This window comes from Cuculus canorus, chromosome 15 (assembly GCF_017976375.1).
Source record: "Cuculus canorus isolate bCucCan1 chromosome 15, bCucCan1.pri, whole genome shotgun sequence".
NCBI lineage: Eukaryota > Metazoa > Chordata > Aves > Cuculiformes > Cuculidae > Cuculus > Cuculus canorus.
In genome coordinates, this window is record NC_071415.1 from 13,332,298 (window position 1) to 13,618,746 (window position 286,449).

Genomic DNA, 286,449 nt, shown 5'->3' on the forward strand with positions numbered 1-286,449 from the left:
TGTTCCCATATTGTTCCTCTATGCTGTAAACAGGCTTGATGATCAAAAAAATAAAAATAGCATGTGGATGCAACCCAACCTAACAGCCAGGGTAAACTTCATGGGAAAAATTGGATTTAGAAATGCAGCCGAGTCACGACAAAGAAAGTCCGTGTTAAAGGCTTTTTTAAGAGACAGTTAGAAAGGAGTCTCCTTTTAAAGACACTTCCCTGCACTCATTACAGGGCCACAATACTGCAAATTAGGGTTAAATTCTGCCAATTAGGTTTAAATTCATGCCATTCTTGTGAATGTCTTTGTATGAGTAGGGTATAAGGTGTAGCTGGCTTATATCAGAAATGGTGTGGCCAGCAGGGGTAGGGAAGTTACTTGGGAAGATAAACACCATCACTCCTAATATCACCCTCGTTTCTCCTTTTCCCCCCAGCTTTCTGTGCTGAGCATGATGCCCTGTGGTGTGGAACATCCCTCAGGTCAGTTGGGGTTAGCTGTCCCAGCTGTGTCCCCTCCCAGCCCCTTGTGCACCCCCAGCACTCTCAGGTGGAGCAGTGGAGGAGCAGAAGCGGCCTCGATGCTGTGCAAGCATCGCTCAACAGTAACTCGGTTCTGGAACCAAGTGGTGATACCTGCCAGTTCTTCACCTGCCTGGAGAGTGGGGAAATGGTGGTGAGGTAGGATTGACACCCCGTTGTTCTCAGGTGTGGAATAACAACCTGGCTAACCCGTACACATGTGCTCAGCTTCGGCTGGGAAGTTTGTCAAAAGCTAAGGTAAAGACCTAGAAATTTCTTCTTGCGATAGTTTTTGGGATTGCAGTGGGCTCTTCTTTATAAAAAGGATGCTGATAAACACTTCACAGCAATTTAGTTGATTATACTTACCAGCGAGATTTATGTTATCGTGACTAGGAAGTTGCAACGCATAAAGTGCGCTGACTATTTCTGACTTCACTTCCCATCATCGCCTATTTCCCCGAGGCTTTGGAGCTCTGAGACAGTTTCAATGGCTGGGAAAACGCTGTTCAGAAAATATCTTTTGTGTCGTCTTCATGCTCATAGTTGATATAATAGCAAGGATAAAGCAATTTCGTGAGCAAAACTGTTGCCTTTTCCCTTTTTGCTGGCTTAGGAGAGCAAAAGTTTCACTGATGAAGACTGAAGGTACTGCGATTTCCATTGCTCAGCTAGCGGCTTCTGAAATACATCCAGGTTTTGTGAGGTTAATAATGTTGTAGCCACCAATGATGATTTTGTTACTGGTTCAAGACTATATGTCTCTGACTTCACTAGACTTTTACTGGCTAATGGGTTATGGAGCAAACCTGTAGGGATTTATTGCCTGGTTGTGGAAGAATCGCTACCGAGAGGGAAATGAAGCTGGCTAGTGCTCTAATGCTCCTTCAAAGTGGACGAGCGCCTCAGTCACTTACTGCAGGTTGATAACTGTCCATGCTGTTAACCTGTTCAGATAACGCTGCTACAATTTAACTTTAAATTACTGATTGGATTACATATTAATCTGTAACCTCAAAAGGAGTGTGATGCCCCTTTGGCTGGAGATGCAGGGCGGTAATATGGTAGCATTTCCAAACCTCATAATTTGCAAATCCCTAAAATGCTTCCAGGAGAGTCCGGGTTCGTTTAAAACAGCTCTTGACCAAGCGGAGATGAGCTTGTTTCTCAGTACTGCCAGTGCTGAGATTACAGGTTGGAAACCACAGGCGGGATTTCACAACTGCAAGTCGTGTTTCAAGTCTTCCATGGGTGATAAAATATCTGAATTGTGATAGATTGAATGATTTTACTGTCTGCTGGGGGCACATTTACTGTATTGCCCTTTTTGGTTCCCCCGTTAGCAATGACTGTGATTCTGCTCTTATTTCTATCACTGCCTCATGTGGCCTTTGAACTAGTTCTCTTGCTTTTCCATTTGGATTTTCCTTCTATAAACCAGGGATAATGGCAATTCTTTTGCTGGAGTGCACTTCACATTCAAGTGAAGAGTAAAGTGCTGCCGCTGAAGAACAGCTAACGTCCCTGAAATGAGTGACGGACCCCAGGAACCGAGAGTGCAGCAGAAATGTGATGGGGCTTTTTAAGAGCCAGTCTACACAGGTCTGAGAAGCTTGTATTCTACTTAACACCATTTGAGCACTTTAACCTTCCTCTGACAAATGCCTGGCTTGCAGCTCTGAACAGAAAACCCCAAATCTCTCCAAACCTGGTAAGAGGTGGTGCCCCTGAACTCTGTTATGAGACACAAGTTCATGATAGGCAGCTCCAAACTGGAAGACAAAGCTCACGCATGGATTAATGACTTAAAGGCGCTTGCTGGTTTCGGAGTCAACAGCATTTTGGCTGTGCAAGGCGAGGAGGGGGTTTGGGTGATGGGTTTTGGGCCAGAGCTTGCTTGGGGCTGCCCTGGCTTCGCTGCGCCAGGCTGTCACGGCTGTCGGCACGTGTTAATTAGCTGAAGAGAAAGGTCCGAGGCAGCTCGTGCTGCTTCAAAGGGCTGTTCAGGGCAACATTTAAAACACAGCTTGCAAGAAAAATAAATGGAGAAGGGCTTAGTTTTTCCTATGGCAGCCTATAAGCTGTGGCTGCAGAGCACAGAGAGTGCTGCTGAGGCCACCCATGCTGGAGGGCTGCTGGCTCCTTTCTGGCTGGTCTGCCCTCCTGCTGGTCCCACAGCTCAACTGGCGCTCCTGTGCTTGCTTGAGTGGTCTGCGTGGGGACGGGGAGGAAAAGCCCACTTGTGGAGAGAGGGAATAGCATTTTCAACGCTGCAACCTTGAAAAACCCAGCCTGGAGACCTGACCTTTTGATCTTGGCAAGGGTGGCTTTTGTTTGGTGTGTAGTGATGTGGGACTGTGGAGTTGGGAGGCTTTGCCTACACGTGATTTCATGTTTGCTTTGGAAGAACTGCCGGCCCTCAGGCTCTGTTGATGCCAGGAAGGCAGCAGTTGCGTAAAGATGCATCCCAAGCTGGTACAGGGCGATGTGGGCAGCGGAGGTGGTTGTTTCCACAGCACCGGGGACAGCAATGTGACTTTGCCACCCAGGCACACGCTCAGATATGCAGAGCTTTCTGAGCAGGTAAATGCCGTGCAGGCAGAGCAGGGCTGCCCATGGGTACCAGCGGGGAGCAGAGCAGGGTGGGAAGCAAAGGGTTTTTTCAGAGACAAAAGAGAGTTGAGTCCATCCATGAATGGGGAGTATCACAGTCTGAATTTTAACCTGGCCCATTGCTTGGTCCAGGGGCAGATGCAGGGCAGGAGACTTTGATTTCTGCTCTCTAGTCCTCTTCGTCCAGAAGTGGCTGATTTGGAAGGGATCAACCTCCAATAATTATACATAGCCCAAGGAATTAATTTCTTCCCTAACTACAAATCCATGGGTGGTTCGGTCCCAGGGCACTCTGTATAAGGGCTTTTCTGTGTTTTCGTTTCTGTAATTTCTCCTGTGACTTGTGACACGACCCTGCCGCGACTGGGGACGTTTAGAGTTTTTTTCAGAGATCATTTACTCCTAGATAAAGATTGGGTTTTGTTTTAATTTTTAACTTGCATCTCTTAGGTGAAAATGTTCTTGTGGGCCATTTACGATGCTGTTATCTTTGCCCGGCTTTGCCTCTTTCACGGGTTGCTTCACCCTGCAGGTAATGAGTAACCTTTCCTCCCCTGGGCGGGCTGAGGGCAGAGAGCTGGATGCGCATAGAGAGGCCGATTGCTCCCTTGCTCCCTTCTCTTTGGGAATCAGAAAGACATATTTAGTGTCAGAGTGACATCTTTCTGCCTCTTGCTTTTGAAATGAGACGATACTGTTCCTACGCTGTGTCCCTCAGACGATGCTGTTCCTACACTGTGTCCCTCAGACGATGCTGTTCCTACACCGTGTCCCTCTTACCTCCTTTCTGCAAGGAGCTCAAAGGACATCCCAGAAATGACTACGGTGAAAGGGTAGGAGCTGAGCCAGCCCTAGGGGAGCAGGGCTCCAGGCACAATGCTTGCATTCATAGCCCAGCCCTGACACATACTCTGGGGCCATCCCGGGGCACAGCCCTGCGCTGCACTCCTCAGAGCCACATAGACAAGTCATTGTCCAAGCAAGGACACAAACGAACATATCCAGACTCCCAGTCTCCTGCTTTTACCACAGATGCTGTTCTCTGTAACACGAGTGGGTTTGGGATGGATGGACGGTTCCTGGGTGGTGCGCAGTTTGAGAGAGGACTGGGTGTGGGCTGAGGTCACATCCTCTCCAGTCCGTCTGTGGCCTGAGATGGATGGGAGAGTCCAAGTCTGCATGTGCGTTGTGTCCAGTGAACCTTGCTGCACCTCGGAATCGGTAGCAAGGAATCCTCAAGGCTGATACCATCTCATATCACAGCATGGGGCTGTACAAAATCCTTGTGATCTAAAAGGACTAAAAAAAAAATGATGTCGAATGCTCTTTTCCTACCTATAGGGTCACTGCAAGTGATGTGTGTTTCCATTAATCTCTTTGAAAGGTCTCACTCTTGCTAGATGCTGCCAGAAACCAGTGAGAACTGCAGATCTTTTACAAAGCCTTCCAGATTCACATTGATTCAATAATCCAGCTCTCCAAGATACAATTTTTATATCACTTCAGTTGCGTATAGAGTGAAAGTTGTACCAGTTAACACTGTACCGGGAGTAGGAAGAAATGTCCCTCACTAAGACATCTACTCGTGAAAGACGGAGACGTGAGACTGCGTTATGACTTTGGAGTCCCAGTCGTTCCCTTCAATGGGAGAAAACGCTTCACTGCAGGGACAGAAGAAGGTGAGAGAAGACGGAAGAAGCTGTGGAAATCTAAAGAGAAGTTTTGTGATCGATGCCTAAATAACAAAGAAGGTATGGGACTCCCAGGTCCTGGGAAATTATTGTGTCTGAGTGAGGCTTTGGAAATGCCCTCTGCACTTGGCAAGCCTGATTGGACTTTGCTGTTTGCAGACATTAATTCCAATTTCTGTAGAGAACTGGGGATGGAGGGGAAGATTATGCAAAGTGTAGTAAAAACTCTGACGCCATTTACTCTGAATAAATATAAAGCAACAATCTGAGCATTCTAAAAATGATGTCGCAGTGGCTTTCCAGAAAGGCAAGCTCTGGCGGAATATGGCTGGCTTCACAACGCTCTTCATCTGTGGGGTGTGCGCGTTGCTTTTATCAGCTGCACTCTATGTTTTAAAAGTTTTTAAACAATCAGCTTTAAATTTGCCTCCCGGTCCTTTTCCTCTTCCGATAATTGGCAACTTGCATTTGCTGGACCTCAGAAGACAAGACAAATCACTAATGAAGGTAAGAATAAGCGTTCTTTGTTTCTGTGGTGTTGGATGTCAGCATGTATCTATTCAAAATTCTCCTCTGGTGACAGTTCTGGGATTATTTTCAGCACCAAATGTATTTTTAAAAAACTGTGATGTTTTAAAGGTTTCAGGATGACCAAGGAAACTGTTAAATCCCAACTCCACAGGGCGCGATGTTAAATATGAGCAGTGCTTACAGGAAAAATACTCACACATTGAAAACTATGAGTATCTGCATCAGATCAGACTGGTGGCCCTAAATTTTGGCATCTTCCTTGTGTTGTGAAATTAAAAAAAAATATTTGGATGTCCGCGTACTCACACTGAAAGGCGGATTCTTAGTTGTGGTTGCCAAAATAGCCCGAATTTCTTATTTGGGTTGCCGTTTTTCGGGGAATGGGAATTAATATAGCATAGCCTGAAGAAGAGATTCAGGAGAAATTGTCTGAAGCAGTGAATGACTTTGACTTATGCAAGACGAGATTCTTCGTAGGAGTCACAGTTGCCTCACATCTCTCTTCCAGGAAAAAAAAGGGAGCGATGTCAATGTATTTAGTCTCCCAGGGCCAAAATGGGGCTCAGCAGGCATTCCCCATGTCAGGACGTGGGGTGCGAATATCCTGCACCTTACACAAAGCATTTAAACACCAGGTTGTTGGCAGCCTTCTCACTGGCTTAGCGTTATGTAGGGAAGAGGAGCTGGCTTTCCCTGTCTCGTTCCTGTCACCATGCCATGCGAGCAGCCTCCGAGATGCCTGTGGAGTGCTTCATCCTCCTGCATCAGGCAGTGCACAGAGGGCTCAACACCCTGAGCTTGAGAGGTGGGAAACTATTTGGATTGCGATTCCTGTTTCTGGCAAGACCAAGTGTCTCAGGGCTTTATCTCTGACATATCTCTACCCCTTCTCGCCACAGAAGGAGGAGGAAAGGCACCTCTTGAGCCACCCCAGCACGACAGACTGCTTCCACTGATGACCTCCATGCTCTGATTTCTCTCTCTTTCTAGATTTCAGAGAAATACGGCCCCCTGTTCACCATCCATTTGGGTTTTCAGAAGGCAGTGGTGCTGACTGGCTACGAGGCAGTAAAGGATGCCCTTCTGAACTCGGATGTGTTTTCAGACAGACCAGCTATACCCATATTCTATCACATCCAACACGGAAACGGTACTGACAGGTTGAAAAGATAAAGACGTGCTTGTTACGCTGTTTCCCAAATGTGTTGTTCCATTTGCAATGGTAGTTAAGAGTTTTGAGCTGCATCCTTATTGCCGAGGGCTACATTTTGTGGGGCTTGGGTACATTTGTTTGTTTTCTGAAGAAAAATACTTCTGGGGATCTTCTTATTTGCCTTATCAACTTTTTTTTTTGCTTTTAGTGGCACTTGGGTCACATTTCAAGGGATTTTTTTTTTTTTTGCAGCGCAGAGGGAAGGAAATTATTTTTCACAACATGAAGGCTGAGGTCCTTATGCAATCTCTTTTCTAGAGTTACTGGGAGCTCAGACAAAGCATGGATCACGCATGACTCATGACAAAGACTGCAAGATCTGGCAAGAGTGTAATAGCATGGGCTGTTTGTACCTCGAACCATTATTTCTGTAAACAGATTTTTGGCGTGTTTCTGAATTGCATGTTAAAAAGTAATGCATTGCCCAAGACTCAACATTGAGAAACAATGAAGAGAATAATCCAGGGCTAAAAGGAAAAGATCTGATGACCTAATATGTGTATATAATGCATATGGAGTGTGTGTGTGTGCAGTTCATCTTGATTTTAAGAATGAGGCCCAGTGTGAGGAAGGGTACACTACGCTACTTTTTTTTTCATACCACCGTATGACGATGTAGACTATGCTCAGCCCCGGAAGTCCTCCTGGAAAGGGGAGGCTTCTGAATTGTACCCAAGCTCCTCTGTGCCTTCTTGGCTGAGCACTTTTTTCGGCCGATGGGTTATCCAACTGCGAGGTGTTCCCCAGCTGTAAGCAAAGGTGCCTCCCTGCCACCCCTCCTTGTTCCCCGGCACAGTATACAGTTCATCCTCAAAAATGCCAGTTGTTCAGTGAAATCATTCGTCCTGTTCGTGACAGAGATGGAGCAGTGTTATCTGCTCCAGGCTTTACTCACTAAAGCAGCTGGGTAATTTTTCTAAGGAAAAACAAGTCAGCTTGAGACAAATACCATGTGTGGAGCTTTTTACTGAGTATGCTGCAAAGAGACAATGCTACAAACAAGCCAAACCCAGAGCTTTGGTGTGAATAGCACCCGGCTGTTTAAAATATTACCTCCTGCCTTTCTTAACCTACCTGGAGTGATGCTTTCCCAAGCCATAGCTCCCCAGTCCTCTCCCACCCAGGCTTCTCCAGGCTGCGAAGTACCTGCACATCCCCGGCTGTGCGTTTGGTGTTTCTGAGAAAATCTCGTATTGCCTCAGCAAACAGAGCATACAATCCCTCCGTAGGTGTGTTCTTTTCTTCTCAAGAGCTCTGGAAGAGGACACGGCAGTTCACCCTAGCCACCATGCGGGATCTCGGCATGGGGAAGCATCTTGGAGAAGAAAGGATGCTTGAGGAGCTTCGCTTTCTCATTGAGTTGATCAAATCTTTCAAAGGTGAGCTAAAGATGGCATTGGGTGTTTCATGCTGCTTTATAAAGCCACTGTGAAGACCTCTGGGTTGATGTAGAAATGACCAGTACAGTTCTTATTTTGTTCATTTCTAGGTGAACCTTTCCAATTACGATTTTTGAATATGGCTCCCACCAACATCACCTTCGCTATCCTCTTTGGGAGCAGGTTTGATTATGAAGACCCAACGTTTCTCACTCTGTTAAGACTCATAGATGAAGTTATGCATCTTCTTGGCTCTCCCTTCTTGCATGTAAGTTCCTCTCTGTGCTGATGTTCTCTCATATCTCATCAGAGTGAGTAGGTGAACCCTATTTACTACTGCTGGATGGTTTTGGAGAGTTGGTTACTAAAACACAATATAAAGACCATTAAAGACCAGGTAATCCACCCCCTCTACCACAGGCACAGATAAGATTTTTTTTATTTGGGTTTTTCCTCCTTCATGAAATCTTCCTGTGAAGGAGGTCCAACATCCCATGGTGGCACTGGGCTGAGGTGCTGATGCGACTGTGGTGGCAGAAGGGATGTGTTTGATTCTTCTGCAACCAGAAAGTGCAATAACTGAGGCTTCCAGCAGTGTGGGACTTGGGATGAGTAGTGTCCAGGAACATCAGTGGACATCCACAGCAGTGTTACAGATGCTGCCATTTGTGTTATAATTTTTAGTCACTTTATTTAGCAAACTTTACAATTTATGGCAAGTTGTAGTGTCCCACGAGGAAAGAGAGCCTAATATAGAACTGGGATCTGGGCGGCCTTCTGTCTTTGGTGTTTCACAGTAACTGCAGGAAAATATTCTTGGAGTGTTTCTCAAAAGTGTTCGTAGCACTTTTGGCAAAGAGTTCAGAAAGATTCCACTTACCTGGCTTTTGATTATTTTGTATTTTTCCAGTAGTACCCAGAATAAAACACAAAATGCCAGCATGTTCTGCTCCCTGCTATTCTCAGTCCAAACAAGTCTCAGGTGGAAGAGACGAGGGAATCAGGTCCCTCTTGAAAGGCATGGCTGGAGTTTCCTTCTTCAAAAACACACCAGTGATAAAACTATTGAAATACTGACTTTATTTGTGGGTGTACAAGGAAGTACATTCCATTTATTTTCTGCTGGATGCTGTGTGAACATCCCATAAGTAACCTCTTGTCTTAGGGACAATCGCAGGTGTATTTGGGGATTACGAGGTTTGGATCTCTTGCTGCAGATGAAGAAACTAGTGAAGTTCCAGGGTAGTAATGCAAAGTACAGACCTGCAAACTTTATATATGGACCTCTCATACCTCCTATCGTGGCATTAAACCAATACCTGCTCATCTGAGCTGCACAAAAAGAGGTTTCCAACTAAGGGCCTCTCATCTGAGCCAAGAGCTCTTAGGAAACTTAATCCTCCATCACAAGGAATAGGGTATTAATTACTTAAGGTAATATTAAAGCAGTCAACCAAAACCTGTTAAAAAAAAAAGATGCCGATGAATTTACTCCCCAAAGCAGAACTATTTACAGGAGTTAAAATTTAAAATGGTACATCGCTTTTCTTTTAATCTCTACATCAGTTTAGTTTTTGCAGAAAACAGCAAAAGTTAAAACCATGTAGCAGGAGCAAGATTTTTGAATATTATTCTGCAGGCGGTTTATTTATAACATTGAGAAACAGTATAAGTAACTCCCCCCCCATGAAATGCAATGCTGAGAACTGAGTGTAATTGATTTATACTCAGTGAAAGTTAAAAATGTGAAAGTTTCTTGTGAAAGTTAAAAATGATGATTCAAAACATAAGTGTTTTGACTTGCTAAACATTTGGGGTTTTGTTTGTGTAATGCGTAATACATTTTGCTTTATTACCTCTTTACAAATGTAATTTCATTGTTTCATGAGTTTACTGTCACGTTCCCTTAATTGTATTTGTTTAATTCATGTTTATGGGCTCTGTCTAGACAAGTCTGATAGGCTCCATTCATTTCTGTAGAGAATTTTTCATAGGAAGAGGCATTTTTATACACTAAATTTTTGTAGTTACCAAAAAAGAGAGGCTTCAATCACGTATCATTTGGTTCCTCATTGAAATGATTTGTCCGTTATGATACTGAAGTTCTAATGGGTAACGGGGGAGTTTTATTTTTTTTTCTATGTATTTTTTTCCTTTTTTTGTTTTTAGATTTTTAATTTCTACCCATTCCTTGGGTTTCTCCTCAAACCTCACAAGATGATACTGAAAAAAGTGGAAGAGGTGTGTGTGATCTTAAAGAAGCGCATCAAGGAAAGCAAAGAGAGTATTAAGGGAAACAACCTGAAGAGCTACATTGATGCACTGGTATTCAAACAAGAGGTATTTTAACAGAATGACAATTCCTAGTGCAGTATCTTCTATATCTTCTGTGTTGCTTGTCTAATGAACATGAGCTATTATGGTCTGTATGAAAATATCTAAATTTTGCATAAACGTCCTCCTCTTTTAATGTTAAATACTGCATATGGAAGGAAAAGCAAGAAATAATTAAATAGACGGTATCCCATGTATGTATAAAACTTGCCCTCAGGTGTCAGCTACAATCCCTTCCTCGCTGGAGAGAAAGAGGGAGAGAGAAAGTCATTTTTCCAGCACACAAATCCCAGGTCCCCGGCTTGAGAAGGCATGGTCCTGCACCTCTCATCAATTTTCCTTAGGATCCACAGTTGGGGAATGAAAGTCCAGATAATGACTACCTAAGGCAGATAAACGTCATGTGATGCTGTAAAATCAATTAATTTGTCCAATTAGTTCATTTTGAGGGGTGAAATCTCAAGTGTAAAAATATTTTTGCTGAAAACTGAAACGTTTCTGTACAAAAATGTCAATGCAGTGCACCTCGGCACTTGTAATTCACACTGGAATGTCTCTGAAGGCTACGTTAGCTGTCCTAGTTCTGTCTTTCCATGCGAACAGCAGTGGTTTCTTTCTTTTTACTTCCCTGAAGGAGCAAAACAAAAGCAATACACTTTTTCATGACGCAAATGTATTGGCCTCTGCACTTGACCTGCTCATGGCTGGCACTGAGACAACGTCTACAACATTGCAATGGGCCATCCTTTTGCTGATGAAGTACCCTGACATTCAAAGTAAGATGCCTTTACAGTTTTGCTTTTCTTATGTAGAGTAGTGAAGTACTCTGCAGTGACTTCAGAAGTGCTGCTCACCTGTAAAAGCTTCATTGTAGCCTCACGTGCATCCAAAATCTGAGCACCTGGAGCCGATCTACCTCCATCCAAGCGTTATACACTGCTATTTAGGACCAAAGGATCTGAAAGTTGTTCTCTATCTGCTCCCAGGGGCTGTGAACCTTTTGCCCTGGGGTAGTCCAACCAATTGCCATTACAAGCTGGGATTTGGAAGTGCTTTACCATTAATGGAATCTCACTTCATGCCTTTCTTTTCCTCTGCAGGAAAGGTACATGCAGAGATTGAGCAAGTTCTTGGCCCTGACTGCTTGCCTACATTCGAGGACCGGAAAAAAATGCCATTTACCAATGCGGTGATCCATGAGGTGCAGAGGTTTGTCACCCTCCTGCCACATGTTCCACGGTGCACCTCCGTTGACACCCACTATAAAGGCTACTTCATCCCCAAGGTACGTGCTGCTCTCCTGGGGAAGAGGGGGGTGCAGTGAGCCGGTGACACACAAGGCACAATGACACAAGGAGTGAAGGAGCTTAAATCACGGGGTTCTTGGTAGGGAAGAACCAGTTCCCAAATCCCCCATCTCCTCAGAGTCCAGACGGATGTCAGTGTGACTTCAGGACTATGCACTCAACCTCCCATTTCCCATAATTCAGTCTTCGTGATCTGCAGACTGTTCCTTGTTGTTTTCACGCTGTTGCCATTCACGCCGTGTGGAGCGGCTCTGCCTCTGGAGTAGCACGGCATTGTCTTGTTGCCTGCTTGAGGCAAGCAGAGAGCAGCTGGGCAGGAAGGATGCACGGCCCATGTCTTTCTTCTGCTTCATAACTCAGGAAGAGCCAACAATCATTGCTGTTTAATCACATATTAGTCATAATTCCAGTAAACTGGGTACCCACATTAAGGGTCACGTGGTCATGTACAAGCCCAGAAATTACTTCTTCAGAGGCAGAACTTTGCTTCTAGAACAGCCCAAAGGGAGAAACAGTTTCGTGGCTGAATGGGCAAAGGCAGAAACTTGCTACCTCCACACATGCTAAAGCAAAGCATGGTTGTGCTGCAGGGAACAACAGTGATTCCTCTGCTCTCCTCTGTGCTGCTGGATAAAACACAATGGGAGACACCAGAGGAGTTCAACCCCAACCATTTCCTTGATGCAGATGGGAACTTTGTCAAGAAGAAAGCATTCCTGCCCTTCTCCACAGGTAACGAAAGCACTTGATCCTACACAGGGCGCTGAGTTCCCAGTGCTTCTCAGAAGATATTAGCCAAGTAGTAGGATCTGAACCTCTGCCGCGAATAGCACAGACATCTGTGGTGGGGATGGTTTAGAAATACCCACCCTGAATTTTGATGACTTGCAAACAGCCCCTCAGACAACACTGGGAGGTACACCGGGCCCTGTCATTTAAAAGCACCACCAGGACCTAAAAAAGACTTAACACCTTCAAGCAACAAGTTAACCTCCCCTCTGCCTCGAGAAGGTTGGCTTATAGCATGTCCCAGACCTTTGTAGGCTCAGGGTGAAACAGCCCTGTTCAAATGCCTGCAGGGGCTTTGAGCAGCCTGATCCAGCGGGAGGTGCTCCTGCCCATGGCAGAGGGGCTGGAATTGGATGATATTTAAGGTGCCTTCCAACCAAAGCCATTCTGTGAGAACCAACAGTGACTATCTGCTGACTATCACACCACACTAATTAGCATTTCTGAGGCCTATGCTGTCACTCATGGGTAGCTGTTGCTACCAAGCAGGAAGGAGGAGGTGTTGCGTTGAGCTGCCATTAATCCATCACTCTACCAACAGCCATAGTTTTGGCATTGCAGGGCGAAGAAACTGCATTGGAGAAAGTCTTGCCACGATGGAGCTCTTCATCTTCTTCGCAGGCTTGATCCAGAAATTTACTTTTAAGCCTCCGTCTGGGGTCAAAGAATCTGAGCTGGACGTGACCGCGGAGGCTGGATTCACCATGAGACCCCATCCGCAGTGTGCCTGTGCTGTGCTACGCCAATAAGCCCAAGGCTCTAAACTGAGAAAAATCCACAGAAATGTTTTATGCAGAGCCTAGCAGACACACGAAGGAGAAAAGAGAACCCTGTGCAATAGATAGAAGTAGTGTCTTCTTACTCAAAGTCTTGCAAGTACTGGCTACGTGATAAAAATAACTGTTGAACAAATATTTTTCTAAGAAGCAAAGGAGGGCTGGTGGGTAAGGTTACCTGGAAAATTCCAGCCAGATGCATCGCTGAAAATGACAGGACAGCCACTATGTTGCACATCAACTACACAACATAAGGAAGTTATTCTAGTTCTGAGCTTCTGGGAGAGGATGCTTCTCAAGAAGCAATATCGGAGAGCAAAATTAAATACAAATGTTGATCATTGCCTAATCCCTGCTCTTTTCTCATTCCCTGCTGCACATGGGGTAAATTATTCCCAGATACCTGCTTTTTCTGTGTCTGATGGATGCTCTTCTGAAACTTTTGAGACTTCTGGTTTTGAATCCCAGATGACAGACCTTGGACTTCTTAGTTTCTCCTTGCTCTGAGGGATGTTAGCACAGTTCCTTGGGAGTCTTTGTGTCTTTCTGGGTACAGGCTCTCCCCAGACAAGGGAATACACTCCCCCTCCTACATTTTGACAAAGGTAGCTCAGATCCGTGAGTACAACTCCTTTTCAGAGCACTGGGTTCAGACAAGCACGTATGCAAACATTGCAAAGACGCTTCTAAAATGCTTTCCTTAAGCAGCATAGAAGGTGGGCAGGTCCAGGTAAAGTGACAGAAAACCTGTCCATCTCCCCTTTCCTTACTTCTTCCAGCTTTCTGTGAGATTTGTCAGGACTCTCCATTTTCCTCACATTCCCATCTCTTCTCCTCTTCCTCTGAAATGCCTACAGATGGAGAGCCATCATTGTCCCCTCATCAGGGAAGGTGACAGGATTCTTTTACAGCAGATGGCTTCTTGGTCAATGAGAAGCTCGACATGAGCCGGCAATGTGCACTCACAGCCCAGGAGGCCAATACTATCCTGGGCTGCATCAAAAGAAGCGTGGCCAGCAGGGTGATTCTGTCCCTCTATTCCTCTCTTGTGAGACCTCAGCTGGAACACTGTGTGCAGTTCTGGAAGCCTCAATGTCAGAATGAGATGGAGCTGTTGGAACGGGTCCAGAGGAGGCTACAAGGATGATCAGAGGGCTGGAGCACCTTCCTATGAGGACAGGCTGAGAGAGTTGGGGTTGTTCAGACTGGAGAAGAGAAGGCTCAGAGGAGATCTTATAGGGACCTTCCAGTACCTGAAGGGGCTACAGGAAAGCTGAGGAGGGGCTATTCATAAAGGCTTGTGGTGATAGAACGAGGGAGAACGGGTATAAACTGAAGAGGGGCAGATTTAGACTGGACATTAGGAAGAATTTCTTCACCATGAGAGTGGTGAGGCCCTGGCACAGGTTGCCCAGGAAAGTCGTGGCTGCCCCATCCCTGGAGGTGTTCAAGGCCAGGTTGGATGGGCCTTGGGCAGCCTGGTCCAGTGGGATGTCCCTGCCCATGGCAGAGGGAATGGAACTAGATAATCTTCAAGGTCCCTTCCCACCCTAACTATTCTATGATTCTATGATTCTTCCTTGGTCTGAAATGCTGAGTGGAGGAGCTGATAGGACTGCAATGGGGGGTGGGTTAAGCCATTGTCCCACAAAGTGTTTGAGCCAGTTTACTCCTTGTCTGCTGTAAACTGGGAAGGAGAAAACTTCTCCTGTTCCTTGCATACTTGATTCTTCCAGGTTGATGGTAAAGATAGCACATATGACCTCGCTGCTAGCCTTGCTTGCAGGTGAATGCAGGTGGGCTGGGGTGCAGAAAGCCCCAAGGTCTCCTTACACAGCCCTGACCTGTGGCTGGCTGGGCGCTTTACCCCAGTAAGGACTGCAGGGTTGGGGTGTCTGTGACTAGGAGGGGTCGTGGTGCCATCTCGTGGCAAAAGGAAAATAGAAATTAAATTCTGCACAACACTTCTTGCTCTGGCCAGTGCGCAGAGAGACTGCTGAAACAAGGCAGGTCTTGTTTTACAAATCTTTACAGTTGCTGCAGTCCTTGAACCTCATCATCATTGCCCTCTGAATGCAGAATCCTCTGGTCCAGCATCATCCAGTGCCAGGGATGCCAGGCTGGGTTACGGGACATGCTGCCCAGCCAGCTGCATGTGGCACGAGCTACACACAGTGTGAGTTGGATTTGTTCAGATCTTAATTCAAAAAACAAGCCACCTGTCCTGCCCCAAGATGTTTGCTTTCAATTCAGGTCAGTGTGTTGCAAGGCACAAACATGTTTTGCAGCTACAGGGAAGACCCTAAGGGCCACTGAGGAATGTGCAAATGGCATTTCCACCCCTGAGAGCCACTGTTTTCTGCTAGATAAATATGTAGCTGAGCCGTAATCAATGTTCTGCCATTGTTTGGCTGAACAAATATATGGGAGGCAGGCACTTTCTTTTGTGGAGATCTATTCAGCTGTCTAATTTAATGTGCTTCCGCCCATCTGCTAACACAGGCACAAGTAGAATGCACTTCTCAAAGGAATCAAAGAAACCTGTTTCCCCTGGATGTTCGCACCTGGTAGCTCGTGGCTCTTGTTGAGACACAGGTATTACACAGTCTGCTGGATTTCTGTACACTGCTGCCAGCTCTGCTCTGCCTGCTGGGGAGTGCCGGTGCAGAAGGTGATGTCCAAATAGAGCAGGTTCTAAAGGCTGCTGTGCAATGTAGGAAGGGATCCACGTCTCTCAGTCAAGACCCTGAGAGCCCATGGAAAGGGGTCAGGGATGAGGTTCCATCAGTGAATTCATGCAGATTTGAACCCAGCCCGGTTTTGCCCCGTGGAACACGAGGGTGTTGCCTTATCAGTCTTTTTAGCTCATGTTACTTTTGGAGGAAACTCAAGCAGGAACAGCCCTGGCCTCTCTGAAGCCAAAGGCAAAAGTCTTCTTTTATTTCAGAGAGGCCAAGACTTCCTTCATTGAGTTGATATGTGGCTCCTCTGTTGCTTTACGTATCTTTCCCCACCTTCCCTGAAGAAGACCCCATCCTGCTGCCACCACTCCTCAAGAGTGACATTGCCAGCAAGTGATGCTTTGGGAGGGCAGGAGGTGAGAGGCTCAGGGCCTAAGGCACTGAACAGAAGGACAGCACCAGCATCAGTGAAGCTCTGGTGGCAACCTTTCATTCAGCCTCTCTGCAACCAAAAGTTGAAGACATAAAAGTGAAAAAAACCAAGGCTGTCCTCAGGACTGACTGGTAGCTCATAGCTGAGCACAAAGAGAAACTCTTTGCCCTGGAGAAACCACTCTGCAGATACAGAGGGTCTCCTGTTGAACTGTTTTTCAGTAGGATAAGGGTATGCAGAACCACTCACCCATGAGACATAAGTAAAACTTAAAATATTCATTACCACTCTGAGCTCAGGATCAACCTTTCATGGCATTTGCGTTGCTGTGTAAAGCAAAGTTGGGTGGTGGGCGTATAAAATATAATGAAGACATGGGATTAAAACTTTATTGGGTTCCCATGAAAAGGGAAACAATTTGATAAAGCACATGATAACAAAATGCATATGGAGAAGTGACAATTCGCAGGCAGATAAATGAATGAAAAATTGCCAGCCCATCAACTGGAATAAGATTGCGGAATATGATGGCAGATAAGAGTGCTACAGACAGGGAAACCAGCCAGATAAAGCTACAGAAGAAAGGAAAACAACCAAGCCCAGGTCTCATCTAATCCATGATCCCAATTCTCTTTGGATGTGTGCATGTAATACAAGCACTATGATATAAGACACCACCTGCAAGGCTGGTTCCAATGGTCAGGCTCTCACAAATCCTAGAGTGGCTGCTGATGTTGGCTCTTAATGTTACCCCGGAGGTCCGAAGAGAGGAACAGTGTCTGTTCCTATTTAACAAGGTCAGGAAAGACAACGATGCATAAAACTAGAAATGAGTCTGGTTTATTTCTTTCATGATCAGTTGCTGGTACAGCTCTTATGTGGCTTTATGATTTAGACTGCAAACTTCGAAATGTTGATCTTGTTTCATTCAGGCTGTGAAGCAGTGTTGGACTTGGTGGTAACGGGTTTGCAGACTCTGGGGCATTTTTCAGAACACTGTTCTAAGGCAGAAATAACTTTATCCTCCAATGATCTGAATTGATCTGGTTTTTCACTCGCTGTGTTTGACTTGGCTGCCTAGCCTGGTAGAATTTGCTAGAAGCTACGGATAATAAGGGAGCCTGGAAAAGTTCGGTTCAGATGTGCAACCCATGGTGCAATTCTGGGGCGAAAGAGGGTGATGTGGAAGGATGGGAGGTGGCAAGTCCTAGCATAATTAAGGTGGGTCCAAGAAGCTTCCCTAGGTGTTGGGTTGCTCTTCAGCAAGACTGTTGTTATTCACGCAGGATAGCACAGGTTGCTTGAGGCTGAGGCCTTAGTGTGAAAGTTGTTTGGGGGACGGTAAGGTCCAAGTCAGACTCTGAAACTCCTGGCTGGGGCTGAAAAGTAAATGTCTGCAGCAACCCTACAAAGAAGACAAACAGCTCCATCTTGGCGAGGCTTTCTCCAATGCAGTTCCTTCGCCCTGCAGATAAAAACGTTGCGTTTACTTGATGGAAAGATCAAACTAGAATATTTGCTATGGGACACATTAGCATCTGAGGTGTTGCAATGGAAATGGTAATGAAACCTCGAAATGCACCAGAGTTAAAGGTAACTGTCCCAGTCACACTGGCATGGTGTGCCTGCCTGCTCTCTTTCGTCACACAGCTACCTGCAGCAGCAACTCATAGCCATGTTTCAGGGTTATTATGCATTTATGATGCACCTTCCCCTCTCCTTAGCTCTTCCAACCCTCTCGGCATCTTTAAAGCTTAAAAAGCCACCTGATAAAAAAAAAATGCCACCTCGTCTCAAGGTGGAATGGTTTGAAACTCACTTTTTTTTCTGTGGAATTTCTCCTAACATCCCACTTTTAGAAGAGACTATGTTTCTTCTTTCCTGTTCCCTCTTTGTGCTAGATTCCCAGCCCTTGCATCATAGTCCCTGTGTGGTTGAAGCACTTGGTGGACAGCACAGACAGGCTTCTTAATGCCAAAAGTCACTGCTGAGGGTCTATTGCTGGAATCCCTTCAAGTCACTCTTTCAGAGGAACAGCTGGAATATGTACAGTTGCATGGGAGGATTTGTAGGATCCTGGAGGAAATCTGCCTTTATAGTACTTAATAGGCTCCTGCAGTGGTGGGATTTGTTAAACTCCCACCAAGACTGCTCCATCCAGCTGTGCCTTTTCATAATGCGCGCTCCTGCAGCCATGGAAGGCACGGGATGGGGGCAGGCATTTCTGGAAATGAGCAGCCTTTGGAAGCATTTATGGCTGTCAGGAACGCAATGTGTAATTTCTTCTTTTTGAAAGATATTTCTTATTTTTGAATGCCTCAGGGGACAGTTTCCGATATCTAACAGCTATTCCTACCATTAATTCAGTTTGAATCCTGAGGGGTTTGGGTTTATAAACCTCTAGGGAAAAAATGTTAAACATATTCTGCAGGTGAAACTGAGATTAAAAAAGCAGAAAAAAAAGTTTGTGACTCGACCAAAAAGGCAGATGAAGGTAGTGTCATGATGGCAAACGCTCTGTCACCTCCCCTAACCATGGGGCTGTGCCACTCCCTCGAAAAGAACAGGTCTTGCTAGGAATCCTTAGGAGCTCTTAGTAGTGCCACTGGAAGAATCACCATCCAAGGTGATTCTTAGGAATTATCCAGGGTTTGGATTTAAGGTTTCACAGTGAGAGCAGTATGGTTTGATGCACTCTGTCCCACGTTGGGTCTCTGCCGGCTGTAACTCCCAGCCAAGGTGCAAGCCTTGTTGGGACTCTCTTCCTTGCCTCTGGTGGGCAATGGATGAGGCCTTGTTGAGATCCATTGTCACATGAGATTTGCCTTAAGACAGGACTTGAGGGTTCCTGGATTGTACCCTTACTTCCAGGAGAGCTCACAAAGCCCTGTGCTTAGCTTTGCCGGCAGCCCCACTGTTCCTCTCTGGTTATCTATCTACTCCTGACAGCTTTGAGGCATTTTTCCACCTTCTTTTGAATGCAATATATCCCTTCATCTTCTCTCTTGTTAAATCCTTAGGAACCAACCCAGAAGATGGGAGAAGTGTGCTCAGAGAGCAGCCTTTTGCCTGGATGTGGCATAATAGACTCCATCCGGTTACCTGGTTATTTATTGACTGAGTTGAAGGCAGTACTTAATCAGAGACCCAATTAGTGTATATTGCAATAAAATGGTCCTGCCTCAATAAACTGGTAGCTTCAGCTCTGTGCAGATCAGCCCTTTAGTTACCTATGGAGAAGGGCAGGAAAGCATCTCTCTTTACGAAATTCCCTTCAGCATCAAGGAAGTGGTTGGGGTTAAACTGATGTGGCGTTTCCCATTGCGTCTTGTCCAGCAGCACTGAGGTGAGCGACGGGATTACAATTATACCCTGGAAGAAAAGTATACGAAGGCACAAAAGATAGCAAAAATGCTCTGATTTGGTCCATTTTTGTGGCATACACTTCAGTGCCCCAGGAGATTTGCTCCATCTGGGGTTGGTGGAGACCCTGAGGGTTTTATCCCATCAGCCAGTAGAGAGAGAAGTCAGTGAGATTTTCGCAGCAGTGCCAAGGATTGCAGGCAATCCCCACATGGTGCTGTGAAAGCCTCAAGCAGAGGGTCAGATCCTATAAATTCCCTGGCAGATGCTGCATGGTGCAGATGGCATAAAGGAGGTAAACCAGGGTCACTTCTGCAGTGAGGAAATCCTGAGCATGAGAGGTACTGAACTGAGTCCTACTGAACCAGTCTCTATGGACTCAGCAGTCACTGGAGAGGAAGAAACTCTTTGGGAGTGATTTTGGATGCTTTACTTTAGGCTTCAGTCCTGTAATTCCCTCTAAAGAAACCAGCCTTTTATGGCACTGGCGAAAATGAGATGGTGTGTTCCTGGGCTGGAGCAGTTACCTACCTTGGGAAGGAAGTAGCCCCTGAAGTGGGTATCAACAGCAGTGCAGCGGGGAACGTGAGGCAGGAGGGTGATAAACCTCTGCACTTCATGGAGCACTGCGTTTGTAAATGGCATGTTCTTCCGATCCTCGTACGTGGCGCAGCTCCCAGCTTTGACAGTTCTCCCAATCTCCTCCTGCACCTTTTCTGCAAGGAACAACACAGTTGGATTCCAACAAGGAAGCCGGTTCCTTCCTCAGATTTGGTTTTGGGGAAAGTATATTTTCCCAGGGTCTGAAGGAAGAGGATTCTTAAAATGCCAACCCATGTTTTCCTGCTCGATTTCTAGTTCCAGCACACAGATAGGTTGTTCCCCAATATCATACTTTGATCTCCACTCATCCTCTCTCCCAGTAAGACACAGGGACTATTTTAATGTGACTTTCATCAGTATCTAATTACCTCAGGAGTTCATAATAATAAACAGATGGGATTCAGCTCTTATGGCAAAAGAGTTTCAGTGGATCTGAGGCCAGGCCTCTTCCAGCTTAGATGAAAGGAGCTTACTTTGAATCTCTGGGTATTTCATCATCAACAGGATGGCCCACTGGAGTGTTGTGGCTATGGTTTCTGTTCCTGCCATGACCAGGTCGAGTATGGATGCTATTAAGTTATCATCATGGAAGAGGCTGTCTTTCTTGTTCTTCTCCTTGAAAAATACAAGTGGTGAGAAAGGTCTTAAAACTGTCAGTATTCAGCAAGCTCGGGAAATACTGCGTAACACCGCTGACTATGATCTTGTGTTTGTCAACTGGCTGATATCATAGACCTGATCTTGAATGCACAGCATTCACCAAAGGTGGAAGGTTTGGAGTGGTGTTTTGGCTCGGCACCCATCTCCACCCAAAAGCAGGCTGAAGCCCAGAGGCAAATATTGTTCATGTTCTATACTCATAGACTTGGAAAAAGCCTGGTCTCTTCCCTGTGCAGAAGGAGATTCAACTAATTCTAGTTCTGAGGAACTCCTACTTGCCCAAGGGCAGAATTGGATCCCCAACAATGCGCAAAGGGACCTTTCAGACCATTTCTGCTGGGCTTTAGGTCTGTACTGACCCTTCCTTCACATAGCTGGGTAGAATGCTTAGTGCCTAAAGCTGGCCCAGATCCAGTTGGAAAAAAAGAAAAAGAACTCCGAGTCCAAATATTTTATGTTGAATGAAATCAACTGGTGTGTGAAACTGCAGAGTCTCTACTAAAGTAAGATGCAGGCAGGGCTTGGACTTGTACAGACGATTTATCATTCGAGTACGTTAAGTGTATCATTCATCTTGGAGCAACAGTATCAATGATTAATTGATTTGTTGTTGTAAAAAGAAAGGCAGAGTCAGCTTTCATGTGAATTCATGCATTTTCTACTAGGAACAAACGGCTGATCTCACATTATTAGTGCTGCTATTTCAGGAGCAGACTGAGACAGTGGCTTTCATATCTTAATTTTGACACAAAAAGCCCTGCTGTAAATTACACCAACTGTAAGAGACTGGACTCTGATTTCCATACCACTAGAATAGCAGCCTTGATTTCAACAGGTTTACATTGCATTCCTGAAATCAAGACTCAGCAACTGTTTTAGCTAGAAAATCCAGAGGAGACACTGCAAACAGAGAGCAGAAATAAGCAGTCAAATACCTCTTGTTGCTTGAATATCAGTGCATCAATGTAGCTCCTCACGCTGTTCTCGTTGATATCCTCTCTGCTCGCCTTCATGTATTGCCTTAAAATGGCACGCACATCTTCTATTTTCCCAAGCATGATCTTGTGGGTTTTGAAAAGAAATCCAAGGAATGGGTAAAAATTGAAATACTAGTGAGGAAGTAAAAAAAAAAAGGAGAAGCATTAAGTCTGCAGAAGTATCAACATGATGGATACTTTCTTCTGAATGCATGACCTATCAGGTGAGTTTTGTATTCTAGTAGTAATACCTTAGCATCCCAGGGACTTCCAGGGCAGATTTTAATGAGGGAATGCTTTGCAACCTTTGAGCGTTTATTTAGCACTACCTAATTTTAAGCACTTAAAGTCTTCTATGGAAACAAATCCTCTACCAGTAACAGCCCGGTCAGCCTCTCAACAGAGCATAAGCAGTTTTCCTGGGACTCTCCAAGGAAGCAGTTTTAATGCAGTCTGTGAAATCTCACTCATTTTTAGCTCCACGCAGATATGCACTATCATTCAAAGGGAGATTAGCAAAGGGGAATGTGACTGCACATTTGTGGTGACCAAGACGGTGCCTGGAGAACTGACCATTTAAACACTGCTGAACTAAATCCTATGGTTTGTGCAGGTCACAAGTGTAATGTGCCAGTGAAAAAAAAATAAAATAAAAGTTAATCTGTAGGATGGATAACTTACATTCAAATATGGAGATCCCAAAAGAATCATAACTTCATCTATGAGTCTTAAGAGAGTGAGAAATGTTGGGTCCTTATAGTCAAACCTGTCCCCAAACAGCATGATGAAGGTGATGTTGATTGGAGCACAGTTGAAGGATGTCAGTTTAAAAGGTTCCCCTGCCATGGGAGGAGGATGGGAATGTTAATGAGATGTTGCAGCAGTAGGGAAGCGTATGAGGCTGTACAGCACCCTGATGGTCTCCAGCTCACCTTTGTAAGATTTGATCATCTCGATAAGGAAGTGAAGCTCCTCAAAAATTCTCCCTTCTATCATTTTTTTCCCCATGCCGAGGTTGCGCATGCTGGATACAGTGAATCTCCGAGTTGTTCTCCACAGCTCCCCAATAGAGAAGAACAAACCTGGGGAGGCCGTGAGAAATCGCCACTGGGCTCATGCACGCAGGAGCCCCATCACAGGAAACAAAATAGGGAACTCAAAGAGGAGGGATGTCCACAAGTGTTTCTGCTGCCCGGTTTCCCACAGATTTGGGGATGAGGGTTTCCCATTGCTGTGTGCCCCATCCCTGTATCCTCTCAGCTCCGTTTTCCCAGTCTCACCGAGCCTGTAGTTTGGGAAAACAAGCTCCCACCCAACCCAGTTTGCCTCAGCCCTCTCCTGAGTGCAAGATAAATAGGTATGGCCTTCAGACCAGTATGGGTTGACTGCAGAGCTGGGAGAGATATGGGTCTAAATCAATCACACAATCTTTCCAACCCAGTTTGGTTGCAAGTCTAAAGCCTCAAGCAAAAACTTTGTATCTTTGAAGGTTCTCCCTTTGTCCTATTCCAGTCATAAGGATATTTTATCTATGTGGGATGGGATACTTCAGTCTCCATAACCCTGGTGAGTATCAAATTGTTTGTTTTATTGAGATACCGTGATTTTGTAGAGGTTACTGAGCTCATGCCTTGATGATCGCTAACACCACCAAGCAGAGATGGGTATTTTATCCCATCAGAGCGTGTCAATAATCCAAAGACTATCTCAGATTGTCAATTGAAGAGCTGGATTCAGCACTGCACGTGTTCATCTTAGCTTTAAGGTTTTTAAATGTATTTGCTTTTTCTAGAGTAAACACTGCTTTAAAGCAGTGTAGTTTTAATTTGGAAAGCAAAACTTCTCGCTCTAAAAATGTCAAAGCAAATTTCTGAAGTACAGTTTGAATTTTTCTTTAATTTATGCAGTTTCATCTGGATAATTCCCTTTTTTTGCAAACAGCTTTGGAGTCAACAAATTGGTGTTTTCTGAAGAAAAAACGTTCCCTGGGAAAATTTGTGACCACTGTTACTTAACAGACCCTGTGAAATTACAGCTTTGGGTCACCTCTAAGTGGCTCAGACTTAGGCTGAGAAGGTAAGTGTTAAAAGACTTACAATGTAATACTGACAGTTTTCCGCACAGGTATTTTACATGTAAATTAGCTCAGAAAAATGGTTATCTCCTCATCTATTTCTTTTCCTTATGTAGCAATAAATTAATCTATTGATATTATGGTTGGGTAATTTAATTTTTAATTTTTAATCACAACTTCAGCCTCTGACCAGCATGTAAAGCTGACCTTTGGGATGCTCAATGCTAAAGCCTCAGCTGATGCAGAGGATGGAAAAATGAAGCAAAAAATCTTCTGAAATACTATGGGATGGAGAGTTGCCTTGGAAAACCTATGTGGTTGTTTGTGGGGGTGAATTTCCAACTTAAGATTATGCTTCTGCCTGAACTTGTTTCAAGTTGGTTCACCCAAAAGCCTCTTAGAGGGAGGCAAGGTGCAGGGGACCGATGATGTCCAGTATTGTGGCACCTGCCAGTGGGGGAAAGGGAAAAACCCTACAGCTCCAAATAGCCAAACCAGTTAGTCCAAAGTCCCTTTAAACCGTGGGGAAGGTTTGTAAAGTTGTTGGTGTTGGCCAGCCGTTCTTATTGACATCTTATGGAAATCAACCCCAGAATTACCATGGTGCCTTTAAAAATCCCACTCCTCACCCTCGAACATTTAGGATATGGATGGGCTGCAAGTGCGTTAGCAAAAATGATGAAAAGCCAGGAGGCAAGTGAGGAAAACCAAATATTTTCTGTCAGCTTGGCTTCAGAAGGGTCCAAGGGGGATGTTTAAAAGCTGGGTTCCCGGGATGCGCAGTTAGGCTGGCACTAAGCGATGGCATCGTCCCTCCCGCCCACCCCCGCTCATTGCTCTAGTACCGTTTCCGTTCTGAATTTGGTCAAATATTGGGATGGATGGTCTGTCTACAAACTCCTCTGTGTAGTTCACAAGCGCGTCCCGCACAACTTCGTACCCGGTCAGGACCACAACTTTCTGGAACCCAAAGTGGAGGGTGAAGATGGGGCCATATTTTTCTGCAAGCTGAAAGAGAGGTGAGCTGTGATAGAAAGGGAGGAAAGTGCCCGTTGCTTTCTGAAAGAAAACATTACATCCTGGTGCCCTGTTAGGAATGGCTGCAGAGCCGCTACCTGCAGAATGGTGCCTGTGAGCTGGAGCTCATCACAGTGAAACACAGGGCATTTTGTATGGATGCCTGGCTGGCATCCGTATGGGTTTTAGGCTTCTTGCCATGAAAGAGCCCCCTGACCCCTTAGTGCATAACTAATCTGGTTTTGCTGTTAAGGGGAAAATAAATGAAAAAAAAACCAAACCAAAACACCCAGGGTTAAAGACTGGATCTCGAGTGGCAACGTAAATCAGCACACCAGAGAAAGACAAAACCAGAGAAAACATTTTAGTGCAAATAATGATGGTATCACAGAGGAAAGCTTCGATATGATGCTCCTCTCATACCAATGACACCTCCATCCCTGCTACTAGATCAGAGGAGCTGTTTGCCCCGTGTCAGGCTGGACAGGGAGCCACAATCCAAATCTTCTGCCTAAGCAACCACAGGGTGTATGCGTGCCGCCTCTGCCCGTGCCAGGTCCACTGGCAGCTTTCAAAGAAGAGAGAGGAGATCCCCCAATACCCTGAACGCTCCCCCATCAGGGTGCCCAGCCAACAAGCAGTGATGCCTGATGCTCAATGCAATCACCATTTTTGCTCTCTGTGGGGCGAGATGGAGGGATAACCCCTCTGGAGTAATCCCAAAGTAAAAGAAAACAAAGGTAATACCAAATATAGCCTCACAGGTGATGAAAGCATGCGGAGGTAATTCCAAACCGCCGTTTAGAGGCTACAGCAGCATCTGCCCAACCCCACTGGGTAAACTGACCCCAGTCCTGACATTGCCCATAACAACCCCAGGTGCTGGGAGCCTCACCCCATGGCAGCACTAAGCCACCGCTTGGCTGCTCCCAGAGACGCACCAGTGTTTGCGGAGCACCACTGTTACAGGAGCTGCGTCGACTCCTGGTCATGAACTGCCACTGTCTGTTTGCTCACTCTCTCCCTGACCCTGGCGCAGGTCGATCCCCAAGGGTGCTGTCTGCTAAGGCGAGGAGGGAGCACTCAGCAGCCTGACCCAAACACCCAGGGCTGCGCCAGCCTCGTCCTGCACCGAAGAACACTTTACCACCTTAAGCGGGGTAAGTTGTCTTAATTACAGGTTAATGGAAGAGCTCGCAGGCTATTCATTCTGATTCCTTAGTGCAACTTTTCCATCCCTCTCTTGTACTACTTTCTAGATTTTAACATGTTTCCAATTTGTCAAGAGGGAAGTGGATTTTTGGCAGTGGAGCATCTTGATTTGGCCCTTTCTGAAGCAGCCTTGAGGTCAGTGCATCGTGGGATTCCCCTTGTCCGTTCTCTATAGCAGAAAGGATGGAAGCAATTTCATTCATTCATGTTAGTTATGTGCTAACATTTTAAAAGATTTCTAGGTATCCAAGCTGTCAAATTAATATTTAAAATCCCACAAGCATTATGTACTTCATGTACATCATCACAATTACATGAAGAAATCCCATATCACCCAGATGTCTTTTTTTAATGGTTGATCGCTCATAAATGACACTATATCAACACAGACATTGACTAGAAGAAGCCTAGAGAAAATATTATAAAGCAATTTGCACACCTTTACAATTTAGTTTGAATTAAAAAAGACAAAAAAGTTCTCACTGATACATCCCAGGCAGCTTTAAAATGCACCAGGGTCTGGGTTTGGGGGGTTTTTGTCCTACCTTCATTATTGATTTATCTTGCCTTCTAAGATCCACCAAGTGCAGGTTACCAATGATCGGAAGAGGAGTTGGACCAGGAGGAAATTTAAAAGCTGAATTTTTATAGCCAGTTGAAAAATAGAGCACGGCTAATAACACCGCTGCACACAGCAGACAAATTAATGCAGGATCAGAGATAAATGAAATTAAAAAAGACATTTTTTTTTAGTAATAATCTGGTTTTGGGGGAGTTAGGAGCAATAAAAATGCAGTGGCACTGTTCAGTTTCTGCCAGCTGGCTTTCTGTTTGCTCTCTGCGATTGCTACAAGCACTCGATTCTTATTAAGGTTTGTAGAGTACCTAAATAAATACTGCATACTCCACCCTCTTTAAACACCTCAGAGAATGTGGTCTAAGCAGTTTGCAAAGCCTGTCCAGAAGTAAAGAGAGTTTCAAATTACAAACCCATGCATGTGTGTGCAAGAACATATACATGGGAAAAGGTGCTTGGCATTCCTCTATAACCTCCTCCTCCCCCTGAGACCGCAAGGTCCTCTCTTAGTAGTACTATGACCCTCCAAACACTCTGCTGACATGGGGAAATAAAAAGGTTTCTGTGAATCCTATTAGAAACCTCCAGATTCAGATTTGGGTAGGGTTTGAGTTCTCCGTGTTACTAGAGAGAAGAATACTACTGTTACGGGAGATTTTAGCTTTCTTGATGTCAAGTGGAGATCAAAGGTTGTTAATAATGGTAAAGCCCATGTATCCCTGGGGGCTGCAGCCCATAAACCTCTTCATAAAGTCGGCTCTGAACTGCCCAGAAGGGATGTGATTTCAGACTTTGTGTCTGAAGTAGAGGACATGTAATAGCTAGCCATGGAAAATTAGCTTGGATCAAGTGCTCATGACTGGATTCATGAGTGGAATGGAAAGACAAAATTAGATTTGAAACTTCTGGGACAATTCTTCATTTTGCAAGAGCGGCTTCTAAGAGACAGAGGGAAGAAGTTAATGAAGTTAACGAAGCCAGCTGACGTGGCAGGCTGGGAAAGGAGAGAGGAGAACAGAGTTATTTTAAGTCAAAGATATGAAACACCTGGAGCTTGCATCTCTCATAAAGGTTTAAATCCTGTACAGAAGGACCTGAGATCTACCTGGTTGGATAGTGGCTCTCAGGAGCATTTTGGGAATAAACAAACAATGGAATAAGATTGTTCAGGCAAGAAAGATCTCTCTTACATGATCAGGAAACACGAGGCTAAAGGTACATTTATCCAAAGGTTAGACCATATAAAGGCTATTACTCAGCAAAGATGGGTCTTCAGCCTTGCAGATGCAGAGATGGTGGGGAAGGAAGCGGACCTAATGTGAAGAAGGGCATAGCTGTGGTTCACACAGTCGCAAAGGAAACAGCTGCTTAGTTGCGCACTGGAGCTGCCTGCACGGTGTGGAGACGTTACAGCACAACAGCCAACCAGAAGCAGAAGAAGCAAGTGTGTTGCAACATTTTGGGGATTATTTTTTTATTAGTTTCCAAGAAATGGGCTGGAGGCGACAGTTTCCCCCAGAGCAAGCCTAGGATGACTCAACCCTGCCTGCCCAAGTGAGCAAAGAGGCTGAGGTTGTAAAGACAGGCAAGAAGGAGGAGGGCTGGCACAGGGTGCAGAACGTGGGCATGGTGATGAGAACTTGCAATGGCACATGCTGTGCACCCCATACAAAATGCTTGTTCCTGCAGGGTTTTGTTTGACCGGCAGCACCCTGCAGTGCAAAAGTTACGTGTTCCTGCTGCTCTCCCGGTATTTCATCCTTGCCCTGGGAGCCGCTGAAATCATAAAAAGGCCTTTCAGAAAGAGACAAATTATTTCTGAAAAGCCAGGGCCGGGACGGGGGTCGGAGGGAGTGTATTGGGTTCTTTTAAACCAGGTTCTGAGTGCAATGCATTAAAATGACAAAGGTAAGTCAAGCTCTTGCGATGACGAGAAATTCCTGTCTCAATAATGTGTCTGGTACGTGTTTCGCTCCGGAGCTGCACGGCTACGTGCTACCCTGCCTGAGCACACAGAGCTGAGCACAAAACACCTGCCAGGCGCTGAGACCGCTCCGGGTGCATTCCTGGGGCAGCCGGGCCCCTTAGGGTGCTCGCAGACGGGTTGTCCTCGGCCTCTCCTGCCCACATGGCACTCCGCAATGTGCAAACCAGCACAAAACATCATCCACCGACCCCTAAGCGCAGCTGCTGTGCTGCCCATCAGACAGCCTGGGGAGAAGCAACCAGGAAAGCAAGAACCCTGCTTCCTTTAAATTAGCTTAAATCCCTCTAAATCTCTGTGCCTTCCCCGCCAGCCCCGTTCTCGACCAGCAGAGCATCAAGGCCTGCAGCCTCAGACAATTCCTGCTGGCTTTTACTGTGATGAGTTCCTTCGAAGCGAGGGCAGGAGCTACAGGAATTGCTGTAAGAGGCCACATCAGAGAGTTGTCTAGAGCCATGTCCCAGATAGCAGCCGGATCCAGGCACAACGGGAACTCCAAGGGCAATGTAAGTTAATGTATTACTCAGCCAAGAAAATGTTTTTTCCTGATCTTGTCTAGAGTCTGTTTTTTATGTTGAAGTACCTGGAACTGCATCTTTTCTCCAGTGTTGAAAGGCTGTAGCACGCATAAAAGTCTATTTCCTTTTATTAGCTTAAGTTTACTGCCATTTACTTTAATTTTCCATTATGCCTCTGTGATGAGAAAAGATTGGTGGAAGTAGATGACTCATCTTCTCTGGACATTGCATGGTCTTACTCTTCATACTTCTCTTCTCCATCTCCCCTTCACAGCAAACAAATACAGCAGGGTGCATGTGAAGTGTTTTTCCTTCTCCATCCTCATTTTTCTTTCCTCATGTCCCAACTTCTCCTGAAGTCAGTACATTCTTTTGAAATGGTGGTATCCAGAGCATAGCACTGTCTCAACTGCTTGTCTGTTTTCCTGGGACTAATGCAAGAAAAAGCCTTGCGTGATATCTTAAGCACTTCAGGAATCTGTGAGGACTCCCTAATTCATCAAATAATGAGTTCTGAAATTGTTGCTGTAAATCAGCGAGGATACAACCCCATGTGGAGACTTGCTAACAAAGCTCCAAGGTCCCTGGTTTCTTATATAATTAAGCTGCATCCACACATGAACTGTGCATATGATTTTGATAGGAGATCCTTTTGAATGGGACAGTTATTTAAGTATTAAAAAGGCCTTTTCAGTCTTGATTTTGTGGAGCTACAAATTCCATCATTTCCTTTAAGCTGCTCGTGTCTATGAGTATTGCTCACTCTTTTTATTGTTAAACATGTTCTGGCTGCACATTGCCGAGGGATCCCTGAGCTCACCTCTCTAGTGGGTGTATTAAAGGTGGTGCAGTCCAACTTTATCAGTTTGACCCCAAATCAACTTCATCTTGCAGCACGAGATAGATCAACAGCAACAGAGCAAAATATTTATTTATTAGGCTTCTAGTAATTAGACTGCAAATACAGAAACAGCAAAACAGACATAAGCAAATGTAGCAGCGAAAGCTTTCTTGTTACATAGCTTGTCAAGAAGACTCCTTGAGATGTACCCAGAAGCTGGAGCTGGCCCTGTGGTACAATGCATGTGCAAGGATGATACCAGTCCAAGTACAAGGTACAGTACAACTCTTAGCATGCTGCCTTTAGTTGCATGAACTAAAGCCAGTGGGGAGAGTCAGTATCTTGACCAAACTGCCCTACTTGTCTTGACTGCCCAACCTTGTCATCCCTTCACATTCTCTTCCTCCTTTCTTTCCTTCCATTTGTAGCACAGATCAGCTTTAGAAGACAGCAACTGCAGTTTTATGTTATAGGTTTACCATAACTGCCTCCTCAGTCTCTGTAATTTTCTGTTTCTCCTTTTTGCTTTCATCCTGCCTTTTCCGCCTCCAAACCAACACAAAAATATCTTCAGAGACTCACTGCTCCCTAACCTGTATCTTGTTTTGTACCTGTTTCACTACACATGAAGAAGCCTCTTCCCTTGTTCCTCTGCCATCGTTCAGATTTCACGCATGTATCGCGCCTCTCTCGATGGGTGTAGCCTTGCGGGTACAATTCATTGTTCCTACTCCTAATGGCTGCTACATTAAATAAGTCATTAATTGTAGTAATCAAACAGCTGTTCTAGCCGCAGTCTCTGGGGTGTTACCAGGTTTCTACAAAGACCCCTATATGACAGCTTAATGGTACTGGTGATTGACTTGGTTACGAGTTCTCACTTGTTTCTCCTTCCAGACTCTATTACCAGTTTTGCATCTGTTTTCACAGTGGCTATGTTCAAAATCCAATTAGACTTTATAGTGATGCAGGATCTCTCCTGGCAGAACATGAGCATTATCACCACTGAATTTGTAACTTCAGTTCCTACCTAAGTGGCCAAAGCATGTCTGCAAGCACCAAAATTTTGCTTGTATTTCTTATTGCCGTGGTCCTATGCTGAGCACATACACTTCAGTGCAGGCTGATGTGTTACTCTGCCTCGAGACCCTGCTGCCTATGCCTGACCTAAGGAATGTTTGGAGAAGAAGACAACTTCAAATGCCAGGGGCTGTGTATCTGGTGAAAAGCTGAAGATAGCAACTTTTTCTGAAGAGTTTAAAGCCCTTTTTCAGTCAAATGAAAATATTGTCCCTATTTATCCCAACACACCTGATACACAAGACTGAAGTTTGAATTAGGAGCCTGGGGATGATGATTCACCCTGCAGTCGATGCAGAGAGGGAGCAATTCAAACCTTATGGCAGTTGAACCATCCAAGGAGCCTGTCTCTCTCTGTGGAGGGTAGAGAAGATCTAGAGAGAACTATGGCTTCTAAGGTGTAAGTGGAGAAGAGGATTGAGCCTCTCTCAGCTCTCTGATGGGAGAACAGCAGTCCTGCTGTCTGGCCCCAGGCTGCATCGCTCTTACACTGCCCTGGGCTTGTGTTAGGTTTTAGCCATGATGATGAAACTATTAACTTTCAGGTCTGTGTCTGGTCATTTTCTGCCAGTTTAGGGATCTAAGCTGGCCCAGTAAGGGATCAGAATGCCAAAGCCAGCACAAACCCAGAAGAGGTGAGGGAATGGTAGAAATGTGTTTCTTAGCAGAAGCAGAAAGCCGCTAGAAAAATAGGCTCCTCGGCATAAAGTGCCTGTTGGGAGCTGGAGTGAACCTACTTCCCAAACCACTCAGATGTTTTCTGATAACTGTCCCCTGCCTGGCTCTTGGCATCAGCCCATGTTACACCCTTGTGTCTGGAGCTCTGTAATAAAGATAAGGCAGATTGTATCGCACAATGGAAGCTCAGTCTGAGGCTCAGCTGAACAACCGTCTTGGGGAGATTTCTAGATCCATTAAGTGTCTATTGTCTCCATCTGGGTCGCTGCTAATCAGCTCTACTATAGGGCTTGGACTTCGGGCTGAGAAATTCCCCGTGGAGGCTCTCCAGGGAGAGCCTCTGACGGGTTACATCTTTAGAGAAGGCTCAAAGACATTTCATTCTTTCAAACAGGCCTGAAAACTGCGTCTCTGATGTGCTGTGCCAGGAATTAATCACACTGTTTCTGAGCACAGTACTCAGGGGTGACTGAAGGGTTTGCGTGATACAGACGGTGCAAGAGCTGTTTTAAAGAATGGCATGGATGAGAGGAAAAGAGCAGTGCCCAGTGTATTCCTTCCCCTAAAGCTTAGGTGCAGACAGCTTTTTGCCCCTGACACTAGACTTGTTTTCAAGCTTGAAGAGTTTACTACACTAACTCTATTTTGTTTGATCATTTACAGGGCACAGCACAAACCAGGTGAGGCATGGGGCTCAAGGTAAAGCCAACATCAGCAGTGAGATCTAGGTCTGATTTATCCACTCCTGGAGGGGGATGGAAAACAAATTTGCGGAGCAAGCCTGCAAAGAAAAGGAACAGTTCCATTTTGGCCAGTCCTTCTCCAATGCATGCCCTTCGTCCTGAAAACAAGCAGAAGAGAAGTAAATGATGAGTACCATAACTGTTGGTGTTGATGTCTGAGACCATCTAAGCTGGATGTACAGTGTGTAGGAGCAAGCTGCTAAGGTAGGAAATTTTTCCTTCTCTCCTTCTCTCTGTAGATTAAAGGTGATACTGATTTGGGCTTAAACCACAGAAAGCCTGTAGGTATGCAAGACCATTCAGTGACTATGGGTAAACCACCGTCTCTCAGATCTTCCAAGGAAGAAGTGGTTATCTATAGCAATGGCAGACAGGACAATGACCAGAAACCCCTTATCCTATGTTGTGTGTCCCCCAACTTTCATGCTTTCCTCAATGAGTGGGAACTGTGCCACTAGCCTAGCCCCGGGTGGTGCACACATTATCCCCTCACCTATGGAGAATGGAATAAATGCCTCTCTCCTAATGAAGTTCCCATCAGCATCCAGGAAGTGAGAAGGGTTGAACTGATCTGGGGTTTTCCAGTGCAATTTGTCATTCAGAGCGGAGGTCAGCAGCGGAATAATCTCTGTACCCTGTAAGGGATCAAAGAATCTCACGGTAGATGTTTGGAGCAGATCACTTTCCTAGTTGAGCCAGGTTGCTCTCTTTTTTTCTAATGTAAAGAGGCAAAAAAGACCAAGGCATGACAAACAGAACTGGGGGAAGCTTCCCTGTCTCTCTTTTGCTGTGTCACCAGTAGCTGCGGCTCTCTTTTTGGGCCACAAAATATTCCCTTCTTCCAGATCTTTGAAGATAGGTGCTGAAGTAGCGGTTCTACATTTGGCATAACAGATTCAAACCAGTGTGATTTAATTAAACTCTCTGCTTATTCCGGATTCAAACAGCTGAAACAGACTACAGCCCAGTGCATGTTTGTAACAGCTATCCTGGATCCGAGACAAAGAAGCACATGGTAGATTGAACTATGCATCACAATGTATTTAGATTTTTATACATTTTTTCTTATCTGCTTTAACCAAAACTGTAAGGAATCTGCAGTGTAAGCTGCTAGACTCAAAACTAACCTTAGGAATCACATAGCCTCGGAAATTCACATCAGTAGGAGTTGATCGTGATACACCCATTGGGACAATATTGGCAAACCTTTGTATTTCATGTATTACTGCATCTGTATAAGGCATTTTTTTCCGGTCCTCCAACTTAGGCAGCTCTCCTGGTTCAATGACCTGGTTCATTTCTTCCTGAATCTTTCCTTGGAGAGAGGAAAGGATAAAGAAGCTCTTATCTGGTAGCTGAAATGGCCTCCAGTTTGGCCAAGAGAAAGAAAAGAGAAAACTTTGAGGGGCATTTGGGAAGTGAAGAAGTGGGCAAGTCAGGGCATGGTATGGTTCTTTCAGGTTTGTTGTTGAGCCAAGGAAGCTTGAATGGAGTCACTACAGTACACCTTATGCCTGATTCTGATCACACACCTTTATGACCCTATAGTCTTCAACAGAAACAAGATCAGAATCAGCCCCTGAGAAGACCTTTAGTCATGTAAGCCCACAGCCTGCAGGAGAACAAAAATCCGCTCTAACTGTAGACTGGCCCTTAGCCTCTCCCACTTGGCTGGGCTGGTTTATTGCAACCCAGCTGAATAAAATTCCATTGTAAAGTCAACGGTTGTTATCTCTCTGAGTACTCAGAAGAATTACCCTAGACAACACTGATTGAGCTCCACTCCTTTCCACAACCAAAGCTTTAAGCATGCAACAATATATTGTACAAGAGGTCTTCTCAGCCTTACTCTGGATTTCTGGGTATTTCATCATCAAAAGAAGACCCCAGCGCACAGTTGTAGAAGTAGTCTCAGCTCCAGCAGCAAAGAGGTCCAGCGTTGAAAACAACAGGTTTCCATTATCGAACACAGTGTGGGGTTTCTTGGACTCCTTCAAAACATACAGGTAATGGCCATAAGTTTTACAGCAAGTGATACCAATGTGCGACTGTGCTGCACCATTTTTATCTGCATTTTAGCTTTTTTGTGACTTTACATGCTTTGGGAAACTAAACGTTGAGTATTTTAGCATTAGGGCCTACGCTCTATGGAATTTGTCTGGTCCCAAGCATACACGCAATCCCCAGGTCCAGATATTAGGTTAGCTGCAATTTAGTTACTGCAATGAAGTTTATTAGTGTGCCATTCTTGCAGGAAGGTTTGGGATGATCTCCTCTCTGCGTGTGCTGTGTGTTAAGTTATTTCACCCACGTGGGACATCTTGACAACTACATCTCTTTAACCAGCAGTTTCAGTGGAGCTATGGAGCGAGTATAGCACAGCTTACTGTGAGTATGATCTTTGACGTATTCTGCTCACTGAAACTTCTGTTTCCACTCACTCCCAGTCCCTGACAAATGGTCAGTCAGAGCTAAGAGAACAGGAAGACGCTGAGACTTAGCTTTAAAGTACCTGTTGTTGCTTCATCAGATAGGCATCAACGAAGCCTGTTAAGTCATTTTCATTAAACTCTTCTTTGTGTTCCTGGAAGAGCTTCTGGAGAAAAGCATTCAGTTCACTGACATTTTGTAGCACAGTCTTGGAAGCTCCAGAGAGAAATCCAAGGGATGGGTAGAAATTATATAACTGTGTAGCAAGAGAAGTCTTACTGTTAATTGGCATTTGGAACACATACTGATATCTCAATTCACACTGCTGGTCCCTTATCCCATGCCCTGACATTTCAGGCTGTAATTCCCCCACATTTTCTTGTACAGTCCCAGCAGCTATGAATTGCTGCAGAAACAGAGTGTACTCTCTGTTACACCTCTGCATGAGTCCTTGCCATGACGTTTGAGAGACTGATCAGCTTAATCTCCTTTCAGGGCTTTCCAGCTGTGTAAGTGGTGGGACAGAGGGTCTCAGATGTAAAAGACAGGAATGCGAGCATTGTACTTATTCCAGGGAAAGCTCTCAGAGGTGTCACATCTTATGGCAGCAGGAGGGACTTGCACTGGCCACCTCCACAGACAGGCAACGTTGCTGTGTCAACATGGTGCTTTCCAAGCCAATTAGCTTGGGCACAGCACCGAGCTAACCCAGCTACGCTGCTCCGAGGAGCTGGATTGAACACGGCTTTGCAGTGTGTCATATGGACACACATGCTTTCAGGAGAAAGGAGGTTTCTCACCCCATCATCCCATGAGAGCTGTGAACACCTTCAAGGAGACCCCTAGCTGCCCTGCCAGAGAATTAAACAAACACCTGTCTCATCCTAGAAAAGTGCCTGGTACGCGGTGTGTAACTCCGATCTGTGCTTGGGTGGTGCTTTTGGGGCTTAGCTAAGTCTGCAGTTACACCTCAGAAAGATGACTCCACTGGCATTCAAAGCAGCAGCTTTATGTCAGGAAGGAATGGGCTTATGTCAGATGTTAGTTTGCTAAGATTGAGTTTCAGTGGCCAAAATAAAAGAAAAAGAAGTTTGTCAAACACAGTTCTAGGAGAGGCAGAACTAAGAGTTACTGAAGGTGTAATACAAGAAGGAAGATTTGAGATGGCATTTCAGGGCTGATCTCTGATATGAGAGACATATTGTGCTTCTGCTCTTCAAATAGGGTAAAATGGTTCCTTTTGTAAAGACTTAGGGTTTTTTTCTTTTACTAACAAAATCACTAAGCCCAGGGGTCTGGGAATCTGTGCATTGCGGACACAGAACCACACGTGTTTGGTACAGGCTGGCTGATAATGTTCTTGTTCGCACCTCGAGAAACAAGATGTAAGAGGCCAGGAAGACTAACATGGGCAACAGGATATCGCAAAAAGAACTAACAGCTAAAACATAAAATCAAGCTCTTACCAGCACCATAGGAGAGCCCAAAAGCTTGACATTTTCATTTAACAGCTTCAGCAAATTTAGAAATACAGGATCATCATATTCAAACCTCTCTCCAAACAATATAGAGCAGATGACGTTGGATACAGCATTGTTGAGTATCATCTTCGTATCAAATGGCTTCCCTGTATTTCAAGCAATGAAAACACATGGTAATGTGATTATGCCCGTTTCAGTCTAGTTTACTATGGAAATGTAGTCCTAGGCTCCCACAGTCAATAACTCATTCGCCACCCAGAATGCATAGCAAGGAACTGGGTGTCAATGTTCTAAGGTCTCAGTTCAATAACCTACTTCAGCACACGCTGAACTTTAACTGTGAGATACCACTTAGTGTTAAACTTTCATTAATCTTTATTGTTCTGCTAGACACATTTTCTGTCTCTGGATGACATTCTCGACACTCACCATGATAGGATTCAAAGTATTTAATGAGGGAATTCACTTCCTCCAGGATTCGGAACTCAATGGTTCTCTTCCCCATTCCAAAATCTCGCAGTGTAGACAAGGTGAATCTTCTCATAGTTTTCCATAGCTCTCCATGGCTGAACGCTATGCCTAAAATAAAGGTACAACATCCTTATGTTAGCCATGGATAGACGTCTGTAAGACCTTCTTAAACACTGATACGAAAGCTGCTCAGCGCAGTGTTATATAGAAAAACAGCAATCTGTAATAGGATGACACTCTGCTGTAGGAATATAAGGACCACAGACAAAGTTCAAAAATTAACCAACCAAAAGGTCACTTACCATTTCCTTGTGTCATTTTCCTAAATATGGGTATTTCTGCTCTTTCTCCAAATTCTTCGGCATGATTTAAAAGGGCATCCTTGATGGTCTCGTATCCAGACAGTACCACAGCTTTTTTGGGTCCAAAATACACAGTGAAGACATTGCCATATATCTTGGAGAGCTATCAAGGTGAATAAATACGTTCATTCAAAACCAGACCTGGACCTAGACACTAGAAGTAGCCATCCTAGGTGGTTTCTAGCTCAAAAGGACCCTCCCAGCCCTGCCTGAAATCTCCAGGTGCTGCTGTAATGCAACTAATGAGCAAGAGCTATCAATTGCCAGCATCTCTGCTTGCACCCTGTTTGCACAACAAGGTGTCTGCTATCACCGCTCCTATCAGAGGAGAAGTCAATAAAATGCCTTTGCATTCCTGTGGTGTTCTGCAGTAACAGGCCAGCGTAGCAATTCCATTTGAAGGTTAGATAGAAAACGCAGTAGCAGGCAGACCTGTTTATTTTAATGCTATTGACCTGAGGCAAGAGGGGGTGCACACATCTTTGAGGCTAAAGCCACAAACACTACCAAAACAAAGCTAAACAATAACTCTTTCGTTCAGGACAGCACTTGTCTCTAATTATGGCAACGTGGGTAGTGTTGCAGTCATCACAAAATTATTTGCTGGCCACCAGAAACTTGAATCCCACTAGGAAGCATGTTCTTGTAGATAAAGTCACGTGAGCTCTAGGGTTTTCCAGCAAATTAAATGTGAATCATCTGTTAAGCAGAAGGGTGGCTTTGACAATCCAATCATTCACTCAGTATTTTAGACTTTGTTTAAACATACTGCAAGCCATCCGCTCCAAATGTCATCTTGTTTCCAATGGGCCAGGGTTACCATTTGCTATGCATTAGACGCATACCGAAAATTCAATTTCAGATTAGAAGCAGCTCCTGTTTTACACCAGACAAATTAAATTTGTTTTCCTCAAACGCTGGTCTGACGGCTTGGGAGATAACATCAGCACCAGTTCTCTCCTCCAGCCAGGGGCAGGGAATCACAGCTGCCTCCCACCCTTCCTTTGGTCATTTCTTTGCAATAGTACTCCTTGGCATCAACCATATTTTTTCTCAGCAACACAAGTGTTGGATGTGGCAAACCTGAAAGCTAAAAGCAAGCTGATTGGCAGATTATAGGAAATTAATCTGGTGCCTTTATTGTACCATAAAATCCCCCAGTACCGCCAAAAATAGTTGCTCTTCCACGCTGGCACCCTCAGGCATACCTATGATCAGATGGGAGCTTAGGAGCAGGAGCCCATCAAAACTGTGCTCTGCACAGTCCTCTGCACCATCAATCAAGGCAGATGAACACTCTGCCATAGGAATTCTGTACTTTTGCAGCCCAAGATGTCCTCCTTCTACAGCTAACTGGAGAATTTTGATCTCTTCCCTCCCTTCTCAGGTGGGCCGAAGGGGTTCACTGCGGACTGGGTTCCCCCTGTCTTAGTGTCCAGTAAGCGCACACACACGGTATGTGACAGGGCACTCATGGCACCTCAACTGTCTCTACAGCAATCAGAAGAAATATGAATTACATTGAATTGTCTCCATCTCCCTGCAGGAGCACAGCAGACACTTTCTCACACAAACATTGCATCTGGCTTTAAAATATTTGTGGTTTTTTTTCTCTTTTAGAAATCAAAGTATCCATGGAGCTGCTTAAGAAAAAGCAATTTGTTTACCTAGACATATAAAAGCCACGCATAAAGTCTTAAATAACCCTGGCAAGTGTGTGTGCAGGGGAAGGGTTGGGGAGGCAGAGTCAAGCTTTGCATTGTAGGGATATAATTAGCTTTGGAAATAAACATGCATAAGACCTCATTTCCTCCACTGTGAGGATGATGCTCTTCCTTCCTCCCTTTCTTCTTTCCTTCTTACCGTCAGTGGGAGATCTCTGTCTGCAGTAAGACATGTCTTGATGGCAAATAGTCCTGACCTGCAGGCAGCCTGGCCCAACTGGAGTCTTCTACCTGCAGCTCTGAGGGACTCAGAATACTGACAGTATGGAGCTGATTGCAAGGGGTGGGTGGTGTCAATGCTTGTGCTTGTATAAAGGAAGGAATGTGTGTATTATAGTTATTTATATAATTTACCTCTGAAGGTAAAATCACTCTGCCAGCTTGCCTATAAATCACATATCTCATTTCTGCCCTCTATGCAATGCAAATACGATCACATCCCCATTTTCCTCATTGCATTTTTCACTTTAGGAACTGTAGGTTTCCCATCTGCCTGCTCGCTCAGCCCCTACCTCTGTCAGCGACTGGAAGGGCTTTCTCAGGTCCACCACATTCAAGTTTCCGATCACAGGAAGAGGTCGTGGCCCAGGAGGCAAATTGCAAACGGACTTCTTCAAGCTGGTACAAAAGTAAAGAAGTGTGACCAGCCCTGCTGCCAAATAAAGCAGTGAGCTAAAGCCCACATACTGCAGCAAACTCTGTATGGCCATGTCCAGATCAAAGTGTGGTATGAGCATCTTGGGGTCCCTTTTATAGCCCTTCTGTCATTGCTTGAACACACCTTCTGGGGAAGTGGCCTTACGTAGAGAAAAAGACTCTGAGGTCTTGTTTACTTGCATTTAGACCAGATTTTCCTGCTATATAAAGCATCCTATTTTATTCTGGAACCTGGATTAGCTTAAGCTTGAGCTCCTATTTCATCTACAATAGTGGGGTAAGGTGTTTGTTTTCCAAAGAAAATCTGTGTAATGGGTGGTCTGTGTGATTTCAGGGGCAGAATTAAGGGACAGGACCTGTGCTGGATTGCTGTCACGGCGCCAGGTCATGGGCCTCAGCTGGACCACTGGTGATGCAATGGAGGAAGCAGGACAAAGGGGGGAAAAGTCCACAACAGCACATGGCCCAAGGTGCACCTGGTGAGGAAGTCCTCAGGGAAGACAGGGCTGACCAAGGAGGAGATGGAATAGTGGTGGCATGAAGATGTGCTAACTCAGGACTGCAGACAGGCGCAGGTCCACTTGCAGGTGACAGTTCTGATTCTCTTTGCTTTCCTGCCACCCCAGTAAAACCATCTCCTTACCCAACACAGTGTTTTCATTGCTGATACTGTTATTCATTTTTGTCCCCAAAATCCTCTACCAGCAATCCCAAAATTCCTCTGAAACCACTTGACTCACTATTTTGCAGTTCACTGTCTAGAGGATTGTGTGCCTGGATGTCCATCTCTGTCTCTGAGTTTTGTGATGACTCCTTCCCATCTATCCTGCCTGTTTATGAGCAGATGCATGCAATCCACTAGGAGCAACCCTCCCCTCTGGGCAATGCTTCTGCCTAGATTGGAAAAAAGATCCTGGATCTTTGTAACCTGGGAGGAGCCAGGATCGGGCTCTGCAGCTGGACAGGCAGAGGATGGATGATGCCTGGGCGGCTATTGCAGAGAGGGTGCCTGCCAGGAGGAGCAGAGAGCAGCAGCTTTGGCACTCCAGGTGCAGTGAGTCATGAGCCATGCCAGGGCAGGGTCCTGCAAGAGCCCGCGTGCCTGGGTAACAGCTCCCCAAGAGCCACCTGCACCCTTTGCATCCTTGGGGCTGCGAACAAAGCAGGAGTGATCACGAACAGGAGGCCACAGTATTAAATGGTGGCTCTGGGGGAAGGAGACAGTTTGATGCTCTGTCACATATTCTCAGGTTGGATGTTTTGTTCCCCAGCTGCAGATTCTGTCAGTTTTCTGGGCTGTGCTGCTGTTCGACCCCTTAGAAACCTTTAGTTTTTATTATATTTTTGCTAGAATCCTCCAAGGCTCCCAAGTGTAGGCTCCACTGATGGAAAAAATGATGATTATTAATAAATATCAATAAAGTACATTAGCTGAAGGCAAGGAGAATCAATGAACTCTAACTAGATTGACATGAAAAAGGTGTCTGGACATCTGCCTGTGCTCCAAGGTTTGTCATCAGGAGTGGAGTTTTTCACGGGGTTGGGAATTACCCTGTGCAGAAGAGGACTGAGCAGGGTGGGCAAAAAAGGAGAGCAATGGATGATCATGTCCACCTCAAGATTTGCTGCACAACTATGAAGGTCTTTGTCTGCAGCCTCTTAGACATCTCCAAGAATATCCTGCTCTTCCACATTCTTCTTTGAGCAATATTGTGACCACTGGGTCTCTTGAGACTTTATAGGATATAGTGAGGAAAAATTCCTTCATGGGTGCAGTTGGGTACCAATGGAGGGAATTTTCCTGTTTCTGTTCACATACAGCCACCACTGCTGTGTTAAAGGGGAGAACTGGCTACTGTCCTAGACAGCAAGAGTGTCTTCTCAAGGGCTTTGACTGTTCAAAGCTTCAGGTTGTACCTGGTTATAACACACGGTGAAATCCTTCTTTGAGCACTGAGCCCATGGATTTGCAACGTGGTGGACTGGTGCGTGCACTGTAGGAAGTGACAGATGAGTTCTCCGGCAGTGGGGGGTGGGGGAATCATCTCAAACTTAAAATACAATTAAGGTGATGTCTTAATCTCCATTTCTTCCTTCTTTTGTAGTTCTGAAAACTGAGTTGCTGGCTTGCAGGTGAAGCATCCTACACAGGACCAGGGAGAAAACATTGCTCCTACTCATGTGTCTTTGTCTTTCTACCAGCTCAAGCCAGAACACGATACCATCTTCAGGTAAGCAGACTTGGTGGGCATAGCTCAGGGAAATAATCAGTTCCTCCTAGAAAATGAGCTTGTACATTAAACAGCCACAGAGTCATCTAACTCCTGTGTGCTCATCTGGAGAAGGACACATAATCTGCTAATGGGACATAGGTTAATAACGCCACAGTAACAGTAGGATAATGCAGAGAAAGAGCTGTTATAAGGCCATAAGTCAGTCCGTGAGTTCTGATAACATAATAAACCATGAGAGTGAACACTAAGCGCTTGTGTGCTTTGCAAGGCTCTGCAACTGATTTACAACCTCAAGAGATGCCTATCAGCCCGTTCATTGTTATCAGGGATATATACAGCATGAGCACACCCTATTAAACATTAACATTTTTAAAGACTCAGATGTGTTAAAACTCAGGCTGCTCCTTGCTAATGGGTTTTGCTCACCTTGACAAATGCTAGTGCAAAAAGAAATCTGAAGCCTTCCGACTTTAACCTCTTTCCAGTTTTCATAATTACTGCATTGTTTTATTGGATTACACCCGCTTCTTCCCATCCCACAAATCGTTACTTCTATAGGATCACTCCAGTGTAGTGAACAATATCTCGAGTGTTCGCTATGCTCATTTTGATACAAACAACTTGTGCTGAATTTCTTTCATTTATCTTTCAAGCCAGTGTGTGTTGCCTATCTACTCAGGGAAGAAAAAGTCCTGAAACTTTTAAAAAGCATTATTTTACTGTGTATTTTTAATTAAAGATTCTTGTGCTTTTTCCATACTCTGAGTTGAAGGATTATATACAATGGGTCTGGTCTCTGGAAGAAGAAATAAAAAAATCTGTGCATGGGATTAGTGCATTGTCATAGAGCAGAGGATAAGCGGACAGTATTTCCCACTCATGTTAAGAATTTTTCCCTTTCAGCAAGAAACCATTCCCAGGAAATCTGTTGCTTTTAAAAGCCTTGTTCTTGGGCCAAGACATCATTCCTTCATGAATCCCACTCAGTGACAAAATACATGGGAGATTCTGGGATTTGGTGCTGTTAACCTACTTCATGATATGTATCTCTATAAAAATATTAGCAGAAAAATCTATTGTGACTGTAGCCGGAAGTGTGATCTTCCGGACACTGCACTTAATACCCACAAGCCAAGGCAGCCTGACCTGGGAAGTTGGTATGGAGAAGGTCAGGTTATAACGAATTTATTTTCAAAATACAATTGAATAGATCAAATGCTACAACATAGCTCCACAAATCTTTTGTTTCTGGGTCTGTATCTTGTCTATCTCAAGCAAAAATTATATTAGTTGAAGGGGAATTTAAGGCACATGACAAAGGATGATTAGTTGGTAGGTATCTACAGAACGAGTGTCCCAACATCTTATTTTTGGGCCCTTCATCTTGATGCAGAGAGAGATGTGGATTTAGATACACCAGAATTGCAACTAGCAACATAAGGAAAAGTTTGCTTTGGCTTTCAGTGCAGCGTTGCTATTTCTACAACGTTCTCCTCTAACTTGATGAGGCTTTGGCTCAGTCATGACAGAAAATGAGCTATCATTCCGTACATCTGTGTAAAGCACATAACATATTAAGGCTCTGACCTTACTGGCATGAAACTATGATTTCCCAGTAAGTGCAAAAAAATAATATTTCATTAATCATCCACAACAGAAATCCCCATTCTCCAGACTATTCTGGCAATATTCTGCATTTTTCCTTGTCTAGGAACCTGAATTAAAAGGTAGAAAAATGGTTTACAACAGCCTGTGGCACTGATGTAGCAAGACACCTTATGTAAGAGCTGGCGGCGTGCTTGCTGTGCGAGGGTGAGGCGTAGGAATGAGTGATCCTGGAAGGATGTTTCTCTGAGGTGTGTTCTGTGCCTGGGCTGGGAACAGCAGTCTCAAGGGCACAAATTCCAGCATGTGAATGTGCTTGGTCTTGTTCAACTGATTAATTTCTTGCAGTTATCTCAAGTCAAGCTACAAAATCCCCTCATACTTTACTCAAAGCCTTTCACAGCTTGTCAATAAATTATTTCCAAATTCACTACCTGATAGTTCGGATCAGTAGGCTCTTAAAAGATGCAGCATGGTGAGAAAATAATGAAAGTCCCGAACTTTACCCTGCCCGTAAAAAAGGAATAAAGGTTCTGCTCTGGTGTATTATTCAGTATAGTGATTCCAAAAGCAATGGTAAGTGTGGAAAAAACCTCCTTCTGAAAGTACATTTGTATAACTGACGGGTAAGCACAAATAGTGGAATAATATTTCGGTGTGATCTGACAACACCGTAAACAAGTATTTTTAAGTTAAGGTATGTTAGTCCATAATTAATGACTCTTTAGTCCGTAATTAATGACTAACAGCTCTGATTCAAGCAAAGGTGGGTTTTTTTAATCTATCAAGCTGCATAACTTGAAGGGGGAAGATCCAAGATTTTCCCTCATTTGAGGAAGCTTTTCATTTTAGCCTAACTTTTGGAAAGGATTCCAGACCAGAGATACCGTAAAACACTGAATGCTTTACCAGTTACCTGATTTCTGTTGTACAACGGGCACCTTTTTACTATAACAGCTGCTTCAGATTTCCCTGGTGCCATGAGAATCTCTAACTTCTTTGAAAGATAATATACAAAAAACATTCAATTCTCTGTTCGTGGCACTGTTCTTTGTGGCACTGTTTTTATTGAATTCTTTTGGAACTGATTTGCTTAATCTGCAAATGAGATTTTTTTTCTTCACGCTGATTATCCAGTGGGGGTTTCATTTGATCTCCTTGGGAAAAACACATACTAAACCGCTAAAGCACGTGTATTAGAGTCTAAGACAAACTGTCCCTTTAAAGGAAACTCTAGAAACTACAATTGATATTTGCAATAAAAACATTAAGTAAGCATAGCCAAAAACTTGCTACTATACTTGACCTGAATTTGGGCAACTACAAAATTTAAGACTCCAAAGACAGACATTGAGTTAATTAATAGATAATCAGAACGTGTGGATATAGTATAATACAGCAAGTTGATAAGGCCTTTGTATAGGATTGTCGCTGTCTGGGAATAATTCCACTGTGGGATCCCTATATACCTTTTTCCTTTGATTTCTTCCTTCATCACATGGGGAATCAACAAGACAATCACTGTGCCAGAAACTAAGGAACGTAATTTGGGCCATTTGCTAAAATCAAGTGCCTTGATGCTTCAGTTAAACTTGTCCAGATAAACCAAAGCTGCTTCTCTGCTGCGTAGTCCCCTGAGATCTGGGAGCCAGTTTCCTGCATGTGTTTATGAAAAAGGAGTATCTCCCTTATATTATTAAGTGTTATAACGAAGTCAAGTGGAAAAGTGCTATTTGCCGTATAATAAAAAACATCTATTGTTCAGAGCCCTGAAAAGATTATAATAAATAAAACCTTACATTTCAGGCTGTGTAAACCAGTTGCTTATGTAATAGAACATGGTGTAATTTTCCATTTACAATTTCAATCCTGTAATAAGAAAGCAATCAAAGCATAAACAAAATGCACTTTAAATGGGGCTGCAGGTAATATTTCCATAATGGCTGTCCTTAAAAACTGCAGCTGTTTCTTTTTTTTGTTCCCAGCCTCAAATTCTTTTTACTTATCTCAGTCATTTAATTAAAAGAAAAACAACATTAAACAGATGAAAGGCCATCTTAAACCAATTGCTACAGGCAGAGAAGTAAAAAGGCTCCAACAGCATAGCCTACAGTTCACGCTTGGGTGGGTTAAATTAACACCATTTCTTATGCTGTTTTCAGGATGAGATCAGAGGCTCTGCAGTGAATATGCTGTAAACCTGTGGGCAAAAGGGGTGTTTGCCTTGATTATCTGTCTTGAGGATCCAGAAGTTCACCATTTCTCAAGCACCTGCCAACGACCGCTTGGTTTTACTGGCCTCATTGGCACAGTGGGAAGCCACCTGCTCATCCATTGCTTGTAGGAGGCATAAAGTAACTCGGTGCTGCCCATTAGGTTTGTGCACGGCGTTAAACCACCAGGACTAACGAGGGATGAGCCATCACGTTGCTGCCGCCATGGGTGGCTGATGGTGGAGGCCATGTCACTGCAGCTGCACAGGGATGGCTCTTCCAAAATCCAGCTGGTTTTATAGGAAGAAGAGGACGCTGAGGGGAGACCTCATTGCTCTCTACAGCTCCTTGAAAGGAAGTTATAGCAAAGTGGGGGTTGGTCTCTTCTCCCAAGTAGCAAATGATAGGATGAGAGGAAATGGCCTCAAGTTGTGCCAGGGGAGGTTTAGACTGGATAGTAGCAAAAATTACTTCACCGAAAGAGTTGTCAAGCACAGCATTCTCGTAACATAATGTTTTATTCCTTTCTTCCAAACCATAATGATTTATTCCTTATTCCTTCCAAACCATTCAGGGATTCTAGGATTTGGTGAGTTAGGAAAACAACGATTTCTTTACGAGGAGAAACCGGTTTCTTCCACAGGAGACGGGATGAAGCCCAGGAAACCGGAGGGAACGCCCCCACTTTCTACCGAGGGGCAGCCCCAACATGGCGGGCGGCGTCAGCGTCTCCATGGCGACGCGCTGAGGCCGAGGCCTGCGGCAGTGACGTCACCCGAACGCGTCTCCGCGCCGGCGGTCACGTGCCGAGCTCGATGCGCTCGGCGCTCGCTCCGCCGCTCGGCACTCGGCTCCCCCCGGCGGCCGCTGCGGAGTGCGCGGCCTATCCCGGAGCGTCCAGGCTCGTTCTGTCCCGGTCGCGACATGTCCACCGCCATGAACTTCGGCACCAAGAGCTTCAAGCCGCGGCCGCCGGACAAGGGCGCCTTCCCGCTGGATCACTTCGGTGCGGTACCGCGGGCCGCCCCGCCTGCCCTCATCGGGCCCGTTGCCGCCGCTCGAGCCAGGCGGTAGCGCGGCCCCGTTCTCTCTTGCAGGAGAGTGCAGCGCCTTCAAGGAGCGGTTCATGGAGTGCCTCCGCCACAGCGGCTACGAGAGCGGAGCCTGCCGGCCCAGCGCCATGGCCTACCTGGAGTGCCGCATGGAGAGGCGAGTGGGGCCGGGAGGGGACGCGGCCCCGCGGGAGGCCCGGGTCCCTGCGAGGAGCAGGTCATGGAAGCATAGAATCTCTGGGTTGGAGAAGACCACTTGGGTTATCGAGGCCAACCATTCCTGTCTGCCACTAAACCATGTCCCTGAGCACCTAGTCTACCTGTCTTTTAAATATCTCCAAAGATGGGGACTCCACCCCCTCCCTGGGCATTTCCAGTCAAAAAACAGTCAAAAACAGTTTGAACATCACTACAATGAAGTATAGTGGCAGCACGAGTGCTTCTCTAAACCGCATTTACTTAAAAATCTGGTAAATGGTAGAATTTTTCACAGCTCTTGGGCTGTCTGTTAATTAAAGATAACTGAGAGTCCAGGTTAGTTTCTGAGGAAGTGCTTATTCAATATCTAATATCAGAAGAAAACATATTTAATTGGAAAATGTCTGTTAAACCTAAATATTGCTTTCCCAAAACTGGAGTTTCTGAGGCTTTGCCAAATGGCAGTCATTCTGAATGGGTGGAGGTCTTGGATTTCTTTAGAGTAAATAATACTAAATGAAATAGAAAATCTTGCTGTTCTCTTAGTTATAGACTATATTCCACATAATGTTTTTTTGTTGTTTTGTTGTTTTTAACTTAGGCAACTTATGGCTAACGAACCACTGGAAAAGTTGGGATTTAAAGATCTGATAGATGAGAAATCAGAAGCAAAGCCTGAAAAGTTGTAATGAAGACAGACAACTTCATTCCTCGTGTATGGAAAGACTGAATGATGTAGTACATATTGTACGTTCTGTTCGTATTGCAATGGCAAGTGTTTCGTGAAGGAACCTTTATTCAAAGTTTAATTTTCCTAAAATAAGATTTTTTTAAATGAACAAAAATACTGCCTTTCCCTGCTTTTCTCAAGTATTTCTTAACTTTTTTCTTTTACTTTCTCTAGCTTGCTCTTGAAGATCCATAAGAATGTATTTTTGCCCAGGGAAAATTATTGCCTGAAGTGTTCTCCCTACTTCTGTAAGAGTAGTGAAGTCTTATTTTAAGAAGACAGAAAAATCTCGCTTCAATTTGTAGATCTTGTTCTATAGATTCATCTTATATGGTCATTACTACTTTGCTTACAGCAATGACTTACCAGGTGGAAATAAAGCTGCTGTTGTACTTGCAGATCACTTTTTATTAAATGCTGGTATTAATCCCCATCTTTGGGGTGGTATTTTTACCCTGCTATAGCAAACGCTTGAGTACTAAGGCAGGGTTTTCTTTCAGTCTTTAAATTTTCATTGTTGTTGGGAGAGTGTTTCTAGTTCCAGACACCAGTCAGGTAGTGATTCTGCTTTTATTTACCATGCCAACAGTGTTCACCTAACTTTATTTTGTCATTTAAGGGTATCTTTCATTATGAATATATTCATTTCTCCAAGCAGAGCTGCCATATGTTTTGGGTTTTTTTAACATCTTTATGGTGAAATCATTGTGGATGCAGGAATGGTAATTATTTGTGTTGTAATTAACTGTGAAATGTACATATAAATGCATTTGGACAGTTTTATTCTTTTAAAAACAAACGTGTTTTGTTGAAAAACAGGGCACAGTGAGATTGAGCTATCTAAGAAATAGAGTATTTCATTCCAAAACACTCAGCTGCAACCTGTGCGCTGAGAAGTTGGTGCAGCTGGGCATGTGGCCGATGCGCAGTCAGATCTGAGTGTGTCTTTAAGATCTCTGATTGGTGTTTGTAGAACTTATTATCAGAGCCAATGGTATATCTCACGAATACTAACATAAAGGAGTCTGTCTGAATTAATACTGAGCCAAAATAATTTGGCCTGTTAACCCCTTTAAGCAGACAATAAATTGGTAACTCTTCTGGGTGTATTTTTCTATTTTCCAGTTTATTTCCTGCCCCGTCCCCCTTGCTGCTGCTTTTTTTTTCCTTTTTTTTTTTTTTTTTTTTCTCCTGTTTTAAAAGCAATGAATCATTTGTCTGTGTCTCTGGCTCTCAAACAGAAAGCTTTAGGGTCAGGGCCTGCAGATAGTGATACACACAGTTTGCCAAGGCAGTATTACACATTCTCCTTTATTTTGTGTCCTGTTTTGATACGTCTCGCCTTGCCTGCCGTCTGCTGTTATTCCTTTGGCTTCTGCTTTTCTCTGCTGCGCATCTGTTCACAGAGAGATCCAGGAAAGGTTAAAAGAACGTTTTCTGCTCTTCATATTGATTGTTGGAACTGGATTTTCATTGTTGCTTGGCTCTAATCTGATTAAACAGGCTGCAGGGAGTTCAGAGCAAGTCTCTATTTGAAAAGTATGTTTGCTTGCTGCTGCATATTTTTATTCTTCCTCATTCTACTGTTTAAATTATATCCTTTGGTGAGATTAGTACATTTATAGAAGAGAAAGCAGAGATTTTATTGCTGAAACAGATATTAAAAGGCTTTATGTTAAACCATTGAACAAGAGCTTTCTTTGAGTGATACTGAGTAAGAATTATTAAAATAATCTCCAGCATCTTCAAAAGAAAGAAATCAAATTTCATGCTTCTGTGCTCCCTGAATATTGTGAGGTGAAGTGAATCCCTGGTAGGCATGAAAGAACCCACAAGTGGTGGTACAGCAATCCAGGCTGTTTTCAGTGGGCGTTCCATCTTTGGGATGTTACTCTGCACTGTCACTGGCCAAACAGCTACTTCATGAGTTAGTTGCATATTTCTTCCTGAGGCAATTGGCACCAACTCTGTCCTGCAGGTTACAGAGTAACAGATGTTAAGTTTTTGAGGTCAGAGTGGTTGAATTTTGACTGCTGAGCTGGAGAGATAGTTGCTGTTTAAATGAACTGTCTGTGATTACACACTGAGGGAGAGGCCAGTGTGGACTCTGGTTTTGTTTAGAGTGACTGAGGCCCCAAGTTTGGACTTGCTGCAGAAAGGATAGTGGGAGAAAAAGCCGTTTCAAAAAAATTTGTGGCATTCTGAAGCGAATGAACAGTGCTTTGTGCCGTGTGTAGGCCTGTGGTGTCACAGACACATGGCCAGCAGGACCCTGTGCTGCACAGACTGTGCTGCTGAGCCACCAAAGTGGGCAGAGCACTCTTCATCCTTTCCAAAATTGCTGCAGAAGTAATAATTGCCATCCTAGTATGTTTCTCATGCTGGGGGAAGAATTTCATGCCTATCACCAACCCGAGGAAGATGACCTCATCCTGTCCAGGTCTGTGGGTGCATTACATCCTGCTTCTCAGCATCACAGTGCTGCCCCTTCGTGCCATGGCAAGAAACAGGCAGTGAGGGGATAGTTGAAAACTCAGGGAACTGGCAGAAGCGCATATTTCCTGCCTGGAAGGCTGTAGCCAGAGAAGAGAGTGGAGCTGTAAGGTGAGCTCAGTGCTGGAGAGAACCCTCAGTTGATCTTGATTGAGATCTTCTAATACAAATGCAAACAAGTCATTAATCAATGCCGAGCCTGGGATCAAACAATTCCCGAGTGTGCTCTCTGGGACAAGTCCCTACAACACCAGAGTTCTCTTAAATTCTCTTAAGTCCCAGAATTCTCTTAAATTTATTCCCGCCAACATGAAGTTCATTAATTAAAGCCCCTCCATATAAACCTCTTTATATTAGCCTTGCATGTGGGATCCTGGTTAATGCTTCTTTAAAATGGCAGCAGTGTATAAGCCAAAGAAAAGCTCCAAGTTCATAGTTATCTTTCCTGTTCCCATACCAAGAGGGAACCTTTCCAGAAGCCTGACACCAGGTTGGAAAAGCTGTATTCTGGAAAGCCTGCACTGAAGCACATGTGCTTGAGGAAGAGTGGTTTGTCGAAGGTGCCGATTCCTTTATGGAGCTGTTGGGAGTTGATGAGCTGCTCTGCTGCCCCTGGCACCGGGAGCGAGGTAAGTCCCGCACAAGTGAAGTGAATTAATTTTTGCCTGAGTGACTGCACTAGTGCTGCCGTGAAGCACCACCTGCTGACAGACCTTGGGAGCTGAAGTGCAAACAGTTGTTTGAAACTGTTTGGCTGGGATTGATATACAAACTGCCTGCCTGGCTAATTGTACAGGTGTGGAAGGGGTAGCCCAAAGCAGGAGGAAGCATTGACTGTGTTGGAATGAAGATTTATGTAAGCTGTTAACACAATAATAGAAATCAATAAGCAAAGGGGTTGTAATCGGCTTTCCTGTAGCTTTTCTTCGCCAAAGCTTCGTTCATACCATAGCTGTAGGCTCCCTGCTGCTTGGGATCCTGTCCCAGGGAGTCCCTGGCAGCTCCAGGTCAGCAAAGCTTTGCGTGTTGGCACTTAGGAGAGCCTTGCCCACACATTCCCCCTTTCTTTGTTCAGATTAGAATCTGTTCAACCACAAAGAGCTTAACCTTGATCACTGCAGTTATTTACAGGGAGAATATTGCCGCAAGCCAACTGATGTTATGTCTTCCTGGGAGACCTTGAGCTCTAGGTGTATCTCTCCAAACAACCGCAATGACCTGCAGAACAAGGAAGAAAGGGTTTAATAAACATTTCCAAAGCTCTGGGCATTCTTTCATAGAAAATACAAAGAGAACCTCCTATGCTTGTGCTGGAAGTGGATCAGGGTACAAAGTACTTTGTAGGAGTACAATGAGCCCCTAACTCTATGTTAAGGAAAGCTGCTCACCTGAAAGCGGGATACCTGGCGTAGCAGAAGGGTTGCATCTGTCAGCACTTGTAAAATGGATGTTTGGGGTTGTGCACAGTTACAGGCAGGTGGGCAATGTGCGTTTCATGCTTGGTCCTCTTCTAAAGCATTCTCTGCAATTTGTCCTGCCTGCTTTAAGGCCATAGAAGTCCTTGCAGCGGGGCTGGTGAGTAATTATCAACTTGGTTTCCTTTGGACACCACAGAGTTGTTGGCCTTTGCTGATGATTAATTGCCCTTTGTGGCAGCAATCAAAATAGCTTTCTCTTACTGCCACTTTTGCAGGTTCTGCTTAACCAGCACTAACAGTGGGAGGGAGCTAGATCGGTCACAGCACCTCTTGATTTTCACTCTGTTGTTACCTTGCTCCAAGCAGGCCCGGAGAGCACTGGGGGGCAATGCTGTTTCCACTAAGCTGTTGGAACTAAACCTGGCGTATGAGAGAAGGAGCATCCCACTACCTATACAAAAAGCGTCTGTCACATTGCTTTTTGCTGCAGGCTCTGAGAAGTGTCTTGAGTGTTCTGGTTCCACTGGAGAGCAGTATGTTTCTACATTTCTTATCTGTGATTCCTGGAAAGGGAATGATGCTTATTCTAGTATGCAAAAGTGTGGTCATTTCTGCTAGCGTATCCAGTGACCCCAGAGGACTTCAGTGTTCTGCCTAGAGGAGATCCCTTCTGGAAGAGATCCTTGTGCTAAATTGGGATTGTTGCATATTGTACTAGGTTTCGCACAAAAATCAAAGCTCTAACTCAGGTTAATTATGAAAAGACTCTTTAGAAAGTCATATGCAGAGGTCCCCTTCCAGGGTATCTCAATGGAAATTGGATGTCTGATTAATCTTAGCCTGATTCTCTTTTTTCTCTTAATGATTCCGCTTCTGTGAATAGCAGGCAGTGCTGCATTTCCGTCAGGATGCAGCAGATTTTCTAGCTTACAGATTTCAAGACAAAATGCCTTCCTTCTGGAATGACGGTGCCATATGGCTTGAAATGCATAATTGATCGCTGCTCAAAATAGGAGCTTTGTAGAAAGTCACCTAGAAGTTCAATGTGTGTATGCAGAGGACTCGAGAGACCTTGATGCATTTTGTGTTTCCTGGGATTGATGTTGATACAGGGACAGGTTTTTATGGCTCTTCCTAGAGGTTCTGGTGATGGTGCTCACTGTCTAGCCTTGCACAGACTGTTTCCCCATTGGATTGTTTATTCCCTTTATTCCAGGAGATCTTGGGACTTTCATTAGCAGGTGCATCAATCTTATGCTTGCTGATTCCTGCTGGGCTTGGCTGGATGACGAATACACCAGACAAGACTGGTATTTACCATATAGCCCAACAAAGGACCTGGTTATCTCTGAAAGTGTAAAACAGCTCAGGTGAATCACACCTAGTGGTCTGAATCCAGCCCTACTGTGCCACATTTCCCCACCTCCAGTGGGCTGTGTAGCTTATCTGCACCAGCAGTCTTTTCCCAGCTCCCATCCAGAGTAAGGTGAGTTCCCACTGAAGTGGGAGGGCTGTTGTGGTCCATCTGGCTGTGTATCCTGCTGTGTATCCTGGTAATGAGCAATACCTTAAACCACCCAGAATTCTGGATGCTTTTCTGTTAGGTCCTTACAGAAAATCAAGGAGACTACCTAGAATGACACAGGCTTTTTACTTCATCTTCATGGTTTTAAAAAGCAGTCAGTGGGGACCGCTTCCGCAGCTCCTTTGGGCAACTGAGTCTTTTAGCTATTTTAGTAACCTTCTAGGAGTGAACTGACAGCTCCTGGAGCTGAAGGATTTCAGGTTTCCTCACTGCTAGCAAGCCCTGCTCAGCAAGAACTTGCTCACACACCTGCTTCTGATCATGCTTGTGAAGATGCTAATCATGGATTGCATGTGGGAAGGCCATTGTACGGAAGGAGGTGCACTGCAAGGGAGTCAGTTCCAGTTTTGTTTGCTCAATTTACATTTCTCTGTTACCAAACCATCTTCTGGGTTTCAGCAGGGTTTGGAGGCACTGAATGTCTTCTTGGTGGATAAGGCAGGAGAATAGTAGCACTACAGAATCTGGGACATCAGCATTGCCCTAAGGATTTGATGTGATGCTGTATGCTGCAGCCTGCTTAGAGGAGCAATCTGCTGCTTTTCCCTCTGGGTTGCTCTGACAGCCCCATGGTAGAATGACTCGCTGGATGGTTGAAAGGATTCCACCACACCGAGGAAGCTAATTTTTGGGCAGGCAGATCAAAATAGGAAAAAATATCCCACTGCCACTCAGGAATTGCATAGAACCTGTGGATTGAATCAGCGCTGAGAAAATTGCTGGTAACTCAGGATGCCGAGCCAAGCAGGAGAACTCCCCATCCAATGATAAATGAGCTTTCACATCCAACCAAATACCAATGAACAAGTAACAGCAGGAAATCCCAGGTGTATAATGAGGCCGATTGCTTTCACCACAGGACTTGCCTCCCTTAGCTTTTGCCCTTTAGTTGGAGTCACGTGTGCTGACTTCGGCTCATGGATTTAGCAGCCTGTCTTTAACCCCTCATCCTCATCACCCATTGCTGTGACCCAGCCCTTACAGAGCACACGTTCCAGGTTGTGCCTGTTGCTTGGCACATCTCCGGCGTGTGTATGCATGCTCAGAGCAGTTGCTAAGGCAGCATAGGTCTGTGCCCCTCTCTCTATGCATTCAAATTTTTGTTTCATCTAGAGATATATGTGTACTGGGTCCATGCAGTCCTGTGCCAGACAGATTTCTGTATGGGAGGGCACAGGTGATGCCATAGACTGGATGCTGACAGTCTGGGTGCACAGACACCAGTGTGAATGGGACAGAGCAGCAAAGTGGGTTTCAGTTATTTCCTCCTTCCCCAAACGGTGATGAAGGTTCTGGTGGAAAAGGAGGACTGCCTTCTGCTACCTAGTAGGATATAGAACTGAGGAGAACATCTCTGGCAGGAGATGGGTGCAACCTGTCCTCCTCACGCGGGGAGATGCTCAACATGTGTATGTGCTGCACAGAGATATAACCAGAACAAAGTAACTACAGGGGTTTGGGGATAGGAGATGCGAGAGTTTGAGTCAAAGGGACAGAAATGCTGAGTATACCGGCTGCTGAAAAAGAACCAGGTGGGTGAAAAATGAGTGTGTATGTAACATGTACCCGCATCCTTTCAGCGTGCACGGCAGGATACTTGCAGGTGTGGTGATGCCACCTAGAAAGAGCAGAGAGATGTCTGGATTGATGGCTTTATTTCAGCTTATTTTAGCAAGTAATGGGCAGGGGGAGGTGGTGTTTATCACTGAAACCCGAGCTGGCTAGTGCTTTACATCTCAGCTGTAATCGGTTGGACTGACTTAGACGGTAAATCACTTTAGCAGCTCTAATAACGCAGAGTGACGGCTATAGTAAACCCTCTATTGCAGCAATAACCTGTTCCTGCTGGTTCTTTGACTCAGGTTGGTGCTCCTGCACTGTTTTTTTTTATTAAAGCTCCTTCACAAAAGACACCTGGGTGGCTGCTTCAACTCGGCCACCGAAATGGCTGTTCCCTTGCCATTCCCCAACCTGCCTTGGGCTCTTTTTATAGCCTGCTATAAAATTGTCTATTTTTGCACCTGTTTATAAAGGCTTTTAGGCCACAGGGGTCTCGTGATTGTTGTTTTCATGGCTTTTGGAGCAGGGCTACTCTGTTGTTGCTAGAAATAATTGCTGTTAATTAATTCTTTGCTGATTTTTCTTTGGCAAAGCGTATTGAAATAAACGAGTGAGCAGCATGCTCTGTATCTTGACATTGTGGGAGCTTTTAGGAGGCATGCAGTGACATCCGAACAATCCCATCAGCAGCCAGAGGAAGGGTAGGACATGGTCCTCAACTTTCTGTGGACGAAGTTAATTGGGGGAGGTTCAATTACCATCCCCAGCTGTTCAGTATCTTCCTTCAGGCCATCATTTCTAATCCGTTTCTAGAGAAAAACCACAGCTTTGTTGCTATCTAATGCTTTATTCAAATCACAGCTGAGCAATGTTACAGAAAGGGATGTAGTCTCAGATGTCTGAACTGCACCAGCAGCTGAGGGCAGCGGTCCATGATACGAAACCAACTGCTGGGACCTATAATTCCACCTTTTTTTCTCTTCTTCTCTGTGCCCTTTTAAAATGGTTTGTCTTCTTTCTGAGGGACGTGGGCTTTGCCGCAGAGACTTCCAGACCAAAAGAGATGTGCTAGGCTTTAGCCCCTTTCTCTCTGTCCTGTGCTTGTGCCTATAGTGTCTCCGTGATCTTGTTTGTACTGGGTCCCTGACAGGAGAAGCCACCAGTTCCCAGGACCCCTAGAGCAGGCAGCAATTGGCAGGGCTGCTTCCATCTCCACCCTGCAATGAGACATCCTGTAGTCCAGTCTTCCACTCAAATGTCTTCAAGCTGTTCCTGGAAGGATAACTATTTGAGCCAAGATGAGATTAAATTATTGGAATTGAGCAAAAGCAATTTCCATGATAAGTGCTTGCCCTGCGGTTTGCGCATCGAACCTGTCCTGCTGCTGTCTCTGACTCAGACTGAATTGATGATGGCCTGCTCTGAATAATCTCTTTGACTTTTCTTGGAGAAGCTGGTACCCTGACGCATGCATGTCTTCACTTATACGTGGCTTTCTCCATACAGATCTTCCCCAGGCCCAGGTCTTTTAATTAGTATCAATCAGGAATAATGCTAAAAGCAGTGGTCTAACACTGGCGTACGTGAATTATTGACTTCATTGGTCTAATTTCATCTTCTCTAAGAGCAGAAAAGAGTCTGTCATTAAGCTGTAAGAAATCAGCATAGCTCCAATCAAGTGCCTGGTAGCTGCCATGGAGACGATAGTCCCAGCTCCCCTCTTCATGTCATATTTTACATCGTATGAAATGGGTTTGGTACAGCAGCAATGGGACTGTTGCAGCATGGGGTTTCTTAGTTAAGATTTCCCTGTGTACTGCAGGGCAGACATACAAATATCCAATATTTTCAAGCTATCAATTACTCCCTCATTCTCTAGGATGTCTCTTGGCTCCCAACCACCCTTTCAGAGTGACTAAGCAGCCTGTGTGACGGTATATCAATTCCCACACCAGCTGCACTGAGCCTGGCCAGAGCATAGGCGAAGAGACAGAAAGGATGTCCTGAGCACGTGGTGGGCAGCCTCAGAAAAGTGGTTTGAGCTACTTTCCTTTTTGTGGCAGTGTGGCTGCGACAGAGCAGTTCTCAGCTTCAGAGCGTTGCAGAAACCTGGAAAAAAAATGGTGTTTAAGACAATCAGCAGAGAGATTTTGCTCTGCACCACCTGCTTGTCCTCACTCACCCCGTTTCCTCTCTCTTGCAGAGGACCTGTGTGGTCCAGCGCACATGATGTTATCTGCACAGCTGTTAAATGATGGGAGTAAAGGAATCCCCTTTTTTCACACTGGTAGCACCGAGCTTTGCAACAGAGTTAACCACTATGCAAATCTAATGAAACCCCAGTTTGCAAATTACTCCACAGTGAGGTAATTTTAGAGCTGCACAACACCGTTTCTTCTTTGAGGGTCAGTGCAGGTGCAGAGCAGCTTTGCAGGCATAGGACTTCAGTCTCTTATTTGTGTACCTTTGCACAATTTTCTCTTGCATCGTCCTTTTCAACTTGATAAACGCATCCTAACCACGCAGATGCAGTGAGTGCGCCTTTTCCTGTTTTACAGGAGAAAAATCCCATAGGGTCCATAAAGCAATTTGAGAAAGTTGGCATTGGCGTTAGATTTTCAGTTCAAGAGTTTTTTCATTGCCCTGGTCTGGGCTCTCTGCTCTGTGGCATTCCTCCCTCCCTGCTGTAGCTACTCTTCATTTAACTGAATAACCCAGAAAATAAGATATATAATTTCTTAAGGAAAAACTTCTAGGTTTTCGGTTTCTTTCTTCTTTTTTTTTTTTTTCTTTTAAACAGGAAACGATACAGCAACGGAACCCAGCTGCTTTAGCATGGGTGTGAGTGGCCAGTGGTGTGGCTTGTTCACACAAACCTCCAGCAGCAAGAGCTCTCTATAGTGTTGAGAAAGCCTAAGGATATAGCTACTGGAAGCCTGGCATAGCTACTGCTCCAGAGAGTTTTGCTTGAATGCAGTTGCAGTGGCATGAATTATTGATATTTCTGTTAGGGTTTGCTGTTCACGCAGAAATTTGTAACGTTTCCCCGTGTAACACTGTGAATGTTCTCTCGGCTCACATAAAGGGTCGAGTTTAACACCCTTTCGTTTGTGTGATTGTGACATCGATTTGGCCATTTCAGGGCTGAGGCTGCTAAATTAACTAAAAAACGGTATAAACAGCTCTTTCATAACAAAACAAGGCAGTCTGGGGTGAAAGGAGCTAATATGGAGGGGCAAGGAGAAGGTGTAGTCGTGTCTGTGCATTTTCAATGTGTCACCACAAAGATGATTAAAAGGTTTCCAGGAATTTCTCAGCATCTTTCGCCCTGACCTCAGAGGCTGCCATTTCCAGAGGCTGCCCTTGCTGCCCCTGTGCTCAGCACCTCAGGAGATCGCATTAATAATGTCCGTTTCTAAGGCAACAACCTTGCGATTTAGAAAAGACTAAGTTACAAGTTTGTGTGTTTACAAACAAACACAGATTTCCACATAAATATATAAGTATTTATATGCATATGTGTATAAATTTATAGAGACTTAACAAGTGACTTAGCAGAGAAGAGACAGAAAGCATCTGGATGAGGGTGGTGTATTGACAGTGACAATCGGTCTCTGCAGACTTTGGCCAGAGACTTCGTGACAAGCAGGAGCAAATTCATTAAGCATTCCCTGGCAGGTCATACCCACAGCCAACACGTAGGGAAAATCTCAGATGAGGTGTCGGCTCCTGTGGGCACAGGGAGCCGTCTAACATGGACAAGCCTGAGCAGCAATGCCTGCCAGCCACCTGGGAGCCTCCACCAGCCCTGCTGGGTCAACCTTCACTCTTTATCCTATGTAGGATGGTAAACTCTGAACCTGTTTCAGCCGTGCACCAGGAATCACAGTTCTCGGGAGACAAGGTCCATCAGGAGAGCCTTGCTGCCTGTCCTGGATCAGCGGTGCTGAATGACACTGGAGAGAGCAATACCCCACTTCTTAACCTTGGATGAACCAGGAGTAAATCTATGGAGATACCCGAGTATACATGAGATTGAATCAAGCCTTTGATTTTTCACTGACCACAAGTTTATCTTCAAATCTGGCTGATTTAGTTCCAACTTCTCTCCCTCTCTCTCTATGTCCCCTCTACCCACGTGGGCTGTTTCTTTCCCTGTGTGAAGTCTGGAGTAGAAATTCTAATGGGATTTAAATGCTGAGGATCACTGTCGATCAGCCCTTGCTGGCCCTGTTCTCCTGCTCTGCCCGTCCTTTATGAAACGCTCCCTTCTCATCATTGACAAGAGTCTTTGTTATATTTGATTGTAATACAAGATATAAATTTCTGTCTGCAGCCCTGGCTTCCAGCATGCAGGAGAGAGAGAGGGATTGCCTAGCAACCAGGAGAACAAAAAATTAAGAAAATCGGTAAGTCTTAATGGAAAGCTAAACAGAGACTTTAAAACCAGTCCCCCTACCTCCTCCCAGCACCCACCCTGGCAAGTTCATGATGTCATGCAGCATCCCGGCTATTGCATGAAGAATTCAGTGAGTGCTTTGGCTGGAAAGGCCGGAGGACTGGGGCTGTGTTGTGATTGAAGTGCAAATGAAAACCTAACCGAACTTGAGCTTAGGTAAAGCTCTGATCCTGTAAGCGTTGACACTGATAAGCTTGAATATAGCTTGGGTTTGGAGGATTAGGACCAAGATACTGTGCTAGAGCTTGTTTTACTAAGTGGATTTTATTACAGAAGTCAGTGCTCTTCTCCAGGTTAGTAGTAGTGATGTGGAGGTTGAAGGCGGCCACCAGACCCCCTGGATGCAGCAGCTCAACTTCTCCACAAAAGGGCCATCTGTGGGATTGCGCCTTTGCTTAGTGTGGGAACGAGTTTCCAGAAATCATGAGCCCACACCTGTAAAACCACCAAACCATAGCGTGGTACGTTAATGCTGCCTGGAGTCAGCAAGGTACAGTCCAACATCAGTTTAGAACAGTCAAAAATCATTTTGGTTATAGTCACTTATCTGAAAACACAAATGCAAAGGTCATTTAGGAAAATGTATTCCAGGCAAGGGCAGCATATAAATGTACCAGGCCATAATTTTGTCCATATTTAAGGGTTTATGCTATTTTCTTCCGCCCAGAGTGTTCTCTGGAACCTACTCACATCCATGCATCCTTGCAGGACCAATATTGTGATTTGGTTGTGGAAGTTTTCCAGGAGCTACTTGCACCCTGCTCCTCCTGCAGAGGAGCACGAATAGCATGAGCTGAGCTTTTCAGGAGGGCGCTCTGCTTTGTTGGAGGAAGCAGAGACAGACGATTTGAATAAGAGATTTGCTTTGCAGAACAAAAAATGTTTCTATAAGTAGAGCCGTGTGAACCACAAATGGGCCATAGCAGCGTTGTGGGTCTGTGTTCTGTACCTGAGAGGAAGGTTTAGGGCAGCAGCCTACACGGCACGGGTCTGAACCCTTTCTTGGCCAAAAGCTTCTCACATCACCCCCCTGAGCCACCACCTAAACCTGGGAAAACGAGGACAGGAGCCTTGTCCTGTGAGTGACGTGAGATGCATGAGTGGCCGCAGCCCTCAGTCCCAACAACATATCCATGAGGTGACATGAGGAAGTCGTGACTCTGCCCCAGAGGTGTCTTCTGGCCCAATAGTCCCTTTGCCAGCGTGGAGAAGTGTGGCAAGTGGTTGGATGAGACGCAGATGTGGAAGGTGGTGGTGATAAATACTTGGAAGGACAGCAGTGATGGGCGTTTTGGAGTGTGGGCGAGTATCAGTTAAACGTTTATGGGTACCCCCAAAAGGTGCTAACATGAAAGAGGTACCTCAAAAGCACTGCTCATGAACCTGCAAAGGTGCTTGAGTGGCGAGGCCTCATCCAGCGAGGGCTGGGATGCTGTGAGCTGCAGCCACCCCAAAGCGAAGGCCTCTGGACCCCACACTACCCACTGCCATGGCATCTCCCACTCTGCGGGTAAGAGTAGCGCCTCACAGGCACCCCAAATTAAACCTGTGAAGGGGCCTGGGGACACCTGGGTGTTGGGGACATGTGGGAGTGGGGATGCCCTGGGGATGGGGACATGTGAGGATTGGGGACGTGAGGATGGGGACACACGAGGCATGGGGACATGTGAGGGGTAGGGACACCTGGATGTTGGGGACACGTGAGGGTTGGGGACACCCTGGGGATGGAGACATGCTAAGGATGGGGACATGTGGGCATTGGGAAATGCTAGGGATGGGGACGCATGGGGATAGGGACATGCTGAGGGCGTGGGGACACCTGGGGGTTGGGGACACCTGGGGATGGGGACATGTGGAGGATGGGGACACCCTGGAGATGGGGACATGTGGGGATGGGGACACTTGGGGATTGGGGACATGTAGGGATGGGGACACCTGGGATTTGGGGACATGTGGGGATGGGGACACCTGGGGGCTGGGGACACGTGGGGATGGGTACACCCGGGGATTGGGGACACCTGGGGATGGGGACACCTGGGGATGGGGACACCTGGGGGCTGGGGACATGTGGGGATGGGGACACCTGGGGATTGGGGACACGTGGGGTTGGGATGCCCCGGGTCTGGCCCCCCCCGGCCGCCGCTGGAGGTCGCGGGCGAGCGGCGCGGGGAGCCGCCAGCCCCCCGGGCCCGGCAGAAGGCGGAACCGGCTCGGCGCCCGGGCGGGCGGAGGAGCGAGGAGGCGCCCAGGGCAGAAACCGCCCCGGCGCGTCCCCTCCCGGCGGCGGCGCCGCGTTCACCTTGCGCGGGGCGCAGCGGGGCCGCATGGAGCCGCCCGGGCGCGCATCCCGCCTCGCCAGCGCCCCCCGCCCCGCGCCATGAGCCGCCCGTAGCCGCGGCCGAGCCGAGCCGAGCCGCGCCGCCCGCCGCCCCCATGGCCAAGGAGAGGAGCAGGAAAGCGCTGCTGGAGCTGCTCCAGCGCCCCGGCAACGCGGCGTGCGCAGACTGCGCCGCCCCGGGTAAGGGCAGGGCGAGGCGGGGGGCGCGGGCGGCGGCTGCACCTGCTCGGCGCGGCGCCGCGGGGATGGGCGGAGGGGGGGCTCTGTGGGAGCGGCACGGGGGGACGCGGAGGGGCTGCTGCGGGGCTGGGGTGCTGCGGGGCAGGGCGAGGGATGAGGATGCTGCGAGGCAGGGCGAGCTGCGGGGCAGATTGAAGGATAAAGATGCTCCGGGGCAGGTTGAAAGATGAGGATGCTGCGGGGCAGGGCGAGCTGCGGGGCAGGGTGGACGAATGAGGATGCTGCGAGGCAGGGGGAGCTGCGGGGCAGGGTGGAGGGATGAGGATGCTGCGAGGCAGATTGAAGGATGAAGATGCTCCGGGGCAGGGTGGAGGGATGAGGATGCTGCGGGGCAGGGCGAGGGATGAGATGCGCTGCCGCGGTACCCGGCCGGGGTGCCCCCTCCCGGCGCTGATGTCATCCCGGCGGGTCCCCGCGCTCCGCACTGCAGCCCGGCGGCGAGGGGGGCTCTGCCCGGGGGAAGCCCTGTGCTGCTGGAGGTGGCTTGTCCTCCTTGTCCCCTCGCCAACGGGACGGCTTTTATCGCTGCTTCTGGGCAAAGAGATGCGGGGAAGCAGAGGCATTGCCCTGGGCGGGCTGCCCACCGACCTTTGAGCATCGGTGGGTGCGTGCCTTGCGCAGGCAGCGCTGGGCAGAGGACGGGGCTGAAATGTCTATAGTCCTCTTCGTGCGCAGAAGGATGAAAATCAGAGCTAGCCGCATCTTCCTCACCGTTTGGGTGGTGAATTGTTGGGATGCGAGCATTTGCATCTTACTCTTGCGGAGCGGGGTCTGTATGGTTGTGGTGGGACCTGCCGTTGAGAAGGATCACAGAAAACTGTAGAGCGAGTAACTTTTTTGTCTAGTAAAAAAATCACCATGTAGAAACGCCAAAATTTATATTAGCTTGGGCAGGATGGCTCTGAAAAGGTGTAGAGAAAGGATGTCCTTTTCAGCCTCTCATTCTATAGGTTAAAGAAAATCCAGCACTTCAACTGAACCTTGTTTCTCTGGCTATTGGTTTATTCTGGACTGCAAGATCTATTGGCTCCCACCATCCAGTTTGTACCATTAGCAATGGCCTTATGTCCCTAATCTACATCTCGGGATGCTGCAGTTCACTTTCAGATGCGTTGTGTCCCCCGGTACCTGGCTGGAAAGGACAAAGAACTTTCTGCATAGTGTGAACTGCTTTGCAGCGCTGCGCTGCTCTGCCTGCTCCCACCCACCCATCTGCTGGCTGTCGTTGCCGTGGAACTATACCAACCCACCTTTTAGGTATCTTGCTGAGCACAGCTTTGGCTCACTGAATTATTCCTTTCCAGAGAAGACTTTACAAGCCTGGTCCATTCAGATCGGGGGGGTTATTCTCCCTTGCCCTATCTGCAAAAAGGGAAGTTTCTCAGCATCAGCAGTATGGAGATGAAGCTGTATGTCAGTAAAAGAGCTCGTATCAGGGAAAAGGGGTTGTTGTTAAGGCTCTAAATGGGCTTGTACAACAACAAACCCATATTTTGCTTCTGGTGACATTTACATGTAGAGATATCTCGGTGAATCTGAAACTCAGAGAGGAGAATTTGGGCCAGAGGCTTTTGTAGTACAAGATGTGCTGTATTAATACCATTCAGCCTCTCTTCTGAACTGTCATGGCATTACTTTCCTGGGACTGGATCTCTGTTCATCAGCCCAATTTCTTTGGTGATCACTTTGCTTCCGTTTCTTCCGCAAAACAGAGCTACTGATGGTGCTGTAATGTTCTCCTCTGCCTGAGAGTGACATTAAACTTGAGATGCCGTGGGCTGCTTAACATAAGTTAAGAGTATAACTTGTGTTTGTAGATATGCAAAATATTCCAGCTAAATTCTGTTATTCGTCCTGGGCAGGTGTGGCAGATCAGGTCTTTCTGGATAAGACATAACATGGGTTAGGTGTCCAGGATGCTTCCAGGCTGGGGTGCAAGTATGTGTTTTGCTGAGAAGTGAGATGCATAGAAAGCTAAAGGTGATGGCTGGAACTGGGTGGACAGCTAGACACGGGCAAAGTGCCAAAGCAGAGACAATAAAGTGCAAATAAAAGAAAAGGGTGGGGAAGGAACAGAAGAGGGGGAAAACTTGTGCTTTCCCATCATGTAGCTGATCTGGTACAGCTGGGGTAAGTAAAAGGTCAAGACCCCTGATTTATTATTACTGCTTCTCAGGTGGGTGTGTTCCTTTCCCATTTAATTCAGATTCCATGATAAGAGGTACCATTTAGCTCAGGGATACTGATAACAAAGAATAGTATGGGTCAGAAATGTAACAGGGGAAAATTCTCTGTTGATCGCTTTAATTTGTGTATTTGGAAGCCAGCTGGGTTTTCTTTTGCTCAGGGAAATATTTGTTCCAGAAATCAGCCAGTCAGTGAAAGTTTTGGGTTTTTTTTTCCTTCTCTGCTGTCAAAAAAAGGTTGTTTTCTTTTGTTACTGCTTTGGCATTTGGGTGAGGTGCAGTAGTCATAGCCCTGGCGTTTGAGTCCCAGGTATTATTTGCTCATGTAACAACAGCCTGGGTTCCTGACGCAAAAGAGCTCGCAGCTTGGCATCGTCATGGCTAAACTATGACCATGCAAAAAAAAATCAGCTCCCAGGCTGGACGGGGAATATCAGGGAGGCAGTGTTTTTCCTCCTAGGCTGTGTAACTAACCTCATCCCCTGCAGGGTCATCGCATCTCCTGCTGATGGCCTGGATCTGGGCCAGAATTTGCCACTTAATCATGACCGAGGATTATTTAAGTGGCCAAGTCCTATATTCAAGGTGTGTGTGGTCTTCTGGTTTTGTGCACTTGCAGCTGGGTGGAACTTGGCATTGAATGTGATGCTCAGGAAGGCCCGGTCTGTGTCTTCCCAGGACCTGTGTGTATGTCTGGCAGAAAAGTCTCTGGTGCAAAAGCAGAGCTTCCACAAAATCCTCCCCGATTTTGAGGGCATGTCTCAGGTAGGGAGAACAGGCTTGTGGTGGCCCAAGCCGTGACAGCTGGGAATGCAGAAAGGATGCTGAAGTAGAAACTGAAAATCAGAACAGGAAAAAAAACCCTGCAAGGTTACATTTTTCACTTGTAGGTTTTGCGGTTTTTATTTTAAGCTTTTAGGTACGATTAATAAAAACCTAACTTTACAAAACCTTAATTTCGATGAACGGTTGCTTTGAATAAAAAATGTTTCAATTGTGAAACTCATCAGTCTGTAATGAATAATGAGATGGCATTCGCTACATCTTTGAGACCGCTTGTGGGATAGGAGCCACCTCAATAAAGTCATTAGCTGAGGCATCAGGTCCCCTGTCATTATACAGTTCGAGCCTGGATCCTAGACGGTGGTTTGCAGTGTGTTTGTTTTGAGTTTAAAGATGTGTTTTCACAGCCAAGACAGCATGGTAAAGCAGTTTTAAGTGCAAACTGAGCAATCTCACTGAATTGCTGGTGTGTAATGGCTCTCAATGCATTAGAATAATCTTTTTTTCTTCAAGACTAATGTGGCAGTTCAGCTTTTTTTTTTTTTCCCCTAAATGATTCTTTGTCTCAGGCAATCTTTGCTCACATCATGAGACGGATGGTTATCTCAGGGCATAACAAGACCTTGAGTATTTCTCTCTTTAGTCCATTTTTCTATGACTTAGCCTTGTGTTTCCACAGAGCGAGAATAATTTTACATTGTAGGAGGACAGTGAGGCTCTGGAGATAGAAATGGAAATCCCATCAAAGTGATGCTGCCGTTTAAACCCTGCGGCAGCAATTTACGTGGCTCGTTTTTATTGATTTCCTCTTTCTTATTTGGGGTGGATTATTGGGACAAGGACCCTGGGTAACATCAGCCTCTGTGCCCAAGACTCGGAGGGGACGTGAGGGAGAGGAAGAGCAGAAATTCTGTGATGGAGGGGAGCCTGGTATCAGAGCTTTGTGCTGCAAAGCCAAACACATTTGGTATTTTGGTGTAACAGTACATATAAAAGCCTGAGGGTGAGAGGTGTGTGGCTGAGGTGGTTGTAAACATCTTTCCTGCGGGCCCAGCATCTTCTTATTTCTAAAGCAAGTGAAGCTTTTCCATTCCCTTGATTTCATGAAGAGAGGATGGTGATTAGAGGGAAACACATGAGTGCTGGAGATTGCTTGGTTTGCTCAGGATTAAGGAGGGCACTGAAAGGGTTTGATCTCAACTCTCTCCTTCCCTTATCCAACTGCTGGTCCTGAAAACACAGATTGGGAAGGCAGACTGAGTCATCGGGTCCTGCCTCGTGCTGTCATCCGCAGTGACATCTCCCCATCCCCTCCGTGGAGGCATGGGGCTGTGCCTTGCAGCTAGTTCTCTCTCTTGCCCCCACTACCTCCTACTGGAAAGCTGTTCCAGCGCTTCGCTGCTCTAATGGCGTGAAACGGGCTTTTCATTTTCACGCTAAAAGTAGAAACTTGTTCCCACACCTCCATTGTCCTCTCACTTAAATATTGTTGGGTTTTTTTTCCCCCCTCCCCTAGCAATTCGCCAGCCCTTCTCTCTGGGCATAATCAGGATGGAGGGGTAAGAAGTGGAAAAAAAACCCAATCCCGTAGCAGTTGTGTTTAGCTCGGTGACACTTTGTGCAGGGAAAAGGAATTTTTGAAATGAAGAGTGTTTAATGTGACTGTGTTTTCTGTTCGGTCCTGATGCCTGGTGGCAGGATAGCCGTGGGCTGCAGGCAGCGAGCAGAGGGGGCTGCTGAGACCTGCCAGCGGAATAACAAGACCTTGGCATGTTTAGTTGCCTTCGCTGAAAAATTTTCCTACTTAGAGAGGAGTGTTGGTGGGAGGCTGTTTGGCTTCAGTTTTAACGTCTTTTATTGTTATTTTTAAACACGCGTGACCAGGGGCTGTTTATTAATCTCCAAACCTTTCCCCAAAGTAAACAGCATCAGAACTTCAGTGCTGCACACGAGGTTCTCCCGGCTGAGGCATTTAGGAAATCAGCAGCAGCTGAGCAGCAAACAGAAAAGGCTTTTTCCTTGTGTTGATTGCACTGAAATCCCCGTGATTATATGCTGTATTCTAGGATATAAGTTACCTTTCTAGTACAGGGTAAAAAAAAAAGGTTTTGCCTACCTCAAGAGGTCCTCCTCTCCTCTCTAATTATTCTTTATCACCTCAAACAGGGGAGAGAGATCAGAAAAATCTGTTGGATCTCCATCCTGATAAAACACTGGCTCCCACCCAGCTGATTTAGGTTGGATGCAGCTAGGCAGCTAATTAAGGGTCAGGCCATCGTTTGTGTGCTGGAGAATGTGTTAATGGGGCATCGCTGTGCATTGGCCGTATTCTTGCAGATATTTGGCTTGGGCAGCTCCATACTGCGGGAACTGCGTTTTAAGGCAAAAGGTGGTGGAGGCATCTGAGTGACTTTTGGGACTCTGAGTTCTTTCTTTTGTCTCATGGCTACTTTGAGCCTGGTACTGCTTTACTTCATATGATTTTTCTTGGGTTGATGGCACTTAGTGCTTTTCAGACTAGAACCCTGTGTTTATATTCTGGATATGGAAAATATTGATTATTTATTTAAAAAAAAAAATTCCACTGCCATCCCACCTCCAATCTTCTCACCTTTTAGTTTGGATAAAAATTGTCCTATGTCTTCTGTTGGTCCTTCTTTATTATTTTTCTGGGTCCAGCCTTTGTTTTTTCCCCTCTGCGGGCTGTTCTTATGCTTAGTAGCGCTGGGTTCAAGCTGCAGAGTTCATTGTTCTCTGTGCTGGGTTTTCCTGGGACTTGTGGTGGCAAAAGGCGCTGGAGGGAAGCTAATTTCTGAATTTAGTTGCGCTGCCCAGGTGTTTTAGTTTTGCTTTGGATTCTTCTCTAATTTCTGGCTGTGCCTTCCCTTTCAGATTAATGAGATGGGAAAATACTGCCCCAATGGCCTTCTTCTGAGTTTAGTTTAGCTTTGTTTGTGTATTTATATTTTTTAAATTAAATTGTATCAGGTTTTTATTTTGAAATTTATTATAATTTCTTTATAAGTGACCAGAAATCTTTACCACATTGGGCAGTGAAAGCCTGGTAGAGCTGGTATGGATTGTTCTGGAGCAATGGTGCTGCAGGGTAAGTTTCTGCACTTACAACAGTGTATTTGATTTAATATTCCCCTTGCTCCTTGTTAGTCTTTATTCCTTTTGGCTTGACATAATGGAATAAAGTCATTTGTGTGGAACTTAGGCATGCTGGAGAGTTTTCATTAGGCTTCACTGCTGTTTGCTTGCAACTCTAGAAGCTTAGAAAAAAATCATCTTTTTTGGACATTGCCCCAAAAAAAGATTCAGATTATGATGTATTACCATTTTGGTGCACTTTTTTGGGCCCCACTTAGATAAAATGGCTTAAATAAAATTACTGAATGCCCCAATAATGTCCAGTACGGAGACAGTGTTCCAGCAGTTGAAGAGTCTAGCAGCAATGTGGACTTCAGCTGGCTATGGAGACCTCATCTCAGCGTGGGGAGGCGTTTGTGTCACCAGCTGTACAGCCTGGGGACACTGGTTCACTAAACTAATGGTGTTGCCCCGATACTCATTTTTCTCCTATGAAGATGCTTATGTGAATTTATTCACATGCTTGATAAGATGTCTTATCTTGAAGCCTGCGTTGATGCGGTCATTTGAAGGGCTGGAGGATGTGATTATGCCAAAGTCAGCAATCGCTGGCATTATCTACCATATTCCTGAGCTGAGAATTTTCCGCATTTTTCGTGCTGGAGAGCAGACACAAAGATAGAGAGAGACTGATGTGCTTGGGGAGTGCCATAGCCACCGACAGCCTGAGCCTTTGGAAAAGCATCCCTGCAGAAGCGAGTGCTCACCCCAGCGAGCACCCAGCAGCCTGGGGATGTGTCACCTGTTCCTGCAGAAGATGTGTGGGTTTAGAGACTGCGTAGCTGGGTTTCTTCAAAAGTGGGGTCACAAGTGTAGGAAGCAGGAGAGAAGGGGGAGCATCATTGACAGAGCCCTCCAGAAGATGGAGTCAGGGAATCCTCCACCCTTCTCCTTCCTGTCCACGGGCAGAGCGGTGGCACGGGAAGGGCCGCAGGAAGGCATCGGCCCAGGGGTTTGTGTGGGTCTGTAACCCTCTGGCTTGTTCAGACAATGCTTAGAAATTGGTTTTGGCTTTCAACAAAAGTCCAGGAAGGGCTTGTGCTGGCTTACTTTCAGTCAGATGTCTTCAACTAGGAGAGCAAGAGCTGTGAGAAATCTCTAATAAGCTATTGTAATATTGACATTTTGGAGATAATTCCCCTGATAGATGAGTTTTTTTCTGGGAGATTTAGCTACTTAGCAATGCTTTAGATGGGACTGACTCGGTGCCTGAGGCCTTTGAACTCTCCTCCTGCTTGGCGTTTCCTTTGGCACTAAAACCAATTGCCAAATTTGTGTAGATCTGGGCCACAGATGTCGCAGATTTTGCTTTCTTAATTAGACATGGCTTGACATTGTGTGGAGTGGAGGGAATGCATGTTTAAGAGTCTGGTCTAAAGAAAACACTGTTGGTGTCAGGAGAGTGGTTAAAGCTCAAGTTGTGATTGAAAACCATGGCTTGAGGTGCTGTTTACCCACATTGAGAAGAGAGGGCTTGCGTATGAGTTGATTCTCCTGGAATCTCCTCCATCTGAGCCTGAGTATTTTACTGCAGGATGTTCCTCCACCCAAATGTGTCTTCCTGCCTGCCTGGAGGAAGGTGTGACATCTCCCAGTCCTGTCGCACACAGCAGTGCAGGCAGTGGAGGGATTATTTCTTTGAGTTTCTTGGAAACCTAAGTCTAAGAACTTGCAGACAGTATGAAGAAATCCACTTGTGTGTCTAAGATAAATCTGTTAACATAAAGCAAGTGTTAGGGCTCCTGTTCCAACCTGTGGAGGTCGATGTCTGCTTTGATACCCATTTCTCGGAGTTGGGCACTGCTTTGATCAGGTCTCGTTTCTTTGGGAAGGCTTGAAGCACGATTATCATGGAGCAGCTGTGCTGAGTACAGGGAGCAAGTGGCCATGTTGACCCCTGTCTCCAAACTTTGCTGCTCTGTGGCCACCCTGTCCTCTGGACCCTCTCATCCTCCCTCGTGCCTGATCCTCTGTGTGTAAGTAGACATGGGTTTTTTTCAACAAGACCCTGATGCTTTCACCTTGCCCGGCTCACATTGTTTGTTCCCCTTGTCCTGGGCTACCACGGGGCAGCAGTGTTCCACCTTGGACCGTTTTTTTGTGGTAGGAAGTTTGGCAGGTCCCAGACTTTGCATAGAGCTACATGTTCAGAGATGGGAGAGGACAATATGAGGAGATAAAGCACAGAAACGAGCACGATCGTGGAAAACTCTCGATTCTTGTTACCAACATGTAACCCAATAACTGACAGCAATCTTTGCAGTCGGAATGAGTAGGGTTACCTGACCTCAGGTGCGGTGTAAAGCTGAGTCATCTGGTCGTTGGTCATCTGGTTGTTGTGGGAGGAGTGGGATGAGGGTGCAGGGATCAGGGCCAGTGGGGTAGAGCACCCTGTGTCCTCACCGGTGTGGCTGGATGTGGGCAACGCTTGGTGACCGCTATGATGCGCTTAGATCAACTTGCCTGGTTTTATATTATATGGTCTCACAGAAGGACAGGAGACCATGTGAAACAGTAAAAAACCCACCTTTATTTCTGGCTGCTGGTCCCAGCCCTGTGCCAAGGGAGTTGCAGCGGATGAGACTTGCAACAACTTGGGAATTTCTCCACTCTCCTAGGTTGGCATGTGGCTGCATCCAGTGAGGCTGCTCATTTCGCTCACGAGATTACATCTGAAAGCGACCAAATTCATCTTCTCTAGGCTGTGCTGGGAGAGCTTGGTGGCCGTCCCCGCGGGCAGGGACTGATAGCAGACCTCCACACCCTGCGCAGAGAAGCTGCGTTGCCCCACAGCAGCCTGCTCCCGCTGCACTGACATAGCCAGACCATTAAATATGGATAAGGAGGAGAAAGCACATTCCCTTGGTTTTTATAAATAATTGCTGTGCTGTGAGGAGTGAGCATTTACTGTAATTACTGTGGGGGAATAAACAAATTAGGACAGTTTGTGAAATGGGAAGACCTGCCCTTACCTCTCAACAGTCCGATGCGATGGGGTGACCAGGGGGTCCCACACATGTGGGTTTTGGGGGGGAAAATGGAGTGAGGGGACCTCTATTGGGAGGAGGTGGAGGATTTGGTTGCTGACTCGGTGACTTCCAAGGAAGGTTTTTGTGCTGGGGCGCAGCTGGAATAGCAGGCGCTGACATTTGCTAGTCAGAGTTCAAACAAAGATCCCTGTATTGGCTTTATTAGCGAGGCAGTGCCAGGGACTGTGACACTGTGTCCTGCCCCCGCTCCCTGCCCTCCTCCGGTTCCTCTCTGTTTCTCCACACTTCAGGCAATGCCTCTCTCAAGGAGGAATCTGGAGGCACAGGACTTGTTCTAAGTGCTTTGTGTGAGACGTCAGTTCAGGGCTGTAAACAGCATGTGGTTTTGCTCAGAGAAAGTACAGAGCTGCCACTGGCAGCATTTTTCCATTATGGCAAAGGCTGGAAACCTCCTGGCGCAGAGGGCTGTGCTGCTGGGCAGCCGGAATTGTGGGAGGAAAGTCTCTCTGGGAGCACTCCCGTTGTGGGAAAAAAAAAAGAAAAAGGCAAGGGAGCAGCATAATGCTTTCCCTGAGCTGCTTGTTTTAATTATGCAATTTCTGTTCTACCCGATGCTTGGGTAGGGTTTGCTGATGAAAGCTGGATGTTCACCTCTTCTCTTCGTGTGAGCACGGAGGGAGCTCTGGAGGTCTTGGGCATATGCAATTGTATGTGTATTGGGGTTTTGTGAATAACTGCTGCGCTTGAGATTGCGAATCTCTTAGTGAAATTGGTATAACTATCAATATAGAATCATAGAATAGTTTGGGTTGGAAGAGACCTTAAAGATCATCCAGTTCCAAGCCTCTTGTCGTGGGCAGGAAGCCTCCTAAATGACACATATCGGTATTTTGCTTGTGTATTTATTTGATGCCTTTCAAATCAGGGAACTCAGACATGGAGACTCCTGGATTCCCCTGCAATGCCCTGTCCTACGCCATCTCTCCTTCCTGCTGCGCTGTACCTGACAGACCAGTCAAGTGCAATTCTCTTTCTCGCTTGTTTTCAGATCCGGACTGGGCATCCCACAGCCTGGGGATCTTCATCTGCTTGAATTGTTCAGGAATCCATCGCAATATTCCCCAAGTCAGCAAAGTGAAGTCAGTCCGTCTGGATGACTGGGATGATGCTCAGGTGGAGGTACGTGCATCTGAGACTTGAGGTGCCTGTGAGTTTGGGTCACTGCATTTTACCAACAAAGCTAAATGCAAGCGTACCCTGTGCTTTGAGTCTTTGTGTCTTTAAAGGCATGAAAAGTGCTACCAGTTGTTGATCTTTATTTTATATGTTGTAGATTTGAGGTTGTTCTGAAAGCCGCAGTTCATGGAGTCATGTGTTTTATGAGGAAAATAAGCCTTTGTGTTGCTGGGCTTTCCCTTCTCTGTTGTTTTTTTGAGGGTAGATTGAATATGTAAACTCAACAAGCTCAAAAACATGAAAACAATGAAAAAATCTTTTTTTTAGGGGGTGGGAAGGAAAAGCAGAGTTGCTTGTTATGCTTATATGCTTGGCTTTTGATACAGGACAAAATATATTTTAGCTTGCCTGCCTGGAAAAGGATAGGGTTTTTACATTTATAATGTGATTTTCATTAAATGAAATTTATGAATAGGGAAATGCGTGGTTTTGTTTGCAGTGTTCTCAACTAACCATTCTCATAAAACTTCAGAAGGAAAGGAGGCTGTCAGGGCAGATAGAATTTATTTGTTTATTCATTTATGCAAGTTCCTTTCAGAGGTTGCTGCCATAGCTTTGCAAAACCAAAATTATCCTTTTGGAACAAATTATGTGATCTAAAACAAAGGGCATATTGTCGGAGACTGTTACCTTGCTGGAGCTGTGACACATGGAGACTTAAAGTTAATGTTTGGTTTTATCCTGTAATCACCAAATTTCTGTGCTGGGATCTTTGGGAGCCATCTCGTTCCCATTCCTTTGAGTTGGAAATGCCACCGTGTGCTGCTTTCTGCTCCCATGGGGACCAGTAGGGATTGTGTGTGCGTGGCTAGGACACAGACCTGTCCCCAGCATCGTATTAAGGTGGGGGAGCACTGGCAATAATACTCAATATTAATTTCTGAGCCCTGGCACAGCCTTTACAGCATCCCTTCTGTGCACAGTGCTGGGGGACCCTTAGTAAGTTAACAGAGGCCCCATCCCAATGACGTTATTACTCTCTAGAAACAAAAGAGGACAAGGGAAAATACTGTTAACATTTTAAAATCCTTTATTTTTTCTCTTGTTTTCACAGTTTATGGCCGCAAATGGAAACAATGTAGCAAAAGCAAAATATGAATCTAAGATGCCACCATTTTATTACAAGCCAACATTTCTTGACTGTCAGTAAGTAAATACCTTTGCTGGTAAACACCATTTATTTGTTTGTGCAGCTGTAGCCTCTGTAATATTTTAGTTTCAGTGTGATACATATTTTTTTTTTAGCCACGAAGGAGGTTTCATTTAAGAAAGGCTCTGAAAATCCTTGTTTTCTTCTGCATGCATGTGGTAGAATTTATACTACATGTGGGATCTTATTTAATAAGTACAGTTGAGATGATGCAGGGAAGTCAATAGTTTGTCTGTTCCCTTGACTCTTCCAAGTTTCTCAAGCTACAAAATGCCAATTTCTATCCATTGATTTCCTCAGCCTTTTCAGGTAGTCCTTCTACATCAAAACAGAACTAGCTTATCTGCTCTATGAGATGCTAGGTTGCTTGTAATACAAAAATCTTGGGTTTTAGTGCCAGAGTGGTGGATTTTCCTTTTCTCCCTTAGTGACAAATAATATCCTCTGTGAAGATGAGTGAAAAGATAGTGTCTCCCATACAGTGTAGAGTAAACCTTTCTAGTAAGCTGGGGTACACTATGTAGAGCAAGAGGGCTGAGAACATGCTGTACCATCCAGGGAGCAAGAAGATGAAATGAAAATGGTTTCTTGGGTCCAGCCCTGCAGAGTATCCAGGGTGGTTTGTATCTTTGTAGAACCGGTCTTCACAGAGGGTCTTTCTTGGAGGTCACAGCTTCCACAGCCAGTACTTTAGTACTAGCAAACTGGTGAGTACTGGTCACTGAGATCCTTCCTGATACTGCAGTGTTAAACGGGTGTCACTAGTTGAAGAGGGAAGTGTGGTTCTGCAGTGTCAGTGCTGTGACAACAGTATGCGAGGCTCTGAGTAGCTGGATGATGTATTCAAGCATCAGAAGAGGTGCCCAAAACAGAAGTCCTGGAGAGGTTTGTAGGGCTCCTTGTGTGAGACACTAGCCTTTAAGTAGGAAGGCTCTGCTGTGTTCACCAAATCTGAAATAATACTGAAGATGGGCCAAATGGTTCGTGATTACCTATGCTCATTCTTGAGGTGACTTTTTTTATATTTAATCTTATTGTAATAGCTGTTAGGAAGAGTAATTGTCTTCCTATATCATGCAAAAGCCTTTTAGAGAAAAGACAAAAGACCTGTGAGGTGTCTTGGTGTTGCATCCCTTACGCACTATTTGATGATAGCTAAATCTGGGAAGGCCCAGGTGTGAGCAGCAGTGCCTGAAAATAAACGCCCCATCCGTTTATGCAGTGTTCCCAGATCTTGGTTTTGATCTGAAATGATGTCTGGCAACAACTTCCACTGTTCCTACAAGTATAGAAATGATTTGAGGACTGGCAAAGCCACCATGTATTGTGGAGGGACACGCTGAGTGCCTTGTGATTATCTTGCTAGGATTATTTTTCTGAAGGAATAAAAGCCCAGACTCTTAACTTTCTTGCTGCTCTGCCTTTGTGGGAGGGAGCCCAAGGAGAAGCTGCTGGGAAGGTGTTCCCAGCCGGAGCGATCTCACAGTTTGAGGAGTGGACAAGGTCCTGAGATCTGTGTGCAAATCGTGCCCAGCTCTCCTTGCATGGGTCACCCTGAGAGACAGCCAAAACTCGCCCTGTGGCTCAGGCAGCTTAAAGACCACAAGCCTTTTCACACCTTCCGCTGTCAGACTGGCAGAAATGTCTGTGGCTTTTTCTGAGCTTGCTTGGTTTGGCTTCCTTTGATAATGCAGCTCAGTCATTGCCGCTACAGCGTTTTTCTTCCTCCATCCTGCGGTGCGGTTGCACTCCGGGGAGCTCTGCCGAGTGGTGGCTGAGCTCCAACCGCAGCCCCGGCAAAGCTGCCTGCGGAGCACAGAGGGACCGTGCTGGCGCTTGGCTGGCAGCTCCGGAGCAGCAGCTCTATCCACAGCTCAATGGAGAGGCACGTGGCTGGGCGTTAGAACCTATGATAAAGAGGACTGGGAGCATTAAGGGTATTTTTGTTGTTTCTTTTTAGTTATAGATTGATTGAGCGATTGGGAGGATGAAGCAAGGCTGGTCTTCCTGCAAGCAGCTAGAAGACCAATTTCTGGCCCTTTTATGCTCCTGTTTAACTTGTGCCTATTTTTCTCTGGGACAATTTTTAGCCTAGATGCCCTGATTTCTGAACTGAGCCTGGAGCTCTGCTCGTGTAAGTGTTCTCTGGGCCAGTGCTGCTGGGACTCTGCTGTGGCAGCAGGGTGCATCGTTAGAGATGCGACCTCTTGCAGTAACAGATCTCCTGACACTACTGCAGTATAAACAGCTGTGGGTACGTCGTGTGTTGGGAATGTCTTGAGGATGATATGCCAGGCTGTATTTTTCTTTCTCTAGTTGGAGTCTCTCTGTGCCTTTTGACAGATATATGCGAAACAAGAGCAGGGGAGTGCTGCTTTTTCAAGGTGTGCACATTTAGCTTTCTCCCCACCTCGCTGCAGTCCAGTCACTGCAGCAGCGTGTTCTCAGCTCACAGCCCTGGGCAGTATCGCCATGGATAGCATCTCCATCCATCCCTAGCACCGTGCTGTTGTGCGCCGTCCCACGTTCTGCAGCATCAAGAGGTTTTTATGCTTCTATTTATGACAACCCATGTTGGGCAGCTGCAGCAGCAGGGCAGGCTTTGTGGGAGCTGCCCGCAGACTCGGTGTGGCAGGATGCTAATGTATGAGCTGTAATAAGAACAGGCTGTTTGTTCTTTTGAAGCTTCTTAATTTTTTAATGCTTCTTCTGGAGTCCCTCTGCAAAGTTCAGAGCACAAAGGAAGAAGTGCTCCAGCACCAGCTTGTCCTTTTTTTTCTTTTCACCCTCTATGTTGTGTTTGCCTCCTTTGGAAATAAGGTGGTGTTTGCCTGCTTCATCTGGCTTCTGCATCCTCCAGAAGCCCCATCATGACTTCCTGCCTCTGTCAGAGACTTGGCAAAAGTTAGAGAAGTTGGAGGGGTGCTCTGGAATTGCCCAGGGAAAATTTAGCAGCTGTGCATAGTGAAAAAAAAACAACCAAACACCCAACAACAACAACAAAAATCCCCTTCTATCTTCTCATCTTATGTCTGCCAGCAGCTTGGCCCATGCATCAGGAACAGTGAGCAGAGCAGCCAACTTCCGTACCACTGGGGAGTCCCTGAGGCTGAAATGAATACCAGACTCTGGGATGTTCCTACTCCACCACAGCATTGGCACGAAGAACCTTGGGTGAGGAACTTAAACCACAAAACCCATCTTTGGATAGTCACAAGTGGTCACGGCCCAGCTTTGTACGCCGTGGCAGCAGACTGAGAGCTGTAAAATGAGCTTTTCCAGGGCAGATACACTGCAAGCACAGTGTATGGCTGAGTTTTGAGTCATGGTGAGCAACAGGGTAGCATCGCTTTTGAGTAAAAGCAAAGGAAGAAGGCTTTGTTCAGCCATATGCTGAGCCGAAAACTGATAGAAGATGGAGACAAACTCTTACTGGGCTTTTGCAGGACTGGAAGTGCATCCGTGTCCCTGCCTGATACTTGGCAGCGGTTTCTGCTGCCTTTTTGCTCGGCTCAGGAACGCAGAGCGCTGTCCTGCAGAGCTGTGTGAGCTGCAGTACGTTGCTCCACTCCTTTCTCCGTGCTTGGATAAGTGGGAGCTACATCTGCTCCTTATGCAGAACACTTAAATATACTGCCTGCCAGTACATTTGAGTACTTTTATAGGAAAAATGGGACAGAATAAAATGGCATGAGTTGTATTGATTGGCTGTCTTATCTGGAACAAGACATCATTCAGAGAGAAGGTGTATCCCAGTGAGGCTCACACCTCAAGGAGTCATCTATATAGTTATCTGAAGAACAACAGTTATTAAGAGAAGTGGCTCATTGTATTATGGTATGATTAAAGTGTGCAGAGAGAAAATTGCCTAGTAAATCCCTGGATTTTGGGGTTTTTTTTTTTTCTTACTTTATCGCATAAAGATTGGCTCAACTGGTAGAGAAGCTACGAAGCGTACCACCTCAGTCTGGTGTCTGGAGGTCAGTCTGGCCCCCGGCACCGGTTAGTGTTTCAATGGAGTGTATTACGATTTTGCATGCTCAGATTCAGCTTTCACTTCTTCAAACCCGCAATGGAATTTTTTTTTGTGCCTTAATAGTCAAACCCTCTGTCTTTTTGCTCTCCTCCAGAAGCTTGCTGTTGACCACTGGTCTTGGAGGTATGAATGGTGCATCGTTCCCAGGGCTCTGCAAGCTAAGGTGATGCGCAGAGTGCCTGGAATAAGCCCCTAAGCTGTCTCATGCCTCTACAAAGCCATTAAAAGCAAGTCCTCACAGCTAGGACTTACCAGAAAGGAAAATATGAGGAGGCAGGGTGTGAAACTAGATGGGCTTTTTGTCTGTGCTGCGGTGGCTCTCCTTGAAGTCTGAGCAAAATTTGGACTTGGACTTAAAATTTCATTAAAATAGTTGTTTGACAGAAACTTGGCGTAGCTGTGTCCACAGAGCTGCCTGTGGAGAGCAGATTGTGTTTTGCTGGAAAAACCTCTGACAAATTCCAGGCCAGGAGCTACAAATTTGGGTTCTGGAAATAATGTTCCTGGATGACATTAATTTCTTTTGTCTTTGTTGGACTTGATGGTGGCTCACAAGGATGCAGTGAGAAGGTCGTAGCAGTTGGTGTTTGAGATCTTTTAGGCCACTTTTACCTCTGACTGGAGGTGTACATCTACAAAAAAACCATAACAGCCACACAGTGTCAGTGGTGTGTGCACTGTAGTGTGTCCCAGGAAAGCTCGCCCAGCTGAGGGTAACGATACGTTGGAGATCAGAAATTTGGCTGGCCAGCACTCCTCCATAGAGCACAATGAAGCCACACAGCCACAGTTTGATATTAAACTGCTTGAACAGCTTTTCCTGTGGTGTTTATTGCTGTGAGCAAAACGCTTTGAGTATGTGGGACCAAGATAAAACTGCTCCGCTGGCTTCTCCTGAAACCTTTCTTGCTGGCCCTTTGACAAAGAGCACTTGTTTTCATGTGGGTGGGCAGGAAAGGAAGCAGGTACCTAAAAGGATATTTGGAGCTCTTAGTGTTGGTGGTGCTTTGTCAGCCTCTGGACCTGCCGCCTCCTCAGTGCAGCTCAGTCCTATTCCATTTGGGGAATTAATTTTCCTTTATTCTGTTGGAAATGTGTTTTTTCCTGAGTTTTTCTTTTTTTTTTTTTTCTTTGCTCCCAGGTTTTTTTCTTGATAATTACAAAGACCCTTCTGTTCTAATTGCCAAAAAAATGACACATTCCCTGTAAGCATCAGCCTGCCAGACTTTAGGTGGGCTGTTAAAGCTTTTGGAGTTGATCCCGAAAGCTGTGCATCTCCACAGTTTAGGAATGATGCGGTTGCACCGTTCCTATTTGTTAGAATGATATATTTGCTGTGTTATCCCATCACCAGAAATGCAATAAGATACCATAATGTTGTTGCCACAGTCCTTTCACAGAAGTCCCGTTGAGATCAAAGGGGAAGTTGGATGTATTCCGCGTGTGATGTCCACCCGGGGTTATTTACATACATATTCACCTCAGGAAAAATATGCTTCAAATAACACAGCAACAGAAGTATAAAAGGCCCACGAAGGCGTACTTAAAATTAAATGGAGATCAGGTCACCTCCAGTCCCAGGGATACAAGGGCAAATTCCTGCTCCCGTTTAAATTCATCCAAACTATGCCAGTGAAACTAAGGTTTAACGCTAGACTCAAAAGTAGCTTTTAATAGCAGGATTGCTTCCACTCTGTGATCGTGAGCATGGTCAAGTCCCTGCTCAATTTCTTTTGCACTGAAGGGAGATGCTGGACTCCTCACCATCCTTGTTGGGTTTTTGTTTCTCTTCCTGGAGTTGTTCTGCTTTCTGTAGGTAACCACTACATCAGAAGCTGCAGTTACTGGCCTTGCACTGAATTGTCCTAATCATGGGCTGCTCTTGGACTATCTTGTTTTTTTGGGAATTATTGCTGAAAGAAGCTGGGTTTATGAAGATGAGGAGGGTGCATGAATGTGTGAGCTGTTGGAAATTACTTGCTGTGAGCAGGGAAAGCTGTGCAGCTGGAGTCCCGTCTGCTTTAGAAGTTGCTATCGGAGGCACTCGTGGTTTGGCCCAAACACTGGGAGAGGTTACGAAGAGCATTTTGCAGCTTCTCAGCATATCCCTTTGGGCGAGGTGCCTCTCAGCTTCCCAGTTTGCACTCTCTCGCACAAAAGCTGTGGAGATACTGAACCACTTCTATTGACAGCATCGTGGGAAATAAGTCACTGCTGCGCAATGTTCCCTAAGGCGTGAGACCAGCCGAGTGTATCTGTCGTAGTATTCACATTATACAGCAAGAGTGTTTTCCCGTTGCTGCACATGAACCTTAATTTATACTGTATTTAAACATTCATACTGGAAGGCTGACTTTCAGAGCATCAGAACAGCTGCAGCTCCTGCTGAATCTACTGAAGTCAGCTGGAGCGGAGGGTGGTGTGAATTTGCTTCCTTCTAGTTAAATCCCTGATCATCTTGTTGAAAAAGTCCAAGTTTGGCTACGGTGCTAACAAGCTGTCTGCGGGAGCCAGGCTGGAAAATATTGCAAGAAGGATAATACATTTTAGTCTTTGTGTTGGTTTTATGGTTAAATTTTGGTAGCTTTGATGGGTGGTAGAAATAAAGGAACAGGCAATTAAGGGCTACCATTTGGGTCATCAGTTTTCAGTGGTTGCAGGCCACTGATATCCATGTTGTGGATATCAGATCCAGAAAGAGCATCCAGCTTAACCCAGAAGAGACCCCTTGCACTCTTCTACAAAATGCATCTGAACCTCCTGAGAGGAACTGAAGATGAGTTGTACCCAAACTAGAGCACAGTGCAGGGTGACAGCAGAAGGAAGATGGGTGTTCATCTTCAGAGTTCACAGTCAAACTTGCAGATGTGTTTGTAACAACTAAAGATCAGTCATGAAAACAGGAACAGAAGGGGAAAAGGCAGAGTTGGTGCATTATTTCTGTTAGAGCAGAAGCTCACAGTTGAGTTTTGGATGCAGGGAAGCTGTGGTGCTCACCGAGCGTTGTGGGAGAGGGCTGGTGCCCCAACCAAGAAGATGAAACAATGAGTGGGACAAAATATGTGTAATTATTTCTTCCTTTACTGCAAGGAAACTGATTACAGCTATGGTTCTTGTTGGTGAGCATCTTGCGGATTTGACAAGTGTGTTTGCTGTACCTGCAGATGAATTTTCATAAGCGATATTAGTACACTTATCTTCTTTGAACATTCCTGGAATGTGTCTGCTGAGAAGATATTGTTAAATTTGCATGGTCAGCAAAAAAAAAGAGAAAAGGTATTTAAGCATATCAACAGTTTTCATTGGTGGAGAAGTTGATGTGTTGAAGTGTGGTGGCTTTTAGAGAGCGTGCCCAATATTGGGGGTATTTTACTGTCTTCAGTGTAGGCCACTTCTAAATGTCTGCTGTGAAGCTGCAGTGGCACTTGTCTTTATTTCTGTGATTTCTGCCTGCTTAAGGCTATTTAAGGTTCTAGGGCAATTAAGAACTAAGTGCAGTTAAAAATGGTTTGAAGCAATTCCTAGCACATTCTAAATCTAACCTACTTAATTAGTTCCAGTTCTCATGCTAAAATAAAACATGGGTGTTTTTTCCTTTTTGGAGGTTAAGATCTTGGTGTATAAATCATTGCTATTATTTTCAACGTGAGAAGTAAAGGAGTTCATAATAGCAGTGTTTCCTGCTGTGCACCGTGGATTTCTTTCTTAGACTTACTAGTAGAGGCAATGAGTTTGGAAGAGCTCTGCCAGGTGAGTTCTCACGACCTGCTGCCGTTTGGGTCCTGCGTTCCACAAGGCTCAGCCATGTTCTCCAGGTCTTTTTGAGGCTTTTTCACTCTTCATACCCCAGTTCCTTCCAAGAGGTTGGCTGTGGCTTGGGATATGACCTGCCCTATGTCCCTTTCATTGTGAAGAGGTCACCTCTCACTTGACCTCCTGTTGTTCCTAGTTTAGGAGGTGTGTGACACCCTGCAGTGAGCTCCATGCTCACCAAGTCACAAGCATCACCCATCCTCTGGATAGGCTTCCTGAAGTTGTCACAACTGTAATTTTAACCTGATATATCACAATTTTTTTTTTTTAATAGCTGTCCATGCATGGCAAGGAGACAATATCTCTGCAGCTTTGGCTGCCAAAAGACCATCACATTCATGTGTTGCACAAGGCATTCCCAGTTTCGGCTTTCATATTGATAACTTTAGGGCAAGGATTTTTCCTTGGTATGCAGTTTGTTGTTTTTTTCAGTTAGTGATCCTGTTTACTGGAGAATGTAGTGTGAGAACATTAAGTTTAAAATCATTCATATATTCAATAGCTGTAAATTTTATTTTATTATTTTAATTTTATTTAATAAGTTTCCGGTAAAATTGGATGCACAAGGAAATGATTTATTGTTGTTCGACAGTAAACAGAAGAAACCCTTAATTCCAGACTGTAGCAAGCAATTTTTTGGAGACTTTTAAATCACACTAGTATTTTAATTGAGGAATTAATGATTCTGAGTTCTTCCTTAGCATGTCTTGGACCATGTCTCCTTTTCTGTGTATTTTTTTTTTCCAGACTGCTGCGGGAACAGTGGATCAGAGCCAAATACGAACGAAAAGAGTTCATTCACAGCGAGAAGCAGGAGCCTTATTCTGCAGGTAGCAAAAGACACTTTTGGCAGATAATTTTTTTTGATGTCCAGCACCTTCCATTTTTTTGGTCTCTGTTTATATGTTCTGTACATTGATTATTGCTCATACGTCATTAAGTAGGGGGAGAAAATGTGGTCTTTGGGAAAGGTCCATCCTGATGTTCCCTTTATTTGATTTGGAATATTGGGAATTTTAATACCTGGTGGAAATATGTCAGTTATCCAGAGTCTTCTATGGAATGTTCACCAACAGCAAGTCAGATAAAGCACCGGTGAGTTCATTTCTGGTAGCGCGAGGCATGAAGCTGGATTGAAATGGGGTCAAGAGTGTTTGTCTCATCAAGAGGACTTTTCCTTTGGAAAGATGAAGTAGGATTATTGACATGGTTTGGTTAATGAGATAAGTGTGTCAGGTCCCCCACTCTTCCCAAATCTCTCTTACTGTCTTTCCTCAGTACATCAAGTGTTGTCAGTGGGACCTGGTCTCCTTGTAGCAGAATAAATGCACAGTGTTTTGCAATTGCAAAGACCCAACACTTGCTCATTTCAGCGTTCCCAGCACGATGGGCAGAGTGACAGTGGCCCTGCAAAAGGGTGGTTTAGTCGAGCTTTGGATCAGATAATTTTCTTGCAGAAAGGCAGGATTTGAAGAGGAGATACAGGGCTCAACCATGTTTGTTGCGTGGCTGCGCCAGCATAAGGACTGGCATGAAAGTGCGTGAAATTAATTGGGAATTCCTTTGCTATATGTAACTGGCATTTAATTTATTCTGCATAATAAGTAGTTGACACCAGCTACGTGCTTGGATGACTCTAGGATAATTTTACTAGCAAAGACCATGTTACAGATGGAAGGTTAAAGTATTATTTTCATGCTGCTTTTCAAGACTAATAATAAGCAGGTAGCTCCAGCAGTTTGCTGTTATTAAAACCACAATTAAAATCTCATATATTCTCAGTTTGTTTAGAGTATTTCTGCTCTGCTATTTTGTATACATGAGGCATGCACATATTGTGCCAGGTTATCCATATTCATATGTAGTACATTGTGCACATTTTTATTTTAGATTTTCAAAGTGTCTGCTGGCATTGGACATGTTCTATTAACCATAAATAGTTTGATTTCTTAGATAATATTGGAATATATCTGCCAATGCATGTATAATGTTCACCCAGGAATAATGTTTTCAATTTATACCGTACAACTTCCAAATACAAAAGCCTGCGTTCAGCTAGGTACTTCAGGCAAATGCATAATTTTAAGCACATGATAAGTCCTTTTGACTCCAAGAAGAGTGTGTACCTGGTTAAAGTGAAGTAGGTGCTTCAGTGTTGTGTGGGAAGAAGGGCAGCATGTTCTGAGCTCCTCGAAAAAATATTATAGGAAGAGTTCAAATGGGAATTTATGATAGCAGTGTATTTTGTAGATGTTCTTCAGTAATGTGGCTGCATAATATTTAACTGCGTGGTGAAGCGATAGGGTTTTCTCCCCTCTTTGAAGTTCAAAAGCCGTTAAATGCAGAAGAGAAGAGAATAGAGTAAGCCATTTTAATGAACAGTGCTCTTGGAAGGAGTAGGAGGGGAAGGGAAGAGACGGCAGGCTGGTGGGCATCTTGTAGGTTGCACGTGAATGCTTGTAGGTTGTGTATGAGTGCTTTTAGGTTGTATATTGCCTTTGAGAATTGTACCATCATTAAAATCCAGCTCAGGAGCCATGCGAATGACCTGTGCAACTGGGCTGTCATTCACTGATTCTTCTAGTCAGTAAATTCAAAGGGGAACTTTGGCCAGGTGGTTCCTCCTTAGGGTGACCAAGTTGTTACGGCAATACAAAGCTGGGAGCACACCCCAAACTTCTAGTGCCAGCTTCTCCCTTTTGCTGAACCATAACAGTCCCCCGGTGTGGTTGCACACCTGTGCTTCACTCTGCGCCAAATGGTGCTGCTTCTTCTGGACTGCATGATGTACCTTGGTTGATGACATTGTTTTCAGCTCTTGGGCTGTTGTGCTGTGAGTTGGTTGTTTCCCAGCCTTGAGGAGGGAACCCAGGGAAACCCCTGTGTCTTGTAGGAAAGCAGCATACTGGATATCATAGAATCACAGAATTATTTAGGTTGGAAAAGACCCTTAAGATCATTGAGTCAAATCGTTAAACTAACATTACGAAGTCCACCACTAAACCATGTCCCTAACAGATATACCTGTGTACATTGAGACAATTCTCATCACGCTCGAGTGCGCTGGGGGTCTGTCATCATTGTGTCATATGTGGTGCCGGACCATCAGTTTTCTCAGCTAGTGTAAACCAGTGCCCTCCAAACTGGTCTGAACTGAACCGTCCATAAGCCCTCCAAGACAGCCTGGAGCTTGATGCTTGCAGAAGCAGCTCAGCTATGCCATGCGTCCCACCTCTACCCTCCTTGCTGCTTGCAGGGGTCAATACCACTTAGAAGCCACACCAGCGGTTTGAAGGATGCACCCTGTGTAGGGTGGACCTCTTGTGCCTGATTATGGCTCATTGGAGCTGGGAACCTCAGAGGGTTTGTGCCATTGCTTTCCGCAACTTCCTGAACTACGTGTGAACACAGAGATGGGACCAATACAAAGACGTCCTCCTGACCACCCCAAATCCAGTTTGTGTCTCAGTTGAATGTATGAGTACATATATCTCTCTTTTCTTTGTGTTTTCTGATGCTTAGACCAGTTTTTCTCACCATTTTGAATTCGCTGGAGGGGTGTTAGATTACCCGTTTCGAAGCGTGAAACATTTTATTGCTAATAGAGACATCGGTATCCATTTTCTTGTGTTTGTTGGAAAATTTAATTCCCTATTCCAATCCCAAAGGCAATTTTGCATTTTGATATTTGTTCAGTAATTGCATAAAAAATAAGAAAATGCTATCTTTGAATAGTTTTGACCAACATCCTTTTCCAGGCAGCCTGGTGATACCCTGGTCAGAAATTCAATGTCTTTCACGAAATCCTTTGGGGAGAGGCTGTCGGGAGCCTGTAGATGCCATGCAGAACCTATCACAGCTGAACTGACAGACTTAGGAGAAATGAGTCTTGGGACAGGAATGTCAGATGTGCAGTTTAGAGCCGACATAGTCATCCGGGGAAGCCTGGCAGAAGGATGCAGCAAACTCTTCAGCTGCTGGTAAAGTGTATAAATAAGAGGCATTGTGGGATGCTGCCCCAAAAGGTCTTGCATAGCCCTTAAACTGATGGGAAAAGTCTGCCTCGTGAGATACAGAGCGACGTGAGGTAGCAGAACCAGAAATGGGAAACAAAGACACTTTGCGTGTGCAGAAATCCCTGGTGTGGGCAGCACTGAGCGCTGAAGCCAGATTTTGAGCCGCACCCCAGAGAGGAATTGTGGCTGTCAATCCATAGGTCTTAGTCCAGTCCCTGCATCAGGGATGTGCTGTTATCCTTGCAGTCACAGCTGCTCACCCTTGGTAGAAGATTGCCGTGGAAGTTCCTATAAGGGAGTTTTAGAGTTTCTTACTCCTCCAGGAAGCCTTGGAGCATAAGCCTATGTGCTATTCACAGCTTTCAGCTCCTCTGCCTCCAGTTAGTTTTTCAAACTCTTGATGGTTTCACTCCTCTGAAAGAGCTGTCATTAATGAGTATATTAGGGCCATTGATTTTAGTGTGAGGAGTCCGTTTGAGTTCAGATAGTGTGGGGAGATTAGTAAAACAGTGATTAAATGCTTCGGTGATCCATTATTGATTCTTAGATACACCGTTTTATACATTGGAGCTCTTGGTTCAGCTGTAGTATGAGAGCTAAATAATTTGTTCGCCCTAGCCAGGCTTTATGAAGCAAAACATTATTTACACCCTAGCAATCCCGATTAGCGCCGTGGTCCACATCCCTTCCGCTAGCGATAAGTTTGTTGCACAACAGCACAGAATAATACCAGTTTTAAGACCTTCACAGTAACGTGTTTCGTGTTGGCTTTATCCATTCTGATAAATGAACTGGTTAAATTACTGACAGTCTCCAGCTAATTATCCCTCCAACAGAGTTTAATGGGGCATGGGTGCTGAATTCTCATAGAACGGGAGAATGGTGGTAATTGTCATCAAAGTCCGGATCTGAATTTCCAGGCAATTGGAAGGTTTGATAATTTGTGAATGTATTTTAATCAATTTTAAAAAAAGCTTGGATATTTTCCCCCCGCTGTTGATAGGCATCAGTAACTGCAATGCTTCCCTAACGTCCTACTGAAAGTTAATTCACTTGGGTACTTTTGATTCCTCTTAATCAAATAGTTTTATTTTAACCAAGGGAGACGTGGAGGAAGTGAAAGGGAACAGTGTTTGGAGGGCTGGAGCAGTATCATTTTATAAACTGGTGAAGGTGCAGCTGCTCCGATGCATCTCCGGCCACAGAGAAGAGAATGGGATGTGCACGTGGCCACGCAAGAGCAAAAGGGAGTCGTTTGCTCCTGTGAACTTGGCTTTGGTTCCTGGTGGACCCATCTCATTACCGCAGGGATGTAAGGAGGAATCGGTGCCCTGGGATGAGCTGAAGCCAGCGTGGGAGGAGTTGTGGGCAGGGATAACACATCTTCATGTCTTTGCTTTAGCATCAGCAAACAAAGTGAGAGAGCTCTTAACACCAGGTATTTAATCTCTTAATACTTGTCAGGAAAAATGGCTTAACTTCGCTGTTAGGACTGTGAAAGCACCTATCCATGGGATGGGCACGACTGGTGGAGCTGGAGAGGGCTGGTGCTCCAGCAACAGAGATGCTGGGCTGTGCAAAATCAGGTGCCACCCTTTCCTTGAAAGCATTGCCTGAGATAGTTCAGCAATGATTTATAGGCTCTTAGACTACGGTGTAGCTGCTTTCCAGTGCAATGTGCTTTCCAGCAAGGCACAAGGTAAACTGGGCGCAAACAACCGCATCATCGAGTGCAGCTTTCTGCAGCTTTGCTGCAAATGCTGCCTTCTTGTGTTTCCTATAAATAGACCAGTAAATCCTGTTGGTGTTGATTTATCAGATTGTGGAAGAGCAGTCAGGAACAGGAGAAGATTCCCTGCAGGGTACAGCTGATAAAAGGTGCTGCTGCCGGCTCTTCATGCTGGTCCAATTCCCTTGCAGTAGGACTGGGGAACGGTGGTTTTCCCTCGCTCATGGCAGATGCTGTTCCATATCTTTCCTATTGAGACATTTGGTTCTCAAAGGCATTCAGGATGGGAATGCATCATTTGCAAGGGTGAAGAATAATGAATGCCAACAAGCATCACTGCTTTCATTCTTTAGTCACGGGGGGCTGGAGCTCTATAGCTGGTGTAAATTGTCATAGGGCCCATAAAAATGGTGGAGGAATTCAGATTTGAACCAGCTGAAGATTTAAAACCTGTCCTTCGGGGTGGAAGTTGAAGGAGTCTTTGATTATTTGATTGGTAGTTGTATAGCTGGGTAGGATGGCCTGTTGGATTGCAGTGTAAGATAATATAGTGTTTCTGCAACCTTAGATGGCTTGAGAGCTTCCATTGGAGCAACTGAGAAGGCTAGAAGATCTAGGGAATACTATGGGCATATTAGTGAAGTGAAAGATGATCAGATTAGCCTCAGATGGTTTATATTCCTGAATTTGCACCACTAGGGACTAGATCTTATTGTCAGTATTGAGGTGAGCTCTAGGTTTACCCAGACAGTTACAAAGGGGAGCATTTGACTGAAGATGGCTATTTGCTTGTACTGTCTTCTGTCAACACCCTAGAGATTACTTGGCTTGTGTGTTATGTTGAATTTGGCTGCAAATAGGATGGCAAAATAAATTATGAGACATGAAAAAAATGCCCTAAAATAGTAAAATCTGTTAATATGCACTTTCCATTCCATGTGGCTCTTGCATAATTTCGGCAGCAGTCTGAATTAATTTTCCCTTGCGCTTGCACTGTTGGAAGGAGCTCTGACTGCAAAGCACTGGAGAAAATGCACAGGACAAATGCATTCTTTCTCAGTGTGAGAAAGAAACCCTTATTAGTTCAGACTGACCTGCAGTGATGTAATGCAGTTTATTTTGGGCCTGATCAGACAAAGCAGTGAGCAGCGTTGCAGTTAAAACCCAATTATTTTAACTGACACACCTCATCCTCTGCTGTCTCTTACCCCATTTCAGCGAGCTAGCGGGGAGCTGTGAATGTCAGAGCAGCGCTGGCTCCATTCTGTGGGGTTTTTTCACAACCTGAGAAGCAAAACTCCCCTCCCGCTGTGCGCGCCGCTGAATTACAGCGCTGAGCAGCACCCAGAGAACAAACCGGTGCTTAATGGCAGCCTAAAAGGGCACAGGTTTTATTGCACATCAGGCAGCCCATAGCACTGGGGAGAGTCTGTCAGGCAAAGAGAGCGAGAAAATAAAGCGTTGGATTGACGGCTCTTGGTGTCATTTGCTAAGATGTTAATGCAAATGGTTTGATGGCTATAAATCAGAGAGAGGCAGATTTAGACTTGACATAAGGAAGAATTTCTTCACCGTGAGAGCAATGAGGTGCTGGCACAGGTTGCCTAGAGAGGTTGTGATGCCCCATCCCTGGAGGGGTTGAAGACCAGGTTGGATGAGGCTCTGAGCTGCCTGATCCAGTGGGATGTCCCTGCGCGTGGCACGGAGTGGAACTGGATGATCTTTAAGGTCCCTTCCAACCCAAAGTATTCTATGTTTCTATATTTTTTAAGGACATGCTCATACAGAAGGGAGAGCAAAGCCATACATGAACAGGCAAAACCGTCGCCTTTGGTTTGCAAACACGGGCAGTAAAACCTGGCCTGGGTGAGACACAGGGGAGAGGAGGTTCGGTTGCGTGGTGGGGGTGGGATGATGGGTGTCTGGGGAGAGGCAGTGTCTTCTGAGCTGTGGTCACAGCCGCGCAAAGCTGCGGCAAAGGGAAGGTGATCAGGATTTTCCCTGCAAAATGCTTTTTGTCCTTTTCCTTCAGAAATTTTTTGCAGGACATGGCCAATTGCAGTGAATTCATAACTTCAAAATGCAGTTGGAGAATTAACAAACCTATTATTCACCCACTTTTCATTTGTAGTTGAGGAAAAAAAAAAAAGTGATAGAAAATCTCCGAAGGTCAAATTTTTTACACGAGAAGTGTCCAATCTAGTGTTTTTATTTTTGAATTGTGATATGTTGAGAGTTTCTGAAAGTTTGATTTATTTCTGTTATATTCTGTAATCTCTCAGAAAAACACCCCCTCTTCTGCAGCCAGCAGCACTGCCTCCTCCCAGTTACCAACAAAGCATAGCCTGGGGGTGTGAAAATGGGAGCTGGGGAGAGGAGAGAGCTGTGCAAGGGACAGAGGCTGTGTCCCGTGGAGAAGGACATGGACATGGTTCAGTTCATTTGTGCTACAGGCTGGTCTGATGGGAAGCCGTGCTTAGGCTGGGTTGTGCCTGTCAATCAGAATCAGAGGAGGTGAAAGCCCAGCCCTGCAGGGATGTGGTGGTGCTGTGATGTTGGCAGCAAAGACTTGAATTGCATCTCCCATCACTGTCCTTGGAGATGGTGGCTCTCTGCCTTAGGAAATCTAGGGCTTTCATCCAGTATATTTGCTATTACAGCTGTTTGGAGCAGGCTGAAAAGAGTGTGGAGTGCACTTCGCTTAAATGCAGTGCTTTGAGGCTAACGGAGCCTGCTGGTGTCTCGGGTGGGATTGTGTCTCCTGACCCTGCGAGAGGAGGGCAGGTCCTTGCTGTGCCCACAGGCTCTGGGGGACAGGACATCTGCTGTGCAGTTAGCAAGAGCTTTATGCTGCAGTCTGGTGGGGATAAAGTAGGGAAAGAGAACATGCTGCTCGAAGGAGAGGCATTTTCTCCAGCATCCTTTCACAGGCACATACTTGCCTGTGCCAATAAATCACTGTCCTACAATAGAGCCTTCTTGGGCTTGGCTGCAGCTCCCTTGTGGGAAAGGATGGTTGAAGTGAAACAAATTGATGCTAGTGAAAAGGCATAAAGAAAGAGACATCTGTAAAGTCTCAGTTCAAGGCCCTGTGGTGGTATCAGGGTCATGGCAGCAGCTTGTTCCTGGATTTGGGCTTCTATGAGAGGTGCAAGGAAGGCAAAGTTGGGTTTGGGTTTTTTTTCTGCCCTATTTCTGCGCTGACTGACGTAAATCTGCGTTGCTCCATTGACATTTGTGTTGGTTTATGCTGTGTGAAACCCTTGACACGGGAGACGGCTCCTTCCCGTTGGACCTGCTCTGTGGTCAGAGCATCACGCCGTGGGTCATATCGGGCATCCAAGCCATGGCAATGGCTGATGAAGCGGTACTGTGGGGACAACTCAATACTGAGGACACAAAGCTGTTGTGTGAAACCTTGCAAGCGACAAGAAGTGCCATTGGTATTCTTTAACTGCTGACGAGCCAAGCACGTTAAGAACAGTAGGTAAATTGAGACTCTGTTCTTGCAAAGGCATTATCAGCTAAATCAAGACCTGCTTTTAGCACTGGGGATGATTTGAGCCAGCGATGTGTGTGGTCAGGATGGCAGCCGGATGCCATCTCAGCTTCTCTTATGCAGACTAGCATGAAGATTATTTCATCGTTGTTGACTGGTATTTCTCTTTATTTCCACCAACTCCAGGGAAGATCTCCTGGATTTTCCCAGATAAAGATCTGCGGGTGGTCAAGGTGGTGCTGTGCTAAGCACTGTACAAATGCAGAGCAGATTGGCAGTACAGTTGAGTGTTGAGGTTCAAACAGGCAGATGCCAGCCCCTTGGAAAAGTCGATGCTCTGCTACAGGGATGTTTCTGTAGAAAGCAGGGATAAGGCTGACTTTTAAGCATCTAAATTATCCCATTGTTTTATAAGCAAGAGTGTGGAGCGCTGAGCTACATCTGGCTGAAATTGTGCAAGATGCTAAAAAGTCAGAGGGGGAGACGGGCGGACAATGCTCACATAAGCTTTGGTTCCTTATGAAAAGGAGTTCACAAGAGCAATAAGAGAAACTGCATGACAAAAGCAACCATTTCTAGGCTTATCAGCAATAATTCGCAGGGCTTTGACCAGGCACTGGTGTACACTGAAGGAGAGTGTGGTGGTGCAGAACAATGTCTTACCCCTTGGCAGCAGTGCCTTGCGAGGCACAGGGCGTGCTGGTGTGTGCACGAGCATCCTGCTGCCTTTTGGGGTGGGGTCGTTTGGCTGCATTGAGTGTGGTGGCTGTCTGAAATAATTGCCATCCTTTCCGTACTGTGCCTTAACACTGGTGTGGCTGCCAGGGCGAGGGCAGGTGTGCCTGGCCATGGTGCGGGGCAATGCACCGCCTCTCTCTTATATGATCTGACAAGGTGTATAAATACTTTAACATTTACTTTTTTTCCCCTTCCACCTTCTCTCCCTTCCCCCGGTCTCCTACTCTTACAACATCTCCTCGTGATAAAAATAGCCTTTGGTGTCAACGTTGGGCTGAGCGGAGCCGCCGCTGCTGTCCCTGCCTTTTGTTTGAGGGGTTGTGGCACAAAACCAGGGGAAGATTCCACAGATGTTCAGTCCCAGATCTGCTGGTTAACGTGACTGGTTTTGCAGTAGCAGCTCAGAGCAGTTTGTAATTGGGCCAGAGCCACTTTTATAAGAAAAAATCAGTTTATAATCTCCACTACCTGTTTGATCTTTTGAGCAGTGGAGTAATCTTTGCACTAGTTTGGATTAACATACCCAAAGTCTTCTCCAAATCTTAGTGGTGGCCATGGAGGCGTTTTTGGTGACAGCAGTGGGATTTGAAATGTCACTCTATAAACATTGTCTCATTAGACTCTGAATACCAGAGTAAAATTTTAGAGCCACATAATGCCGCAAAATTACAAGATGCCTTTAGATCCTAAACTGCATTATGTGCCTGTAAAGTGAATAGTACCGTACAAATACGGTTTATTTTCCCTTTCCTGTTTTTTTGATGGCAAATTTCCCATAACTTGCCTCTTGAGTTACACCATATATAGAAATTTAGAAAAAGCCTAATTGTAACTGGCTTTTCTGACATTTTTTGAGTCAAACTTTTGAAAACACTTGGTACCTCTGTAATCTCGATCCGAAGATCTGAGTTTTTCAGGAGTTTCTGAGAGTGTAAATCTCTGTTTAACCTCAATGCACATGTGGCTGATGGGCAAACAGAGCTGTCAAAAGCTTTAGCAGGCCTTGATCTTAGTCCTTAGAGAGGAATTTTCAATATTAAGGAATCAGTTAATTTATTTCTACTTACTCGTCTCAAAGAGGAGTGGCTGCTTTGCTCTGACTGCTTTTTAATGTCACTATTATCTGATGCTAGTTGTAAAATGGATTAAATCCTCTTCTGATGCTTGAAAGACTCGAGTATTAGAGCTGGGCTTTGAGAAAATCTCTAGCGTTTTCTGCTGCTGTCCCTCTTTGATGGGAAGGGCTCATTTTCGTGAGCTGCAGCATGCGTTGGGATGATGCAGCTGTCGCGAGATTTACAGAGCATCCTTCACTGTGAGGTGCTTTTTGGTACCACTGTTTTAGCCTCTGTCTCCCATCCCTGTATGCAGATCCCTCAGAGACCTAGTGATGGAAATAAAAAAATAATAGTAGTGCAGCTAACAAGCAGCAAAAATCAGGGTAGCCCAGTACTTTGTAAATTCATGTGGACTTTTGCAAAACAGAGATTTGGACATGAATGAGGAGGTGTTTTGTGGTAGGAAGTCATGACACCAGTTCCCCGCAGTGTGTGGTGGTGCTTGGTGTGCATGCTAGGATTGCATCACTGGTGCCTTCTGCTAAATCAGAGTTTCCAGTAAATTCCCAGCAGCCAGTTCCTGTATTTAGCTGAACCAAAGCACCAGGCTCTACTCTTACTGGATTTCGGCAAGGATTGTATCACAAGTCTCTGCACTCGATCCTGCCCTCGTCTGTTAAATCTTGGCTGCTCAATCCCAAAGTCTGGCTGCATTTTCACTCTGCCCAGCTGAAACCACGAGCGATGCCTCTGCTGCCTTGTAGTTTGTTCTTGCACCTGAGGGAGCTGGAGATACGAAGATGGAGGTGACCTCAGAAGGTGCCTGGATTTCTGTCTGAATGAGGAGCCCGAGGCGCAGGGATGCTGCGCCTCTTTGGACCTCTGCTCCGTCTCACTGCCTCAGAGTATAAAATGATTTGGCACCACAGGCTGTGACGCACAAGGACTGTACCAGAAAATGTGGCTTCTTGACTGAGTTTTCAGCCTGCTGCGAGCTTGGTGCTGCGCAGCTCCGCCAGCGGATCTCTTGTGGTCGTTGGAGCAGTGGGGAGCGTGGCAGGGAGGATGCAGAGGGCAGGTTCATTGGTAGCTAAGTGGCACGGGGTTCTAGCCCTCTCCGTAAAGGATGCAAACCTCCTCACTGTTTGCATTTTAAGGGAGCACAAGAGCATTTTTGGATTCCAAGGGTGCTTAAGAGCTATGTGCAGATTCCATCCAATGCTCTGGATGCTGTACAGATGCACCCAAAAAAAAAGCAGCAGCCCTGGTCTGGAGAGGTTATAATCAAGGAATGCAGAGCAGAGAGGTGGTTATGTGAGTGTCCGGATGGAAATTGCAAACCCTACGGTTCTCCCAACACAGTATCGAGGGTGCTGGAGGCTGATGTGCTTTTGTCAGGAGGGGGTTAAAGCACAAGCATCCTTCCAGCCAGCAACCTTGCCTGGCACAGAAACCTCCTTCTCATGCTCCTGGAGCCACAGAAAGGGTTTCTGTTCTCTGGTCACTGACATCAGCTGCTGGGACATGAGTCACCCTGGGAGCCAGGCTCAGCGGGCGCGGGTCCCTGGAAGCTGCCTCCCCACAGCCCTGGGCAAGCTGTCCTGTGGCTGAAGGAGCTGTTGGACATCTCACTTAGCACAGTGATGGTGCCTTTTTGGAGCACATGTGCTCCTGGGTTAAACGCTGCTCTGATCTGAGCCCCTACGGCTCAGTCCTCGCCAGCACTTGGCGTGCCTGGGTGCGGTGTTTGCAGCCCTGGAAGCCGGGCAGGGTGTGATGCCCCAGCGGGTGGGCGTGAGGTCTGACATCTGCCCCCATATGCCAGTACTTGTGCTGTGTGTTTGGCTACAGAAAAGGGGGGCGAAGGACTGCGATTCTTTCCCCCCCCCCCCCCAACATTTTTGTCAAATGGGGAGGAATAATTTAAGCTGAAAGGCTCTGGGAAAAAAAAAAATTGAAAAGGATGGAGGAAACTATGGAAAAGTATGTTCAGCTGAAGCAGACGGGACACCATTTGCTGATGCTTAGCCTCCTTTTCGTGTCTTTCCAATGTAATCCTGAATTTAACATTACACAACTCCCTGTCAGGACTTGCTCCAAGAAACCTTTCCGCATCCCCTTGGAGGTTTGAGGGGAATGTAGTCATTGCTTTAAAACAAATGACTACTTCTTCCTCTGTGTGCCCTGACACCGCTCCCATGGGAAGTGTGCCAGAGAGGGTGATGTTATGCGGGTCACCTCTCCTGCTCTCTACAACCTCACCCAGACCAGAGTAAAAACTCATGCAACAGGCTGAATAAATATTAAGCCAAATTGCCTTGGGAGGAAAGGGATCCATTTAAAAAAAATCCACTAAAGAACCCAACAGCAAATGTAATCCCCAGCTGGACTAACGGCATGCACTGCAACATCAGCAGTGAGTCCAGGCAAGGCAGTGACAAGAACCTGCACATGGCTTTGTTCTGTGCTGGGATGCTCTGACATTGCAGTGAGGCATCGTATGACCAGGACCTGGAGGAGCCTTTCAGTGCCTTCTGGTAACATTTGGAAGTGCTGATTCAGACTCAGTGCAGCCCCTCTGTAAGAGTAACGCTGCCTCATGAGCCTCTGTTAAAATCGAAGGAAGATGCTGTGTTGTTTCACAACCTTGCTAAGGAGACACCACACAAAGTTGCTACCAGAAGACAAAGGAAAAGGCTCGAAACATAAAAGCTTTTCTTTTAGAGATAACTTTGGTGCATTTTTATTTTTTCTACCTGTGTGGGTCATGGTGAGAGGCCAGCAACTGCTGTTACCCTCTCCAGGAAATTCATGAACGTTGCAGTGACCCAGTGACAGGGTGGAGAAATCAATATTCCTCTTACCGATAGCTGCTGTAGGAAGAAAAACGTTTAGCAAACAAAAATATACTGATGTCTTCAGCTCCCCTAAAGCAGAAAAGCATTTAGGCAGCCAAAAATCGTGAGTGAGGACCTACGCGTTCAGGCTGGAGCAGTGGAGGAGGAGGAGGACCAGTTGGCCAAGGCATTGGCAGCCAGCTCTGGGGAGAGGGTAGCACCACTGCGAGCTGAAGGTGGATGTTTGTAGCTAGTTTGGGATCCAGCTGTTGTTTTAGGATCTGGTTCTGTTGAGCTGCCTTAGGCATAGCTCTGATCCAGGCTTCTATAATTAGCCAAAGAGCTGCAGCTCTCTTGCAAAAATTAAAGCAGCAGCAATGCTTGTTGCAAGGAAGCAGAGCGGCATGGGAGTGAGCCTTACCAAAAGGGGAAAGGGCTGGCCCATGAAATTTTATATAGTTGGGGTTTGGTCTTTTATTTCCTCCGTCCAAGCACTTTGTGCAAAATGCTTGGTTAGGTTTTTTCCCCTCGAAAAAGCACACCTAAGAAATGTTGTTTCATTTTGCATCATCCTTAACAGATATATTTGCATTTTTCAACTCAAATTAAAAAAAACAAAACCAGTTTCATTTGTGGTCAGTTTGAGGTCAGTTGTTTTTGCAGAATTCGTACAGTTTCTCAGGGGTGAGATGGTCTGAGACTCCTGGATTCCTTCCCCAGGTGGCTGAAGGCATTGCCTGTGTTCTGGGATGTGCTCGGGATGCTCCCTGGAAATGCCCTGAGCTGTCAGTGCCCCTGGGAGAATCAGTCTAGACTGTGAGTATAGGCTATAGGATCAATAAGTGTATGAAACACCCTGATTGTAATTAACAGGAGTCGCTCCTATACTTGCGCTCTCCCTGTTTGAGGACAACCAACTTGAAATGCTATATTTTGATGTTGCTGGGCTGCCTGTTCCTGTAACCTGGGGTATTTGCAGTCAATAAATGGATCTGTACTGATTGGAGAGAGCTAAAGAAAAGCATCAGGCTGGTTCTCCATGTTTTCAATTAAAAAAAGAACGTTTAAGGAAAGAATAGGGCAGCTGTTCCTTTCTGTTTCTGGTGGTTTATCAAGACAGTTCTTGCTATCCTGGATCTTCCCAGGTGTTTCTTGTTGCTTTTATACTGTGCATGCGTGTGTTCCCTGAGTAGTGATACAGGGCTGAAAGGCTGGTGCATCTTTTTTTCTGCTAATGAGAAGGGAGTGAGTAGGAAGCAATATGATAACAAAGTACATGGAGACTTGTCCTAGCATAATTAAATTTCTGTTACAGGAAGATCCATTTTACATTGGAGACCTGCACAGGGCTGGGCAGTTTCTATCTCTCACCAGATAAAGAACATTTTTGCGATGTGAGGTCATGTCTTTTTCTGGAGTTTGCCAAAGATGTAGTTGAGCCTTTGATCAAACTTGACTGAGAAGCATGAGTGTTTGCTGATATTTCTTTCAGACTGGCACCAACCCATCCCCACCTGCATTTCCCCCCCTATAGTGAGCTCACCTGAGTTTTCACCCTGAAATCTCCAATGCAGTAGAGAAGTTTGCAGCAGTGGACTTGTCCACACCCCACCTCTTGGATGCTTACAGTGGAATCAGACTTGGAGGTGCCTCCCCCGCTGGCTAAATAGGACTGGCTTTAAAAATATTGCTGCAGTCGAGGTGCACGCACAGCAGTTACTTCGATGGGCAGGTTTGTTTTCAGAACCAGGGTAGCTCTTGAGGGAAGTGATGATGTGGCACATCAGTAATAGGCAATATATCCCCAAATACCTAAAAGATAGGGAGGCTGCTCGACAGGGAGTGAATTTCAAACTTTCACACCTTGCAGAGTTTGGAAGGACAAATTTTAGCATAGCAAAGTCAATGGGAGTTTTGATCAATGATTTATTCAGGACAGAATTTGGCCTTCTTTTATATAATTACAGGAGTTCGTTAAGTGGGATCGTGTTGCTCCAGAGGACAAGGGATGATAGTTTTAGGAAAAAAAAAAAAGTATGCAGACGTCCTCATGCAACCTGGAGGTTGTGACTGTGCTGCTGAATGCCCCTCCCTTGGTGCCACAGCTGCTAGAGCATCCTATACAAGCTGATTTCTGGCACAGCTGTAAAACAAGCAGCCGGGAGAAGAATGAGTCCTAAATGAAAAAAATCCTTCTTTCCCTGAGTGAAGCGATAGCTTTGACTATAAGTGTGTTGAACACTCAGTAATAGACGATCAGGAGCTGTTAGCACAGCAGCAGATGTACTCGAAGCCATTTAGATTTCTCTACAAAGCAAACAAAGAGGAATGTTATGTGTGTGTGCAAGGAGAGGTTTCCATGATTTATGCTTGTACGACGAGCCTACATGGAGGGAATGCTTTATTCCAGGATACCCTGGATAGAAGCTCCTAAACCTGTCTGCAGTCAGTGGTCAACTTCTCTGCTGACTTCTGTAAAGCTGTGTTGGGGGATTAAGTTCATGTCATCCTTGCTTGGATTGAGCTGTGTGAGCGGCTGCCCAGGCTGGATTGTACCTAGTGGTATGGATAAGAAACCCATTTAAAACTATTTGAGGCTTGGAGGATATTTTAGCCTGATTCCATAGCTGTGGTCTGAGGTTCTGCAAGGTGCCTGTATGAAATCCAGGCCTTCAGGTGGTTCCTGGCACTTTGCAGTTGTTTTGAGCTGAAACCTCAGCAGCCTGTAGGTTGGCATAGCCCATCTGCAGTGCATCCTGAGGGTGAAAAGGCTCCTCACCCTCAAGTCTTTTGGGGTCTCACGTCTTTGCTTTCAATATAAAAGTCATTGTGGTTGCATGTAAGGCTGTGGGTGGGTTCTCCCAGCTGCGTATGTGGACAGCGTTGGGCAGGGGCTGGTGGGTGTGGGATGGTGGCAGCAGATCCCTCCAGGTGTTGGGCAAGAAAGCCGCGGTGCATCTTCTCAGGCAGCTTTTGTGCAAATAACTCACAACGGCTGCAGTGAGGGTTTTTTGAATGTTTGTGTCTTGCCTGAGGAGGATCCTGGTCTCTGGTCTGGGAGTGGCTTGGATCTCAAAGTTCAGTTTCTGAAGTGTACTGCAGTACAGATATTATTACAACTTAGTACTGTATGCCTGTCCTTAAATGTTTTCTCGCCCAGCTTTCCAGCTAGATCAGGCTTTGACCGCATTCAGTGCTGGTAAATGGGACAAGCATCGCACTGGGAACCTCTCAGCTTTCATCTGCCTTTTTATGATAACAGGCTGGCTTCAAAAGCTCAAAACCTGAAGGTTATTTACCTGTAACTGGATTTTTTTTTTCCGAGCAGCCAGCAGCTCCCAGGTGGATGTGGTGGGATGCTACTCGAAGGGGAAGCATCTTATTTCCAAGTGAAATGAGATTCCACATTCAATTCTCAGTAACGCAAGCGCAAGGCTTCCAGTAAAGACATTTTCTGTAGCAGAGGCTTTTAACATCTCCCAGCAGATACAATCAAATTGCAATGCAGCAGGTAACTATTGTCTTATCTTTAATATGTAAACACTTGCTCAATAATGAAGTTACCGTGGAAGTTGTACTGTATCGATGGTCAATCATAAGATAAACTGATAGATGGGAGGATGTGGCAGGGTTCACTGCAGTGCACACCAGACCTGCTGTGCCTGCAGCGATCAGGTGAAGACTTGGGAATTGTATATTTTGGTATATTCTGATACTTCTTCACATGCAGCATTTTTAGGGGAGGCGAGTGCTCACTTGGGAGATCGAGAATTGCTCTGCTAAAAGGAGTTTTTCCTCTAATGAGTGTTCTTTGTACTGCCTTACCTTGCACTTGCTTGCCCAGAGGTTATCACCTCCTACTGCCTCAATTTCCCAGCTTTCAGCCCGCTGACAGCTTCCCTGTGCTCCACGGAGGCACCTTGTGTGTCTCATCTCTGCTGCACTCGGGCTGCACAGGGGGCAATGTGATCCCATCCAAGATGCCTTCTGGGAGTATGAATGACTGTATTAATGTCTTTGTCACCTGAGAGCTACTCTGTAGGGAATCGTAACATGTGATTAAAGAAACCAGTTTAAAACAGCTTAGGAAGCTGGATTAGGTACATGATCTCTTATTATGGTTCCTTTTAGCTGACAACCCAGTGAAAGAAGGGGGGTCTGGATTACACGGGGAAACATCAGACCTGACGGGAGTGTTTTCTGACTGTTAGGCTTAGTGGTGTCATGTACGTTTTTAATCAGATTTAAATAGTGGCAAACATCACAGGCTTAATGGATTTCAGCTTTATTATTGGGGCTTTGCTCAGAAGCAATTTGGATTTTCAGCTGTGAGCCAGCGATGCAAGTGTATTCACAATGACATTCAAAGGGACAAGAAACCCAGGGACCAACCTTGTGTTTAAATTGCACATGCCTATGGATGAGGATAGACATCTTGTTTCCATCAACCTCGGGATCTCAATGTGTAGTTAAGCACAGCCTCATGGGTTTTTTTTCCACGGAGACAATGTATTTGGCTCCATTTCATGCATAGATCCCAGCAGCTGGATAGCTGAAAAAACAACTTTTTCCATTTCAAAGGTTTTGTTGCTCAAGGTGAAGCAAGATGACAATAGATTTTTGCAGTGATCTTGAGAATTTGTTTTCCATGCTTGGCTTCAACCTTGAAGTTGTCCTACACATGATCTAAAATGATCTAAAGGGGCCATGGGTTTCTCTCCTTGACCTTCCCATGGTGAGGCTTTGTCTCTACTGTGCCAGTCTGGGATGATTTGTCTAGAGGGAAAATAGTCACTGAGGACACGGACACTGGTATTTCTGCAGAGCCATGGTACTGCCTCCAAATCTGGTCTTTTGGGCCAGCTTTTTTACACCGTGGGAGAAGATGCCTTGCAAGACATCAGTATTGAAGGTGGTTTTGTAAAACATGTTTGACTTTGCTCAGAGAACTGGTAATGGGAGACAACCTTGTATATCCAGCAGTCCAGAATTGACTGTCCTGAGCTCTCAGGAACAAAGGTTACCATTTCATGACAGTTGGTCTGTTGAGGTCTGTTCTACTGGCTGGTGCTCCTGGTCCTGCATGAGCAGGAAGACGGAGAAAAGGGGAACATCGATGCTTTTCAGGTTCCCCTTAGGAGTGGCGTGTGCCCTTGTTTCCTTTAACAGTAAAGGGAAATGTATGTGTTCCTGCTCTGTTGTGTTCTCTGTGCCACCTAAAACCACAAGTCTAAGGTTTTCAGCTACTTCCAGCTCTGAGCTGAGCAGTAATGATGATGTTTTCCCTTAGAAGGCCAAGGAGATGTTTGGAAGGTGCTATCTCAATCATCTATTAAATCCTGGCTTTCTGTCTGATGTAGCCATTCAAGCACTAATTGCCTTTGATTAAATCAATCATTTGCAGAGTGAGTGGGTTAATTGGGTATTGTGGAAGCAATCAATCTAATCAGCTGGTTGCATCCATAGCTAAGGCACTAAAATGAAGCAGAGCAATAATTGTTTTATGAGCTCCTGGAAGGCAGCAGAGGCAAACTGAATGGCAGCGGGAAAGCCTTCTCTGCAAGATGGCCTTCAGGAAAGGTAATTTGCATGCTAAGTGTTCTTTAAGAGAGGACTGATTGATTAAGAGCTGGGAAACTCTCCCTCTAAAAGGTGTGTGCAGGAGAAAATGGTTGGTGTGGCTGTTGGTGTCAGGGTGTGGGTGCATGGGAGGTCTTGGACTCCTTTTCGTGGCTGGGTGGGATGTGATGAGGATGTGTTGTCTTAGAAGAGGATAGAGAGTTTTCTTAAGGGGAATGAGGGGAGATCGCTCACTCCCATTTCATGCCTGCAAGCAAGTGGGACATGAGGCATGCCAGGCACCCATCCTTACATGAGATACACCCATCCTTACATGAGATACACCTTACACATGAGATGAGAGTTAACCTCCCAGTTGTCCTTCTAGAGGTAATGAGGCTGATTTACAGGATCACTAAATGCATTCTCATTAACTCCTTGCTGAGGTTTTCATTTCCAAAGCCCTGAACTGTGCTTGAGAGATAGCAGCTCTTGGTAGCCCCTCACCTGGCTTGTGCAGAACACCTGCGAGAAAGGACGTCCATCTCATCAGCAAGCCCCCAAGGTCCCTTCTGCTTTCCTCACAGATGGATGCTGACATTTCCGATACGTGTGTATCTGCACTGCTGAACATGTAGCGGGTGGGAAGTGTATTTGTCCAGAGATGACTGCAGAATTATTTTCTAGGAAGTTCTAAGCTTCTCAGCACAGCTGCAGATGGTGGGAGTGGCAGGAGGAAGCTGTGGTGCTGTGCACTGGAGCAGGGGAACGATTGCAGCCTTGACTGCAAGCTCTAAGTTGTCTGACCAACCTGGACACAGCTTGCAGGGGGGACTGCCGTATGTGTGGGGAGAATGAGTTTATCTCTGGACAGTGGTGGTTTCACTCCATGAGAAAATGTAGAGTTCCTCATTTTATAATTTTCCATTGCAGTGCAAATGCTTAAAAAATTCAAATTGAAGTCATTGGAATGTTTTGCTCTAGTAGTGATGAATATTACAGGAAGAGATATTACAGCTTAGAGCAATCAAACCAAACAATTTACACTGACACAGCCAAACGAGAGGTGTGTAGTTCTTTTTTGCAAAATTATTCCAAGTCTGGTCTATAGGGAAACCTTAGAATATGCCACCTTCTCCATCCACCCCTCTGGCTATGGACAGTGTGGTTTATTTCAGAAGAATTATCCTTCAGACCCTTTGTTGTAAACGGAGGTTGTGAGATTGGTGTCAGTGGTGATGCAGGATATTGGGGATTCGCTACTCAGCTGTTCCAAATAGTTCTGCAATTCCTTAACCTTGCAGAAAAAGGGGGCACATCATCTCCAATAAGTACCCATCTACCATTCTGGTTTAATTAACATCTTAAAATGTTAATATAGCAGACTACTCAGCTTCTGACATATGGAGAAGTGGCGATATATACCCTGCGATTTTAGCAGCAAAGTGATGTAGTTGTATTTGAATCTTCTCTAAAGCTCTGAGTTGGGGTCAAAGAACTTTAACTTCTTAGAGGAAAGAAAATCTACTTCTGTAGGTGGAGTTGCCCTACCCGAAATCTAAGAAAATGTGATTGCTCTTGGACTACACACATAAGTAAATTTTTTCTCCTATTGCAGCCTCCCATGCTTTGTCTTGCAGGGAGACAAGATGACAAGAAACAACACAGTGATGCATTTGGGCTCTGGTATGGTATTGGCTCTTTTGCTATGCTCTATTTCGGATATACTAACATGTTTCCTTCAAAAGCCTTGGGCCAGACCTGGTTTTACCACAGCCCTAGAAACATCATGGAAAGAAGTAGTTCTGATGCCTCTGTTTCCAGGTGAAATTGCAAAATAAAGCACCGAAGAAACTGAACAGTTGCTATGGTTTAATTCTGAGTCTATAATGCCTTACTTAGGATGAAGGAAGGCAAAGTGATAGATTCATTTGAGTTGGAAAAGAACTTTAAGATCTTCAACTCTGTCTGTAAACCTAACGCTGCCAAGTTAATCCCTAAACCATGTCCCTAAGCACCACATCTACACATCTTTTAAAGACCTCCAGGTATGGTTGAGTCTACCACTTCCCTGGGCAGCCTGACAACCCAGGCCACTGCAGAGTCTTTGGTTTGGTAAGTCCATGCATATAATTTTTTTTTCAAGCCAGTGGATCTGTTTGTCCTCCTCTGCAGGAGGGTTTTCTTTCTTCTCTGAGAAAAAAGCCTTAAACTGAAAGAGTAATTTTTGGTACTTCCTATAATCCACATTCTCAGAGACCAAAAAACCCATCATTAACTAAGCACCGTAACAGCCTTCTGAGGTGGGGAAGTAGCAATATCCCTCATCTTAAAAAATAGGGAACTTGAACAAATTGCTGGTGGAAGTTGGATGGAAAGATGGTGTCTGTATCAGATTGTCTTGATAGAAAATCCTCTCCTTTGCTTCCTCTGTGGTCTCTTGGAGGGTGAGAAAGCTGGGCTAGTCTAGACCACCCAATGGGTCGTGCTGTTTTTAGATGCCTGGCTTGGAGGAACTCCAGACACTGTTTCAACAGAGCTGACACAAGGCCATGCAGTGCCTTCTTTTTGGTCAACTAGTGTGGTGACCCTGCTTTCTTCCCCCACAGAGCTTTAGCTGTGGCAATGAATTGAGCGTGGAAGTGACAGTTCTTCATTTTACTTTAGAAACTACGTAATGGGTCAAAAATGCCCATTGTGGCTGTGTGATTTCAGGTTAATTATGTGGCATTTGTTGGTTAATTTTGTCATGACTGCTTGGTGGTTCTTTTTTTTTGGAAGTGTCCCAGGTTTGTGCCAGAACTGCCTACAAAAGCACGTGGTTGGTTTTAATTCTTGGCAGGCAGCTGAAATGATGCAGAAAACCAAGCAACAGTAGGGTTAGCAATATGAGATGGATGTTTCTAAAGGGTGCCTGTAGGTGCTCTGCAGCAGGTCTTCACCAGGTAGTCCTTCTTGGCAGTAACAGTTAGGTGCTGGTGATAAGTGTCTTGACAACAGGCATCCCTTGTTCTGCGCCTTGAGAGGGGAGGCAGGCATGTGACAGGTTGCTGTGTGATCCAAGGTCCAACACCAGCAGTCAGCAAGCGTTGTAGGTCTAGCAGTTGTTTTGCTTCAACATAAGCGGAGCAGTCTTCATGAAGATCTGAATTGGGCCAGGTGCATCTACAAAGCTGTTTCTAAGGTAGTACAGCCCACAGAGACGAAGAAGAACTATCTCCAACTGTGATGCCCTCCAGTGTGAGATCTGTTTCCCTGTTGAACCTCCTTCGGTTTTGTTTCTCAACACCTTCTCTAGCTGTTTTCACAATCCTTTAGATCAGGACATTGAGGACGCGTCTTGCTGACGTACCGTTTGCCCGGGGAACCTGGACAAATTCATGTTGGGTTCAAGTCCAGTTCATGGTGTTTTGCACTGATCAGTGTTGACAGGGGTGCAAGCAGCAGATTTGGGCAGAGCAGAGGAACAGTTCCAAAGGACACAGCCCAGGAGGGAGGGAGGAAGGAAGGAAAGGATTTATGAAAAAATCTGTACTAAAGTACAGCAAGATTAGCAACTGGCTTTGTCAGAGCAACCAGGAGCTCTTTTGCAGAGGCGATGGCTCTGGGAAGAGCCAGCACGTGAACTACAGAAAGGAATAGTACTTAGTGTTGATTTGGGGGCTTTTTATTCTACCTTGGAGTGGAGTTTGGATACTTTGTTTTGTCACAAAAAGTTGGACAGAGAAGATCAAAGTAATGAAATATCGCTGTGTAAGAGGGCAGGGAAAGCTGGGCTTGCAGTCTGACTTTGACATTGGCTCACAGTCTTGAGCAGCTCACCAAACCTCTCTGGGCTTCCCTCTCTTCGTATGTAACTGTTACAATGCCTATCTACCAGAAATGGACTTTAGAGATTTGCAATTATTTGAGATCCTCTTTGGGGAAATGCAGGGTAATTTTATTCTTTACCACTTAAGTGTTAAGAAAAATCACAAAAAAATGTGTTGTGGAGGGGAATGACTTTAATAAGAAATGCCTGCAGTGTCCTTCACCATTGAGACGTTTGTAATGAAACATTTGAGATAAATGAATGGGTGAGACCCACAGCCAAAACTCCAAGGTGGAGCTGCTGAGAGCTGAGCTCTGTGTGCCCAAGCAAACCCAAGGTGGGGATTTCTGAAGGAAAAGATCTTCTTTCCTTCTGCATCACTCCATATTTGCATTTGGAGATGCCCCTGTCCTCCACACGTTGTCTCTCCTGTCTCTTATCCGTCACCCATGTCCTTTCCTCGAAACTCTGTCCAACCTGCTACGAGGTGTTAGTGTTCCCCAAATGTCAGGCACAGAGAGGCAATGGAGAGGCTCTGAAGGCATCTCTGCCATTAGTGGGGTGAATCAAAATGGCTTTTGAAGTACACTCCTGTTGCTCCAACTGACTTGGCTTAAAAATCAGCACCGTTTGGGAAACGGGAACTGCCTGTCCTTGGTTTCTAAACTGCACACTTTGAGAGCAAGCTGCTTACTGCTTTGCTATTCAAGAGAGCAGTCAGCAATCGCCAGCCGTCAGAGCCCCAGTGGCATCTCTGCCTCGCGTTAAGCACATCTTGCGTTTCATAAATGTATCAGCTGAGCATCACCTACTGCCTGTCTGTCTCCTGTCAGAGAGACATTATTCCTATTCAGCTCTGGCGTGTTCAGCCCACTATAGGTTATGTAGCGTTTTTGCTGAGATGAGCCTGGCACGTAGCAGCGCCTGACTCTGAATCAGTCAGAGCTTCAGTTCCCCCCCCAATTCATTCCGACCGTGGCTGCGACATGAGTGCATCCGCCTGGGCCTTTCCTTCGCCGTTGTTGAACGTGGCTGCCCTACACCGAGTTGTGGTGGCTTTCTTGGCTGCTTCCCCTTGCTCAGACTTCTGATAATCCCGCTCCCTGTGGGTTCTTCTCTTTCTGACACTGCAAGTGCCCTCCAGTGGGATATCCGCGCCTTATTGCTAGGAAAAATCCATAGCAAGCCCACAGTTGGGATAGGATTGAATTGATGGACTGAAATAGCTAGTTCTGCTCATGGCTTTGGGGAACTCTCTTCCAAGCTGGAAGAGCTTGGGACCTGTAATTCCCTTGGTCCTTCTGGTATCGATTCCGTGGGTTACGGGGCTGGTGTACGTCGGTAACGATGCTCTGCACAAGGCAGAGCGCTGGTCCTGCACTGGAGGAATGGGGAGGGCTCGCAGGTGGATAGTGGTGTGGCATCACAGCCGTGGCGGTGGGATAACTGAGGGTTTGGGCTGTTGTGTCTGCGTCGCTGGGTGTGACATAGGCTGAGTTGCTGCTGGGCGCGGGGAAGGGTGGGTTTGTGGGAGCGCAGACAGCAGGGATGTCTGGATCTCTCGGTGGGGAGAGGTGCATGCTCTGTTTGCGCTGGCTCTCTCGTGCAAGTGAGCTGTAAATAATGCACGAGGAGGGGATCCCTGCAGGCTCTGGAATGAAAACACCTCTACTGGTTCCTGGGTGGCAGGTCATGCCCCTTCAGGGGAGCAGGGGGAGGCCCTGCATTTTTAAATACAGCCCTGCTGCAGGATATGCCTCACACAGTAAAAAGAAACAAAGGAGAGCCTGCTGACAGCTTTAAATATTTCCACCATTTCCATCTGCATCAAGTTATCAGCCCGTTGGCAGTCCTGCATGCCGGCCATCGGATGCGCCCGCTGGATTTGTGATGCTCTCCGCAGTAAGCGTTCAGCACCAGCAGCAGCCCGGGCTTCGCTGTTGCACTCATTTATGGCAGACGTCAATGGGTTTGCCTGGCGTTCCGTAGAATCCTCTTTGAACATCTGGAGAGAGTATTTGACTTAGAGGTTTGTAGGTCAAAACTGAAGAAAACAGTATTTTAACTATCAGCAAAGGTGTATTTGACTGGCTGGGCACTTTCCCTTTGGTGAGCATCTTTAGCAGTTGACAATATCGTTCTTCCTGCAATTTCTCGTCATTAAATGTGTGTCTGTGTGCGTTTTTTTTTCCTAGCTCTAGGTTTTTATATCATGGAATCATTTTATACCGCTTGTACCTATAGAGTGAATGTGAAGGAGCTGGTTGAGGGATTTCTTTTTTTAAGTAAAGCAGGTTGAATGAGGAATTTCTGCACGCTGCTGGTTTGTGGCAGGTGGGTAGAGGAGAGGCTGCCTGCTGATTCCAGAACCATTTCACATATTAAAAACCCGTTTAGTTACTTAGTTGAAAGTTGTTATAAAATATATAATTTTTAAATTTAAAATCCTAGCTCCTGGGAGCCAATAACGGAAATCTGACAAGCATGAGACTAAAAGAGAAAGGGAACGCCTTTTCAGTCGAAGTTTTGTATAATTATATCTTAAATAAATGGAAGACAACCATCAGATTGCTCTGTTAATATTCACAAAACTTCTATTGGACAGTTCTTGGGGTTTCTTTGTTTTGAAGCATTTAAAATAAGGACGTCAGTGAAGCTTATGAGATAAGTTGAGTGTTGTGGCTTCTGCGGGAGGTGCTGGCAGTAATCAGCTGTAATTGCTTTTCTGATTTGAGGAGTTAGGATTTTAAGATTCTTTTTTTTCTCTCTTTCTGGCTCTTTTGAGTTTTTAATAAAGCAGATGAACGTTGTATAATGTTCTTCCTGAGCAGCAAATCCACTTGTGGGGCTGATAGCCAGGGAGCGAGATGAGGCGTGTTATAGCTGTTTTGTACAGCTGAGCTGCGCGGCCACAGTGCTCGGGGCTGGAGGGACGTACTCTGACGGGAGACAAGACTGAGGCTGCCTCAGTGTCTTTCTGAACCAAAGTGTCCTGAAATCAGTGGGAAGAACTGCAAGCGTTTTCCCCTTTCAATGTGAAAAATATATTTGTGGCTTGCTGTGGTACAGCGATCCACCCTGAACCACTTTCCCTGCATGCACACCCTCTATTTTTGATTTTTTTTTTAGCTGCATCAGCAGAGGAGGACGGATCTTGCCTGCCTTTGCCTTGCTCCAAAAATGCTACTTATGTAAGTTGAGCAGCTTCCCTGGTGCCAGGAGCTGTGGCAGGGACACAGCCATGCTCCTCAAGTTTTCACCTGTGTTGCAGTGTGTAGACATCTGTGAAGGTTAAGCTGTTGGAAAAGAGCAGGAGTGGAGTGAGAAAGGCAAAGCTGAAGGAGAAGGCCTGTTTTGTTCGTGTCTTGAGCAATCCAGCCGCACATTTCTTCTGCTTGGTTTTGAAGTTAGAACTCTTCTCCTTTTCTTTACCCTATCCCTTTTCTTAAATACAGCATTTTATCCGATTGCTTTCTGCTGCAGGATACCGAGAAGGATTTCTGTGGAAGAGAGGACGTGACAATGGGCAATTCTTAAGCCGAAAATTCGTGCTATCAGAGAGGGAAGGTGCATTGAAGTACTTCAACAAAAATGACGTGAGTACCTGGGATTACTGTATGGGGGCAGAGCATCGCAGCTGTAAGAGCATCTTCAGACAAGTAATTCTTAGGCCACCATTTTATTTATATTTTTACAGTTCTCAGAGGCATTGAGGCCCTGATTGCTCCAGGACAAGTGTAGCTGATCGGTGTTCTTAGCAGAGTTTGCTCTTGGTCAGCTGCCACTGTCATTGTGAGATGCTTTAACTGGTCTTAAACTGCCAATGAAGGAGTTTTTCTCAGCTCTGGCTCTGCCTCATCCAGCTGACATGGGTGGTGTATTTGTGGCTCGCTTGTGATGAAGGTATCACCACCTCACAGTGGTCACTGGAGTCTGGAACCTCCTTTGCGTGGCACAGCGAGCAATCTAGAGGAAGAGCCCTGTGGTTTTCTGTTCCAGTGTCAAGCAGTAGAAGCATTTGTCTTTTTTTACCTAGAGCATATTTCATTTATTCTAAGTGAGAAATAGAGCTATTACCGTGAAAATGGCATTTGTGATGAATAGATAGACACTCTACGATTCTGCACCATTTAACAGAGGAAGCCAGCATGTTTTCGCTGACCGTTAAGATTCCCCGTAGCATTGCATCTGAGAGCAGCTCAGGCCAAGCCACCAGCCTGTTTGCTCCAGTAGCTGATGCAGTCACGGTGTCACGATGAGCCACACTGTGCAGAGGAGGGGAACATCCAGCCACGCTTCTCCGCTCCTGCCAGCCAGCTTTGATAGTGCAATCTTCTCCTTCAGCTTGGTGTGATGCAATTGCATCTTGTGGGCAGGAGAGAGCCCGTCATTACCAAGGGTTAAGTGAAAGTCTCCCCCATTCAGTTGCTATTGACTGCTCTGATAGTTTAAAGCTGCTTTGCTTTCTTGTTGACCATAGCTGTGGTGGGAACGGTGCTGTCTTCATGCATCCTCTTTGCTGGGATTTCCCCATTGTGGCCACTGACAGCAGCTGTGTGTCCGTGGCATGTCCCCAAGTTCCCAAAGCAGTGCTCCACCAGCTCAGGGACTTCCATGTGGTGCTGGGGACCATGGCATCACTGCATGACCTTCTGCTGGCTCCCGACTGTGCCCTGATGTGCTACTAAAGCATAACTTTTATTTTTTGGGATGTTTTAGTCACACTTGTTGCTCACTTTTCAGTGCAGTCCTGAAAGGGTGGTAAATTTCTGGATACGTTTTGTAGGAGGACAAACCATGCTACGAAGTTCAAGTGACCTGTCAGAGAGGGTGCAGGTGGGACGGGTGCCTGGGAGGGCCTGATCCAGGCTCACGGTTGGCCTAACCCACTCAAGAGGTGGGGCTTTAAGGTATATATTTGTCTCTCTGGAAAGAAAGTTCCGAGTTAGGAGGGCAAATGGAGGAGCAGAGTTGGAAGCCAGGGGCTAACGTGAGACAATGGGACTGGTGGGAATGTGGGCATGGTGCCCCCTGCCAGCCGAGCACGCAGATCTGATGTCACTAAGGGGGATAATCTTCCATCTTCTTGGGCAAGGATGAACTGGCTGTGAGTGCTTGAGATGCCTAAAGCATACCGGTCTGTTAGTTAGCAGTCTGGGGTTTTTTTCTGTCTGACCTAACGGTTTGCTGCTTTCTTTGATAGTAAATGCCTGGTTCCTTATCCTTAGGTGAAGAGGCTGATCTAGGAATCATGAGACAGTTGAACAGAGGCTGGGGCAGGAGGCGTGGTGAAGATGCTTGTCTCCATAATGCAACATCCTATCATGACATCTGGCCAGCCTGTCTTGCTTCTGGGCTGAAACCTTTCACCCCTTGAACTCTGCTGAATGTTGCAGAAGAGCAGAGCTTTCTCCCAGGCTGGCAGAAAGCACTCTTTGCCACCCAAGCAAAGTCTGTCATATCTCATCACCAGGAGTTTTGTGGGCTGGGAGTTGTTTGGTTTTTGTTTTCTTTTTTTACTTAATGGCTTCAATCAGGAGATTTTTCTGACCTAGCAAACTGCTTTCTGGTTTGAAAGCCAATTCTCAGGTGTTTGCTCACTCAACTGTGTTTTCCAGGCAAAAGAACCCAAAGCAATTATGAAGATTGAACATCTAAATGCAACTTTTCAGCCTGCAAAAATCGGGAACCCACACGGACTGCAGATCACTTACTTGAAGGACAATAGCACACGGAACATCTTTGTCTATCACGAAGATGGCAAGGTAAGAGCACGGAGGTAAAATGACGGTTTGTGTTGTAGTCCTGGGGATTGATGCTGTTCAGAGCCAGCCTGTGGCACACCACGTTCTACGTGAGTTGGGAATCGCTGGGGAGATGTGAGAGGGGTGGGGATATCGGATGCACAACCAGCTTTGAGTGTGTTTGTCATGTCCTTACAAGCAGGAAGGTTGCAAACCGTGTCTTCTAATTAGCAAGATGCAGATAGAAGGAATTGCTGCTCCTCTGCTTGCAACTGGATGTAGGAGCAGAGGCGTTTTTAAGGCAGTCTCCTTAGTGCCCAGAGAAGGAGACGAGATGAACAGAGCGATGAAAAGTGAGGGAACCAGATTTAAGGGCTTGTAAAAAGGGAGTGAACTGGATTGTGGAACTGAGGAACTAGTGGTTTCTCTGCCTGTCTTGTACTTTAAAAAATGCAAATCTGCATGTCTGTATTGAAATAAATCCCCTTGCTCCGGTACCCTCATGCCTCTGATGGGAGATGTGAAGGGGAGGAGGGTTCATGGGTCTGGGGCTGTCATTCACACAACAAGGACAGCAGGATGCTCAGAGGCCAGTGAGAGGAATCCGAGCCCTCCTGGAGGCTGTCGGAGAAATCCCAGCCTGGAGGGCCGCTGTGAACAGCACCAGTCGCCACACTGCCCCGTGGACTGTTGTCCATGCAGGGGATGATCCAGGCCAGTTTGCAGTGGATGCCATCTCACACCTATATTTTGATCTCTTTCCTCCTGTCCTCTCTTCCTCAAATATTTGGGCCTCCCCATCAAATATCCACAGCCCGTGAGAGGCCACGAAGTCAGGATCTAAAGTTGTCGTGTTCACATTGCGTGTACTTTCCTCTGGCTGTTACAAGTGTCTTCAGCCTTTGATGTTACGTCCTGTTCAGTGCCCTGTCTGTCAGAGAGGCTTTCTGGGGGCAATCCTTCGTGCACGAACACAGCAGGGATTTTCAGGATTGTCTCGGTACACAGCCCGCTCCCAGCTGTTCAGTCGGGCACAGTGAGCCAGGCGGCTCTGCCAGGGATAAGCTCCTAGCAGAGTTGCTTCTCTTCAGACTGTGTAGGCCAATAAAGCCACCAAAACCCAAGATACTCTTCATTTCCAGGTGAGCAAAGCTGATCTCCCCTCTGCTGCCGATCTGGCTCCAGGTGCCGTGGCGCCTGTTGTGCTCTCAGGGCTGTGCTGCAGAGGCTGGATGCTATTCCTGTGTAGTGCAGGCACTTCTGGCAAGGTGAAATTGGTGTTGTGTTGAGTTGGGTTAATTAGTGGACTTTGCCTGGTTTTGTATATGCACAGAAAAGTGCATATAATGCGAATGCATGCACAGGCATGTATGTGTTGAATAGACATACGCGTAAGAGGTGAACATGCGCCTGTGCTGCTGTATACAGCCGTATAAAGGAAGTCTCTCTCTGTCTCTCTCCTTTCCCCTGTGTACATGTTTGTCTATAAAAACAAAGCAATGACAACCACTTAAAACAAGGCAGGTCTTGCCGCCTGGTGGGAAACGGCACAGTGTTGTCCTGCCTGCGTGCCTTTTGCTTGCTGGAGACACAGTAATTTATTAGCTGGGCCACACCTCTCCAGCCCTATGCCCCCACTCAGCCTCCCCAGCTTTTCACACCCTGCAGTGCTGTGGGAGTCTTGCTCCATGCCTTTGAGGGTCGGAGGGAGCTGCTCCAGCAGTGCTGCTTCTGGAATTACCTTCCCTTCCATCCGCTCTGCCTGATGGGGTGTGCGAGTCCCGCGGCACAGATTAGGCACCACTTGTCACCAGGTGCTGCTTTAGCACAGCAAAGTGTCACCGAGTCGCTGTCATCTACCTCCCTAGTGACAATTTAAAGCAAAATAAGAGGAAGAAGCTCTTTCCTGTGAAAGCTTCATCGTACTGTTGTGCCTGTGGTTTGCTCGGCTTTATTGGTCTGCTCAGCCCGGCTGAGAGGAGCGGAGTCAGGAGTTTACTGGATATTTGGTTTGGGGGCTTAAAATGCTGATCTTTCTGCTGGAGGCTCGTGGAAGGAGCAGTCTGTTGGATCTGACGCGGTTGCTTTTGCCTTCCTGTCGATGGCTTGGCAGGCCATGCTCTGATGCCGTCTGATAACTCCCAGATTGAATTTCTTTTGACTTCCCTGAAATTTGTCTGCCCCTTCAGCGGAGTGAGGGCTGCAGGAAGATCACACACCCTGGAATAAGCTACCACCCTTTGGGAATGAAGGCAGCCCTGGGACTCACCTGCAGTCTCTTGCTGCCCTTTGCTCCCTCCCATACTCCCCCAGCAGCTCCAGGATGTCCCCTTGCGCCCCAGAGGTGCTGCCTTTCCCCTGTCTGAAGTGTTTGAGCCTGGTTTAGGCTCTTGTCTCATATTCCTGAGGTTTGATCCTCTCGCCGATCTGGCTGGCCTCCAACCAGGGCAGATTCAGGGGTGTTTTTCCATTGAGGAGCTCAGCAGTAGCCCAGAGCATCACATGCTGCTTTCCACTTGTCTCTTCTGCAACAATACCTCAGAAGAAAGTGGGCTCATGTCTCAGATGGAATAATCCCATGTGTGCTCCTAAAACTGCTGAGAGAGCCCTGGCGTCTTTTGCTGGAGTAGAGCATCCAAAGGGATAAAAGACAAATGGACTAAAAAGGTCACTGTTCTGCTGCCGCAGAGATTCATGGGACCGGACAGCATCGTGCCGGAGATGTAGTTCCATCACGACCTCACTCTGTCAGGTCCTCAGTGTATCCTGATGGTAAATGAGACTGAAACCAGCCTCAGCGCCCTGCTCGGAACGGGCATAGCTGGGTGCTCCCGTGGTGTGGGTGTCTGATAGGAGGGGCAGGATCTGCGTGGTTTGGGCTGTGACCATTTTACCATAGAATCACTTGGTTGGAAAGGACCCACTGGGTCATCGAGTCCAACCATTCCTAACAATCCCTAAGCCATGGCCCTCAGCACCTCATCATTTTAAAGGACTTTCCTCCGGTTCCTTGTTATCGCTCACCCCGGCCGTGCTGCGGCAGCTGGGCTGAGGCATCCCTTGGAGCTCCAGACTGATCCTTGGCGTGCGGCAATTCCAGCCCTCTTGCCAAGGCTGGAGACAGCCTTTACCCGCTCCCCAATCTCCATCTGGGCGTGGGAGGTCGGGAAGTGGATTTCTCCCCTCTCTGAGCTCCTCTCCGTGGCTGAAGCTCCATCTGCAGGACTCCTGGCAGCCTCAGCAGGAGCAGCGTGGGTAGCTGCCGTGTTCTGCTGCATCCTCGGTGTTACCATTGCCCTTAGCGCGCTCAGAGGTGGGATGAATCTCCACGAAAGGCCATTCTTTAGGGTGCAAACCAAGACCTTTGGGTCTTCTCTGGACAAATTAGCAAAACTCTCTTCCCCAGTGCTCTTCCTTTCCTGAGCCACACCAGGAGCTTTCAGGATGGAAAGAGGGTGGTATGAGGGGATCGATCAGACGCAAGAGGAGTTGTAGCAGAGGGGCTCGTTGCTTGACCCCCAGAGGTTCATAAGCAGGAGATACGGTGAGAAGTTGCATTTTTATCTAGGTTTGTCGGTCTGAGACTGCCGTGGCAGTGTGGATGGCTGTGGTGCAGGACAGAGACTGGAGGAACACGGGGTGGCTTGTGGAGGGTGAGTCTGCGGTGGCACTGTAAGCAGACCAGGAGGAAGTTGGGAGCCTGGAAAAGCAATTTGCAAAGGTGCAGGCATTAGTTAATTTTCTGTGCTTGCTCTGAGACATAAATCAGTGAAAAGAATCTCTGCAAACAAACTAATAAGGCTACGCCTTCCCATCTGAAAACACTGAGCAGTTTAATGTTGGTTTAATACATCAGATATGATCTCCTCGCTCTGTCTGTGGTGGTGTTTATAATGATACCCACAGAAATTTTTTTAGCAACTGAACCTTCTGGCTTTGCGTGTGCAGGTACAGGTTTGCAGATGGAAAGGTGGTGGTGCCCCTTCCTCCAGGAGTGGATGATCAATACTTTGAGAAGCAATCAACTGTTGGACATCAGTGAGGGTCTGAGCCTCTGTCTTTCTGCAGGGTTAAACCCTATCTCACATCACAAATGAGGAAGAGACGTGCAGATATTATATAGCCATCCAGCTGACTGCACAAAAGATCAATATTTTAACATTACAGCTTCTTTTTCATTACCTGGTTTGGTCATCATTAACTTCAGGAGCCAATTCTTCTTCCTGATCCTCTTTGTGCTGCTATCTGGGGTCTGCTTAGCTGCTTAGGGTAGGAAAGCAAGTGGTAAGTAAGTAGAACCTCAGACAAGTAGGTCAGAGTTTTCCAAGACAATGTTTGTTGATGTCCTGTTGTGTTTTGGGTTTTTTTCCCCTTCAACAGTGAAGTAAATTAACGAGTCAAAGCAAAGCATTTGGACATTTAGAGGGTAGCTATTATTCAACTCCTTAAAACTGAGATCTTCAAAATTACATGTAAGAGCCTTTCCCTTCCTCCCCCATCAGTCATTTTTAAAGCGTTAAAAACTTTAAATCTTTCTGAAGGCCAACTTCTACTTTGATATGGTCTTTCCTACACTATAACAACCTCACCTGAAAGCTTGACAGTGCTTATTTTAGGATCAAGTCTGGCTCATTGAACCTGTCCCTGATGTGTGAAGCTTCACATGTGTTAATGACAGTTGGATAGTTCGTCATCCGTCTCCTCGCAGCTCAGCATCCCTTCGGAAGTGCTTTTCCTCTGCTCATACCTTTAGACCACAAAGTAATGTTTGAGAGATCCTTGTGTGGATCACTTAAAATTAATGTGGCATTTCTCGGTGAAACCTCCAAAAAAAAATACCCAGTGCTGTATAAACTCTGTGGGTCTCACAAGAGACGAATGAATAGAAGAGTTTAAAAACAAAGAAGTTATAAACCAGCTATTTCAGAAAAAAAAAACCACCAGAAAAACAGAGAGAGTTTTCTGCCGAGGAAAAGAATAAGCGCCAGAGCATCTGAGAATTGAGCTGGGACTTCAGTATCGTTGTGCTTGTCCCTAGAGGACTCGTGGCTGTGACTGGTTGGCTGGAGTACAAATATAAAGAGGTATTTAGCCACTCTTTTAGCGAAACACTGGAATATGTTGATAAGGCCTCAAAATCTGTGTGGGATTCAGGCGTTCCTGGTGTGTTTGGGGCTGCTGGAGGGAGCAGGCAGGCAGGGGCTGGTGGTTGTTGAGCTGTATTTGCACCCCGCTAGCACGACCCGACACTGGGCTTGGTTTGGTATCACCAAGGCTGATTTGATGCAGGCTTTGCCATTCAGAGATGTGCTGAAATCCTTTTCTCTGCAGAAACCCTTTGGTGCTCCCCTGGGGGGACTGCAGAGCTCTGTGCATGTCTTGAAGCCTGAGACAGCAGCTGGGTGTGCCCCATCCTTCACCCATTTGCTGCTCTCTTTTATGTCTTTATTTTATGGGGTTTTTAGGACTGCTGATAAACTGCACTCTGTCACTTGGGACAAAGCGATGGGAGAAGTGGAACAGATGTTATTTTAGGTGCAGGCTATGTTACTCACTATGCTTTTCTTTCTCCTTCTTAGGAAATAGTGGATTGGTTCAACGCCATCCGGGCAGCACGTTTTCATTACTTACAAGTGGCATTCCCTGGAGCCAGCGATGCTGATGTGAGTTTTCCTGCAGGTTTTTTATTTTTTTTTAATCTCTTGCTCGTTTTTAGCATCATGTTAACAAGCTGGAAGGCTTGGAGAGTGCTCCATCCTTCAGAGCATTTTATGATTACTGGGCTGAAATTATTGTGATGGGCTGTAGGGCCCACGTGCAGCACCTGTTACCAACATCCTGCCTTGGAAACCATGTGCGTGCACACACGTTCACACCCAAAATGAGTCGTTCGTATGAATAACTCCAGTGCTGTCAAGCTTACAGAAGCCGTGTCTTTCTTGAGGATTGTTTCTATAATATCAAAAGCTGAAACAAAGGCTGGAAGGTAGAAAAGATGAAGACAAAAGAGTGTCAGTGCTGTCTCCCAGCCTCTGGGTTGGGTTCTGGTGTGCAGGTCAATGCAGACTGTCTTATGAATATCTGCCTTGTATTTTCTGGGAGCTAGGGCTGCTAATTGCATTATCTTTTTGCTAATATAATACCAGAGGATGTATTACTGCAAGCTGACCGTAAGTACTTTGTGTTGCAGTTGCTGTGTAGCGTCACTGGCTCCTGGACTTTTTGTTGCTGTTATTTAGTCCGTTAACTCCTTAACTGCTTAGGTTTTGAAATCTAATTGTGTTACCTGCTTTCTGTTAATTATCTGGGAGGGATCCAGTGATGGTCTGGGGCTGGGCTGGAGGGTGGCTCTGTCTCGCAGCTGCCTGAGCACCCCAAGGACCCACTGGAGCCAAAGCCTTTATGTTGGACCTATATACCAATATCGGCTGCTCCAGCTCATCCTAATCCCTGGGGAGAATGAGAGGACGAGAAAGAACGCTCCCATGGCTGGTGATCCCAGGCATTGGGACTTCAAATTGTTTTCTGATAAGAAGTTAAACTGGGCAAAACTAGAAAAACAGAATATAAGAACAGCCTCGTTAGCTGGCTATAGTACAATCCCTGTGCAGCCTGTATTTTCCCTGATTGTTTCTCTTCCTCTCCATATCCTCTTGAAGTTGGTTGGCACATCTAAATCGAAGTGCCTCAAAGAACCTCGCGGTCCTTAATAGAGTTTCTGGTAATTCAGCAGTTGGTGAGGTTTATATATTCATCCCATGCAGTTTCAGTGGGACATAACCATATTTTTGCTCATCATCCCCTTCTCATCAATTATTCTCTGGGGGAAACAGAGGAGTGCTATGTTTAGGGAAGTTGAATTTACAACCTTGAAATACTGAACAACCCCTCATAGTGCTGAGCTTGGGGACACCTCCGTGGAGACTAGGTCTGTGTCTGTGAGGTAGCTCCATCCTGGATGTTGCCATCATTGGCATCTAATTTACACTTCCTTTACCCTGTCAGAGGGATGAAAAGGCATTAAATTCAAACAGGAGCCAGGTTAAATGCAGTAGAGAGGTATAAATTGCTCACACCTCCCTAAAGATGCTTAGGCTGTCTCTGCAGGTCCTGAGGAGGGAGGGTCTCCAAAGGATGCTTTGGGGACGCAGCTCCAGGCTGCCTTGTGGTGGAACCTCTCTGACCCAAGGGCAGTGAGCAAATTGCTTAAGCAAAGCATCCTCAGCCCTGTCCCAGGAGTCAAACCCTGGGGCTGTGAATGCTGCAGAGTCCTGGGTTTGGTGATACTCATCATCTTTCGAGAGTATTTCAGAGGCATCTGCAAAGATCTCACAGCTACTGCCTTGTCTTCACTAAGCAGCATTAAAAATATCCCTGGCTCTGGGAGTGCTGTCAGCAGTATCTGCTAGGAGGGGGAGTGCACAGGCGGGGTGTGTTAAAGGGGGTTTACAGGCAAATTTAACGCTTGCGTGAGGAGCTCCCACTGTGTCTGGGGAGGAGATTCATTGCCAGAGCTGACCGATAAAGTGGGAACTGGCCCAGGAGCTTCTGCTGGAAGCTGTTGGCTTTGCTGGTGAAGCATTCAAAGATACTTTGTGATTCTCACCTCTCCTCAGGGCTTTGGAGAAGTGGGACTGAAGCTTTCAGCCAGGGCCATCAGGTGGGCTCGGGGCCAGGGCAAGGCTCAGTGTGGGCTTTCTTTCCAGTGATCCCTCAGTCCTGTCCTGGTGATGCCACAGCGCTCTCCATCTGACATTGTTCTCTCTCTTCTCTCTTCCTCGGTCGCCCCAGCTGGTGCCAAAGCTTTCTAGAAACTACCTGAAGGAAGGGTACATGGAGAAAACTGGGCCAAAGGTAGGACATGAAATGTTTCTGTAATCTCTGTAAACACGAGCCTCGTTCTGTGTGGGGTTGAGAAGGTCTGCTGGGGGCATAAACTCGCCCTTGCTGGAAAGTTGAAGCCGTGATTCTTTGAATTTACTACTCCCACTTGGAAGCAAATGTTAAAAAATGCAGAACTGCTTCACACCAATCATTCCATCTCCCTTCTCACTGTGAGCCCACCTAGTGCAGCTTGCCTGGACCGTTCTGTGCTGCCTGGTGGTGGCCCAGGAGCTCCCCAGCAACCCCAGCCCACTGCGCTCCTCTGAGTGCCTCGATCCTCCTGGGTGGTGCCTGGTAGGCAAAGAGCTGTGCTGCTTTGGTGTGTAATTGGGCATCTTTTGACTCTTCAGCAAACAGAGGGATTCAAGAAGCGATGGTTCACCATGGATGACAGACGGCTCATGTATTTCAAAGATCCCCTGGTAAGATGAAGGTGCTTGGGCTGCATCTTGGGAATTATCTGCAATAGTAGTACTAATAGTAATAATCAGCAGGGAAGCTCAGGCTGTTGGGAGAAGGAAGAGGTCACTGCTGGGTGGATTTGCCCGATGTCCACTATGCAGTAGCCCTATGCAGAGATACTCATCAGAAGTGCTCTGGAAACCCTGTGCACCAGCTGCAGATTTTTCTGCATCTGGATTTTGGATACCCAGTGTTGCGGCTGGTACTGCCTGGGATGCAGAGCTCCCCTTCGCAGTCCTGCCTGCCTGACTGCTCTGCTGTCTCCTAGGATGCCTTTGCTAGAGGGGAAGTTTTTATTGGGAGCAAAGAAAACAGCTACAAGGTCCTGGAAGGGCTCCCACCATCCACGCAGGGAAACCACTGGCAGCACGGAATAACTATCGTCACCCCAGATCGGAAATTCCTTTTTGCCTGCGAGACGGAGGACGACCAGCTGGAGTGGATTACGACTTTTCAGAAAGTTATAAGCCGGCCGATGCTGCCTCAGGAATACGCAGGTGTGTTTGCTGGTGAGGGCTGGAGGACAGCCTCAGCCTCTCTATTTTCCTGTGTGTTAAAAGACAGGGTGGATGGGAGAAGGGTCAGGGATGCAACGGCATCGCTCCCTCCTGTGTGGGGTGAGCCAGGGAACCCTTCCCCACCTGGGGGAGGATGCAAAGTTTGTACGAGCAGAGGGGCTCCCACTGGGAGGAGAAAGATGGTGTCCTCCCCTCTTCATCACCTCTAGTGTGATGTCCATGCTGTTAGGTGGACATCCCTTAGGAGGTTTGGTCACTCTGTTCTAAGGATAATGGACCCCAAGGAGCATCTCCAAGACAAGGACCATGTGCAGAGCGGGCTTGTGCCAAGCTGTCGCCACCTGCCAGTGCTTGTCCTGTTTTCAACTTTATTTTCTTTGTTTTTTTCTTTCAGTGGAAGCCCATTTCAAACATAAACCTTAGCTGGGACTGGCTGGGCAGACCTGAGGAGTGAGCTTCTGTTTACAACACAACGTGGTTTTATTTGAAATGTTAAAAATAATAGTAATAACAATAATAATACTACTACTTCCCTTTCCCCTCATCGTTCACTTGATCATGTTGGAAACCAAGAAGGGCGGCAGTGAAATGTTGGAGATGATGGTGATCCAACCCGAAACTGGGCTCTGTGGCTATTCCATGGGATGTGATGCTGGGACAGGTGGTCCCCACGATCCCCTCACCCCTCCACCCACCAGAAGGGCTGTCCCAGACTCTTGGTGGTGCGTCTCCAGGGGGGGCTTTTCCCCACAAGCTGGTCCCTGCAGGCTGGGACTGTGCTGCCCCAGGGCACTGCTTCTCTCTCAGCCCTGGGCACTGAGCAGCGATGTCCTCGCAGGATGTGACACTAACTTTGAACCACCTGAAACGGGACTGCGAAATGGCTGAGCCTTCCAATGGCGTAAATCACCTCACCCAGGGAGCGGGGGAGATGCTGTACGCAGGCTAGGATCAACAGGACTTAGAAATCAGCATCGTCCGCCTCGTTATCTGCTTAACGAAGGGCAGGGAGGAGGGTTGCCAGGGTGGGCAGGAGGGAAAGGCGTCACTGAGCCACAAGGCAATGTTGTGGGAGCGAAGCTTCTGGGGTCAGGGCCCATGCACCGTCACCACCCCCCTGCACGCCTGCTCCCCGGGTCCCCTTTTTGTGGCTCGGAAGGGTTTGCCCCGATTCGGGAGCCCAGGGTTGGGGGGAGCTTGAGCTTTAGGTGCAGTGTTGCTGATGGGCACCACGCAGCCCAGCCCAGCCAGCGCATCCCTCCAGCCCCTGGCACGGTGCTGCTTCAGACTGGTGGTTGCACTTCTTTTTTTTTTCTTTTTTCCCCCCCAATAATTCTCTTAAAAAATTCTCTTTTTTTGATTATTTTTTTTCCTGCCAGGAAAAAAAAAAAAAAAAAAAAGAAAAAAAAAAAAGCTGCTTGAAGTGACGTTTCAGCGCTGTGTTGAGCACTGTAATTCCTGCAGTTGGGGCGGGCGGGCTGGGACCTGCACACCACGTGCTGGATTTTTACCCCAAAATGAAATTCCCAGCCTCTGCTGAAGTGCCAGCCCCGGCCACTGACCCGTCCGACACGTTCCTTACGTTGGTGTGTGTAACTGAGAGCATCTCATCGGCTGTACGCATTCGTTCTGTCACTGGTAAGACAACTGTGGTACTAAATGTCATTCGAACCAATAAATTATTATGCCAGAGACGTGGCCGTGTCGTGCTGGGGCGGGGTGGTAAAAACGACGCGTGAAACCGAGAAGGGGACAGTTTGAGGAGTGTGGGACACCCACAAAACCATCTGCCCCCCTGGAAAGCTGCAGTGACACATGTCTGTAGCAGCTAAAGAACAGTTCACCTACACCACACCCACATTCACGTATAGTATAGAACACACTGCATGTTCTGCCTCTTTGTGTATGTGTGCATTGTATAATATTGTATATATTTTTATATCCAATACTTACGTATGCACAAACACACACAGAAGGTAAATATTCCTTAGGAATCTAGAAATAAATTCTATGAACGCTGTTGAATATTCAGGCACAACTCTGAACTGTGTAGTAGATATAGTATACCCTTAGGCGTGTATGAGCTGAATATTGTTCATATGAACACGTGTGTGTCTGCAGCCATCATTAGAAATACGTAAGCTAAAAGGTATTTCATAGACATGTCTGCATAGGTAGAGGTTTTTTTCTAATTGCAAATTTATAAAATATTTAATTATATATTATAGACACGTGCATACTTTTTATATCAGTATAAAGAATATAATTTATAAATATATTACAAATTTAAGGGAAATATATTGCATATAAACATATATCCACATGCCGAAGTATATGCATAACTATATAGTTATAATTATTTATAAATATACTTTACACACACGCTGTCACTCATGCACACTTAAAAACCCAGGCATGTCAGAAGAAGGGAGAGGACAGGCTGCGTTAGTTGTGTTTAGAGCTATCTATAAAGATTTTTTGTGTGTATAATTAACAACAATATAATTAATATTATAAATTATAAGTCATACAATTATTTTAAACATTCTTACATACACAGAAGGCTCTTTATGTGTGTGTGTACATACACACACACACATATTCTGTATATACCACTCATTATTTTGTATCTGGGTTCGGTGCTGCCCGTGGCTCCGCCTGTATATGGGACACAGGGAGGGCCGTTGCTGCTGGACACCTATAACACCTTCAGCTGCCCCCCCCCCCCCCCACAGGCGCATTCGGAAGCGATGTGGCTCTTACCTGCTGTCAGCATCCCACATCATTTATTAAACGTCTACAGCATCATCCCAGGTAGCAGGTTCTTCCCTGAACTTGCTGCCAGTCAAAGCCGTCCCCACTGCCCCAGACATAAACTCTGCCTTTAATTCAGAGAGAGCACTGGGTGACCCGTCGAAATGCAAAAGGGGAAAAAAATAGCAAGGAAAGTAAGCAGTCTACTCACAAAACCCTTAGAAAGCAGCAATATTGCACATCCTGGTATAAAGTGTTTATTTGAGACTTCACAATTAACACAAAGTCTTCCTTTCAATGCCTTTTCTTTTTTTCATACAGTCAATAGATTTGTATTAATCCCTCCCTCCCCATGCACGATTGCTGTTTATTAATCTAAGCCTTTTTATTTTCATCGTGAAAAAATAAAGCGTTTCCCCATCATTTCATCTGTTACCACTGACATCCGCAGTGCTGTTTTAAAGAGGAGATGTAGAATGGCTATGCCTACCACTGGGGTTGAAGTTACTCCATGATTTATTCTTTTTTACGGAAAGTGTTAAATGAATCAATCACCCAAGAAAAATAAATATATCATAAAGAACCAAAAGTTCTGCAGTATCCCTTTTCTTTACATACAGCTGCAGTTCAAACACATACGCTGCTCACGGCAAATCATTTCATTCATTATAATGCCGTCACCTTTATGTATGGTTGTGAACTTACACTGAAAAAGAATCTGTTCCAAAGGAGTAGAGCCATAAGCCAAATTTTTATACCTAGGCAAGAGAGATCCACAGGGGAGCCAATTACCTGTTTTCCAAGAGCAATTCAATCTTGTGCTTTTCAGGAAGTATCGGCTGAACACATGCATGGGCTCAGCCCGAGCCAGACCTAAAGTGGCGTGAAAGGCAGTATGAATAGCGTGCATTTTACTCACGGCAGTGGAATTGAGTTCTTGGTATCAATGTCTCTTGGATGTGCATCTCAAATTATGCTGCTTGGCTCGTCTCGCAGGACTTTTGGCACCAGCCTCACAAATAAGTTATTCAATTGATCACCCTGCCTTTCGAGATCGTCCTTGGAGGTGGCAGAGGTCAAGGAGGCTTTCTCGTAACAAAGATGATATTGGGTAGACCGTGAAGCACAAGACCCATATTACTTACGCTTTACTGAATTACTGTGCAAAAGGGAACACTGCATCAGAAACGCAGAAGACTATTTTAATCAAAGTCACGAGCCACTGTATCAGAAACCTGCTAACAATTGCTCTGATTGGTTCATTTGGCTACTTTTTGTTGGTTTCTTTCGTTTTTTACATAAATAATATAGACCAAACATTATAAACATTTCAGCAACCATTTCTAAAAGACCAGAGGAGCCCTTTTAGGCACACCAAGAAACAACTGCAGGATTCAAATTCCAGAACTGTCTTTGGAGTCGGTCAAATCATCAAGTTTACACGGCACCCAATGACAACAACATTCAGTCGAGCTCGATAGGACTGCTATCTTCCTGACCTTCTTCTGTGTCATCATCTTCTCCAGTTCCCATCAGACTGTTCAGAAGATTTCCTAGAATAAAATACAAGACAGTCAAATATATTCCTAGTTTTACATTCTCATGTCGAAAAATTAAACTATTCTCCTATCAACCTGCCAGGGTGCAGATTTCAACAATGAAAAAAACTTTTCTTTTTGAAGTAAGAGAGTCTCAGCAAGACATTAGTATTCCCACACTGGTTTCCATTAAGAATATATTGATTCGGAAAGCTGTATTTTGATACAGCTGTTTCTTCTCTAAGACTACACTTGAAAAACCCCACTAAAGTCATGTACTTATGTACTACAGTTGCAGCATGAGAGGAAAGAAAAGACTCAACCAAGTGAGGAAAGACATACTTCAGACATGAAACTGTCAAAAACCAGCAATGGTCTGCATCATGCTACAAAGAATTTTTTCAAGGCATTTCTGCCTTCTCCCTGCTTTATTCAATCTAAAGATGTTTGAATTGCTGAAACGCTGTTTCGTATGGGATCTCTGATGCTCATGTTTTTCATCAAACCTCAAGTATGAGTGCATTGACATCTGCAGGTAAAGCTTTAATTCGGTTTACAAGCAGAGAAGCTTAGTACTCAAGAAAATCATCCAACTTCACACAAAACATTCAATTTTACACAATTTTACAAATACTTGGAGTTCAACAAATTGAAACCCAGTTCAATTTGCCCACATCTTATTCAAAAGCCAGGAAATGAGGGCTGAATTTCTCCATTCCCTTTAATTTCTTGTGGAAGGACAGTATTAATTTCAGAACTTCCACTTTGGGAACATTCATTTTATATCAGGACTGGTTAGGTCTCTACCAACGTCCCAGACTTGACTTAAAATCAGCACTTAAGTCTGAAGAAATTAGGCTTTAACACAAATAAGATTTTTCTTTATATTTGGAAGTTAAACCATAATGAAAAAAATAACTAGTAGTGTCATTGACATGCTTCTCCCCTTCTCAGAGATGAAAAGTCTACTAGCTTCACCAAATTAATTTCACATTCAACCAATTCGTGTTGTATCCTACAGCAGTGACTTCCTACAGGCTATGAAAAAACTAATATATTCGTTAAAAAAAATTATCCTTTTCCAGCACAGCCATTTTATAAAACCCACTGCTCTGAAAAGACTGTTATATCTATAAGCAATCATTGGTATAAGCCTTACCTAGCAATCCTCCGTAGGACGATGTCTGCTTGGGCGGAACACCAAAGAAAAGCTGTCCTATTCTATCTAGGTACTGAAAAGGCACAAGATGAAGAATGTCAGCTACTTTGTTTAGAAATACTATGGGCAGCAGCCACACCACACAAGCTATATCAATACCTCCTATCTCCAAGTCACAAAGGAGACAATCAGCTATTATTTAACAAATTTTGTAGGTTAAATCTTGTTTACAACTATGAGTAACTCACCTCATTATACATGGGATCTCTTTTCAGTGAAGGCTGATACTGTTCACACAATACTGTAAATACTGTTAGTTTTCCTCTGGAAAGGAAAAAACCAAAAATGTAATCTCAATAACTACTGAAATGGAAACCAAGAACAACATGAGAAAAATCAGACATACCCATCAACTGCTAATAACAGAAACCAGATGAAGTTTAGCAGTGGTTGAACAAAGGGTGGACCCTTTTCTATTGAAGGATGTTTCTGTGTGTACGTAGTAAAAACAACTGATGCACTTGTCTTATTTTTTAAGCAGAGAAATCTGCAAAAGGAAACAGAATAGGGCAGGTTAAGAAAAAAGGCAGAGAAGTAGTTTTACATGCAGAAAGGAAAAGAGAAGCCAAAAGCTCAACAATCTCTACTTCACTTGTGTATAGAAATCATCTCAGGCTTAAAATGATGACAAAGGTAGAGATGTACACCTTTGGTAACGGTTTGGCTATCAACCAAGGAAGGGAAAAATCACTACTAGAATACAATGTGGAATAAGTGGCTTGGGAGGGAGAATTGACAATAAATATTAATAGAATGAGTTTAACCAAGATCCAAGCACATTGTATACATGACAGTTACTAAAAGAAGGCATCAACTAAACCAAAATGTGAAAAGACAGGCCACTGCACAATTCGAATTAAATATGATATTGCATTTACTGGCCCAGAGTTTACTATGCTAAGGTAAAAACTGAATTAAAGATCTCTCTCCTAGCCCTATCCAATCCTAAATACATGTCCTTTCATTATGTATCTGTCAGTGTCCAGAGACTCTGTCATTCTGTTAGTGCTACCTCAAAATAACACGGCATTAGGACCACTAATAAGTTTGACACACATCTAAGTGTCTCATAATAAAGCTACACTCTGAGCTCCCAAGCCATTTGTCACCAGTTAACAGATCGATTTTCCAAACTGATCGAAACTTTGTTCAGGTCCAGTTAATTTAACTGGCAATCTCTGCAAGTCCCACAGGCCTAACCGGAGACTTTATCTGGGACAAATGCTGTCAGCAAGCTCTGGGAAGGCTGTTATAAGCAGTCTCGTTTTCAGTCGCAGGCTGCCCTCCAATCCTGTCTCCTCAGATGTGCAAGGGCATTGGGCTCTTTTGCCTTACTGCTGAGCAAGGAGCTGCAATTATTTTCATTAGAATATAAACTGCTATGTAAGAGGATTTAGTTCAGTACTTGAGCTAAAGGCCAGTAAAGGATGTAGTGGCAGTGCTGTATAAATAACAGAAAAAAATAATCTCTTAACTTCTCCATAGAATTTCCAACGCTCCAGAATAAAATTCTATAAAATCATTTAAGAGTCCTGCATATACTGAATTTCCATAAAGGATTTTTTTTCTGTTCAAAATCACTGCAATCTATATCAACCAGCTATGGAAAGCAGGACAAATCTGACATGACAGCTCACTGCTGCCAAAAGACAGACAGACTTGCTCTCACCCCCTCCCTCTCTCCCAACACCTACTCTCTCCTGATTCCCTGCTGCAGAGTCCTATCTCCACCTCCTCCTCAGACTCCTCCATGAGCTGCTTTCCTTGACTGAAGAAAGCCATCAGCTGATTAAACACAGTCAAATTGGCTTTGTCAACCTTAATCGTACATGAGCTCTGCAAAGGCACATAATAGCTTGCATTCTCATCCCCTACAAAAAATAAATGCCTAAAGTAAATGAAAGCCACCAGCAACTCTGTCTAACCAAGAACTATTTGCACTGCTGATCACAGACCAGGGTAACCCAGGACGTCTCTTAGGACGACAAGACTGAGAGCAAGTACCATGCTAAAGGTAAATATAGAGCCTGCTTAGGTCTAGTCTTGGTAAGAACATCAAGGTAAGCCCTAACTAGACATAAAGTGGTGTTAACAAAGCTAAGAATTGTGCTTTCAGGGTCAAACAGATTACATTAATTCTTCAGGCAATTAACATGATTTCAGGTTTCAACTTTAATATGTTATTTCTCTTTTCTCTCCCCAATGTGACCAATCCAACACACAGTTTTGAGATGGTTTTCTCCTGTTTTTACCACACGAAGTGAGTTTTAGAAGCTCTGGCCAGTTTCACACTTTCTTTTGAAAAAGATGCATGGTTAACCTACAGCTATCATGATTAAATTAGATTGGCCTCAAACACAGTGTCAAAACTGTAAAAAAAAAATAAAATTAACACCTACTGTAGTACTGCCTGTGCTACAAACATGTCCACCTCACTGCGATATCCCCTGGATGAGGAGTATTCTACTAGCATATTTGCACATCCTTCACCATCTGTGGAGTGCAAGAAGTGATACCGAGATTCACTATAGTTTTGCTCTATAAAAGGAAAAAAGAAAATGGCTTTTAAGAAATCAGTTCATCAAATCTGAACATAAAACCAAATTTGTTAGGCTTGTACACTACAGCTGGTAGAACAAGAGCTACACCCAAGGTATATAAACAATTAGCAAAAAGAGAGTGGGCTTTTTCCTTTATAAGTTCAAATTTGTAATGGAAGATAATAAATATGCTATCCTAAATACAACCGAACAACTGCTATTAAATACTGTTTACCCAATGCCACCACACAACATGGCTACCATTGGGACAAAGAGCTTGAGCCATGATCATATCATTTTGTCCAACAGTATGCTGACGGTTGACGCGGTGCCGTCAGCACAACAGAGTTCCATATTAGATTATGCACCAAACAGCACCTTCAACGTCCTTCTTTCTAACTGCACAGAAAGAAGGCATTTCCTATTTTTAGCTTAGCCCACTCTCGCAATCAAAATTAAAAGTGCTCCCATATGCTGAACGGAACAGCGATTACACAGAAAAAAAGGTGTAAGAAATGACAATGATTTGTTAGAGCTTAACTTGAAGCAAACCATCATGCAAAATGACTGCAATGACAAATCAAAACTGGAAAGCTGCTGTTCTTTGGGATTTATGGGCATTGTTTTAAAAACCTGAGCTTTTTCTAATGAAACTCTCAAAAACCACAGTCTTAAGAAAATGCAAGCATTTTGCTCTTCACAACAATGCTGAGCAGACAGCTACAAAATGAGAATCTTTCTTTCAGAATACAACCATTTCTTATCCTGATTGTACCTCAGCTTCTAACTTAAATGCTCTGAGGAACAACCGCCCTTTCTGGTTGGCAGCAGCCATTGAGCTAATTTAAAGTCCCACGAGAACAGCCATGGAATTGCACGTGGCAATGAGCTGGAATGTTGACCAGGTCAGGATTGCTATATGAAACCACTATCATCACTTTGCAGCTACTGAAAAAATTAAAACAAGCAAGCAATCATCTTGCAGTTATTAATTCATGAGAAACCACAGAAGAGATGGCACTTATTCAACTGTTCTCAATCACCTCTGTATGTTTTGAACATACGACTTTAGTGACTATCACTCAAAATTGAAGTAATTATTTAGTGCAATTTTATCTTGCATCCCATTACAAGTGATAAAATCCCAAATAAACCAAAGGCGACAGCATTAATTTTGGAATAAGCATGTTGGTCAACATCTCAAAAAGTACCAAATTACAGATCCAAAGACTGTTTGGGATGCTAGGTGATATATTTCAATCTTTCTCATGTTTACTGTGGATTTTAAAACAAAACAATAGAACAGCTTTGCTCCCTCCAAATTTTCCTTCTAATGACTCATGAAACTACCTCCATGTCTAAAGGGTCAACCTTCTGTTTCTAGAGAGCTTCACAGCAGCTGTGTTTTGGGTTTTGCACTAATATAGAGGTATATCCCTAAGTGGGTTTCTTTTGTTAGTAACGTTAAGCTGATGTTATTGCAAAAATCAAGTAATAGCAGAAATCAATTATTTCCTTCTCAGCTTCTTTAGATTATTTCCAGAGTAGATCCCTTATAATATCATACTTCCCGCATTTTCAAAACAAAACACAGAAGAGTAAGTTGTTTTTTCTTACCTTTCCACAGGGTAATAGCTAGTAACTGGTGTAGTTTTGGATGTCCAAGCTTTCCTGATCCCCCGCTAGACCATTTTAGTGCTCTGGATACAAAAGCCACTCTTTCTGGAGAATTTGGATCCATTAGACTAAACAATTTAGCCAAGTTTTCTAGAAGCAATAAGATTGACATATATTTAGTGTTAATAGAAACAGGATGACCCGCTGATTCCAGTGCTTCTTTAAGACAAGGCACCTAAGTTACACTGCCATTGTGTTTCTAAGCTCCCTTAACGGCCTTCATAAGATACCTTACAAGAGAGTGACTTTGAACTTGAGCCATTTCTCATACATTGAATCAATCTCTGCATCTACCAGACAGCAACATTCATAGGATCCCGCTCAGCCAAACGCTGTGCCTCACAGCCAGCTGGTGACAGCTTCCCTGCCTCATGGGGTGGGGCAGTATATCCCAGAGAACCATGCAGTTCCAAAGCAGAATAAAGACTGCAGGTTGTGGGACTGCTTTCCATTCACAGGGAAGCTGTGAGAGACAGAGGGATGTAGTTCAGAAAAGCACCACCAGAAGTCACAGACGGGATGCAAGATGTCAGAGCTGATCTAAGCAAACACAGAACAGACTCTGTCTGACTGTCTCAAGCCATAGGCTGTTATGGGAGCGGTTCGCCCATGCTGCAGCAACAGTCTGGCCATACAGCTCCAAAGAAGGTCTCCCTGAATTGTCTGCTTACCAAATTTCTGTCAGACATGAAAATTTCCTTGTGAACAGCTGAATCACAAATAACGTGCATGCTACACACTGTTAGAGTGGGAAACCACAACTCAACGAAGCCCTGGGGACATCAGCGACTGTGCACACAACACATTACTGCTGTATCGATGAAAGGTCAATGCCACAAGATAGCAATGTTTGTCCTAAGCATGCCCACAAAATTATCTGAACTCTATTATTCTCTAATGAAAGTTTTCTCACAGTCCATTCCTATGATGAAGGTAATCCTTAGCAATATGGGAAGGCATGCAAAAGGATTTCAGGTTTCAAGATTGTTAACAATAGTCACTGTGAAGTGAAAGCACGTCTAAACACCACTGAATCGAGAGCCATGGTCACCTCACCTAAAAGGTCTTCTGCTACTTTTGCATCCGATTTCTCCAAAGACTCCAAAACCAGCATGGACAGATCAGCAGCACTGTTTTGCTACAAAACAGACACATACTGGTAATGGTGAATAGATCAGTACACAAAAGAAAACATCAACTAGAACTTTGTCAGAGGCAGGTTTGATACTTAAGCAAAACAAGTCGTTACAATTGTTGTTTGAATGCTCACAAACAGTTCTGCTTTATGCTCCAGTTTGGCATAGTCCTTTGTGGAGAAAGGCTCAACAAAGAGACAGAACAAAAGATTACAAAGCAACTACCCCAAACATTTACCATCCAGAATTCACCATTTGCCCCTCAAAATCTTGGAACAATAACCACCTTGCAAACCACACACACAAACCCAGCAACTCACCTGATTATGACTGAAGAACAGCAAAGCCCCTGAATACATGAGTTCTCGTGCTTCTGCATGTTTTCCTTGTGACATATACCTGAAAACAATACCAAAGCCTTGATAAAGATTACCACTAATCAAGCTGCGTATGCTTAAAGTTACTCCCACTTAAAGGATTAAAGAGCAATAAAATTTAAATTAAGGCAATAAGGGATTTATTTTTAAATCAGGTTAGTTTCATTAATGATGTAACTTTAACTGCAAACTACAATCTGTTTCTGCTCCAGACTTGATGGAAAACAAGCAAAGAGTATAAGAAGGAAAACTCAAAGCTTGAAATCTGATATGGGCTGAGGAAAAGAAAACAATCCCAGGAGTTCACCTGAGTAAAAGATGCCAATGCACTGAACTACACCACTCAGACTGTCACATCAGATTTTACCAAACCCAAAGCCATCACAATGAGACAGGTTTTGGAATACACTCTGGGCAGCTTGCACACCGAGCACCACCCAAGTGACTCCAGCTCTCTCCTCACCCATGTCTCCTTTCCTGGTGTAAGTCTCTCTGACTATTAGTGCATTCTGACAGGGGACATCAGCCCTCTGCTAAACCAATGCAGCTTGTCTCTGGTGGACTCTTGCAAGACAAGCGCAGCCAGCAAGATACACCATGCTGGACTATACAAAGTCACCAATTCATAAAATAAACAAGTCTGGTCTCTCAAATACAATGCTTCAAAACACACCTGCTGCAGCTTGCATCTTCCTCACTTAAGAGTTAACCATGAAACAAAGAATAGAAGAACTTGTTCCCACTGGTTACGTCAAGAGCAGGAGCATCTTACCATGGTGCTGTGACTGCACCATGCACATCACCACTATCAGTAACCAAAGGTCTCGGATAGTCACAAACACCGCATTCCCACTTAAGGCGTGGCACTGGGTACAACTAGGTACAGTTCCCAATTTCCATTTCTCTTAACTGCTTCTCAAAGAATCTGTTTTCTGAGTAGTTAATAACAGCAGCCAATTTACTCATATCAAAAAGATAAGCTGCTTTAGTGTCTGCAATATTCATTTTGTCCTGTACAACTTGCGGTCGTGCTGTGCCCCCATTTCACCCCTCTCTGTTCTCAGCAGTCAGGGCAGACTCTCTTCTCCTGCGGCTGCAAGGACACCCGATGCACGAGCATCCCCGCACGCTAACAGAGAGGGGTCGGTGGCTCTGGGAGACAGTCGCAGTGATGGTGGGACAGTATGGGCAGGGGAGGGGTCACAGTAACCACAGGGAAAATGAGCAACAGCGGATCCCAAAAGCTCTTGTGCTGCAGGTGAGATTCCCATCACACGTGGCAGTCCCAGGGACAGGTCCTACTGGTAAAATCAGATCAGACAACAAGCATGGGAGGAGCTACAGTCTTCCCATCCTGCCCACAGTCTTCCAAAAAGTCCCAAGGTCTTTAATCCAAAACAGTGGGGTTTTTTTGTTTTTTTCTTTTTTAATAAGTATCCCCAACAATTCAGACTGGCAAGCACCATAGCAAATACTCCATACATCAGTCAAACGGGGTGGCAGCTCCAACACTTTTAGACTTGGCTTTGGATCTAGGTTTCCTTCTAGGCGTTCAACTGCAAATCTCAGAGTGGATCCACAAATTCTGCTTCCAGTAGACTTCTAAACTCCTAATTTGGGAGCTTCTAATCTGGAATTATTATAGCAGATACTAAAAGATGCTGAAAACAGCTTTACAATATAAAATACCTTTAAAAGAGTTGTGGTTTTTTTTCAAGCACTTTTGTTAAAACTGTTTTTTTAAAATAAAAATAAATATTCATTACATTGACCTAAATCGCATTTAGAAGGAGAAATTCTGGAACCCATCATTAATACCAGAAAAAGTACCTCCAAGCATGAGGAAAACAGAAATAAAGTAACAGTGATGTTTAACTTCTAAGTTTGACTCAATCACCAAGTATAAACAGAGAAGAGCTCAATCCAGCCCCCCTGTATCCTAACAACACTAGCACAAGCACACCTGTTCGCAAGAGCACCAGAATCACTGCTCAGGGTCAGGCAGGAACAGCAGTTTTCCACCTGCTCCCTGGATCACAGGGAAGGATAAGAAGTCTACAGGAGGCAGGCTTATGGTAATTTTTCCTCCTCCACTTCTTCCCCTCCTCCACCCTCAAACACAGCTCAGTTGATGACTTCTGAAACCCTGAGTCAGGATTTCAAGTTTAACATGTACCTCATGACAGAGCAGATTCATGTTTTACAGGACGGTGGTGTTAATAACAAGTAAGCACTGGCTATCCCAATTACAATTCTAGAGCTGAGATCATCTCAATCCACTCGAATGTGTCTCTGGGAAACTGTTGATGTATAACATACCAAGGACATAAAAGACTCTCCAGGACTCCTTTTTGGCCTCAGTGACTTTCCAAACACATTTCACAGTTATCTTACATCTTTTTGCCTTGAAGAAAACCCTCTTCCTAGCTATGCAAATGTCACTTTTTCATTAATTGAGCACCTCTTTTCGCTTGCATTTAAAATGGAAAAGGCAGGCTCTTTGATTCCAAATTAATTCAGTGAGGCTTAAGCAAAGTATGTGACTTAATACACTGAGAAGACTGGAGGAGAAGTGACCTGCTGAGCCAAGTTGTCTTTCGCCACCGCAGCCATCACATCACATAATCCTTACTATAAAATAGGCTATGCTTTGTCTTAAATTTAGATTTATTCTCAAATACAATTTAAGACTTAAAGCCTAGACGGTGCCCTCACTGATCCCATCAGATGACTACAGCACAACACAACTGCTTTAGTTTAATAGTGCTTGGAACACAGTGTAAAGCTGTTTAACAAGCACCGGCAGCAGCAGCAAGACTATGCACGAGGAACACTCTTCTCCAGTACTCTACTGCTATTTTTCCGTGGATACCCACAACCCTGTTCCCACTGTAACTTAAACGAGGCCTAAGGACAGGTGACACCCAAGGGAGCTCCCAAGACTTAGAACAAGTTTTCCCACCTATCCTCCCTAGCAGAACCACAAATAAACAAAGCTGGGACCAACCGAGGAAGCCCCTAGAAAGATACTTTGTTCTGTGCCCGTGAAAGCATGGGTTACGTTTTAAGTTTTGATGAGAAAGATGGTGTCCACCGCAAGTTACGGTGTAACACAAAAAAACTAAAAACGTTTGCAATAAAAGTAAGTTACTCGTTACACAGCAGGTTGTAGGGATATTTCTAAAAAACACGCCCAGGCCTGCTCTCCAGTCACTGTCACCTACACAAACGCTAAGCCATCCCGAATCGAACCTAATAAAACTCCCCCGAGGAGGTGACCCTCGCCCTCCCAGAGCTGCCCCTTCCCTAAAGCGGTCCCGGCGGTGACTCTGACCCCGACCCGCGCCTGAGCCATCACCAGCCCAGCCCTCAGAGCCCTGACCCCGCGCCGCGGCCGGGCTGAGCGCCGGGGGCGGCTACAGCAGCGCCTGCTCGGGCGGACGGAGCCCGGGGGGCCCTCGGGGGGACGGAGCCCGGGGACGCACATGGGGGCCCCGCTCGGCCTCCACAGGTCGTGGGGGACAGAGTGAAAGGCCCAAGGGGGGGCCGGGGGGCAGCCCCGCCGCGGGGTTCGGCGGCTCCCACGCCGGCCGGGCCGTGGCGCCCCGCGATCCGCCCCACTCGCGGTCCAACGCGGGCGCGGGCCTCGGGAACGGGCAGGAGCGGCCGCCGATGCGGGGCGGGCGCGGGGCGGGGCGCGGGGAAGGCTCTGGAAGGCCGGGCGGGGGAGGGGCAGGGCGGCGGGCCGGGCCCTACCTGAAGAAGAGCGTCCGGTACATCTGGTGCGCCTCGTAGTAATCGCCCTTCTCGACGCTGGCGCGCAGCTTGCCCTCCACGCGCTGCACGCCGCCGCGGTTCCTGCCGCTGCCCTTCGCGGCCTCCTGCTCCGCCGCCGCCATAATCGCGGCCGCCATCAACGCGGGGGGGGGGAGGGGGAGAGGGCGGGTCCAGCGCAGTCGCAGAGCGCGGCGAACCTCACTGCCCAACTTCCGCCCTTCCGACGGCGGCCGGCGAGGCTCAAGGGGCGCGGCTGCGCGGTGACGTCACAGGGCGCGGCCGGCAGGCTCTGCCCGTGCCCGGGGTGGTGTGTGTAAACAGGAGCGGCGCGGGCGGGGCCGAAACCGGGGCGACGGGAACCCCGGCAGCCTTGGGCCGCGGCCGGGGTGGAGTCCTGCACCCCGGGCACCGGCAGAACGGGGAGAAGCGAGGGGGAAGCGCTGTGGCACCGTGGGAAAACGGGGCTTGAAGAACAAACCCCCCCCCCCAACCAGCCAACAGCTGAAAACCATCTGCCAACTCGAGCCGGGGGGGCTTAGGCCTTCCCAGCGGCAGGAATTCAGGAAAACCTGTCCTGCCTACCGCTGTGGGAACAGGCAGGGAGGGGGGTTTCACGTGGCAGGCTCTGATAGCCTCAGTTATGTAAGCAGGTGATCGTAAATAGAGAAAAGAAGCTTTATTTCTCGTTTCAAATAGTACATGCGCTTTCGAAAAAAAAAATTAAAACTCTTTATTTAAACATTTCAATAGCATCTCATCCGTTTGGAGGCAGCAAAGAACAGACACCTTGAAAAGCATTTACAAAAATACATTGCACAAAGTCCTATCTTGCTTTTTTTTAAAAAATAAATTAGTGTTATTCAAAATATTCCCACCCAGCTACTTAATTTCAATTTATACAGGATAATTCTAACTTTAAATAGTTAACCTAGAAGAGGAAAACATCTGTACATGTGTGATCCAGCTCCGTCAGCTGCGTAGGCTATGGGTTCCATTTCTGGAAGTGAAAAGGAGCTCTTCACATGGAGATGTTTTTTAAAACATTCGAGGACTGTTGTGCAACATACATAGCTCTGCTCAGAACATCAGTTGGCAGTCCCTGGTGTAGCTATAAAATGCATTACAACAGCAAGATAAAAATTGTGCATACATTTCAGGAATCTTTTTCTGAAAGGGCTGCTCAAAGCAGCAGTCCCTAAAGGGGCACCAACTGGTTTTACCTCATTCTACGTGGAAATGTTTCTGAGTGCATCATCTTACACCTGACTAGAAGTTTCTGGGGATGATCTAAAGATTGCCTGTATACAACACGGCAGGACTGAGCAGAAGTCCTCTGGTAAATGCATTCTCACCATACAACATTTACTGAGTGTAACGATGAACCAGCCTAAGGAATTAATGTCCCAAGAGATCGCTTTTGACAAATTAGTATACAGCAATTAAACAATCTTAATGTTTACTAAGCAATTTAGCAGGCTTATCAGCTCTGATCCATTTGCTCAGTACCTCAAGGTCAACTTGGAATTAACACTAAAGAACAACAAACTGGCCAAGTTGCTATGGTAAAAACCTTTAATATAACTTCAGTTACTGAAAGTTATCCCTGACTTTTAAAGCAATTCATGGCCATAAATTACAGTAAAGCTGGTGTTTAAACTAGTTTTGGTTGTGTTAACTTTCCCTGACAGTAATATTAATTTATTGATTAAACTCAATGTGTATCAAAGAAGCCCTTGTGGATCCACCAAAAAGGTCAAAACCAAGGGTCAGCTGAAGGATGCCTCCAGCCACAGTCAGTGTCTAAGATGTACCACGGTTTTGGTTCATGGTGCCAAGCTAACAGAAGTATGCAGTTCAGTCCTGGATTAAAAAAACAGATTCCTAGTTGCAGAAAGTGTGGTTTATTCTTTTTAAAAAACCTATACATTCATTTGTAATAAAATAGGAGTCACCTGTTTGCCAGCTGGGCTTTATGAAACAGAGCAGTTTGCATGCATTATTTCTCTCAGCATGGACACAAAAATATAAAGCTAACTGGCAATTACAAGCTGAGCATTAGGGCAAATAAAAATTGGTTTTATACAGTTCTGTTGACAGTCTTCTGCCTTTATCAGAGGATCAATAGTTCTGCAGTATATATCCTGCATCCTCGTCCTTTAAAGATTCCAGTGTTCTAGGCTTTCCGGTATATACAAATTGAGAATAAAATGTACAACAGACAACCCAAGCTGTAGTGTAGTTTATTTGGCAGGTTTCCCATGCACTCTGAACCGATAAAGGCATGTATATTCTGCATGTCCCCAGTTGGAAAGAATTCTCAGCTCCACTATTTGGAATGCATTTTCATCTTTCTCCTGGGAAAGGAAAAAGCAAACACAAACCAGAGTTAGATTTTTAGTATATCTGGTGCAGCTGAAGTCGCTTTCTTAGATTCCAGCAGTTACTAACAAACGTTGGTAGTTAAGTGACACCTTGGGAACTTTCTGCCAGGATCTTCCTTGCATTACAGCTACTTATTTGTGAAGGGAGTCAGAAGCAGCATGAAGCAGACTCTTCAAAGTTAGCACCTTCATAGTATTTGTGTCCAGACAGCACAAACCTTTCCTCCCCCCTAATATATTTGGACCATAGGTTTGGAGGCAGACAGGCAGATATTTTCTGCCTCAGTTTTTACAGCACCCAGATAATAAGCCCTTTTTCCTTCACTGCTCATTGTGCACTACCACAGAAAATCCTTGTATCTTTCTTCTAACACCCTAAATTTTATCATCCAGACTTACCATCACTGGAAACATCTGCAGTGATTCTCCCTCTTGATCATAGACATACTGTCCTAGAAGCTTGCCGTCTTTTTGATATTCGTCATCTAGACCCTGTAACAACAGGACAAAATTTCTCCTTCCATCAAATTTGAAAGCAAACCAAAACCAGAAGCATGCCTACATATAACTGAGTATCAACAGACAGCATTCAGAAGGCTATCAAAACAGGATCAGAATGTTTTTCATGTAACTTAAATGTTTGTTCAGGCACAGCTCTGAATTTGAGTTTCCTGCAATGCAAATAGTTGTGCTGTGCTTGTATGTTTTCATGGTCAAACCCCTGAATTTCCACGGCAAAGCCACTATCACACTGTATAATATAAACTGCTCAGGACAAACAATGGGAAAACGTCAAGGTTATAAACAAGACTGAAGTCAAGAATTCAGATGCTTGCAGATGACTGCTTAAGCCTTTAAAAGAGCTAGACAGAACTAGAGAAACAGTTTTCAGATAGATACTACAACTATACTGGTTCTGCCATCATGCCTACGCAACTGCAGTGCGTTAAAACCAATTTAAAAAAGATATAAGGCATATCATAAATAAAAGGAAAAGCCAAAATTCTGTGAAGAGGGAGTGGAAGAAGGATGGAACAACTAAAGTGTATTAAAGAACTATACCAAATTAAACACTATAATTCTTTCCAAAATGTTTGCTAGTAGACAAAGCAAAAGAAATGAAACAGCTCTGTCAAAATTAGTTGTGCTACTTCTTACGTCTAATCTCAAAGCTCATTAAAAATATTAGCAATTTTAAGAGCATTGACTGAAACAGTTTATCTTCCTAGTTGTCCTCTCTTAAGTCATTGTTTTCCAAGACAGGTAACAAAATACCCTTTTTTGCATACAAACTTCAGCTTAAGTTCAAAGACAGACTTACATATACTGAAAAATTCTTAGGGGCACTGGTGATATTTCCTGTCAGTGAAAGCGCTTTTGGTATGTGTTCCACTGTAAAGGCAGTTGGATAGATCTTCATTGAAAGTCTAATTACAAGATACCCCTCTGATCCTTTGAAAGCCCAACAGTTTCCTGGATACATGTCCGGCTAGAAAGGAAAAAGGAGAGAGAATAGAATGGGACACAAAAAGAAGATAACCACCATAAGTATTAAGTAATGATTATTTTTTTTGTAATAAAGAATTGTAATAAATTCTGAATTATTAGGGACAGCCTTAAGTAGTAAGTAAGGCAGCAGGATACACTCTATTTGGTAGAACTCTTCAGGAAGAGAGCACGGCCTCCTCAACTACCAGTGTTTTGAAGATCCACCTTGTTACTTCTCAACATGAACCCTCCCAGTGCTCACACTCTGCAGAACTGCAATGCACCACTCCACCTCCTACAAGGGTCTTGATTTTGCTAGGGTAGGACTTGAAGAGAAACCCACTCTTGGGAACATAGTTTAAGGTATTCATGTCTCCCCAGTATATTACTGGCAGAAACAGCCATCATCCAAAAAACAATCCAAACCACCCAACACAGAATAACATTGCTGAATTTGTTTACTTGCACTTTAATTACCTGAATCACCACTCTTGGAGACTGAGAGAAGTACCACAGAGGAATTCCAAAGAGGCTAATCAAAGCTGTTTTCGTCTCATAGGTTTCAGAACAGCGAGTACTTATAATGCTGCCACCTCAAAAAAGATAAGGCAGAGATTTGTACAAAGATTAAAGAATATACCCGTTATTTTCCTTAGAAAATACTATTAAAGATATTGTTAAAGTCTAATAACTGTCTGAGGATACAATGTCTCTAGCAAATATGATGTTATTTTAAGATCACATTAAAGGCTTTTCATTTAAGAGGGCTGAAAAATATCTATTTATTCCCTAGTGAGTTCGGTGGTGTGTACACCCCACACCAACAGAACTGTGTTCTCTATTATTCATTGTATGCATGCCCAGAAGAACTATTCTATCACTGTCCACGCATACCTAGGCTGATATATAACCCTGTAAACAACATGCATAGATTGCAATGATCACTCAACAGACAAGGATGCAGTCTCCATTTTGAGGCTTTTAATAAATGTTATAAATAACAAATAGTGAAAGCAGTGTTTCCTCTAATATTTACCTCCAGATTCCAAGGCGAAATCCACCATACCAATCTTGTCTTGAGAGTAGAGTTTCAGTGCGTTGTTTACAATAATCTGTACTTGCTACAGAGAATAGAAAGAGCAAGATTTTAATAATACCAAGTAATAAAATAATTCATGTATACACATATGCGTGGCTGTGAGCATCTTTCTGAGGTTGCACTGCATCACAAGTATTTTAAAGTCTGTCAAGACAGAGGCTATTTTTAATGTGTGGTTGTCTTAAAATAAAATTCATCTCAACTGGTGTTTTCTTCAAAAGTTGCATTCTTTCCCCCACCTTCCCAAGACCCTGAGCTGCATTTCTTTAGTATACTTTTTTCTTGGGTATCCTTTGTTTTTCAAGACAGCATACTTTGAAAAAAAACACAAAAAATCCCACAACAGGCAACCAGCAATGTAATACACTTCAAAAAGCACTTTCGATAGTTCTCCCCATTTCTATTAATGTTCCTATAATCTCTTAAAATTACTAACATTTATACTTACAGTCATGCTCCAAAAACATCTATAAAAGGACTCTTTACAGTTTCAGTTGAACTTTTGAGACCTTGAACACACTCACCGCTTCTGTGATGCCAGAAATCCCTGCATTAGCCACAGCATTTGTTACTACTTCAGGTGTTAGCTTTTCTTTTGTAAGGGACATATGGAGAGTAATATTCTTGAGGATCTGTTTCTCTAGATTCTGCAATAAAGCCTGCAGATCACGTTTGCTCACAAAATTGGATGTAAGCCATTGGAGAAGCGATTGGGGAAAGTCTTCTCGTTGATCACCAAAAAGCATTAGCTTGACAGATTCCTTGACCTGGGCATCTACCTAGAAGCCATTAACCAATCATAATAAAAATTAGCAGTCTTTATAAACCATTAAGTAATACTATATATAAACAGGCACATGTAGAATTTACTGTATACAGAATTGCTATTGCATCATACTCTAAACACAAAAAACCCCCTGCCATTGTAGAAAACATGCCACTGTCTAGTAAAATGTTACACAAATGTTAGAGTTTAATGGAAAAATTTACAGTACCACTACATAGAACACTATCATTCCTTAAGACGAATAAGACTCCCACATCACTTATTGCAGTGCATGTCAAGAAAGCAAACAAGATCAAGTAGTACCAAGTTTTACTGGGACAGTTACATAAGTTACAGAACCTACTTTTTCATGAATGGCATCTATTTTCTCGCAGGTCATCTTCATATTTTCTCCAGTTAACAGCTCCGATTTCATCTGAGACAACTCTAGCTCTAACTTTTTAACTTTGGACAAAAGTTGACTATGTTCATCATCATCTCTGATAAAAACAAGGAGTCAATAATTAGGAAAGTAGTTTGAATCATTCCATCAAATTCCAGAGGTGTGAGAACATACTTGTCTAATACAAAGTGCCTTCTTAGTTCAATTTCTCACCATGGTAGATATTGTAACATCTTCAAGGAACCACAAGCTTATTTACTCTGGTTTAAGGTAACCTGAAACCACTCTTACCAGTAGCAAACATGCAAATATGACTGATTTGCCAGAAACCATAAAATTCCCCGAAGTCTATATATGTTTGAGCTTAGAACTTCACTAGGCTGACAATTCAATAAGTCATCACTGCTGGACTTGTTCACAACTTCAAAATATATTGCTTTGAATAAATTAATCTTAAGTATGCTTTAGAGGCAGGTGTCGAGTTCAAGTAGCAGGGTACATATGACCAAGATAGATCAGTGTTCAGTGCATGATGTGGAAAGAAGTAGCAGCCACAATTCTAACACCATTTTACATTTAGATCTGATTTACATGACAATTAAGCATTTTATTTTCCTCTTCCAATTGGGGAGACTGCATAATGAAGTGCTGCTGTTTTCATCCCAGTATTACACAGTACCTGAGAGGAAATTAGTAGAGCTGACACACTAAAAACAGAGACGAAAGTTAGAACTGATACAATCACAGAATTTAAATATAAAGCCTATCAAAAGCAGTTACTGTATACTTCACTAAGCAATTTGAGGGGAAAATTCTAATGTATTTCTGAGAAGTCACTCATTCTCCTCCACTATATAAACAGCTTTCTCTAGTAAAAAAAAAGTAGTTGTAGGATTGGTCACACATTGGAAGCAGACGTTGTGCTGATGTTCAGCATCATGGTTAAAGTCTACTACAAAACATAAGTGTTTTTACTGACAATACAAACTCTTAAAAGTCAGATGGCAGACCAAGAAAAGTACTGTATTTCAAAGAAGAACATGTATATCACCATCAGTTAGCATCAAGATTGAAAAAGCAAAATATATTTGAAAAGTGCTGATACCTCACTGTTTTTGCTTTGGCTATGTCAAGCTCCTTCTGGATGTCCTAAAAAAATACAGAGAAGTTAGATTTAACATACACAAAGAAACACAAGTAACATTCTTTAGCCTCTTTCTGTCAAGTGAATGTCACAGATTTAGCATCACCTGTACAGGACTGTGTCCTCACAATTATGTTGAGCCTTTGTACAATACGAAGTTATTTTAAGTAGAACCTGGTCAAGTGAATAGTTTTTAATCTTTGGACCGAAATCCCCTCCAAGAAGGGGAAGCAAGAACACAAACAAGTTTTGCGACTTAAAGAATTGTGCTTAGAGTAAAACAAACCGGGGTTTTGGATAGCCAACAAAAAAACTTAGTCTATTGTATCAACAGGTTACAATATGAGCAAGTTAGCAAAGTTAACTTTCAATACCTTGGATTCAGCAGAGAGTTTTTCAAGAAGTCCTTCCAGTGTCTGAATGCGCAACTCATGTTCTTGATGTAAAGCCAGGAAGTCAGTCTTAAAAAAAAAACAAGGAAGAAAAAGGCAATGTATTTTCTTTTGGAGGACAAATAGCACAACTTATATTTTCTACAAAGCATAATTTCTCTTTCATTCTGTGAGTGATTAATCTTGCAGGTGTGAGAAATTATGGAATCTGTCATAAATATAAAGGCTTGATTCAGCAGTAGTTGTGGTTATACACAGGGAAGTTTACCACTAAACCCTCTCTTTGTCATTAGTCCTGCCTATAGTCTTTCTCTGTATGAAAACAGGAAAAAACAGGAAAACAGGAAAAAATCCAGCTGTTTTCCAGCAATGTACGATTATACTTCAGACCACTCCTCTGGAATGAATTCTTTGTCAGCCACATTAAAGGAGGAACAGACGCCAATCACTACCTATCAGTTAATTCCCTAACAGAAAAAGAATCCTAAAGTCAAATGGCTAATAACCCGCATTATTAAAATAGAATACGCTGATCAGTATCAGAAAGCATCAATAACTGACTATCTTACCTTTCCCTCCAGTTTCATATCTTTAAGATGTTGATCGATCACATTTTTTATTAGCTTCAGTGTTTCACTTTTGTCGCTCATCTGGACAACCTGATCCTGAAGATTATGGACTAGAAGCATCAGTTTACTATATTCTCCATCACGGTGATGGCATCTGTCGGACATGAAGGCCATTTGCTTTTCCAGCTCACTTATACGACCAGAATCAAAGATATTTATGGTATCCTAAGGTATAAAGATTTTTTTTAAATATATAAAAATCAAGACATTTACTTACATTACTGTTGTGTATCAAGTAGTTATTGCAAAATATCGAAGACAAGGCAGTTAAGTATTATAAGCTAAAGTTCTTCCCTAGACTGTTCTTCCTTACCGCTGGAGGCTGCACAAAGTGAGAAGAATCAGCATGTGGTTCAGGAATATGAATAGAGTCATCTATTCTCTGTATTCTATCAATTCTTGTCCAGTTCAATGAAGGTAATAATGAAATGAAGGCGTCAAATCCCCAGAACCATATACCTAGATCAGAAACAGAAAGCAAAAAGGGCATTCAAGGGAGTTCTCCCTTAAGAGTGCTTATCAATGAATTGTCTTTTTAATTAAGGACATAAGCTACCTTAAGTTTGCTAAGTGGATATCACACACTGCACACTAGTTTAGAAAATCAGCATGAGCCAACTTTCAAAATGTTAGGTCAAGCACTCACGAATATTTACCACTTACATAGTTGTGAGGCAGGCAACTTGCATTTATATTTCATGATATATCCTTAATCTTGCTCACTGAAGGCAGATGCAAATACTGTTTTATATCTCAATGGAAAATATCTTGCCTTATACCCTACTTGCAACATATCAGATTGCATAATATCTAATAAAAGTTGGAGGAAAGTTAGGCTTCCATGGAAACAATCTAGCATTTCACAAGGATTACACTTATTTTTGCAATATCTTAGTAAGAAGTAGCAGCCTTGTTTACACAAAATAACTTGTCCCTTTCTTATTCTCCCCAGTACAGAGGATGGTGAATCCTCACTAAGTTTCTGAGAAGCTTCATCTTCCCTGTGAAGTAGTTACAAGTTTTTTAGGACACAAAGACACGAAACAGCTTTTCAGAAACAACTCAGCACTTCTGGTAAATATTTTAAACCTACTTTATTTAATTCAAAATAGACAGTTGGCCTAGAATATTGTCAATTAACCAGTCTAAATAGCAGTATTTTAAGTAACTAAAGCATGGCCTAGAGCCAAAGAAAGTTTTAAGATTTAAGACCTTAACTACATTTCTATGGAGATCAACAACAATCAAAGCAATCAGTATGCAACCTACTCTTTAGGAACTCACTGCTATTCCTATGAAAGTATGTAAGGAAAAATAAGAAATTCAGTACACTTGTTTATACACTTTCTCTGTCCAAAGAGCTCTATGAAATTAAATCAAGGGTATTACTTGGTAATGGTAAGGGGAAAGCTAACTTACTTGTTAGTACTTTGAAAGCTTGAATTACTGCCCTGTTCACAAATAAACTTGTTCTTTTTTTGCTTCTGCATCTTCTTCATAAAGCAAAAGCTCAACTAAAAATGTTATTTTGGAACAGCAGTAGTAAGCATACACTGATCTGTATTATAACGAAATGACTCACGTACCTATTAGAAACAGGAGTGGGATAAGGAACAGTAACAGCTTGAAGATCTTTGGAAGGCATCTACAGAAAGAGGGAGGAAGTTTAGAAGAAGCAATACATTTATCATATTTTATTGTTTTATATTATAACTGGGTAAACCATTTGCTCACAAGCGATTTTTTTTTAAGTGATACACACCTTCTAAGAAGAAACACCTTGAGCAAAGACATCACAGTAACAAGTCGATACCACCCAGTTCTAAGCAACCTGAACATGCCAGAAGCTGCCCTCCCTAGAAGACAAAAAGTGGTAGTGTGAAATGTAATTACAGCAGCAAAAGTTCAAAGACACCAAGCAGAGGGGCATGCAACTGTGGCCAAGAACAATTTGCACAGCAGAGAAATGCATAAGTACATGTAATGCGTGCAGCTTATTAACATCTAGATATCACGAGTAACACAGCACTATAACATCTACTACTCAACAAAACCAATAGTCATGCAAAAAGATTAAATGCTCATTTGTTATAACAATGCCATCTTGCTGGAAATCCAGTACTAATGCTTGAATCCAAGTTACCATGCAGTGAAGACCTGAGTATGTTTCAAGAAATCCACAGCATTAGTAGCATCAGACTTTGCTAAGGAATACCGTGATAGGAAATGACTACCAAACCAAACACACCGCAGTATCCCCGACACCCCGTAATCTGTGCTAGTCACACACTCAGTCCCTCCTGAAACAGACTAGTTACTCTCCCATTATGCCTGTGAACAGAAATATACCCTCTCTTTAAGCACATTTTGGTCAATAAAGAAAGTAAAGTAGCACATGCATTTCAAGATACAAAAGCTACAGCATAAGCATAGTTGAATTAGTGTAAGTCACATACTGCAGACTCCTCATTTGTCAAAAGGAACAGGCAATGCACACACACGAATTAAGATAGTAACCTGGAGAAAGAACGGCCAGCCAAAGTAGAGACAACACCTTCTGAGACACAAGCCATCCTGTTGCTCCCACTGTTCGAAACACGTGAAGCATATAGTAACCTAGATTATAACAAATTAACTCTATGTGGTAACGTACACAAATGACCTTAAGGTTCTTTTGCAGTACATACAGTAAAAGACTCAATGCCCCGTCCATTAAATGTTCTGCACAGTTTTAAAGCATACCTTTCAGTAATCTACAAACTTAATTCTTCCTTATTTAAAAGCAAAGCAAGCTACTAATAACTATAAAACCAAGTAAACAAAGAGAATTTAGAAACAGTTCTCATATATAAAGATAAACAGACTGATCAACAGCATCTGTAGAGTTAGACTATCACTTTTCCTAAATTGACATTTATGTTTTGTGGCTTGCTCATCTGACAATGCCATGCTAAGTATAACAGAGTAGCAAAAAAACATATTCCCATAAAAACAAGTTTTACACATCTCATTATTTTAAAAGCGTCTTATTCATTCCAAATCAATTATCTAGGTTCATGGGCAGAACAGAGAACAATTAAAATTTTTAAATGCTAGTGAAAGAATATTGATATCTGAGAAATACTGATAAATAATAGAAAATATTCCCTACTAAAAGTAAATTTTCATTAAATTGGATGTTCTCAAAGGTCTTCAGTATATCAGTTTTGAGTCTTTTAGAAAGAAAACTATCACCACCAAAAAAATCCCAACAACACACTATAACAAAATGTTGCAGCTTGAGGCATACTGAAGGCAACAACTACTACATCTAAGACTAGGACTGTTCATTCTACAAAACAAACTATATAGTGTACATTTAGAAAGTTATCCTGCACTTGTAGATTAGCAGGTATGTCTGGTTTAATCTAAGGGCTTACAGATATACCAACCCAATATTTGGCAAAGCATTTAGGTGACTGAAGTGTCTCAAATAATCTTCCTTTGCTGAATAAAGAGCACTCAGATTCTTGATGCCTCTGTCATTCAAGCTAGGGAGCACTCATCTTACAGGGAATGTTCTATCCCTGTATGAGATTCCTATAAAAACTATCACTAAAACAAACCCAAAGTGTTAAAACCCCTTTATTCACATAATCTGCATGCCAATACCTCATACCTTGCTTTCATTTAAAAGCAGCTTTTCAACCTATTCAGCTTACAAACTTCCCTAGAGTGCAATAAATGAACGGATCTAACTTGTTCTAACATACAAGGCGTGTGCTATCCTTACACCTTTTTTTACCAACAGATAAGCTGTGTGCCAAGCTCCTACAAAAGCCAGTATCAGAGCAAGAAGTCAACCAGGAAAGGTGTTAAGTTAATTTTCTAGACACTTTAAACTTTTAGTCTATTTTGATATATGAAAGTAAAAAAAAAAAACAAAACATAAAACAATATGTATGATTAACATTGTGAGATTGCGATGCAAAATAAAAGCAAAAGAAAAAAGGTCCAAGTCAACCTGCATAAGAAAAGGTGTGCCAAATGGTCCTTGCTACCCTTTTAGCCCATGAGGATTGCCTGTGGTCTGTGGTGTATATTGCAAGATGTTTCTTCCCCTTACAGTCATCACCTGTTGGTTGTGGTAACAGTTGATTAATGGGACAAAGCCAGGATCAAATCAAGATATGTTCAAATTATCTTGTAACAAATATCAGTTATCAAACCAAAAACCACTCAGCAAACTTCAGTGGAATTAAACTTGCTTGGGGAAATACGCAGTACACCAGGCAATCACACTTCTCCCCCCTACATCTAGTTGCAAAAAAAACCACGTTTACTTGGTAGCTTGCATGGCCTCATGAGGCATCTGATATTACTTTATAGCAAGAACCTGGTGTACAGCCCAAGGCTAAAAGACAACAACAATCATTATACTTACATATTGGTTCCTCATTTACACCCAGATGGCTATCTTCTCTGTAAAACTCCTTTACATTAATGCCTCCACAGTAGTCTGAGTGAGCTGTAACATATTCAAAAAGCATATATAGAATGTAACTCTAAGTTAAAAGCCTTTGGTATATGGACATTTTAGCTATCATATACACAGGTTTTAGCTAACCTGGCTTGGATCACTATTAAGCCACGTTACCCACAGGAAACCTGAAAAATTATCAAGGAAGAAGACTACGCTGTGCAATCTTATCTTTTCTTCTTTTAAGTAAGAGAGGGTTCATAAATCTTTCTGCTGCTTTTCAGATAGCAAAGTTAGTAAAGGACCCCTGAGTAACAGCTCAAACCTTGAATTCTTATTCCCATCATTCTGTCAAATGGGCCAAACATTACTTCTTTGCGTTGATTTTTATCAGACATTTTAAAAACTGAGAAGAGAGCATGAACAAATTAAAGCACGAAGGCACAGAGAATGGGAGAGAACAAAGTTTTATTCACACACAGAAATTAGTTACTTACGACAATTTAACTTCACTTGTAGAAGTTACAGTAGAGCATTATTATAGAAGAGAAAGCACCAATAAAGAATCAAACATTTTCAAGGAAAACAAGATGTGCTTTAGAGTAGTGCAGTGGTAAGGGCAGCTTTAGTTTAGCAAGACAGATCTAAAGAAGCTTTAAAGTGCACAGTAGGCTTAAGGGTAACAAGGTCTTCAAGACATTGAAGAGTTAGGATTTGACACTAGCACACTGAACAGTTTTTTTAAAAAAATCAACTTAAGTTCCTCAAACTTTGCTCTTAAATATTACCTTCTACCACTTCATAGTAAAAATCAACCCATGAATCTTAACTGTCACACAGATCTCATAAATGAATCCTGATGCTCCCAAAACAGAGGGCAAGTATGAAAAAGGCAGCACAAGTGAGATAATTAAATATAATAACTAAAGAGGGAGAAAGATAGGAGCCATCCAAAAGATTATAGGAAAAGAACGCCACAGTGCCAAAGATGAAGCCCATAAGAAAAGAAAACCCTCCCAACACACACATGGGTTTTGTGTGGAACTCAAGGAAGACAACTGAAAAGGTACCTTTAAACTCATAACCCAGCTTCAGCAAAACCATTTGAAATAGTTGCACTAATAGTGATGCAAAAGATGCTGCAGTATGTTTCACCAATCGCAGAATCTTACTCATGTAGAAATAGGTTCCTCCTATTGAAAAAACCGTGAATACAAATTATTCGCATACATGAAGATGTACTTGTATTCTCTGGTGACCATTAGCTTGTGGAAGAGTGAAGACAAAGCATGAAAAGCCTTTCTTCAGCCAAGAGCATGAAATTAAGCAAGCGTGGTTTGAAAAGTCTGGAGGATTATATATTACAGGAAAGCTAAGGGAAAATGCCTTCAAGACAGAATGCATGGCTTCAGCAAGACTAGTTTTTCTTCGTGAGAATTAAGAACTCCAAGTAATTAACTCCTTGCTTAGAGAACTCAGGATTTCTCAGTGATGTAAGTTGCTGATACTGATTTTGTGGGTCACAGCTCTAAGGAGACAAACTGCATTCTTATTTGGATTTGGAAGGGTGAGGACTTCCCACCTTCTTCTCCACCTTTACACTAGAGCATGTTACTGCAGTGGTCTGCTAGAGACATGCACTTCTTCAGAGCCACGAGAACAAAGCTGCAGCCCACCATACTACTGCTTTCCTAGAATCTGCCACATTCCAAAAGCCTGCCCTTACTGTGTGCCTCTTCCCTCACCCTCCCCAAGTTTAACCCAAACTACTGGATTAAAGTTCAAAGGAATGTACAGAGAGGAGGTCCTTTTAAAATGCTCCTATGTGAATAAGAAATTGGAAGCACAGAAAACAGTTTTTATACACTGTCATTTTTAGTTCATTATGCTAAGCCAACAGAATTACTACCTGTGCTACGCATTTACTAAAGAGAAATACTTGCCTGAAGACATTTAAAGTCAGACATTATTGTCCAAACTGATTTCTTGCTACTGAAAACATACCTCATTCAATAATAACACCTATAGAACCCTCAAATTGGTTGTTTTCTAATTCACAGACACTTAAGAACCTTCTTTGTGGCAACTGAAGACTACCAGCAACCAAGAAATTCAAGATGCTATACAAGAGGCAGCGAGACACAGTCAAGACACTCAGGATAACCCTGAGAATGGAGATTGCCTTGGAAAGGCAGAACCTTAGTTACAGCATATTCATTTGGTTTAGAGAGTTAGGAATGTAGTCACTTGGAAGTCTATTGGGAATTAGTTTTTCTCTTTGGAGTTCATTTTTTCAAGTAGCTGAGGTTTAGGTTTTTGTCTAAAAACACTCTAGTAAGCTGCAAGGTTAAGTGAGAAGGAAAAAAAAACAAAGCAGGAAGTAGGAAATTATCTCTCAGATTTCTTGGATAACAGAAGTACTGCAAAGTAACAATTCTGCTCAATCTTGAAAGTTGAAATCATCTAAGAAGAAAATAACGGACCATACAGAAAAAGTTACTATCTGAAAACCTTAATGAAAAACTTCCTAAGCAGGAGCATGTAGACTCAATATCAGATGAGGAGACTGGTTGGAACAGCCCACTGTGTTCCAAAACAGTTTGGACCTCTATCTTGTTAGGATACTATTTTCTTTCTGAAATGGTTTCATTTCCTACAGAAGTATTGGAAAAAAATTGATTGTTATATATCAGAAGCTGACAACTACACAAAGTTTCAAATGATACAGAAAAAGGCATTTCATATAAGTTGATCTCTAGAATTAGGTATAAATTTAGCAGGGTGGCAAAAGTGCATAAATAACACTACACAGAGAACACATCAACTAAACTGTTTACCATGCTGCTATCCAGACATGACACAAGAGAAAGCAACTTACTAGAACCATGTTTCTGGCTCCTATCCCTGGAGTAAATTCTGGAAGATGGCACAGGAGAAGCTGAGTATGCTGTAAGAACCTCCTTCCGTTCAGAAAGCATGCTGCAGTCACTGCAAGTGTAGCCGTTGATCATTGTGGTCTGTGTTTCTGTTGCTGTTATATCACCATTTCCCTGCATCATTGTGGTATCACTACCTAGCAAACCAAGAGTAAAACATTCAGTGCACCAACATCAGTATTGCCATTACTAGTTACCATTAAATAGAACACACGTGGAAGGAAAAGGGAAGTGTAGTTACCTTTAGGGTCACCTTCATCATCAAGACCTTCAAAAGAAAAAAAAAAATGTTGGTCTCAAATACAAGGAAGTCCCATCATTAACTACAATATCTGACATGAACTCCCAATAATTTTAAGACTTCAAAGAAAAGCCACTTTATTGTTATTATTAATCATATTCTACAATCCATCACATGAACAGATCCATATATTCAGACGTTAATGTAGTAGAATAACAGTGAAAAGCATTCTACCATGGAAGCAAGCGAAGTAGTATGTACAACAACTACACCTTTTCTTAGTTCCCATGTGACTTTAAAGCAGCTAATTACAAGCTTACACTGCTTCTGTTGCCTGGTAATTCCCGTGGTATACTGTATTTTACAGTCCTATTTTAAGACCCAGGTAATCTGAAGTTTAGAATGTGTTCTACTAAGACTGAAATATTTCTTTACATCAGAACTCCAGAAGTTCACAGGCATACTGACTTGAAACAAGTAGTCTGAAAATAACAAGTTGTTGATCTTCTCCTACACTGCACTTTACATAAACAACTCCCATAATTTTTCTACAATGAAGAAAGTACGTTCCAGAAAACTATAATTGTAAGTACTTGCAAAAGCAAACCAGCCAGCCACACACAAAAACCCTTTCAGAAAATCCTTTAGTGGCACTAATTTGAAACTTCCAGATTAAGGTATACTTTTCACAGACAAGCTAGATGTTTACTATTCTTTAAATACGGTACTCTATGCATATTTTTAAGAAAGTAATAAGATATAATTACAATTATACCATCAATGGTATTGTATCACAAAATTGTATATGCTTGCCTGGCATACTAACTTGACTGTGCAACACATCCTGATGTTGACTATGCCAGTAAATCGAGTTTACCCGCTGGACTGAATTTCTAATAGGCACCTGAGCAAGCAGACATCTACAGCAAAAGCCTAAGTACATGCAAACGTTTTAGGGCAGGACAGAAAAACGGGTGGGGAAAAATCATGAAGATGCAAGCATGTCTATACACACCAAACCATAAGCACTTTTCACAGTCTAATACAGGCAATAGCAATCATTGCCTACCCCACAAATGATCAACTTCAGTCTGCTCGCGAATCAAAGATTCATCCAATACGGTGGATACCATAGATGCATCACTGGCACGGCTATTGAAACTGCTTTGGCTAAAAATGGAAGAGCTGGATAGATTTTTCCTTGGCGTGTATCTTACACTGCCAGATTGTTTGCTCATATTTTTGCGCTGCTTCACCGTCCTAGGAAACAAAGCAAAGACAAATAAGTCACAGCACTAAAGACAAATTCTATTAGGCTCTCATTTTATTAAATGGAAAAACAGTCACAGCGTTTCAACACTGGTGTGATTTGACAAATCAAATCAGGTTTAAGAGAAAAACCTCAACTTCAAGCAGCTATACTTTTTCAAAGACTTCACTGCAGACCACATACTGGACATAATTTTCAAACAATGGCAGTATACACTAAGAACAAAGAATAAAACAGTAGGCAACCTTAGTTTGTACTGTTTTGTTCAAAGAGGAAATTTCCAACCAATAAATCAACTTGTGATGATAAAACATGCTTACTTAGAAGACTGTTCTCTGAAGGACATGTTTCCGGCATAAGAGCTGTCACGAAGGGTATCATCTCGTACATCACCTGCTTTATTAAATCCTGCAGTAGCTAACCGTAAACTACGCCGTGACATTCTTGGTGAATCAAACACTGGATCTATTTTGTTTTCAGTCTCAAAATCCAAAGCATCTGAAGAATAACTTGAACTGCAGCAAAATAAGAACAGCAAAGTTACCAGGTGTAAGAGAATTCCCCTAGTAACAAACATGCCCTTTCAAGCTGGTCTAAGTTTCCATTAAATGCAGGGCTATGGAGCAATTCCCAAAAGATATGCCATGTAACGCAAATAATTTAGAAGTAAGTAGATATTCAAGGTTCTCTTAAGCAATACATTATTACAAGTTTAACAACCGAAAGCAAATCAGTTAGGAAAAAAACAACCACCATGGAAACCACATTTGAAGTGTAGCCAGAGCAAGCATTTGTTACACAGCCTCCTTCTTCTGGGACCAATTTGAGGGAGGAAGCCTTTCATGACACAGTTTCTTCACCACACCTAGCAGCAAATTTAAAAGAATTATGCACACCAACTTGCAAGTTAAAAGGTATTTTTAGTTAAAGCTTTTCTCATTGTTATTTTTTTGTTTGCCAATTCCTTGTTTTGAGAACCAATGATCCATAAACCACATTACTCTCAATTTCCATCTCCCAACAAGTAGGAGCTTCCCCTCTTTAAAACACTTAGTGACTTCCATACTTTAGCTACATTAGTTTAACTACCATTACATTAAAAAAGTGGTTTGAAAAGATTTCTTTAATTTAATGCATATCATTAGAAATATTTAATCCTGAACAAATAAAGAAAGTTCAGTCTTTCATCTATTTGTCTGCTTTATCCTGCAGACGCAAGTTTACACACAGACAAACTTCACATCCTCATCCCAGCAACTCTACTCCACACTTTTACACTTGATTGTCTCAAAATCTCCGCAAGCATTTACAACGAAGACAAAGCAGCAACACAAGGCAAATACAAACAGATTCAACAAAGGAGTAAGAAATATGTCTACTAAAACACACATTTAGCCTAAAGCATAATACTCATACTTACAATCAAAGGAAATGTTCAGTTATGTAACTGAGCAGAGCTTGCTGTTATAGGGCACTGCGCAGCAGCAGGACAAGGTCCTAGAACCACTCAGCTCTGTGACCTGAAGTATCTAAGCACTGAGTGCTCTAGGCCAGCTTCAAGGAGTCCTCTTTTGGGACATAGAGATAGAGAGCTGTAACAGCAGTTACTTTAATATTCCTAGATTTTTCATTTGTTTTTTATAAGAAGAGCTGAGCAAGGTATTGGTAAGAAAAGTGGCTCTTTTTTTTCGCAGAATCCCAAACAAAACATGCAAGCAAACTAGGTCTGAATTAATAGATTCTACTGTACTTGAAATCGAAACTTTTCCTTTAAAAAATACATATAAACAGCTACTATAAAATAAATCTATGTAAAAACAATTAAAGACCCCAGAACATTACAATGTAATAATACATATATAGTATTACTTTTGACATATAAGTAAATTAACATCAGAAGGCTTAGGAGCTACACCTACACCTAGTAGTGATTTAGCTCTGACAAGATGGGTCCTTTAGACACGAATTTCTTGATTGCTCCACAATGCAAAATGAAGCACATAAGACAGGACTGTATCAGAGCATGTGAACCGCATGTCTTGACTAAAAAAACCCCTCACCCAGACAATGCACTGCAGGAAAACGTGTAGTTGCTCCAGCAGAAACAGGCATTCACCCCACAGAAACAGACCTTGTCCTAAGCAAAATCTTTGATTGCCCAAAGGTGCACAGATTTAACAGCAGTGCTTTGGCACTATCTGCTTTATCTTACTGGTCTGCCCTGCTAATGCTGCCATGTGCAGTGCAACTGTGTGCAAAGCAGAAGTCTAAGCACAGCTTAAGACACACAGCAGATATTACTATACACATTATGCTTATTAATCCTTGCTTATATTTAAGTGGAAGGGGGAGAGGAAACAAGACAGGCACCTCTCCTATGTGAAAACAGATTCGCTTTACATATGGTTAAGTACAAAAGGATGCAATTGTTACAGTTTTCAAAAATACAAATTTTAGACAGCTTGCATACTGACAGATGTGAAGTGAGAATACAGGTTAAATATGGCTTCTACTGTTGTTTGTTCTGAAAGGGTCAGAGCCACAACAGTTTACTATTGAGTCCCTCCCTAAACAGTTGTTTCAGAACTCAGTTCTGCTATTTACACTTGCTAGTAAGCATTTGTGTTTCCTCACTGTCACCCAATGTTTCTTACAGATACTCAATTCACAAGAGCACAAAAGTACACAGGACAAGCTGACAGCTGTAACTAGCCTCAGTTTGTTTCTGTTTATGAACACTTGCTGTTTTGAAGTATCTCAATGAGCATTCATATCCATTTGGGTTGAATACATAGCTTGGAGCTGGATTCTACTATCTTAGGAAAAAAAATAGAAACCAAAAATCATGGGGCCTTCTTCCCTTTAACCAAAGGAAACGTTCTCTCTTGCTCATGCAGGATAATAATTCTCTTCACACTGAAAGTGAATTATTTGTCCCCTGTCAGCAGGACAGTAGAAGTCTCCAAACTCGCCATCTCACTTTTCACACTTCAGAAAGCTTCTTTTTCTCTTCTACAGAAAAGGCTGCAGTAGACAAGAAAACCTGCATTTCCTTTCACGGGACAGAAATGAACCTGCACACTGATGTCACTGCTTTTCAGTATGTCTGTCCAGTCTAAAAACACCTTAAAGGTGGGATGCAATTAGCCTACACTCCTACATAACCCATATAAGCAGAGCAGGCTCTGGTTCCTGCCCCCAAGAAAGAGCTCCCATGGCTGCTGGCAGATCTGCTGACTGGATCTAATCTTGCATTTCCAGCTTATTAGCTATTGCCTTGTACCTCCTTCACATGAGCTTCTACAGAACAAGACTGTCCTAGATTCATTGGTTTAATTTTTAACTCCTACAGGTGGAATGAGAAAGTGGACCGCCAATTTTAGCACACCTGTAACTTCTTCTGGAGTACCTTAACTGTCATTTATTTTGTAAGTATTCCTTTGAACAGACAGTAATATACCTGATTATTTAAGTTAATAGTAGATAAGTGCAATACACCTAAAGACTATAGCGAAGCAGATGTCTTTTAACGTGGATGCAGGCATACACCAGTGTATGAACATTCATATGCTTTCTGACCAGGTCACTACTTACATTAACTGATCAAGGACGCTATCTTGAATTGTTTAGCTATGGCTTTGATCAGTCCCACAACACAGGTGAAAAACCCAAAGGGCATTATTCTTTTTGCGGTAAGTTACATTCTGATTTAATGCTCTGATACAGGAAAAAAAAAACCAACAAAAACAACTCAAACACCACCACCTCTAAATTCTTTCCAATTTAATCTATATTTGTGAAGAAAAAGCATTAAAGGCATCCAAACTGACAAAACCAATACAACTCAAAAGATCATGGCGACTAAAAGGAAAGATCAACCTGAAGAGAGAACGTAAATCTTATATTGACAAGTGGGTGCGATTCACAGTGTATTCATGTATCTTGAGGAGGACAAAGGTTATTTAGCTATATCAGTTTAATGTTATTCTGATTTGGGCTGGAGGAGTAAAAGCACAAAGTAGAAGCACACTACAGTTATGAACACACAGTAATCCCAGTGAGTATTAATATAAATTCTATTAATAGGCCATCACCAACTCTATTAATAGATTTGTGGGATCTGACTTCACTGTACTACTCTGGCTTGTGCGTGGAGCACTGCAGAGAAACTCACAGATAGATTTTGTGAAGATTAAATTGTCAAAGGCAGAACAAGCCAGATCAGAATAGAAGCAAAAGAAATCCAGGTTAGGGGGAGGGAAGGAAGAAAGGAACTTCATCATGAAAGTATTTTTGATTAGCAACTCTATCTCACTCTCTCCTCAGATTCTTGAAATATTGCTTGACCCAAGGCAGGAAAAGCTACAATCAATAACGCATGGCATTCCGCACAGATTCAGCAAGCAGACACACAGCAAGAGTCTGCTCTTGAGACTGTAACTTACTCTCTTGAAACCCTGAAAATAGGCAGTGTATGAAGTAGATTTCCCCCATTATTTTAGTATTTGGGGCTTCACAGAACTTTTCAAGATGAAATTTTAAACAAAGCGCTTGCTAATCCTTCCTTTCTACACATGGAAGAATTACAATGAATTAATTTCAACCTAACTTCACTTGTCTTCTTTAAGTCAGTTATTTAAACTTCATCTTATTCAGCTCTATCCACTTCTCAACACCTATACCTAAAACAGTTTAATGCTGCAAAATGGGGGGGGTGTCAAAAAGTTTCAAGACACGTAATCCTCCCGTTCTACAAGGCCTCTTCACAAGCTCAGTTTTGCAAAACAACCACTTCATTTATGTACAATGTCAAACACTCAAATTGTCTTCTACACAACACCCAAAGTTATAATGAACTATCCTCCAGACTTCAAATAGGATTTATCATTCTGTGTCTTCCTGTCCAGGCAGGTTAATCTCTGCTCCTGTGGTATTCTTGTTTGCTTCAGTGAGAAACAAAACTGCTAGCTGACAAAATAGTGGGAAAGAAGAAAAACTCAGCTCTGAAGGATTTTAACCCCAGATTAGCTTAAGGTAGTCATTGAACTTCACTTTGTTAATACTCTTGAAAATACACATAATAAGAAAAAAAAAGAAAATTAATCTTAATTTCTTAAATTAATACTAAGACCTACTTATTCCCTCTTGTCTGTGAGAAAGATTAGTTGCTGTGGAGAAGATTGTACAGTAGAATATACCAGTATCATTTCAGATAAATATAACAACTAAGGGAAAGAAATCAAATTAGATGACAGTTTCACAGCTTGTTTTAAGAAAGATATGCTCATAGAGACAAAAATCTCTGTTTAAACAACCTGAAGAATCAAAGACTACTTTAATTGCTCACAGGAGGCAAAGTTATCTTCTGTAAAAGGGTTACAATATTCAGCCAGTCTCTATGCTACATTTGCAACACAAGGCTACCTAAAACCACTTAGTAATATAATAGTGAATCTTCTGGCTGATATAAGTCACATAAATCACCTTTCATTGTCCAAAATGCCTTTTCTTGAGATTAGTAAACCCACTCGTGTTTAAGCAACATTTTACCAATGCTTTTCTGAAAATTCAGGAAGAGTTGCAATTTAATTGATGCAACATAACACACACACCATTTTGCAATGCTACTAACAACAGGCTATAGCTAAAAAACCTTATGAATCCCAAAAATGGACGACACTAAAATTTTAGAGTATACAAACCCAAGAATATTAAGGTAGTGATCACTTAATTCTACAGTTTTAACAAGTTCTCTTTTATTGACTAGTAGCCAAATATTCTTCAATCTAAAGACTATATTTCAATAATCAAAATTCATAATAGCAATTTACAGACACAGAATAGAATGTCCTAACAAAGAATATTTTTTAACTTAAAATTAGCTAAACCAATAGCTCAGCCTCACTGATGTATACTTTCTTAAAAATACATCTAATAACTCAACAACAGGAAAAACTAGATAGGTTAAATTAGCAGCCAAAATCTGCTCTATTAATATTAAATAAACTCAAATGGGCATCACAACATTTACTTTGACTACATAATACAAAAGCTAGCAACCATACTACAGAGTTATTATTTTTAGAAAACCAAAGTGATTTAAGAAACAGTGTTAATAAAAAGATACAAGAAAAAAGTTCATTAGAATATAGATTTTACATACACACAAGTGAAGTTTTGCTAGGAAAAGTAATATGTCACTTCCAGCCAAGTTCCACACCAGCGGCAATGAGTGCATATCCATCAGTGTTTGAAAGTGAAAACAGTGCCAAGTCACAAAAGAAAGCACATACAGAAGTCACAAAACACACAAGAAAACACATCTAAGAATTTTGATGACGTATCTATAGAAATAAAACAGCAATTGTAACTAGGTGGAGACTAGTTATTCATAGCAACAAATAAACACTGAGTCATCATCGTAGTTGTCGTCCTGTCAGTTGAACATGTATTCTGTCCTCCATTTAGGATGCAGCAGTTATTTTCAAAATGGACTAGACAAAGCATGCTCCTTCAAAGAAGTCAGACGCTTACCACGAAAGCTAAAGTGTCCAGAAATAACAACATCCAGAGAGCACAGTTTCTCTACAAGAAGAAAAGAGGTCTCACCTGAGTGCATATGTATAGCCAGTGTTCTCTGGCAGACACTGGGGAGGAGTGTACGTGTGTAGACGTGAAAAGTCCATGTTGACTGTTTCAAATCATACTGTAAAAGGTGAAAATAAAGTAATGCAATGACTTGAAATTATGTAAAGTCAACGTAAGAGCCCTTGCACTGTTCAGCCTGTGTTATCAAGTACTGAAATAAAAAAAGCTACAGTTACCAGAAATATGAAGCTCTCAGTATTTCAGCAGTATTGCTGCTAGTGCTAGATATCCCCTATCATTACTGCATGAAGTTCAGGGTATTTCTAACCACAGCTTTATGATATTCTATTTTCAGCAACTTCCGAGTTGTCTGGGACACTACTCTGATAAGAGGTTGGCTCATATCACAACTCCATTACAACACTTCCATAGGAACTAAGTTGTGCTATCATCCCCAAAAGCTAAGCATAGAGATTTATAAAAAAAACTACATAGCCACACTTTGAGAGATCTTTTCACAATGGGTTTTGCTTTGAGAGCAAAGCATAAGCTATTCTGTGTACCAACAAGGTATAACACAGATCAAACCTGAGAAAGTTTTTAGCCAAATTATTTTACCGTGAAACCTTTGAACACCATCCACTGAGCAGCAAGCAAGTTTCCTTCATTTCACACCAAATTGTAATATTTGGTATCAGTTAATTTATTCTTGTCATAGAAACAGTGAACGCACACCCTAGCAGAAAAGCCAACTGCAAAATGACTCATATGTCTAGAATTAGGTACATTTTCCAGAGTGCCATCCATGTCCAAAACCCAACCTACATTTGTAAAACTTTCCATGGGGTCTTTAAAAGATATTATAACTTTAAAAAGAAAACAAAAATTGATGTTGTTGTATTAAGAAACTTGTGGAGCTGCACAGGAGACTGCCTATCGTATTGCGTACAATTTGATCTTTAATTTAAAAAAAAAATTGCAGAAAACCTGGATCAGATTTATTAGCCATAAGAAAAGTTCTGCTTTTCTAGAAAAGATTCTTTGATAGTAGGTTATTTGTGTTTAACAAACAGGGATTTGGCTATCCTGGATTTGCACAGTTAGCAAAGAAAAATCCTGCCTATTTTCAGATTATCTACAGCTCCTGTTTCAGCAGCAGTAGAAGATATCCACACAACTGTGTTGCCATGCCTAAACTAAAGTAAAAATATCCTTCGCTACACTTTAATCTTTATGATCAACAGCAGGAGCTACCTCATTTTGGAGATGCACTCTGCTACCCTGTAATAAGTTTTCACTTATATTGCTACATATTAAATAGACAAAAAGCACTGAGTCACAGGTATAGGTGATAGCAGTTCAAAGAGAAATCTCTACACACAACACTAAAATGCTCTTATTCAGTACACATGTAGCCCCAAATCCTGATGTCAATGAGGTAGGAGGATATTTCCATTACTACTGAAGACAGTGTTTCCTTCTTGTTTTTAAAAGTAAAAACTTAAAAGCCTAAACATTACAGCTTTCTGAAAGCAAGCACCTCACATGAATTTATGGGGTTAATGAAAAAATAACAGCTCTTGCTCCTGCCATTTATAATACTAAGAATCTGATGTGTAAAGAATGCATTCTCATAAGTTAACTTTCTCTAAATCTCCTTCACTTGTCCCAGAGCAATAATGCTTTCACTGGCTTGTATATAAAAATCTGTTGTTTGTTTATAGGAAGCTTAAATCAGTAGTGCGGAAGGTATTAGCAAGGCACTCTAATTCTCTGCTAGAATAAGCAGCAAATACTGCCAGAATACGGAACAACTGCTGCCATACTTTAAAAACAAATAACAGCTCATTCTAGAGCACAGTGAATGGGGACCAGAAAGTAACGACTCCCCAGTAACAGAAGTGGAAATACAGTGAGTTTCAAGATAATGGATGTTGATAACATCAGACACTACTTGTTTTAAACAATAGCAAAACAGATTTCTCTGACATATGGCTACCTAAATTCAAAACTATGATTAAGGTTGATTTGCACAAACTGCTCCATCCCAACAGAAAGACTTTGAAACCACAAGCTAGGGAATCCTCTCTTTAGTTTCCACTGGAGCCGATCTTGACTGCTTAGCACACAACAATTCACTGAAAACTAGGTTTTCTGATGCACAACTCATGCTTTTGACATACAGCAGTATCTTCCCACATGGAAAGTTAGGCTACGGAAGCGAGCTTTCTGTAGCTACCCAACTCCTCCCTTTGTCTTTGCTACCCATATGGGCAGGGCAAAGGCAGACTTTGAAAAATAACATTGGCTCTGCTTCTTACCTGCTCTCTTCCCCTTCCCAGCAGTTCTCTCTTTACATGATTTCTGAAGAAATCAAATGCTAACATTTACATCATATTCTTTATTTTCTAAGGTTTGAAATATATAATTAAATTAGTATTAAACTAAACATGTACCTGGCAATGGTGTTCCTAACTGAAAAGCCTCAGGGGAATTTATGCACGGGTCTATTAATAGCTTTTGGAAATCTAAACCCACAAAACTTGGCAGAGAACCAGAGAGGTAGACACAGTATTCAGTTCCAGTTTAAACACTTCTGGGTGCCCAGCAGATTTCTGATTTAGGTACCATAGAGCTGTCTGTATTCAGATTCAGGTAGGCCTTTACGATCAGCTTTGTTTTAGGCATTACTGGGCCTAAACTTTGAGAAGCCTTTTTATCATCTTCAGAAGCTCATGAATATCCATTTCTAAGTACTAAGGGATGCACAGTGAAAGGACTAAGCGTGTAGTTACATTAAAAGCCTCATGTAATAAGAATACATTTATATGACAACGTAAAGGCAATTACAGAGAAGCACGCTTTTGAGCTAGAACATAGGCAGACACTGGATTCATCCCAACTTAGAACCCAGCTTCCGTGTTCAGGCAGAGGAGACAGTTGGATTATTTGTATTTTTTGGGGAAGCAGACAACAATCATCTCAAGTGTCATCTCTCCCTTGCAATTCAACTGAATCAGTGTTAAAATCAATCAGCAGAGTAGAAGGGCAGGAAAAGTCACAGATTCTGACTTGGCCAGAACACAAGAAAGCACAGGAACTCCTATAATCAGTGCAGCAGAATTTACCTTCGCACAAAGCCCCTTGTCTCCAAAGGACGTGGGCTAGGTAGGAAGCATCTGAGTGGCATGAGGCAGCACCACTACCTCATAAGCCTATTTATCTGAAAATCATTTTCAGGATCAGCCAGCCTCAACTAAACCCTAGTATCGCTGCATCAAACTTCCTGGGTTTCATGGAAGGTGATGAGATGCTTCAATAGAGGCCTCTAAGCACAGAAGCATCACAACGTGGGGAGGCAACACCAAATACAGACTGTATGTACACTATGAGCACATGCAAGGACAAGGATGAACCCCCACTTATGCCTGTTTGGGTACGTTAATAGACTTTGTCCAACACACTATATAGGCATTTCCTCACAAACACCCGACGTGACAATGGAAGGGGTGAATTGCCATTTCACAAACCCCTGGCAGAGCGGAAATATTCACCAGGAAGTCTGTTACAGAATTATAAAATTTGCAGGAAAGTATGTCTTATTACAAGGGTTAAAAACATTATACATTTAAAAGTCTTAGATGCTGGTAGTACTATTTCAAATAGAACCTATTCCATCCTTATCTTTTAATGAAGATGAGCTAAGTTTAATTTATTACAATTTAACATACTAATGCCACAAAAGCTAAATAAAGAGCCTTTTGGGCAAATTATTAGTAACAATGAAACTGGAGCAGTTCCTGAGAGCAAGCAATTTTCACCTGTAACTTCAAATTTCATTTTACACTTTTATTCAGAATAGCCAATAAATTACTCTTTTTAGTAAAAGAAGACAAATTCCTAGGCAAATACTCTCCACAAAGAATGTTTCCAGGTACCCAATTAACTGCTAGTTCAAACAGGCTGAAGAGCAAAGAGCTCCAAGCTAAATCAACATTGATTAAAACACACATTCTTAAAACATTAGTATTCCTTTAAAACAAAGACATAAAAGCAAGCAAACAAAAGAATCCCAAGTAATAAAATCCACATTTTAAAGTGGATGTTACCAGTTACAGCAAAGATCTCCAAACACAGGGGTGAAGCTGTAACGCTACTAAGAAGAAAAAAAAGCAAATAGGTTCTTCATAAAGCAGTAATATTTCACGTTCACATTAAGCACAGAATGGTTTAGGTTGAAAAAGACCTCTGGTTTTCAAAAGGTTGACGGAAGGCAGCTGTACCTCCAGCTCTGGGTCGCTGTTTACACACACAGCACAACGGCCCGAGCCAGTTTAGGGGCGAGGAGCCCCCGAGTGAAGCACAAACAAAGCGCCGGGCGCCCCCCCGGGCTGCAGGATCCCAACATGGCTCCCCACAAAGCCCTCGTCACTCGGAGGCAGAGTTCGAACTCCCTGCGAGCCCACGGCTTTAACCCTTTGCCTCCCGCGTCTGGATTTTCACCGCCAGCGGCCAACGAGGCATCTCTCAATGTCCGCGTTCCTAAAGCACCTCGCTTGCCCAATAAACAGCCTAAGTTAATTGCCTGCCGAAATAAAATCCAACCTAACACCTTACTCTTTATAACCGACTCCTACACCCAAGATGTCCACAACACTTACAGCCACCGAGTCACGAGTCAATCAGGTAGCACAGATTTAAGGGCAGGTATACGCCTCATTTAGTAATGTCAATACTTTCATATTTCGCTTTCCGAGCATGCCAATGAAGCCCTCCACACAGACCCCTGACAATGAGGGGCCTGCGGCTCACCCCCATGATAACAGTACGAAAATCAGCAATGAGCAAGACATCCCTCCAAGTGAGAGGGGAAATTGGACATTAATTTGGAGCATCAGCTTGTAATAATCTATTGCAAAGAATTAAGACAGAACATTTTTAAAGAATGAGCAAAGATGTCACTTCCTTTTTGTGAAACATTAAACTGAAAACCAGGCGGCGAGATAAGGGACTGTAAGTACTGCAGAACCACAGAATCTGGAATTTGCCAACTAAGACCTTCCTTTCCTACAGTATATTTTAAACAATACTTTTTAAATAAACAAACACAAAATAAGGCAAACCAAATACTTTCTCTTTCCAGCAGACAAGGTCTGTCAGAAAACAGGTGCTGCGTCTGAACAATTTCGTGTTTCAGACACTTCTACCCCTGTGGTTACCAAAGAGCAAAACGAACGTGACCACCGCATCAGGACACAGCGTGTCAAAACGAGCACAAGATTGAAATATGTTTTGCAGTCAAACTGAGCCATCACTCACTCAGTGAGCAATGCTCAACTCTTTTACAGGCAACCCCTGTTTAACACCACTTTCCCCACACAAGCAGCACACTGGTACCAACTGCCCTGGGGCTACAACCAGGGGGTCAGCGAAGACAGCGGTGGCACCACTAGAGACCGCAAAACTGATTCCATTGCACCACCTTTGCATCAGACCTCAGTAACCCTAGTGAGCACAGGTGCTACAGCATACTTATCTCTTCTTTCCAAATCATAGAATTGTAGAATAGTTTGGGTTGGAAGGGACCTTAAAGTCCATCCAGTTCCAACCCCTCTGCCATGGGCAGGGACACCTCCCACTGGATCAGGCTGCACAAGTCCATCCAACCTGGCCTTGAACACCTCCAGGGATGGGGCAGCCACAGCTTCCCTGGGCAACCTGTGCCAGGGTCTCACCACTCTCATGGTGAACAGATTCTTCCTTATGTCCAGTCTAAATCTGCCCCTCTCCAGTTTAAAGCCGTTGCCCCATGTCCTATCACCTCAAGCCTTTGTGAACAGCCCCTCTCCAGCTTTCTTGTAGCCCCTTCAGGTACTGGAAGGTCGCTATAAGTCTCCCTGGATCCTTCTCCAGGCTGAACAACCTCAACTCCCTCAGTCTCTCCTCGTGTGGGAGGTGCTCCAGCCCTCTGAGCATCCTTGTAGCCTCCTCTGGACCCGTTCCAACAGCTCCATCTCCTTCTTATTCCAGAACTGGACACAATACTCCAGATGAGGTCTCACAAGAGAGGAACAGGGGGCAGAATCCCCTTCCTCGCCCCGCTGGCCACGCTTCTTTGGGCACGGTTGGTTTTCCGGGCTGCGAGCGCGCATCGCCGGCTCGTGCCGAGCCCGTCACCCCCCAGCACGCCAAGCCCTCGGCAGGGCCGCTCTCCATCACACCACCAGCGAGAGAAGCCGCGGGTTACAGCGCCTTCTGACAGGGAGACGCTGGCAGCGCCAGGCCCGGAGGCGCCGCGGCTGCCTTCCTCCTCCCCGCCGATCCTGCGGCCTCCGCCCGGCCCCGCGCTGCCTCCCGCGGCACGACCCGAGCCCAGGGGCCGGCGGGGCCCGCTGCAGGCGCGGGGGGGGGAGCCCCACACCCGGCACGGAGCGGCGCCGGGGCTGCCGGTGCCCGCATGCGGTTACCTGGTGCCCAGGAAGCGGCGAAGAACGGCTGAGGCGGCGGCGGCTCTCGCTGCGAGCGCGATCGGCCTCGCCCCGCCCGCTTTGCCGAGGCCGCCGGGAGCCCCCCCGGTGCCGCCCCCGCCGCTCCGCCCCGCCCCCAGGCCCGCCCCGCTCCGCTCCAGGCCCGCCCCGCTCCGCCCCAGCCCGCCGGCTGCCCAGAGCGGCCCCCGGAGCCTCGCTCCCCCGACCCCCCACTTCACACTCTCCATTGCACCGCACCCAAACCCGCATCCCCCCAACTTTACACCGTCCCTCGCAACGCACCGCGGCCGAATCCGCACCTAAACCCGCACCCAGACCCTCGCCCCCCCTTCACACCTCCCCTCTCCCAGACCCGTGCCCAGACCGTCTCCCCCCACACCTCACACCATCCTTCACCCAAACCCGTGCTCAGACCCTCTCCCCCCATGCCTCACACCATCCTTCACTCAAACCCGTGCTCAGACCCTCTCCCCCCACGCCTCACACCACCCTTCACTCAAACTCGTGCTCAGACCCTGTGCCCTCACACCTCCCCTCCCTTCGCGTCACCCCTGGCCCAGACCCTTGCCCCCCCACTTGACACTGTCCCTCACCTAAACCCGCACCCAGACCCTCGCCCTCCCCCATTTCACACCTCCCCTCGCCCAAACCCAAGCCCTCGCCTCCCACTGCACACCATCCCTCCCTTCTCGCCGCCCCTCGCACCCACCACGGGGCTCTCCCGTTCCTCAGCAGGCACCCAACCACCCCCCCACACACACCACAGCTCCCCCACCTCGGGCTCCCCCAGCAGCCCCGCAGCCAAGCTGCCCCTGCCTCAGTTTCCCCCTCTGCAAAATGGAGCCGTGGGTGTCCTTGGAGTGAGAAATGTTGAAGAGACGAGCGGAGTTACCTCTGGTTTTCCCTTGGGTCTCTGCTGCTGGATTCTCACTTTCTTTCCCAATATTTCTGCGTCTCTTCTGTTTCCTTCCCGCTCAGTCCCTTTTGGGTTTTCTTTTCCTCTCACGTGCTGTTCAAGGCTCCTGGCGCTTGCACAGTGGGATTGAAGGCTTTGGGATCGCACATATCGCTTAAGCCGGCTTCACTGCGGTGACTGCTGGACAACCACGCGAAAAGAGCTGTCACCAGCCTGCCTTCAGCGAAGACATCATGGGGCAAAGCAAGCCCTGTTCTTCAAATATTTGGGGAAAACGCGTGAATATGTTCAATTTGAGATCTGTGTCTGAGCCACGTTTTGTTAAAATTTTAGTCTGCAGGCAAGGACAGTTCAAATGGCAGTAAACAAAAGAACAGGGAATGTGTCACTGGAGGAAGGGTGGTCAGGCCAAAAACTATTATTTATTTGTGTGTGTGGAAGAAATGACTCAGTCTGCTGGGTAAGACTGGGTAATAAATATGCATCAAATAAGTAAGCGGACTATGTGTACTTGTTTGAGAACCAAGTGGGTAAAAACAGATAATCCTTAAACAGAAAAGAACGCAAAATAAAAACATCCACATAAGACACTAGCTGGTGTTGATGTAGCACTGATTTTAGGTAATTACTGTTTAGAAGATCTTTGCTCTAGCTGTGTGCAAGGTTTAAGATCCTGCAGCCACTAACAGCGTAACCCTGATCCCAGTTGGACTGGAAACCAGCCCATCCTTTGGCAAGACCTGCAGCCCTCGCCAGCCGCTTCTTCCTGGCCGGCGGCTGAACACCATGCAGAGGGGTAAATCACTTTTCTGACCACCCCTTTCTCTTCCTGTACTTATTCTACACCTGTTTTTCTTCTCCATAGAGCAGATAATGTTTATGGGCTTAGGATAATTAGAACAAAATCACTTCTTATTTTAAATCTCCCTGAAATTCCTTGGTACTATAAGGCCAGGCTGGCTCAGGATGTTTCTCCCCCCACTTCGCTCCCCAGCAGAGGCTTCGCTCTGCTCTGGCAGGATCAGGCATGTTGCGCTCCGCGGGCATTGCTCCAGCTCTCTGGGCTGCTCTGACTTGTCCCGAGCAGTTGTTTTTCCATCAAGGCCAGGCCAAAAGGCTGGAGAAGGATGGCTTAGGCTCAGCTTTCCCACTGCTCCTCAGCTACGAGGAACAGTAGAGCCTTTGGCTTCTAGGATTTAAGGGAAACTTGGTAGGATGTTCCAGTTTCGTTAAAAGAAGCCTTTACAGACCAGAGTTAATTTTTCCACATTTCAGGAGAAACGTCTCTGAGGCAAACAAATTCTTTCGAAGTTTTTCAGCATCCAGCAGTGAGCTCTGAACATCAAGTGGGCTTACATAACTTTATTGGCTAAGCTGAAGTCTGCAGAAAAATGCTCAGTATGTATAAAAATCGATAATTTTAAAAAAACACTTAGGTTTTAATGCTCTAGAGGCCAGTTGGGAATTTAGGGGGGAAAAATGCTTTCTTAACTAACACCAAGTACAGAGAAACTGCAATACAAGGCCAAACCAATCCAAGGTCCACATCTCTTTAGTATTACCCCTTCTTTCCATTCCCGCAGTGTTTCCCACAGTTTTGCTTCTTTCCCTTCCCATCACGATTCCCATTCCCAGGGCACTCCTGCACTCACACCTAGCAAACCTGCTCTGCTTTGTGTTCTTATCCTTGCTGTAAAGGGTACAGGTGCCCACAGCGATGGAAGATATAGACCGAATGTGACAGAAATCACTGTGGCAAGGTGTTTCCGATTGGTGACAGTGGGTACGGCATGCTGCTGTGCTGGTTTGAAAGGGTGGAACGCTGGCATTGGGCTGTGGTGGCACAGGTGACAGGGATGTGCTGGGCAAGGGGGATACTGTGGACTTGTCCCTTAGTGTGTCAAGTGTGGTGACCTTTGTGTTGTCCAAGCATGGGGAGATGATCATACTTATGCATTAGTATGAAAATCACCTAAAATATCTGGAAATTCAATTTCTTGTTCATTAAAGAAGTTTGTCACCATCTGCATTGCACTTTATGGGTCAACTCATCAGGGCTCTTTCTCTACACCATCCTTACTGTCAGCCAAAGGCAATGGGTGAGCTACGCGGAGCAATTTGGTGATCAATTGGAGGGGGGCTGCAAAGAACTTCAATTCCACTTTGTCACTAGATCCAGCCATCGTCATGACTTACATGGGATTTCAGACATTAGCAAGAAAAGCCGATTACATTCAAGGCTGACAGAGCAGCCGTTCTCCTCACAGCTCTCATCTGCTGCTTCATCTCCGTTACTGCTGCTGGTGAGCTTCCCTGGGGGATTCATCTCAGTAAATGGACAAAAGCCTGTTAACTGTAATTTTTATTGATCCATCAGCTACCTAATAATGAAATTTTTTTTTTTGCTTTACTTTTCTTTCTCTCTTTTTAAAACATGATTAGAGTTTCACTTGAAAGCACAGAGCAGTCCATTGTGTATCCACCAGGACCAGCTCCAATCCACTCTTGTAGCCAACAGTTTCTCCCCTTCCCATGCAGTAATCCTGACACAGATTCTGCCAATGAAACAAAAACTTGGCTTCTCTCAAATCAGCATTTGACTTCCACAAGCCAGGATATTACTTTATTTCTGGGGCAATGCTCTAGTATGTTTGTGTTGTACGGGCAAGGGCTGTACAGACATTGGAACTGGAATCTAACCTATATAATTGAGAACTATAGCTACTATAGAACTATAGAGTAAAGGAAATGGTAAATAAAGTAACTTACTTAAGAGTGTAACAACATAACTATTATGGCTATATTATAACAGTATAGTTTTACTGTAATACAGTATATAGTACAGTAAAACTATAATAGTTTTTTCTGGTTATTTCCAGTCATAACAGGAAAATTATTATACTATAATATAATAGTAAAAGTTCTATATGTAGAGATTAGATTAGATTTGAGTTCTGACAGGTAGTATACCTTATAACAACTTTCTGGTTATAACTGGAGTTTAGTCTTCAGGGAGCACACTGTGCACATGCAAGCAGACGATGTGCATTAGTGCATCTTTATGGTGTGCTCAGATGGCACCGTGCGCTGCCGGACACCTGCAGACAGACTGTGTGCAACCTGCTTAAAGCATTTCTGAGGAAATCTGCAGATTGCCTGTAAGGATCTGCCTGTATGAGAAGCAGATGGAACAGGGAACACACTTAACCTCCAGACTCTCCTAAGAATGCTTTCTTATGTAGTCTTTCTTTCAAAGTGCCTCATTTGACAGTGCCTTCTCAACATCCAGTTAGTTGATTCTATTTAAGGTAGCCAACAAATATTTAGAAGATTCGATATTCAGTTAGATGAAAGCACACACTTACCAAAAAACTGTGTTTTGCTGAGAATCCAAGTCCCAGGATCCTCCACAACAGGTCTTCTAGCTCACAGGGACAAAGAGAGAAGCACATCTGTTCGTCACAGGAAGGGCAGGGCTAAAGCCTGCTTATCTAAAGAGTCTGAAAGTTCGAGATAACTGTTTTACCCAAAAAAAATTGTCCTTGCTTAGTCGTTACATAAAAATACGATCCTAATAAAATTACACAGTGAACACAAATAAGAATTATACAATAATATATTAATATGTAATAAATAAAATCTAGTACCTATAATAAATGATCCAGCAAAACAGAAAAAAGTAGTCATATGTTTAAATTTTGTTCTACGGATGCAGTAAAAGGTTGAAGCTGAGAAAGCCAAGTCTCACAGAAAATTACTTTAAAATCCAAGTTCATATGCCATCCACAGGAGATTCAATAATAGACAGATTTGAGACATTTGGGTTATATATGTCACATTATAAGCAGTGTCAGCACATTGTTGAAGACCTATGCCTGGAACACTTTCTAATAAAAGAACATAGAGGAGAACATCCAGTTTGTCACACACACACATAAACTAGGATCAGGTTGCTGTTTAACATGTCTCTGGAGGGACTATTAGTTTATTCAATTCACAAAGCTCTCCTGGCTCTGAAGAAAAAAGCTGGTTTGTTGGACGATGCGGAGATTTTTCTTTGGAAGGCATTCCACGGTGGCTTGTTCTGAAAGATAACAAAATGCTCGACATATGCAGAAAAAAACTTGCCCAGCCTACCGAAGGTATCAAGCTTCACAAATACTTCAGCTCTTAGTTTTTATGTACCAGCTTTAGAACATCTTGAAAATCTTTGACAAGGTTTCACCTCAGCTAAGAAGGTGCTCTTCTTTAATCCCACATTTGAAGATGGGTTTTCAAAGATCTTTTCTTTAGGTCACAAGAGTAATTAGAAGCACCTGCATAACATCTGTACTGCAGCTATCGTCATGCTGCAGTCAGTAGTAAAGCATCAAAATTTTGCCAACAGAGGAAGCTGAAAATATTTTCTCTCTAGTAATGTTGTTAAGTAGGATTTGGTGGAATTTCAGGGGAACTTTACAATAAGAACTGGGTTCTTGTTGCAGCTTTAGGTTGCATTAGAAGAACCTGCTGCTTTGTAGTGCTTTGAAACACTATTTTTTTGAGAACAGTAGTGAATGAAAACTCTAAGGACTCTGCTAGGACACTTATGTAGTCTATTTCCAATATAGTTAAATTGGCTTTTTATCATTGATTAGACTAAGAAAGCAATTTTACAGATTCATGGAATGGTTGAGGCTAGAAAAGGCCTCTAGAGAACATGTCATCCAAATCCCCGCCCAAGCAAAGTCAGGTAGAACAGGTTTCCCAGGACTGTGTTAAGCCAGCTTTTTAATCTCCAAGACTGGAGACTCCACAACCTCTTCATTCCATTTAATGTCTTCTAGGGATCTTTATTTAATTCACATTGAACCTTCTCAGAATTTCAGCTGACCCTCCAGTTACAGCAAGTTAAACAATTAATAGTTTTTAGTCAATTAAAATGCTGCTCAATCTAGGAATGGTTCTATTTTGGCTTTTCATGAAATGAAAAGTCAACTTTGGAGACAGTACTTGTGATCCAAAATAAATATCCTGTTCTACAGGAATGCAAAACAGCATTTGAATCCACAAGAAACTACTCAATTATCCTGTATCATTAGTAGCATTGTTCCTTTTTGCTAGAATTTTCAAAGCAACCCAGTATTTTGTGGGGAAGTGGCCATCAGTTTGCATGACTTTGCTTTTAAGCTACGAGTAAGACTGGTCTTGTGTATCCAATAAAAGATCTTCCAAATGTTTCTTTGAGAACATAGGTAGATATCGCTGTAAACAGATCATGCTTTGGTTAACAATTATGTCACAGTTCTGAAAAGGTAAAGTTAGCTCAGAAGCATAAACATCCAGACTTTCTACGGCATAAGGAGTATTATCAAACCCCAGGGAGCTGGTTTTCAGATTGGGCACAAAGCCAAAGCAATTGGGAGTCAGAAGCCACAGTGCACTTCTTGTGTGTAATACAGATAATCAAAAAAACATAATCAGGATCCCCATTTCCCATGATTTGTGGGTGCAATAAATAGCACACTACCCCACAATCACATAAGACAAGAATCTAGAGGCTCACTTACTTTATTACACAGCTGAGAATACGAGACAATTCTAAACCACGCACACTACAAAGGTCTTCTAAAAAAATATATCAAGCCTCAACCTAATACAGCAGAATTCCATTTCAAAGTAATACACAAGCAAATATTGCTTGCTTTCCAAGGCACAATTATATAAACATAAAAACTGCAGATGTGATATATTTAATACAAAAATAAATACTGTTAATCTAAATGACAAAACAGTACATTTCCTCCCGTGTGTAAATATTAATTTAAAAAAGTTTAGCTTTATTCTCAGTTGTGAAATGTAATACAGGGACAATAAAGACTATTCCTCTAGTGATACCTACTCAGAACACATCCCTGTTATACCAGCATAGTAAAGATCAGTACCTAAAACATTATAAAAAATTTGCTGCATTATGCAAGAGAAGTTTGGTTTTTTTTTTTCTGATAATACTGATCCTCAAAGACCTGACTCAGAAAAGTCTGAGTATTATCCAGAGTTTGAAATGCTCCTTGAAAGACTGAGTCCTCGCTGAATTCCATTAATAACTTTGAGATTAGGCTATTACGTTGTTAAATAAATTATCTATCTTAATTATAAACAGAGTCAAATTCCTGAAAAACGTTCTTCTCCTTTAAACCTTCAATCTGAAAAAGTTCCAGTGCAAAGTGAATTAAAACATTGTTTTATTGCTAGCAAATACAAAGAAGTGTTGAAACAACAAAGAACATAAAATGTGCCACTTTGACTTTTAAATGAACTTACAAAGAAGAAAAAACCAAATCCTATTTATTGTTCAGCCTTTCCTAAGAAAATGAAAACGTGAAAGTAATCCAGATCATACAGATTTCACACATGGTTTACTAAGAAGAACATCAGCATTCATTCATAAAGCTGATTCTCTGGCTGACTGAATGTGATGTAGTAGTTGATTACAATAGGCTGGTGTTCGATGTTTATGTACAACTCCTTCAATTTCTTTCACGAGCAGTTCTGGGTATAGGACGCTTCCTTCTTTTAAAACTTCTGTAAAACAAGAATGTGTTTTATAAACCATTAGCCACTCGGGGTTTCTCTACCCAAGTTCCCTCAAAGTACCTGGACGTTGTTCTTCTACAAGTTGCGTGGTCACGACAACCCGATTCCTCCCTCATTTGCCAAGGTCTGTATTTTGATGTTTATGTACTTGATCACAGACACACTAATGAATTCCAGAGAAGCCATCAGGCAAGCTAGGATATGGCCACATCCTGCTGTGGTTAAGTGTTTGTGCTCCAGTCCCCATTTAACATCTATGAAGTCTTCTGATAAAGCAGATATGCTGATGTTCCACTCAGGTGAGTGCTAGATAAAACATTACAATCTGCATACAGGCAAAACGGCTAAGCTCATACTCACTGAAACCCAAAGGAAAGCTTCCAGCCTGTTAGGAGTAGCCTCTAATTGTCTGCCCTACTTTCATATAACACTCGAAAACATGGTTTTAAAAGCATTGTTGAAAATAACATGACTAAAAGTCTTACCTAGAAGTGCATTTTGCGTGTTTTGATCTGGGTCATCAAGATGTATCAGCAGTTCTTGGTACAGAAACTCAATATGACTCTCCATTGCAGATTTCATATCACTGTCCTTGAAGCACTTAAACCAATTAGTTAAGGTGTGAGCAGCTGCCAGTCGTACATCAGATGAAGCATCATCCAGACGCTTTAGAACTTCTGAAAATGAACACAGACATAACCAAACAGCACTGGGAGCAGTGAAGTGGTATTTTGCATTTGAAAAAAATAATGTATTCTGTCATCACTAAAATGATTGTTGCATTTACGACACATTTCTATTTGCTATGTTCAAAAGACAGACCTAGGACATTGCTCCTAAAAGCACACAGTGCACCGTTATTGGATTACGTTGTCAAAAACATTAAAAGAAATGTACAAAATTACTTAGATTAGTTGAACATTCTCTAGCATTCTTTCTAACAAGATACTATGGATGTCCATTAATGCTTTACAGAGGCAGAGAGGAGTGTTTTTATGCTCTATAAAGCACAGTATTTCTTATCAAATATTACTGTTTCCGTGAGTAACTGCATTGCAGGCTATTTGAATATGCAGGATGCAAAGATATACTTTGACAATTGTCTGATCATGTATTTCTCAACATAAAAATGTTTGTTGCTAGATTTCTACTGTGCCATGTAAGAAAACATATCAGTCATTAAGATGCGGCGTTTGAGAAAGCCTGATTTATTTGTTTATACCTCTGAGAACATAAACCCTGTTACACAGCATAGATTATACTTCTGATTCATTGTTTAGCATTTAAACATCATCCTAAGAAGCATAACAGACAATCACTGACATTACAGCACTGTAGCTTCGGGTTTTCTTCTTCCTTTTCTTCTTCCAACCTAATGCCTACTCAGGTCTATTTATGGTACAATGAAATGGTTTGCTCTTGGCACTCAAACACAGCAAAGAGAACAATGTGACTACCATTTATATAATGTATTACTGTTCTGCTTTCACTATAGTTAGAACATTATTTCATATAGTCTAAACTAGGAAGCAGCGAAGATGAAATACTAGCAAGCCTTGTGAAGACCGTAATATTGAGTAAAGTTCCATCTAGTGGTCTAATGCATAATAACATTTGGAATACTCAGTTCTCAGCCGGGAGTGAGAGCATTTCCAGAGGACATTAGCAACATTACACAATACACCAATTGTATAAACTAATACACCACCTCAGGGAAATGAAATACTGCAGTTAGAAAGCAGAAAGGCCTTGCAAGAAGCAAGTGCTGTTGGAGTCACACCCAACACCCACCTACTCAAGCGCTCAACACCTTGATTTTCTAAAATGTGTGTACTTTACACACTTCAAGCATCCTCATTTATCACTTTAAGACCATGTCCTAGTCTCTACAGGATTAAGACATTAAATTGCCTCTCATCTGCAAAAACATTGCTAATGGTATGATTTTGTGCAGCACTTTACTTTTTCCATTTCTTTAGTATCTATAAAATTACTCTATGGGAGCACTACCCAAATAGCTAAAATACCAGATAAGAGAACACAGAAATAGCATTAGAATGTGTGTATGGCATTAGAATGGCTGAGAAACTGAGCCTACATAAAATCTGCCTCAAACTGTTTAAAGCCTTTTTGCTTGCTCTTTAGGTGGGATTAAAGCCAGATGCCATAGCGACAGCAGTTTTTGTCATTCCCTAGCCTGCATCAGTGCTTCCACTGTTACCAGCTGCAGTGAATCTGCAGGTGAGGTGGACAACCTGCACAGTGAATCCTAAAACCATACAGTGGATCTGCCCACTGCTCCAGTACAATGATTTTCATCCTTAAAAGCTAAGCTAACTACGATACTTCAAGTAAAAAAGGAACTGTAATTCTTCACCACGGAGATATTGATTTAAACAAACAAATAAACCAACCAAACTTTTACACTTGCCTGTGTAAATGTTGGTAAATTTATCTTCATCAAACTGCCTCCCGCAGACTTTTAAAAAAACACCGACAATACGACAAGCCATCAGTCGAGCAATTTTCGAGTCTTCATCCATGGCGGCAATAATTTGGGGCATTAGCCCATCTTTGACTTTTACAATCTATAATTAACAGGAAAAGCATAGAAGAAAGAACTTTTCAGTTTCTCTAAACCAACGTGCTTATTGGTTACATCAGCTACCCTTAGGTCGGACCGATACTGACTTGCTTTATTTAAAAAGTTCACTATAAAAGTTAACCTGAAAATCTTGGAATTGCATGGCTCTATTTTTGCCTCTAAGCAAGCTTGAGAAATGAAAATCCATCAGTTGATCATCCTCTTCATGAATCCTTTGTATTTATGCAGATGAGTTTTAAGTAACTTCTAAAAGCTTTAAACTTGCTTGCCTTTTTATTTAAAAAAAACTGTCGGCAAAACTTGAAATAATTTGGAGATGAGGATTATGTGTTTGCCAGTAGATGGTGCTCTTATTCTAAAAGGAAGCTTTTAATTAAAGACTGTTCTAATGCTGTGTTTTAGTAGGTTTTGCTTTAATATGTGCATTTTGTATATGTTAGTGTAAAAAAGGCATTAAGGCACCGATTCAGAAAAAATGTTTAACTTGAACACTAGTCTCTGATATGTTTTTGTATAGGTGAACAATATATTACATGTTTTAAGTTCAGTTAAGGTCTGTTATAAAGACTGGGAACATTTTATAACATTTAATTCCATTTATTTTTTAAAAATGCCCTTGTATGTAACAGATTTCCAGTGCATCATTTCCATATGCTTTTTGGTAGCAAAAAAACTTCAACCTCCTCCCTCAAACTGAATTAATCACTACAGTGGGTAACATTTCTTTCACTGCATTCCTAGTTAGTTCTCCATTTCAGTTTCTACAAATACCCTTCAAGATCCACCTCAAGTCCTCCCCTTCCAGGAATCTTTTAGATTTTATTTTCCTGAGTGGACCTGCAGGCTCCAAGGCAACCAGACAACTTGTCTTTGCCACATTACACAAAGGCATGTCCTGGCTAGCTCCAGCGCTGCTGCACAGGCGCTAGCTAGGCATCCAATAATGCCAAGTACCCCGGTTGTGCTAAGAGCAGTTAGTGTTTTGTGTTACAAAACTCATGTTCTGCTAGAAAAAAAGATCTACAAAATTTGACGATGGTCAGTTCTACAGCTCACCATATAGTTGGCCTCAGGTCTCTTATCAGGGTATTATCATCCATCCACTACTGATGATTTAAATTATTGATACTTAGGAAATCTAAAAATATTACCTACAGTAACGATTTAGTCTTCCTCCCCCCTCCTCCCCTGCATTTAATTTGTCTTCCTGCCTAAAATTTCAAAGTACAATTAATGAGAAAGAGACAATTTACCTCTTCTGGTGAAAGCATTTCACTGTGAATAAGAGCCCAAAGGCATGATACGGCTGTAGTGCGGATGGCAGCTGCTGTTCTTCCAGCATGCCACTGCAGATTAGGAGCTAGGATGTCTTTTATCACAGTCTCAAGGTAGCCAGGGAACAGCCTGAAGCCAAAAATAAGAAAGCAAAATAAAGGTTCATGAGAAAGTGATAAAGAGACTGACAGGATGTAAAAGACAATTTTCTGTCATAGAAACATAGGCAGAAAAGAAAAAAAAATACTCTGAAAAGAAATAAGAAAAATCTTAGAAGCCAAATGTGATTATAATGCATGTGATAAGGTTTTCATAACTTAATTTTTCTAGATAATATTTAAACAAATACCTAACATGCATGGAAGGGGGAGGCCAGACTTTCTCCCACTTCAGGCGATGCCCATGACTCACTGTGTTATCTTGGTAAACTACTTACCTTCTCTGTGTCTCATTTTCTCCATCTGTGAAGTGGAGATAACACCTCATATGAATGCCGTTAGGATTCATTAATATTTGTAAGGCCCTTTGAGACTGTCCAGTGAGAAGTATTTATAATGTGAAAAGTATGAATGCTATTGATGAGACCTGAACTACTGATACTGCAGGGAGTCTGCACAGAACACTTCAGCCTTCCTTTGGCTCAGAAACTAGTCTCCCTCAAGGATGAGAGGTCTGTAGGACTTTCTGATAATGCCACTCCCAATACTAGGATTTTTTCATGACAAACACACAAATACATGATATTCCTGCTGATGTTTCTTCCCCTTCCTCTAGTAAATGGGTTGTTATAATACTAAAAGTTGTTGCAAAAGTCAGCAATCCCTCACATTCATTTAATTCCAGCTCAAACAATTATAAATTAAAAGATATAGATCCTACATACAAGTTAAAAAAGAATTTTCTGCATTAAAAAGACGTGTGCCTGGCCCGTGACTACATAACTAAAGCTCTGGTTATTCCCTGTGCCTTGGAAAAGCAGCTGGCAGTGTGCAAAAGAGCTTGACAAATAACAGGCTAAATCTACCTTGACTCGTGTCCCACTCTGTTCAAACTTCCTGCAGACCTGGACCGCAGCCACCTGAGTGCAAAGAGCACATCCCTGGTGCTTGGCAGAAAGGGAAGAAGTTGCTGCTGACTTTAAAAAAAAGAAATCCTGCCTTTCCAGGATGAATAAGCGGCTTGTGCAGAGTTGTGCCAAGCCACAGGAGGAACATAATGGGTAAATGTTAACAACAAACACTTATCACTAAGTTCTTAAAAAAAAATCCCCACAACAACAAAACAAAATCATCCAGCAATGATACTTCAGCATTAAAATCTTACATAGTACAATATCATTTTTTTCATGATATAATATAATTATATATTATAATATAATTATATCTACTTCTTCCCTGTAACTACCCTTTACTCACTGCAGTTAGACCTTGTCATTCAGGTGTAATTTGACTAAATTACGACTAGCTAGCCTGCCAAACCTTAATTATCTGTTGCACATACACAAACCTGAAAATTTTTATTTTCAGCCTGATGAAAATAGATATCCCTGGCTGCAGCTTAGCCCCTTGGCCAAGGGAGCATGCAGTGTCTAAAAGTCAGAGATCCATTCTTGCTTCCCATCCAGCAGATGGCACTTAAGATTCAGTAATAACAAGAAATCTAATGTCCCACTAGACACCTTTAGCTTTGTCAAAACCCTTTAGATTTATTATTTTAAACATTTTTAAAAATTAATAATTTTCTATTCAAAAAGTTGCCAGAAAAAAATATAACTAATGAACACCATCATTCCAAATTTCCTTTTAACTCCTAAGCTTAACCTCCCCAAACTATCTCTGCTATCTGACCAGTAGCTGCTTCTGTTTTTGATAAAGCCTTTTGTTAAACTGCGAAGAAAGACCAATCCACCAAAACACAAATTCCATCACCATTATGTTAACCATAATGCTATGCTATTTGTGAGAATATTTGTGCTAATGCCTTGAAGTGGCATCAGTAAAGCAATATCTGGCAATTATCTGACTCAGTCATGTCAGATGCAAGAAAAATTAGATGACCGTACCACTGTGTTTAGCATGATAAGTGAAAGCCTTCCTATTTAAACGGTTAGAATGTTTTTAAGGAGCTAAACCAATTACTGCCAGCAGCGACTGCGATTGTGTAACCAGAACTCATTACTACTTCACTACACTATCCCTCATTACCACGAAGCTCTATATTTTGCTGTTGCTGATGCAATTAAGTTCTCCCTCTTTCCATTTTCAAATGGAAAAAAACACATATCAGAATATTTTTCCAAACTAAATGCAGCAGGCACAGGAAAAAGCAGAGCAGACACGGTTTATGCATTCAGGACAACCTTGCAGAAATGTTTGCACTACGAGTTGGCCTAAATTAATAATGACAAAAGACCCACTGCTGGCATTGTTATAAATGGAAGGGTTTTATAAGCACCATAAATTATAGTTAGATTGCACTTGCAATGCATAAATAGTGGAAACAACAGGAGACTTCCATCATCAGTCACTGAGACTAATAATAATTCCTTATCAAACATTTTAAACACTGTGCTATATCATGGGCATTTTTACATGCCCGTTTTTGGGTGTTTTATTGTTTCCTTACAATGACTACAGGCAATGTCTACAGTTTAAGGATTTAGGAGCTGGCTGGGAGGAAAAGAACACCCCTTCCTCCCCTCTCCCCCCTTTCTTTCTTAAAAATCTCCATTTTAGCTTTAAAACATATATTATTTTCAACTACAGCTCTTTATTTTTTGAAAACTATCCAGACGTGTATGACAGCCATTTTAATTCTCCACAGTGGCAGAGGCAGGAAGACTGCAGTGGAGGAAGTCCAAACTTCAATATTTTTTTGTTAAATTATTGCACTCTGGCCTTCTAAGCATTGTTAAAAAATACTGCAAGAAAAATAAGCTGTGTAAGATGGTGGGAAAGTCTTTATTCTCCCAGATATGCTATCATGGACACAATTATAGGGGTTAAATAACTACCATGGTCATTACTTCTGAATGCCACTGTAGTGTTCAAATAACTGTGTGAAATTAGAGCTCTGCTTACCCCCGAGAGTTGACTGTTTCACTCGCTTGCTGGAGCAACTGTGATAAAATTGTAAAAAGTTTTAAACGCATCTGGGGATCTTTGTTTGGCTGAAGGCACGTCTTCAGAATGAGAATAAAGTTATTTAAAGCTTCACCTATGACAGGACCTAGAAAATAAACACATAGAACTTGTTAGTACTCTGCAATAAGTTTTATTTAGCTGTTCAATATGTAAGCGCATTAAAATTTGTAATATGCCTGGTATTAAAATAGTACTTAACTTTCCAGTCCTGCAGAGCAGCTGTTGATGCATCCCTATTGCATCGTATTAGGCAGTGTACGAATACCCAAGCTAACTCTCCACGGGCTCAGGTGCTTGCAGCCTTAGCCACGGCAACACGGTGCTCCCTGAAGATCTGTTTACCCCACACCTCACTTCATAGAATCATAGAATGGTTTGGGTTCAAAGAAACCTTAAAGCCCATCCAATTCCAACCCCCCACTATGGGCACAGACATCTTCCACTAGATCAGGTTGCTCAAAGCCTCATCCAACCTGGCCTTCAACACCTCCAGGCATCCACGACTTCTCTGGGCAGCCTGTGTCAGTGCCTCACCACCCTGACATTAAAGAATTTCTTCCCAATATCTAACCTAAACCTCCCCTCTTACAGCTAAAAAATGTTACCCCTCATTGCATTATGTAGCACAGACATATACAGGCCGTAAACACGCTTTATTCTAAAGCTTCTTGCTGTAGAATGCTCCTTCTGCTCTAGGTCTACACTAAACTACTTTCCTCAGGGCACTTCTTCAGCTTGGCTTCCTTGCAATGCACATTCCAGTCAATCCCAGTCACTCAGAAAAACCTCCCAGAAGGAGATACAACACTTTGGCGTGTCTGATGACAAGAACATTCCTCACACAGAGAACGGACAGACCGCATCCATAACAAGTCCACTAGCATTTAAAATAGCTGGAAATCTAATGTTTAAAACATTAGATTAAAAACAACACCACCCCAACACCCCCCAAATCTTTGCTGTCTAGACTGAAATAATACAGGGTGTTGAACTGCAGTTTGCTAATTTTCCATGCCAACAAGTAGGCCTTTATTTTCACAGCATTTATTCAAAATACATTCATGTGAGTTCTGAGACATTTAAAAGATAATACTATTCTACCCAACTGATAACAGCAAATGCAACAAATGAAAAACAATTTAAATAAACTACATTGCTAATTTCAGCTTAAGCATATATTCCCAAAAAACAGTAAAAAACAGAGAAAATTGTAATGAGTAAATCCGATTATATTGATTAAAACCAATATTATATGTGGGAATGAAAAGAAAGAAAAAAAAATAGCTCTAGGAGCTGCTGTGTCAGACAGAAAACACAGACAATAGCATATTACCAATACTGGAGGCAAGCCAAAATGTTTGCCCAGACATTTGATGATTTATTTAGCATTAAGGAAAACAGAGACAACTGTCTAGAAGTCCCTCGGCCATGGAAATGGAAATGCAAATATACAGAAAAGTTGGCCTCTCAGATCCTGCACTGAAAAAACTTTTTATTTTGAATCTGTGGAAAGAACAAAAAGTATTTATGCTGCTTGCTGCACAAACCAGTAAGCGCGTGCTTTACATTGGTTTGTTGAGGATTATTAGAGGTTCAAGGATTATATGCAGATGATACAGTCTCTTAAGACATACCTGTCCACATTTAATTATCTGCAGCAGCAATAACAATATGCCACCTGTAGCTGAAGTAACTGCCTACACTCCCTTTTTAACTAACACGAGAGGAAAACACCTAGAACTTTCCATTTTAATCATCTTAAAATGGGTGCCTAGGTGAAAAGAACCGCCTGTCATTGCGCTCCTTGCCTGCAGATGCAATCTGGAGAGTTCCATCAGAGGAATGTTCACTGTGCAGATGTGAAGTTAGGTGAAACGTATGCCAAAGTGTCACTAACCTATATAATGTAATGTGTTCAAGAACATGAGCGAGGAAATGTTCAAACAGAAAGATATTATCTTTTATAAAACTAGTGAATAGATGGAAAAACCAGATAAATTTATGGACACATAAGCTACTTCAGTTTGTCTTCCCATTCTCCTTACCCATTTCATTTACCTGTAAGCATACTTTCACAAAAGTGGTTTTAGTATGTTCCTTGCAGCCAAGAAGTCTTTCAGAATTTGAGCTGCTTCAACATTTTCGGTTTTGCTTATCATATTCTCGTGAAGTTTCTAAATATTACACTAGTCATTAAAAAACACACTGTGTCTGAGGCTACGGAGATTATCACCTTATTTTTTTTTTAGAACTACTAAATAAGTTTTACCTGAATGAGTTGCGATGACCTCTAACTGTAATATTTCTGGAGAATAGCAGGTCCAACAATCATGTGATACTGAAACCCATTCCATGAGCTGAATTATATGCTGCTTATAGAGATAAAGAAAACCATCCAATTGCTGCACTCCTGCTAACGAAGACATTGTTTCCTCTACCTGTTAACACAGAGACAGGGTACTTTCTTAACTGAAACAATATTAAAAAAACCCCAAAAACTTAAAAAACCTCATAATTATACTACAAGAACAGAAGGGACACAAGATTTCTATCGTTTCTACTTGGACAATCAAGACTGAATATTTAATATCTGCCTACACTACATTCATTAACTTTGATTTAAAGTGAAACAATTGCCCTGATTTCAAAATGAAATCTTAAGGAACACAGCAACATAACAAAAAATCCATATGAAAACCTATCCAAAACCTAACCACAATTTCCCACAATCCCATTTAGCAGGCTATGGCAGCTTCCAAAAGCTATTGGTGTTGCAGCTCAGCGAAGATATGGTATTTCCCCTCTTCCCCTTGTTTGGATTTTTTTTTTGACCAATTTTAATTATGCAAGACGGTCTCTCTTTATAGCTGCCGAGAGGGTTCATTTTTAAGTTCTCCAATTCTGTTGCTTAGGAGAAGTACCCAAATTCACTGTTACCTTTGAAATATCTTCTTCATATTTACATTTAGACTTTTCGATGAGACAGGCAAATAAAACATAGATAAAAGACCTATTCAATGGATTCCAGGCATGATCATGCTTCGCAAAGCAGCATATAGACTTTTTTTTTAATCACCTGTAGCAGATTATTTCAAAGCAAAGGAAAATTTGGTTTTATAATTCCTGAAGACTCCTACCAGACTTATAAAACCTCTCTAAGGAAGAGAATAAAAGCATGCAGAAAGCAGCATCTATAGCCTTAATGACTTTGGCGTACAGTGAATCAAGAATGAGGAGCAAGACACCATTAGAAACCCTACAGAGAAATAACATCATCAGCGTAGCCAGTTCTAGCAGGGAAAGATGTAGTGCAGCGCTATAAGTGACATCTTTTGACTTCAAGTGGTTCAGTACAGCTACAAACTGTAGTCATATTTTTAATATTTTTAAACTGAACTCAACCATACAAGTTAGCTGAAACATGTCTAGGACCTTTAGAATCTTACAGACTAATCACTCGCCAGACAAAAATGTTATTATGGAGGCACCAGATGTGGAGAAAATAAATGAGATTTGGAGGAGAGTAAAAAAAATAAATGAGGATTTGCTAAGGACAAAGGTTACTTTTAAGCAGGTTTGCCTGCCTCAAACACAATAGATTTCTCCTTTCTGGAAGCATTCTGCCAGCCAGCCAAAACAAATTCAGAATAACTTGTATGTAAAACATTAATTTATCTGTAAATTGTTTGGAACATTTTACAGGCCACAATGTGTCAAGATGGAAACTGTTCTCCATTATTAATCCAAACAGAATCTGCAAGATGGTTTTTTCCCATGGAACAAGAGAGATACAAAATAATACACTGTTCACAGGTGACTTTAAAATAAATTCTTCATGTAGTTACAAGAGTGCAATTATTAAAAAGAGAATAAATTAAATATGCCAATAGACTGATGCATATCTTCTCATTAAGAAGAGTCTCACAGCTAAAAAGAAAAGTCCACCAACCCCCCCCAAAAATAGCCAAGGTGATTTTCTTTCCTAACTAGTTTAATGATACATTATGTACACGCTAATAACCAACCTGTGCTGAAAGAAGAGCCAAGATAGCACAGGCTACTGATAACGAACCAAAATCTTAGCTTTAAGTCACCAGCTAAACCACTGACAAGCTCAATACAGGCTTAACAGGCTCTAACAACTGATATGGCTACAGCCTACTTGGGGCTGTAAACCATGCTCCTCATCACGATACTGAAGTGCTCTGTTGGTGGTCTTCATCTTTCTCCTTTGCCCCTGGCAACGAGACACGCTGATAAACGCAAAGCAAAGGGGCCAAAAATCAAGCAAGTAGGAGGAGTAGCAACACTCACAATCAGCTCAAGTCACTTGTGCTCTCTGATATCTCTGTGATCTTCTGTCCCCTTATAGTAAAGCCTGAATTGAAATTCTAAAATGCAAAGTTTTGAATAACTTATATTTATACTCAAAATCTTTTGATCCTGAATACAAACTATTCCAAACGACAAATTTATAGCTGGGATGCTAGATGCAACATGTTTGTTTTATATGGTCTTAAGCTATTGAACAGGGATGACTCGCCTTCTGCAAGTTGTACAGCTCACTTTGAGGTTTTAGAATAGTCAGTAATTGGTGATTTATTTTTTGTTTAAATCAAGTCATATTTGTCTTAGAAAATCTGGAAAGAAGATTACATAATTGCAATATTTCAGATTTGTCAATCTCCTAGCTAAAAGAATGGCTAATGAGAAAAAGGATTCTCTTCCAAAGTACTGTCAACTTTAAAAATCATCTTTAACTGTAGGAACATCTTGAACTTTAAGTAATATTGAGAGATTAACTCCCCTGTATATGAAAATCAGGATTTATATCCATGACACTGTTTTCTTTGTAGGAGTATAAATTTGTGAAGTTTTAAATAGGCATTACTGACTTTATACACTACTGTTAGGGCTAAACAGATAAGATACTGCAAAATAGATCAGATCCATCTGTCCAAGGCTTACTTGGACAGTCTGTTTGTGCAAAAAAAACAAACCCCAAATCTCCAAAAATCCCACTCTCATACTGTCTTTCCATGAGACAGATCTTCATGCCATACCTCTTTGACTTGCAAAGTCTTTTCAATAGGTGTTTCAAGCTTTGTTCTATTTTACTTCCTTCAGAATAGGTTTTTAAGTGCATGCTTCCTTAGAGGTAGTCTGACAGCTATGGGGCCATAAATACTGATGCTATGCAGGCTTTTGGAATACCATGCCTGGGAGCAAAAGGAAAGGAAGCAGAATAGCCATCGCTATTTCAGGCACACGTTTGATAGAAGACAACCTGAATAGGTCACAATTGTGCTACGTAAGGACGGCTTGATGATTTATATGATATTTAGCTTGGGGAAAGAAAGAGGAAGAGAGAAATAAGGGGGTGAGATAATGATTAGCCAAAGAAGCTCATCTATTATCAGAGTATCTACAGATGTTCTGGATTTTAAAGCATTCCTGCAACTTCTAAGCTTTTGGTTCTCATGGAGAGGTGAAAAGGTCAACTACTGTAAAGTCAGTCTGATTTTTGCCTAAAGATAAAAAAATTGATTATGAAACTGTCACATTTTAAGGTTAGTAGTGCTCTTGATGTATCAGTGAATAGTTCTTTAGTAGTCAGAAAATAAATTTGAGTTTTTTCCTGGCCACTTGTGTGCTCCTGCATATAAACTAACATCAACATCCAGTGACTTACATCCACCTAAAAAGTAAACATCAACTGTTCAACCCACACTAACAGCATGCCCAAGACTTTGTAGAATCCAGCCACAAGTACAAACTCTTGAACACCTCCTGTCCCAAAACTTTACCTTAACCACAGCCCAGTGATTAATACCACCCAAGTAAGGTGCTCTTCTAAGCCAATGGCAGCCCTCACCCAACTGTGAGCTTGCAGTGTAGCAATAAGGCCAACTCCCAAGTTTCTCACCCGAGTAGTACCCTTTCCTGTCATGTCAGCTGAACTCAGATATTAACCAGATTTCTGCAGATCACACTTATGTAGGAGCTAGTACTTGCCTTAGAAATATCAGTGTACATTCTAGTCTCAATGTGTTTGCAGGATGCAACAGTACATTCAGCTCTTCTTGCACTACTACTGTCTTAGACTTTAACCTCAGCTTTAATCCCGCTCTAATGCTAGCACTACCCCATCTTCCCACTCCACAAAAGAAATAACCTATAGGGCCATAGTGTCTCTTGCTGCTAGACTTACAGTCCCATGGATTTGCAGGAGTCAACATTAAACTGAGACCTTCAAACTGTTGTCTGGAAATACCGAACAGCTATGCACTGTTTTATCAGGCAAAGCAGAAACATCAATATTTTGACTGTCAAATTTTTATAACGTTCATAGATCTTTCAAGCTTCATAGTGACTTCTAAACATTAACTAACAACCAGAACAGTGCCATACGGCCAGATCTTTGCAGAACAGTTTTATGACTAAACACAGTATCCAAGTATTCCCTCGCGCTTCTTTCAATCTAACAGAGTAAGTCTGATTAATTTAAAGTTATATCTAAATGTTTAACTACTACGTTTCTATATAAATTTGAAACACCAAATAATTTCAAACTCTACTAGTCTTTGTGGATGAGCTCTTAGCCAAGAATTTCTGTGGTTTATACCTAATAGCAAGACACACAGTTATGCCTCCGTTTAGACAAAGTGTCTCATCAATAGTAAAAATCAGAAGCACAATGAAACATTAAACCAGCTCATAGTTTACCTTTTCTTTCAGGTGCTGAGAACCTGCTACCGCCATTATTGTCACCAAAACCTTCATTAGCTGCAAGCTAATTTCTTTGCAGTCCTCCTGGCATACTTCAATCAATGCTCGTACACAACAAAGCAACTGCTCCATATAAAAGACCTATTTTGTAATGAAAGCATACATTTATTACGTTTTGTTAGAAAATACAACATTTTCTTTGACGGACAGATACAGGAAAAGACAGCAATAAAATCTGAGCACTGCATAATCTCCTAAATGGGTAACACGTTGCTAATTTCATGTTAGTTTTTTTAATTATCTATACTCTACTTTCTATAGAATACGATGTAATCTTCCTCCCACACCACTTGTTTGTAATTACCTTGTCCCATTAACAAAACAAATGACTCTGCTCTTAATCACACAATGGCTCCACTGTGAACAAAAACATCAGCATTTCAGAAGGCTTACTGATAGCACTTTCTCTTTCTGAAGTGTAATTTGTTAATTAATAGCATATTTTTTACGATTCTTTCAGATTTTATTCTACGTTTGACTATTTTGAATAGAAAAACAATGGTTAAATACATAAATCAAGTAAACCTGAGCATCTGGCTTTCTCTCAACCAATTAATCCCATTTGATGCAATACATTGCATGTTATCTTGATCCAGCTGATACCAGTTGAAGCCAATATTGTTGTCAATTAGCTTGCAATAACTTCTATGATGAAATGCATCAGATATTCCTTGGCCTTCAGATTACATTCAACGAACAGAAGGGGCCATTGTTACAAATTAACTTCCAAAAAATAAATCAAGTCTAGGAATAGGTTAGCTGTAAGTGTTATTAATCTCACGGACACGGTCAGTCCTTAGCTAACCAGTGTCTATGCAGCACTCGCCATGTAAAATAGAGAAAGATTGTTTTCCAAGACCAAAAGCTAGAAAAATTCTAACAAATGCTTCAGCTGCAGATGAATGTGTCTACTGTATCTAATGCCAAATGGAAGTGGTAAGCTTAAGACCTCATTGCAATTTTGCAGATATACTTCAGGGAATTATTATTTCAACAATCAGGTTACAGTGCTTCCAGTTATATGAGTTTCTAATCAGCACAGGCCTCATGGAGATTAAGGTTAATTCCTGCATCACTGGTACATATTCCATTAGGGAGAAAAACTAATGAAGGAAGAACTTCAAACGTATATCTGACATTGGCTCAAAAAGACAATTACGCCAGGTTCAGTCTACACACGAGTAACTGTTTTAAAGGGAAGCCTGCATCTGACATGAAGTCAGTTTTCTGAAGGCACAGCACTGGGCCTTTTTCGGTCATCTTAAAAGCAGAGGCCTAACAGACTCTTGGTGGACTGAAAGATGGGATTTCTTTTGTAGGGGAAACTGTAGGGATTCTTCTCCCACACCTCTAACAGATTTGTTTCTGTATCCAAGAAACTGAAGGAAAGAAAATAATAATACTGGAAGTTAACAATCTCCATTCCACATTGAAGAGAACCACTCACCTCCTGCTATAGCAATTGACTAATATCCTTCACGTGGTAAAATAAAAATGTTCTTTGGCTCAGCTATTAGTTATGGATACACTTGGAAGCAAATTCCTATTTATAAAGGTCATTCTCCTAGATTGTCACTTAAATAAAAGCAACCACGCCCAACAGTTTACAAAACATGCTCCTAAATGCACACCTAAGTGTACTGGTACCTTTAAAACAGAAAACAGTAACAATACAAAATAAAAATAAGATTACATGAAGAGGGAAAGTTTATTGGGAAACCTGACACACCAGTTACAATCAACTGTGAAGAGTTTTCAGTTATTTTTACTTAAAAGGATTGAAATATGATCTTGTTTGGATTGTGAGCACAAGGTGTTTCAAAACAGGTTAAATTCTGCCTCTGGATAACCAAGGTAGTCCTCTACTAGTACAGTACGTACTAATCAGCTTCTTCTCTCTCTGTCATGCCTTTTCACTTCCCTCTCACTATCTATTGCAGCACTTCTCAAACTGGAACCCATGTCTGCTGAGAGGATGGATGGCTAGCAAGGTTTTTGGAATAGCAGATCCAACCAGGAAATCACAACACAGGTCAGGGAGGACAGGAAGCTCCCGTTTTGTCTCAAGACACATGTCCACAACTATATCCTGAGATAGGGCAAGGTAGGTGTACAAAGGAGGGATAGGAATGAGAGCATTTAGGAAGAGTACAGGGAAAAAATAAGTTGGAGAACCACCAGTCTAAAACTTTAGTTGTGTGTTGTCCAGTTATCCTTACCTCTTCAGATCGTTGACAAACCTGTGACAGTGTGTTGCCAAGATCGGTCAAATGAGGCTGTAAGATTTCTTTTGGACTACCTCGAATCACTGCAGTTAGAACCATGATACAAGATGGCTTAGGTGCCTTCCCAAAGGCTGATGTGATTAATCTCAGTGACACCTTAGGGCTGACAAACGTTCCAATTAATTCTGCTGCTTTCATGCACTGAAAAAAGAACGGGAAAACTTGAGGATTTTCCTGAAAACATAAAGACCATTCAACATATCATGGGCTTTTTCTTTTTATGATTCCAGCTGTTATTCTAAATGCATCAGCAGTTGCCTTTTGGGCCTTTTCCACCCGCTTAGTAATGATTATATGCGTGAATAAATTTTCTTGACATGTGTTCAGTAAGCACATAATAAGGCATGCAAGCACTCTTCTCAGCATCTGATAAACTTCCATGAGAAAGTAATGTACAGAAACGAAGTGTACAACTTCCAGTGTAAAAAAGTCTCTAGTTTAGAATAACCAGATGTTGCAGATTTAGTGTTTTAGCATTTTACCCTCCAAATGCTGTTCTGAGGAAGGCTCTCAATGAACCCACCACCCGTCTATTAAAAGCAACACCAATAAAACCCTGGAAGAGGAATTTCTTTGTTATTGTACTATATTTTGACACTGACAATAGAGATCTGGTTTAGGGTAGAAGCACTACCATGGGGGAACCGCCCATCGCTTTCAAACTCTTACTTCAAATGAAAAAGTTTAAATTATTGTGTATTCCCAGTGACAGTCACACTCTTTGACCCCATCTCTGCCTTGCACACTTATTAGTATATTGCATTCCACATGAAATATTGTCTCACCAGAACTTACTCCCTGACTGATGCCCAGTATTTACCATCAGGGGAATTGATAAATATACAGACAACTGCTGCGCCATTACCTGTGCAACAGGAACATTCTTTTCCTAACCCCTTTATTTAACAGTTGGCTCATTTGCTCAATTACAAAAGCATATTCCTCTTTGTATATAGTTTTCAGCCTAATGATTTAGCCATGGATTTTTAATTGTACCTAATTAATACTTGAATCTTCCAAGTTTGTTTAAAGCTCAGTGGGAGTATGTAGCTATGAATTCTACAGTTTAAATTTGCACTAAATATAGCTGTTTCTTTCCAGAGGGGTGAAGACTCAAAACAGTTACAGTAGTCTACTCTATGCAGATGTGAACCTTGTCCTCTTCATTTACCATAGAGAAAGAAAAGTACCCTTAGCACTCTGAAAACTGGAAAAGGACAATACGTTTACATTGTTCAAAAACAGGAACTGAAATGTGTGGATCACTCTATCTACTCATTCGAATATTGAAGAAAAGAAAAATAAGAAAAGAATAAACAGAAAAAAGGATAAGAGACCATCTTGTCTTTTATACATCTCATTTTGTATTATTAGGCTGGAAAAAGATGTGCATGTTTTCCAAGTTGGTGGCTGCTCTGAAATGGGTTCTACTGTGACAAATGATAAGAGATAGTCACAATATCCTGCGGTGCAGCATCACTAAGGAGATAAAAAGTATTTATAAACAAAAGTTGCTGAATCTTACATTTTGGCACAAGGAGGAGTAAAATTAAGTACAGAAACTATCCTCTAAATGGAAATAAATCTCTTGGAAGCACCTGTGATTAGTGATGCAGTTCTAAGAAAGAGGTCAAAAAAAGGAAAGAGAAATCTACATGCTGTGTGAACACATACTTTTGAATTTATATTTATAGCAATAAGCACTAGATAGGGAATTTGACCAGGACAGAAGGGCCATGTGGGTTTTTTCTTCTAATTAAGTTTTCTTATAAATTTTATACAAGTTCTAAGGAACTTGAAAGCTGCATGCCCACAGTGGCATATCTCTTCTTACTTCTTTCCTAAGGCCTGTAGACCCCTTTTAGAAACAACAAGATGACTTTTGACAGTATTCCAGGTTTACTTCTTTCTACTGTTGAACAGTCTGTAACTGGCTTAGTTTACAAGCCCAATCTCACTGTAAGGTGATAACAGAGTAAGAACTGGGGAAAAGAAAGGCTAAATACAACAAGAAATTGCAGGGAAGAAAAAAAGGAGGAAAAGGATCATTTCAGAAATGGATTTCATGGTTTATTTAGCTCAACTCATAGAAGGAACCTACAGCAAAGCCTTGTTTAGGAAACAAACTTCTCTCACATTGGTTGGACTATTTGTGTCCAGCAAGTAGAACACATTCTTCCAGTTTCCCAAAGCAATAGAATTTCCCAATACAAATAAAATTTGTAGATTTAGATTAAGTTACAAATTACTTTTTCAGATTTTTTTGGGTACACATAGTTGCTTTTGTGTAGAAACATGAACAGAAAATTTTATCTTAGAATTGTAAAAACCTGTATATCACCTGTCTATCCTAAATTCATCTAATATGTCTTCAACTACATCTGTTTTATCGATTTATTGTTGATCAAAGTGTTGAGAGCATAAACCGTTAGAAAAAACAGTACTAATTATCTCACAGAAAAAACATCAGGGGAAAAAGGTATTTTATGAGTACAAAGTCAAGTATTCAAACACTGAATATATGTATCACATGGAATAAACATACCTCAATGTTTGGTTGGAATTAAGGTTGGATTATGCAGCAGAGGGAGATAAGTGAAATTAACTTGAAAGGGCGTGACCTGCACATTTTTTAAGATGGAATTTGTTGCCCCAAGGCTTTTATACTTTAATCCACTGCGTATGATTTTTAAGGAGATCATTATCAATGCTTCATGGGGTTGGCGTATTAACTGAACAGTATTTAATTAACCTTACTATTGGTATTCATACCAGTAATACAATAATACATGTATTTTAACATAGTAATTAAGTAAGTAAGTATAACATTCACATGTTTTTAACATCCATAAAAATCTGAGCCTGATCCTTCAGTCATGGGCAACTTCCAGTGACCTGAGGTAAGGTCAAGCCTCAGAAGACAGACTCAGGAATATAAAGGATAGGGTCTTAATTCAGTGTACAACAGATACTTTAACAGATTAAACTTACATTTTTAACCACATTACTTTCTTCATCCAAGCATGCTTGGTACAAAGTCCTAAGCAGCAGCTCCATGTGCTGCGTTATGTGATCCTCTGCATGTAGCAATAACGTATACAGAAGCTGAGATGCTTTTATTCTTGTGCTTTCAACCCAGTCTGTTATATCATGACAGAGACCTGGAAGAATTTTGGAGAGGTTTCTGGACACAAGTTCCCGACAACCTAGTCCTGGTCGAGCCACTGAAAGAAAAAAAATATAAACAAAAACAAAACAAAGAAATATCTAAGGAAAAGCAAATGCACATTAATCCTTAGAAAAGTTTAAAGGCTAAAAAAAAATAAATTGAAACACATAGGGATAAAACAGAAGCAAGTCTTCTGCATGCAAACATCACAGTATCACCCAGTTAAATGTAATTTGTAGGGGAAAAGAAAGGTAGAAGTCACAAACAGCGTAGGAGACATGAACTGCAGTAAACCAGGCATGCCAATTGAGCCCTCTAAAGGAAAAGGTTAAAAGCGTATCTAGCAAATTAAAAGCAGAAAGAGTACTGTGACTTGTACAGGTGCAGTGCTGTATAACAGGTGAAGCCAAAAAAACTGGTATTATTCTAAAAGTCACAGCTATTTTACAACCATCAGGACATGAATGTGGCTTCTTTTGGCAAGAGAGGATAATAGTTTGGATTATGAAAATTGACAATGAATAGCTAAAGGTCAAATAAAGAAATCGACTTGAGACAGCAAATATAGCGTGGCATCCTACTTGGCCTGAGGCACAATTTTGTTTAAAGAATTTGGACCATCTTTATCAGCAGTTCCTTCATTTCAGATGTCCAAATGCAGGCATTTATCCCTGCAGCTTCTCCTGTCAAAGACTTCCCTGCTATAAACTCTCTTCACCTATACCCTAAGGCAACGACTGCTGTTGCTCAATGGAAAGTTATTCAGTTGGTTGGATGACAGCAGGTATGAGGTCTAACTCTACTCTTCCTCGGACCTGCAAGATCTGTCATCCTGAGATCAAAGCATGAGGAGCTCATATGTCAGCTTCATTAGCCTGAGAGACTGGCAGAGATAATTAAGTAAAATGTACTATAAACTCACAGTTGTAAAAAGATAATCCAGGACGTTAAGTAAGTCAGAAGAACTGGCAATAAATTGTTAAAATACAGCATTATCATATTATAGAAAAATACAAATGTGTGTGGAGGGGAAACATGGGGGAAGGACTCACATGACAACTAATCCATATACACAGTCTGTGGTAAGATACCACAAATCATTACATGAGACTAAGATACACTAGTGCCTTTGATAAAGTTTTGTATCTGTAAGACTAAGTAGCCAATTGCCCTTTCTTCTCATTTTTCTTCTCTTTTGACACATAAAGTCTGACTATTAATAAAACATACAATTTGGTAGTAAAGATAAGAGGTAGGAAATTATATCTTAGTCAGCAATCACTCTGGACTCAAATGAAAAAATTATCAGGTCATTCCTTTAAAACGTTCTTTAGTTACGTAAACACACACACACATATGTCTGTGTACCTACGTCACATTCAGGCCTTAACTGCATCATTCAACCAAGCAAGATGCATGAAAAGTCAATTAAATGCTGGGCTGGAATGTTTCCCAAATTTGTAAAGCATATTTATTATGCCAAGAAGATTATTTCAGAGAGTACATATCATTTAATTACGAAGTACTTGATAGACCTCTCTTTCAAAGAAACCCCAAAACAACAACAAAAAAACCCCACCACAACAAAGCCCCAATATACACACACAAAACCCAACACAGACCAGGAGAAAACTAAACAAGGTAACAGTATTAGCAACAGAAATGAAAACAACCATTGCAAGGACCAGCACAAGAAACCTTTTATGAACTTCATTATATCCCAGTCATTACAAAATAAGTGACTGAACTTCATCAGTTTACGTATGTTAAAGAATTCTCTGTTTGCCAAAAAAAGAAATAAGTTTCTGCCATCACTAGTGGAAGTAAAAGCATTCTTTACCATTTACAAATCCCTGAGGTAGTATTACACATAAAATAAGAAAGAAAAAAATGGAAAGGATAACAGATCAACTTGACTGTCTTCAAACCTAAACATCTCAGTCAAACCAGTCAGCATTATGAAGTGTTTCCCCTTTCATTCAAGCATTACTGAGTAAAACAACTTTAAAGGGGAAAAAAAAAGTGTAACTTCAAAGAAGAAAGGACTCCGGAACCCACTGTCATCGGAAGGATTTTGCTGCTAGGTACTCTGTGATGTGATTGTCAGGTAGGCACAAGTCAAGCATGAACCTGTTTTTTCACACCGAAAGAGCTTTTGTTCTGTTAAACATGAATATAGGAATCAATAAATGACCCATTTAAATCCTCTCTATTGCCAACACCTATGTGCATATTTTCAAACATTAACTTTATGAACCTGACACAGGAAACAAGCTTCAAGCTACTGCAAACACACTGTTTTAAAGCTACCTATAAATCACATGGTACCACAAAGTAATCTCTGCCGCATATCTTGGGGTTTTTTTGTGTATAATAAAGGAAATTGTTTCTGTTCACTGCTTTACCTCTTTTTCAGCACAGGCATTTCCATGTATTCTTTCTCCAAAATGCATTTTGGGATTAATGGAATAAATAAATGTAGTTACTGAACAAATGTCTTAAAATTAATATAAATAATATAAATAATTTAATGTACATATATGCTATATATTTATATATACATCCTACCTCCTTACATTAACTAATATTATATTGTGTAATGAATATTACACACCTTGCTCTGCTGTTATTACTGCACTGCAGCTCTCAGAGACTATTCAGGAAGTAAAAAACACTTTCAGTGCAACACTTACCTCCTTTGGGATAATGAGATGGAGGAACACTAAAATCCATCTTATCCTTCAGATCATCTTCATTCTCTTTCTCCCACTGCAAGCCTATCATTTCCCAATAAGTGCAGGCCAGTTTCCTAGGCATAAAATTACAGTCTTATACCATTATGACCCCAAAGTAAAAACATTCTAAAATGAGACTTCCAGAAATTCTGACTTCTTAGATTCAAATGGGAGGATGGGAAATATTCCTGCCATTTAACTTAGGCACATTAAGTTGAGAGCTTATGTTTCTTTTGCACTCAGTGGACAGAGGTCATCTTTTCCAAGGGACAATTCTGTCTCTGTCTCTCTCTGTCTTTATCTCTCTCATACGAACTTACACGTAGCATAAAAAGACAATATAAAAAAAGTTACTGAGGATAACGCTATAATTCTGGATTTAAGAAAAAAAATGAAAAAAGTGGGTTTATTTCCTCCAAGCAATACGCCTGAGAACACAGAATCATTTCCACATATGACAAAAAAAAAGTTCTGCTTACGTATTCTCAGGAATTTCATCAGTAAAGCCGCCAAGTAACAAAGGGATCAACTTGTGAAAATAGGAATATCTGTCTCGTAGGTGCAACAACCATTCTCCAATGACAGTTATCACAGCGTGCCGAACCTACATGGATACAGAAAGACTATATCAAAAACATCAGGAAAATACTGGAAAAAAAGTAGTATTCGCTTTTAGTATAGAAGACTTGGTAAATTCCATCAATTGCCTCAGAAGAAATGACAAGAACCCAGAATTTCCTCACTTGCAACCACTTCTTAGGCAACACACAAGGCATCATGCTCCCTCTTGTGTTCTCACTTTGGCTTAGTTACTCTTAGACCATTTGCTGCACAATAGCACATCTCTGAGAGAAAGACAACATACTGACCCACCTCAGAAGACTAAATTCTTGTGGCTAATATCTCTCTGGGAATGTACAAAATGTTTATTTCTCTGGAATTTGATGCTTTTCTACCTGATCTTCAGAAGACAATTTTCTCTTTTCATCATAAAGGAAGACTACCACAGAGATACGACAACATTTAAGACAGAATTGAAGGCACCCACTAAAATAAAAAGGTGCCTACAAGCTTCAACAGCCTGCAGAATAACACAGCAGCTGAATAGATCATCCTCCTTGATTTTGGATAGCTTACAACTGATGATGCTAGTATGCGATACATTTAAATATTTCAACTGAATGAATGAAAGCTAAAAATGGAGGGGAGGGGGAAGGAAAACACACACACAAAAAAAAAAAAAACCCAAACCAAACAGATTTAAAATAAATCCAGGAAAAAAAAGCAAAAAGAAAAGCACACCTTGGGAATCTCATCAAATAACCTCTGGGCCAGATGAGACAGAACATCATCCACAGACTTTCCATTTCCAAACTGTATCACTGTTCCGGTAGCTTGAATTACATCAACACGGACTCTGTAGTGCTGGTGCGAAATTGTTTGCATTAAGGGTTTTATCAGCGATTCTGACTGCATATGGAAGTGCTCTGTTAGGGCAGAGAGACAGAAACTTCAAACATGCCTTTCTCCATGTGGGTGATACATCACAGAATAGTTTGGGTTGGAAGGGATCTTAAAGCCCATCCAGTTCCAACCCCTGCCGTGGGCAGGGACATCCCACTGGATCAGGCTGCACAAGGCCCATCCAACCTGGCCTTGAACACCTCCAGGGCACGGGGCAGCCACAGCTTCCCTGGGCAACCTGGGCCAGGGTCTCACCGCTCTCACGGTGAAGAAATTTTTCTTAATGTCCAGTCTAAATTTGCCCCTCTCCAGTTTATACCCATTCCTCCTTGTCCTATCACCACAAGCCTTTATGAATAGTTCCTCCCCAGCTTTCCTGTAGCCCCTTCAGGTACTGGAAGGTCCCTGTAAGATCTCTTCGGAGCCTTCTCGTCTCCAGGCTGAATAACCCCAACTCTCTCAGCCTGTCCTCGTTTGGGAGGTGCTCCAGCTCTCCAATCATCTTTATAGCCCTCCTCTGGGCCCATCCTAAAAGCTCCATCTCTTTATGTTCAGGATTCAAGAACTGGACACAGTATTCTAGATGAGGTCTCACAAGAGAGGAACAGAGGGGCAGAATCACTTATGTCACCCTGCTGGCCACGCTTCTTTTGATGCGGCCCAGGATATGGTTGGCCTTCCGGGCTGTGAGCGCACACTGCTGGCTCATGTCAAGCTTCTCACTGACCAGCACCCCCAAGTCCTTCTCTGCAGGACTGCTCTCAAACACATCATCCCCCATCATGTCCTGAAAACGGAGACTGCTCATCTCCCTTCCTCTCTCCTGGTCGCATTCTTGCACCCTCCTACCTGTCCCTACCCCGTCCCCATCCCCAGGCCCCACCTGGCACGGCCTGGGCGCAGGCCACGGCGCACCTACAGCTCTCTCGCCTGACCTCGGGGTAGGGGTCGAGGAGGGCGGCCTGGAGGACCCCGATCACGTCAGTGAGGAAGGGCGCCACGGAGGCCCCGCAGCGCTGCAGCAGCAGCCCCAGCAGCCGCACGAGGCCGAGGCGCAGCTCCTCGCTGGGCTCGAAGGCCTGCGGCGGGCACAGGCGCTGCGCCAGGACCGGCAGGAGGACGGGCAGCGCCTCGCCGGGCCGCTCGCCGTGGCTGAGCCCGTGGCACAGGAGCTGAAGGGCGAGCTCCCGGCACCGCTCCGCCGCGTCCCCGGCCAGGCACCGCGCCAGCGGCCGCACCAGCTGCGCCCCGAAAATCTCCTGCACGGCGGCGGGCTCCTGCACCTCGGCCCGGATCGCCTCCAACGCCCGCACCCGCGCCGCTCGCCCGCTCTCGGGCTCCTGCAAGCAGCGCAGCGCCCGGCTCAGCGCCGGGGCCGCCTCGGCCGCCGCCATGCCGCGCAGTTGCTACGGAAGTGCGGCGCCGTTGCTAAGGACGCGCGAGGCTTTTACGACGGCGCGCGAGCGCTTTACGGCCAAGCGGAAGTGGGCGGTGGGGGCAGCAGTGCAGGAGGCGGTGGCTCCGGTCCCGTCGCGGCCCGCGGGGTCCGAGGGGCGGTCTTGGCCCTGGTTCCGCTCCCGTCGCGGCCCGCTGGCTCCAGGGGGCGGCCCCGGCCCAGGTCCTGGTCCTGCTCCCGCCGCGTCCCCGGGGCTCCGAGACGCGGCCCTGGTCCGGCCGCAGAGCGCCGAGGGGGCAGCGTTGAGGTCTCAGTAGGTCCCCGAGGGAGAAGGACCCGTTATTCCTACGCAGCGGGCAAAAAGAGGCGCAAACCTGAGAGGAACCCCCGCGGGGACTGGCGAGGCACAGCGCCGGGGCAGGGAGGGTGTTACTGGGGAAGCCTGCACATCTGACAGGCTGTTTGAGTAGCCTTTCCGTTCTGTTTTTCTCTGGAGGGATCGGTACCACGGTGGCAGCAAGTCACCAGCTCCTGGGACAGAGTTACGTGTGTGTTGTGTTGATGTTGTACTTCCTTGCCCTGCACACAGCATCACATTTTGTGCGCTGATGGCGTGACCCTGCAGTCAACAGATAACCTGAAAGGGTCGTCGGGGTCTTTTTCTTGACTAACCATACTTTCTGATGCAATAAACTACAGAACTCATTCAATTTATCCAAAATAGCATTGTATTTACTTCATTGTCTTGTTCTGCTGCTTCTAGTCCGCCGCCTGCAAACCTTTGAATCACAGAATCACTTAGATTGGAAAAGACCTTAAGATCATCGAGTCTGACTGTAAACCCAACAGTGCCGAGTCCACCACTAAAGCGTGTCCCTAAGCACCACCTCTACAAGTCTTTTAAAAACCTCTAGAGGTGGTGACTCAACCGCTCGCCTGGGCAACCTGTTCCAATGCTTGACAACCCTTTTGGTGAAGTAATGCTTCCTAATACCGTGTCTAAACCTTCTCTGGCACAACTTAAGGCCATTTCCTCTCATCCTATCACTTGAGAGAACACCTGCCTCACTACAACTTCCTTTCAGGTAATTGTGAAGAGTGACAAGGTCTCTCCTCAGCCTCCTTTTTCACCTTTATTCTGTGGGAAATGTGAGTGTAAAATCCCTGGGAGCAGAAGAAATATTAGTATGTGTGGTGCTTAGCCCAGCAAAAGAACTAGCCTGCGGCTCAGTCCCAGCTGCGACCGTGCTCCCTACCCGCCGCTGGCGTTGAACAGAGTCCATCTCTTCCAGAGATGTGGGGTGCACCAGGCCTGTGAATGCTGCTATGCTCCTGCCCTCGACTCAGCAGCCCGTCCTTCACAGCCACGCCATTGTCCTTTGTGGCTAGGACAGTCCTTCACAGCCAACCTTCATGGCTATGATGTCCTTCATGGCAAGGCCACCTTTCGCAGCCTTGACGTGCGGCAAGAACTCTATAATTCAGGAGGAGTTATAAAGCAGGTATGTTTTATTTTGACACCCCAGGTGCAAAGGGGATAGCTCCACCTAGAGAAACAAAATGGTCACCTATTTATTACATTAAAGCATGCATATTCATTAACTTTCCTGGAACAGATGTGTCTATTATAATAATTTCCCCGAATTTATTTACCTAAGTTCTGCCCTCTGATGGTCTTGGGCTGGGGGTTTCTGGAGGAAGGCTCGCAGTCGTCTTCAAGGTGAACTCAACTCTCCTTCTTGCACATGCTCTTAGACAGCTTGGGCACCTCTTCGAGGTTGCATCTGGTTGTAGCTGGTTCTTCTTCCTTTTATCCTTGTCTTAAGGAGTTCTTCTTTCTCTTATCATTGCACTAGTCCTTATTATCTGGCTTAATTGGCCAGGCATAGCCAACAGATGTTCATTATCGAGAACAAAATAGGCTTCTGTAAGCAAAATAGCTAAAACAATCAAAGCATTGTTATAATGCAAGTGAAATAACTTTAAAACTTAAACTAGCAAAGCAGAGCTAAACATGTTATGATGCCCCTGTTCAGGGCATGTACGCTGCAGGGTGGGTGGGTGCCGCCTTGGTGTGGGGCAGCCGGGCTGTGCGGTGTGGGACGGCGCTGTGCGGGGCTGGGCTGCACGGTGCAGTGCAGACTGGCGCGGTGCAGCGCGGGCCAGGGCTGCGTGGTGTGGGCTGGTGAGGTGCGGGGCTGCACGGTGCGGTGCAGGGCGGTGCTGTGCGGTGCAGGGCGGTGCGGGATAGTGCTGGCGGTGCGGTGGGACTGCACAGTGCCAGTGCGGTGCTGTGCGGTGCGGAGCAGTGCAGAGCGGTGCTGTGTGGGGCTGTGCGGTGCAGTGCGAGGCTGTGCGGGGCTATACGGTGCAGAGATGGTGCTGTGCGGTGCAGAGCGGGGCTGTGCGGTTCAGGGACGGTGCTGCGCAGTGCAGGAGCGGGGCTGTGAGTTGAGAGGCGGGGCTGTGCGGTGCAGGGGCGGTGCTGTGCGGTGCTATGCGGTGCAGAGCGGTGCAGGGGCGGTGCTGAGCGGGGCTGTGCGGTGCAGGGGCGGTGCTGTGCGTTGAAAGGCGGTGCTGAGAGGGGCCGTGCGGTGCAGGGGCAGTGCTGAGCGGGGCTGTGCGGTGCAGGGGCGGTGCGGAGCGTTGAGAGGCGGTGCTGAGCGGGGCCGTGCGGTGCAGGGGCGGTGCAGAGCGGGGCTGTGCGGTGCAGGGGCGGTGCTGTGCGTTGAGAGGCGGTGCTGAGCGGGGCTGTGCGGTGCAGGGGCGGTGCTGTGCGTTGAGAGGCGGTGCTGAGCGGTGCTGAGCGGTGCAGGGGCGGTGCTGAGCGGGGCTGTGCGGTGCAGGGGCGGTGCTGTGCGTTGAGAGGCGGTGCAGAGCGGGGCTGTGCGGTGCAGGGGCGGTGCGGAGCGCTGGGCCGGGCCGGGCCGGGCTGGCCGCGCCTGCCGGTGAGTGACGGCGGCGGGACTTCCTGCGGGCGAGCGGCGGTGCGGGGGAGGGTCCCCGCGGCCCCGGGACTCGGACACCGGGCGGCAGCGCCCTTCCTCCGGCGGGCAGGGAGCCAGGAGCTGCCCAGGTACCTCCCGAGCGGGCTGTCCCGGAGCCCCGTGCTCCCGGGGGGAAGCGCGGAGGGGTTGGGGTCGCCTTCCCCCCGCAGTGACCCAACTTTCCCGTCTCATTGCTGGCGGTGAAAGGGGGAGATGCCGAAGTTGAGCGCAGATCCTGTAGCGCCCCATCCCCGCTGGTGGCGAGGGAGTCCCCCGGGGAATAGAAAAACGAAGGTTTACGCCGCCGTTTAACAGCTTATCTTTGAAACTCGTGGCCTTGTGCGATGAATCGCACCGTTATGGGCAAAGGCTGCTGTTCTGGGAGCTAAAACGCTCTTCTTGGGTGTTGATTGTGCGAAGATAACACGGTTCGGCATCTCCATCCCCGAATGGCATAAACGCTCAGAATCGATAGCTTTGGAATAGGCAACAGGCAATATTACGATGCCTTTGCTGTTTCGGGTCTCGCAGACAAAGGATTTGGGAACTGTCTCATCTCTTTTATTTATTTATTAATTTTTTTTTGCACCATTTTCTTACCTAGGTCTGTTTTGTGTTTACAAGCCTGAAGATGGCTGCTGCTCCTTCCTGCAGCGTGGAAGAAGACGAGAGCTTGAAGGGATGTGAACTCTACGTTCAGAAGCACAACATCCAACAGATTTTAAAAGAGTGCATTGTAAACCTTTGCATTGCGAAGCCAGACCGACCCATGAAGTTCCTCAGAGAACACTTTGAAAAATTAGAAAAGGTCAGTGGTTTTCAGGTGATCTCTAATTTTTTATTTGTAAACTGAAAAAGGTGGTTTAAAAAGTTTCCGGTATTTTGCTACGTTTTTCCTTTTAAATGATCACGCTACTGGTAAACTGTTAGAAGAAAAAAACCCCAACCTTTCATTTGCTATAGTGATGGCTGTTCTATACAAGTTTTTGTGCTTAATATCAAGGCTATATCCTCATCAAACTGAGTTTGTGAGCATGATCCAAGAGATTATGAGCATACTTTGTGTTACGATACGTGGTGTCCTGAATTTTCATCTATGGGAAGAACCTGCCTGGGAGAGCAAAAGATGCTGCTCCCTGTTCATTCCAGTGTCAGGTGATGTGGTTTCCCCTTAATGTTGAAACTGAACAACGTTAAGGAAATAGCGAGTGTGGGAACCCGTGGAGCAGTTTGCTGTTGAATTTTACTGCTCTCGCCTGTCTTTATGGCTTATCGCAGGGTTCTACAAGAAGAGATGCATTCAGAGAGACTTCATGTACTGTGGCTGCCTTTAAAAGCAGTGTAGAGGGGAAAACGTTTTAAAGCATTGTCGGTCAAATTCTTACTAAAGCCTACGGGTGGGTTTTGCAGGAAGGGCGCGTTGTGTGAGTGCAGCTTTTCTCTCAGGATGGGATATCCCTCCAGAAATAAAGAGGAGCGTGGGGCTGCAAGGTGTTGATTGTACAAGTCCTCAGTTTGCCAGAAACTTTATTCATATACTTAGTTTAAGAAGAGGATTATTAGCTTTTTTTGAAGAATCATCTGAAATGTGGAGGCTTAAGATATGAGTTTTATGTAGTTTTTTCCTTCTAGAGACAGGATTTTGTAAGGATAGAGCAAGAACAATAACTAGTGAATAATGCATAGAGCTGATATATTACAAGTGATATATGCATTTTATACATCTCACTGTCAGCTCTACACATAAATTTTTATATAGATGAGTACACGCCAAATTTGAGTAGCTTTAAAAAAAATGCAACCGTTGAATCTTGGCGGAAGCCTGGTAAGAATACCTGGAAGATAAGGGTGGAGTAGGAAGTACAAGATGTCTTTTAACTGTAACGCTTATTATTAAAAAAAATCCCAAATCCTCTTAGTTCTATATATTCTAAACTTCTGAGAGCTGAGAAGGTCCTGCCCTTGAGAAATTATATGTTCTTTCATGTAATTTCCTGTTATTTCCCGAAGAACAGCAGATACCAGAATTCAGTAGCAGGATGTCGATCAGGATGCAGTCACAAAAGCTGATGGATGTCGTTTGTCACAAACCAAAAGGAGGTGATTTAGAAACCACCAGTCTCAAGGTATCAAATTCAGGGAATATCATGCTTAGTATGGAAGGAAGCAGTTGCCACTGACTCTGTAGAGGAGCCTGGGATGTAAGCCTGCTGAGTCTCAAGGCCTTAGGATGCTTCTGGAGATTTCCAGCACTGTAATTCTTGTTCCTACAGCAGTTTGACCTTCTTGCTCAACCACCTCTGAGGACTGTCTCGAGGTGACTTGCGCTCTAGCGGATTTTCTGCTGTAGGATAATATTTTTACTTGTTTGGTTGAGTAATAATGGTTGAAGGGAGGCTTATAAAGACAGAGTAATGATTTCAATAAGGTTCAGTCTGTTTTCAGAAGACATTTGTCATATATAGATACTCTGAAGAATCTCAATTGAATTGTGAATTTAGCAATTGCCTGTTACAGTTTTTTTTTTATGTGAATGAGCAACACACTGACGTGGCATGTTTGCTATTAGCTACTTTAATTTTGGTCCTGTGTAGGGAGAGGAGTGAAAGTCTTTGGGTTTAAGCACGATTTTCTTAACAGTCATACATTTTCCCTCCTAAGTGTGGTATTTTAGGGATTGTTTTCCAAACTCATTAAAATAGACAACATATTCCACAGAAGAGAGCAGTAGAATAACAGTGTATCTGTCAAAAAAATCATGTGGGGAGTTCAAAGGTGGTGTGTGGGATGTGATTAAAAAGGGAGCTTATGGAAAACATGTAGAGCTCAATCCTCGTCAGTCTACTGGAGCTACTGAGGAGGTGAATGCAAAAGTTTATTTCATTTTGCTAATTCTTAGCTACATCTCATAAAATCAACTCAGAAAAGCCAGCGTTATTGTCACATGCAAGATCAGAGCAGATCATAAATGCTTTTCACCTTTCTTCTGATGACATCAGAGTTAGGTCCATTGCCTTCAGCCTTTGTCTTACTGCTCAATGAAGAAGGGCCAGAGAGACACCCCCGACCTCACGACACCAACTGGCCTCAAATGTAATTCTTTGGTCTACCATGTCTAGGAGCAGGTTTGTTTTGGCAGGAGTTGGTATGAGCAGCGCAGAGTAGAGCCAGGGAATGAGCTAAGAGTTGAGTGATGTGGACTGTCTTGGGCTGATGCACAGGTCCATAGTCGGGCGGTTCTTTTCTTTTTCACAGTGTAGACATGGCCTGAGAAGGCTGTAAAGTGAGAATACGAATACATACATAGGAATAAAGTGCTACAGACTGAGGTTTGATGTTTGAGTCTGCAGCCGTCGTTTTCTTCTGGAGAAATGCCAAGGTTAGGAAGAAATGCCCGATGCCTTTTTAAGTTTGCAGCTTGTTTGAATCAAATACAATATTAAAAAACATAACTCTGAGAATAATTGTAGGAGAGTTTTAGTTGATATTCTTCTGTTCACTTGATATTGGCAAGACCTGCTTAAGATACCAGTAATTGCTGGGAATCAGGCAGGTTTATTCTGAAGTTTGCAAGTCATTTTTCATACGCAGTGACCTACAAACTTCCAGATGACGTCTACTCTGATCACATTAACAGTTATTTTGTAAAAATCTCCAACATTCTATTGCACACAGAGAAGACCTAAAACCAGTTTAGATATGTGAGATTTTAAAAATTAGGTAATGTTTGCTTTTTAATAATTTGTTTTACATTTCCTTGTGAATGTGTAGAACTTGGTGGTAGATGGGGCGAGGAAAACCTTTTCGCTTAGGGGTGTTAATTGGCTTTTTTTGAGTGGAAAAATAAATGTTAGCTAAGAAACTGTGGCATTATTTTAACAGCTGTAATTAGGTCCTACTTACTTGAGGACTAAAGAAGCACTGCTGAAAAAACAGAGAACCGGTCTTTTATCTGCAGTTCTTACCTTATATGAAAAAGTTAATTACTAAGAAGTTGCAGGCAAAGCCTTGTATTTCAGCTATACCAAGACTGCAAAACTTTCATTAGTGTCAGACTGTTCAGAAAGGCAATTATATGATCAAAGGTGGAGTTGTCTTGCCAGGCTAAGCTAGACTGTTGTTCAGCAGAAAAAAAATTATAATAAAGACCAGAACTAATGAATAAAATGGCACAAAGGAAGGGGAAGCAGCAGGGATCTTCAGGATACGTTTAGGCATTACCGAGCACTTCGCGCAAGCACAGTGTATGTCAGAGCAGTGGCTTTGCTGGCTGAGCCAGGTGGTCTTCACTGATACCTCCTGCACCTCAGCTCTCTCCTGCTCCCTTCTGTTGCCCTGTGCACACACAGGAAACACTTGCACTTACTGAATTTACTGTCTTGGATAGCTTTGCGTTGGCAGTGGTTTTATGGACCCAAGCTGGTGCTGTGTGTGTCTTAAGGTACCATCTAAAAAGAGAATTTTAGAAAAACCTGGACTCTACCATCTGTAATTAAACAAAGCAAAACGAGATTATCTGCGTAGCCCCGCCTGGTGATGTTAGACAGTATCGCATGTAGACCTGATTAAAAAAATAACGGTGTCTGTGTGACAGGCTGCTGAAAACAAGCGGTGAAAAGAAAGTGTGTTGTAAACTACAAATTCATTCACTGTTGGTAAAACACAGTTTATTTATTTATCATAAAAAGTTTGTAGGAACAAAGGTATATGAGCATCAGTTTGAGCATCGGGCTTTTCTTCTGCAAGAGTGATCTCTCCCAGTATTTACATTTTGTCACAACAAGAAAATTTTCTATCAATAATTTATTGGCCAAAACAATGAAATTAATTCTTATAAGTACAGGTGATTGTGATAAGTCTAACGCATTCCTTTCAGACAAGCTGGAGAGAGACTATGGTTTGGAAGGAAAATCCTACAGAGGAAAAACTATTGAAAAAACGCGTTAGCTAAGCAGTTTGATGAAGAATAATAAGACAGATACTTCTGTATCTTTCAAAGCTGGCAAAACAGTGGGGCAGTATCTGCTCAGTGGTCAGAAATGTTGTTAAAGCATGTGGGAACATACCTGAGCTACCCGAGACGCTGATGGCAACACAACTGTGGGAGCACCGGGCACTTCTGCTATGTGCCTGCGGTGTGAGTAGACTTGGGCAGGCTCTGCTCCTGCCACTCTTCTGATACCAGTACCAGAGCGAGCTGGAGACACGTCAGCTCAGCTCAAACCCCTCCGATTGCTGTAGTCAGCCACAGGAAGGGTCACGAGAGGTGATGGTTTTCTTGAAACAGGTAAAGGAAAAACTAGGTGAATTTTTAAGACTCTTCAGTCAAGCTTTCTTAAGCACTGGAGGTTTAGGGAAGGGTCGAGGATGAAGGGGATGAGAGTAGAAAGAGGAAAAAAAGGTTTTTCCTAAGAAATAAAATTGGCCATAAGTGAAGCCGTGCTCTTACGAGCTTGTGCCGAACGTGTTGGAGCGTTGCTGAGCTCCTTCTTAATTTGTTTGTCTACAACTCTGACAGCTTTCCTGGTCTCGAACTCAAAAACTAACAGAAATGGAGCGCATTGATGGAAGGAGAAGGGAAGTCTGTCTGGATGTCATCTTTGTTTCACATCTCAAGCTATCATGTTTTACATTCATAAGGATACTTAATCCATGTTAATCTTTAAGCATCTAAGTGGCTTTAAAGGAACAGGTTCATACTTAGCTTTAAACAGATGAATGAAGTACCTTGCCAAGTTTGTGTAAAGTTGACAGTGGTGCTGGGTTGGGCGCTGTTTGGTGGCAGATTTCACTGCATCGCAACAGACTTTGGGAAAGCTCCTGATACTCACGGGTCTTTGCAGCTAGAAATAGGGGCATACACATATTTGCCCCAAGCTGACTGCAGCCGTTTATAGGTTCACAAATAGATGTAGGGGCCTTTAAGCCTTATGTTACCAATCGACTTTTGAAAAAGAGTTTGCCGGGGCTTAAATCCTGCCCGTATTGGAGTCTGTGGCTGCAGAACTGGCTGAGTACCTATCCCCCTGCTTGTCTGCGGCTCAGCAAATCCCTCGCTAATCTTTTGAGACGCCTGTCAGGCTGCATAGCAACTTGCCTCGGAAGAGGCAGAAGTCCAGATGCAGGGGTGGGAGGGTTTTGAGCTGCGCTCCTGCGATGCCTCCTCATTCTCTGTGTTTTACAGTCATCAGAGCATCGGTCGAGGCTCTCTGACAGATACTGACCCTTTCCTTTACCACTGATACCTTAGCTGAGGCAGTAGCTTTTCTTGAAAATTGTTTCCGCAGTAATTTCTTCAAAATCTTGCTTGTCTTCCCGCATTAATTATCTTAAACTGAGGGGCACGCTGAGTAGGAAGGATAACAAGGAGAAAGACGAAGTAAAAAAAATGAGACAAATCAAACCACATTTCCTGTATGAATTTTGATTTTGCTCTGTTTTTTAAGTTAGTTTTCCAGTATTTCCTTGTTAATATTCTAAATGCCGAAAGAGATGACTCCTTGTTTTTAAATACCTCTTTAATTCTGCATGAATTCGTCTTTAATTAGGCAAGTAGGATGGGGGATGAGACTGTGACTGGACACCAGTGAGACTGGGTAGAAACTGGAGTTTTCAGAGCAGAGTTAAGAGTATTTCAGATTTGACCTTATTTCAGTTAAGAAAAGGACCTTACATTTTGAAATGCCAGAGGCAGGGGAATTAATTGCTTTCCAGTGTGCTCCGCTGAGGTCTGTGCCTCTATGGTTGCCCGTTTGGCAGCCTGTGTTGGAGCTGTACCCTGACAGCTTTCTAAGCTCAAGCTGTTGAGGTTCTGCAGCTCCCGGCAGCTCAGCCTGCCAGCTTCATCACCCCTGGGCAAGATGTTAGGGAACTGAGAAAGTGAGCCATGGGAAATCAGAAATAAAAACATATCCGTTATTATTTTATTGGATTTATTGCCAAATTGTGAAGATAAGAATACTTAATGAGTTGTGAGAATCCCACTGGAGGGTTAAGGAAGGCACATGATTCTTGCCCGAGCGAGCAGTTCAAGTTGCTACCTAGCCTTAATACTCCTGTACCACTGAAGGCACTCAGTGGAAGCTGTTTTGGGTTTCAGAAATGAAATGCGTGTGGAAGGGAAGAGGTTAAAAGAGCTTTCTTACAGGAAAGCTGGGGAGGGGCTCTTTGTCAGGGAGTGTAGTGATAGGGCAAGGAGTATCGGTTTTAAGCTCAAAGAGAGAGGAGATTTAGATTATATTTTAGGAAGAAATTTTTTACTGTGAGGGTGGTGAGACACTGGCGCAGGTTGCCCAGAGGAGCTGTAGATGCTTCATCCCTGGAGATGTTCAAGACCAGGTTGTATGGGTCTTTGAGCAACCTGATCCAGTGGAATGTGTCCCTGTCCGCGGAGCGGTGTTGGAACTGAGTGATCTATAAGGTCCCTTCCAACCCAACCCAACCCAACCCGTTCTATGATGCTGTAATAATTTCTTAGAAGAGAGAATAAGTTGAGTAAAATCATATTGGAGAGTGGAAAATGTAGAAGTGTTTTAGAGACGATTTCCACTCTGAAATGACTGAGGGAGCACAAAGTTTTGAATAACCATCCTTGCTGTCAGCAGCTCATTTGATCTAAGGGAATCGGTACACTCCTAGGTTAAGGAGCCTACACAAGAGAAGTATTTTAAGGAGCAAAAGGGCATGGTAGCATTTGTGATTCCCTCTTTGTTGATAACCTCAAATATCAACTATCTCTTCCTATGCTTTGATGGTCCAATTCTGCCTCATACATGTAAGCCTCAGTGAGACTGGTGGTGTTTCTCTTGGATTAAGGGTCTGCTCTGTTAGAAGGCTGGAATAAAAAATAAATAAGCATCTTTGGCACTACATATCGAGCGACTAAAAACTTCAGGGTGACTTAGGTGTTCTGTTTGTTGCTGAATAATATGACATAATATTTAGTATTTATGTTTGTCTAGTAGAGAGAGAGCTTTTCTGTGGGCATGTTTTTTCTTATGCGAGGTATACATGCATACGTTGTTATTTGGCTGGATTTTAAAAAATGGAAGGGTTGGTTATGTTTCTCTTTGGTTTTATAAGCTTTTAAGTATCTAAATTGTGGCCTGTGTTTTGTAACATAACCTCTTGTACTTAAGAAAGTAGGGAAGAGGTGATGATGGGTTGAGATACTGCAAGACATTGGGGAGGAAGGCAAGAAGTGTTAACACGTTGCAGGAGGTAAAAAGACACATCCGTAAAGGGACACAAGGAGGCAAGCAGTGCTGTCAGCACGGCAGAAGAGTAGGCGGACTTTTGGCAGGAGAATTTTGCCTAGATTGGAAATTGGTAATGAACTGAGGTGCAGGGAGGCCACTGAGGAAGCGGTAGTAATAATCAAAGTGGTGGATAACTACGGAGTAGATAAATACGTTAGTAGGAGGGATGGATGTTAAAGGTATTTCTTAGTGATGCTGTAGGAAATAAAGTGGCATTTCACATCAGGAAGACAGTGGAACAATAACTGGGATTGTGTGAAAAGTCTCCGATTACAAGGCTGAATGATCATAAAGATAGTAGTGTTGTCCAGCGTGACAAAGACGAGACTGGAAAAGACATTAGGACCTCCCATATTTCAGCTTTCAGTGATGGGATCAGTCAGTCCTGTGCTTCCAACAAAGCGGAGCACTTTGCCTTTGGCCTTTATTAGTTGCTGTAAATCATTGTGTCAGCCTCCAGGAGTGATGGGGCAGTGTTAGAAACCTTCCTGTATTGAGAGCATCTCCCCTGGGTCAATTCCAGTGCAAAGAGAGATTAGCTACGTGTGCATGAAGTATCTTGCCCATTTTTCTGTGCGCAAATAGAAAGCAGATTCTGGATCTGTCAGTCAGAAAACTTCACAAATGCACTTGCGGGGAGGGAAAAAAAAAAAGAGAAAATCTTTCATTTGGAGTATACTTTGTGTCGCTGCTTTTTGAATGCAATGAATACATTGTAGGAGGCACAGCAGAGATAGTGAGCAGTGATACCGATGGCTGACTTGCTTTTAAAAGTCTCTTTGGGATGGTGTTGCAAAGCTGCACCATGATTTGGAGCCTCCTTAGGTGCTGTCCTTTCTTCAATTGAAACATCTGAGTTATCAGGCAATGACAAAGCCTGAAAGGAGAGACCAGGAGAGGAACAGCTGGAAGGGAACTTCTGTTTGGAAATGCTTGGACTGATGGAGAAGAAAGCTTCTGGGTCAGGAAACGTATGCATTCTTCAGCAGTGGTCTGAAAGGAAGGGTAAATGTAAAACCTGTCTTGGCCTTGTGGCTGCTTCACTTGCAGTGTTTAAGCCCCCTGAAAACTCGTGGAAACATTAATCAGGAAAGGCGATGACCCCAGACGCTGAGGACAGCATGTTAAATTCCTGTTTTATACCCTAACCTCTTGTGGCACAGATGTTTTAGCTGAAGGGGGACATTCAAGAGATACGGGAGATAAATGGGTTGCTGCAGTTGTATTATTGGCTCTTCTTTCTTTTAATTTGGGGCAATGATCGTATATTGTTTTTCCTTTCCAGCCTATTATCACTGAAGTCATGATGGCATTTCAGTTTCACCATCTATCTCCCCCAGAAATCCCGGGAAAGACATTTGTTCGTAACTTTAGATAGGTTTTTGGTCACTTGCAATGTGGTTTGAATAGAAGTAGGATTAGGTTATGTGTATATGAAATAGGGTATTATTGTCACACAGCAATACTGGCCAGTAGATTTGGTGTGTGTTAATAAATCATCGTACTGGGCTGTGGCAGTGATGCTGAGGCTTCAGTCAGCGACGCTCGTGTGGTCTCCTCCTGCCATCTAAGACTCCCGAAATTATGTGCGTTGTCCACTGAAGCTGGTAAATGTGACACAGGACAGCTTGTCCTCCTGCGCCGGCAGCTGGAACCCAGATGGCACTGGACTGTGGATAACTGGATCAGACTCTACATGTCCTACGAGTCCGGAGTGTCTGCACTGAAGCCAGTGCAGTTACTGCTGTGACGGGAAGAGCGGGATTCTCACTGGGGCTTGCTCAAAGGCAAATTGCTCTGTTTTGCAGTTATGTCTTCCAAGTGTTTTCTCATTTTAAGATGGACATAATTGGGCAATATGATTGTGAATTATCTGTGCCATCCGAATAGAGAGTGCGATCGCTTGTTGTCATGACAACAAAAGATGGTGAGGTGTTTACTTGAAAGTGAGTTCTGCACAAGCCTTCACATCAAGCTGTGTCTGAAGATCAGTGTTTGAAGAACTATTCTTCAAGGAGAGTCCATTCCTCCTTTAAAATATCTGCGGTATTTGTGCAGTTTTACCCCAGGATATATGGAAGATGGCTTTTTGAAAGCTTAACCCAGGACAGAGCATATGCTTTTATTTTCAAAAGGCACTCTTTAGTTCGGTAATGGAAATCCTAAATAGACTACAAATAGCGGCATATGGAAAAGCCAGCCAGTCCACTATCTGCTGTTTATATAAAAGGAGTTTGTAGCGAAGAGACTTCCTTTTAAAATGAATCATATGGTAACTCACTTTTATAATCCTTTAATATCTTTCTGGCTTTAAAAGGTATTTGGGTTTAAGAGCATGCTTTGTGATATTAATTTTATCTCACTGAGCTTTCTTTCATGTATAAATCTGTGCTGGGGCAGAGGAGATATTATTTATTAATTCCTTGGAAGTGCCTTTTATAGAGTGTGTACTGAAAAAGAAGTATGTATTTGATATTCAAATGGGGCAAACTGCTCCTCTTCTCTATGAGTAAATATGCTATGTATAAAACAAACTGTAAGTGCTGCATATCATTAAATAGTTACCTGATTGCCTTCTTGTTGCAGTTACCTTTGAGTATACTTTCAGCTGTTTATTGTCCAGAAAAGTCTTCATTACCTTTCAGTTAATCTTATGAAGATGATTGTGTTCATTTAATTTAAACAGAGAACATTAAGACTATCAAAGGGATACCTAAGCTGCAATAGCCAGTAGTACTATTTGGAATTCTTCAGTCATAGGTTTGGTTTTGGTAACTAGATATTAAAGATAAGAAATCTATGTAGCGCACATTTGCATTTTAAATAGTTGTATTTCTACAAGTACTTAAGGAATCTAGAGAAAGAGAGGAGTAGGGAAGAAGTTGATGAGAATGTTTAAATAGGACTTGCAGTCCTTAGATGATTGGAAAATCTAGCAGAGTAATTTTTTACATATCTAATGCTGCTATCTGAAATTTGAATTGGCAATAAAAAAGCTTCATTAAAGCTTTACTACATCTGAAATATTTTTTGTCTGTTTTACTTGGTTTTTTTTTTTGTCCGGTTACAGCACCTGGCTCAACTGTGTTATGGCCCAGGAGTTGTGGTGTTGTAATCTCAATTTTAAAGAAATACTGATCTCAGAAACAACTCGGCACTTTCTGAGCCAAGTCAGGACTTTGAAAAAGTCGAATCTTTAGTCAGCCCTCTACATTTTATCTCTGTGCTTGTCTTTTAAATGTTTCAGTAGTCAAGATAAGACGACTTGCTACTTTGAACTCTGCGGCGTGGGAGATACTATTCAGTTATATATTTCAAGCAACAATGATAGATCGAAGATTGGTGTCAAAGGCTCCTTAGGCTAATGAGGGGGGCAGTGTCAGTGATGGTGAGGAAAGGAACTGGAATAAGACCAGAAAAGACAAGTGGCGTGACTGGATTTGTCAGACATTTGTAAACATCAATGGCAAAACATATATTAATCATCTGTTTTTCTTGCAAGCTTAAAAATTGCGAACTTGTGCCAGTTTTCTGTACCGCTCTTTTCTGGTGTCATACCTGATGAGTTAACCGTAACTCATTTCCTCTGTCAATGAGACCAACTGGCTCTGTTGATAATCTGCCACATGTCTAGCGCTGGTGCTCCCAGATCCTCCCTCTTCCACCAACTGACTCCATGGATTGGCTCTGATTGGAAAGTCTCCTTGGCAATGAACTGTGTAAGCCAGAGGCCGGGTTCTGGCATTTCTGTCAAGGGAATGTTGGTTTTATGGGGTGCACAGGGACCTCAGTGTTGCTGCGTTTTCTTCCTGCACTGCTGTTAATTGTCTCAAAAATACTGGAGTTGTTTAAGGAGTTGTTGGATGACATCTGGCCATGTGTGCATTGATCAACAGAACCCTCAGATCAGGTTGTGGGTTATGCCTATGGCAGTATAATATGTGACAACAAATAAAACTCTGGGACTGTTGCTGCACAAGACATCTTGCTTCCTCACAGTGCTCGTGTCTCTCCTGCGTGTGCCCTTCAGTTCCCTGTATCAGAGAAGCTGAGGACAGGATATGTGGTCCATCCCATCTACAGTTCTCTGCTGCCTTAGGCAAAGTCAGCAAAAACTAGAAGGAACCAGCTAAGAAGGCACTGAAGAAGCAGTAAAGGCAGGGTGGAGAGTTGTGAGCAGGATGCCAGGCTGAGGTGGTACCAGGTGGGCTGGAAATGAGCAGACACACCCTTATTCCTTTGGCCAGACGTGATTTTTCATAGTTCTATGGAGCCCACCTTGGATCTCATTTGCTTGGAAGTGATGCCATTGATTGTAAGTCTGTTATATGTTAGAAATTCTGGAGCAGGGAGCATCTTTGTTCTTGCTGTTGATATTAAGCCTGCAAAACAGAGCAAGATGAAGAAATCTAATATAGTCTCTTCTGAATTCTAATATGTTCTCTGTACAAGAGACAAAGATCTGTACAAGCCAACTGAGTAAATAACAGCTGTGATGTTGGAGAGTAAGCAGAAGAGGCTTGTTCTTTTGCTTTCTCAGCCAGGAGTAGCAGCAAAGATATGTCTGCACTTCGTAACACATTGGTTTCCATTATGTGTAAGAGAAAGTTGAAGAGGTCAAGTATAGGAGTGATAGTATCTGTACACACATTGCAGTGAGTGTCATCCCTTCATGCTGCTCACGTTAAATTTTGAGTTTTCTTTCAGCAGTAGAGGTGTAGGTTGACAGTCATCCAAATGTAGAGAGGAAGGGGTTGCTGAGGTTGTAAAAGGAGAGCGAATCCAGTGTAGGCAGTGAGTTAGCTGTGTGGATAAGAGGTGTTTCATTGTCTCTTTTCGCTTTGCAGGAAGAATGCAAACAAATACTGGCTCGACAGAAATCCAGTTCCCAGTCTGATTCTCATGATGATGAGATTTCTCCTCCTCCTCCTAACCCAGTGGTGAAAGCCCGACGCAGGAGAGGGGGGGTCAGTGCAGAAGTGTACACAGAGGAAGATGCCGTTTCTTACGTCAGAAAGGTAATGCATTGCCATCTATCTGGTTCTGAGATTTACAGGACAACTGAGTGACTCATATGTTACTCACAATTTGAAATCATGGATCATCCTGTAGGACGGTGTCCTTACGCTGGCACAGGCGTGGCTTGACCGTCTTCTACACACTCAAGTCCTTTTGCTATCTCCTTGACTAAGTATTTTCCCCATCAAAGTTGCTTCAGCGTTCTCTGTTCTTTTTGAGATGTGCTGCTAATCTGTTTTCCCCTTTAAGTGGGTGGGTGATTCTCAGCCATTTGCTTGATATTCGCAGACTTCAGCATCTTCTGAGTTTTGTCAGAACCTCACGGCTTTGGAAAACAGCCTCTTCTAGTGCTGCATTTCCTGCTTTTTTTTTTTTTTTCCCAACAAAGTCGCTTTTAGCTCAAGTTTTCTTCTAACTTAGGTCACTGAGGTTCCCTGGACCATTCAGGCACACGGTGCCCATGTTGATTGGGTACCACTGAACCCATGGGTTTTTGGAAGTCTGTTGACCCTACGTCTGTGATTGTATGTGACCATTGTCTTTGAAGAAATGTCAATCCCAAATTAGGTAACTTCTTCAGTAGGAACACTAATCTGGGCTTCTATTTTTTAGCTGCCCTTTTCACAAAAATATCTATCTATATTGTATCCTTTATCTCCTAATAACCCTGCACTTTTTTTTTTTTAAACTGGCCAAACCTTTCAAAGGTTATTGAAAGACAGACATTACAGTAGTGTATGTCATATTTATGTAGGGAGTGAGGCTAAAAATGTATTTCATAAGGTTGACAGATGCTACTAATGTGCTTTTGTGCATGCCTGGAGTAGCTTTAACCCAAAGAGCTTTTTCTTTATGGGAATGCATTTTGTCAGTCACTGTTTTTTTGGCAAAATACTTTAGCCTTTGCAGTCAGATGTGCTTTTGTCATCCACTTATGATCCACTGACTGCTCTGGGGATTTCTGTCCCAGGGAACAAAGAATGAAGAGAGCCTTTCATCTGAAAAGCAAGTATGGAAGAGTATTCTTGTGGCAGTTAATTCTTGCAAATATACAGTAAATTTTAACAACACTGTAGTAAAGCTATTAATGCATCACACTCTTAAAAAACTTGCATGATGACTTAAAAGCCACTTTCAAACACTTTTCTTTCTGTGCAGTTTGCCATAGCTCCTTTAAAAACTTCCACGAAGAGGTCACATTTGTCTCTGCTTAATATGGGCTGCATCTGACTCTTCTGAAAATCAAAGGGAATATTCCTTCCCATACCCCTGAGTAATTCTTCTGTGTTTATAATGGAACCTGAAGTTAACTTTGTTTTCTTCCTTTTTCCACAGTGATGCCAATAAGCCCTGACAGTAGGATGGGTAGGCAAGAGCCAAAAGCAATACAGATCATATTCTGTGTGTTCTGTGATCAGGGCTCTTAGGATTTTAATTTCCTAGGAACTGACTGAGCTTAAATAATAATAATTTAGGGGATGGTTTCTTGTCCGGCTACAGATACTGCAAAGAATATAGAGCTAGCACCGGGAGGCTTTATTTCAGTGCTTTGTCTTCTGCCATCAGCAGATGAATCCCATGGTGAATCCCATGGACATGTGCTTGTGACAGAGATTTCTAGAATATAGTAATAAGGGGAGACACTGAAAAGACAAATTATGAAACTAATTTAAAAGTGTAAAAAGCAAGGCAAGGGTTGTGTTAGACTATTGCAAACAGATGGATTTTTAGATAGTAGCCAGGAAGAACCATTGGCCTGAATTCAGGAGTTGGATAGAAACACATCTGAGTCATAAGGCAATTTAAAGGATCCCTTGAAGGGGTGAGCTATAGGATGAGTAGTGCTAAAGGCAGCACACTGAGATATGTCACTGGAGAGAAAAATCAAAAGAGATTTAGCTTTGTGATTTGAGCAAGCACCTGGCATGACTCCATTCTGAGAGGCGCAAAAGATCTCTGTGGAGAGTTATTTCATTGCTTCATTCCTGACACTAGAGAAATCAGAATTTGTCAACACATCTGACGTAACATGTATGTACCAACTAACAACATAAGAACCTTGCTGTAGAGGGGGTTATCAGCTTGAAGAGAACATTCAATGTTCTCTTGGAACATTGGAAGTGTGGTACGAGATATGGTCAAGTGATTCTTCTTGACATTTGATTTTAGTCGGATGCCTGGTTACTGTGACACCTAAAGAATCTCCCCTGTGATTTCTGTGTCCCTGCCCCAACAGACCCACTGTGGTCTCTGCCTTGTGACTTTGATAGCTTTTCAAGGCTAGTCTATGCTATCCATAATCAGCCAGAGAGGCTGGAGTTGAATGGCTTTGTGATTTGATTTCCTGCTCTCTTGGCTCATCAGCAGTAAGCTTAACAGCTAGGATATTCTTAATAGAGCAAGGGTTCAGGACTGCAATTCGATCCAGGCTTTATTTGATAGGGTAAAGACCAAGAATAAAGGGGCCAAATGCTCATTTAACACTGAGGGATTCAGACTTTTGGTTAAATTAGATTACGTTTCTCTCTGATATAAATATGCAGTTTATACATATACACTAGACCTAAGCTGAGTAGCCTAGTGACTACTGCAGTCAGTATAACTGATATTTGAAGCCAGGGTTTAACTTTAGATCTTCATGGTGCGGTATTTTCCCTTGACGTAAATCTAAATAAATTCTTTGTGAGAACTAGTTCTACATCAGTTTTCCCATTTGAGATATCCTTCTCTGCTTGGATAGATGGTATCTTGCCTTTCTAGGATGAGGAAAGGAAACTACCTACACATCAGCATATGTAGTAACTCAAATAAGACAGATGTGTTATTTCTCTCCTAAGAAAATGTGAGAGATAAATGCCCATTATGAGACCTTTTTTGTACAGTAATTAAAACAGGCAAACAGTTGTTGATTCTTTTCAGGTTGGAGTAAGGTTTAATAAACGCTTAAAAATTTTGCTGGGCTTAATTATGTTCCATTATAATGAAACTATTAAGGAAAATCACAGTACTAAAGTCAAACGACATCTTTTACAAGTCATAATCTTGTTACAAGTGTCTGGTGTCTCTCTAATCACAAAGTCTCTGACTGGCACAATAAGATGCTTGGCAAATACAGAGATACTGTGTCTTTACTAATATCTTACCGAATTGCTTACCAAAATGGAAAGCCTAACTTGCAAAAGTCTTATAAAAGAGCTTCAGTTAATACAAGAACATACTCCTGTATTTTAACATATAGAGCAAATCATCTACAACAGGACTTTTGCCTTCTCCCCAGTTAACAAATAAAAACGCCTCTTCATTCTCAAATGCAAGTCCTTGTTTGCCATGAAGCAAAGGCACAGGATTTTGACCCAGGTAGTGACGTTCCTTGTACTACAACCAGTACTGAAAAATATGGTGTGATCAACACATTTTCACATTTTACCTAAAGAAATGTTGCTCATTCTCTAGTTTTAAAAATAGATTGCTTCTGATATTGTTTGTGGAGGAGGAAGAATATTAAATATGTTTTCCTCAGTCCAAGAGATTTGGAAGGAGGCTACATAGCTGCCAGTGTCTGCTAATTATAGTATTTATGGATATCTTTCTCCTTGCTCATCCTGGATCTTATATTTCTTTCCTGGTTGTCATACTGAGAACATAATTCTTATCCTCACATTATCAAAACTGTAATTTATTACTTTCTTAGTGGCTTTATATTATAGTCTAAACCTGTCTCGTTATTTGAAATCAAATTGTATCCTTTATCTTGGGTAGTGTAATTTTCTACAGATTTCAAGATCTACGAAGAAATACAACCAGGATGCAATTACCCTTCATTCTTTTCTCTACAGGTTATTCCAAAGGACTATAAAACTATGACTGCTCTGGCAAAGGCCATCTCCAAGAACGTGCTCTTTGCTCATCTTGATGACAACGAACGAAGGTATGAGGTTGTTTATGATTTAAAGGAGTCTGTAGCTTGATGTGAGGACAAGAAATTATACTAAATTTTAGCTGAAGGATCAGAACTGCCCTCGCTGATGCAGTTGAGTCATACTAGATGCACACTCACATACGCTTGTGGTGTTACGACAGAGGGTAAACTCACAGGCTAAAAAAGCCTAATGACAGGTTAGAATGTATTATTACGTATTTAGTATCTTCAGATCAGTTGTGCCTGGTGATCTTTATTCTAAGTTAGTTAAGGAATTGGCTAAAGCGATCTCAGAAGCATTTGTAGGTACAAATGAGAACTCGAAGAAGACAGGTCAAGTGCTGGAAGAGTGGAAAGAAGAAGCATAATATCTATAAAGAGGTGAAAGAGAATTGCAGGTAAATTATTTTGTTCTTTGAAAAACTAGAACAAACAAATTAAGTGTAAGCACCTGAAGGAGACCAAAGAGTTCAGTAACAGCCAGAGTGACTTTTCAAACTTGAAAATGTCTTTACCGCTGAGTAGCAGGTCTTGTAGCTAGGGAAGGCACAACAGAGAGAGAGCAAACAGCTTGACTTCTGGTAATGTTTTCGACATGAATGCGTATGACAGATTCATAAACAATCAAGGAAACATGTTTTCAGTGAAACCATTATGGAATATATGTAAAACTGATTGGATTGCCATACTACATAGCAATTGTCAATGGTCCACCATTGTAGTAGCAAGATAAAATGATATAATGAAGTGTGGGAAGGGTTGGTCTGTTTTTCATCATTATTGTCATTAATGACTCCAGTGGTGGAACAAAGTATGAGTGTTAAATTTTTAGATGACGTAAAGATGGGAAGCTGCTAAAACATTGGGAGACAAGGATAGAAATCAGAATTTTGCTGGTAGGTTGAAGAAATGTTCTAGTAAAAGCAGGATGGATTGTCACTGAGCCAAGTGCAGAGAAGTAAGTATACATAGTCAGGAAAAACACCTTTGTAACTGTAAGATCATTTTGCAGTTTTGGTAGTTCCTTGAAAAACTATGTGAATCGTGATCTGAACGTTAGTCACTAATGTCAAGCTGTCAGGCAGTTTTGAAAATATTAATGTTTTACTGGGGTATCTAAACAGGAGGACATGCAAGACATGGTGTTGGAAAGATTTCAACTGGAACACAGTGTCCGGTTTTGGGCACTGCTCTTCAAGAACAAACGGTTGGATGAAGCTCAGGGAAGAGCAGTGGGAATGATCACAGATCTAGATAACATCACTTCAGAAGAAAGAACGGGACTGGTTGGCCTACAGAGGAAAAGTCAGGGGCAGAGGGACACGATAATAGCTTGTAATTGTGTATGAATAATGGTATATGAAGAACAAACTGCTGTGTGTGCCAAAGGGTAAAGAATAACAGATTTAAAATGCATCAGGAAAGAGTCAAGATACTAGGAAGAGGTCTCTGACTGCTTGGGTAGGTTGCAGAGTTTCCACCACTTGAGGTCTTTAAGAAGAGGTTAGACTACGGTCTGCCAGGAATGATGTAAGTAGGGTCAGTCCTGCCTTGCAGCAGATAGGCTAAGCGATGTTGGGAGGCCCTTGCCAACCCTGCTTTTCTATGATTCTGTGGTTGCAGAGGACAAAGACTTTGTCTACTCTGATGTTTTTAGTACTGGCAGAACATCAGCACAACAGTCCTTTGGTGGGGCTGCTCACATGCTTTCAGTCAAAGCATGTTCCAAGTGAGCAGATTTTGCTCCCTCTTGCAGGCATTTACACAGTTTAATTACTTTGCAATAGCAATTATTGTGATACCACATTAGCATGCAGATTTCTGGAGTAATTAGAAGAGGATTAGCTTTACACATTTCTTCTGGCTTTTTCACCCACAGCAGAGGATTCTTGTACAGAGCTAATGCGACAAGCACTGGAAGGGTAGGCTGGGAAAAGGATGTTTTGGTAATATGTTATCAAAGTAGGATGAGAAAGAAAAACTGAAGGAAGAGTGCTTTTTGCACAGTGCTGGTTGTACATCACAGTCATGGTCTCTCCTATCTGTTCCCCATGTCCCATTTTCCTCTGTCAGCCAGACTGTGCTATTACGGATATGTGTTAGGAGTGAAGAGATGTGCACAGATTCCCGCGTATGCTCTGCAGATGGGTTGTAGACTATCTGCTTTTGCAGTCCTCAAACAGTGGCTTGACCAGGTATACGCTGGCTTTGCTGTCAAAAGATTAAGAAGCTTCTTGGTGTCTGAGTTGTGTGTTGGAGCATATTCAGCTGTATGCCATCTTCCTTGCTCAAGGGATGTGTCTTGGGGCCTCATTCAGGCCTCATGATGAGCGTAGCAAGCTATTCCTGACATGGGGAAAAATGGGACTCGCAGTAGGACACATGCATTCTGCTTTTGCAGACAGGATTGTGATGAATGAATATATTGTCCTCTCTTTGCATTTTACTGAGCTCACTCTTGACATTGTGCTATTGCCCTTGTCTGGTTTTGTTTGTCAAGCGTGGAGAAGGCTGCAAATTGGAGCATACCATTGCCGTCACTTTGAGTTTGCATCTTGTTGATCCAGATACGTAGTTCAGTAAAGTGTATGGGGTTCTGTCCTCTTGGAATGATGGAAGGGTAGGTGAGGAGATCTTGTTTTCTGTGCTGCGGTGGTGGTGTTTATTTTTCCTCAGCGCTTTCTACCCTGAAGACGGTGTCAGTGTTTCATTTATTTTTGTGGTGGATCATTTGCCAAGACGTAGGAGGCGTTCAGGTGCGGAAAGAGTGGACTAGCAGGGCTTAGTTCCTCATTTACAATGGATGACTTACATTTTTCCTTCTCCTCTGAAGAGATATTTATGGTCATCTGCTCTGTGGCTGTGTGGGCCGTGTGACCTGTGCTGCACTTGCTGCTTGGCAGCTGTGACAGTCTGTGTGTTTGGCATAAACCCTTACTTACAAAGGCAGTGTGTATTATCTCTGTGTCAAATATTCTGTGTGAATGATTAACTGCATGAGAAGTCATGCTGAATTTAAGTATCTTTTTACACTGCTGTCTGAGATAGTTTTATTCAAGTCTTATTTTAGATAGCATCTTTTCATGTGCTATTCCTAAAAAAAGAGTTGCCATCTATCTCATGCACACACACATGCAGAGTCTCTGGTGTAAAATGATGCTGAAAAGTGCAATAAAAGGGAATCTATAACTGCATCGGTACTAAAAGCAGTAGAGCTAGTTATCAGCAACTTCTGTGAAAATTTTCATTTCAGGAGTTGTTAATTTTCTAAAGAACACCACTGCGGTGCAAAGTGATGTGGCAGCCCGTGGTTTTCTCAGGAGACCCCTCCACTAACTGGTTCTCTCAAAGCCAGTGGCAAAATGCCCATTATCTGAAGGGGAAATGTGCCTTTAACTGTTAAGGAGCTGCTGTTCTCATTTACAAAATCCAGAATGCATGGCTTTTTGATTGTGTTTCGGCATTGTGTACCTATTGTATATTTTATGTGCCTCCTCCATTGCCTAGCGCCGCTCTGTTACGTGCTCATTGACAACAAAACCTCTGATATACATGCATTTGTCACATGCTTATTACCCAAAATTTTTTTGAATTGATGAGAAACTGCTGTAAAAAGTTAAAGCAACATCAAAGCTTCTCAAAATTAATATCTTATTTTGTTTAATAGGCATAGTTTGATTTGGATCATTTATTAAAATATTACCTATCTAACAAAAGTGCTGGACTGCATTATAAATTCCTGTGAAATAGTCACAGGCCAGGTAGAGATTTATGAGCTGTGGGGAATAGAAGGGTGTTAAGGGAGTGATGGGCCTAATTATGAACTAAACGGCTGAGTTGCAGAGAGTACGTGGCTGTGTGTCAGCGTGCCAGCCTTTGGGCTTATCCTCGTTTCTTGGCTTGTTATTAGCCCAAACTCAGTTACAGTCATCTCAAAGTAGCCTCATGTCATATGTGCTCTCATGGGATTTGCTTCTGTGCTTGGGATGTGTGGCAAAGCCCTTTCACTTTGTTCGGGAGTGATGTATCTACTCTGCAGTTAGGATTTATTTAATGTCTGAGAAGTTGAGCGTGGATTTTGATAGTGTTATCGTCCTGCAGGTCCCGAGGCACATGTGCTCTAACTCCTCTCCTCCTTTCCTCCACCCCATGTGATGACATACTGGCTGGCTTTTGTCCACATGGGGTTTTTCCCCTTCATTCTGTATTTCTTCTGTACTCCAGTTCCTTCGTGACTCCATTTAAAAATGCTTGGAAGTCTGCTCAAAGGGTTTTATGAGGTGGGCAATGGAGCTTGTCAGTCAAGCTCAGATGTGAGGGCAGCAAGATGTTTGGGAAAAGCTTAGTTCATACTGCTGTGCAAACACGCAGAAGCTGTGGAGATAGCCACCGAGAGAACAGTTTTCCCAGACAAAGAGAACTCTGAAGACCTGCTAGTTATGATCGCTGCAAAATCAGCAGCTCTATTCCCGTCTGGTCTTGACTTGGTGCTTACGGAAGCCTCACATACACATGCACAGTTCTTCAGAACAGCTTCTTGTGTGACAGCTTTGAAAGAGCTCCTTGCGGCATAGGACAGCTTCTGATACAGAAGACAGTGCTGTGCAGGATAGGGACCCAGAAGAACTGGGAATTGCTCTGCAGTCTTTTCAGGGATGAACAGCCTTGAGAGAAGACATCAGTGGAGGTGGACCTACAGCCAGGCAAGAGGCGTTCACCCTCTCTTTCATTACACTGGGGAGAAGTGAAATGGCAGCATTAACTGTGAGAGACTTTTGCATCATAAAAATAAATTTATTTTTTGTAGACTATGTTCTTTGCAGCAGTTTGTCTTAGGTGGCCTGTGCAATAGATTCTAATGGCTGAGTAAAGGGAGGAAGTTCCTTGCAGATCTTATCGTGATCTTGTGATTCAGGTCCATTCTGAAGATGATTAAGAGTCTGCATAAACTTTCCCCTTTCTTTTGGTCTGTGACACTTGAGTTTTGCATATGGGAGAAATCAGCAAAGCAGGGTGCATTGCAGTGATGCCCTCTTTGCTGTTTTGTTTTTGTTCAGTCAGCAAGCAATGAATGATTTCTAGCTGCACAGAGATAGAATTACACCCATAACTTGGCAGCATTTTATTTCCTTTCCCACTCTTGGATTTCCAGCAGATTAACATCCTGTAAGGCTTTCTAGTTGTGAAATGGTGTATAAAGTCAAAACTGGTGACGAGGGACTAGTCTGATTGTCCTAACATCTTCTAACCTGGCAGTGTAGCTAGCAAGAATTTTATGGGTCAGCATATGATGCTGGAAAGCAGTACACCCATTTGGCTTTGCCATGATATTGAATAGTAAAGGGCAGAAAAATGGAAGAGATTGTTATTTTTTTTCTGTGGATAAAAAGAAAAGATACTTTTTCATCATTTCATTGACAGGATGTTCTCTCTCTGCTCGACCGGAGCAGCCACTGAAAGGGGAGCAGTGGGAAGGTTCAGAGGTGGTATGTTGTGGGAATGGAAGTTGGACGTAAAGCTCACGATTGTCAAGGAGGAGATGGAAATATAGCTGAAGGATGAGCAGTGAGTGAGATAGCAGGACTGAGAGCAGCAGGAGCGTCAGTCTTGGTAATTTAGATTGGCCTCTGTTTGGATAGAAGTCTCTTAGCTCTATTTTGGTAAATCTTGGGTCCTCAGTAATGGGTAACTAGTGTATCCTTTCTGTGTGCTTTCTTCTTTTCTCACCTATTTGAAGAGTTATTTCACACATCTGTCTTCTCAGCTAGATGAATCCAATTCTCCCCATCTTCCTTTGCAGACCAGGTTCTTCAAACCAATGACTATTTATGTTGTTTTCCTCAACTTTCTCCAGCTGGTCCACCTCTTTCTTGTTTCTTTATATGTTTCACATCAACAGGATATTGCCGACTCCTACTTAGCATGTGATCACTGGAATCGTTGGATCCTTTCCTGCAGAAATGCCACTCTGATAGTAAATCTTCACTGTGTATTTATGCTGTTGGTTATTCCTGTGCAAATATACTTAGCTGTTGTGTCTTTATGGAAAGTATATCTATTTTCTCAGACTATTTTCTTTGATTTATAATCATTTTACATCCTAAGATTATCTGAAAGTGCCTGCAGCTCCTTTACAGCTAGGTATTGTCTTCAAATTCAGAAAACACGCTCTTTATCCAGGTCAATAATGACATGCATGGGTAATTTTTTCGGTACAGGCGTAATGTAGCTTGAGAAAAGTGGCTATCTATAGCTAACAGATGCATTGTAGTTATTGTCCTATTGATCTTATATTAAAATATTCTTGAAACTTCTGGTGATCGGTGAATTTCAAGGACATTATTGTTGCTATAAGCTTTATTCACTTCTGCATAATACCATGTTTTATTAAAGCACTGGCTGCAGGCCAGCTGGAAAGACTCATACGTGTGGAAGAAACCTAAGTCGGCACCATTCAGGAGCAAGATATTTTAGAAACAGGATGCCACGATGATGACATATTCATTACACATCCTGTATTTTCCTTGCATTTGTAACTTAACTCTGTTGTGAAAAAACAAACACAGACCAGGCTTCTGCCTGTGCTTTGTATATGCCTACAGTGTGCAGAACAGTGCAAGAAAAATTCCCTTTTTGTGATACTCCAGTAGTATTTCTGTGTCTTCAGGAGTCTACGTTGTGCTGATACCATGTGGATGTTCAGAGGGGATGTTAAGTCTGCCTGCTGGAGGTCTCCAAGTTAGCTGGTGCTCAAAACACCTCAGTTGGAAGCCTCAGGGTATGGTTTCACCGTTCATTTAAGCCAAATTCTGAGCTGGTTCCAAAGAGGAAGTTAACACAGTGAGTGGCAAAACTTGGCTACGTGTTCCTATTGATCTCATGGCTGGGGTTAGCCAAGTCAGCTCTCTGAATAATGGTCCTCCGTTGGAGGGTTAGTTTTTAGTCAGATTGGGTCAATCCCTCTCTCCCTGGCTGCAGAAATACTTTGGCGAGCTGAAGGGAGGTGGTGGAAACATGCAGCTGGGAGAAGAGGGCTGGGCAGGACCTTCCCTTCTGGCAGTAGCAGGGGCTGAAATCAAATTCGGTGGTAGCGACCGTAATTTCCCTTACTAGTCATTGGACCATCATGGATGGAAATAGGTGGTGTGAATACCTCTACAATGAGCTATTGCTCCTTGCCAAGAATGCTCAAAATGTAAAGCTAAGCTGCTCAGAAGATGAGAGATGAAAAGAACATAAGGCACGAGAGAGAAATTGTGCAGCAGGGCATAGCAGAGTAGGAGCGGACAGCTTTGTTGAGTCAGTAGCATGGCTTTTTTGGGTTATATTAGGATGTTCTGTGACCAAAGAGCTTGATGTGTTTCTTTCCCCTCCTTTTTGGGAGAGAGAAGGATGGTTCCAACGCAGTTTGTGCAGGATGCAGAGCAGGGTGGACTGCTTTGTAGAGGCGTGAATATCCCACCTACACTGGAACTCCAGGAGGTGGTCAGCAGACTGTGATAACCTGGGGAGATGTGTATATACAAGTTATAGGTATGTGGAACAGACTGGGCACCGAAGAAACTGGTGCGAAATATCTCTGTGTGAGAGGGGTTTATTCTGATCAATGTATTCGATGATCAGCCTGTTCTTTAAATTCTGCGTGTAAGCAGCCATCCACCTCTCAAATCGATCAAGGCATGCTGTGCAAAGCTCTCCCTCTTTGGATACACCAGGATATTTTCCAGGTAAACTGCTGGTCACTTCAGCTTTTCTTTGTGCCTTTTATGCCATGTTTATGGCCTTGATTCAGCGTGATTATTTAAAAGAGCGTGTTTAACTGTGAGTTGTTCCATTGACTTGTTATGGATGTCAGAGGAAATCTTCACGTGTTTAAATGGAAGCACATTCAGTCCTGCTGAATTGGAGCTTGCCAATGAGGAATACTGCTTAAACTTAAAAAAGCTACAGATTTTGGAGACAACGGTCAACTGGCAGCAGAGATGGAAATGAAACCAGGTAGAATTGCCCAGCCGTTTGGCAAAGAAATGATCCAATTCTCCATTCAAGGATTAGCCATGAATTTAACACTGACTTTATTTTCCAGTATTCCATCTCATTTACCCAAGAATTATTGTCTTTAATTACCATTGTGGTGCCTGCAGGCACCAGTCTTTAAATTAGTTATGCAAAATCCTGCTCTCAGCAGTTGTCAGGAGAGATCGTATCAGCTTTAGCATCAATCCCTTTACAGCACCCTGACAGTGTACAGACTTCGTACTAGGGATGTACTTTTTGTGATGTCAGTTTTTGGCCTGGTGGATAGTTTATTCTCTTAAACATAACTAAAAGCACACACGTTTGGTATTTATGGATATTTTTATCTTGAGAAACAAATACTGTCAGTTCATAGCGTTTTAGAGGTTGTGATTCACCCTCAGTGTTTTGGTAGACAGTTTATATTCTTCATCACAAATACTAGCGGCGCCATTCCTGAGGGTAGTTATTTTTAATTCTGCACAAAGTAGTGGTTTACATATGGGTAGTATGTCACCCGTTCTGAAAAACAGAGTTGAAGCAGAGAAGGAGTTTGCATAAATCCGTTTTAGAAAAAAAAAAGCCTGAGTCAAATAGTATTGATGTATGTTCATGAAAAAATCTTGGGTCTAAACTTATCTCTCTCTATAGATAAAACAGAAAAATTAAGACTACTGCAGAATTTAATAAGCCTTGTAAAATCTTTCTGCCACTGCAGTATATATGATCATGCCTTTTTGTGCTTCTTTACACAACAATTAGCTGGCAGTCATTCTGAGAAATGCGTTACTCAATGCTAAGGCTTTGCAGAATTAAACATAAAGGTTGAATAAAAGAACATCCACTCTTCTCAGCAAATCTTTGTCTTCTGCGTCAGAGCAGCTGGAAGCTTGTTGGGAGCAGTAATTTGTCTTCGTGCATGGACGAACAAGGGTTTATTTCAACTAAAGCTCTATAAAACGATGCTTCCTTCCTCCCTGCCTCCCCGCCCACCCCCAGCCCGGAAGGGTTGTAGGTAACCTGTCAACAGTTACTCCTACTCTAAGAAGTCTTCATTAGGTGACTGAGACTGCAGCCTTGCATGGCTTTGAAAGTCTGAGTGTCTTCAAGTGGGTGTATTAGTGGTACCGGTACTGGAGGATCAACTGTATGATTAAGTTGCTTAGTTATGCATTTAGAAGAGGATGTTCAAAGGCCTTAAAGGAACTAGATATTCATGTTGATTGATATATAGTGGGAAGTGAACATTTAGCTCCTATCAGGTTCTCTTGAAAATCCCCGTCTTCTGGTGTGAATGGTTAGACCTCTACATTTTCCATTACGAGGTGACATCTGCTTAGTAACACTGCGTTTGCGAAGACGGAAAGAAACCGACCTTCAAACAAAAAATAATCTATAGTACTGTGAGGTTTAGTGGTTGTTTTTTTTTCCTTACAGGAATAGAAGATTCAGCTCAGCAAGCAGCTGAAATTTCTCTGTCATTCCCGTGCACTTAATGGAAATAACAAGTATAAGTTATTTGACTATTAGGCTGCTAGGTCTGTTTTAATGAAAAAAAAGTCTGAAAACCCAAACAATGATTTAGTTCTTGCTTTACAAGTTCCTTACTAAAGACTTTGACCTGAAGTACATCGCATCCTGTGAGGTAACAGCTGGTCTATCATTGTCTTTGGGAAAAAGTAACAGTTGCTAAGATTTCAAGAAACAAAGATGGTCTTTGAATCAACTGGAACAGCTGTAAGAGACTGACACACCATGCACTGTCAGCTGCTAAATTCAGATATTCAGACTGCCCGAAATGGGATACTTTAACCCTTTGGCACCATCAGATTCCTTTTCTCTCTGTTTTTCCTTTTAAAAAAAGCGAGAAAAAAAAATTGGAATTTCAGTTTGCCTTCTGCTTTCAGAAATAAAAGAAAAACCCACAAAATTGGCTTTCTTTGTAAGGATTTTACTTTTTTATATTTATTCAACTTCTGATTTATAAGCAAAATGAAGACACGCTTGTTGACAGATGAAATTTGCATTAGAAAAGTATAACACGTACTTCTGTGTGGTGTGTTAAATAGAAAATATAATAGTATGTATCCAGAAAACAGTGTCAGATGCTGTTTTAAAGCATTCAGTATCTTCCCAGTTTTGCATGTGGAGAATATTTAGTTTAATGAAGCAGAATGAAGGTGAATTGATCATGTCTAGTAGGGGAAGGTGGGAGATGGCAATGATCTCTTTAACAGACAGAGGCATGTGAGATCCAAAAGCTGGTGGCTGAAGTTGGGCGCATTCGACTGGAAAAGTTTAGTTTTTTATTTTAGAGTAATCAGGGAACTGATCCATAATTTGAATTAGCTCGGGATGTGGCAGATTTTCCATTGTATGAAGGCTTCAGATCAAGCTTGGCTCTCTGCTGTTGCTCCAGAATATTGTGGGGTTTTTTCTTTTTTTTTTTTTTTCCCCAAAGATGGCAAAATGTGATGACATGAAAATTTATTTGACTTAATGTAGAGTCAGCAACCATCTTTTGTGAACAAAAGGCTTTGGTACGCCTCAAAGCCAAGCTGTTACAGCTTGGAGCCTGACTGAGTTTTGGATGGCTGAAACAGGCACATATTGAGGCTCTTGCTGAACTATTATTTTAGTTGAATGACATAAGATGGAATAGTATTTAAGAGCCCGTGAGATTTCGTAGTCTCTGTTAGATAACATCGGGAAAGCTGTAGTTGCCTTAGCGTCTACTCATCAGTTAAGTCTCAGTGCTGCACAGCATGGCTGATCTTACTGCCGATGGAGAATATGCAGCGCCCAGCGAGTGGTACCCGGAGCCCTCTGCTTTGCTTCGTGCAGAGCGCTCTTGATCAGATGATGACACTGGTATCTCAGCACTGAACACTGTTTTCTTGCCCAAAGACCATGCTGGCTCAACTTGCTCCCAAGTGATTTACTTTGGTATTTCCAAGCACTACATAGCCACACTTCCTTATAAAAACTCTTTTACTGGGATCATATAATGTAATTCTTGTGTCCTGTACTCCTAGGTCCTGATCCTGCGCCGTCTGAGTAGCTAAAAGATCGGCAATTATTATCACTGATTGCAGAACTGAGTTTAGTTTATTCTTCTGTTTATGGGTATGATGACCTGAAAATATAGATTTTCATCATGACCCCAGAGGATCTGAAAGTTCTTTGCTAATGTTAATGAATGTCTTAGAGTAAAAGCTGAGATAAATAGAATGGTTTTCCATATGTGATAATCGAGGTAAGCAGAATAAACTGTGCAATCAAGAGCTTTAATTTTTATTAACAGGAAAGCACTTTACTATCCTGATAGTCTGTTTTATATTTACAATTAGCACAAGGTCCCAGGAAAGGCTAGACCTCCTGACATCCCTGTCTTAATTTTCAACAAAAAACTGAGTTTGCTGTCATTAAGCAAAATTCCAGCTCAGGTTTCCACATCTTTGTATTTTTCTTGTGTCTCATAGTCTGTGAGATCTATTTCTCACCAAAAGTTAGGGAGAAATAAGAGAAACAAAACAACAGATTTATGTATTTAATGAATGAAATTCCGTCTTTTAAAAATTCTTTGTTTAAAAAGTTTGTAAGAAGGCTTTGCTGCTACCTTTGAAATGTTCATTCTTCTTTTCTCTAACGCAGTCACATCACGATCATAGGAGGTAAATGGGAGTTACTTTTTAATATCAGAAACAGGCCTTGGCCTTTTGACATCCTAATAATTCCCAGAACAGCCAACTGAACCTTCACCGTGAAATACTGGATTTGCTATTAAAATATTGTAGTGGTGCCCCGATTCCAAGTCCGGACAGTTTCATCACCATTCTTGACCTGTGTTCCTTGTACAGCTCCTTTCTGCAGTGTGGTTACAACATCAACAAGGATTTATCTTTGCTTTTAGAAACTTGGTTTAAAATAGTGATTTGACGTAAGTTTTCTTTTGTCCAAGTTTACTTGCTGTTCCTTAACAGTGTGTTGTGTGGTGTGGTTCCTCTCTTATTAAATCCCGTGCTTTGACTCGAACTTATTCCTCAGAATGTGAAATTATTGCTCTATTATTAGAATATGGGGTTTGATTCCTTGACAGGCTGACAAGAGCTTTGCAGCACGTTGCAGGAACAGCCCTTTCTAATCGAAACTGTCCTCGGCAGTGTCAGTTGGTTTACCCTGGTATTGAAATAAAGCTACTTAATTCCTTGAGCAATGAGTTGTGGCATCCGGAACTTAGTGCTATCCTTTTCACGTGCACCCCACCCTCTGATATTGACCCATGGCTTTTTAACGTCTGATCCTTTACCTACATGTCCTAATTGAGCTCTTCATAGATTCCAACATCTATCAAGTTTTCTTGGCCATCATATACCACATTAATATAGAATCATGGTCATCTGACTCCTGGCATTTTTTTGGTAGCAAGTAAGTTACATTTAGACTAGAAAGACAATAAACCTACTAATTTGTCACACCTTGGGATCTTCCTTATGTTGCTCTTAGACCATGAGGTTTCCTCCCAGTTCTGGTTTAGGATTTTAGCCAAATTCAGTACTTGAGAGCTGATCTTCACTTTAATATGCTCAGTGTAGGCTCTTTTTAATTACCTGGGGTTTATGTCATTATATCAGAAAACCTAAGATTTCTTTTGCAGCAACTTCCTATTAAAACAATTCCCTGATGAACGTGTTTATTGTGAATGGGAACGATGTGATTTTAAATAGTTTTCAAAGGACGCTTTCACAGAGAACGAGGTTAAATTATGTGGGAACAATGGAGATTCTGCAAACAGCTATAATAGGTAGTTCCTTTCTTCCTTACAATACTTAGTGTTAGAAATCAGATTAGAGCATGAGAGGTACAGAGAGGAAAAGAAAATGCAGAGTTATATTGTTCTTAACCTCCAGAACGTGTTCTTAAAGACCATGGGTGAAATGATGAACGGTTCTTGAGAGGTTACATGGAGCTTAACTTCTCCTCATTTCTTGTTTATCCATTTTGGTTTGTTGCTTTGTTCTAGTGCCGTAGTGACACCCTCTGGTAATGACAGGATGGTTCCATTGCCAGTAGGGAACTCTTAAGCAGTTGGTGAGCAATCTCTCTGGAAAGGCATTGGCATACCCTGTGCTTCCTTTGCTCTCAGAGCTAGTTTGGCTCAAGACTAAAAATCACACATGTGAAGTTAATTAATGTTTTATATGAACATGATGGCTAATTGATACAAATTAAAGTTCTGTATGATAAATAGTGTTGGGCAGCTTTTTTTTTTTTTTTTTTTTTGGTGGTGAGCAGTTTGAAAAGTCTCCTTTTGTACTTAAATTTGTTTACATCCACTCTAAGGCACACTTTTCTCTGCTGCAGTGCAGCCTCTGAGCAAAGCCTTACAGATGCTCTGGCTACCGTGTGGCTCACAGCAGAACAGAGATGACTCACTGATGCTTTCTACCTGTGAAATTAAACTGGTTTTTAAAGATGGAAAAGCTTATGTGAGTTGGCTGCATGCTGTTGGGTTTGTATTTTGCGTTCGTGATGTCTTTTTTTGTGCCCTACATTATGGGTCACAAAATGCAAACTTCTTGCTACGGAGATTTTTTCCAGGCAGTATAATGAGAAAAACTACTAAGCTTTTGAGGCTGTTGAAACAGTGAATTGGGGTGACGGAGGCTTGAAGAAAGGCATTAAGATACCTAAGTCTTATTAAAATCAAGGTATCGGAAAGCACTTAACGTTTGTTGTTTGCTCTAGGTCTTTGTCTCATTTTGATAAGCAACTTCATGCATGTCCATAGGGCAAAGTGCTAGTGCAGAACTACCTAAATGATCGAGTTGGAGCAAAGTAACTGCCTGGCGGAGGCAGCGGGAGGATCTGTGCTGGGTACCCACCCTGGCTTCTCAGCAGCCTGAGTTAGCTCAGATATAGAGATTTCTCCTGCTGGACTCCTTCCAGGGCTCAAGCAAAGTTGAAGGCTGTGTTGTTAGATAAACTTCCATGCATAGATGGAGAATGGTGGCTCTAAGATAAAAGCCTTAACAGTACCTGTTGCTCTGACCCATAAGGACTTTGACTGATCTGCTTGGAACAAACCCTCCCCAGCTGTCCTGGATGGGCACTGGGGACTCTGATTAAGGACACACGGACTTCTCAGTCTCCTGAGGAAATATGAAGGCCTGGCTCAGCTTCAGAAAGCAACCATGGTTGTATCTGCCACCTGGGGTCACTGTGTTCAAGGTTATTAAACAGGAGAAGTATAAAGTAACAAAGAAAATATAAGCAGTAAAAACATATTTCCAAACCCTAACCGCCGGAGGCTAAAATTGAGATTGCCGTAAGTATACAAATTACTTGAAATTTTTATTGCCTGTGAAAAAATGAAGCCCTCTGTTTCAGTGTGTAAAAAGAAGTCTGCTTAAAGGGGTCAGAGATTTGTATTAAGCAAGAGGTGAACTAACACAAGAAAAGCATTCTCTCTCATAGACCTTTTCTTACTGCATTTTATCTTATTTCTTCTACCTCTTGGTTCGTATAGTGTCTTACAACGGACTTTAAAGATCTTTGTGGCAGCGTAATTTTGTGGTTGAGAAATTCTTCAGTGGTCTTGATGCTGATCTTGTTTTACACTGGAATTACTGCACATGCCTCGGTGGCTTTTCATATTATTTACACACATGAGATTATAGGTGAGTCTAGTATATATTTTCAATCTGCACCCATCCTACAGAATCTCTTAAGTGTGCTATTATTTAAACCTTTGTCTCAGCTAACCCCACATGATATATTATGTACCTGCAGTACTTCTTAAAAGCACTTTAGCTGAATTTTCAAGCTGGCTAGGCTTAAAGTTGTCAAAATAGGTATTTATGTTAAAAATCTTCAGAATCTTACTGTGGAGGTGCTGCTTTGTGAGTTAGAAAAGACTGATTGTGCGTTGGGAAAAGGGCAGCCTCAGACGATGCAAATGCCACTTCGAACCCCGTTTATTGTCATAGCGGCATCGGCAGTGAGTGTGCTGCTCTGAAGCTGGATGTCCCCAGTGCTCTTTGAGAGTTGTCTCCAGCAGCAGCTGCAAAATTGCTGCCTGGTGGTCTGAAAGAGTAAGTCAAAGCTAAAGCAGTAAGGGACAGAAACCCTTTTGCCACTCTCGCCAGTTCACAGGTCCTTTTATAAGGAGAAATATATTCTCTGGGTACCTACCTGTAAGGACCTGTAGGTACCCAGAGAATGTATTTCTCCTGCAGCACCTCAGCAGCCTCCGTTAGAGCTGGAAAAGATAATGTACATCTATGGAGTGCATCTTCTTTGCCCCCTCAGCTAAATATTGCTGAAACTTCTAGATAATGAGGCTATACAAGACATTGCATGGAATTCAGGATATCCTTTTAGTATGAAAAATTGGTAAATCCGTATTTTGCCACTTGTTTGTCGTTACTAATTAGAAATTATATGTATAAATTGCTTACTGCTTTTGTAGACGTGTCTGCATTTGATTAGATAAGTATTTTAGTTTCAGGTATAGGAGAAGAACAATAGGATGGTGAAAACAGTATTGCACGTAGTAGTGTTTCTTCTATAGCTCTTGCGAACAGAAATGATCCGTTCTTTGCATTACTGAAAGGTTATCTTGTAAGAATTGCCTTACTCTGCGTTTTCAAATGAACTTTGCATCACTGTCACTATCTCTAAAATTACTTAGCATCTTTTATAATTACATTGTCTTTAAAGCATCTCTAAGGACCACAGTTTAGTCCTACTATAATCAGTATTCTTTAGAGTAATTACTTATATCGTCATGAGGTCAGAATCAGAACGTTATGTTTTCATCTCTTATAGTGAGAAAGCTCCTTATACAGGGAGCTACGTTGCTGTACATATAATTAGTACTATATGAAGAATATAAATTAACATGTTAGTTTTGATGGGAATGTTGATGAGGTTGGAAAGGCGTCATTAATATGCTCAATAGTGCAAAATAATACTTCTGATTTTAGCTTCCTTTGCTTTTCCTTTCAGCTAGTTGAGCTAAAAATATGGCACAGCTGCTTTCCCTTTACACATGTGAAAATGTGTGGAATGTGAAGAGAGAGAATTGCAGCCCTTTGGGTGAGAAAACACAATGTTCGGAGCTGAGACACCAGTCTCATCGGCTGATCATGAGAGCAAAACAGAGGGGTCAGTGGTACCACTTGTCGCTGCAGGGACTGGAAGGTTTGCTCCTCCTGACATAGCAAAGCAGCACGGCTGCAGTGGGATGCAACAGGATGGGGTTTGTTGCTGGTTGATTATGTTCAGGATAAATCACTAACTCCACTTGAAGTTGCTAACTGCACATTTTCCTTATGTGTGGCTTAAGTTTTAAGCACTTGAACTTGACCGGTCCTTCAAAAGTATATTGTCTAGTCTGCAGTTAGCTGTTGCTAATGCATCACATACAAGATGAAGGCAGAAGTTGGATGTCCCTATGGATGTAAATCAATGCTTATTGATGACATCTAACTGTGTTAAGTCTCAGGAGGAAGGAGAATCCAGCTGTAGGAGCTGATCTGTAGCTTGATAGAAAGTCTGTGCAAGAGCCCAGTGGAAAGGACGAATGGCAGTGAAAAGCAAGTGATGGAAAGCTTTGTGAAGTATATTTATATTAATAATAGTTGGCTTTTAAAAGGTGCTTTTTGCTGTTTGTGCTTTTGGCCTTTTATTAAGAAAGGTAAATAACCGTTATCTATGTTGAACACTTTTTGCATATCCTTTGCCAGTCTGATTGATGAGTGAAATTAAAGTATCAGATCCTGAAGGTGGATCTGTGCAAACAAGCTCTTATAATCTAGAGGAGCTTGGTGGACATCAGTGGGAGCAGGAGGGTTAATCGATATTAAACTGATGGCCAAAGTAAAGGAACTGTGGGCTAAGAGAAAAGCAACAGAAAATATTGGTTAGGAGCTAATTAAATTGTGCTCTTAGGTAGCTCTTCCGTAAAACTAACTAAATCTGAGTGTCTCTTATTAGTTTTAACAAATTCTGGGAGTGGTTTGAACTTGGCTGCCTTTCATAGTTACTGGAAGTCTCATATGAGTGTATTCCTAATGTGATTGAATTAATGTTTTCTTGTTACTGGAGCCTGCTTTTTCCTTTCCTTATTTTTGTTGATTTAATATGCAGGAGTAAAATATCGTGTTAGTGCAACATTGCATAAACTGCAAGTATATGACTGTAAAACCAGTGTATTTCTGAAAATTTCTTTTTTCCTTTTATTTTTCTTAGTATTTTTTAGTTCTTTTCTCCTTGATTCAGACCCTTGGTAGTAGGGTGGCCCAGCTTTCCAGTCATAAAGGCATGAAAAATCAGCATGATTAAAAGCCATATATTAAAGTAACTTGTAAACAATTTGCTTTTCTAAAGGACTATGAGAGAAGACTCACTGTGTTTGCTCTATACATTGTTTGGCAAAATCCATCTATTGCACTCGGACATTTGGTGATGGGTAGGATATTGCAGTTAATTTATTGAAAACTCAGAGTTTAACTCACAGGACATTTTAGTTCCTGACTTATATGATTAATGATAATTTCTGGTCAACTTGGTTTCTCTTCCTATCTCTATTCCCCTGGTATTCACAGTGATGCCACACTGCCTTTCTCTCTTAAATCCATGAGTTTTACATTCTGGTAACTTTCCTTTCTCCTTTTTCTCCAGGCTGTCTGTGCTGCCTTACGTCTCTCTTCTTCCACTTTGCAGTTTCTGATTTATTTCTGGCATCTGTTCAATTTCAGAAAAAAAAAAAAATAATGAGTCCACGAGTCCTTAAAGGCAATAAAAAGTCCACTTTTATCCACATTCATCAATTAAAATCTGAGATCACCAAGCGTTTTTATAAATAACTTGACTTTTCGAAACGTATGTTGATAATACCTTATACCGCTCATTCCATATATATCACACTTTGGTATGGCAGATGAGGAGAGATGTTTCTGTGAGACTATATATGAGTACAGCAATAAAATCCATTGACTGCGCCCCAGTGCCGCACTCACTGTGTGTACGCTCACACTTACACACACGTGTACATCAGTTGTTTCGTAAGATGGACTTGTGTATGAATATCTGATAAGACAGAAAACCGAAGCCTGAAATCTGGGCTGATCTCTTGAGTTTTGGTTCAAGGCCAGATTCTGGAAAATTATTTGAGTTCTGATTCAGGCAAAATCCATTGAAAATGTTTTTCTGGTGATATGTTTGAGAACAGCTGATCTCTTCATGTTTTTTTTTCCATTTGGGTTAGAAATCTTGAGAGAGTAACTGAGATGCCACTGACGGAAAATGCAACCCATATTCATGGTGCCATAATCTTGCCATTTGCCTCTGGTATACCTCCAGCCTCTGGATGATAGATAATGACATTAAGGAGAGTAAGTTGAAGTTAATTGCAAGGCCTTGCTTATTAGGTTTGAAAGAGATATAATCACAGGGCATTCTAATTTCTTAAGACACTGATTAATATAACAGCTACAGAGAAAAAACTGGCAGTGAATACGCTTCTAGGGAGTTTGCAGGATGGCTGGTTTATGCATTTTCTTTTACAGCCTACGCAGTTGGAGATAATTCAGAATCTTACTGTTTAAGAGTAAGCCAAGTATCTAAAATCTTGTGACCATATTTAGGGATGGTTGAAATGTTTTGGTTAAAATAGCTCACGCTCCCCTACACATGCCCATATTTCTGTCCGGTCTTCAGACCAGTGAAAGGAAGAAACAGGGAGACCTCAGAGATTTCCTTTGCCTTTCTTTTAATTCATCAGCTGATTGTTAATGGTCTCACACAGCTTATTCCAGTACCCAAACTGGTATTCCCTGCCTTCCCTCCTAACCTAGTGGAATCACCCAGTGCCCTTACCACGTTGTGTATTCATCCACAACTATTTTGATTGAAACGTTAGTTGAAGCTGGAGAAATATCTTGTGGCACGTGGCACTGGTGTCTTCTGCATCTCAACCAGCATGGTCCTAGGCTATGCCAAGTAGGGTTGTCTCCTGGCAAGGGTGGAGGATAAGGGGGAAAATTCAGAAGATATGGAAATGATAGCATTATCTGGGGCTTAAACCTTTTTTCTTGCTGTCCCACTTTGCCGGTTACTGTCATTCCCTGTCCATCTGGCATGTTTGTCTGGATAAAGGCTGTCTGCATCTCTAGTAGGAATGTGCAAAATGTGGAGAGGGTTAGTGCAGTTTAAAAATAACATTTATTAGCAGATAGATTAAAGGCTGGAGAAGGATGTTTGATGGAACAGCGAGGAAGGCAGTCCCAAGCTACATCTGTAATAAAGAAATTCTTACGATAGTCTTCGGACAATCTATTCCCGTATGTGCCAGGGCATACAGCATCACCCATGGCTGTGCCAAGAGACTGAGCTTCACGCATCTCCTGATGTTCAGTAATTCAGCAAAACACATGCAGTTATATGGATTCTCTGGCTCTAATTGAAATCTAGAGGATGCTCAAAAAACTCTTAAAGCAGGCAAATATATAGGAGCTATATAGGAGGTGGATTCTGAAAGCTACCAGTGGCAAAATGGAAGTTTGGTTTTGTAGAGCAAGATGTATCATTCCTGACCTCGTCACCTTCCGTGTGAGCCAGGAGGAGAGCACCGATGCCAATCCAATAGACATGCTCAGCAGATGTCCAAGGCTCTGGTTTTTATCCAGTAATACTAAAGGTTGTTTATAAAGGCAAGACGTTATTGTTTTGAGTGTTTGGCACTGCCTTTCATCTTTTAAAAAGTTGGGAGGGACAAATCTGATGAAGTTCCCAGCTATTTCATCTCGGTTACAAGAGTAGGCTGTCAGAAATCAGCGTGTCTTCTCTGACGGAGATCTTGCACTTGTTTTGCTCTTTGTTGCCCTGCTAGGAAACATCTTTTTGCTTGTCCTTGGGAATACAATCTGAAAGGGTTCTCTCTGAATTGAGTTCAGCCATCTGATAGTGTAGAAAACCAAGTTGTATGATCCATCACATAACCTAAACAAAGATATGTTTATTTTCTCCAGTTTATTGGTCTACAGTTGATGGAAAGCTGCTCCATAACAATACTGTTCCCATGGCAAGAGAGCATCTCACTTCCAGACTAAATGTTTATATGTGTTAATTTTTCACGCCCTCATTGTTCATTAGTTTAAATAGCTCTTTTTCAGCTCAGATGTTCACCCTTATCATTGCCTCTCATCTCTGTGTAACAGAGGCATCTCATCTCTATCTCATCTCTATCTCTATTTTTAAATTAAAATTATATCTGTTACTTATTTTACTGCTGTAAATGATTCAAACTGTTTTCTTCTATAGAAAAGGTAGGCTCTTGTTTTCACTTACCACCGGAGAATATGTTTTTCTACATCTTTTTCAATCAAATGCATCTTGTTTCTTTGTTTCTTTTGCAAGTGATTGATTATAATTGTGTACAACATTGAACTGAGGTAACTTAGAGAAGTGCTTTTTATAATGTCATAAACACTTCCTTGCTCACTTGGAAGCCACGCAATTTATGCTGATATAGAGTGGTTTTACTTTTTTTTCCCAGCCCAGGGTAAAAGGGGTAGCTTACAGTTATTCAGTGAATTAATACATTCAGATTAAAGCAGAAATTGCTGCTGTAACTTCCACATGCATGGCCTTTCATGATAGATTAATGAATTTCATTCTCACTTTCTTAGTTTAGTCATCAAATACATCCATTTTTTCGCTGTGATACTCTGCAATACCTCTGAACGCAACAGCTCCACTTCTTACAGCCGAGCCTTGAAATAGTCGTACTGAAATTACCTCTAGGCTTGTTCTTCCACTTCCAATATCAACTGTTGTTAATCTATCTTAAATTATTGCCTTAAACACATTATGGTTGTGTTTCCTAATCAACTTTCCCGTTTTAACCAACAGTTTACCTCACAGCACTGAACATGCTTCCTTGAAAAATTGATTTATTTTGTCTAGAATATCAAATGAAGGGAGAAAGATGAGATTGCAGTGTGTCTCATTTTCCAATTACCTCTTTCATTATTCTGGCCTTTAAAATTTGTTTTCAAGCCTTGCATTAAGGCTTGAAATTAAGGCTGAGGTTGGACTTAAGGCGAATCTATAGCTGCACAGGTTGCCTTGGGGTTACATCAGTCTGTAGCCATCAAAGATGATGAATAAAGGGCCTTCTAGTTCAGGCTTCTCTGAAATGATTAATAAATGGTAAGACAATCATGCTGCAATCCCGTTTTTGCATCAGGAAAAATATACCTTCGGAATAAGAATTTCAGACTAGGGGATGTCTAACAGATTTAGTTTTCAATGGCAAGAAAACTAACTACTAGGCTCTCTCCCCCTCAAAATGCTGGTGAAGTAGACTGTATTTTTAGAAATCTCTACTTCTAAATAAAAAAACCCAAACCGCCAGCTGAAAGAGGTTTATGCTTCTCCATTTTTTCTCCCAGCAGGTCATCGAGTCACTTCTTCTCTTAAAATCTCATCCAAACTTTTCTCTTTGTTTCCTCATCGTTTTGCATGCTGTGAAATAATTCCCATATAAAATGTTTCACATATAAATGAGTTCACCATTGCATTAAGAAGCCAGAGTGGGGTCTTCACAGTAGCCAAAAGAACTTCAATTTTAAGGAAAAATTTTTGGTACTGTTTCAAAGGGAAAGTAATATTAAATGTAAATATTCTGAATATTGTTATTGCTATTCACTGATAGTCCCTTTTACAAGCATCCTCACAGGGGTAAATACTGCAAGAAACAGTATCTGCCTGTTCTGGACCCAGCTTCTGCTCAAAGGACACAGCAGTCCTTTTGCTGAGCATTTCAAAGTTATGCGTATTCGAATCTCTTCTGGCATTGTATCATCCTGCACAGGACTGTACTGAAATTACTAGTTCTTCTGCAAACCCATAAATGTGGATTTTTGGACTCTAATTTTGAAAATCTTGGCTGTAAGTTTTATATAGCTATTCTGTCTGTCGAGAGAACTCTTAGCCTGAGATCTCATCTGGTTTTAGAAGGCAGAGTACAAAGACATTTTGTCTTTTGCTTGTCGGTTTATTATCTTCCTTCCATGTTCCAGTTTTTGTGTAGTTGCAAATCACTTTTCCTTTCTTTGCAAGCTAAGAGATGAATCCTGTTTAAGAGTACAGCCGTTCTGCCATTCCTTGAATTACTGAGAACGCTAATAAAATGTAATGAATTATAAAGCGTTTCTATTAATGAGACTTCAGAGACTTCTAAAATATTTGGAGCAATAATATTTCATGGATTGTTTTGGAGTACTCTCTTTAGAGGTCAACTCTGATACCATCGCTGAAACCTGTGGCTGTGCTGTAGCCTTAGGAAACCTACGTAAAAATAAACCACATGGCTTTGATAGACCAAAGCAGCCAGCGGGGAATAAAGGCAGAACTGTACAGCACCGCACACCGGTGACTTAAGAGAGGCCATTAAAACACATAATATAAATGAGCTTGAGATGGCTGTAAGACCTGCAAGGTGATTAATGCCTGTGGTGACAAGTTTGAGGCATAGGAGGAGATTAAAGATTAAGTTAAAGGTAACAGTGCTAACAGGCCTTTTCCTGCCCAGTGCTTCTAATTGCTCTTCCTTCCTGCAAATCCAGTGGACAGCACTGCCTGCACAGCGCCGCATTCCTCCCTGAGACTTGTCGGGCTGGTAGATTAATGCAAACTTTCTTTTGAACGCTTTGTTCTGCTTTTTTTTTTCCTTTTTACCTTTCTCTTTTCATTTTTTCCTCCTTTTTCCTTTTCTTTTTTCTTTTTTTTAAATTTTGCTCTTCTGTCATCCACTGGAGGCACAGGAAATAATTTAAAGAAGTCATATGGAAGCTGTCCGTGCTGGCTTTAGGCAGAGTCCTGCACTGGGATGTACGTATGTGTTGGTCCAGACCAGCTCCCAGCTGCCCAAGCTGGTGCAGTTTGTGAAGGAGAGGCCACCAGGAGGCATAGGGAAGGACTCGATTTCTCTCCCTCCGCTTTCCAAAACAGTTGTTCAAAGAACAAGAAAAACCTAGAGCATCAAAAAAGCCCAAGCTCCTGAACCATTAAGGCTTAGTTGTAGTGTATCTACCGCCTTATTTGCAGAAGGTTTTAACACTTGACCTGAAAAGTCAACAAAAGAATCACCATCACCCATCTTAATAAATTAAGTTCTATCTTCTCTAATCACTTCCTACAAACACACAAAGTCATCTGTTTCCTTTTGGCTTAGATCTTGTATACTCTTTGGAGGAAGAAGGTCTACTTTTGTCAGCACTCCTGTTAAATTTATTTGCCTTCCTAGTTCAAGGAAAAAGCCTGTACCTCTGAAAGTCATCCAATGGTTTTATTTATTTATTTTGCTCAGTTTGATTAATACGTCTTTGTTCTGAGCCCATACAAAATTGACCACAACTACAGTAAAAGTGCCTCTCATTAAAACACTTTCAGAATATCCACGTTCCCCTTCCTCCCCCCCGTGCTTCCCTTGTGTGGGAAGAAACTTGACCTTAGATGAAGGTGCATTGAATTCAGACGTGCTCCATCAGAAATCTTTCTGGCTGATAAGTCCGAAGCTTGGCAATTACTGAGATTGCTTTGCTGGAGGTAACTCTGCTTCTTAATTTACAAGCGTGGGTTCTCAAGTGAAGATGGAAATAGGGCAGCTAATTTGCACTTAGGGTCCTGACTTCCCTTTGTGTATTAGAAACTTTTCACCTAGCTCAGTGGGCAAAGGGATTCGCTCGGAGAAGTGGAAGTGTCACCCTTAGATATCATCAGTGCTGACATATGCAAATAGATGTGTCTAACACTGGTTCATAATTTTTCATTGGTTCTTTCTGGCATAATTAGGGAAAAAACATGATATTAATGGTAATTTTTCAAAATAATTTGTGTAAATATAGCTATACTTTTGTCTATGAATGTTTATATATGTATATATTTATTTATCTTGTGTTTCACAAGCTGCGAAGATTTATTGTCCTTGGTAGTAAATATTGACCTTGGATTTATCTCAGTCAGTGTTTACCTCTTAGACCAATAAATCTTGAGGTTCACCTTAACAGAAGTCAATATCTGCTTAGTGTTCAGCTCCATCATTAATATAAATATTTTAGTGACCTTTGCATGTATTCGTCTATTTTTTATAGTCAAGTCAACTTAATGTTACAAATCCTATGGCACATTAGTGGTTTATTTTTCAGACCTGTTTATTAATTTAAGATTTTTTTTTGATAACCTCTGATGTTACCGTCTAGGTGTTGCAAAAAGTGTGCAATACGTATTTGAGGAGAATCTCAGGAACGTGAGTGCATGTTGCGATTTCAGATAGAGAGGGAGGTGGCCCATAGTACCAGTGTACATTTGTGTGGTTCATCCTGCTTTTCCCTGCTACCAGGGTCTCACTGTTGCTTTGATAGGTGCCTCTTTTCTGGTCTTTTCTCAGGGCTTTCTTTGTACAAGGAAATCTTCCTGAGATCAAGTGTTTGCTTTTCTGTATCTGTCACTGAGTTTGGGGTTAGCAGGGACCTTTAGACTGCCTGGTCTGACCTTTTTATCTCCTGCCGTCTTTATCTCTATTTAAGAGATGCTTTTTGCTGCCTTCCTCCTCCCGTCTCTTTTGACCCTCGCCAAGATGAAACTTCTCTGCAGTGTTTCTATTGAAGTTTTACTTTTGACTTGCATTAATTTGGTGTGATAACGTCTCAGTCTGGATTCAAACTGAAGTGTCCCAAGGTCTGGAGCGTTGCTTTGTGAGTCTCTCTGGGATGTACCCCCTAAACACATGCAGGCGTTGTCCGTTCCTACCTCTGAGCTGGATGTGGTGGATACCTAGACATGAGTGTTGCATTGAAATATTATCTCACGCCTTTCAGTCATGGCTGGGCTCCTTCCTGATATCCTCCCCCTAAGATGTGAGATGCAAAGTGGGGTTTAAATGCCTGTGACCTTCTTCTACCGCCTCTGGCCATAATAACACATAAAGGAAGCACATGAGGTGGGGCTGGAAGTCACAAAATCCTCTCTATAAAATAAAGCAGCCTGAAGGTAAGATTTTTACAGGATCCAGGACAGTTACTTAATTCAGCCATTGAGCTCAAAATTTTCCGTATTATTATTATAATAGCACTGTAAAGCACATCTATGATACTTGTAATTACAATCCACTTCAGCAGCACAGCTAGGAGAGATGCCCGTCATCCCAGAACGTTCTTACTTCCAATCCCTGATTCTGCCACCCCATTTTCATTAAATTACTCCCTTTTTATTTCAAGTGTAAGTGCTGACCACACGGATAAAGGCTTGCAGGGTTAAACCTTTTGTGAGCCTATAGAAAATGCGCTGTGAACGTGGAGAGTCTTCTATTGTTCATTAGAAAGGTGCTGTCGGGGTAAATGGTTTAAAAATGTGCTCTGGAGAATTCTGATCCTTGTCACATGAAACAGCATAAATGTCAGACTGGGGATTTATATGAATATTCCTTGAAAATAAGTAAAGACAAGGAATTAGTTGTTCTCTTGTCCTATTTATTCCCTTTAATTGGATTTATTTTTAAGTGGGCTTTAGTATAGAAATTTCTGCTTCATTTCTTTAGTGTATTTTGGAATTTCATATCAGCACAGATAAAACCTATTTGCCCTACATTAAGAATATATTTAAACCAGTGAAGATATGTTTCTTAAACAGCAAAATCTTCCTCGTTTTTTGTACTATTTTTCAAACCTAACTTAAATCAGTTCTCAGCTTACAGACAGAGTGTTTTAAGGTGGCAGTGTTGAAACAGTTCACAGCAGTGTATCCAGCCAGGATTCAAGACTCAGAGCCTGCCGATACATCGAGTCTTCGAGAGAAGGAACTGTGAAGCATGTTTTTTGGGGGAGGGATTTGTATGCTACAGGTCATATCATATCTGGTTTGTGTGCGAGACCTGATAGAGCAAGCACAGCACTTGGCTGTTTTTCAGTACATGCCTGTAAGTCAGACTGAAGAGCAGCTTACTGTTGTCAACGTTTGATTCATAGAGTTGTGTAAATGGGCAAAAAATTCCTTTCTGTCATGCCAGAGGCCAAATTAAACAGAAATCTGTGAACCAGAAGGGTTATTTAGTTGGGAGGAAGCAACATGAGTTGTGTTGTCATGTACTCCTGCAAGTTTTTTTGCAATTTGTTTCGGGGCTGAATTTGCCCTGGTCTAGTTAATGCCATAAAATACAGTTCTTCCTGCTGAGAAATTGCTTAAAAATCTTACCAGCGTGAAGACAAACACAGAGTTGGCAGAGCCAAGCAAAAAAAGTATTTGAAGGCTTGGACCAAGAGCGACCGCAAATGTCTGCGTTCCTACTGATCCACCAGCCTTGCCCAATGAATTCTTCATGTTCCCTTTCAACCAGGTATTTAAAAAATGTACTGCAGATATGCAGGAAGGCACCGGCAACACTACCTTTTCCTCTCTCCCGTCTTGGCAACGCTAATGAAAACCCAGCATAGCTGAGATTTCCAGATTTGCTCTGACTGTGGCAAGATGAAAGGAGGCTTGAGCACGGTGCAATTGCAGAATTCAACATTGGGCACTCTTGGTTTTTTTTGAATGCTTGCAGCAGAATGCAGAGGGAAGAGAATAGCGCTATATTTGCAGGCAGGTTTTTAATACATGGCAAATTGCTGAGGAATCAGTGCTGCGGCGTTCAAAGTAGCTGGTGTTGCTTCCAGTGGTGTTGCTGGGTGTCTTCAAGATGTGTTTGATGTCCACTTGATTGTTTAGTGAGGACTCAGAAGAAAATTATTGGTAAAGATGGAACAAAGCCGTGTCACTGTGTCTGAATTCATTTACATAGGTATGAAGAAAATGCATCCTTAGGGCTGTGTTTGTGCAGCTATAGATTTAAATGGCTTTCTGTGCTTAAAAAGCTCCCTTTCTTTCAGACCCCTGCAAGTACAGATCACTTAAGAAAAAAAGCACGTATCATCTCATCTAATCGATCTCTATTTTCTCCTTCTTTGAATCAGTGGAGCTGTAAAAAACTGAAGCTGCTTAATTGCGATAGATCACTAAAAAGAAGTATTTATTGTCTAGGGAAATTTTATCTCTAGTTCTTTTTATTGTAAAAGATTCTATCTCAGAAATGCTGTGAATCAGAGATGAAGGGGAGTAGTGATAAACTTCGGGAAACATAAGGAAAACGTGTGGGTGCATGAGTTTGCACATGTCTGTAAGCTATAATAGATATGCAAATAGAAAAGCAAGTGCTTGTGGACATGTGGTTTTGTGTCGGCTATGAATTTTATTCGTCAGCTCTTTAACACTAGATTTACACACTTTAAAAAAATCGTTCTGACTCATTCTAGCGAGCCTTTATCAGCTGTTTTATAATGATTTCATTTACTGATCCAATTACAAACTAAATTGAATCCTATCCGCTAACACAGGTTAAAATGTTTTTATTATATGCAGCAGCTTGGTATCTCCAGGTGTGGGAGCACACAACAAGGATGGAAATTAATTAAGCAAGATGTGGGAGATGCTTGCAGCCGTATGTTATGTGCTTGTCAGCCAGTGGAGACGCATGTCAAACACTGTTGATTAGTTGCAGCGTGCGTTCCTCCGACTCGCAGCAGACACGCCGCTGAGTGACTCGGGAACTACAGCTCTATAGAGCCTTGGCTTCAGTCTTTAAGCACTTCCAAGCTTTTCCAGTGGCACTGCGTATTGATACACATATTCCCAGAATTACCGTAGGAGTTTCCTGATGTACAAAATTATTTTTGCATGAACATGTTACCCCCCCCCCCAATTTGCATTTATACGGAGCATCTTGTCATTGTTTAGCATCGTGTCATTCTTGAGGATTAGCATCTTCAGCGTTCTTTCAGTGTCCTGATTTTTACGTTAATGGCAAGGCCCACCAGGCACAGAAGGAAAAAGATTTTAACCTAATACCTGATAATTCTTAGCTATTTTTGTCCTGATATAGTTGCCAGGCACAGGTGCTGTCTTGTGGTACTCAAGCTTTTCTTTTAGGTACAGAAGCTGTAGTCTTAACAGTAGTGCGTAGGAGGAGTAAGTATATGATTTGAAGGAACAACCATAATTATCAAATATATTTTAATTTTTCTATATTTATAGAAAACCATTAGAAGTGATTCTTGCACGGAATAAAATAATATAATGGAAATAGATGTATAATGAAAATAAATGCATAGCCAAGATGTATATAGATGTATGTCCAAGGTCCACAACCTCAACACTTTGTTTGTAGACGTACTCTGAATAGGAAAATAGGATGAATTATTTAGATTAGATTATTTTTATTTAGATTTTAGATTTCACAGAATCACAGAATGTCCTGATTTGGAAGGGACCCACAAGGATCATGGAGTCCAACTCCTGTCTCTGCACAGGACAGCCCAAACATTCCCACCATGTGTCTGAGGGCATTGTCAGGCTTGGTGCCGTGACTGCTTCCCTAGGGAGCTGTTCCAGTTTTCCACCACCCTCTGGGTGAAGAACCTTTTCGTAATGTCCAACCTAAACCTTCTCCTGGTGCATCTTCCTGCCATTCCTTTGGCATTCCTTCATTTTGCAGCGGGTAGAGAATCAGGCCTTCGCATTCCTTTGGCAACAACATTGACACCACTTCTTTATATATAGATGATCAAACGTAGCAATCGCACAAGGAGATTTTTGGAAAAGAACTACCAGAAGTAGTAAACTGATGAAAACTTGTACCTAACTGTAAATCTGAAGGTTACTTGGTTCCCAGCAAGCAAATGAAGCCAACTGGATGGAAGGGAACACAGAGTGCGATGAGCATCAGTTGCTGCCACACACATGCCAACAGGCAGGGAAGTCTGCGAGTGCTTTATTCTGTCTTTCTCTGTCACCAGTTTGCTAGTCATAGGGATGCAAGAAAAAGTAACTATATATAATTTCACTTTCATGAAAGAATGTCCTCAGTCTGAAAGGCAAGACAGAAAATGCTATTACTGTTGCGGAGGAGGTATTTCTCTTCACTGCTTAATGTAAACAGTAAGGTAATGTACATAGTACAGTTTTGTTTGTATTTACTTATGGTTTATCGTAGTTCGTTATTTAAAATTATATCCTATATCTCTATGTAAGGATATCCCTTGGCATGTATGTCCTGTGTTGAGGGACATCACCTCCATCATCTGCTCCAAGAGATTGCATTATAATGTATTTATAACTGCAGACCTCTGGGAGTTCTTTAAATCTCAGCATATACTATTCTATTTTCAGAGAGCTTCAGCTGTAGTAGCCATGAAACTGGGTCAGGGTGATGAGCGATCTCTATCAGTGTCATTTACCAAGAGCTTCTTCAGCTGTATTACCTGATTACTAAAGCAAGGATGAGGAGTAACGTGTAGTGACTCTCTGGCTTCGTTGGGACAGTCCAGAAGAGGGAGCTTGCAATTAAAGAGTGAAGAGGTTTAAAAGTACCAGAAATTGTTCAAATATGGGAACTTTGTTATGGTCATCCTTTATCAGTGGTGGAATTTGCTTCGTATTAATAACCACAGGGATTTGGTTTGGGGATCATAATTATTCTTGCGGTGATGTCTTTCTGTCCCACCAGAAGCAGTTTTCTTTCAGCTATTAAATGATTTATTTGATTAGCATGGTATCCACCGTAGCTTTTCCAGAGTGTTTGAGAAAATGACAAAGTAGTTAATTGCTTGGAAAATCTAAAATCACATGTACGCATCTGTGACTTAAAGGGCTGTCCTTCTCTTTAGTCAGTTCAAGTACATCGACCTCAAGCTGGTGACACCAGGGATGGATTTGTCCCACTTTATCTGAAGTACACGGTTCATCGCTGTGCTGAGCGCTTCCCCAGGTCACTTCTGCAATGCCAATATATACCAATAATGCCTTTGACTTTGTTACAGCCTTTGACTTCTGTGCTTCTAATAATAATATATTTGGAGTTTTCGCAAAGCAGAAGCTTCAGTAGAATGCGCTTACAGCAATGCTGTATTCTTATAGTATACAACCTCCATAATGGCTCTATCTTTACATTAGTGTCTGATAGCTGCTGGCTAGGGAAGGTTCCTAATCGTTGTATTCTACCTACTAAAACAGAAAGAACCCTGTGCAATCTGGTATGTGTGCTTCTTAATATAGCTATATATATCCTCGTACATCATAACCAAGGAGAAAGTATATTTGACTGACCCAAGTTTCCCTGGGTTTTCTATTTTGCTTGGGTTTATTTTGTCATTTTAATGTTTTCCTTATCTTGAATCTCCCAAGATCAAAATCTCTTGATCTCTGTTCACAAACAGAAAACAAGCAAACAAACATGATTAACTTTCATTGTAATATCGTATTCAACAATGTCCTATTTTGATTTTAACCTTTTACTAAGAAGTTTAATTCTGAAATAATTTCATAGTGGGAAGTAACCCTCTGAAGATAGCGCGGTAGGGCTTCTAGATGGATTTCGAAACTTCAGTTTAAAGTGGGAAATGACATCAGCCATTTTCCACAGGAATATTCAGTTTATTAAAGTATTTTTTTGCTGAAAAAAACCGTTACCTGATTTCTAATCATGGCCTCCTGATATGCACAGGCTTTGTTGATGAGCAGTGATGATTAGTGATGTGAAGTTAGGATGCAGTCTTGTTGCGGTTATTCATGCAGAGGCGCACGGATATTCCTACATCAGTACAGAGACTGTTTTTTCCGTGCATGATGCATAGGATTTCCTCCAGCTGGCCTCCTGACTCATGCTCCCCTGCCTCCCCGGTGTCTGTGTCTGAGCACAGGACCACCTCATCTTTCCCACTGGGAGAAGCTCGGTGCCAAACTCTGGGCTTCTGCTGGGGGGAAGGGCTTCCAGAGATACCTGCTCCAACCTCCTGCTCGGAGCAGGTCTGGTGAGAGTTGGATGGTCAAACCACGAGCCTTGCCCAGTTGAGTTTTGAAACAATGGCCCTTCTCTGAGTCCCTCTTCAGTGTTTGACCAACTTCATAGTGAAACTTTTTTTCATTATATATCAGGTGGGAATTTCCTCTGTTCACGTTTGTGCCTGTTGCCTTTACACCATTTTGCTGTGCAGCTCTAAGAAGAGTCTGGCTCTGTCTTCTCTGTACCCTTCCGTTAATTACTTGTAGACAGCAATAAGATTTCCCTGATCTTCTTTTTGTAAAAGAATAAACACAGTTCTCTCACGCTCTCTGCATCTGTTGTATGCTTCAGGCCTTGGACCATTTTGGTGGCCACCGTGGACTGGCACCAGTTTGTACAGTACTTTCTTGTGTGCGGGAGCCCAAAACTGGACATGGTACTCTGGACCATCTTAAAAGGGCTGAACAGAGGGAAAAGATCAATTCCTTCAGCCTGCTGGCTATACTTCTGTTGCTACAGCCCAGTCAGCAGTTGTCCTTCAACTATGAAAATGCATGAAACCAGTCTGCAGTAAGAGACTGGAGAGCTGCCCTGTGTTCCGTTGGGTCTGCTAGAAGCGATGCCATGTGGCTGTGGTTCGGCCTTAGACGCAGCATGAACGTTGTGTGGTGTTTACCTCCCGTCATCCATTGTGTGCCTCGCCACAGGGCTTCGTATGCAAACAGGCTTATGGATCTGGAACTGGAATAGCTGAAGGAAGCATGGGTCTTCCCTTCACCTTGTGAAAAGTTTGCTAGACATGATAGCAAGAGGTGGACCTGAGTTACATTTCCACCAACTTTGCCTCTTGGGCAGGCGTGGTACAACCAAAGCCTTGGCAGCATGACTTCAATGTAAAGATGCTTCTGAGGGGGTCGTAGGAAGAAAAGAGGACAAGGCGAAAGCATTGGGGTAGGGTGTGGGATTGGACCTTGTCACTCTTGAGCTGCAAGGCTCGGCCCATTTTTGCACAGAAGAGTCACCCTCTTGTTGCAGTTGGCCATGGCAGATAGTTTTCCAGACGAAGGTCTCTGCGTGCACGCTTTCTCTTTGAAAGTTATTGTTAACATGTTGAAGTTGATGTGAACCATTGACACGTAGATGTATAGGGTCTGTAAAATGAATTGATGCTCTGCTCATAAAGTTTCATTCAGCTCGTTCAGTGTAATAAGTCATGAACCTATAAAAGGACTTCATAAGCCGGTAAAAATGGAAATACTTCACAGAAATATAAGATGACAATTTTTTATTTCTTTCTGCTTCACATGCCTGTTAGTTATGTGGACTTGTGACTTAATAAATGTTATGGAATTAGACATGGACTTTAGATTTAACTCGCCATTCAGGATGCCTTCTCATGTTTGACTTCAAAGACTTACATGGTCATTACAGTAAAATTAATGTATGTCTTAATTGTAATAATAGCTAAACATTGGCCATTATCCTGAAGTCATTAACTTTTCTTAATTGTTAATAGCTTTGTATGCTGCTGTAATTAATTTATTGCTGTCCTAACAGGAAAAAAATAACAGAATTAGATGGAGATGGGTAATATTTTCATTAAGGTTCCAGTGCTGACGTCTCCACTTGGGTACACGTCTGTGATACCATGTATTTGATTAGAGCAATTGTAAGCTCTGGGCTGTTAGTTTTTAAATACCTCTGTAAAGGAATTTTCTATTTTTCCTGTGTGCATTCCTTTTATTGTCAATAATCAGTACATAATAATAATAATTGTATGTCGGTGGTTTGAATATTGTACATCAGCAAGGACATGCACGGTTCCTAGGAATGAGCACTGTGAATCGAAGCCTTACACTTTCAAATAGCGTAGACCCTCGCATTTTATTCAGTGGTAAAGTACTGCATTTATTCGTTCACTGCATAGATGTTAATTGAAACCAGTCATTTGGTTTATATTCTGTGCCCTTCATCCGTACAGAGCCGGAGAAGTGGCTGTTAGAACAATTGCTAGAAAGTTGTTATCTTTTCAGGAAATGAATCATAAGGAAATATTAGACATACACAAGGAGAAACCCTCCCTCCCCCCGACTTTAGAAATCTTAAAATAGTATCCAGATATAAGAGCTACAGCTAAAGAAAGGCAGAGTTACTATCAACTATGTTTACTAAACTTCAAAGGTACGTAAGTAGGAAAGGCTTAAAACACTGGAATCGTCCTGCTAGGGCAGCCTCACTCCGAGAAAATGCTGGATGACATTTGTTGAATTATGCCAGAGCAGCTACATATCTTCTAAAGCTATCCTTTGCAATACAGGGCTTGCTTTGTTTTGCTAGAGATAGCAAAAGAAGAAAAAACTCTGTATAGTGGCATGCATTGAGGGCTTTCTGAGTCTGCCTGCACAATTAAATTGTTCTGATTGAACTCTGAGGAATTATAACCTGCAGGTATAATGAGGATTTTCCATTTTTGCGTAACACACGTACATTTTGTTTCCATTTTTCCTTTCCTGCAATGCATTCAGCACAGCAAGGTCTGGAAAGAAGTCTGATTGTGAAACTGATAAATTGTCTTACATAGTTTCCCTATTTTGGCCATTGCCATGGTCTGGTTCTGAAAGTGCTTGGAATCCTCCTTCTCTCATTTTGTTTTAAGAAGCTGCTTCTTGGTTGCTTATTGCCAGTGCTATTTTGCCTACAGTGCACGTTATTTTTTTTTGTCTGTCTCATATTCTACGTCGACTCCAAGCAGCCGCGGTGTAAAAGCAGATGAGATGGTTTATTTTAATCTCTCACGTTTTCTCATGAGAAAGAGAACCCCTCGGCCCTCCCCTCTCTACTGGTTTCCTCTTAGTGCCGTCATTCGCATCTTGCCAAAAGGGGTCTATAAAATGCTACTGAATTAAATCAGCAAAGTGTTTCGTCATATTTATTTTGCAATTACTGTGATGGACTCTTTGCTGGTCTGCATAGTTGTAGTCTCATTGATTCAAGTGGAGTTGCCCTTTGCATGAGAAGGGAGTTGGCTCAGCCCGGCCAGGTGGCCAGAAGCCATTGCAGATGACGGAGAGCAGATCAGCCCCTGGGATTTCAGCTCTTATTGCAGTTGTTTACAATTCTCCTGTACCCTCACGGGAGACACTTTATGTGTTAAAACTTGCTGCAAGCCTTTGATATCTTTGACCTTTTATTAAAAAGTCTTTTAAATTTTGATATTCCCTAAGAAGACAGATGGTATTTTTTGATTGAATAGATAGAGATTTCATGTCTTGACACATATCTTGGTTTCACTTTGTTGGACTTGTTAATTTGTATGTTCTACGGTGCTCACAATCTTTTCTTGTGATTTATTTTTGAGCGATACTGTCAAGAATTAACAAAGAATTAGATATTTAGAAATCCCCCTGGAAAACATTAGTAGTGTTGTGTTAGTGTCTCCCCTTGGATCCGGATGTGGATATTCAGGTACATGCAGTCCCACTTGCAACAACACTTCCAAGCCAGAAATTGCCCTTGATACCTTCTGAACTGGAACCAATGTTTGAGGCCAGGTTCCGTGAGTAACCAGACACAGATCCTCTCTAGGTAGGGAAGCTGTGAAAAAATTACAAAGCCTATCAGAAGCTTTGGCTCTGGAGAGGGTGAGAAAAAGCCCTCCATGTACTGATGCTCAACTTGAGACGCACTTAGTGCAGTGCATCTCTCATGGTTGCAGCATCAGGAAACAACAGCTGAAATACCAGAACTGGTGCCCTATTTTCTTCATCCATCACCTGTATAAGTCATCTGGGAACGGGGCAAATGATACACTTTCGACAAAATACGGAAATCCCTCTGAGAAGTTCTCATTTACAGCTCGATCATAAAAATCTTGGCAAAAAATCAAACCTTTCCGTGTCGGTTCAGCGCACAGCATTGCTAGCGCGGTTGGTGTCAACAGTCAAAGAGCTGATGCTGGGGCAGAAGACAGAGGCTGCTGTGTTCTTTCTTGGTGCTGCAGCTCAGACTGAAGATGAAATCATGGTAGTTCAGCATTGGGTGAAGACTTAACTACTGATTTTCTGGCTTTCTGTTTAACACTAGCATAAAACCTTCTTGTGCTTGAAGAATAGTTTTTAGGAATCTTCCGATCCTTGGGAAATTTTTGGTTTTATTTCAGACACTGTGAATAAAGACAATATGCAAATTTCCTAAACAGGTCCTACTCTTAGTCTGAATTAAATCAAAGCCCAGCTTTCATACAGGGACTTTAGGCATTTGGTACTTTAGGAGATGGCAGTTCCCAGAAGGTGGTTTTCTTTGGTGGCGTTCTGTATGTCCCAGTTTTTGGCTGCTAGACTTGTAGGCTGAGAAACTTTGAAGCTGCCTGCTGATCCATGTAGTCTGAGACCCGAGTCTGTTTAATGAAGCTCAAATTGAGCATCCAAAAGCTCCGATTCATTAATCACTGTGAGAGACCTTGGCCTAACCATATCAATTAAGAACTATTGTTCCCTAGTAGGAAAGAAACATGACGACATGTTTCCAGTGACGGTCATGATATTATTGTTCTTTATCAAAGATATGCCCTTGTTTCACTTTGGAAGTGTAAATAAGTCTCGCTGTGACTTTGGGTATGTTGTGTGTCTGTGTGTTGATATGTGGTTTAGGCTAATGTTTGATGACATGTCCTTCAAAAGTCTCTTTAGAAGTCCAAGTCTTGGTCTAATAAGATGGAGACTTCACTGAAACACATCAAAAATGTGGTTCTAGAATATTTACAGTAATATTTTAGGCAGCAGAATGTTAATGTAAAATCGCTGTTGCTTCTAATAGACTTTGGGTTCGTTGTACCGTCAGCTGAAATTTTTAGTCCGTGAGTTTTAAAGAGTTCTTTCGATAAAAAGTGTTGTAGAAATAAGATGAAACATTTTTGGAGAAGGACACAATGCTATACATAATTTATTTGGCACTGTTTGTACAGTCAATTGTTAAGTTATAAATAAAATACAGCCTTAAAACAAAGACGAAAGACTGAGACTGTGGGTATTTATTTCCTCTGTATTTCTTTTTAAAAAAAGGAGTTTCTAAGTTTGCTCTAGCAGTCTCATTTTGGTTTGGTTATTGATATTCAGAGTGTTTTGTCTATTTTTGGGTGTATTGCATTGGACACTTCCATCTTTGCCACGCGGAGTGCCTTTTCCACTGGTCAATTTTCCATGGGCTGCAGGATAATCTCTAAAGCACGATGAAGTGCCCACTCACAGCTGAGGGGAAACCAGCCACAGGGAGGCAAAGGAGCCTCTGTCACACCAAATTTTCAAGTCCCAGACGTGCTGAAGGACAGTTAGAGTTGCCTTATTGACTTAAGTTCCCTCAATCACATCCCGTTTTGATCCATTCCAGTCTGGCACCTTCCATCGCTGTATTTTCCTCCACCCCATCTGAAGCTCAGCTCCCATTTGCTTTGGGCTGAGGGTGCCGAGGGTTGGCACTGGGACCAACTCCACAGCCTGCATGAGATGGATACTCCTTTTCTGCCAACAGAGACATCCCTTGAACCGGAGAAATGTTGAACCCATTAAAGATGATTAAAAATAGATTTAGTGGGTTAAAGACTACAGTCCATGTGCTTTTCGGAATAATTTATTGTAGATCTTTGCATTGGTGCTCGGAATGATTGAGAAAGAGGTTTCCTCTTTGAGCCTCTGAACAGGCTTTTTACCTGTGGTGGAGGTATTTCTTGAACATGAGTAGGAAGAGCACAAGGTGGACCTGGTGAAACAACAAGGGTAAAATATATAATTTTGTTATAGGTCACAGGCTAAACATCCCTTGCAGGTACTGTGGAGCAGCAGGAGGTGCCTGCTTTGAGGTCTTCCAGTTCTCCTGTAAGCGGTGCTGACGCAGAGCTGAAATACTGAGCAAAAACATTGTGGTTGCTGAAGAGGAAGGACATGAACAATTTGAAGTTCGTAGTCAAACATTTCCTAGAACTGAGTGTGAATGAATTCTGGAACCGTTGAACAGGAAATAAGCTAATAATGGGATTTTCCAATATGCATTTCCCATATAAGGCATTGAAATGTAGCATGGATCGGTTTGCTGATCTTCTGGCTATTTTGATGAGACTGTTGGGTTTCTTCACTGTTTGTACTCTTTTACGTTTGTGGGGACTTTGGCTGAAGCGTTTCATCTTGCCGCTGTCATCGGTGGCCCCTGGATGGACTGTTCTAGACTAGACCAGGGAAGAGACTAGTTAACAATTCCTCCTTGCTGCATTGTGTTTGTTTCAGGGAGCTGTTTCCTTTAGTCCTTGAGTCTGATGCATAGGAAGGGGAAGAAAAATGGGGAGCGCCCGTCTCGGTGTGGTTCGTGCTTCTGGAAGTAAGCTCCCCAAAATACGATGTGGGGAAAGGAAACCCTGGCTCCACGGAGCCTGCTGACTCCCTCAATAAACAAAAGACTGGATTTGGGCAAGTTGCCCGAAGTGTTGGTGCAGGGTGCGTTCCCGTCCTTACTGCTCTGCCTGGCCTTTTAAGGATATGTGTCAGTATGCTGGAGACCACAGTAAGGTGTGTAATTCTGCGATGATTAATGAGCACAAGGCTCTTCTGCAGCTTTGGTCTTTCCGTAGCATCGGTCAAATTCGCCTCTCACGAGCGACTCACTAAGATTATCAGTGTTCGTTCTCTTCTGCACCATGAGTGCAATCTCTTGCCAGGTTTTATGCTACATTAATTTAGAGCCATCCACCTTTCCAAACGTGCTTTGTATTGTGGAACAGGTTTTGCTTGTAAACGCAAAGCCAGATGTTCGGAAGAGAAGCTCCCATTTAGGCATCTAGCAATTACTGCTGTGACACATACCGATCACAGCTGAAAATCTGAAATCTGTCTGCTCAGACAATAAAATACTCAAGCTGACTGGTTTGTGCCGTGCTATAAGAAGTGGCCTATATACATATAATTCAGGAGTTGTTTCAAAATAGCATGCACTGAATCACAGTCTCACTTAGTTTGAAACTCCAGCTTGTGCCAAACTAGTTATTTTGATTTCTTGCCAAGCAGGGGCTCACTTTCCAGTTACAACTAATATTTTCCTTTTCTTTTTCTGCGAAATCGGTTAATGAAGGCTGAACGAAACAGTGATGGTAGGTCTCCTAGCTAGGTGAGAAATAGATCTGATTCATTAAAAAATGTTTCTTTTCTTTTCCAGTGATATATTTGATGCCATGTTCCCTGTCACACACATCGCAGGAGAAACAGTCATACAACAGGGTAATTCTTCTCAGTTTTTTTTCCCTTGTGTTTGCTAAGATTATGCGATTCACATCTCTCTGTTTGAGATTTGCTTAATGGGAAGAATAACCATATTCTAAAAGAGTCTCAGTGTGCAGTTCTATCCAGAGGTCATGGATGCAGGTCTTCTGCTGCGTGAGTAGAGGTCTGCTACAAAACCACGCTGCTATATCTCCAGGTTTTCAAAGTGCTGCAGTTAAACACAGATAAATAGTAATTCAAATTAAAATGTTCATTCCTTAACTGAAGGCAGTCAGGAAGTAAAGCACAGCTCAGAATCCGTAAGGGTGGCACAGGCTGGCTGAGAGTAATTAGAGATGGAAAATATTTTTATGGTTGTTGGGAATATTCAACACCTCATTGTGCTGTATCGTAGTTATCACACTTGGCAACTTACCTGCGTGCCTGCAGCGTGTTGCGGAGGACTTCGTTACCCTCAGGGTATGTTAAAGCCTCTTGTGTGTTTACACTGAATGAAGTGTTGAATCATTCCAGAGAGATAAATTAATGCAATTGAAAGATATTAATAGGAAGAAATCATAGTGATATTTTGATTTATGAAAGCAAATAAGCAAAGATATTTCTGTAAATTAATCTCTCTGTAAGTGATCTGGTGTACCGGTCTGTGCAAATATTACAGGATTAAATCTGGAGATAGGAAGTTATTGAATGTTTTAGCAGACCTGCAGGAAACAATCACCTTTTGTATTTTGCTTCCAGGTGATGAAGGAGACAACTTCTATGTGATTGACCAAGGCGAGGTGGACGTAAGTACACTCTTACAGTATAATATTTATTTTGAAGCTACATAATAAAATTGTGTGCTCTGGCACACAGCTTGATCCAGTCATGTGCTGTGGTTCTGTCTCCTTTCTTCTTGAAATAGATTTCACAGGATTGGTCTCATTCCTTTGCTTTTGTGGTATTAAGTCATTTGTGCACAACTTTGTATTTGGCATGTTTTACAACCTAGCTTATTTGTCCATTCCAAGCAGGAAAATATGGTATCAAAACCAAGCAAATGACATTATCTTCAGAACCCTAACCGCACCTGGAGGTGTGCAGTCTTTGGCAGAGCAGACCACCGTGCTGGAATGCACCCGAGGGGTCGGAACAACCATAAGAAAAATTTTTTCTTTAATCAGTTAGCTTAGCTCATGTGTTGGGTTTTTTTTTTTCCTTAAATTGAGATATAGCCTGAGGCAGCGAGTTTCACCTTAGAAACCTTAATTTGCTTTTAATATTAGGTCCAAATAGATGAACAATGCAGCATATTAACAAAGCAAGGATTATTATAAGTGTAAAGTGATCTGTTAGACTACAGAATGTTTGCAGGAATATGCAGTGGTTTAATCAGCAAGTCTTTGAAAAGAAACTTATTTCTGAACATGCCTTCCAAATGGTGATCTATGCACGTCTTATCATTTTTATCCCATATGAAACTCACTCTTTTGCAGTCCTGCTACAACTGAATTTTCTACACGTACCTTAAATATCCACAGTGGTTGCCTAGGACAGGCTTGCTTATTAGCAACGTTGCCCTTCGGATGCCTAGATGAATTGTGTTTGGCATATTTAAAGAAGAAAGTGATTTATTTTAAATCCGGACAGGAGGCATACAGTTATTTTAGTGAAAGTTATTTTTTTTAGCAGTCTGTTTGTGTCAGGAGACCATCTAATTGGTATTGTTGGGAATTGAGAAACCTCACATGCTGCCTCTGCCTCTGGAAGTTGCTCCTCAGGAAATCCGTCTGACTCAGGGTTCCTATCAGGCATACCTCTCAATAGCAAACATCGCCACATCCACAGGGCCACAAAATGAAAGAGCAATATTTATAGAACAGTGGTAAAATTTAGTTTTAAAATAATTGGTTAGGGCCCGATACTGAGCTTAATGAATTCACTGCTTTAAATCAGACCCACAAACATATGCAAATGCACATATTGAAGTTACAGATTAATCCTCTTTAAAAATAAAAAAAACAAAACCAAAACCCCCCAAAAGCCCAAAACCTTTAGGAAAGTTTTCTTCAGTGTCTGCCTCAGGGATAATGGGGGACTGAATGACATCAGAAAATAGTCAGCAAAACCTTCACAATTAATTGCAAAAAAAGACAATCTTTCATATCCACAATATCCACATATCACTCCTACTACGCAGTGATAAAATACGTAAATTAAATGTCCTGGGCCTAACCAGCTTTGTGGCTGCTTGTAAAACCATTGCATGGGGTGGTTTGTGGATTTTCTGTAACTGGTGGTTGCCGCTAATGGCCAAGGTGGTGATGGCTCTGCAGATGTTGAGAAGGGCTTGTTTAGAGCGCCGGTTGCTGTATTCTCTGTCAGGTAAGATGGAATCTTAGTTTCCTTGCCTGCTACATCCTGCATCTTCTCAGACATACACATGGACAGTTTTCTGACATGACATGTGGAACAAATAAGTCCTAACAAGACTCAAGAAATGTTATTTGGATGCTATTCAGATGTTCTTCTAGGGACGACTGAAGCTCCTGACCCTCTGAGTCTTGCAAAACTCTTCTGTGACCAGCTCTCATGCTGTCCCCCTTCAGCATTCCCCTTCCTTCATCCTGCTGCACCGTACCACTGCTCTCCCCATCTCCTCAGCTGAGTGCTCTCTCCTTCCTAAGCCTTTCCTATTTCTTCAGCCAAAACGCACACCGAATTCTTTTGCAAGACACTGGAAGGCACAAGAAGCATTTGCTGGTCCAGGAGCAAGTTGCGACTATGCCCTGGTAGCTACAGAAGTTCCCTACGTTGACTGCCTTTGCTGGGAAGCTGCAGGGAGGTGAGCCCGTTGCCTCCAACAGACTGAAGTCTGTACCAGGGCAGTTAGTGCAGTGTTAACTTGCTCCTGCATTAGGCAGCAGCTCCCAGACCCCATAGGTGTGTACTATCACATCGTATATAGTGCTCCAAGAAAAAGAGTTCTTCCCCTTTCTGGACAGCAGTGCTAGAATCCTTACTGGCTGAAGAAAATCCAGACTGCTAGTAAGTGAGCTGCAGTTCATTTAAGCTTTGCCAGATAGTTTTTTGGCATGCTTCCACCCTTTTCCAAGAAAAAAAGCGACTTGGAGAGTAGACAATTGACCCCAAGACTTCAAACTTCAAGCCATTTTCTGCCTAGTTCAGCTGTTGTTGGCATACGCATGGAAGTTTTTAACCCCTGACCGGGCTGTCTGCCTTCATAATTTCCCAGATCTGCATAGAAGTGGCAGAAATACCTGAACCGATGGATTCTAGGAGCAATTTACTCTGAGAACGTCATGACTGATAAGCTCCCAGGTTTTCCATACACATGTAAAGTTATGTGTAAAGGAGGTTGCAGTTGCCATCCTAAAATTCCCATCCTCTGGAACAAAGTTATGGCAAAACGGAAAAAGAATCTATCAACAAAAAAACCAAAACCAAACACAAACCACCACCAAAGCCAAAATATCAAAATCATTGTGGGGTATTTTGAGTTTCAATACCCGCATCATTTAAAAATAATTTACTATGGGAGTTTCCCGTAGGCACCCAAAGAGTAAGGAAGAGCGTTCTAATATTTTCATTTTAAAAATACTCTGAGTCAAAGTAGAAGTATTTATATTATATTATATTATATTATATTATATTATATATTATATATTATTATATAATTATATTATCTTCTAATATATTATATTAGAAGAAAATATTTTTAAATATCACACTTTATCCTCAACTCTTACACTTTCTTAGGGTATAAACAAGCCTTGTTAGCATATCCATAGAATAAAGTGTCTGTGCATTCTCTTCCTGGTCTGGCTGTGGACAGTCAAAGAAGATGCAGTACCCTTCAGTTGGCCTCAACGTTGACTATGAGCCAAGGGAAAAGGGCACAGAATTTTGTGTGTGAAAGAAAAGTTTTTAGAAATCAAGAAGTGATTGGTCTGGGAGAACCTACTTTATCCCTGTCATACACTGTGTACTGCAAACCAGGTTTACCTTGACCAAAGTAGGCATCGGATGGGAAAGGACATCCCGGTGTTATTAGTTGCAGCCTTAACTATTCAAGGCTGAGGAGAGTTGTTAACTCATGACCCGGCCCTGTGTATGGGTGTGTATATAGTTTACACGAGGTAGATGATGGCATGAAGTCTGAAGTCTAAAGTCTTAGAGGTCAATTATCTACCGGAAGCTTTTCTTTTCAGGCAGATGTCAGTGTATGCCAAAAAGCAGCTGGCAGAGCTTAAATTATAGTTCCCAGTAAAGATGTTGAAAGTACCTACTAAAGTATGTCTCTTGCAAAAATCTGTAATCCATATTTCTAAATATAAAAATGACTTCCTGTTTATTATTTTAATCTTATAACTTCATATTTTTTACTTTAAAAAGCACTGTCGACTACCCTTTTAAAACAGATGTATTTTTTTTTAGACTCAACAACTTCCTATTCTATTTAATGTCACAGCAAGTTTCTCTACAGTCATTCTCAGGTTTCCTTCTTGTAAAACAACAGCAGCTAAACTACAGTAGGGTCCTAATCAAAATGAAAAGTTCTCAGTATTTTTTCTTAAACAGGTTCTGTATTTACCGTATAAAGTTATCTTTGGAGTAATAAATTAATATTGAGCACAATAGATAATATTATTTTTTGATTGCAGGTGAAATCTTCTTGAAGGCCTTATTTGTATACAGACATTGTCTGATTTGTATATACAAAGATTAAAATTCCAGGGTGGTTTATAGGACAGCACTGTTAGATTTTAAAGCTGGTAATATTTTATGATTAGATTCCGTAGATTGTTTTTGGTTTGAGTTCTTCCCTAATGAATATTCTTTCTAATTTCAGAAGGATGCTTTTTGAAATTTGAAATGGAACATTTCAAATTTGAAGCTTTTCAGCTTGAATTTTTAAGATTCTCAAGGCAGTCTCCAAGTTAATATATTTTATTTATTTATATTTAAGAAAAGCACATTCATAGTACAAATAAAGCACTGGTTTTATCTGAAAACTACCCAAAACTTACACCCTTCGTGTTTAAGACTTGCTTATGTTTCTAAGAATAAATAGAATCGTAGAACCATAGAGTAGTTTGGGTTGGAAAGAACCCTTAAAGGTCATCAAGTCTACCCCCTCTGCAGTAAGCAGGGACATCCTCAACTCAATCGGGCTGCTCAGAGCCCTGTCCAGCCTGGGCTTCAGTGTTTCCAGGGATGGGGCATCTACCACCACTCTGGGGAACCTGTTCCAGTGTTTCACCACCATCACTGGAAAAAATGTCTTCCTTCTGTCTAATCTGAATTTCCCCCCTTTTGGTTTAAAAACATTACCACTTGTCCCATCGCAACAAGCCTTGCTAAAAAGTCTGCCCCCATCTTTCTTACATCTGGATAGTTTTGCAATGGATTAACTGAGTTTAAAATTTTTCATACATTCACGTTATGGTACAAGCCTTTCAGAATCCTAATTTTATTCATCCATTTCTTCTGCTTGGCTCACAAAAAATAGATCCAGGAGCCATAATATTACCTGCTTGGCTCACTACAAAAGTGCTTGGGTTTGTCTGACTTCTTTAAAACTTCTTTTTTTTCATCACGAGGCGAATCAAAAGTAGATTCAATGTTCTGTGAGATTTTCTCTCTGTGGTGAGTGTCAAAGTTTGAAAGGAAATGCTGTTGTTCTCTTCTGTGATATTCTCCTTTGTGACATTCATTCTGTCATGGTGAAGAAATGAATCTATAGCTTTTGTAGCTTGAGTTCTTTCTTGGCATTCTGCTACCACCTGCCTGTTTGGGATTATTTTTACCCTTTATTTCAGCCTCTCAATCCTCAAATGCTCCAGGAACACCAAGGGACACAACAATGCCTGGAGTTCAGCAGTGATATTAGTACTGCTTCTTTTCAGCTGATACCCAAGAGCTCTCTTGATTAGCTGAACTACTCCATGGCCCCGTCTGTCTCCTACTGAACCAGCATTTCACTGACCTCAGTAGGAGCTGGATCAGATCTTAATTGACTATTGGGAAGAGAAATTGGGATTGATTCCAACTGTAGTTTATAATACACCTTTTCATCATAAAACGAAGACAGAAGTAAAATTAATACTGACAATTCGTTGAATGTTGACCCCAGTTCATTTATTTTGATCTTCGTCTGATGCCCAGCTTGAACACAACTCTTAATTCTTATATTTTATAAAAACTGCTGGACTTTTATACAGTAATTGGTAGTAGGTTATGGTCTTTTCCTTTACCGTAGTTTTCTGCTTAAGATGAGAATAAGCCTCCAAACAAATGAAATTCATTCTGCCTGATTTATGATGTTTTTGTTCTGTAACAGATTGGGATAGTTTCTGCACTTGGTAAATGGCCACAGCCTCTTCTACGCTCTAAACTCACAGATATTAACAGAATGAAAAGGGTTTATTGTATCATTTTATAGCAGCAAGCCTACAAGCAAGCTGCAGAATGCGTGATCCATACCAGTCTTTGAATACACTGTTATGTCTTACGAGTTGTGTTGTCTGCGAATAGTGAAGAAAGTGCAGCCCAGCAGAAAGCGCCTGCACAAGTCTCCCTTTCTCCAGAGAAGGTTTTACATAAAACTTTAGGAATTCTTCTTAAGTTAGACATCATCCAGGAAAAATACTGTGATGGTGGTATTGATCCACACTGTGTTGCAAGAGAATATTTTCTATAAATGGACTGTGGGTCAAATACTGCTTTAGAAGTTTTGTAGAGCTGATGGTAAAGATGAACAGTAATTCTGAATATAGCTTCTCAAGTCCAAAGCGCTTAATAGTCTTTACTAAGGCAGAAGGAGATATCAATAGTCATATTTGAATGGTGTTTGGAGGCACAAGGCATAGGGAAGAAAAAAACGTTCCTTTTCAAAAGATGTTTCTCTGTTTTGACTGTGTTTCATTTCACGGCCATGGTGCTTTTCAGCAAACCTCGTTACACATATCAACAAATCTCCTTCCTTTCAAGTTTGACGGTGTTAATAAAAAGCCAAAGTTGTGACAGTTCTGCTTGTTGACTGTCTGAGCCTTGAACACAAGAGGGTAAACACAATGCCGGTTAACCATGGGAGCTGAAAACTTGGAGAGTAAATACAGTCATTGTACTGAAGCAAAACGACTTGAAATTCTGTCCACAAAGTGAGTTGTTGCCCTCTTTGAGGACCAACTGTGGAAACTGTTACGCTCTTGTTTTTCTTCAGCGTCTCCAGCACTGATAATTAGAAAAGAAATTGCTAATACTTTTTTGGGGTAACTGGCAATGGGAGAAAAACTGCAACTAAATCCTCAACATGGTTTTTCTTCTCATTTTGTCTTGTGCTGTGGTAGGTTTATGTCAACGGGGAGTGGGTCACCAGCATCGGAGAAGGAGGCAGCTTTGGGGAACTGGCATTAATCTATGGAACACCTCGGGCGGCCACCGTCAAGGCCAAGACAGATCTGAAGCTCTGGGGCATAGACAGAGACAGCTACAGACGCATTTTAATGGTAAGTTTACGGGGAACGATTTGTTCATGAAACTCATACGTTTTGCTTTCTTTTGTAGCACAGCACTTCTTTTCTGTGTTCAGAGTGCACTGATGATAGAAGGCTGAGCAATCTGTGCTTCTACGTATAGGAGAGCACATAACAATAACATTGAGTAACTAAATTAAATGAACTGAAGGAAAAGGGGACAAGATTCGGTAGAAAGACACTGAATCAGAAATGCAACTGAATAACATTATGTTTAACTAGTATACATGAATGAAAACCTCGGGAGGCCTCCACTACCCACCAAAGCTATGCAGATACTCTCCTTATCATGAACCTTGAAATGTCTTTCATCACTACCCCTTGCCTATGAAGTCTTTGTCTGAACTTGTATAATACTCGTCAAGGCAGGCAGTATAAGGTTAAATGCAGCTCTTTTAAAAAAAAAAAGTCTTGATTGGACCGTGCCCTCCATCTCTGTTAGACAGCACCACACAGCCGCACATATCATGGGATGGTAGGTGCAGAGTCCCTTTTACTGATCCATGTCCTGCTCCTTTCAAAGTCCCTCATCGCTACAGCAACGCTCAACAGACTTTCTGGGCCCTCAGGGTGCGTGCTAGCTCATGGATTTGTGATTGGTTCTTGAGTGGTGAGTTTATAATGGAAACTTTGACAGATAATTAAGTTCAGCAATGTCAGAACTTTTTTTTTTTATGAGTTTATTTCCGATGTCCATCTGCATATATTCCTTCTCCATAAAATATTCCTTTCTTTTGGGTAGTTAACAGCCATAATGCTCTGTAAAGCTTCTTTCTCAATAGGACTTGTCTCTAAAAGCTGCATTGTTTCATTCTGATCTGAAGGAAATTACACTCTGCTCTCAGGATAATAAAGGAGTGTGCATTTGGAGATCATCTGTGTTTCCAGTGGATGTCATAGATAACAGAAAAATTAGCAACAGAATTGAGTTGATTTTATGCTTAAACGATTAGTTCTTAAGTAACAGAGTGTAAGAGTGATCTTTATTTACATTGTGTGATGACTGCTGGATGTCTGTATGAAGCATTGCTGTTTTTCACACTGTTTCATGGGCTCAGTTCTGTATCATGGAAATGAACGTCACACTGACATCTAGGAGAGTACAGCTGATGTAAATTTACTCTATCTGAAAATATTCAACCTGATTGCTGAGGAATAATGATGAGAAGGGTATACCGTCTTCTCTCTTGGGGATAAGCAGGATGAATAGTTTTTTAATACTTCCCAATGCAGGGAAGTAGGCAGTAGTAATTGAGACCTTTCTGCAAGATGTTGCTGAAACATAGAGCAGGAGAATTTCCTAACAGATTTAAGAGGTACACTCAACTTATTTGTCCCGTGTCCTACATGGATGGATTGAAGGAATGCGTGGGATAACTGGTGTGGTGAACCTGTGTGCTGCGAGAAGGAATCCAAGGTATAAAAGAGAAGGAATGTAGGAGGGAAATAAATGTCAGGACAAGGCACATATTCCTTGGCTTTTTGAATATAGCTTTATACAGCTGTCTGTAACATTGCCTCTAAGAACTGAAGGGACAGATGCACAGACCTTGTTGCCTATAGGTGATTTCAGTTTTAGTGTTGATGAAAATAGCGGTACCTAACACTGTCAAACCCTGTGAGCCTTCAGGGTTGGTCATGTGTCCACCTCATAGCAGCCTTCAGAAGGTGAATATTTAATGTAGAGACAGGATTTTACTAAAAGGGTGTGAAGTCCAAAGTGGGAAAGACTGTGTTTTTAATGCTAAGCTTCAGCCATAGCCATTCTATTTCGTTCTAGTGTAGGGCTAAATGCTTTTGAAATTAATTTACATATTCATATAATCATAGAATCATAGAATTTTACATACTCTCTGAGCCAATGGCCGCTGTACCTTACCTAGCAAGTTCAGTTTCTGCAGTTGATGAGACCTGTAACTTAACACAGAGGTGTTTTCTCTCCCTTCTTGTTCTTTATTTACAGCTGGGGCCATTAAAAATTGGTGGTCTGTTGCATTACGTCAGATACCCAGAAAGTGTAGTAACTGCAATCCCAATACTTAGATAGGAAATATTTCTGGTATCATGGTGAATTAATTGCTGCAGATATAGAAAACGTTCAATTTGAAGTGCTGTCCTTACCCATCTAGTGAAGTCTACGTGAAGTCTGTCGTCTTCTCATTTATTTGGAAGTGCAGCATGGATAATTTCTTTGCTGTAGGTGAAATGAGACACCTGTCTTTGTGCATTCATGTGAGGGCAGGTTACAGTGGCTCTCTGCACATTTCCTCAAGCCTAAGAATTAATTACATCATGTTTCAGTGGCTGCGTTTCATACTTGAAGCTAACTCCAGTGTTACGTGGCTGGTTTGGCTGTACTCAGTTTCAAGATGTGGTAGTAGCTGCCTTTCAAGTCTCAGAAACATGATTTCCTGCTGTTTAGCCTCTAGCCTTATATTTCTAGAAAGTTGCTGGATATTTTGGATGTAGAAATGCCTCTGCCTTTAAATAAGAAATGGTAATGGTTAGGATATATTTTGAACTATATAATTTAAGATGGTTTTAAAACTTGGGAGCAAGCAGGTTTATTTTTTTTTATTGGCTGTTTGCAAGTATGTTTGTCCAAGGGATCAATGACCTTTTCCCCCCAAAGCTGTGTTTTTTTTCTGTAGTAAGATAAAACCCTTCCATAACCCAAGATAGTTTTTTCTTTTGTCTGCATTCCTTCCCGGCCACGACCAGCCTGTGTTTTCTCAGTCTGGTGTTGAAATTTTATTCAAGTTGTAAATATTTATTTGCATATCATGCCTTCAGATCCACGCTTGCCAAAAAAAAAAAAAAGATTTTATCCATGAGACACTTGACTCTCTACCTTCTTTCTCTTTGCAGGCTCTTTTGGTTCTTTGCTTCAGATTTAGTAATTTCTAGTTTTTATTTCTGCTTAGTGCGATTTTTCCCACTTATTTGTCTCATTGATCCTGACTGGTTTATGATATGAATAAAATGGCATCTCAAGAGGTTTGGGAGTTCGGGTTTTCCTTTTTTTTTGAATGGACAAAGCCTGATGCAAAATGTTCCTTCTGGCTTTTAGTTACACTTGTCATCCATTTATTATTTACCCTGTCCCAAAATAAGTTTCTTACAACAGATATATTTCTTTCTATTCCATTGTCTCAGCTTAGGTACCCTGGTGGCTCGAAGGTCACATTCAAGTTTGTTTTAGCAGCTGTGATGATTGTAAATGTTGGGATAGTTCTTTTTGTCAGGATTTGCAGTGGAGTTCCTTGGCTTTCACTGCAGTCCTTGACAAAGTAGTATACCATGAAATTCATTGTGCTAGATGGATTACAAACAGCCACTTCAACGTGTTCCCCCCTCACTACACTTTCCAGCTGTGTGTTCCTTTTATTTCATAAAGATTTCTGTGCTGAGTTGCATACTTCTCACTCCGTAGCAAATGTTTTAATGTATATGCTCTCTGTGTGTGCACACCCAAGCGCACACACATATTTATGTATATATTGTATATTTATTTACTTACATTCCTCTGGGAGAGATGCAAAGGAATTTTTTGCCATAGGGTTCTCATGTAATCCAGTTGCTAAGATGTTGCAGCTCTCTTCTTTGCAGTTGGGATTCAAGAGCATCACGGAGTGGGGAACATCCCAGGGTAGTACAATATTTGTATTCTAAATATAGCAAATACCACAAATACCAGAGAGGCAAATGTCTGTATTCCAACATCAGATTGATCCTCCAGACAATTCAGTTCCCAGACTGAGGAAATTTGAAGTATTAATTTCTTGTAATTTCTTCTTTAAGGCGGCTTCATTCAAGTTTATTTAACTATCCTGGAGATCCCATGGTCCAAGATACCTAGCTTTGAGAGCAGAGTGGCATGGGATACAGTCCTTTTTGCCTATTTGGCAAACTTTGCTTGCGGAAAGTGAATTGTAATATGGGGATATAAGTCATAACAAATCAAGATTAGTCAGTTCCTAATATTATGCCTCATTTTATTTATGCTCTTTTAGCTTTATTTTACTATCTTTTCACAACTTTGAATCTGAGAACAAGTTCTTTAACGAATGCCTTTTTCCTCTCAGACAAGTCAGCAGGCCTTCGTGTTTCTGTAAGACGTAGGTTGCATAGTGGCCAGAACATAAAGCAAATCCAAAGCCTGCAATCCATCCAACATCTGTGTAATGTAGCACTGGGATCTCACGAGCTCTTTTGTTTTCGTGGCCAGTATACAAGGTGACTCTTTTTAGCAAGTTCCCGTAAGAATACACCCAAAGCATCACTCAATATCAGGTTGATGCAGGGTTTAAACCGGGCTGGAGCAGCCCAGAAGACATTGTGGCACCTCCTGCCAGCATAACTCTTTATTTGAAACGTGAGCCATGCTTTGCCTTTTGGTAGCCATTTATTTGGCTTCTTATTGAAGGTGGGGAATTTTAGGAAGGACCCAATCGACTCCACCTGAAAAAACGAAGCAAGAAAGTAGATACAAAAGTGTTGGAGGACAAAGCCTCTGGTGAGCAGAGAGGAAGAAAGACAGAAACTGGACTGGGAGAGTGGGAAGGAAAAATGGAAGAAAATGGGAAAAGTGAAGAAGGGGCAGTCAGAAAAGAGGTGCAATAGTCCTATTCAACAAGACTTGTTATAATCTCTTGGGCATTCATTTTTCCTGGCCTGTATATTGCTTAAGCTAAGCCTAGGGCTTGCTACATTTTTCGTGGTCTTAAAACTAGCTTTGAGCTGTTTTCTGGGTGGATTTGGCAAATGCAAGTGACCTTGTTTCTCTTTGGGACTATTTCAGGGAGGAGCACTGCAGCTTAGAATATTAACAAGTCTTTGTAGTTAGTGTGAACCACTGTCTTTAAGATGAGCTTGTGCATGACAGCTCAGAGCCAGGGAGAAAGTGAACAAAGGAAAGGGGGAGAGGGAGAAGCAGCAACTATTGAAATAAGATATTAATAGGTTAGAAAAAGAAGAATTAATAAAGACTTTTTAAAACATGCCATCAAGAACCCTGCCAGTGCAGAATTATTCATGTACATTTACTATTGTTTTTCCCTGGCTCAAGCACTAAGATTTCTACTCCTTCCTTTGGGAAAATTCTCTGCAAGAGAATAATTCCTAAGTTGGGAAAAAATTTTTAATATTAATCTTAAATTAGATTTTCTTAATTTTCTCCTATTACTTTGAGTTATGTCAAGTTATGCTGTACTGAATTGCCATCTCTGTCATGTGTCTCTAGATTATTATCACTGTCTACTTAAAACCCTTGCAACACTGCATGCTAGCTGTGAGCATGATGTGCCTATGATCCGAGAATTCAGGCTGAATTCTTTTTGCTCCTCCCTTACCAGCCCTCCCCAAGTGTTTTAGCAGCTCTTCAGGCTCTGTTTTGGTCTCTACTTTTCTGGAGAAGAGGTACCCTGTAGAGTGTAGCACGCCAGGCACCGACACATCCGTGCCATGGAGACAGAGCCTCTAAACTTCATTCCTGGTTGATGTCTCCAAGTATACAGACCAAAATAGCCTTGGCTGTATTCTTGTTGCACTCTGATGTTGTGAACTGGGTCTCACCTACTGTCTGTGAATCTCTTCGAGCTTTGCAACTTGCCAGCGTTCTTCTGTTCGTCAAACATCTGTGCTTTGTATTTTTTTTCCTTTGCATTTCTTGTCTGTGTTTTCCAAACAGAAGCTCCTTCTATTATTTTGTACTTCAATTTCTAGTGTCTCTAGGTTCTTTTTTGTTATTTTCCTGTCTTGGCAAGCTTTCATAGTATCTCCTAGTCTGCAGATATCGTTACTGTCGGATTTGTTGCTGCTTCTAGGAGATCCATGACAATATTGCGTAAGAACAGACTTAGCACGTGTCCCAGGGAGTGTGCCGGTTGGCGCTTCTGCAGAAACAACTTGAAGGTTAGGAGAAAAGGTTATGATGGTGTTCATGCCCATGGCCTCAACAACTTGGGTAAAGAAACTGGAACAAATGAGATAAGTACAAAAAGGTCATTAGGAGTCAGAGGTGACACTATGCCTATGGGAGGGGATGAGAAGGAAATACTAGGCTGATGAAGGAAGGTGGGAAGTAGGCGTGCTCTCTCTTTCTCTCATGTGGAGAAGTAGATGATTAATACCCATGGAAATACACACATGCTTTTGTTGTTTGTAAGATTTCTACTGCTGTGTTGTTTTTTTTGCTGATATTAGCGTTCTCTCAAAATCTCTTCCCCTCACTGTACTTATGAAAGTTTGAGCAGGAAAACACACTCGGGTGAAAACAATGTGCATGATGATGAGCCAGGCTTCTCCTTTCTGGAGGAAGAATTGAGATCTGGTTTTGCCAGTTGGGATCCATCCTTGTGTGCTCTGCAGAGGCAGATTCTGTACCTGCCTGGGCACCCTTCGGTGAAGCTCTGCCGTTGGTGGTTTGTACTGCCCAGTAGGCTGTTGGCTCCTCCAGGCCAGACGGAGGGCTGGATGGACCCATCCTGCAGGTTGAGCCATGAGCCATCAGTTGAGTCACCTTGGGTTTCAGTGCGTGTGTTGGGAAATAGGACTACTAAGTCTCAACCATTAGTTCTTTCCTAGACTCTTGTTCTCCCTTACCTTTGTCTATGGTTTTATTCTGAGACACGGGATATTTGCATTAAGTGGAGTCCCACTGTGGTTCTAGATACTATCATAATACAAAAAATGATAATAGCACATTTAATTAATCCTTTCCGCTTCAGTTTTGCCTTTGCACTTGTCTTCACAGTGAATTCTGTACTGCTGCCCTGGCTTGGTTTAGCCAAGAACCAACATACTCATTTTCCTGTAGTAAGTGATGGGCTCTTGCTCTCTGGGCCAGGTGGAATGCCTGCAGTTCTCACCTTCCTGTGTCTTGTCTGCATCTCTAAATACTCAAAGCTGTGGTCAGGCGTCACTTTTGGCTGTTGATTACTGCTTCTTAAAATTCATCCGTGTCCGCAAGTCATTTAAAATGCATTTTCCACATCTATCCGTGGGTGCCCCAGCCCATCAAACTAAACCACCAATCTGGTTTTCCACAGCTGTCAATTTTGCTGGTCTCATTTCCACTTGATTGCAGGGAGGGAAGAAACAACTGCACAGTGTCCAGTTTTCCATTCTTTGTCTTGCAGCAAGCTGTCAGGATCTGGCATGGTTTGCAGAGCCTTCTCCGTTTGAAGTTCATTTTTTTTGTCTGTCTGGCACTTCAAATGTTCCTGAGGGCCCCTGAGGTTGAGAACCAGGTTTGTCAGTCAGAGAGGTCAGACGAGGGTTACCGATGCTATCGCCGAGAGGCGAACTGTCATCACCAGACTCAGAAATTATGAACGGAGTGTGGAGGGGGGAGACCTTGGTAGCTGATTCTGCTGCTGATCCAGAGATACCTGGGAAGAGCGTCGGCTCCTGAAGGTGCTGCGGCTGTTTTGGAGCAGGGGTGGCCCCAGGAGAGGGATGCAAGTGGGATCTGTCCCCAGAGGAGAGCACCTGGCAGCTTCTGCTGATGCCAAAGCCTGTTGATGCTGGTGGAAGGATTCCTGCTGTTTTGGTGATCATTGGACCAAGCTCCACCTGTTCAATGTGTGTAGGAAGAGGGACAATGTTTAGTTCTTAGTGATATCTTTGCACTTGAGTACATCAGCCTTTCCCGTTTTCATACTTTCATATGTTTTTGAATACTTTGGCAGTGGAGGGTAAAATGTTTCTTCTCCTTTTCCTTTGTCTATCACCACTTTCTGCCTTTGTTTCCAGCGCTTAGCAGTGCTCACTCTGAGAAGAGGGAATAGAAAAGAGGCTTTTTCTATAGCAGAAATTGACATTTCCTTCTGTCTTTTCTGCCTAGCCTATGAGTAAATGCCATCTTTATTTCCCCTTTCTTCAGAAGATGAGTGTATCATCTTTACGGTGCACTCCTGCCTTGTAGATTTGACTAGCAGACACCAGGGAACCTTTGACATCCTCAGAATCCTTCTACCTAGGCAGAAACGATGCAGGTTGTCAATGTGGAATAAGCTGCACAGTCCCAGAGAAGACCCTGGAGTTCCTTTTTGGTTCCTAGGAAGGTTTTGGTTTCAAGTCTTTCATTTCACTGCAGAAGGAGTTAAGGATTAATTAATTCTTTTTGCATTGGTAATACTGCATCGTATTTGTCTCTACCTCAGTGTCCTTCAAAAACATGTCCTGGAATGGTTGCTTAAGGTTTCTGTCTATGCTGATCAAACACTTTCTAAGTAGAAGGTTTCTCAGTAATTCATCACACAGTGAAATCTTAGTAGAGTGAAAATTACTGTGCTGGTGGCTGCACATACATTGATGGACTGTCTGCTCCAACACACTTAAATCTTGTTAAAATAATATGTATAGGTTACGCATCAGTTAAAATATATACACCACTGTACAGAATATAAACCAGGCCTACAGATAAATGCTTTTGGCATTAAAGAGGTTTTAACCTAAAAGGATGGGACCCATGAGAGGGACATTTTAAGTGTTATCCTACTTTGTAATTGTAAATTACAGAGCTGGGCCTCATTGGTAACAAGATATATATTGAATTAGCTAAACAGTTAATTGATGAAACTCTGGCTTTAAAATGAATGCCTGTAAAGAATAGGTACAATTCATCCACGGTGTCCAGTAACACCAGTGAAGTCAGTGAAATTACACCAGGATTGAATTTGATTTCTTCTGTCTTTGCTTATCAGCAATATAACTTGCCCAGACATTTTATAGGGAAACATTTGCCTTAGGCTGTTTATACTGGCTATGCTTAAGATTTGGAAGGGGAGGAGAAAAAAAAGAGCAGCTGTAGGAAGAAATCACAAAAATACTTTGTGTAATGCTCTACCACTTTTTTTTTTCTCTCCTTTAATAACAGGGCAGCACGCTGAGAAAACGGAAGATGTATGAAGAATTCCTGAGCAAGGTCTCCATTTTGGGTCAGTTGCCCTTTGGATTTGCCTGTTAGTTCCTCTGTTATACGTGTTGGCAGAATGAATTTTGGTCTTTGATGGCACGATGAAAGCAATGGTGGTCAAACAGAAGGTGTCACGGTTGCGTCATTTCCAAAGGAATGAAGGCGTACAGGGCACTTTTTAGGACTTGTTTTTCTCTAATATGCACTGAACACATGTTTGAAGGACAAATCCTTCCTTAAATATGGGCGCAGGCATATTTTGGTAACTGCTGTTGCAGTAAACATCATGTGGACAGAGAAGAAAGCAGTGCAGAGATATGAATTTGTCATAAAATCTAGTTACATCCTTCCAGGTGACAGGTGAGAAGCTTTTTCCTGCAAGAATACTGTATTTATGTGCACTAAACAAACTAACCTTCCAAATCAAAATGGAGTGGGTTTTTTTTTTTCCTGCTGTGTATTTTACAGCCCCTGTCTCACATTCTTAAAACATCTGTTTAGCTTCTTGTCCTTGGATTTTGTTTCCCTTTGATTAATGTGATAGCCACGAAATTCAGACATGTTCTTGATGGCCTTCAGTAGGAAAAACAACAAACCCATAATGCCTGACCAATCAATCACCATTAAGAGAACAAAAGCTTCTAACAAGGAGGACAGTGCTAGACAGTACAATGAGATGTTGATGCTGTGAGAGAAACATCATGTTTCTGTTGGGGCTATTTTGAAAAAAAGAAAAACAGTACAGGATTAATTTGGTATGTAATTAAAATACTTCTATTTAAACAATTTTATTTTTCTCGGTTTTGGTATTCCTCTGCCATTTGAGCTTATTTACTTGAAATATGAGAGTCTCGGTGAAAATATACTTGAACTTCTGAGAGGCGCTATGCGTGAAATTTTCAATTACATCTGTGTGCTTAAAGTAAGGCCAAGTATTTCGTTCACTTATTAATGAAGTATTCATCATTTAAATGCCTTCTTTTATGCTTAATTTAAGTCTTCCTAAATTAAGAGCACAAATTATACCAAATTACAATGAGTATTTAAAGAAAAAAGGATCTCTGCACCTGCACTAATGAGAAGCAATTACAACAATGAGGCATCTCAAAACAATTTCAGAGTGGAAAGGTTATTCAAAGATGTGCTTCCTTAAACATGCGGTTTGCAATATAATTATATCCTAGTTTGTAGTATGGCTTTTCAATCTCGGTAGAAAATGAGGTAGGGCTTTTGGATTTGAACCTTTTTAAGTACGAAAAAGCACCTGACAAAATAATGCTTCATTTCAGGAGCATTGAGAGTTTAGGTGAAATGTGTAAGGATCTATTTCACATGTCTAAAAAGTAAAGGACAGCTGGGAAACAAGAAAGGTATTTTAGAAATCTTAACATAGCACCAAGAAGTCACCTTCACTTCATGCCTTGATGTGGTCAGAATCTGGTCATTTTGTGGTTGAAAAACCTCTATCCGCTTCTTATGTATTTTTTTCCAACCCTTGTGTGGTGTCTGTAGCCAGAGAGCTGAAAGAGCCTTTTTACTTTAAAAATCTAAGGCTTTTTCAGGTTATCAGTAGCAGCTTATACTGTATTGAACAAGATATGAGGAAACTAATTGTTTAAAATCTTTCTTCTGGAGTTTAATTAGATGTAAACATTGATATGTACAAATTGGAAATTGCAAAAAATTGCATGTGGTCTACTTTATTTGACGCTTGACTTGTAACTCTGCAACTCAAACTTTAGGAGTTTTGTCATGTACAAACTTCTATATAATGCTCTGTTTGCAAGAACCGTTAACCAATGTCTGTGTAGAGGTACAATTCTCTTAGAGAAATGAGTTATGCTTCATGACTACAGCTAGAATTAGCTTTGATTTTTTCATAGAGGCAGCTAAGGAAGAAGTTTCTAGAGACTCATTCTTCTCATTGTTAATTACCAAGTAAGTTTGTTTTTTTTTTTTTTGAAAAAAAAAGAAAAAGCCTATTCTAGTCTGTATGGAAGAGTTTTATGTTTATTTTTTGTCAAAAAGAGCACTCTCTGAATGTTGTGTTGACAATATAGGCATGGACTTTGATGCTTCTGCAGCAAAGTACCCAAATACACCAGGAAAGTACATTAGTGATTATAGATGGGGAAAATATTAGGAACAATCATTTCCCGAGGAGCAACGGGACGTGGCATAAAACCATGGAGATGTATGAGTGTCAGGCAACTCCAAACTTCCTTTGATGCACTGATCGCTTCAGTCTGGTTTTGGTACCAGATAAGGTGTGCACTTCTCAGCTCTGACAAAAGGCTTTTTAACTTTTAAGGAACAACTCTTCCACGCTCACATAATACGTCTAAGCAATATTTTGAACAAAATGGGAAAACTAGAATCTGAGAGAACAGCCCGGATCTAATCCTGATGTCAGAAGCCATGTCTTGACTTACAGTAGTTTAATAATTCCTAATAAGTAAGAATCAGCGGAGCTTTAGTACATGAATTTTAGCCCAGCCCAGCAGTCAAGGTTATGTCATTGTATTATTTGCTTCTTTTAATAACCTTTTACACGTTACTTCTTTCAGTCTAATGCTGGAAAAGTACAGAAGTTCAAGTACAAATCACTGTGTGGAATTTGCTTGGAAATGGGTAGAGAGACATGGGTTGGCACCCCTCCTCTCCTGGAGGGTAGGAGAGGTAAAATTAATTCCTTAGGGAATGGAGGAGGAGGAAGGCAGCAGGACGGTGAGCAGCCCTGGCTGAGCCACTGTGCAGGCTGTCTTTTGCTGTGTAGGTATCACAGGGGCTTTGTTGCAGCTGCAGGTGTCTGATAAGGACATGAAGCCACAGGAGGTGGGCTCTACTGGCTTTGTTACTCATAAAACCGACTGGGAGTTTTTTCGTTTTGAGGTTCAAAAGTTTTATGACTTTCTCACTAAGTGGAAGAATGAAAAGAAAAGCACTTTGTAAGCCATCGCGCTGGCAAATATAACGGAAGTGCCGCTTCAAAGCCCCACACTAAGTCTCTGGTCCTACTGCCATCCATGCTACCAGGGACATGCCCTTGGCTTCAGTGGTCTCAACCACGGAGGAAGAGTCCGCTTTTGGATGGGTACTCTTGCATCGCTTCTCTAGCAGGCTGTCGGTAACCAGCTGAGAGCAACTCTGACAAAAAGACAGTAGGACTTGTTCTGACGTCTGGTGTGGGATGTGGTAAGAGGATCTCGGCAATCCCGTATCACTCGAGTCTCCAAACAGCTCCTAAGCTGCTCCAGTCTCTTGCAGCATCAGGGCAGTGCAGATCAGATCGCAGGCGTGGGGAACCGCGGCCAACTTTTCCTGTCCAATTTTTAAGATTATTATCTGGGTGATTACTAAAGTCTAAGACATGTTGCATAAATATATTCATATTTCCCAACTGGAGGTTCGTGCAAAGTGCCTGGATGAAAGAAATGTTTCTTTTTTAACAGAACCAGCCAGAGCAGAGCTGTCAGTTTAGATATGAATCTTCAGCCAAAGTTAAGAGTATTTTTATAATAAAGCTTTATAATCTTCAATATTTTAGAGTCCCTGGACAAATGGGAGCGGCTGACAGTGGCTGATGCACTGGAACCTGTCCAGTTTGAAGACGGAGAAAAAATTGTTGTGCAGGGTGAGCCTGGTGATGACTTCTTCATTATTACGGAGGTAAGGTTGTCATCTTGATAAGCTCTGTCATTTCCTGGTAAAGATAAGACTTTGTATTAAAGAAATATGGGCTCAGTTTCATTTCTTGCTTCTGCATAAATCAGAACTAACTCTACTCAAACCAGGAGAGTTGCTCAAAACTGAAATGAATTCAGATACCAGTTCTACAGAAATATCTCAAGAGGGATGATGCCTAATTTCCAGTAAATTGAAGATGCAGAGGAATTTGGAGGTGTGTCTAGTGTCTTTTGAAGGTTTGTTTTCTACATGAGATTTTTCTTGTTTTAATTGCCTTTAACGAGGCTGGCCAGCCACACAGTGCATTGATTATTGTTCCCAAAGGGACTTACATGGGATATCACAAATGAACATCTGTAAACTGAAGCAGGAGACCTGATCTGAAAATGGATAGTTTGTTCTTTGTCTTGCCTTAAACTCAGTCCAAATGGCAGAGCCATTTTCTTGTTTACTCTCACACAGGCAGACAGATCTGTCAGGCAGCTAAAAATGCTGACATCTTTTTGGAAGATTATCTGAAACTTCACTTCTGCAAACAAATACTGACGAGGTTTTTCCTCATTCTCTGACATAAATATTTGGATCCTTGATATCTCATGCAAATACCTCAGCGCCGTGATATAACAAGTTATAAAAAGGTATTAGAAAGGCTCAGTCTAAGATAGCATTAGGGTATCGTCGTATATGTATTGAAGTAGGAGCTTTTCAGTACCAGCTATGAGTGTTCATACACAAATATATGGACTGGGAATGACCACCATCTGACTGCATGGTGACAGTTCAGGTGCCCAGGCCACACATTACGTGGCCAGCAACGCAGCAGCGGTGGCACAGGAGCTAGGAGGTAATCTGAATTCCTCACTGTGGGAGGAGGAGGGTCAGATGGAGGTAAGGAAGCTGGTATCATTGTGATGCCTTGGGATGAAGTTGTGCGTACACAGAATACGTCTGTGGCTCCATCAGGCTGTTGTGTTGTGATGTGAGGGCTACAAAGACAGTCAGAGCGCTGGAGCACCTCCTGTACGAGGACAGACTGAGAGAGTTGGGGGTGTTCAGCCTGGAGAAGGGAAGACTGCAAGGTGACCTAATAGTGACCTTCCAGTACCTGAAAGGGGCTACAGGAAAGCTGGAGAGGGGCTGTTCACAAAGGCTTATAGTGATAGGACATGGGGCAATAAATTGGAGGGGGCAGATTTAGACTGGACATAAGGAGGAATTTCTTCACCATGAGGGTGGTGAGGCCCTGGCCCAGGTTGCCCAGGGAAGTTGTGGCTGCCTCATCCCTGGAGGTGTTCAAGGCCAGGTTGGATGGGCCTTGGAGCCCCTGATCCAGTGGGAGGTGTCCCTGCCCATGGCAGGGGGTGGAACTGGATGGGCTTTAAGGTCCCTTCCAACCCAAACTATTCTATGACTCTGTGATTTAGGAGGAGAGAGACCCTGCCCTGCTCAGGTGATAAAGGATTTATGCAGTGCCCATTCCAGATGCTTTAGAGGCCAACAGGTTTTTCTTTGCTTTCTCCTTATCTGTGAATTTTTGGACAGGTGCCTCTATCCAAGGCAGCCAGAATATGTTTCATAATCAGTATCTGACACTTAAAATTCCATCCTTCTTTCCTCTTTGAGTGTTGGAAAATATGTATTTGATTTATAAACATAGTTTCTCTTCTGATGGTCACAAAATTGTCAGTGCAAATGACTGCACCTACGTATCACACAGTTAGACACTTAAGGAACTTGGAATATAATGAGTAGTGCCCCTTGAAAGCAATAGTGTCAGAATAAACGAGACTAGATATTAGATAGGGATCTTTTTTTTCTTAACAAGATAAGCAAAATTTAGGAAATATAATTTTTTCAGAAATATGGAATTTTTATTTGTACCAGTGTTACTAAGTTTGCTGTTACTCCTTGCAACAGTGCAAGACTAGGAAAGCCTGATTTTCTTAGCCATCAAATCCCATGTGGAAAATTGGCAGCTTGCTTAAGAATTACCAAAGGCCTTTATTTTTCCCTTCTTCATGGAACAGCTGTTAAGAGTTGAATAGGTAGAAAAGTATTAGCACTGCATACTGCATAATCCTAAAGTATCTGCTCACCTCACCCTTCCACTATAAATCTAACATGCTTCAGCGCTTTGGAAATTGCCTATATTTTTCTGCATTGAATCTGCAGTGTCAGCTATTTCTTGTGCTGCAGAAGTATGTGTGCCCGCTCACACGTAGTTTATATTTTGTATTTTAAACCTGATTTCACAGGAGTTCACTTCTTTGATGTTAAACTTTTCTGCAGGAGAGCTGATGTGAGCTGCCAGGAACGCGTTATTCTACAAACCACTTGAAAATAGTTTTGGCAGGTTTATTGTCACAATCTGTTGAAAACTCATTAGCTTCTTTTGTATGTTTTTTGATGTTTGTGGCCTTATAATCCAAAACACTCAAAATGCAGCCAATTTGGTTGGCTGCTATGTATACAGAAAGCCTTTCATACATCACCAGAATGCAGCGTACTCGGAGTACTCTGTCCAGCTAAGCTTTGCCATGCAGTTTTGGGGTAAGGTACTAATTTATTATAAACCACAGGCATTCATGGCTTGCCTTGGTCAAATCAGTTACCAATTTTGAGAGCTTTGGTGCACCAGCATCACAAATACTGGTTTCAAGTGGGATCTTGTGACTCCTATCATGAAAGCTTCTCTAAGACATGCAGGGCTCACACGTGGATTTTAAATTGTTAGCACAGTTTTGTATGAACTTTATAAATTGATCATTCATTTCTGGTTAGCCTGCAACACTGCCTTCCTCTGCGACGTCCTTTGGGATACCAGCTTTTAAGTATATTCATTCTGCAGGAAGACCTAGCCTGTAAGTGAATTGGCACCTTCAGGATCTGCAGACTGAAGTGCAACCGTTAAAAACCCTTTTGAAAGGGAGACCCTTGGGTGATGATGAGAACAACAATGGCTGCTTTAAACCAGGAATATCATCCTGGTTAGTATGGACAAGAATATTTAGTCTCCCCCTTCTGTTAGGTAAGCACATTCAATATTTCTCCTTTTTTTTTCATATAATGTTTTTTTTTTTAGTGGATTTCTGTCCACCTTCTTATCTCTGGTGTTGCCCAGACTGTAGTAGGGTGCACGTTACTTGCTGTATGCATGAAAATACTGCAGTGCCCCATGGAGAGCAGGGCTGCAGCAGGAGCTCAGCCAAATTATTACAATAACAGAAAATGTGCACAGGGAAGCGTCACAGGAAACCAGGGCTTTTCCAGCCACTGTTCAGAAAGCTTTTTATGGTTCATTTTTTCTTAAAAACTTCAATGAGAAAAGTATTACCCTGAGATTCCAGGAGAGAGACACTTTTTCTGCCATCTTAAAATCTTCACAGACACCAGTAAGATGTTTACTTGCACTTGTTTGGGTGCTATTCCATTTAAATCTCAAGCAGCCTTCAACAGGATTTAGTTTTAATATTTAAAGGCTGTGATTTCTTTCCCAGAGATAGAGTTATTGTTATGTTCATACCATATTCCTTAATTTGAAGATAGGATCAGAAGTGGATGTCTGCTTACAAAAACAAAGTAGCCGCTTCTGTGGGATTGATTTATTACACTTGAACCCGGCGATTAAAAAAAGGAACAAAAGAAGCAGCTCTGCAGTTTCTGTATTTTCAGATATTTCCAGGTTTTATTTTCCCACTCTGGTTTTCACACAACAAACTCAGGCTTTCCCAGACCAGACAGATGTGGAATGTATCTGCTGGATTCCAAGGTCATGGAATTATCCCATATGAGATTCCTGGCACAGAGGTGAAAAACTTTAAGCACCATGAAACAATTGTTGCCATAAAGAATTATATTTTGGCAAGCGTAAATCATAACAGATGTACAGTTTCTAACAAATAAATTTGCAGTTGTATTATACACTGCCACTCTGTGTACCCAGCAGTAGGGAGGATTTATTCATCTGACTTCAGATAACGCAAATATTTTTAGCTGGCGTTTTAAAGTGGTAGCTTGCAAAGGCATGTGAGCTTTGCAGAGTTAAATATCCCAGCAAATGTTAAGTCCCTTTAAATGAAATGTCAGTTGAACGGGGGCTGATTTTATTCCCGACTCGTGCTTTGCCACTGATTTCAGCTTGAACAGTAGTTCAAACTGGTGTAGTAGTGCTCTGAAACTGGAAAAAAATGAGGTTTTTGCTGTTGTCTAGGTTACTGAGGAAGGTAGTGACAATAGTATTTAAAATAGCGGTGATGATCACGTACCACTCTCTGAAGTTCAGCTTTGAACTTGGCTGAGTGGCACAGCACCTCGACGTCCGTAACCTGGGTGCCAAAACTGCGCAGACCTGCAGCCACGAAGTGCCCTGCTGGGTTTTCCAGCTCCCACCCCTGCCCATGTCAGATCGTTTGGATCTACTTGTCATGACCAAGCACTGTATACAGCACATGGATATTGTCACAGGACTCCACCAACTGTGCTCAGGGAGTCTTTTTAATCTCAGCTGCATCCTGAGAGCTTGCTGAACTGCTGCCATATGGCCCTAATACTCCATAAAGTTTGACATGGCTTAAGAAAAATGCATGCGCAGACACAAACGTATGCAGGTGTAGGAGGAGTGAGCAGCAAAAGGTTTATAATAGTGCCACACTGTGCCCGAGGAGAACGGCTTGTAACTGTCCTTTAAATGTGCTCTCCGTACCCTGTCATCTCTCGGGAGGATGGTTTGGTTTAAGTGGTGCAGAAAGCGAAGAAATAAAACAGCATGAGAAGCAAAACATTTCCAATTAATAGTTGGTCGAGTTGCCCAGCAATAGCATGCAGCAGCCTAAAAATAAAAGGCCTAAAAATAAAAGATAATTCACAAGAGAAAATTCGAGGAGAAACTGACCCATTATATCAAATAGTTTCACATTAGATTTTTTGGTTTAGCTTTAAAAATGAGTATATTTGATTTAGTGCTAAGTAACTGGGGGTTGTTGCACCCTTGTCTGCAACTCCTTTATGAAAAGCACTTCAAAAAAATCGGGGATTTGTGCATTTTGTTATTTTCCTGCTGGTTAGGGAGGAGGCAGAGTCAGGGCCCCTGATTTTCAGTCTTACCTGTGTTAGTCCAGTCTGTGGGCAGAACGTTACCCTCCCTGATTCCCTGTCAGTGGGAATCATCCTAATGATGCTTCATGAGTCTGAGCAAAAGCTTCATGGGAAAATGCGTAAAATACCTGTTAGTACTGAAACCAGGCAATGGGAATAGCAGAACTGGCAACTAAGAGGAAAAAATGCATCGATAGTGCAGAAAACCTTCCAAAAGTAATGCATAGAGCTGCCTGATTGATAAAAATAAATGTAATTAATTGGTAATGATTATTTGTGCAGCACTATTCTTGGCTGATTACATTGAAAGCAGTCGTGTAGTCCTCGGGGGGGGCTGCTATCTTTCATGCTGCTGTTGACATTTCAAGTCAGGGCCAGAAACTAGTTCCATTCTGGGCAGGATCCGTTGTGAGTTCTTGCTGAGAGTGTGCTTGAGATACTGTCCTGTAGGTGAAATCAGTGTTTCCAGACTCACTGACACTCTTGGCACGCTATGGAGTGTCTCTGCACAAATGCAGTTCAAAGCCTTGTTAGGTGGAACAGTGTTTGTAAACTCTTCCTGCCATGGTAACGTGCACCAACAGAGGAAGGTCCTCGGTCTGACTCGGAAGGGGTTTTTCATTCTTCACAGAATTGGGCCTTTTTACAGGAGAAGTCGACTCGACTTTTAAATTGCACAAAAAGCATCTGAAGATTTATGGTTTAAAAGCTCCTTGAGAAGGAAAAGAAAAAAAAGAAAGATAATAGCCCAATTGTTTCCTGCTCTAAATTGTTGCTTTTTCACTTTCTAACCTAAGAGAGACCCCTTTGGCACCTACCCCTGCGACAGGCAGGAGAACTACAAAGTAAACTTTTCCCGTATGGTTAATGAAGTCACTGCCTTAGGCACACTCTGCTATCACACCTGATAATCTCCTTAAAAACACAGTGTGATTAATTATTAATTAGGAAGATGAATGTTGTCTAGAAAAGGAGTTTCAAAGGCTACAATCTGAACTTCTTAGTGTTACCGAGATTTTGTTGATACTGAAAATGTTTGTCAAAGGCAGTCTACAGCAACTCCTGATATACCTAATAAACAAAATACACCGAATAAATAGAGCCGGCAGTTACTGAAGGCTCTGTGCTTAGCTTATTTTTAACTGCAGAGACATTGTTTCCCGTAGAGCTCGTACCGGAAAGGTAGATTCGATTTTCTTGATATCACCTGGTTGTGCTGAAGCAATTGCGTTTCCATTGGCCCAGCTTCAAAGTTCATCGGTGTTCACGATGGCACTTTTAATGGCCAGCTAACGTCAAAGATCGAAAGTTAGGTGTGTGATTGGGTCCCATCCTGGCTAGGGATGGAGGTGACATATTTTTCTGAGTCAAAGGAACTAAAACAATAGCTTAGTCCAGCTCTTGTTAAACTCAGTTCAACTTCGACTTCAGCGGGCAGTGGAACAGGCTGCGTGTACATGCAATATCCACATACATGGAGCGTATCCTTATCTATCCTCTGCCAGAGAGGGACAGTGTTTCATAGGAAGCAACAGGCAGCTCCCCTTCTTCCTCCCACCAGACATGGAGGACCTGTCAGTGACTGCAGCCTTTGGCCCTTCCTTCCAACTCTTTCTACTAACTACCCCACTAATAACCACCACAATGCAGTCACCTATGGTAAATTGTGCAAAATCCAAAAGCTCAGAAGTCATGTACGGTGGAGCTTTTTCTTACCAATTTGGTGAAACTTCAGATTATCCAATATTTCTAGTCTATTTTAGAACTTCACAGATTTTGTTCCTCATTTGTGGCAGAAACCAGGACAACTGTATGTAAATTCTGTGAGTTGCTATGAACCCAGAGAATGGAGAATAATGTATAATAGTTTAAAAATGTACAGTTAAAAAAATACTGTCAAAGCCAGTCATGACTCAATCTTGAGTCCACAATCAGAATTAAGTCCTGTTGCATCATCCTTCTCCAACACCATGAAGATCATCTAGCTTTTTTATTATTAAAGTGAAGCTTTTATTTAAAAGACATCTGAGGGGTAGGAAAACAGAGTAAAAGCAATGTATGCAGCCAATATTTTGTTATAGAAAAAAATTCTCAATTAGCATATCCATGTAGTATGACCAAGTAATTTTGAAAGTCTTAATAGCTGTGGTATATAGTATAGGTAACATTTTAACCAGCTTATTTTATCTTAACTACTTATCTGTCATCATGAACATCTCATAAACTTCGTGGGGTTTATCCTCACTACACTTGTGGGATGAGGTGGTGAAGCATCCTCTGCGTTGCATGTTGTGGTGTGAAGCACAGGCATAAAAATTAAGGTAGTTCTTCATTCCTGCTGATAACAATCAATGGGAATTAGGTACCTTGAAAGTCTGGATCTTCATCATTTCACCCACAGAAGGTCTAAGGCAGAGAACTCTTAGTGTCAGAAGTATTAGTGCTATGGACACAATCCCAGGCTAATATGTCAACTGGCCATCCTTTTGCCTTTATCTTAAATTTTACCACCCAAAAATGATGGTTGTTATTGCCTAACTGCAGGTTATGTGGAAAGTCACTTGCACTTCGTATTGCTGACTGAAATTTGTTTTTTTCTTCCCTTGTTTTTGTATAAAAGTCTTTATACAAGGTTGGCAAATAAGAAAACCCCAAGATTACTCACTAACTAAAGGAGTATTTGCAGTGTCTTTGGCTACATAGTTCAAAGGATCTATCTTCTCTTGGAAAGCAGCCCTAGAACTGCTGATTCTTAGCTGTACCATAAAAACCGTCCCAGAAATGATGCTATTAGCAGTCCCAAAGGGTAAAACGGCAGCTGAGGGCTGATATGCTAGTAGTCTTCGGGACATTGCAGCTGAGAACATTGCTTATGCCAGCATCATGAAGTACATGCAGGACTTGTTGTGTTACTCTGTGTCACTGGGATGCTGGCAAGCTTAGGTCTTCAAGTAAAACCACTGGGAGGTTGCAGTGTAGCCGTACTATTCTCAAAGGCTTCAAAGCAGTTTTCATAACCTCTCTTTTGCACATGCCATACCCAGTGCAAAAAATGTGTATGAATGTTTCCTCAGTTCACTTCTGACATGACAACTTGTGTAGGAGTCTTCAGTCTCATTCAGCTGTAATGTAAAACATCTGATTTGTAAACCCATAAAATTGAAGTTTCTGCTGGAAATACAGACACACCCTGGCCTCTTACCACTATAGGATACATGGAAAACTGGGAGATCGTTTGGTGCGTAGAGAAGTAAAACCCGAAGTTGGTAATTGGCAGTTTCGTTCTTAATATATACATGCCCCATGTGAATTTGCATAACAATCAGAGCGCTAGTTTTTCTCTGTTCAAAACAGCCTGTGGCTTTTTATTTAGCTAATGCATACTTTAAGGTATGGATGATGCTTTGACTCCTCTCCTTTAGTCTTGTCCGGTGGTATCCTCCTACCATGGAAATCAGCAAAATCAGCAGAGGTTCCCAGGTAACAAAATACTGTGTGAGTAAAGAGAGCAGCACAGTCTCTGTTTACCCCTCGAGGTTTTCAGGAGGTTCTCAGGATCCGTATAAGCTCTTTTGGCAATGAAGACCGAGCTCACAAGCCCTGATTCAAAGCCCTTAGTCAACGTGACCAAGAACTTTATAGCCCGAGGCATATTAAATCTAGACTGAAATTGAAGGCATCTGCTGTCTCAGGAGCTCTGTCCTGAGGAGTGCTTCTCTGTCTTTAGCAAAAATACTGCAATATAAACAAGACCTCAAATATAGTGGTACCCAACCTGATTGAAGAGGAATGGAGAATTTACTAATCCCTGCTGGATTTCATCCCTTTCTTTGGATCGTGTTAAAGCTGTCCCTTACTGGGATGGCTTTTTTCTCTCCTCTGCAGAGATACCATTCAGATGACTGCAGATTTGCTGAAGGAATATGCCCCTGAGGGCTCATTCAGTAGCTGGATAGTGTGGATTTTGTGGAGCATGCAAGGCTTTCTGCAGCGTGGTTCAGGAAGAGGCAGCTTTGAGCACAAGGTCTTTTCTCCTGAGTTTCAGAATTCGTTCCTTTTTGAATACACGGGATTCACCAACTGAAAGGACTTCAAGAGAGCTTCCCATGGAGGATTTTCCTGATCTTCATGATGAACTCCCATTTCTCCTTCCTCCCGTTTGCTCCAAGTTTTATTTCTCGCTCAGAAGCTGTTGCCCTAGCTGGCCGCAGCTGCTTGCTCAGCTCCGGTCACCGCATTAGTTATGAGACTTCAGTGATGATGAGTGTCTCAGCCTTTTGCTTGGTCTGGTTACTTCAGCATCTACAGAATGTTTTCACAAAGAAGCAGATGGTGGTAGGAGTAATTGGGCCGTAAAACAACATTAACAGCTAAAAACGATTTTCACCAGAAAGGATTTTGCGGGCAGGGTGAGGGAGGTTCAGCAGTGTTTTCTTGTTTTCTCTCCCGTACATTCAACCCTGGCCCTGCTGTAGGTGGTAGCGCTCTGCACTGTCTGCTTCCAGGAGATGAGCCCTGACAGGTCAGTCACAAATATGAACAGTTGATGAATAACCCATTATAGAGTCACTTTTATGTTGACTCAGTGGACGTTTCCTGGCTTCAGAGAGAGTTGAGATAATGGCTAGCTTTGTAGAAAGAAAGAATCTCTAAAATGCAACATTTTTTTTCCTTTGTGACTTTTATTGCTTTGTACGCTGACATGTCTGAGGGAGGAAAACAGCGCCTCGTTGCCAATAATCCACATCGCTTGGCACAGGCAGTCTTTAAAATCTGGCACTGAGATGAATATTAATTCAGTTGTTTTCCCACAGAAGCTACTGATTAGTCAAGGCCAAGTATCACTGAGATGATTCATTAAAACCCAGCATCTGAGCCCACCTTTACTGAGCAAATCTGCTTTTCGTCACCTCTGTGACAGGTGGACTGAATATGTCATAAAAGGGGCAACTAAAATCCTAGAACAGAGCAAAGCTAAAAATGCAGAGGGACCCCAAAGGCTGGGCTGTGGTGCAACTGCCTCCCAGCTTGCTGGGCGTGGAGCCAGGACAGCCAGACAAGGAGGATCACACCCCGGGCAAGGGGCTCCTCCCGTGGCTCAGAGCTGGTATCCGAACCCCTGTGTCACCATCCTCTCGCTCCCAGCCTTCCCAGTCCCAGTTGGCAATGGGTGGTGTGGAAGAGAAGCATGGAATTACCGTGGCACCGAAGCTGGGGAGCACAGAGGCTGCTGTGGTGTCCCTCTGATGATGGGGGATGAAGATGGCTGTCAATGAAGTAGAGTCCCCCAAAGCCTCCGTTGGACCACTTGCATGATCTAGCCTGATGTTAGCTCTGCTGCTGTGACTCAAGAGCAATGTTTTGAAGTCAAAAGACTATAAAACTTAATGTTTTGATTCTGGAAAGCCTTTCAGTGGAAAAGGCTTGACAGAAAAAAAAAATTGGATTTTTTTATTCTTTGCACAAAACCTACTTTATTTTGCCTCAGTATTGGCTTTTCACTATGCCTGTTGGTCTCTCTCTGCCTGAATCTTGTCCTCTTCCACGTAATAATAGCGTTTCTTTTGCTTCGAGAAGAATACATAAGTGCAGCACAGGTTTAATGCAGACTGCATCAAAGAAACACTGAAGGGGAAGATTGTCAGAGATGCAGCAATAGGAGGATGAACAAAACGATTGAAAAGGTCTTCCCATGTCAAACATCTATGGTTTTAAATACTGAACGATCAAGGCAAAGGCGTTTCCTGGTGATTAATGATGGGCTGGGTGTAGTCATGTCTGGGCCTTAACCCTGGCCTCTCGTATATCCTTAGGAAATGCCCTGTGGCTCCGTTGTTTCTGCTGTTTTAAGCTACACTTGGTTTACGTTTGATCGATTGTCTTTTTTAAAAGTACCTTTATGTTTGTGCCTATTTTGGTGACTGCTCTAGACAGTTCTGTTCCTCTCTCTAGGGTCTGGATTTTATTCCTAAACTGATATAGATGTGCCTAAGTAGCAGAAGGGGTGGAAGTTTAAACATATATATAGTAGTCTCATGCAGGTGTGATGTAGGTGGTACGTAGGGTGAACTGCAGGTGTGATGTAGGTGGTACGTAGGGTGAACTGCAGGTTGATACCAAGCGTGGCTGTAGAGCTAATGTCTAGCCAGCAGGGTAGTGATGTTTGTTTTCCAT

General features: G+C 42.8%; 9 protein-coding genes across 30 annotated transcripts in view; 4 read left to right on the forward strand and 5 right to left on the reverse strand.

The window, feature by feature from the left end:
- The first annotated feature begins 4,994 nt into the window (after positions 1-4,994).
- Positions 4,995-32,638, forward strand: LOC104065986 (cytochrome P450 2W1). 6 transcript variants are annotated; one of them, XR_008452413.1, is made up of 13 exons: positions 4,995-5,323; positions 6,338-6,497; positions 7,790-7,939; positions 8,050-8,207; positions 10,109-10,279; positions 10,908-11,049; positions 11,374-11,558; positions 12,171-12,312; positions 23,352-23,428; positions 23,804-23,938; positions 25,993-26,113; positions 29,040-29,232; positions 32,507-32,638. XR_008452413.1 is itself a non-coding variant. In XM_054080435.1 (9 exons), exons 1-9 carry the CDS (start codon positions 5,141-5,143, stop codon positions 13,116-13,118), a joined length of 1,419 nt encoding a protein of 472 aa, XP_053936410.1. In that variant the 5' UTR covers positions 4,995-5,140; the 3' UTR covers positions 13,119-13,508. The 6 variants fall into 6 exon arrangements, 4 of the variants coding, with proteins under 4 accessions (XP_053936410.1, XP_053936411.1, XP_053936412.1 ...); XR_008452412.1 differs by having other exon boundaries at positions 4,996-5,323; positions 23,352-23,938; XM_054080435.1 differs by lacking the exons at positions 23,352-23,428; positions 23,804-23,938; positions 25,993-26,113; positions 29,040-29,232; positions 32,507-32,638 and adding an exon at positions 12,991-13,508.
- On the reverse strand, positions 16,672-27,057 carry LOC104066008 (cytochrome P450 2W1). Of its 2 annotated transcripts, XM_054080433.1 has the most exons (9): positions 26,711-27,057; positions 24,782-24,944; positions 22,795-22,944; positions 22,544-22,701; positions 21,821-21,994; positions 20,699-20,840; positions 20,154-20,338; positions 19,490-19,631; positions 16,672-17,724 (listed from the first exon to the last, which is right to left on the reverse strand). In XM_054080433.1, exons 1-9 carry the CDS (start codon positions 26,906-26,908, stop codon positions 17,534-17,536), a joined length of 1,503 nt encoding a protein of 500 aa, XP_053936408.1. In that variant the 5' UTR covers positions 26,909-27,057; the 3' UTR covers positions 16,672-17,533. The 2 variants fall into 2 exon arrangements, with proteins under 2 accessions (XP_053936408.1, XP_053936409.1); XM_054080434.1 differs by lacking the exon at positions 26,711-27,057 and having other exon boundaries at positions 16,673-17,724; positions 24,877-24,923.
- Positions 30,249-40,297, reverse strand: LOC104066007 (cytochrome P450 2K4). Its single transcript, XM_009568546.2, has 9 exons — positions 39,567-40,297; positions 37,271-37,433; positions 36,927-37,076; positions 36,483-36,643; positions 35,099-35,272; positions 34,436-34,577; positions 33,714-33,901; positions 33,080-33,221; positions 30,249-32,684 (listed from the first exon to the last, which is right to left on the reverse strand). Exons 1-9 carry the CDS (start codon positions 39,789-39,791, stop codon positions 32,497-32,499), a joined length of 1,533 nt encoding a protein of 510 aa, XP_009566841.1. The 5' UTR covers positions 39,792-40,297; the 3' UTR covers positions 30,249-32,496.
- A 4,014-nt stretch (positions 40,298-44,311) lies between these two features.
- LOC104066006 (uncharacterized) lies at positions 44,312-60,761 on the forward strand. Of its 4 annotated transcripts, XR_008452415.1 has the most exons (6): positions 44,542-46,769; positions 46,861-46,972; positions 47,615-47,760; positions 50,698-50,865; positions 59,136-59,208; positions 60,599-60,761. XR_008452415.1 is itself a non-coding variant. In XM_054080441.1 (3 exons), the coding sequence occupies exons 1-3, from the start codon at positions 46,304-46,306 to the stop codon at positions 47,700-47,702; spliced, it is 666 nt and encodes a 221-aa protein (XP_053936416.1). In that variant the 5' UTR covers positions 45,972-46,303; the 3' UTR covers positions 47,703-49,263. The 4 variants fall into 4 exon arrangements, 2 of the variants coding, with proteins under 2 accessions (XP_053936415.1, XP_053936416.1); XR_008452414.1 differs by lacking the exons at positions 50,698-50,865; positions 59,136-59,208; positions 60,599-60,761 and adding an exon at positions 47,918-49,263 and having other exon boundaries at positions 44,895-46,769; XM_054080441.1 differs by lacking the exons at positions 50,698-50,865; positions 59,136-59,208; positions 60,599-60,761 and having other exon boundaries at positions 45,972-46,769; positions 47,615-49,263.
- Positions 60,762-61,492: 731 nt separating this feature from the next.
- On the forward strand, positions 61,493-123,178 carry ADAP1 (ArfGAP with dual PH domains 1). The gene is made up of 11 exons (XM_054080438.1): positions 61,493-61,776; positions 71,997-72,127; positions 73,239-73,330; positions 81,931-82,013; positions 107,914-108,026; positions 110,049-110,195; positions 115,754-115,837; positions 117,966-118,028; positions 118,409-118,480; positions 118,789-119,017; positions 119,433-123,178. The coding sequence occupies exons 1-11, from the start codon at positions 61,692-61,694 to the stop codon at positions 119,459-119,461; spliced, it is 1,128 nt and encodes a 375-aa protein (XP_053936413.1). The 5' UTR covers positions 61,493-61,691; the 3' UTR covers positions 119,462-123,178.
- GET4 (guided entry of tail-anchored proteins factor 4) lies at positions 122,061-134,199 on the reverse strand. The gene is made up of 9 exons (XM_054080439.1): positions 134,036-134,199; positions 130,223-130,301; positions 129,823-129,904; positions 128,707-128,856; positions 126,949-127,087; positions 124,896-125,036; positions 124,738-124,813; positions 124,490-124,562; positions 122,061-123,345 (listed from the first exon to the last, which is right to left on the reverse strand). The coding sequence occupies exons 1-9, from the start codon at positions 134,191-134,193 to the stop codon at positions 123,257-123,259; spliced, it is 987 nt and encodes a 328-aa protein (XP_053936414.1). The 5' UTR covers positions 134,194-134,199; the 3' UTR covers positions 122,061-123,256.
- A 1,742-nt stretch (positions 134,200-135,941) lies between these two features.
- SUN1 (Sad1 and UNC84 domain containing 1) lies at positions 135,942-168,750 on the reverse strand. Of its 12 annotated transcripts, XM_054080071.1 has the most exons (24): positions 168,622-168,750; positions 165,233-165,436; positions 157,874-157,970; positions 151,585-151,779; positions 151,064-151,254; positions 149,995-150,021; positions 149,696-149,890; positions 147,888-148,010; positions 146,782-146,865; positions 146,362-146,472; positions 144,876-144,974; positions 144,121-144,214; positions 143,945-144,003; positions 142,672-142,817; positions 142,299-142,523; positions 141,712-141,798; positions 141,299-141,342; positions 140,151-140,290; positions 139,549-139,799; positions 138,962-139,046; positions 138,403-138,518; positions 137,759-137,926; positions 136,837-136,929; positions 135,942-136,410 (listed from the first exon to the last, which is right to left on the reverse strand). In XM_054080071.1, the coding sequence occupies exons 3-24, from the start codon at positions 157,948-157,950 to the stop codon at positions 136,297-136,299; spliced, it is 2,724 nt and encodes a 907-aa protein (XP_053936046.1). In that variant the 5' UTR covers positions 157,951-157,970; positions 165,233-165,436; positions 168,622-168,750; the 3' UTR covers positions 135,942-136,296. The 12 variants fall into 12 exon arrangements, with proteins under 12 accessions (XP_053936046.1, XP_053936044.1, XP_053936045.1 ...); XM_054080069.1 differs by lacking the exon at positions 168,622-168,750 and having other exon boundaries at positions 165,233-165,617; XM_054080070.1 differs by lacking the exons at positions 165,233-165,436; positions 168,622-168,750 and adding an exon at positions 164,320-164,443.
- A 164-nt stretch (positions 168,751-168,914) lies between these two features.
- On the reverse strand, positions 168,915-196,707 carry DNAAF5 (dynein axonemal assembly factor 5). Its single transcript, XM_009568544.2, has 13 exons — positions 196,181-196,707; positions 195,136-195,320; positions 194,313-194,437; positions 193,792-193,907; positions 190,921-191,153; positions 187,864-188,070; positions 185,582-185,725; positions 181,125-181,293; positions 178,793-178,940; positions 175,691-175,841; positions 174,264-174,420; positions 172,318-172,509; positions 168,915-171,820 (listed from the first exon to the last, which is right to left on the reverse strand). Exons 1-13 carry the CDS (start codon positions 196,689-196,691, stop codon positions 171,681-171,683), a joined length of 2,478 nt encoding a protein of 825 aa, XP_009566839.2. The 5' UTR covers positions 196,692-196,707; the 3' UTR covers positions 168,915-171,680.
- Positions 196,708-199,485: 2,778 nt separating this feature from the next.
- PRKAR1B (protein kinase cAMP-dependent type I regulatory subunit beta) overlaps positions 199,486-286,449 on the forward strand; it is a 96,730-nt gene continuing 9,766 nt past the window's right edge. The window contains exons 1-9 of one of the 2 annotated variants that reach the window (XM_054080713.1): positions 199,486-199,641; positions 200,285-200,488; positions 212,786-212,956; positions 216,794-216,885; positions 254,972-255,033; positions 255,775-255,821; positions 262,389-262,547; positions 271,456-271,516; positions 275,042-275,163. In XM_054080713.1, the coding sequence (XP_053936688.1) occupies positions 200,312-200,488; positions 212,786-212,956; positions 216,794-216,885; positions 254,972-255,033; positions 255,775-255,821; positions 262,389-262,547; positions 271,456-271,516; positions 275,042-275,163 (891 nt within the window). In that variant the 5' untranslated portion in view covers positions 199,486-199,641; positions 200,285-200,311. Of the gene's footprint in view, positions 199,770-200,284; positions 200,489-212,785; positions 212,957-216,793; positions 216,886-254,971; positions 255,034-255,774; positions 255,822-262,388; positions 262,548-271,455; positions 271,517-275,041; positions 275,164-286,449 lie in introns of both variants that reach the window. The other variant, XM_054080712.1, reaches the window with a different exon arrangement.

Coding starts and splice junctions, on each gene's coding strand:
- LOC104065986 (XM_009568525.2), top strand. CDS start 5,141: ATGGCTGGCTTCACAACGCTCTTCATCTGTGGGGTGTGCGCGTTGCTT. Junction 7,940..8,049: donor GTTGATCAAATCTTTCAAAG/GTGAGCTAAAGA, acceptor GTTCATTTCTAG/GTGAACCTTTCCAATTACGA. Junction 8,208..10,108: donor TTGGCTCTCCCTTCTTGCAT/GTAAGTTCCTCT, acceptor TTTTGTTTTTAG/ATTTTTAATTTCTACCCATT.
- LOC104066008 (XM_054080433.1), bottom strand. CDS start 26,908: ATGTCTTTTTTAATTTCATTTATCTCTGATCCTGCATTAATTTGTCTG. Junction 24,945..26,710: donor AAGATAAATCAATAATGAAG/GTAGGACAAAAA, acceptor CCTCTCTTTCAG/CTTGCAGAAAAATATGGCCC. Junction 22,702..22,794: donor GATGATCAAATCTTACAAAG/GTGAGCTGGAGA, acceptor CTCCCATGGCAG/GGGAACCTTTTAAACTGACA.
- LOC104066007 (XM_009568546.2), bottom strand. CDS start 39,791: ATGCTCATACCACACTTTGATCTGGACATGGCCATACAGAGTTTGCTG. Junction 37,434..39,566: donor CCTTCCAGTCGCTGACAGAG/GTAGGGGCTGAG, acceptor TCACCTTGATAG/CTCTCCAAGATATATGGCAA. Junction 34,578..35,098: donor ATCTGATGAAGCAACAACAG/GTACTTTAAAGC, acceptor TATGTTTTGAAG/GAGTCCAAGAAACCCCACAC.
- LOC104066006 (XM_054080440.1), top strand. CDS start 46,304: ATGATTTATTCCTTATTCCTTCCAAACCATTCAGGGATTCTAGGATTT. Junction 46,770..46,860: donor CTTCCCGCTGGATCACTTCG/GTGCGGTACCGC, acceptor TCTCTCTTGCAG/GAGAGTGCAGCGCCTTCAAG.
- ADAP1 (XM_054080438.1), top strand. CDS start 61,692: ATGGCCAAGGAGAGGAGCAGGAAAGCGCTGCTGGAGCTGCTCCAGCGC. Junction 61,777..71,996: donor CGCAGACTGCGCCGCCCCGG/GTAAGGGCAGGG, acceptor GCTTGTTTTCAG/ATCCGGACTGGGCATCCCAC. Junction 119,018..119,432: donor GCTGCCTCAGGAATACGCAG/GTGTGTTTGCTG, acceptor TTTTTCTTTCAG/TGGAAGCCCATTTCAAACAT.
- GET4 (XM_054080439.1), bottom strand. CDS start 134,193: ATGGCGGCCGCGATTATGGCGGCGGCGGAGCAGGAGGCCGCGAAGGGC. Junction 130,302..134,035: donor TACCGGACGCTCTTCTTCAG/GTAGGGCCCGGC, acceptor TATTGTTTTCAG/GTATATGTCACAAGGAAAAC. Junction 124,814..124,895: donor CTGTTATTAGCAGTTGATGG/GTATGTCTGATT, acceptor TTTCCTTTCCAG/AGGAAAACTAACAGTATTTA.
- SUN1 (XM_054080071.1), bottom strand. CDS start 157,950: ATGGACTTTTCACGTCTACACACGTACACTCCTCCCCAGTGTCTGCCA. Junction 144,975..146,361: donor GCACACCTTTTCTTATGCAG/GTTGACTTGGAC, acceptor GTTATAATCTAG/GTTACTATATGCTTCACGTG. Junction 141,799..142,298: donor ATATGAAACTGGAGGGAAAG/GTAAGATAGTCA, acceptor TTTTTTTTTAAG/ACTGACTTCCTGGCTTTACA.
- DNAAF5 (XM_009568544.2), bottom strand. CDS start 196,691: ATGGCGGCGGCCGAGGCGGCCCCGGCGCTGAGCCGGGCGCTGCGCTGC. Junction 194,438..195,135: donor TATTTGATGAGATTCCCAAG/GTGTGCTTTTCT, acceptor GTATCCATGTAG/GTTCGGCACGCTGTGATAAC. Junction 175,842..178,792: donor GAAACAGTCAACTCTCGGGG/GTAAGCAGAGCT, acceptor TTTTGGCTTCAG/GCTGTTCCCTGGCTACCTTG.